Source organism: Lepidochelys kempii, chromosome 17 (assembly GCF_965140285.1).
Source record: "Lepidochelys kempii isolate rLepKem1 chromosome 17, rLepKem1.hap1, whole genome shotgun sequence".
Taxonomy (NCBI): Eukaryota; Metazoa; Chordata; order Testudines; family Cheloniidae; genus Lepidochelys; species Lepidochelys kempii.
In genome coordinates this window covers 7,286,114-7,574,471 of record NC_136396.1, presented here as the reverse complement: position 1 = coordinate 7,574,471, position 288,358 = coordinate 7,286,114, and the positions used below count along the sequence as shown (strand labels likewise).

The following is a 288,358-nucleotide window of genomic DNA, read 5'->3' as shown; positions in this document are numbered from 1 at the left end:
TAAAATAAATTTAATTTCAAGTCAAGCCAAATATTTTGTTCAACCTAATTTTTTTTATTTTTTTTTTACTTTTCAAAATTGCCAATGAATGAAAAAACCACGACTTCCCCAGTTCTCAATCCGACATGACAGCAGAGGCCCGATTCACCATTGCCCTACACCTGGGATCGTGCAAATTGGTGTGAAATGCTGCCAAATCAGACAGGTATGCTAATTTTGCACGGGCATAAATGACTCACCTTTGCCCAACCCCTTCTGCAATCAGGCCCTAATCTGGCAATGGTCTCTAGCTGCTGTTCCTTCCTGGCAGTTTTACAAGCAATAAACAAAAATAGAAGAACCAAAAGTACAAGGCACACAAGAGTACCTCATATGCAGGGATGCTGGAACTAGGAGTCTGGGGATGCGGTAGCACTCCCTGGCTTGATGTGGTTTCCATCACATACAAGGTTTACAGTTTTGTTCGATGGCTTTCAGCACTCCCACTAAACAAATTGTTCCAATGCCACTGCTTATGTTTCCCCCAAAGCTCCCTGGCCCGGTTTTAGGTCAGTAACTATTTCCAAAGTCTGGTGAGTAAAGTCAAACACATTCTCCACAAAAATGAGTGACCCCGGCATTTGGCTTGTTTGGAGTCCAATGTTACTGTCTTTTTGTTGACACTGTGTTCTCTTTTTAACAATCAATCATCTACACGATCTATCACATTGCATGCTCCTGTTGAGACTCTCAGGATGCAACCGGGGAGTCAGGGAAATGGACAAGCTGGTCCAAAACAAGACCATGCCTCTTCTCCCTCTGAACCTGTGTCCCAAATTCAATCAAAAAGATTTAGTTTAGGGTAACCTTATCCCAACCTCAGCTTCCCATGTCTCCCAGTGCCTACCCTTCAAGATTCCAGAGCTGAGTGGAAATGAAGATCGCGGAATGAGAAAGCCTGTTCAGACAAGACTTCTAGACACAGCTCAGCAGATATGAGAAGTTTGGATTTCAGATAAAGCACCTGAACCAAGCTTCCAAATCTCATCAGTATTCAGACTTTTATAATCACTGCTGGAAGAGCCCTATGTGATTCCCCAACCCAGAGCATAGGACCATGTCTATAATGATACATGTGGCCACTTGGACATTCTCTAGCATCCTAACTTATTTGTTACAGCTGATGTCCCAGCTGCCTCCACCATTGTAGTGATCCCAGCTGGAGCAGCGGGACATGCCTCCTTCTATTAGGTTGTTGCCAATGCTAATAAACTAGTGAGGCATGATATACTTTATTTTCCTTGCAGAATGAAGGAACCATTTTTAGATAGCCTGCCCTAGATCACCATTTGTTGAATTTTGCCTTTTTCCTGTGGTTAAGGCAATGGACAGGGACTCAGAAGGACTGGATTTTATTCCCAGTTATGCCACAATCTCTCTTTGTAACCATGGTTAAGTAATTTACTCTGTCCATCCATAGATTTCCAAAGCCTGCCAAATGGAGATAGGACTTCATACCCTTTCCCTGGGTATAGCTGAGCTTCAAATTGGTTTTTCATCTACTTTTGCACTACTGAAGCTCAAATATTCACAGAGTAAAAACATGAGAAGTACAGTTTAATGGGGTCTAATAGAAATTTTAATCTGAAGCCAAATGAATACTCACAGAATTCCCTCCCTCCGGTTATTCACATAGGTCAAATAGAAAAGGGGTACTTGTGGCACCTTAGCGACTAACCAATTTATTTGAGCGTGAGCTTTCGTGAGCTACAGCTCCTGCATCTGCTCTCCAGGACGGGAAGTCCCACAGTTCCTTTTCTGCTGGATTATACTCTTCTCCCATGTGACAGGAACACAGAATGTAACTGGTGCCTTTTGACCAGCCACAGTTCTAACCCGTTCTAACAGCCTCAAACTGCCCCCAATCTGTAGCAAAGTTCCCATTGTGTCACTATATGGCCCTAAATGATGCAAGCATGACTTTATAGATAGCCCTAATTGAAGAGAAGAAAGATTATTAGTTCTGAAGTAGCACCTAGAGTTTCAGTTAAGTTGGGGCCCCACTGTGCAAGGCACTGTATAGACATAATAAGTGATCACGCTACCCCCAAGGAGCTTATAGTTTAAGTGACAGGACATAACAGGTGGGCAAGACAAATGAGTGGACAGAGGAAGGGAAGACAGAGTAACAATAGGAAGACAATGTTTTAGTACAGATGAAATTGTCACCAACTTAATCAAATCATCCAGATAGGGTGCTGTTTAAGTCCCAGAATGGCAGAGGCTTTTTGCTAACATCCTATACAACGGAAAATGCTTAATGAGATGTCCTAGTGAATAGTGCACTGGACTGGGACTCAAGAGACCTGAGTTCTATTCTCAGCTTGCCACTGGCCTGAAGAGTTACCTTGGGCAAGTCATTTCTTTGCTGTGGGCCTCAGTTTCCCCATCTATAAAATGGGAGTAATGATACTGACCTCCTTTGTAAAGTGCTTTAAGATCTGTTGATGAAAAGTGCAACAACATCTGTTGATGGAAAGTGCTACATAAAAGTTAAGTATTGTTATTATAAATGATATGCATTTGACAAGTCAATTCTTACATTAAATACAAGTTCTTAAGTAACTTAGTATCCTTTCCCCAGCTATCAGCTCCCCGTAAAGGAGGGGTTAGCACACACGTCATGTACATTGTCTTTGAAGATTGATTTCTCACCTGTAAAAGTGATCTACGTTCTCTCTCCTCTCCTGGACTCCTTAGTCAAAAGGGAAAATGGATCTTTTAAAGATACATGTATCCATCACTATTATTTACATTCTAATATGCGTATGCATCTCTGCTCCAACAGGGGAAATGTAAATCAGATGGACATCATTCCTTGAATGCCCTAAAGAGCTCCATTCCCCCCAAATTAGAATAGAAAATGCTCTTTTAAAATGCACCTTTAATATGTAAAAGCTGCTTTATCCTGGCTCTAAATAAACCAAACCTGAGCTACATGCCAAATATAGTAGATGAAGGACAGGTGAGATGAGAGTATCTGGCCAAGGAATCAGTCCTAAACAGCTATTTATATTAATGCAAAGAAGGTACAATGTTCTTCCTCTTGATATATGCTGCAGTGGGATGTAGTTTTGTCCCACTAGTGAGAATAAAAACGTACAGTTCATGATAGGCAAAGTCACATGTGTGAGATAAAAAGCTCCAACTATAATATATATCTCTGCCATGTATTCTCTTCAGGATTTTCTTTAGATCTTTGGTTGACAACAAGAAAACAGTTACTCAAGGTTAGACACTGCTTTCCAGGCTTCTTAATAACCATTCCCTGCCTCCTAGGGGATTGTGCCTCTGAAACAAGCCAAACTGAACTTTAGTTTCTGGCCTTGCAGAGACAAGGAAGAACTCATTTATATGCTTCTTCGTTTTCCACTTAGCTCTGCATGTGAACATATAATACACAAAGGTATGTGCTTGTGTGTCTGACCATATGTATTGCAAGGATGTGGAGAGAGACAATTGGTCTGTACCTCTCACTGTCAGAACGTCCTTGACATTAGTCAATCCACATTAAAAAACACATTCATATTGTAACAAACCAGCTAGCGTGAATGTAAACACTGCCCTGTCCTACTTGGAACTGCTGCTTTAACTGTCATAGCCCCTATATGGCTAATAGCTAATGGAGGCTCTCCTCTAGCCCAGATGCTTTTAGAGCAGAAGGATAGAGATTCTAGCCATGCTGGTATTGTGAAGTGCAAGTGTTGTGGCATACATTGTACTGACAATTCAGAAGTCACCAAATGCATGAATTTGTAACATACATTAAAAACTATTTTCGTTTTTCATTCCCAGCTCTCACACTAGCGGATTAAAGCTCTTTGCTCATCCCACACCTCAAGTGATATAGCCAGGATGCAAACACAACTAGAAACTAGAATGTGTTTTTGCCAACTGGTACAGAGGGAAGGCCAGTCCTACCGCACACACTGTCAGCTCCTTGTGGCTGTGCATGCCATTCCCATCATCAGAAGACAGAGTGTATTGTGCTTGTGAGAGGCTTTAAAGTCTTCCCACAAAGTAACCCATAACCTGAACAGATCCACAGCACAGTTTGGCTGTGTGTGTGTTTTGAACTCAGCTTCACTTCCTCTTTACTAGTTTGTATGACTTGGAACCGTTCCCTGGGGCAGTATTTCCAATCTCAAGTGATCAAAATTCACAAGACATGCTCCCAAAGATCATGAAATTGGCTTAAAAATTATGAGATTTTAAAAAAGGATACATTTTGGGTTCACTTGTCTTTTATTTTATGAGCTTTTAGGGGCTACTTGAGTTACATTTTTGAGCTTTTCTCTCCAACCATGAAGGCTAAAATCTTGCTTTTATGTAAAAACAAATATTGTGAAACTCATGTTTTTTATTACGAGACTTGGTAACGCTGGTCATAACTTTGTCATAAGGAGCTGCTCACAGATATTACATGGGCACAAACTTACTTATGAGGCCAGGCTCACTGATATAATCATGTTTCATCCTCAGCAGCATTAGGTTAAGGAGAATACCCCCCTGCAACCCTCCCACCCAGTTCTCATCAACCTACGATTTAGCTCATCTGACTGAACGTGGCCTTCACTGGTTTTTTCCTCACAAAAGCATAGGCCTGTCCCAATAGGCCTCACAATAAATTTACAGTGTCAAAATAGTGTATCACTGAGTGAAGATTATATCTGTCCCATGCCCTGAACTGAAGAGCTCAGTCAAAGAATGTGTGATCCCCTGCCACTGATACCAAGTCCCCAATGGAAAAGAGAGCAGAGATTAAAAAACAACACCTTATACACGCACAAACCCCGAGCCTCCTACATGACAATGCCAGTGTCAGCCTCTGGCTTTGCTAATCCAAGTGGTAGCCTCTGCAATCCAAGGAACTATCTTTAAAAGGTTTATCATTTCAACTAATTAAGCAATCAACCTGGGTAAAGGTTTATGTCAATATAAAACATTGTTGGAAAGAGAGAGTGAACATCTCATTGATAGTAAACCAGAGATATGGTATGTGATTTGGGCAATACTTTTAGCTAGATTTACTTTATGTTTTGATTTCAACCCTTGAGTTCCCATTTATAGCCATTGCCTGCTGAACTTGATTTCAATGGTCTCCCTGACCTGGAGAGCTGTGCAATTTACTCCTGCATAGAGGCCCAGCACAATACCCACTCACACTCACGAGGGGTCTCCACTTACACTCTCAAAAGAAAACTTAAGTGGGACTTACATGGTGCTTACATGGTCTTGTGCTTGCCCCATCTCCCCCCTTCATGGGGCAGGGGCATGAATTTCACCCACAGAATCTAATATTTGCCACAGCACTGCTGCTTCAAGCCCGGCTTTTTTTTTTTTTTTTGTCTCTTGAGAGTGGCTAATAACAAATGCTTCAGTTGAGCACAATGTTTCCCCTCCATACAATGAATGCTTGTAATTGTGCAGTGCTGTACAAGGAAGGAAACTTCTTCTGCCCGTTACGCCCACACACAAAAATCTTATGCTGGAATCTGAAGTTAGATTGCTGCCATCTGACAATTCCCAAAGCCAGGTGCTGGAGGGAGTCAAAGCTCCATTGCATAGATTGCCAAGGATTCCAATGTGACTGTGATTTCTTTTCTTTTGAGCATATCTGTACAGCAGCCTTAGAAGTGGCAGTGGGAAGTAACTTGGAATTATTCTCACCAAGGGAGGATATCAGCCCATGAGAGTCTTTAATGTTTGATTTTAAAACAGTTTAATATGGGAGCGTTCTTGAGCCAGCTTCCCTTAACTGTGATTTAGACAAACACCATTGGAACATGGAGCTAAGCATTCACCATTATTCCTAACTACTGCATGTGACAAAGCATATTCTAGGTTCATTCTCTCTCAAGCTATTTGTAAAGATGTTTCCCTAAGATGTGTGTGACAGATTTTGCTTTACACCAACATGTATAAAATTTACATGGCTTGACATTTCAACCAGTCTAAAAAACAAAGCTTAATCGAGCAGCTAAACCACCAGCGATAAAGTATTCTTGGGATAGTTTTTCCTTCTGGGCTGCTGCTTTTTGACACATCCCCTGGTCCAGCAGTAGCATTTCCTCTACATTGTATAAAGAAAAGCATTAGCAATAAACCATTAATTCCTCACCAAAGACAAAGAGGGCTTCCATGATGTTTCAGTGGACAAGGGAGTATTAAAACGAGTATTAGAAGTCCCAGCCTAGACTAATCCAATCCCTTCTCAGTTCTTTCCTATGAGCAGAATATAGACGTCACTAATCAGAAAACATTCTGGGCTCAGGCGTGGCTTTGCCCCAAGCCAAGGGCAGTGTGGTTGAACTGCCCCTCAGCAGACCAGAGTCATTATACGACTTCTAGGTTTCCCACGGCTCTGCAGAAAAAGTGCCCGCACCTGGCCTAGCATCCGCTGACATGCTGGAGGAATCAGGCTACCTAGCATGGTGGGGGGTAGAGTCTTCTATCCAAAGTGGGCAGGGGAGCTACCAACCCAGGTTCTACCCACTTCCCAGCCCATTTGCGTGGTGGGGGTGGGACGGGGGGAGTATCAACCCCATAGAGGTTCTCCTCCCCACCTCCCTACCTGTGTTCCATATAGTTCATTACTTCCTTGGGCTGTTGTGCACAGTGGATGACAAGTTGCCTCTTTTATTACTCTCTCTCGGTATTATTATTAAACCTGTTTTATTATTCAGTGATGTTAATTAATAAGATTTGGTATCCCAGGAACAAGAAAGCTTGGTGGCTAACAATTGGCAACTTAGGCCAACAAAGCACAGTCAAGCATAATTGACCGCACACCATCAAAGCTGTCTTGAGGCCGGCTTTGAGACAACACCGGTTCTGGCCAGTGCAGAAGTTGGACTGGACAAGCCACAGAACAGAGGGAGAGAGGACTGCACATTCATTCACAATAGAGCATTTGCTTCTCATACAACCAAGCAAACGGGGGTAATAAAAAAGAGCCAACACGTTATATATTTCAATCCGGAAATAATTCTGCTCTTGGATCTCACGGCCCAATATTATTATGCCGATCCACTGGCTGTAAATGACTCAGGATATTTGGAAGGAAAAACAATTTGCTCCCATTATTTACTTCTTCCTCCTGTTCTGAACCCGGAGATCACAGAGATGTTTTTCCGCACCTCAGCTGGGAAAGAGACACTTTCATCGAGGAGGAGTAAATCACAATAACAGGGAAATAATCCTTCCCCTGAAATGTTTTATTTATTTATTTATTTTTGCTCCACAAAAGCCTACACAGAAGAGCTTAAATTGTGGCGACGGCTGCTTTTTGGTTAGCAGCGCAGACGCCAAATGAACCCCTCCGCCCCCCCGCTTTTTGATACTGCATCTTGACTAGGGACTGTTGGGGCAGGGATATAAGGCAGTCTGGCACGAGTATGCTTTTTCCCCCTTTAAATCTAACCCAGGTAATGAAAACGCACAAGAAAATAGTGGGGTGCATCTGGGAGCAGTAGAAAACAGTTAGATCTTCACAGAGCCATAAAGAAGTAAACAGTAGGCTGCTATGAAGATCTATGGGGCCCCGCAGTGCCATTGTCTTCAAAAGGAATTAAAAACAAATTGCTGAGGGCCAGCACATAATTTAGAGACTCACGGCAATTTTATGACTTGCTAATGTTCCTAATTACATGCCCGTGAAAGGCTTAATTAATTGGGGGATGTAGCAAAAAGTGGAGCCTGTGTTTGTTATCATGGTTCCACTGCATTGATTTTAGTGCCTATGGAGAATTTAGGGCCTCTTTATTTGCACAAAGAAAATGCAAGTCTCTCGAAAAAATGCACATTAAGATCAACCCCTCGCTGCTATCTAATATACTTTCCTCTACTTAACCAAAGCGCTTGTAATCATATTTTGTAAATGTTGGTGCCGTTAATTGCATTGTGAGAGAAAATAGGTTCCGCTCGACTGGTCGTGGAGAATTTTATAAAGTTCTTTCCCTGCTCCCAAATCCGAGGACTCTGTGAGAGAAACTCATCAGGAAGTTGATGTGGCAGGATGCTCCAGTGCTGCTGAGGATGGTTTAGGAAACAGGAGAGCTTCCTCCACTTTCTCCTCCTGTTAGCATCTCTCACACACTCGCCAAGAGGATTTGGAAGGACTCAGGGATAGAGAGTGAGTAAAGGCTTTGACACACCCTATAGAGACACTTTGCCAAGGAGGCTTTCCAGTCCACGGCCTTGAAAGTGTCAATTGTGTTTTATGCACACCCTCACAACTGGTGTATTATTTTGTTGTTCCCAAAAGCATGGTCGCTGCTTCACAGAAGACAGAGAAAGGCATGGCCTCTGCCCCAGCAAGCTTAAACAGGACCCCACATGGGAAGGTGACCAAAAGTAAGGCGGAGAATATAATGTCACTAACTTTATAACAGAACTTGGTTTTATATCGATGGGCAGATTTCTAACACGCTGAAGAGCAGGGCTGTTTGACTCCAGGGTTTTGGTTTGAGTCATTATAGTGAAAGGGCATGTCAGCTGAGAAATATGGATCCCAAGTTCAACCCCCTCCCCTCAAGCCATCTGAAATCTGTGGGTGAAAACTGCGAAGTACCACATCCCTGCAGTGGAAATAGAAATTTGTCCCATCACTACTGATGTGCAATAAAATTGCAAGAAAAATCCATTTGGACCAATAGACCATCACAACTCTTTCCCAGCTCTACCAGAGCTCGTTCCCAACACAGACATCATTTTAATCTTTTTACGGACATTCCACTAAGGAGATGGCTCAGTAAAAGTGACTCGATGGGATCCAGTCTCCAGGCAGGAAGCTCCAAATGCTGCTAAAGGTTAAGCATCTCAGGTAAAGGACCTGAATTAATTCAGTGCAATGCATCTGGGTGGCACCATTAGAACCCAAGTGCCCTACTTCACCAGAGGAGTGACAGCCACCATCTCTATTAGAAGGCTCCATACTTAAGGAATATGATCGTTGCTATTTATTATTTGCATTGTGCCATTGTACTTATGTACGAGTCTCTCCTTATTGCAGCACGGATAGTGGACTTCATGATCATTTAGATAGGTTACAGAGTAGCAGCCGTGTTAGTCTGTATCTGCAAAAAGAAAAGGAGTACTTGTGGCACCTTAGAGACTAACAAATTTATCTGAGCATAAGCTTTCGCAAGTACTCCTTTTCTTTTTACCTTCCTGTATGTATCTAAAAGGCTCAACTGTAACGTGTTATCAGCGTGTAGCTGACCAGCTCGGCTCACTATTTTTTCATGGTTTGTGTGTATAAAAACATCTTCTATATTTTCCACAGTATGCATCCGATGAAGTGAGCTGTAGCTCACGAAAGCTTATGCTCAAATAAATTGGTTAGTCTCTAAGGTGCCACAAGTACTCCTTTTCTTTTTGCGAATACAGACTAACATGGCTGTTACTCTGAAACCTATCTAAATGATCATGAAGTCCACTATCCATGCAGCAATAAGGAGAGACTCGTACATAAGTACAATGGCACAATACAAATAATAAATAGCAACGATCATATTCCTTAAGTATGGAGCCTTCTAATAGAAATTTGTACTTGAATTGTCATTCCCACGCTCATTCCTTGGCAGAGAAATAATGGATTTAAGGTTCAGATAATTCCACTCATACCCCATTCCACACATACCTCCAGAAAAGGAATTAAGGCAGGACAAAGATCTTTTCCAAGTTCTTATGCTAAGTGCATAAATAAAATAAAGAAAATCAGTTCTCTTAGCTTTTGACCGGTGCACGAGATACTGTTTCCAAGGAGTGTTAGAGATGGCATGCAAAAATAATCATGAAACATTCAAAAGCAACCTGTGACAGGAAAATGCATGGGAAGGGAGAGGACTTTTTCAAGTGAACTCCACATCTTTCTTAAAATGCTTTTCTCCTTTTCTTGGTGTGATCTCTATGGATTTCTGCACTCAGGAGCTCCAGTGAGTTGGTAAGCGTGGTGCACTTATGCGGGAAGCTGTGATGGCCACTGATCTGAAGGAAACACCCACTGGGGGGGATTGGTAATTTACGCTCTCAAAGACCAAGGGATCTGCTGCCTGAGCATAAACTGCAAACTGTGTCAAATTAGGTGGTGCTGAGTTTGTCACACTAGATGGCCATACAGTAGGGAATGAGTTTGAATTACAAGAATCATTTCATGTAGGGGAGAAAGTTAGAGCTTGATTCCATACGTTTAAGCCTAGTGCTTTTAATCTATTAAATCATTAATCTTTTTCCTTTCTGCCTCTCCTCCCCCATTTTTCTTAAAGGGGTGAGTTCTCTCTCTCTCTCTCTCTCTCTCTCATGCATACACACACACACACTCTCAAACTTCCACACAACAACCTTAGACTTGGCTGGGATAAAGAAACTATACAATCATAGAGTGAGCAGATAGTCACCTTCCCCTTAACCTGGACAGTACAGACTACGTTGTGAGCTCAATTTTATTGTGTGCGTGTGTGTTTGTAACATGTACTGTTGACATAGTGTGTGTGGGGATTATTACCAACCAGCAATCATTTCATATAATACCACAATTAAAGTGGAAAGACTTGATATCCTGAGTCAGAAAGTCCCCTCAGGAAAAGAGAGAGACAGCCTTGCCTGTCTAGGCTGCTGGTTCAAATGCAGTCCATGCTGGTCAAGACTGGATGTCATTACCGTGTTTGATGGCTGTGTAATGTATTGTAATGGACAGGTTTCCTCATCTCAAAGCCACCACTACAAATACCAGCGGTAACAACCACAACAGGGAGGCCAAGAACTGTAAGGAGGAATTACTTTCTCACACTTAAAACTGGCCTCTCCAGCTTAGGGCTGAGACATGTTGGTCAGGGGCAGCAAGCTTGGGGAATGCTTGAATTGACACCATCCCCTTCTCAATCAGGACTGCAGACAAACAGAGGATCTCAGTCCCCAAGACTGTTCATCCGGCACTTTCACAAGCACCAAACTCACTCTAAAAATAAATAATTACATAAAACTGAAGTAAAAAGAAACCCCTTTGTATACACACATCTGACTGTGTGAGACTCTACACGGTCCATCCCTTCCATATACTTCATCTAGCTTAGTTACTTCTCATGCATCATCACCTGGCTATCCCAGAGCCTAGGCCTAGTGGCAACTATGAAAAATTGGACCAAATGCAGTAGTTAAAATAAGAAAAAACAACGGAACAGTTTAAGTATGTGGAATATTGCAAAGGTAATGAGAGGAGTAGAATAAACATACATTTGTAACGGTGCCTATTGCAATTATCTTATATACATGTCTATATGGAAAATCATTAATATGGAGGAATAGAGAAACCTTTTGAGGTTCTACATATGCTGTTGTAAAAGTCTCAACGCACCATCAGCTGCCTCAGTGTTGTAGTGACATGGCTAACACTGACAGTAGGGGTTTAGTGCTTTTTTGCTATTCACTGCTGACAGCAAAAGAAGATTCTTCTTTAGCTCACATGATAGGGGATTGTGTGTCTGGAGCAGGGAATATGAGAGTTCTATCCCCACTGTGGCCATAAAGTTCCAAGACAACTGAAGTGCCAGGTTACCATATTGATAGGAACAAGCGCATGAAGTCCTGCGATTGTAAGCTGTTCAGGGCTGGGACTTTCTTTTGTGCATGCACAGTGCCTAGCACAACGTTAGATAATGAACGTGTGATCTGTTTTCCAAAATAAAGTGGCACTTAAATTACTGACACTGTCCCTTTACCTGTAATTTAAGTCCCAACTTTAGGCTGCTTTAACAAATAGGGAGGAGGCTAATTTATAGCACTTAATTCAAAAGAGATGTTTTGGTTGTTTTTTAAATGGATGGGAAAAAATTTTTAAAAAGCAAATTGTCAAAAATTTCCTTGTAGTGCTGGAAACCGAAACACAATGTGCCAAGCAAGGGAAGAAGGCCAAGTAAAAGGAACTGACTAGCCCACTTGCCTTATTCTTATTTATTGGTATCACCTAAAGGACCCAGGTGGGCATCGTGTCCCATTGTGCTAGGCGCACACATGAAAAGAAAGACAATCCCCCTGCCCCACAGAACTCATTACCTCAGTCTATGACAAGAGACAAAAAGCAAACCGTGACTGTGCTGGGTGTAACGAGCAACAGCCAGAGCACGTTAGCTATCCAGGCTTTCCCTGCTAAGTGGAATGAAATGCAGTAAGCAAACAGCATACATGGTGAAAAGAAAATTTCTGTTTCAAAGTCCTTTCCGTTTTGGTCATGCAAGGAATTTCAACTCAGATGGGGGAAGGATTTTTTTTTTTTAATTTTCAACAGCATTTTTAATTCTGACAGTTTTGTTAAATCCCCAGTTGAGTAGCACTGTGTATTATTTTGGCATAAGGAGGAAGCATAAGCATGGATTCTTGCCCCATTGCACCAGAGTCTATCATGCATGAGGCTTTATGCACCGGGACATCCTTACAGCAGTGCCACAAATGGGGAAAAAAAGTGAGCCAAGTTTGACTTGTGCTCCAAAGAGGAGGAAATGTCTCTCGAAATACAGTTGCTTCTTTAATGATAAGACCATTGACAGGAACATGAATGTCACGAATACTTTGATCTCTAGTCTCAGAAGCTTCAACAACAATTATGAGTCAAGAGGGGTGAACATGGGCAGCAGCTAAAGCAACATCCTCGAGGGTGGTGATGCAGTAATTAGAGACAAAACCCAGAACATCTCTGCCTACACCACTCACATGAACCAGGGCAGAGGTGGGGGGTGAGCGTGGTAGGAAAAAAACCATATCCTTCAGAGAAAGATTAAACCGACACGACTTTATACATTTCAAAGCAAAAATTTTCAAAGATAGGTAAAATGCTAATTCTACTAATGTGGGTTTTTATGTATATGCTCTGAAAAGGTAAAGCAAATTAATCACCAGCTTTACCCCCTAATATATATCTGTGGTACAAATATATTACAGCATGTCAGATCTAAGGAGATATTTCTGAACAGCGGTTGTTAAAAGAGCGTTTCCCTTTTCATGCTCTAATACAGTTATTTTGATCTTTCAGTCTTCATATTTTTTGTTCTCATCAAAGGAATGATGGCGCTAGAGATTAGGATGTTATTTATTTCCCTCTCACTGTCCTACCGGTGTTAATCACTTCTAGTGTCAACAGCTGCACAAGTCTGGCTGCTGCCAGAGAATACACCTTGCAATGCTCTAGAGAAGCACTGCTGAACTTCCTTGCTGGTCAGAGCAGTTCCTGCTGATAAACCAAGACAAACATTCCTTGTTTTAGGTTAGGATGATCTCTCCCTCCCCCTCTCCTCCACAAAAAGCCCTGGACTACAATACACAAGGGGGAATCTTATACAAGTTAATAGCAACAAGTTGAAAGAGACCTCGATGAAGTACATCCAGGTCGATTGCTTAATTTGTTGAAATGATAACCCATCTGTCCTAGATCGTCCCATGAAGGTACCTGCTAGATTAAAATCCTGCTATATAATGGAAAAAGATACCTGATCTATACCCAGCTTGATTCCACACATTAAAGCAAATGGTTTAGAAGACACAGAGAAAGGTGGGAAATGACATGCTGCTGGGAAAACACACAGCTAAACTCCATACCCCTCTCCCACAAGGGAATCCACTCAACTGAAAAGCCCAGGCTACAGTCGAGGAGATTAATGATGCTAGTTTTTCTACATTCCATTACACACACACTGTGGTCAAGACTGGTAGGGCCCAGAAAAATTTAGATTGGCTTGAAAGGGGCTGAGCTTTGCCCCATCAAGATCATCCCAGGGGTCCCAGCAGGCAACAACACTTATGCATTTGGCATTAGACGATACCTCCAAAGTTTCTTCTGAGAATTGACTAGCATCAGGGGCCAAGCCAAGTTGGAGAGGTGACATTGCCTAGTGGTTAGAGAACATAACAGTGCATTGGGACTCCTAAGTTCTGTTCCTGGCTCTTCAACTGTGCAACATTCAGTAAGTCACTTAGGCCTGGTCTAAACTTAAAAGTTTTGTCAGCATACCTACATTGGTTGGGTGTGAAAAATCAACTATGCTGACAAAAGCCATAACGCAGACACAGTTACACCAGCAAAAAAAGAGTTTACTTTATTTCACAAAGTGAACTGCGCAGTATCTCCATGAGGAGGATTTCCCAGTACAGCTATACTGGCAAACCCTTTGAAGCACAAACAAGGCCTTTGGCCTTTTGAAACGCAGTCATCTATGGAGAGGTTCCTTCATTTGGAAGGAAGGTGCTAGATCATATTAATCCTTCTTCTAGCCAACAGGACTAGTCCTGAGACAGTCCCAAAATCTGTGTGGGGAGACCCACATCTCCAGTCTGTTTCGTCAAGGCCCGTGCACGATTATCTACATGGGGACCAGTGTGAACAAAATATAATTTTCCGTTGAATCAGCCTTAAAAGTAGTAGAGTTTTTAATATTTTGCAAAGCACTTCCCCTGCTGGCTAGGGAGGGCTCAAGGATAAGCACAAACCTTTGTTTCAGGGCTGGAACAGGCAATCTAAATTAGGGAGGCTCTAATTCCTAGCTGACGGAAACTGCAATGTTGCTCTCCTTTTTCCTCCCTGCCTCCTTTTCATTCCTTGCCTTATTTGTTTTTTGTCTGTCTTGTTTGTTAATTCTCCCCTTTTTGGGGGTGGGGGAAATGAAAATATAAATACATAAACAAATAAATCTGTGATGTACAAGTACAAAGCAGTAGCGCTATAAACTAACTGCTTATCTATAATTAACTCACCAGTAAGATTTTAGCAGGTGGGAAATTAAACCCAAGATAGAGCGACTTATACTACAGATCAAGTTCAAACACTGGGGTGTTCATGCTCCATTTTATATAGGTGCTGTGATCAGCTGACATTAACTATACATTCATTCCTATAGGCTCCAATTCAGCACGGCAGGTAAGTATGAAATTATGTTCATTCCTATTTAGCAAAGCACTTGAACAGCTGCTTAGCTTTAAGCATATGCGTCAGCCCCCTCAAGGTTAATGGGGATAAGCACATAGAGATTGCTGAATAGAGATGGATTGATGAATCGGGGCCTTATGCCATGTAAAGGAAAAAAAAAGGCTCATCTCAAACTCTCGTCGTCCTTAACTATAATTTAAAAGCAAAAATCACCAAGACAACAAAATCAGCAACCATTTCGAGTGTATACCGCAGAAGCCAATTCGGTTATACAGCAAAAGGGAAAAAAATGAGGAAGACTACCCCATCCTTTCTAAAGATGACCTTTCAAGCACCATCCCAATCCTTCAAAAATCTCCCAGAAAAAGAAATGGGCCCGTCAGGGTTTTATAATGAATGGTTACTATGTTGGGATTTTAAACAAAGTAATGATGCAGATAACAATAAGAGGTTCCCACCCCCCTCCCCCCAAAAAAGGTTTTTAAAAGGTCACAACTAGTGTATGGAAAGTTCACCTATATTGATAATGATAAAATGAAGAGCAAAAAAAAGATATATACAGATCGAGTCACATTCATTACGGTCAATCTATTTGTAAAACAACCAACAGACAAAAGTCAGTTCAGCAGCCAAAATATCAGTTTCTTATTGGATAGGTGAATAATTTTTTTTTGTAGCATTGAAAAAGAGAAAAAATGAGTTGGTGAGATGTTCATGGCTGGCTAACCGAAGTTCATTTGCGCACCCAATTTATACATTCAAATTAACAGTCCTGAACGACAAGAATGCTTACCATTCCCACCCCCCCATGCTTTGGATACACCAAGTATGACTCAAATCAGTTTGATTGTAAGTTGCTTCTACCTGAATATTATACAAAAGTTACTTGCTTAGCCCCCGATTCAATGGAGCACTCTTTGTGCTGAACTTTACACAAATGAGTAGCCCCACTAAAGTCAAGACTGTAGGTGCTATAATCAGCTTTCCCAGCTATATCTTTATTTAGGTTGTGTTTATACACCAGAAAAGTACCTAATTCCAAGCTCTAGGTGTCCTTGATAATCTAAAAGCTCAGCATACATGAAGACTAAACCAGCAGCTGTCATCACTATATATAAAAATTGAGGTCTACCATCTTAACTCTGAAATAAAAAAAACCTGCCACAGAAAAGTTCCACATAGCTAGCAAAATATTATTGTCCAGACAAGCCCAATGTGTCTGAAACGTGTAAGTATGCATAAACATGGGCGTATGGAAAACAGATCCCGTCAAACTAACTTGATACCTTTTTTTGATGAGATTGCAAGTTTGGCTGATAAAGGTAATAGTGTTGATATAATATATTTAGACTCCTGCAAGGCATAGGATTTGGTAGCACACAACATTTTGATTAAAAAGCTAGAAAAATATAATATTAACATGGTGCCCATTAAATGGATGGAAAGCGGACCAACAGATAGGTCTCAAAATGCAGTTATAAATGGGGAATCATCATTGAGTGGATGCGTTTCTAGTAGGATCCAACAGGGATCTGGTCTTGGCCCTATGCTATTTAGCATTTTTAAAATCGTTGCTGATAAAGTTTGAGATGACATAAAAATTGGGGGAATGGTAAATAATGAAGAGGACAGGGCGATCTGGATCGCTTGGTAAGCTGGCTGCAAGCAAACAATATGCATTTTAATGCCTCTAAATGTACACGTATCATTGAGGAACAAAGAATGTTGGCCTACTTACAGGATGGGGACTCTATCTTGGGAAGCAGTTGACTATGATAAAGATTTGAGGGTTGTGGTGGACAATCAGCGATTGTGAGCTCCCAGTGTGACACTGTGGCCAAAAGGGACGACTGCAATCTTTGGATGCATAAACAAGGGCATCTCGAACAAGTGTAGAGAGGTCATTTTAGCACTGGTGTGACTGCTGCTGCAATCCTGTGTCCAGTTCTGGTGCTCACAATTCAAGAAGAATGTTGATAAATTGGAGAGGGTTCAGAGAAGAGCCATGAGAATGATTAAAGGATTAGAAAGCATGCCCTACAGTGATAGACTCAAGGAGCTCAATCTATTTATCTTAACAAAGAGAAGGTTAAGGGGTGACTTGATTACAGTATGTAAGTACCCACATGGGGAACAAATACTTGATAATGGGCTCTTCAGTCTAGCAGAGAAAGGCAGAACATAACCCCGTGGCTGGAACCTACAACTAGACAAATTCAAACTGGAAATAAGGTGCATTAAAACACAGAGTAATGAACCACTGGAACAATTTACCAAGTATCATGCTGGATTCTCCATCACTGGAAATTTTAAAATCAAGACTGCATGTTTTTCTAAAATATAAGTGGTAGGAATTTGTGTGTGTGGAAGGTCTCTGGCCTGTGTTATACAGGAGGTCAGACGAGATGATCACAGTGGTCCCTTCTGGCCTTGGAATCTATGAAATCTATGAAAGTAAAAGACCAGGCTGTATGTGACTCTAGGGCAGCTGTAGGCTGGTCTAAACCTGTAAAGTCACTATTTCAAAATAATGTTTTAAAAGACTACATTAGATCCCAAACTAAAGAATATGTCAGACCTGTGGAATAGGCTAAGAGGGACTCCTAGTAATGTATACAGGTGCACCGATAATTATTTGAAGGAGTGTTTCTAGCATAGCACATCCCAAAGAGACAAGAAATAGGAAAATACCGCATGATATAATGTCTTTGAAAGAGGTTAAACCAGTGACATTGGTTATCAGCCGCATTGTGCTCCTTGCCTTAAAATGCTGACACTTACATGTTTGATGGTAACTACACTGCATAGGGGCACCTTTGCTTTCACATCAGATTTGCTGACATGAACAGGAGCCGATTCAGATGGGCATCCAAACATTAAAGTCCTTGCCTATTTCCATAAAATGATTGGCAGGATGCCTACTGTTAAGTCAGGTGGTAGCAGCACTGATAAATGGCATCTTGATAAAAAAACTTTGCTACACTTCTAGCCAAAAACAAAACAAAAGCCACATATTCTTTTTTTTTTAATTTACTTGTCTTCTGCCAGATGAGATGTCTCATTTCTAAAAATCAGATCCATCTTATGCCTTTGACCATTTCGAATCCACTCCAAGAACAATAGGGGTTTTTCCTTTTCAGCCCTAGCTCAGTGGAAACTGTACTCAGATTTCTCTGGGAAAACTGTAGCCATGGCTTGCAGGAAGATGACCCACAGTAAAACAAAACTGAAATTCAGTATCAGTCCTGAGACAGACAGACCTGATCCACAAAGCTAGTTTCTGCCTGCAATTTAAACTTCAACAAATGCATATTTCTTAAAAAAAAAAAAAAAAAAAAATTGCACAGATCACTTACTGCTGATTTCCAGCTAATCCATCAGTAGATCAGTGCCTGAAAAAAAGAAAAAAAATTCTCATTTCAAGCCCTGCTAATATTTCCGTTCAGCTTTTGTAGCTTTTTAGGAACTTAATTCCAGGCATTTTTCTTAACATAAGGTTTAGAGACTCCTTCGAAGATGAATTTTCTTTTACATATGTATGGTATAATGGGAGCTTTTTTCCCTCCCCCAGAGATCAAAATGCTGTTTCATTTCCCCCCCCCTTTTTTTTTTTTTTAAATCCTGCAAATATCTTGTGAGTTGGGAGGCCCAGGCAGGGCTCTCTACTGATGGTGATACTTTACGCATATTCCAGCCCCAGGCCCTGCATTGGAACAGGATTGTCATGAAAACAGCAATAGTGGCGAAGACACTGACTGTTTATTATTCATCCCTTTCCAAAGATGGAATATCACCCCGTGACATAGCAACAATGCTGGGAGGGTGAAATACACACTCTGCTTGGCTTTCACTGGACAAATCCTCAACTACGATGGCCTTGCTCCTACAGTGCTGGTAGGGGATGGAAGATTGTTGGGCTCCAGCAAAATGTGTCTACCACCAGCTGCAGTGCGTGGAAGTAAATCTCAAGCCCTCGAATGCTCTGTCTCTATTTCATGGCCAGAAAGTGGGGGTTGATGCAGGCAGAGGAATGGGAGGGTGAGATTTTTAAAGATGCCCAAAGGATTTTAGGTGCCCAATTCCCCTTGAAATTATATGGCTTGGAGACTCTCTGTCACAGTATGTGGGGAGATACTTCAGCATGAACTGAGGTCCCTTCGAAGGCCTCACTCCTGCTATTAGGCAGGAATAATGGCATTTTCCCATGCTGAAGTTCCACTAATTATGGAACATTCCCTGTACATGAATGGTCCAGAGGGCAGAAGGCCAACAGTTAAAGAGAAACAGCTAGGTACGGCTAGTTACAGATCACTGCATGGCAGTGGAGGTGGCAGAGTGGTAACAATAGCAGCAAATGTTATGCTGCGTGACCAGGATGACCCAGCTGCGTGGGGACAAAGTATCAATGACAAATTGGGGCCTTCTACTGGTTAAAAAAATCCAAGCAAATCTGGACACTCCAGGGCCAAGATTAGAGAGCGGTGCTGTGGGTTTAACTGCATGACTCCCATTGACCTCAATAATGGGGAGTACTCGCACTACAGACGTGCGATGCGCTGTTTGAAATGTGCCCTTCAATATGGAAATAAGTTGGGACAGGGCACATGGGATTTCATGGAAAGCCAAAGTGACTGAGACCACATAATCTGCCTACCACTGATGCTCTCTCATACTGCAGATTTACCTTTCCATTTGCTCATACACCCATCACCACAGTATCACAGGGCCACGCATACGTTAATGAACGTATCCCCATTGCACCCCTGTAAGATAGAGAAGTACTGTCATCATTTACTGTGATCTTGGGGAACTGAGACACAGAAAAATTAAGTGACTTGCCTGCGGTCACAGAGCTAGTCAGTGACAGAGCCAGGAACTGAATCAAGATCTGCTAGTCCAGTGCCTCCCTCCCACAAGAAAAGACAAGAGCAAGTGCAAGAAATAGAGCTTCTTCCCCCAAAACACAGTCATAGCACTTCCTACCCAGGAGCAGGAAGGATGGCCTAGTGGATAGGGCACTGGTCTAGGACTCAGAAGAATTGGGTTCAATTCCTAGCTCAGCCACAGACATTCCTATGTGACTATGGGCAAGTCACTTAATCTACCTTGTACCTCAATTCCCCTCTGTGAATGATGACGACACTTCTCTACCTCACAGGGGGAGTTGGGAGGATAAAACTCTTTAATGATTGTGAGATACTTGGGTACTACAGAGATGAGAGTCATATAGATAGAACAGAACAGTTGGAGTCCATCGGGCAAGAGTTAAATGTTTCTTGCATAGGATGAAGGAATTTATCTGCACAATCATCACTGGGTTTAAACGTCAGCCAGCTTTCTCCTATCTCGTATCTGTCTTGTCTACTTACACTGTAAGTTCTTCAGGACAGGGACTGTGTACTACTGAGTTTGTACAATGTCTGGCGCATTGGGGCACGGTTCTCAGTTCGTTCTTAGGCACTACCATTATAAACAAGATTAACAAGCACAACAATATCCTCACCTTGGTACCAGTCATGGTCTGATGGAGGTTGCTTGGATAACTGGACTTCTGTCCTGCTTCTCTGTCATATGACTCGAATCATGTAGAATTTACCTCGGAAACAAAACAAACAAAAAAACAACCCACACAAGTGTGAAATGCGGCTGCCGATAAAGTAATCCTCGGCAATCAACAAAATTAATTGTGTGAACATCATTGATCAAACCTACTTAACACATTGAGTATACAGAAAGCTGGAATGTAATTTCATTACCAATCTGCTCCATCCTAATGAAATTTCTAACAACATTCTAATTTTTATTTCGGTTAAGGAGAGAATGATGGAAATTTTCTTTTGCCTCTCTTGTAAGCTTTTATTTTATTGGTTTTCTGCAATTCCAATGATCCTATTTTTTTTTAATTTGACATTTTATTAGCAGGGGGTTTAATATAATAACAAAGATAAAAGAAACTAAATTGCAAAATGGACAAGCCATCCAGAAATAAAATTGATGTCCAAATTAAGACGGTTAATTTTAAAGTAAAAAACTGATTTATTTTATTTTATGGGGAGTTGTTTTTAGATTTTTTGTTGTTAATTCTCGCTGAGTTTCTGATCTCACTGATTTGAATGATAGTTATTTGCATCCTTTGAGCCAAACTTCTCAGCTTCACAATAATCCAGCCTCACAACACTCTTGTGAGATAGGCACTAGAATCCCCATTTTCCAAATGGGTCGACTAAGGCCTAGAGAGAAGGGGCAACATCCTGGCTCCAGTGAAGTCAGTGGCAAGACTCTTGCTCATGTGAATGTGGCCGGGATTTCACCCCAAGGGTCTAATTTTTAAAAGCGTCCTTCAATCTTGTGAGCACAATTCTGCAAATGCAAAAATTAGTTGTGGGAGTAACAGAGTATTTAAACATCTGTGCATGCACATCAAGCGGATAGGCAACTACATGCTAACTTTTTGTGTAGTTAACAGAATATGGAAAAGGCACCTAGAAACCAGTAGCTGAGTTAGCGATAAAACCCAGGACACCTGGCTCTCGGTCATCTGCTGTAATGACTCCAATGACACCCCATTCTGGAAGAAGCTGCAGTGCTTTTAGAATACTCCAGGACTAAATTATGCCTATATGTGCAGTTGAACCTACACACTGCAAGAAAGGCGTTAAGATGGACCTGTACACACACACTGTCTCTCTCCCTCCCACAACAACATAAGCCACAAACTTCCACCTTAGCGCTCAGTCTCCTCTTGTTCAATACTATTCCATCCCCCTCACCAACCACCTCCTCTCTCCTTGGTTTTGAAGAAGGAAGTCTAGATAGAGAGCCATAAAGACAATGTCAAAACAAACAAAGAAGGTGGCGAGGAAAGTACACAGTGCAACATCAGAGGATGAGGGCTGGGGGACACCAGCAGCATCCAATCTTGGTAAGGTTTGAATTCAAAGCCAGGTAGCCACCAAAGTAGATGTTAATGGAAGTCTAAGGTCCTTCTATCTATGGCCAGCCAGACAGTGAAGGAAGAAGGGGCGAGAACCTGTAATTCAGCATGGAACGAAGCAAATACTAGCAATACCGCAAATACACCATAGCTAACCAGCGAAAACCAGGGCAGGTTTAGAAGCGGAGAGCTAGATCCTCAGCTGGTGTCTCACTGGAGCTACTCTGATATCTATGAGCGGAGGACATGGACCCAAGAAGGTTCATTCCTCTTCAGTGGCTGCAGTACAGAACCTTGGACCGATACAAGGAAGATGGTTGCATAGGCCCCTTAGGAGCAATAGCTATAGAGATATGGAATCACAAGGGTTTCTTAATTCAGGCTAGATCCTGAGCTTGTGTAAATCGTTGTAGCTCCACTGATGTCAACAGGACTACATTGATTTACATCAGCCGAGAGTTTGGCTCTTTGTGTGATGTGGAAGTAGACTAAGGGCCTTTGACGAGGGGCAATGACAACTGGCCCATACTCCATGTAGCGGACAGGTTTAGAAAAGAATGGCAGGGCAGAAAGCAGTTTGTTCTAATCGGAATTGTGCCTTGCTGAAGAAAGAGGTGGCTATAGGAACTGTCTACTGTCATCCCTCTGTAAGCACGTGAGCCAAGCGTCTGAAAGGGAAAGAAGCAGTTCAGAGGAACTCATACTGCTTGCTCCATGCGTCGTATCATGAGAGGAGGCTGGTGTCTCAGAAGACAAATCATCAGGAGGTATGCGAGACTGGGTAAGAGATGTGGCTGGGAAGGAGTGGATGAAGAGCTCTCTCACAAACTGTTCCCTTGCCAAGGGAACATGTGACATGATTACCAGGAAGAGTCCATCAAAATATACAATATTCTTGTTTTTCCTAAATGTCTACCTGGCAAATTCTTGTTGCTGGGATGGCACTGGCTGAGAACAGAATTTTCCTCATGCATAGGGAGCTCATTCCTCATAATTCCTCTAAGCGCCGTGAGTTGAAGTATGGAGGAGGAGGAGGAGAGTGACAGTAGATTCTACATGACAGGAGAAATGAAGCAGGCACTTTCCGAAAAGCCTGGGAAGAACTACAGAGATGCTCACAGACAGACATTTATAGGCTAATAAGCTATTTCATCAAATGCAGCCTCTACTTAGCACACTTTCATCTTACCTCTGGAGTAAGACTTGCCAGTGCATTCCCCTACCTCCTACGCTTAGCAATGAAAGCGGGCTGAAGCCTTTTCACCATGTGGAGGGTAGGAAAAGCCTTTGTAGCCACCCTAATTGTCTTCAGTCTCCTGATGCAAGACTGGGCAGAGGTGTTCAGAGCACACTGATCAGGGTTATATGGGACTATGGGCAGTTGGTTACGGTAACACACCTGGTGTAATAAGAGCTTACAGGCCTTTGCTTGATTCTTGCAGCTTGGTTGTGGTGGAAGAAACAACTAGCAGAGCAAATATTGTTGCTTTTTCCCTTATCAAGTAACCACTAGTGAAAATGAACAGGGCTCATTTCTAGCATACACGAGAGCCCTTGCCTCACGTGTTGGGACAGTGCTGGTGCCTCGTCTTGCAGCATGTCCAACAAAATTGCCTCCCTTCTGAGCGGGAAGATATGTAGAGCGCACTCTACATTTAAAAGCAAGGGATATTCAGGTTTGCAAGCATTTTGGGGCCTTTTGCTTACAAGGCAGGCTGGATGATGTGCCGCCAACAGTGAGAGAGCACAGAGCGCTGCTCCTGGCTTGCTGTACAAGGATGATGCTCCTTGACTACTGAACTGGGCCCTATCGCTGGTATTTCCATTTCCAGCAATCTGATGTGTTTTGGTGATTTATTCATGACTGTTGTAGTGAAAAATTGGAAAAGGCTAGAGGGGTAGCCATAGCGGAGAGATCTAGCATGAGATTGGTGCTACAAGTGAATTACTGCAAACCCTGTCACAGGCATCATGCAAGGTTTACTCCAGCGAGTGTGAAGTGGAATCTTTATATTAATAAGCGAACATGAACATGAACTATGAGAGCCTGGCATGTGTCTATTGCCAAGGCAGGTCTGGAAAGGAGCTGTCAGATCAATAATAAACTTGACCAGGCAAACAGAGGGGTGAGATCAACACAGAGACTGCTTTCGTGAAATTCCTTTTCTAACAAAGCTTCAGTGGTCCTCTATGCACTGTAGAGATATTTGTGGGCATTCACTGGAGCCATGACCAGACTAGGGTTTAAGGTGTGATGTTGGTGCATGTTTACTCACATGGGCTAATTACTCCTTTAAAAAAAAGTCTAGTCCAGACAAGGCAGAGACCATTGTAACATGTGTTAAATTGGCCAAGTGAAAGTCTAGTGGGGAACCTCACTTTTAACTTGACTGGTTTAGCCCATGTCAAAGACTGCACTTTTAAACCATGATGATAATTAGCACAGTTAGCCAACACGTGCTAAAGTCACACCTAAAATCTTAGTCTACACAAGAGAGAGCATTTCCAAAACTGCACTTTCGAAATTTGACCTTAGGGGTCAGCTAACTTACGTGGCTGATTCAGTTGCAAAAACAAACAAATGCAACTATCACTCTTCCAAACATCTTCCAGCCTTCCATGGTTTATGGCAATGATTTGCACCTCAACTGCATCTTTCTTGTGAGGATCAAGAAGCACTTAGGTCTCAGAGCAACGCATCTTATTGCTTCAGAGCAGGGAAACCAAGGCACAAAAAGACTAATGGTACAACTACACGGCAACAAAAGACCTGTGGCTACCCAGCATTAGCTTGCTGTGGTTCATTGCACCAGGGCTGTGGGGCTACACAGTTACAGTGTAGACGTTTGGGCTCGGGAGGATCCCAGAACCCAGGCTCCAGCCTTAGCCTGAATGGCTACAGTGTAGTTTTATAGTCCCAAAATCAGTGCCCGAATCAGCTGACCCAGGCCAGTTGCAGCTGGGCCACAGGTCTTGTATCGCAGTGTAGATATTCCCTAGGTGATTTGACTGAGGTCACGTCAAAGTGTCAGAATAGAACCTCTGATTCCTAGATCCATGGTTCCTAGAGTGTATTCTATCCTATTTGAAACAATCAATAGTCCTTTAACATTACAAGAGGTTACAGGTAATCTTTCACTTTGCTAAGAAACATTTTAAAAACAAACACATATGTACAAAATAATGGCAGGATGCTAACTTTAAAAGGTATATTAGTTCAAATGTTGCTAAAAAACAATGGCAAAAAGCCCTATTCACCACTGATCACATCTACTGTCTAAGACTCTCCCTGAGCTTTCTCCCCTCAGACATGTATAATTCTAGCCCAGTTGCTCTGCATCTTCAAACCTAGGCCCTGGATCCTCACACGCTGCTTCCTTTGACATCAAGGAGATGCCTGTCATGGACCGAAGGTGATATATGGCCTTTTGGAATTTCTTCTCTATTAGCGATGGCAATCCCTCCAGTGAAAAGAGTTTTAGCTGGCTGTCGTAATAGCTTTAATGCCAACCAGTGGTCCAACAACAGGTCAGGTAAAAGGGCAATGAGAAGAGAAAGAGAAAAATTGAAATGGAAGTAACGAAATGAGGTAGGAAGGGACAGGGACAATGAGAGAAAAGACATATGGAGAAAGAGATACATATTTTATCTTTATATTACCATAGCGCCTAGGAGTCCCAGTTGTGGCCCAGGATCCCACGGTGATAGCATTGCACAAACACAGAACAAAGGCAAAAACAAGAGAGAAAAGAGAAACTAAGGAATAGAACCAAGTAAGGAATGAGAAAGAGGCAAAAGTTAACTGACAAAGCCACTTTCCTCCCTGGGCTGAGCCACCAAGAGGCACAGCACAGAATCTTGCTTCCAGATGGAATTGTTGCCCGATGTTCTAATTGACTGGATTTGTGATAGCTTCATTAGGAGAGTGACGATGCATCTACGGGCAAGTAAGAGTGGCAGATCAACATATTGATCGGACAGTCCAGCCCACCATTTTCTCCATTCCCCACACCCCTCGGCCCTTCCTCTCTCACACACTTTCAGTAGCATTCAAGTAAAAACTGCATTTGCCAACAAAGCATGGTAAGGATACAATTCAAGAGATAACTAAGCCCACCATGCTGCAAACCTTTTAATTGAAAATCAGTCCCTCTCAGACCTGCCATGCATTAATTTCCACGTACAGTCTAATAAACCATTTTCCATTTCTATTTCAAAACGCCTCGGCTTAAAAAGAAAGGCCACAAAACACCCCAGATAATTCCAAACATTTTCCTCGTAAACTTCTGAAAAAACAGTGATTAATCAAAGGGGTAGGGGGTAAAAAGTGGGGGGTGGGGAAGCACATTAAACATGACGCTACTGTAATATCTAGCAGTTCTTCATAATTACAGTTTCAATTCCACATCCAGACTCCTTCCTAATTACCACTCCGCAGTTGGTGTGCACAGATTCAGGAGCAGCAGGGATTTTTATTTTGCTCACATGGATCACTATTCTTCTCCTCATTATGAACTGTTCACTTTGGGCCGATTAGCCGCCCCTCCTCGCCCCCCACACTCCCTGGGGCATCTCTTGCACGCAAACACCATTAGACCTGTGTGCCCTGTTTACTTACAAATTGGTTGCTCATCAGCTCGATTATGGGAAAGAGGGCAGGCAGTGCATAAATAGAGGAGGGATACACCCACCCACAAATGTGAGTCCAACAGCCCTCAGGCCACTTGAAAGTCATTAACTCAGGCCCTAACTTAGCTCCCAAGCCCAAACTTTGTCGTCCGTTGTCTTTATCCCCATCCCTATTCCCGTTCTTCCTTTTCTGATAAGTCAGCCAAGGGGCAGAGTGATGATCCAGTGGTTTGGGCACTAACTTGGTATTTGGTAGACCTGGATTCAGTTCCTGGTCTGTCACAAACTTCCTGTTTGAACTTTGGCTAATCATCTTGACCCAGTTTTTAAAAAGATATTTAGGCATTGCAACATTGAGCACAGCAACATTAAACTGGTTTAGGAACCTATATAATTTTCTAAAGGGATTTAGGCACTTGGGGGGGCTAAATTCCATTGCCTAGCTTGCTTTTGAAAATGAGATGTAGGCTCCTAAATCTGTTAGGCATTGCAATGCTGAGCACAGCAATGTCTAAATGCCTCAAAAATCTGTGCCTTTGTCTCTCTGTGCCTCATACCCCATCTGTAGAATGGGGATAACAGCTCTGCCCTACCTGAGAGGATAAATACACTGAAAATTGTCAGGTGCTCAGTTACTATGGCCCTATAAGAAGTACCTTCCACCCCTTGCATCCATTATGGGCCTCAGGGTTCAGTCCTCTTCCCCTTGGAGCATCGTGCAGCTCTCCAATTGCTGAGCTCCTCTCCAATAGGCTCCTGCCAAGCAATGTGTATCACTGCCCATCATCCATCTGCTCCATTTCAAAACTCCATGTCTGGTTTTCAAAATGTCCAGTGCTTTGGCTGTCTGGTTTCAAAATGTCCAGTGCCTTGGTTGTCTGGCTTCATAGCGGCCTCCTTATTCTCTATTTGGGGTGGGGCCAGGTTTGGGTGACCAGATAGCAAGTGTAAAAAAATCGGGATGGGGGGGAAAGGTGCCGATATAAGAAAAAGCCCCCAAAATGGGGACTGTCCCTATAAAATCTGGTCACCCTAGGTCAGGTGTCTCTCCCCTGCTCCCTGTTTTGAAGCCAGTCATTCCTTGTGGGTGCTCCTGTAATTGCTGATTTCAGCTGAAGAGAGGCTAAAGTTTTAAAATATGTATCTGGATTTTGAATACAAAGATATGGGGTAACTGGACCCAGCCCACTATCAAGATAAGAGTCATTTGTGGAATTCAAATCGGAGTTTGGATTTGAACTTCACACCAAAGTTTAGGGATGTGCAGATCCAGGGTTTTGTTTTGGAGCCAACTCGGGCACTGCCAGAACCAGGAAATATTGGAACTCTTATAAGAAAGCCAGTTAGCCTGAGCTTTTCAGCCCGATTTCTTGATGAAGTTGTTTTGGTGAACTTCAGCCGAGGATGTCAGGAACGTTGAATGTTTATCTGAACCAAACCTCACAGCAGCACTCCAGAAAAATGAGTAAACCCTTGTGTAGTCCTTTCTAATAAACCTGAATCCTCACCATTTTGTGTTACTTTTGGGGTAATTTCTGCCCCCCCTCCCCGGACTTTGTTTGCACTTCACTAGTCAATAAGGTCATTGCTGTCTCCAGGAAGAAGCAGTAAGGGTGCCTTGTTCTCTTTCACAGTAAGTGCAGGGAAGTTGATTCCCTAGTTTATGACTTGAGCAAAGTTGCAGGCTAGCAACCCAGAGTGCAGGGGAGATTTGGGGGAAAAATTATTTACAAAGCCAATGCCCTGAAGACACTTGTACTGGACAACAATTACAGCACCTTAATTAACTCAAATTTAGTTCACCCTTCGACTGAGGCATGTCCAGTGCTAAAGTTATGCCCCTGCTGCTGTCTAGTACTGGTTAATGAATATAAATCAGATGGTTTATAGTTAGTGAACATGTAATAGGCTTGCAATGAGCTGAATTCCAATGCAAAATGCCTGGGGATAGGAACATGCCACCCATAAAAAAAAAGTCTATATATAAAAATAGAAATTTTACATTTCTACTAGGAAAAAGCAAAGCTGTTTCTCATACACTGGGGGAGACTACACCCAGCTTTCGAGTGTTCGGTAGGATTGATGAGGGCGAACGTAAGTGTAATCCAGGTATTTGAGGTACAGCTGGTTAGATTCCAAAATTATTTAGTGCCCTCCAGGCTCCCTTCCTAAAAGTCAAGCCCTGTCTTATAGGTTCAGTCATGTGCTTGCTCAATGCTGCTTGGAAGCACCCTGCGGGAGAGGAAAGCGCTGAAGGTGACTTCTGAAGGTGTAAACTCAGGCTGGCAATGCCTACGCAGGGCCTGATCCAAAGTCCACTGAAGTCAATGGAAAGATGCCCATTGACGTCAATGGGCTTTGGATCAGGCCCCAAGAAAAATGATTCCTTGTATTTTATACACATCTGATTTTGCGCATGAGCCTTGATTAGGAAAATACACAGAGACGGGAGTGTGAAAGGAGAGGGGCAAAGAGTTAAGGCCCAGTTCAAGTGGTAGAAGATAAATGAATAATGGTTGGTCTCATCTGTTCTCTGCTGTAGGGCAGATTACAGTGAAAAAGGGGGGAGGACATTGCACTGAGGGTAGGGGAAAAAGGAAATCAAACCACTAGATAAAGCATTAGCCTAAATCTTTGAAAAGCAGCAGATCAGAGGCAGTGTCGAGATCCCATTGAATGGCTCCTACATGCATGAATGCAAATTTCTGGTTGGAATGTACTCCCTATTTTAGTGGTGGATTAGCTCATATATAATCTGCTACCTACAGTTAATATAGTGAGCTCCTCGGGTTGAGGGCGGGTTCTCAGTCTGTGACTGCATAGAGTCAGGCATGCTGTCGACATACCGTAAATCCCCCTTCCTGTGTAAACAAACTTTTCAGTAAGGCCCAAATCCTGGTCCCCAGGGCGCAGCCTGAATGGTCAGACAGTGTACAGGGACTTTGTGGGGGAGATAAAGGGGACGGTAGCGTTCTCCGAGGCCTCAGAGCAGCAGCCACACTGCTCAACAGTGGCTACTGCATCCTCCAGACTCAAATCCCCACTCTGAGGAAGGACGACAGCTGGCAGTTCAGTGTGGTAGCAGCCATCGTCCCCCCGTCGCCAGGGAGCCTACAGAGTGTACACAAACCCAGCCCCCTCTAATCATGATGGCGCCGAACCGCAACACTGCCACAGCATCTGGGGACCACTGCAGCGGCAGAAGACCGGGCAAGGTTTGGGCCTATATGCAGAATCCTCCTGTTATAATGGCAGGGCGTTTTGGAGTCTAAAACGAAGCTGAACGGATCCTTCCCCTGCTAGCAGCACTGACTCAGAGGAAAGGCACCTCAGTTGTGCTGCTCATTGGCAAGGTGCAATCTTTCTAGATAATGCTGTTTCACTGACATTTATGAAGAGAGAAGGAGGGACAGACAAAAGAGAGGGTGGCAGCCTCTCAACACAAGCCAGAGCTGGAGTTTTCAGGACTCAGCTGTGAGGACGTTTACGATTCTGATTGCAGAAGGGATGAAGCCAGGCTCACACAAGGCGGTCTCAGTCACAGCTTGCAAACAAACGAGCACATCCTCCAGTCTCTTGAGTTAAGGGGGAACTAGACGTTGCACCAAATGTACGTGGGCAAAAGGTAAGGGCCATAGTCCTCAAATCCTGGCTACCACGTAGCCTGCTTACTCCTAGGCATAGTCCCATTGGCCGAGATTTTCAAACTTGAGTCATGAATGTGGGTCCTTGATATGAAGGGCCCCAATGTAAAGTGGTTTTCAGGAAGCGCTGTGTCAACCTGTGGAACTTGTTGCCCGGGAATGTTGTGAAGGCCAAGTATAACTGGGTTCAAAAAAGAATTAGATAAGTTCCTGGAGGATCGGTCCATCACTGGCTATTAGCCAGGATGGGCAGGGACACAATTCCATACTCCAGGAGTCCCTAAGCCTCTGACTGCCAGAAGCTAGAACTGGAAAACAGGGTATGGATCAGTGAAAAATTGCTCTGTTTTGTCCATTCCCTCTGAAGCATCTGTCCCCAGCCACTGTCAGAACACAGGATACTGGCTACATGGACCATTGGTCTGACCCAGTATGGCCATTCTATGTTCTTAAAGTGCCAATGCTCACTTTCTATAAATTATGCCCTCGTAAGTTGGGCACCTGAAAAGTAAGGCGCCCAAAATCACCAGCCCCTTGGCCATTGACTTTAGGAAAAAATTGGTTCTGAAGTAGGATTTGGGTTAAATGAGACACACCAGTTGTCAGAAAAGACAGCTCTTTAAACTTTCTTGCTGCAGGAGTGAGAAACCATGGGTCTTATTTATTGCGCAAATTACGTACAAGAAAATTATTTTCTTAATGTGTGACTTGATGAATGTTCTCAACTCTCCACCCTGCTAGCAAGAGGGGGTTACAATGAAAATTATTTACAAAGCATGTGCTACCCTGCAGAGATATTTATTGCGGCAGGGGAGGTTTCCACAGATTCTGTTGACAAAGGCAAATCAAATTACATTTCTGCGAACATTGCAGCAAGCGTCTTGATTTGTTATGGACAGCGATGGTCTTGAAAGAGTGTGGAATGGAGCAGTGGCCCAGCAGCACTTCAGTCACTTACCTAGAGAGGCTACTGCTTAGACATTAGCTGAACTGAAAGAAGCCAAGTGGAACTCAAACTAAAAGACACACTGCAAGCTGTTTAAAGATACATCTTTGTATAGTTTTTACCATTCTACAACATAAAATCAATCCTCAGTCTCTGACACCAAAATTAGATAAGGTTAATAACTCCAACAACAAGATCGCCTCTAAGAGCAGTTTCAGTTCTCACCAGTTTTCCTAACCCTATTCTAGAAAGTAATTACAGTACCTACAACAACAATTCTCTGTGCTCCGTGCCCGTCTTGCTTAGACCCCAATCTTGCAACTAGATCCATGTGGCTGGACCCCTGCGCTCAGGGGTATTCCACATGGATCCAGCCGCGTTGATCAGATTTGCAGGACTGGGGCCTTACGTGGCAGACAAATAACAGCCAGGTCTGTCTGTATGGTCAATCTTTTTTTTAAAAATGGGGGCCCAAATTGGGTTCTTAAATCCATATACAGGCATGTAAATAAGTGCCTGGATTTTCCATAATGCTGAGCCCTCACCAGCTTCCACTGAGTTCAATGGGAGTTCAACACTGGCAAAAATCAGACCACTTAGTTACAACATAGGTGCCTAAAAATGGATTTAGGAGCCTAACTTTAAGCCCCCATTTTTTAAAATGTCTGGCTCTATATCTAGTAATGCTGTGAGCACACTGCTAGCATTATACCACCACCACCACCAAAGGGGTAGGGTTAGTGTTAAAGAATATTCAAGCCCCATCAAGCTTACGGAATTCAGATTCCACACAATTCAACTACATTTTTAATCGGATTATTGTTGTTATCTTAAAATGACTAATTTCTGCTGGAGGATGCAGAAACAGAATCCCTGGCAGAATTTCCTTTCTTAACAAGAGCAGAGAGCTCTGTATGTCAGGAATTCGGACGACATGCACCCGGAGTCTCTGACACCACTCACAGAAGAGAGAGATAGGCTGCCGTACGCTTAGGGTTAGGCTTTCTCCCAGGGATTACACACTTTATGAATGCCTGCATAGAGTATTACAACACAGCTAGCTTCCCCCCCTCTCTGCCCCTACTTCTTTGCATTAAACATTCCCCTATAGCACATAGTAATTCACTCAGTCTACATTTTTATGGAGATCTGAATTCAAATAGAATAAGCAAGCCCCCTGCTGGTATGACTACAGGTACAGTGAGAAAGCAGCCATCACAGGGTAAAACTGGTGAAGAAGAAAGTGCTAGTCAGGGACACAAAGCATCTTGAATATCAGACTGATCACAGGCACTGGATTAAGTCAGCATGCACAACCCGTTGTTCATAAACAGTTTATTTGTAAAAAATGCTAGGTTTCTTCAGATTTAAGGCTCTGTTTTGTCTCTCATGCACGGTGATTATTTTTGGATGTACAGGTGGTTTAACAGAAATGGAAGGTTCCCCAGGAATTCACTACCCCAGAACATCTGCACATAACAGTGACGATCTGGAATCCATCGCTACTGCTGTCAGGTGACCAGAGGAAGTTGCTCGTGAGTGGTATAAAGCAGCTCCCAACCCCTCGCTGATCTAGAGAGCTCACCCACCAGTAGACCAACAGGTCTGAGTGTGCTGGCGCCATGGTCAAACCTTGTGAACTTTGGGGAAATCTGAATCCAGGTCCAAACTTCATACCTGACCTAGACCTCTAACACATGCCAAACCAAAACCTTTGGATCCTAACAGCTCTGAACTCTGGGAATGTGCATATGCAGGTCAGAGCTTTGTATCTCAGCCTATGCTTTAACAAAAACCTGACAAACTCATGATATGGGGCCTTCGTGAATCAGGCAGATAGCCAATTATGCAAATCCACCTCTAAAACACTCCAGCCCGGCATAGACCTCCGCATTCCAAACCCGCCCTGGCTGCCGAGCCAAATTTTGGGGTAAACAGATCAAATCAGATGCAGAGCCAATGTCAGCATCATTTCATAGGGATTTTTGGCACAGAAGGCTGTGGATTATTTCAGTTTAATGGCAATCTTGGTGACCATCATAGGCTATGGGAGACCACCCTGGAAAGCAGGGCTAATAAGCTGTGGATTCCTTGATGTGAGCACTGAATCTAATCCCCAAGCTGGACAACACTAAGATAAAAACAGTCAATAAAATAGTAATAACAATAATAACAATACTAAATATGAATACATGTACTTGGCTTGTGAGCCTTGCCAGTTCTTCTCTGAAGAGTCGTGACTCCATGTGGAAAGGTTCACGTGAAGACACTCATTGTCATAGCAACAACAACCCACCCCTCCCCCCCTTCAGAAAATGGACTATGAAGGCCTGGGAAGAGCCACAGATATTTTGAACCAATCAAAAGGCAAGAATTTTACTCCCAAAAGGAGGGGAGGGGGAAAATAGCTCGAGGAGAGAGGCAGCCCCGATTTCGGGGAGTCAGCTAAGGGAGCCCAGGAGGTAAATAAGCGTCAGCAAGAGCTTTGGAAATCATCCCTCACTAGCGCCAAGCAGCACTACCAGTAAGGACCTCAGAGAAAACTCCCAGACAGAGGGTCTGCATCATCATGCTACACTTAAACACCTGGGTCCCTGCCCCAGCCAGGAGAGATCTGGTTAATAACAGAGCAGTTAAATCAGACCCAGCTCCAGGGCCTCATCTGTACACGGATACCCACTGGTTCCTGAGGGAGTTTTACCCCCCAGCACGTTGCAGACACCCACTCCCTTACCCAGTCATTGCACTTCCTTATCCAATGCAATGGGGGCCCTCGTTTACAGACTGAGCCATTCTAGGCAACCTCTCCAACAGCTTTTAGGAACAAAGGCCACGATATCCAGTTGAAACTGAAGTGATGATTTAGGGAGGCAGGCAGCAAGCAATTAATCAGCTTGAAATTGGGCCAGGACACTGGTGCCAGTGTCTCTGCTCTTCCAACTAGTGCCTTGGTATCTTTAATGTTCACTAATCCATTCAGAAAAGCAACCTTCTGTTCTCATGGTATCGATGCTAAGATACCGCAGCGACAGCACTGTAGGAATGCTTTACCTATATAGACCTCCTGGTCGTCCTTGAGTGGCTTTCCCTCTGTTCCATGCAAAAAACTGACAGTAAGGAGGAAAACCTTGAAAATTCTCCAGAACTCTTCCTCCACCTCCTTGTCTTCCTCCATCTGCTTACACTCTGACAGTGCTGTTCTCTGCACACCAAACTTCAGGCATGCTTTCCTGCCACTCCATAAGTTTGGAACAGCCTCTCACTTAGTGTGGTCCAAGCTACATCCCTAACCCCTAAAGAATCCCCCAACTCTTCCTTAAAGCATTCTAGCCTGGATTACCATATTTCACTGTGTGTGATCTTTCTGTGCTGTTAGATGATACCCATTTTGGGGCAGACAGCTTTACTTGTTTTGCACAAATTATTTCTCATGATTACAGTGTATGAGTATCTTCAGAGGGTGAAAATACCAGCCCCCAAATGGCTCTTTAATATAACTGAGAAAGGCATACCAAGAACCAGTGGCTGGAAATTTTAAGACACACAAATTCAATTTAAAAATAAAGGCACGTTTTTAACAAACAGGGTGATTTACCACTGGAACAAACTACCAAAGGAAGTGGTGGATTCTCCATCTCTTGATGTCTTTAAATCAAGACTGGAGGCCTTTCTGTAAGACAGGCTTTGTTAAAACACAAATTTTGGGGCTCAGTATAGGGGGAACTGGGTGAAATTTTATGGCATGTGTTCTACAGGACAGACTAGATAATCTAATGGTTCCTAGTGGTCTTAAAATCTATTAATCTTGCATAGTGCTGTGACTGTGTATACTAATGGTGCTATATAAATAATAAAAACCCAGCTCCCTCCCCAGTGGCATATCTCTCAACAGAAATTTGGTATGGGTTCCCATCACGGTCATCTCAGTAAGGATTTGGAAGGCAGACAACCAACTACTGAATCACCCACACGTGATTTGGATTTTCAAGCCAGTGAGAAATGTGGAAACAATTCTTCTTTCCCTGTTGATAGGGAAAAAGCCAGTTCAAAGACCATTGTTGATATCGGCTGATTAAACTCATGGGTCTTAAACCTGGTTTTCAATCAGGTTCTTGAGATGCCCCAAAAGATTACAACATCCCTGTGCTTAGCCATCATAATGACTCGCAAGTGATTAGTTTAACCAGCATTTCACCCAATTCAATTTCCATGGATGGCCTAGACATACTAGGGAAGAAGCACACATTAATTTGTACATAATTAAATCAGGAATGACCCCAATGCTGATGAAATAAAACCTCAATTCTTCCTGGAGTGCACGGTGCTCCTCTCAGCGTTAACCCTCGGAACACAAGACCAAGTGTGCTTCTTTTCAATGCATTGTTCTGAGGGACTGGACCTGATGGAACTGCTCTCCAGTATCTCTCCACTCTATCCCTCCTCACTCCTAGCCCCTGAGCACGGCAAAGCACCTTCAACCTCCAACCCTCCTCTCTTCCCTCACCCTTACATATAAAGTGCTGGAAAATTTTACTGTGCACACCGCTGTACACTCCACTTCAGCCTCTTCATTCCCCTACCCACACCTTGTATGGAGTTGCTAGTGGCTCCATGGCAGCTCTTGTCTATGGCTAGCCTTAGTTTCCAAACATCATCCACGTCCCCCTGCTGGTTCCCAGCCTGACGGAAGGTCAGGAGCAGGGAGCAAGAAAATGCAACGGTGGGGAGGGGTGTGAGTGTGGAGCTGGCTGGACTGGCTTCTCCCAGGATACTTGAGCTGACTTGATTCCCAGTGAGCATAAGCTCCACCCCTCTCTGGCACAGCATCACCCAAGTCAGCTGACTACTAGTCTACACAACATTGAGAGCCTGGCTATTAAGCGCTCATAGCCAAGCCTCCAGACAGAATCCATGATAGAGAGAATCTCCCATTCTGTAGAGCTGCTGGGGGCCCAGGTCTGAATCTCTTTTATTAGCTATGGTGTCCTGTTGTCGAGTAACGCAAGAACATGGGCATTGCCACCAGTGAGAGAGGGGCCCAGTCCACAGGGCTTGAATCTGAAATTTCTCATAGTTCAAAGGTGTTCAGTTCTCATGTTTGGGTTCTCTCCACTGCGAACCAGGATGTTGTTTCCCCCGGATAAATTACTTTGAAATCACAGCAACATGCATAGTACATGAGCTGCAAGTGCAGGTCTGGCAAGCAGACCTGAAGTGACTCTTAGAACTTGAAAAAACCAAGTTAGCACCGTGGTCTTGAATGCAAGGCCTCCATGCACACCTCCTATCAAGAGTTTGCCTAGCTGGCACATACTCTTCCAGGATTAGATAAACTCACTTACACGAACTAGTCAACCCTCTAAACATCTCATCTGCTCTGTTCTGTTTTTCAGATGTTATGTAAAACTGAGGTCACTCGTGGTCATTTAAGATCTCACTGTCCAAGAAACAGGTTAATACTGAACTGGTTGTAGTCTGGACCTGGAGGCTGCCTGATGGAAATGGCCAGGAATTCAGTTCTGTCCAGATCAGTAACCAGACTGATGTGTGCTGCTTCTTGCCCAATCAGATGTAGCGATTCACCAAGCTGAGCCAACAAGACAATGCCATTGGCATATTCGAGATCTCAGAGCAGAATGGTGTTCAACTCAATACCTCCGCCGGATGCCTCCTCTAGTATATCCATCAACCGATCAATGCTTGTATTGACTATATTATAACCAACTCAATATTCACCTGTCTGGATGGGACAGGTAAATACTATGGCTATGTTTTGTAGGTGGGAAAACGGAGGCCCAGAGAAGTGTCCAAGGTAATACAGCATAGAATCCAGACCTCCTGAATCCCAGGGCCTGATTCTGAGATCAATAATGTAAATTCTACTGACTTCAGTAGCATCACTCTGGATTTACCTCACTGTGCTTGACATCAAAACCTGCCCCTGGCTCTGGGCTTTCTAGGGAATTTTTCCCCTGACACAAAAATAATTTTTAAAAGGGCAGATGTTTTTCACTGCATAAGTAAATGGTACAAAAATTTTAAAATGCTGCTGTCATCCTGGTGCAGTTATGACATTTTTCTTTGGTTCTGATTACATCAGGGTAAAATGGACACACCTGCCAATGAGGTCACTGCAGAATCTGGGATATATATTATGCACTTTGGGTCTTATCCAAAGCCCATTGACTTCAATGCTCTCCTGGACTCCTAGAGGTTTTAGATCAGACCCTCCATGTGCAGAGTTATGCTACTGAGATGAACATCACACCAGCAAAGAGGGTGCACAACCCATAGCCAAAATGAGTGGAAGGTGGCACCATGGCCCAGGAAATGCCAAGAGAAATGCACAGTGAAAACCGTACCAAAGACTTTGGCTGGCACATTGACCTTGAGGTGAAATTAGCGATGGCAAAAATACCTTACTCAGGCCTTGGCTAATGATTATCCCATTAAAGAATCAGCTGACATAATATCATTTGGTAATTTTATAAACCTCGGTGACAACAAGACTGATGAGGCCTAACGCCCTGACAACTATATCAGTCCAGAGAAGGAAGATACAAGAATTTGCTATTTCACCTTATTGCACATTTCACAGCATTTTAGTTTTAAGCTCCCTAGGAAAGGCTGCCGATGAAGTGAGCTGAAGCTCACGAAAACTTATGCTCAAATAAATTGGTTAGTCTCTAAGGTGCCACAAGTACTCCTTTTCTTTTTGCGAATACAGACTAACACGGCTGTTACTCTGAAACCTAGGAAAGGCTGGTAACCTTTGCATGTCTCGAGAAATAGGCTCACTCTTTCATTCAGGCCTCACGTTTGCAAGCAGATTTTCATCAACTCAAAGAAAAGCAACCCCAACAATTTACCCCAGTGAGCTTAATCTCCATGTGTTCATTCAGATCTTGGCAACTGTGGCCTGCAGTGACATAAACACCTCTCTGCCGGGAACCAGACTGAGAAGCCAATGAGAGCTGATAGGCAGCTTTCAGCCACTGCTGGTCTTCACCAGATTGAAGCCAGGCAATGACTGACCGCACAATACCTTCATTACCATGACTGAGCCTGTCCATTCCATGGGCTTGGCAACACACACAACTGCTCTATTTTACACTGAGGTGGGGTTTTAAAGAGGATTTTGTTAAATTGGTGCAAAAATCTGTGTGGACGCTCCCATTTCGGTTTCAAACCAGACTTATTTTGGCTTAGCCTCAGATGGTGAGGTCTCTTCTTGAGGTCCCTTCCATTTCTGTGATTCTACGAATTAGGAACAAGTTTAAACTCAAATCAAAATAATCCCCTCAAACTGAAATAAGAGCTTCCACACAGAGGTTGGCACTGCTTCAACTTAATCTCCAAATAGCAGCTAATAATGTCCCACCCAGATTGAGCAGTGCAAATTGGTGCAGAGGCCACACACATTACTCCCACCCCCTCCCAAGACTGCTTTTAGGCCATGGTCCAGCCAAACATTTAAACTGTGACTTCCATGGGATTTACTCTCATGTTTAAAATGTGTGCATTTTATTATTGGATAATCATGTTTATTATGGCAGTGCCTAGGGACCAACAAACATCTGGGCCCCATTGTGCTAGGCGCTGTGCAAACAGTAGTCGATAGTCCCTGCCCCAAGGAGCATGCCAGCTAAAGTGTTTTGATGGATGAGAATCTTACCATATTCTCTTCTTTCCCTCCTCCCTCCCTTAGACTCTCTTTTGACCTTTACCTGCATAACCCCTATACAGGCCTTGCGAGAGCAGATAATTTAGTTTATCTGGATGCGTAGCAACTAATAAGGTACATCAGCACTGCAAGTCTGGGAGGTATATTATTAGCTGATATTTGGAGGCAGGTGAAAGGTGCGTATTGTTGCATTGTTTCATGGAGATATCCTTCTTATAGCCAGAAGGGGATAGGGGACATTTCAACACAGATGGGAAAACTTAGCCAGTAAGTCACTGGCTTGCACGATATTTTTACAACTGTACAAAAAAATTAACCAAGTAAAATAAAGTATTGGCCCAAGGCACTGCTGCATCCTAAGCATTTGGTATTATGCATTTAAAAAAGAAAGGTTGCTTCCCCCCCCCACCCCCCCGACTTGCCTGGGTGTCATGAGCAAGAAATGAGCAGCTGACCTGAGTTTGAATTTAGAGTGTTCATTAATAGGATATTATGCCATATGCTCAGCACACTGTCTTTTTTTTTTAATGCAGCCGCCAATTTGAGAGAATTTCTAATTAGTAATGGTATAATGAGAGTATTCAGAGGCTAATGTGGTGGGTGGGGAAGCGAAATAGATCGCTCGGCGTGGACTAGAAATATTTCTGTTTGAATTCCTGGTGAAATAATGACCTGCAGTAAAAGGCTGCGATTTTTGACAAATGAAGGACGTTCGGGGAGGTTACATTAACTGCAGAAGAAGCATTTATCAGGTTGGGAATGGGGGGGGGGAGGACGGGGAGAAGGTGAGACATTTGGGGCTAACTAATGCAAGGAACCTCTCAGAATAAAAACATTTCTAGCCAGCGCAAGTGGTGGGGCGGAAGGCACAAAAGAGCACACCGGGCATGAAAGCTGAAGGGAAGAATAGCTGCCAAGCTGTCTTTTGTACCAGATCTACCCTGGTGGGGAAAAGGGAGAGAGGAGACGGGTGGCTGCAATAGTGGCAGGGAGCCATTGGGAATGACCCAATCCCAGATGGATGGAGTGTGTGTGGGTGTACGTGCACATGTACCCTTATATTCAGACAAGCCATAAAGTGTGTGAGCCCAGCCAGCTATGGTGTACTTTGTGCAAAATGGAAATGGATAGCACAGCAGTAAATATTTATTTCGTCCAAGAGTGCAGAACTCATTTCAGTAGAAATATCCCTTTGAACACAGCAGCTGCATAATAATTGCCTCTTATTAGCATATCATCAGCATATTCCTGCCTAGCGAGGGTATTAAGGGAAGTTAGGAAATAGGGAAAGCAGGTATGTGCCATATGAGGAGCATAGTATGGGTGCAACATCTTCTGAAAGTGCTTGTGCAGTAGAGTTGGGGGTTATATCATTTAACACCTGCTTCGTTAGAGAGAATTGGGATTAATGAACCGTTATACACAAGTTAGTGTTTTGTGCAAATTTGCTGGTATAAATAGTTCCATGCATTTTTGTTAAAAGAAATAAGTCGATAAAAATAATAATGCAGGGCACTCATACAGAAGCTTTCATCTTAATATCTCAACGTGCCTTTCAAACTTAATGAATGAATGAAGCTTCCAAACACACCCTATCAGGTAGGTGTTACAATTTTAGAGTGGGGGAAACTGAGTCAGAGAGATTTTAAATGACTTGCTTGAAGTCAGTGGTGGATCTAGAAATAGAACCCAGGACTCCTGAAACCCACTCTCCTGCTGTGACCATTAGATGACACCCCCACCCATTAAAAAAAATGCAGAAAAGTACAAACGGAAAAATAATAAATTTCCATGTCAGAACGAGACAGACTCTGCACAGGGGTGATGCATTCTGAAGAGCTATAGCTCTGTTTTCTAAAAGAACTGAATACAAACAGCATTCCCATTTCACTTTCATTTAATACTGTAGGGAAATTGAAATGCAGCTGGGAAAGGGGGAAAAAAAGTCTGTCTTGCAGGTGTAAAGTGAGAATTTCACCTTTAACCCTCCCAGTCAGTAGAATGAGCCCACTACCTTTATCACTTGTGCACTAGAGACAAACCCATCTGAGCACCCCAGATGGAATCCCATCTCTCTTACATACAGCCCCTGAAGAAAAAGCTCGAGAACTTTCAGATTTTTCAAATGAGCCATAATTTGCCTTTCAACTAGACTAATTAAATCTTTAACATTCCAGGAAATACTTTTTTTTTTAAAAACTATTTAAAATGAAACCCGGGAATTCCTCTCTCTTGTGAAATATTTTTATTGTATCATATTACTTTTAAGAAAGCCAATAAAGTTCTAGCACTCTGAAGTCTCTCAGGTGCCTCCTGCACTTATTTTGCTGATTGTAACACACATTAATTTTATATGGAGAAAGATACACTGGGAGTGAAACACCCCAACTTGGGTAGTAAAAGACAGGCCCTGCTTGAGTAGTAAAATACTCAAGTAGTAAAATACTAGTTAAGTGATAACAACCTAACTCGAAAATACCTACCCTTCTATTGAAATGGGATCAATCATTCAAGGATATCAAGAACTGGTAAACTTTAACAAACATTCCCAAGGCCTTTCGGATACTCTTCCACCTAGCTTACCTCCCCCCGTCTCTGTCCCTGCATGTTTTTTCTATCACCAGATATGTAAAGTAAAGCAGTTGCAAGCCAGGAGCAGCTCTAGGCATGGACTGGAGATGTGCAGCAGATTGACATTTGGAGGAGCTCCAATGCAGTTAGAATCCAGCCAGCCAGAAACACCTCCTACTGTCATAGTATCTCTAAGGCCACTAAAAGAAAAGGAGGACTTGTGGCACCTTAGAGACTAACCAATTTATTTGAGTATAAGCTTTCGTGAGCTACAGCTCACTTCATTGGATGCATCGGATGTAGCTCACGAAAGCTTATACTCAAATAAATTGGTTAGTCTCTAAGGTGCCACAAGTCCTCCTTTTCTTTTCGCGAATACAGACTAACACGGCTGCTACTCTGAAACCTGTCATTATCTAAGGCCACTGTATCATAACCTGAGAAGCACTGCATTGCTGGAGGTTAGCCTTCATAGGTCATATGAGGTGTTAGCTGCTGCAGCTATGTTGCACTGGGATTCATCTTGTGCAAAACTGGACAAACCACATCCTGGGAGCTCCTGGGAAGGAGGAGGAGTCTGGCGACTCAGAATACAAAGTTCCACACTCTAATGGGAAGAAAAGTGAAGAAAAAGGAGTGATCTGGAGTGATCTGGGGAGGGGAATAAAGATGGGGGGTAGAACTTGACAAGGGAGGCAACTGGAAGGCCTGGATCAAGGAGGGAGATGAAAGCACTGGGTTTCAGGATACTCCTCTTGCCTCTTCTCTTTATGATGCAGCGTTTAATCCTGCTGCCATGGAAAAGAGCCAGTTCATGAAAAAACAACAACACTAAATACCCCTGACCCCAATATCCTCCATCTACCATGCATGTATCGCCCTTACCAATGATAATTTCTGTAGAGGCTTGGAAGCCAGAGCTAGACTAAAGTTTAAGGCCCTGACTTGCAAAACAGTTCATTCCCATTTAGGTACCAAAATAAGAGGCCACATTTTCCCAAGAATCTCAGCATGTTGAGTGGGGATCTTTCCGGGTAATCTGGCTGTAAGTGTCAATGGCAGCGGCTGGGTGCTAAGCATTTCTATAAATTCCCTGCCCCTTTAGGTGCCTTAGTGGAAACCTAGCTCTTTTGCAGGTCTGGTCCCAAGGCAATTGGGAATTGTACCCAAACCAGAAACGTGCACTCCCAAAGTTCAAAGCAGTGCTGCCAAATATGAGCAGAGCAATAAAGGAAAAGACCTACCCATCAAGTAGATCTGTTGGAGCTCAAAATTATGCTCATTGTGCAGAGAGTGGCCGAGCTGACAGACACTCTGGTATTGTGTAAACCACACTCTGAAAATTAAATATTCATAATGCTCATATTGGATCCTACACCATCTTTTAGGGGAAAAAAATAAATGAGATCTGCTTAAAAAAAAGACACAGGGGCCATGTAAGACCAAGCCAGAGCTTTATAAATAATAAGTTTTTATGCTAACCCTCCTCAATTAAAAGGCTTAAATTCCATTTTGGAGAATGACTCATGCTTAAAACTCATTCTCCTAACCTCATCCCTGTGTCACAGAAAAATTAATGCATGCGGCCGATATATTGGGGATTTATTCCTTGTTCCCACAGAGTCCTTAGTTCCAAGGTCAGAAGCGTGCTTGTAAGGTTTAAGCAAGATTTTTTTTAAAGTAAATCTTAGTCTTGTTGACAACTGTGACCAAATAAGTTGTGCTTTAAAAGGAGCAGGATCCCCAAACTCTCTTCATTATATTGAACCAGATTCCCATCCCCTACCTCCCACAACATGCCTCCAAAAGGTGAGTAGGGGTATGGAACACTGCCTATAAAGTCATGCCTTTCATTGGTAACACAGCTTCCCAGAAGTGCAAAATTCGTGACACAACTGCATAGACATTCTAACGGGGGTAGCGTGGGTATTCCAATGACTGTACTCTTCAGCTGTCCCACAACTTTACAGGATTTTAGCTGGCAGCAGTGGGTGGGTGGTGACTATTCTAATCATATCTCTCCAACTGTTTCCCTGTTACACAGGTATTTTAGGGGGAAGCAGTGGCCAGAAGGTGACCATGCCTCTCTGGCTGTTCCACCTTTCCCATGCTTGATATAGACCACCAAAGCATACATCATCCCAGCTCATTTTAGAGTCCATTAGTGAGAAATAAACATTAATATATGATATAAATCTGATGGAAGTGAAAAATGTGACCATCATAAGGCCATTGTGTTCTACTGGATTCACATTCCTGTTAATTACTAGTATTTCCTGTGGTTCTCTGCCTAATGGATGGTTCTCAAGAAATGAGAGCCAGTATACACATTCATATGACAGCCAGGGTCCAGAGTGCTGCTTTGGGTATGCTGAAATAAAAAACACACATATTCTTCTATGGTCAACACACATCATTCTCCTGTGCATTCTGCACCATGGCCATTACAATAATAATTCATATTTACATAGAACATTTCATCAAAGGAACACGAGGGGAAAGATGGTTATGTGGTTAAGGCACTGGATGGATGCAGGAGATTGGGATTCAATTTTCAACTCTGCCATACAGCTTCAGCAGGTCTCTTATTTTATGTGCCTCAGTTCAGCATCTGTAAAATGGGGACAATACAACTTTCTTTCTCCCATATTGTGTCTCATCTGCTTAGGACAGGGACTATCACACCTCATGTGTGCGCGTAAGCAGCTCCTACCACAATAGGGCCTGGATCTCAGCTGAGGTCTCCAGACACTACTGTAATAGAAATAAATTATAAATATTAAACTCACAAATTCCCTGTGAGGTAGTTAAGAATCAGTTGACTAATGTTTCGGAAGCCTCTATGGCGAAGAATGCCATAGAAAAGCTTATAAGTAAAATTAAATGAGAGAGATGACACCACCTGATGAGGACAATCCAGGATTTGATGGGGGGGGGGCAAAGAATCATAGAATCATAGAATCATAGAATATCAGGGTTGGAAGGGACCCCAGAAGGTCATCTAGTCCAACCCCCTGCTCAAAGCAGGACCAATTCCCAGTTAAATCATCCCAGCCAGGGCTTTGTCAAGCCTGACCTTAAAAACCTCTAAGGAAGGAGATTCTACCACCTCCCTAGGTAACGCATTCCAGTGTTTCACCACCCTCTTAGTGAAAAAGTTTTTCCTAATATCCAATCTAAACCTCCCCCACTGCAACTTGAGACCATTACTCCTCGTTCTGTCATCTGCTACCATTGAGAACAGTCTAGAGCCATCCTCTTTGGAACCCCCTTTCAGGTAGTTGAAAGCAGCTATCAAATCCCCCCTCATTCTTCTCTTCTGCAGGCTAAACAATCCCAGCTCCCTCAGCCTCTCCTCATAACTCATGTGTTCCAGTCCCCTAATCATTTTTGTTGCCCTTCGCTGGACTCTCTCCAATTTATCCACATCCTTCTTGAAGTGTGGGGCCCAAAACTGGACACAGTACTCCAGATGAGGCCTCACCAATGTCGAATAGAGGGGAACGATCACGTCCCTCGATCTGCTCGCTATGCCCCTACTTATACATCCCAAAATGCCATTGGCCTTCTTGGCAACAAGGGCACACTGCTGACTCATATCCAGCTTCTCGTCCACTGTCACCCCTAGGTCCTTTTCTGCAGAACTGCTGCCTAGCCATTCGGTCCCTAGTCTGTAGCTGTGCATTGGGTTCTTCCGTCCTAAGCGCAGGACCCTGCACTTATCCTTATTGAACCTCATCAGATTCCTTTTGGCCCAATCTTCCAATTGGTCTAGGTCCTTCTGTATCCTATCCCTCCCCTCCAGCGTATCTACCACTCCTCCCAGTTTAGTATCATCCGCAAATTTGCTGAGAGTGCAATCCACACCATCCTCCAGATCATTTATGAAGATATTGAATAAAACCGGCCCCAGGACCGACCCCTGGGGCACTCCACTTGATACCGGCTGCCAACTAGACATGGAGCCATTGATCACTACCCGTTGAGCCCGACAATTTAGCCAGCTTTCTACCCACCTTATGGTGCATTCATCCAGCCCATACTTCCTTAACTTGCTGACAAGAATACTATGGGAGACCGTGTCAAAAGCTTTGCTAAAGTCAAGAAACAATACATCCACTGCTTTCCCTTCATCCACAGAACCAGTAATCTCATCATAAAAGGCGATTAGATTAGTCAGGCATGACCTTCCCTTGGTGAATCCATGCTGGCTGTTCCTGATCACTTTCCTCTCATGCAAGTGCTTCAGGATTGATTCTTTGAGGACCTGCTCCATGATTTTTCCAGGGACTGAGGTGAGGCTGACTGGCCTGTAGTTCCCAGGATCTTCCTTCTTCCCTTTTTTAAAGATTGGCACTACATTAGCCTTTTTCCAGTCATCCGGGACTTCCCCGGTTCGCCACGAGTTTTCAAAGATAATGGCCAGTGGCTCTGCAATCACAGCCGCCAATTCCTTCAGCACTCTCGGATGCAACTCGTCCGGCCCCATGGACTTGTGCACGTCCAGCTTTTCTAAATAGTCCCTAACCGCCTCTATCTCCACAGAGGGCTGGCCATCTCTTCCGCATTTTGTGATGCCCAGCGCAGCAGTCTGGGAGCTGACCTTGTTAGTGAAAACAGAGGCAAAAAAAAGAAGCAGCACAGAGCCACTCCCTACTTCTGGGCAATATTTCTACTGACTGGCTCAGGAAGAGCCCACAAAAGGCAGACACTCTCCATGAGGAGATGAGCCAAAATGGCTTCTCTAAGGCCCATAGACCTCACAGTGTATAGCTCAGCCCATCCTGGGTCCAGAACCAACATCATCATATGACAACATGACCCATCACAACTAACCCACCTGCCATGAAAATTTAAAAAGCAACTGAAAAGTTCACTGCAAAAGTTTTCAGTGACCCTGACAGAAAAAATAAAAATAACTTGCTTCTGAAAATCTGTAAATGTCCATCCAGCTTTTCAAGTTCAAACACATGCAAATTGCAACAAAAAAGTTTTCATCACAAATATTTTGTCCCACTCCAATATTTACCTGTCCTACAGGGAAACTGAGTGGATTAGTTAGTATATTTAAAGTGCTCAGACAATGAAACTCATTATATAAAGCGTGAGGTATTATTAAATTTGTGGCAAAAAAGCTTTAAGGTTGAGAGATTTCATACTCCCGAAGACGTACATCCCCCCAAAGAACTCTCCATTACCTACACAGAATTTGCAATAACCAAGCCTTTTGCCCCATCTTTGGAATGGCATCTTCCAAGAGGAAAGTAGCAGAGTCTCCTGTGAACACTCCTCTCCCTTTAAAATGTTACTTAAGAAGTTTTGCCAGCCTTACTTTGTGCAGCCTGGTGCTGCTCATTTTAGGTTTGTTAGAAATGTTCTCCAGCTGAATACTGAGTGAAATAAATTCAAATCCTACTCTGCAAATGACACTGCACATAAATATTCAGTAAATTAGCAGCACACTTTTATAGATTTATCAGTCATTGCTGGCACAAACTGACAGGCAATGTTGTAGCTGAAATATTAAGGCTGACAAATTAATGATTTCTGAGTAAATGATGTCATTTTTGCACCGTTTCATTAAAATTTACTCACTTTCAATATCAGCTTCATTTCTATGCCTAAAAAAAAATTAAAATCATTTTCATTCTCGCTCTCTCCCCCCTCTCCATCTCCCCTCCCCCCGCCTATAGGAGCTTTTTAGAACCAAAGGGACATAAATTTCATGTCACCCCAAGGAAGAAAAAGGGGATGAAGTTTGTATAAAATATATGCAGGAGACACTGTGCAGAAAAAACTCCCCTTTCCAACATACCCCTTTCCCCCAAACCCTGAGAAATAGCAATACATTCCTGTCAGGTGCTTCAGTCAAACCTGAGAGTGCTTTGCACTCGAAATGCTGATAGCATGGGGTGAAAGTAAAACCTGCTGTCTGTCTTTTCATGGGCCTTTTCCGTCAAGCTGCAGGCCAGAATTAAAACTTGTATGCCACCCATGGCAGGACTATAATTTAGCGCAGTGCTGATACTCTGCAATGAACCCTGTTAGTAGTGCAGATAAAAGAAAACACTGTGGCAGCACATTTACTGTGTGGCAGATAGAATTGGTAGGGCAACATCTAGCGATATTATCAAATGGAACTGCTGATAGAAAAAAAAAAACACATGCACACACAACCCGCGGATGAATGTGAACTGGGAAGTTCTGCTTTGTTCCACACTTATTTCTGTCCTTTCCTCCACTTATGCTTAGCTAGGGCAGGCAGGCATCTACAGCACAGAAATGGGAATCATTTCAGAAATGGGAATGGGTTGTGTTCCTGTTGTATTTACCTCATACACAGAGAGAAGTTAGATTAAAAAACAAAACGAAATACTCTTGTTGGAAGGCTCAGTGTAACATTACTTTATCTCCTAGAATTCAGAACAACAACTCACAAGAACCCAAAAACAGAGAAAGAAAAAGCAGGCTGCTCCTTAAGTCAGAAAGGAACAACTCACCCCACCTTACTCTAGCTGTCTGACTGCAGAACTGACTGCAGATGGGTCCATACGGTGCACTGAGACCCTACTCTACAAGTGGAACCAGGAAAAAAACCTGAGCACTTAAAGTGACAACTTACAATTTCAATACAATTTTCAATACAGTTACTTGTGACTTTGGGCAAGCCACTTGGCAGCCTCCATCCTGCCACCCTTACTCACACTGACTCAGCAGAACCTCAGAGTTATGAACACCAGGGTTATGAACTGACCGGTCAACCACACATTTGGAACCAGAAGTACGCAGTCAGGCAGAAGCAGAGACACCTCTCCCTCTCCTCACTCCCCCCCAAAAGCAAACACAGTACAGTACTGTGTTAAACGTAAACTACTAAAAAAATAAAGGGAAAGTTTAGAAAAAGTAGCGTTGACAAGGTAAGGAAACGGTTTCAATGCTTGTTTCATTTAAATTAAGATGGTTAAAAGCAATGTTTTTCTTCTGCATAGCAAAGTTTCAAAGCTGTATTAAGTCAATGTTCAATTGTAAACTTTTGAAAGAACAACCACAATGTTTTGTTCAGAGTTACGAACATTTCGGAGTTACGAACAACCTCCATTCCCGAAGTGTGCATGACTCTGAGGTTCTACTATAGTACCTTATATTGCAAATGGTCCCACTGAAATCAGTAGAACTGCTCATACAGTAAGGTGGAACTCACCGTGATCAGAATGGCAGACACACTCCTTTCATTCTTTCGCAGATGTTGGCTGAAAGGGTGGTGTCCGTAGGATGGAAGTATAAGGTAGGGGAAATACAGAGGGAAGCTCTCCCCCTCCACACAGGCTGGAGGGAAAACATCCCGATCACTAAGAAGAAATGAAGCAAGATATGATGGCTAAAGTACAAGATCTGGAGTCAGGAGATCTCAGATCTATACCCAGCTCCAGTGCAGTCTCCCCAAGACACTGAACAAATCACTTTACCACTCCCTATCACAGTTTGCTCATGAGGAATTAGCATTTTATTTATTTGGATGGTCAGTAAGTGGTATCGGATCCTCAGGCAGAAGGTTTTCAAAGAAACGCAAAGTTAGCAAATGAGGAAAGGAATAAGATTTCTGGAGGCTCACAATGGCTGTGAGAAAAGAACGTTTTCAGCTATTCCTCTCTAAGGGAATCTTTTCCCTCAAGCTTCCACCAACCATTCTCTCATTGACCTCGCTGCCATCTTTAATGCACCACATTTTGTATTTTTGGCAAATTACCCCATCCAAAGCCTTCCTGCCCTGTCTGTCATCCTGTACAGAATTGGTGACATTTGTGACAGCTGACTGACAGAGACTGGTTGCTGTGGATCAGGAAAAAAAAAAGCCAGAGAGAGAGAGAGTGAGTCCGGAGAACGTTTTACCCAGAATTCCCTGGGCTGAGCTATATCAGTCAATCTCAGGGCTAATTCGTGTCAGTACTTGTTTCCTATCTCCTTGAGTCTCCAGTGGAAGGTTGATAAAATTGAAGTGGAAATGAAGTTGGAGGCACAAGAGGATACATACAACAATAGTCTGGTGAAATGGGTTTGTATCCCTGATACACTGTTTGGCGCATCAGGATTCTTGGTGACCTTGACAGTGTCCTTGGGAGAAAAATAAAATAAAAGGAGAAATTTTATATAGATATTTATATTTTAAGTAAAGCTCTAAATTTACCACATCATGTATTTAATGTGAATCTGTAATACCAGCTCCCAGCATTCCAGACCTGGGTTTATTTAGCCAGTGATGGTTTATGCTTGGACAAGTATTTGCTTAGCTAGCTATCTAAAGTGCAAAGAGATAGCCTTGTTATATTACAATAAGATGCCTGTTGCTTGTAAGAAGGTGTCTCTCATCTCAGCTAGTAGCTGATGAATAGGAAAAAACGTGTCATGGTATAAATAAAATGTACATACAAGTATATATACAGTGTGTTTCTTTTCAGCATGCTGGTACCATGCTGTCAATATCATGTTCAGCGCAGTCCCTGAGTGAAATTCCATTGAGGCATTTGTGGTTAAATATCAGATGCATCTTTTTGAGTCCATCTAAAATAAAAAATATAATAAGTCATTGGGAATAATTGTGGTGAGATGGAGCTGTAAAAAGCAGAGCAGAGAGAGAGAGAGAGAGAGAGAAAGTGCAAGAGAGTGACTGACTATAGTTGTGTATCCATTTCCCCACAGCATAGGGTTTTTAGATGACCAGGCTTTAAAAGACTGGACCATGTCCCTGTTTTTAAATTTATCTGAGCCTGAACGATTTTGCTTATGAAAATGAGGGATAACAGCACTAGCTAGAGCCAGGCACAGCACGGGCAAGTGCTGCTCAAGCTTTCCACACACAGCATCCTCTGCTGTCCCAGCGCTGGGGTCTCTTGAATGGTAACTGCCAGACACACATGGTTGTGGAGTAGTTTTTGGCTAGATCATGCCTTGACAGGAACTTCCCATCTCCTCTCAAAGAGGATTTAAACATACTCGTTTGGGTCCATTTTTACCTAACTACGGGCATGTGATCTCAGCCAGGATATTAACGCCATACATTAAATGACACTGAACGGCTACACTGCCCTCTGTTCTGTTACCATGAGCCTGCTTAGGGAGCACCCGTGATCTTCAGCACTGACTGAACCAAAGTAGATTTGCACCACAGAAGGCCTTCACCAGGTAGTTCAGTAAAGTAGATAGCCAAAGCAAAGCAATCCCAGAGAAAGCCCTTTAAGGAGGGAGACAAGAGGTGCTCTGTGATACTATTGGACTTAGCACTGACCAAACAGTTTTGTGTATAAACCCTACTCTCCTTGTTACACAGACGCTGATTTAGGCTGGAGAACTCTGCTGACTGATGTAAACTCTAAGTATTTATGTCTTACAGAAAGAAGATGGAAATGGGCTTATTCTGCCTCCTTGCAGGTGAAAAGCTCCAAGCCTTCCATTTCCGAGGGACAGCCCTGCAATGTTCTTGTGGACTCTCTTTATTTAGTGTACTAAGATTTCTAGATTATGGTTTGATGCTTCACCATACACCAGGAAAGGCATTTCATATTTCTGAAAGGATCAGGTGAAATTTGATGGCAAGGGGAGCTTTCTAGCTATTTTAATTGTAGTTAAATTAGAAAAAAAATCGAAGTATGTTACATTTTTTAAAATAAATTTTCCTCGCTGCTTTTATTAGGCCCTTAGGTAGTTTATGACTGATAACAGCTATTTTAATCAGAGGGTATTTTTTCTTCAGTACACATGCACACTGATTTGCTGTTGTAGGGATGCTGATGATCCTTGGGATGTGCAAACTGTTAACACCAAGATGCTTATGAGCCCCGATTTGCACATCCCGGTTTGTTGTTATAGGGTGGCTCACGAGTCCTGGATGGATCAAGGGAGGTTTCTCTCTGAACCAATTTGTTATTGTAAGATTGATTATTGGCTTAGCTTTTGAGTTTGCTAGCCTTGATTTGGTGCAAAGGTAAAATCACTGAAGCATCAGCATTATATATTACAACCCCCTTCCCCCACACCACATAGATAAAGAATTATAGGGCGTTTGCAAACAAATACGATGTGTCAAACAATGGGCCCACGGAGGGCGAATACCGGTGCTATTGCCCTCAATAGTGACAGGGCTAACTTGTGTCTAGCCAGCCTTCAACCCTGAGCTGCCATGCCATGTTTCCTAATTATTTATCCTAATGTACGTTTTTTTCGCAATGTATTCACTCATTTTTCTATGTCTACACCTACGAATTTCTTATTTCCTTTTATTGAGGATTGGCTGTGAGGAGAAGTGTTCTATGTATGGTACTGGCAATTTTAGAAACAACACAATCAACAAGCACTGAAACTCACTCAAAGAGGACTGTGAAAAGAATGGGCACCTTTTCAGGCATTGGCCCGACTTCAGGCGTCAATGACTAGCAGTAGTTGCCCACACAAAAACCCCCATGTTTTTTAAATTGGAAGCCAACTTCCCCATTCATTCAGAATTCAGGAGCCCACCACTGGCCAAGGAACACTTTAATTTGGTGCTTTCTTCCTAGAGCACAAGTCTTGGAGAAAACTGTATGAGAGAACAGCCTAATGAAGAGAACCTAAACATGAAACAGACAAAGACCCAGATACTTTTTCAGCTAGTAAATCAAGGGTGAAATACACCTTTATGCAGAAGGCCTACACCAAAGCTATGCATCAGTTATGTCCTACGTCAGCTCTGTGTCCATCCTAAGGCCATGAACATGTTAAAGATGAGAGATGAGGCTGTTTTAGAAATGGGCCTGTTGTTGGGCTTGATCCAAAGCTTCCAATGGGCTTTGGATCAGTTGATTCCAATGGGCTTTGGATCAGACCCATATAAGTGCTTTCTATCCAAGGATCTCAAAGCACTCTACAGGCATTTATTAATTTAATCATGCAGGTGTCATGGAAGATAGACAAACACCTTTACCTCATTTTATGGGGGTGAAAAAATGCGGAGAGGTGAATGACTTGCCCCCATGAATCCTGCGGCCTCAGCCTGGGGAATAGAACCAAGGTGTCCTGACTGATTTCAAGATGGCAAGTAAAAGAAATGAATGGCCCTGTGACCCTCATGATGCATAGAGATGCCCGAAAAGCTTTTTATAAATGAAATGGGGGAGGACAGGCTGCTGGGTTTAATTTTATAAATATCATGTCTTAACTTTGTTTTTGGTGGAAGTCTTCATGGAGGACTAGGGAAGAGGCTCTCTCAGCAGCTTGATTTTGAATTGACAGGGGGCTTTGGGCAAAGAGCCCTTGTCCCCTAGGCATTTGTCAGAGATTTGAATTAGGTGATGTTAACAAACAAACAAAAAATCAAACCAAACAGAACCCAAAGAGATTAAAACAAATACAATCCCTTCCCCCCTCAACTACTCAACTTTGTATCCTGTCATAATCCCAGTACTTCATTGGTCCTCCAGCAAAACCAGGTCAGTCAAGACTTGAAATTTGTAGTAAATATTTTTTTTCAGACCTTCTTGATGTATTATAAGGAGGATAAGAAACCACACATTTCTCCCACTTTCTAGGTTATCACAAGGCCATCCTTACTCACTTTTTGGCTTGTACCAGACCTCTTGTCTGATTTGGAAGTGATTACCTGCAGTCCTCAGATTATTTAAAGGATTGAAAGCTGGCAGGAAGATTGGCGCACCACCCCACCTCACCACATACTCACATTCTCTCACCCCTTAACCGGCCAACAGGATTAGTTCATAGAAAGCTCATTCTCTCAATACCACAAGCAGCTCCACTTTGTGACAGTATCTTTGTTTATCACACTAGTCGGCAGAGAATTAGACGCAGTAAATCCCATGGACAGGACTCCCTTCCAGAAGTACAGCCTTGCCAATGGCACCCTGTGCTCACCCAGTCCTCTTTTTTCAAAAATCACTCCTGTGCACACTGATCTCACAACCAGCAAACCCTTCGTACCTCTTCCCATTCCCCCTTCTCTTCTTACAGTGGAGTGGATTTGGCTAATAAGAACCAGCTGTTTTTTTCCACTCTGAAAGCTGTGAGAAACTGATGACAACCTGTTTGACCTCTGACCTCTGAACTTGACCTCCTGCTAATACCTTCAGCTGCTGATTGTCATGGGTGGCTGGCGGAGCCCTTTGTCTTTTGCTGTTTTGGAGTCCAGACAGATAAATGATTTCTATTTGTCCTTTGGCGCAATGGAAGAGCTGATCGATATTATCCACGAATGATGTCAAGGATTTGTCGCCACAGCTTATGAATGACAAAACACTACCCAAAAAAACACCTTTTGGGGCAAAAGATTGAAAGCTGGAAAGGTTTATTGATTTTTGCTTTCTTAAATAGCAGCTCAAGCCACAAAAGAGAAAAGGGAAAGCTTTGTGTGCTAAAATGCAGCAAAAAGCTTCCTCAAGAACAACGATTAGATCAGCTATTGCATTTAAGTACTGTGAGCCTTGCCACAGCCAACTGCTCAGTTTTGTCTGCTAAGCTCACTACAATTTCCCTCCATTTTTCTTTATTTCAACAGCGTTTGTATAGGGAAACGCCAACCTCCAGAATAAAACACACTTTTCTTCCTTGCTCTCTCTTTGGCCACAGATCAATGGGGACAAGGCCGCATGTCTTGGATTTGAGCAGGTGGGTTGGAGTCTTTGGAGGGGAACTGAAATGCTTTTCAGACACTGAAAGTGATAGGGATCATTGCCTAGTGGTTAGAGCCCAGGTCCAAGAAAGCGGAACAATGGAGTCCATTTGCGGCTCTGCTAGTGACTGTGCAAGCACAAGCAAATCACTTTACCTTTGCTCCTAGTTTCCCCATTGATAAAATAGAGATAGCATGTACCCACCTCAGAGCAGTGCTGTGCTTTGAGATCTTCCGTTCTTACAAGTGCAAAGTGTTCCTTATTATGAGACCAAGTCACAAACAGAACACATTCTACTGAGATAAAAATTAAAAATATACACACTTATCTACAGGGCAGTCAACGCAACTATCAGTTCCTCCTTTACACGTCTGCCAGCAGCCATTCTAGGTTTCTCCTGAAAGAAATTACGACAACCCTAACCTCTCAAGCAGTTTAAGGCATTCAGTGAATGCAGCTTCTTGCTCAAGGGGCTAGGGAATTGATCAGCTAATGCAGGAGAAGCATAGAACATTGAACTCTGATCTCAGCAAGTGAAGCTGCAGAGTAATACACACGCTTTTCTTTCTGAGCCCTTTCGACCCTGTGGACTCGTAGCTGGGTAGAGAGGAAAAGATTTTGGGGTACTTCCACAGTCTGGGATGTAACCTCACAGCCAGTTTTTACTGGTGAATTTATTTGAGCTAAGGATGAGGTAAAACTACAAACAGCATTCCAGACTGGCTGTTTGCAGTTAAGTAAAGCTGTGATGCTGATGGCAATGGAAATAGAAAGCCTGTGTTGGGAAGGCAAATTCAATACTTTCAGCCATAGTACTAGACATGTACAACCCTGACTTCAACAGGAATTTAGGTGGATCATCTTTGCCAGAAGTTAAAGGTGATTGTCTGGCCTCACAGACCTAATACAATGCGGTCAGCATTTATGATGCACAGAATTCTCACGGATTGTCATAAACAAATTCATCGGGGTGCTGAAGCCAAAAGATTCAGGGGACTCATAATACATGGGATGCAGGTGGGAAGACCTCATATACTGTAACACGTAGCACTTTCATTCATTGCTCTCAAAGGCTAAATACCATTAGCTCCAATTCACAGATGGGAAAACAAAGGTGCAGAGAAGTTAAGTGACTTTCCCAAGGTGAATCAATGACTGTGTGTGGAACAGAACCCAGGTCTCTTGACTCCCCAGTACATACTCTAGATGGTGGGAGACACTGACTCACTTTTCAGAGTAGCAGCCGTGTTAGTCTGTATTTGCAAAAAGAAAAGGAGGACTTGTGGCACCTTAGAGATTAACCAATTTATTTGAGCATGAGCTTTCGTGAGTTACAGCTCACTTCAGCTCATGAAAGCTTATGCTCAAATAAATTGGTTAGTCTCTAAGGTGCCACAAGTATTCCTTTTCTTTTGACTCACTTTTGTATTGAGTCCTCTAAGCAAGTCCCCTAACTGACATCTTGATTTAACTGCAAACACAAAATAGGTGAGGATTAGTGGCTTAGAAATGCTGAGTTAAGTTAACGCACTGTTGCATTTTATTAATGAATGCACAGTACTGCAGGTACTTCTAACTGGTTAAGAATAGCTCTGGTTGAAAATGTTTGTGTTTTCAAAATTTAAAATTATATTTTTTGCAGACATTTTTATTTTTGTTCCCAAAAATGTTATTTTTTTTGACCAGCATACAAAGTGCTTGACATTTTTCAAAAACTGAATATTTCTATTAAAAAAAGTCTGTTTTTTTGGGGGCGGGGGGGAGTTTTTTGTGTATTTTTTTTCATTTTTCAACCAGTTCTAGTTAATAATTCACAAGTGGAATGGATGAGAGGCCATGAAACAAGATTAGCATTTTAAACAATGAAAGGTGTTCAAAGGTAGTGAATATAGATTACATATTTTAAAAATATATATAATTGGTGTATTGGTTTTTACTCATCCCCCCCCCCCAAAAAAAAACAAACCCAGAAAATGTCATTGGGGAAACAGTGATCATGAAATTTATCTCCTGGGAGAAAGTTGATCTTCTTGCAACACAATCAGGAACCCCCCCTATTGTTCTGTGAGCTACAATGGAACAGCCTTAGCAAGTAGCAAACAATGCTTTTCCCTGACACAGACCCACTATTTAACTTTTTAAGTTCAGGAATTGTATTGAAATGTAAAGGAAACTGCACAGCTTCCACATTAAATCTCAAAGCAATTACAGAGGCAGATAGGTAAGTGTCGTTATCCTGATTTTATAAATGGGGAAACTGAAGCATAGAAAGAGAGACATTAAGGGGCTTGATCCTGCAAAGAGATGAACACATTCTTTGAAATCAATGGAACTATGCCAGCATTTGAAGTTAAGCATGTGCTTAAGTGCGTGGCTGGATTGGGCCCAGAGTCACCAGCACTTTTCAGGATCAAGTCCAAGGTGACTTGACCAGGATCAGAGAGAGCCAGGAATAGAATCCAGTTTTCAATACACTGTCCTCCATGCACTAACCATTAGCACATGCTGCCTTCCTGTGTATGTCCTGATCCGATTGGTGTGCATCACTCACAGAACGTGGGGAAATCTTGAAGGTGTCTGGTCTCACGGAGGCCATAACATCATTTTTTTCGCCTACACTAACAATACATCAAGAAAAAATGGCATATTTCTCCTTCACTTTTTCTCTAACATGGTGTGTCATCCCCAGTTTCTCTCCTGAATGATTTGTTTACATTCAGTCCTTCATGCTGGAAATATTAGTTTGTTGTGTGGAAGGACCAGTCCAACCAGAAACACTTTTGCCTGTTGGGGTTCAAACAGATCTTTTGTTCTGGCTTCACTGTTTTTCTAGGCTGTGTCCCCCTTGACTCTCATTTTGGAATAAACCCAAAACAACCAAGCAAAACCTGGATGAAACCAGAAAGTTTCCCATGGTTCCCACCTCAATCCTAGGCTTGCTTGAAGGTTGGTGAACCTTGCCCAGGTTTCAGGTTTGTGACAAATGCCACCACCAGGTCAAAGGTTTTGTTACAAACGTTTAATGCATCTGTCCAAGCAAGTAGATCCTTCTGGCTTCAAAGATCAGAGCACAGTGGACTGAGATAGGGGTTGTCCTTAGACGCTTGCTGACCCCAGAGGGCAGGGAAATATAGCAAAGATCATGTGCTGTGGAGCTCAACCTTCCCAAATATTTGGAGGTATTTCTGCAAAATAGATAGAATATAGGAAAAGTACGGAGTCTAGGGTACACCTGGGCTGCAAAACTCAGATCTTGACGTGCCTGAAGCTCAGGAGAGTTTGGGTCCAGGTCTTGGTTTGGCTCTGTAAACTGAGTTTGGTGCACAAAATTCAGATCAGAACCATAATTTCCCTGAAGTCTACGAGTGTTTTGACCCTGGATTAAGGGCCCCATCATTAATTGGTGCAAACAATCTAGTTTCTATGCTCTCTCCATTTATTTCTCTGTCCTTTGAGCTTTTTTGATCCTTGAAGTGTGTCCCACACGCTGTTCCAAAGGAAGTTTCCCAGATAATGTATTGTGTGTGTTCTATACATGATACTCACCTCTTCATTTGTAATCCTTGGACTGTCTGACAGCTTGTTTCTCCGAGTTTTCAGGGTTCATAAGTGTATTATTCATTGCCAAAAAAATCTGTACTTCTAGACAATACAATAAATTAAAATTCACATTAATTTAAACAACTGATTATTGACAGTGGGTGCCTCCAGTTTTGGATCTCCAATTTGACACACATTAAAAAAAGACCCTGGTTGTCAGAGGGCTTGTGCTCTGAGAAATAGGCCCCTTTAAAATATTGCTGACCGGAACCCCCAAAATAGAGTCACCCAGAATTTCTACTCATTTCTGAAAACCTTGACCTGAGCCTCATTGCAAGTTATATTTTATATTCCACTTGCAGTGGTGGAAATGCTTTTAAGAAAGTTTTCAGAGTAGCAGCCATGTTAGTCTGTATTCGCAAAAAGAAAAGGAGTACTTGTGGCACCTTAGAGACTAACAAATTTATTTGAGCATAAGCATTCATGAACTACAGCATGCATCCGATGAAGTGAGCTGTAGCTCATGAAAGCTTATGCTCAAACAAATTTGTTAGTCTCTAAGGTGCCACAAGTACTCTTTTCTTTTTAAGAAAGTGTTTTCTAAGAAATAAAAATGTCTCCAAAAGTAGGGATTAGACATAATCCAGTTCCTTTATCAACTAAAGATGCCATCATGGCCTCTGAAACCTAATGGAAGAAATTCCTTCACTGTTTTCCATCTTACAATTATATCACATAACACATTCTGCTAGAAGGTTGGCCAGCATCCGACGACACCAGTACCACAATATAATGAAAAATGTAAGGGGCTTGACATCCCTTGCCACCTGTTTAAGATTCCACATAATCTGGCTAGAGAGGGATTAATTCTTACATTTGATTTTCCATCTGCATTGCATCAAAGGTAACCCCTGTCAATCCTGAGACATAACCCATTTGTAAGAGCAGGAAATATCCTACTCCACTGCAGATTTTGCTGTGACAAATGTAATGCTTTCTTTAGGGTTCTGTTTGTTTAATTAAATTTTACGCACGGATAAAATGTTTTGTGAAATTTCCACTGTGGGGTGTTGTAATTAAAACTGGTGAACTTGATACAGACAGGCAACAATTGTAAAGCTGTCTTTGTCTGAGATATGAATACCAGCAGCAATGTTTAGTTCTACAGCCACAATTTTCTTTTAGAATTCCAAAAGCTTCCCAAATTAGGTGCAATTGAGAGCAATTTTGATCTGTTTTGGGTGGAAAACACAATTGTTTAGAAATATGATTGGCTAAATTACTAGGAGCCTCGGTATTAAGAAAACAACCTTCAGTTTTTGCTTCCACATGCAGGAGCAAATATGGTTCTTCAAATGTATCTAATCTTTCATTTGCTAATGATCCAATCATTTGACACATTGCAACAATAAATGCCTTGGTGGTGGTATTATCGAGGAAAGACTCCAGTATGGCATTTCATCAGACTGGCTAACTAATACAATATATTATACCCTCAAAAACAAAGAAGAATAAACAAAACATCCCCAAGATACATTATTGCCTGGCCATTCTGTGTAAGGAACAGACGGATGTTAAGGAGAAGGCGCTATGGACGCTGATTCAGGAAACTAAGTGCTTTCTTGAATTGGGTCATCATTTGGGTGTTTTGTTGAATTGGGTTGTTAAGAGTTTTTCCAAATTTCCTCTCTCTCTCTCTCTCTCTCTCTCTCTCTCTCTCTCTCTCTCTCTCTCATATTTCTCTATGTAAATAATAACACTCTCAGAACTGAATGAAACCCTGTGGTTTTGGTCCCCAGGAGTGTGTGAACATTTTCTTTGATTCTGATCCACACCGTCCTGCCCACCCACATCCTGTGGCCTGGTCTACACTTAAAACTTAGGCTGACATAGCTACAGTGCATAGGGGTGTGAAAAATCCAACCCCTGAGTGCTGTAGCTGTGTTGACCTAACCCCTGGCATAGAAATTGCTAGGTTGATGACAGAATGCTTCCACTGACCTTGTTACTGCTGCTCAGGGTTGTGTTGTTCCTACAGTGATGAAAAAAACCCTTCCATTGCTGTAGGCCATGTCTATGCTACCGGGGTATGCTGGCATTGCTACAGCACCATAGCTATGCCAGATACTCCCCGTAATGTAGACATGGCCCAAATCTCTCCAAGCTATACATCTGATGAATGGAAGGGAAGGGTTTTCAAAAGTATTTAGCGTTGTCCCATTTACACCAATAGTCAGAATCCCATGGGAGAAGAGTGAAGGCCACAACTGAGTGTTTTTGAAAAGTCCCACCCCACAAATGTCCAAGAATATTTTGGACTGAACTGCTGCGCTTCACTGGGCTTTGCATCAAAAGTAAGCGAAGCCCCAGATTTTTTGGGAATGCAAAACCATTTCCTTATTTTACTGCTAGCCTTTACCTCCATAAATTGACAAAATCCAACCCTGGTTCTGAGCACACCGAGTCTATTGAGGGTTCAAAACTCAGATCCTGATTTTGTAACTCGGGCCTAACTCTAACTGAAAGATTTTTTCCCCCTCTGAATCTCAGTGTGAATCCCTGAAGCGGCCAATGTACATTCAGGTTAGCGAAAAGACAAGAAACTCTTCAGTGCTCTTGGTCTCTGATTTGGAGCTGGTGACTCACTCCAAAACCAGGTGAGTTTCACTTGGATAATTCTGGCAATCTTTCAAGCATTTTTTTCCCCTGCTCAGCCTCCGCCACTTTACAACATAGATTATGCAGGAAGACATGAGGGACAGTTAGTTTCTAATTTGCAGTGCTGGGTTGAGGGGATTTTTCTTTTTAAGCATTGACCTATTTCTCAGTCAGCTTGTCTGTGTAAGTTAGAACCCAGCCATGGCAGAAAACAGACCGATGTGTGCGAGCAGAAGGGCGACTCACCACCTGTCTGAGCTGTCAAGTTATGTGGGAAGGCATATCAATTAACTTCTGCTATTATCTCATCATACTTCACAACTGACAAAACATTAACCCCCTTTCAAGCATAATCCTATTGGAAAATCAACATCATTCATTTCATCAGCAACATTACCATCGCCCCCTCGTTTCTGGTGAGGGTGGGGAAGAAAAGGAGGGAAGGTATTTCCCCTTCCCCGATCCCTTCTTATTTAGTCTATACACTTTAAAGTCCAAAAGCTATGTGCAGTCAAATAGTTTCACTCTATAGACAGCAGGTATTTGGGTTAAATTCCCATGAGCCTACTGTGTTCCCTTGTAGCTTAAAAAGCTGGGACACTGGCCAGGAAAAAGGACCTTCCGTGACCTGCTCTTAACCCCTAAGGAAAGTTACACAAACTCTTTCACGCTTGGCTGGGATTGCTGTGTAGGAGTTGGCCAAAACAATACTTTCCCTTGTGTTTGCCTACCTTATTAAATATCAATTAATATTTATGGAAGTTTATAAACAGTGCGGCTTTGGTTTCAAGGGTGCTTAGAAATCTGATCTCCCTTTCTCTCCCCCATCCTCACTTCAGCATTTGTCTGGCTCACTGCTGCATAGTTAAAAGCACTGGTCTTCATTTAAATTTAGAGGAGTTTATCTAAGCTCTGAGCCCAATTGCCCTGTGTAGTTATTTACACCTGGGCAAAGTGGCTGTAAAATGTTACTGAAACAGCTTTGTAGCAATTTTACACTCACTTGTCCCAGATTTTCCTCTTATGGGGGTTTTACACCAGTGTTACTCCACTGACACCTACAGACTCTACACTCTTGATATACATTAGTGAAAGTGAGGGCCTGAGTCTTACCTATTTGCACAGACTGTAAGGTCTTCGGGACAGGGGCTGTCATTTTCCATGTGTTTGTACAGCACCTAGCACAGTGGAGACCAGAACTGGGTGAGGCACGATCACAACATAAATGTTAAACAGCAGCAGCTATAAATGACTGCACAAGCACAGACATGTCCAGGCTCACTTATTGGGTAAGACACTCACTCATTAGCATGTTATCTCACTCTCACACACACTCCTAAGCTTATCTTCCTCATTTTGAGTAAAATACATAGAGATTTAAAATATTTTTACTCAGGCGCTGAAAAAAGACAACAATACATCCGGGGCCTCAGGCACGGGGCTTAGAGCTCGGCAAGCCGCTTTCCAAGCTTGGGTACTGTGGTAACCATGGAGACTACAGGCCCGCGTTCTACGCACACGCAAGAGGAGGCGACGTGAGGTGGGGGTGGGGGTGGAGGTTGTGGGTGTGAATACTTGACGGTCAAAAAACATATGAGTGGGCCCAGCAAATGAGCAGGACTTGATCGAAAGTTTGCGGGTTTTGCAAATTACAGTTGAAAATGTAAACCACACTGGACAAATTCAGGTCCTCAGGGATCCCCAGCCATCCAGGTTTTTGTTCAAACCAGCAAAGAATTGTTTTTATTAAAATCCACTGGTTTGCATTGCATATAGAATTCTCACGTGTCCTTGACTTTAGTATGAATTAGGACATTTAAGTGTTTCATATACAATATTAAGCAGTGTACATTTTAAAACAAACTATTAAGCCTAGATTGGATTAAAAACCCTGGACTCTTGGATGTCACCAAGGACCAAAGATGACAGTCCCTGACTCGAGAGAGCCCCAGGTGGCCACCTAGTGTTGAAACAGCAGATCCCATTGGAGTGCTCTCCTCTTGTTTACATCAGTGTAAAAATCTGGAATAATCCAATTGAAACTAAGTGATATATACCCATGTACACTTGGTGCAAGATCAGAATCAGGTCCAATTTACTTACACCGAGTAATCCACATTCACTGTAAGTCCCTTCACCATTTTATATTGATGCAGGGCTTTGTTTTAAATGATGCTTAATTTGAAGGATTTTTCTGTATTCTGACTTCCTAGGAAGATGCTTTCTAAAAGTCCCCTGCCGATTAATTGTTACTGGGCTGCTGCCAAATGGGGGAAGTTTTACATGTAAAACAACAACAACAACAAAAAACATCTCTCCCTCACTCCACACTTGCCTATGCCTTTTATATTTGGTACTTCAGTCTATTTTGCAAACATATGGCCTGTCATTCAAGCCAGAGCGCACCATCCTGCTGTCAATATTGTCCTCCCCATCACAAAGATTAACATCAGAGGCTAGAAAGGCTGAGGCTGGGTTTTTCTCAGCCTTCACCCAAGTACCACAAGGCTTCTTGCCATGCAGCAAACAGACTCCCTGCAACAACCGAATGCTACTGAGAAATTACTTGGGCTTTCGTTCCTCTGCTGATTTCCATTGGATAAATCAACCCAGCACAAGGTTTTCACAGTCCCTTTTATGCTTACTCTTTTTACTATTTGTAGCATCTTGGGATGCTTGGAGTTTAATAATATTAAAACACAGTGAGTTTTTGCCTGTCCAGGGCTCATCCCTCATATAAAACCAAGTACTATGGTATTCTGCACTAATACTCCTAAACCCTACCACGAAATCAATGAAATCGCAGTGTTTGGGGGCAATGAGTGTATCATATTGCAGGGTTTGAGGTGTTTTGTTGTTGTTGTTTAACAATCATGAAAAACACTGCAGTTACATATACATACACGTCCATGTATAGGGATGGGAAGCAGTGTGAGCCAATGAGAAATGGACTGGAAGGCAGCAGAACTAGTTTATATTCTCAGCTCTGCCACTGACCAGTTGTGTGACTTTAGACGAGTCATTTTACCTGTCTGTGTCTCAGTTTCCTCCCTTGTGAGCTGGGGATAATATCTATCTTCCTTTGTAAATCACATTGATATCTGTGAATGAAGAGAAGTAGATACTGTTTATATTATTATTATTGACTAAGCTCTTCTGCAATAAGAAATTTTTTCCAGGGTCTGATGGTATATATTAAAACGCATTGCCTGATATATACACAGCCCCTTTGCCAGTCACCACTTGTTTAAGACTAAATCTCTGTAGCAAAGGTGAGCTGGAAAAGGAATGTGGTATCTTATCCAAAGCTTTTGGTGAAGCTGGTTATTTGTTTTCTTAATGCTGCACTCAGACAGTGGGCAAGCTGTACCGGGGAGCAGATACTGTAAGGAAAGCAGCAGCGGGCTTTCCAGCTTATCTGCGGCTGCTATCAAGGTGCCATCTGAAGCTGATTATGTAAGAGTGTCAGGTTTAATGCATCAAACTCCTGTTCTTGGCCCAGCAGACCTTGCAATCTGAGAATTTAAGAAGAGAGGGGTTTAGGGCTGGATTCCTTTCTGGGCTTCTAAAAATAAACTTCTGCGAACCCAAAGTTAAAAAGCAACATTCATTAGAGAGTCACATTAGGAACAAACTGCAACATTATTGCAAACAGATGAGCTGCAGATGATACAGTTAGAAACATCCACTAAAAAAACAACAACAAAAAGTTAATCCTCATCTGAAATTATTTTCTACTCATTTGTCACCCATCCCAGACCAAAACCTATGGCAACATAAACGAGAAAAGCAACTCTGATACTTTTATAGCTCCAATCAATAACTGTCCTCCATTCCCTTATTTTTTACCTCCAAAATCGTTTTAGGAAAGGCTATGTTCATTTCATCTTTATTTATTACTTAATTGGTAGAGAACTCTGGAGACAGGACAGCCTACTTTGCAAGAAAGATCAGGTGCCAGAAGCACTGGACAGAGCTACAAATCAGCATGCAAACTAGCTTCAATCACAACATAAAGGCTCTCCAATACATGTATTATTTGTTCATGTTACTTAACTCAGTTTCACATATACTTTTTAACAGAGCATTTGTGTATAGGAGATGTCACAGGAAGGGGAAAGAGCGGACTTCACAATGTGAGAAACAGTAAAAGATGCATCCGATGAAGTGAGCTGTAGCTCACGAAAGCTTATGCTCCAATAAATTTGTTAGTCTCTAAGGTGCCACAAGTCCTCCTGTTCTTTTTGCGAATACAGACAAACACGGCTGCTACTCTGAAACCTAAAAGATCCATGTGGCTGCAATATGTGTGTGTGTGTGAGAGAGAGAGAGAGAGAAGAACATGCCTATTTCAAACAATAGGCCACCATAATTTTTTATCTAGTTAATAAATTACATGAATAATTCCATTTTAAACTACATATAGACTTGTTCCCACATTCTCCTCCTAAATTTCTGAGGTCATTAAGATGATTTTGTTCACTGTAGCACTGGTGAAGGGGGCTGGGTTGACCGAACTCTTATCTAGCTGCACAAAAAGTCAGGCATAGGGAGAAGCCGCACAAGATTCCTACAGACTGAGCTATTAACTGAGCTACTGGGCCTGAAGGGATCAGGATGAAGGTAATTTGCTCTCCTGCCCATTCAGTCTTTAGCCTCTCTGACAGGGATTGCCAAGAGGCTGCCATTTTGGAATCCCACCCATGGCCACTGCTAACGCTTTAAACAAAATGTTGGCAGTCAAAACTGCGCTTTCAGTACAAATAATGGTTTTAAACCAGCTGAGTGCATTCACCCCTCAGACGGTGGAGAGCCCATTGAAGTCAAGGGGGAATCTTTCCAAAGGACTTTGGATCAGAGAGTATGAATGGTGACAGGGCAGTATTTCATGGGCCCTAACGTAAGCTACAGGCCTGCCATACTTCAGAAGGGCAGTTGTTGCCCCACTTATAGGACTTGCTCTTTCTCTCACCTACACCAGTGTAAATAAGGAGTAACATCAGTGAAATCATTAGGATTGCTTTGATGTAAAACCAGTTTAAGTGAGAAGAGAATCAGGCCTTCACATCTGCATAATTTCACACAGCTGCTGTTTTGCTGACACTTAGCACTTGGATCACCTGTATTGTCAGAGATTTACCATTGTTTAGTAGCATCCTCTCAATACCCCTATTCCTCATATGTGGAAACAGAGGCAAAGAAATGAAATAATTTACCCGCACCGCAGTGGGATTTAGAGCAGGGATTAGAACTGTGGTGTTTACAGACTTGTAGGCCTGTGCTCAGATCATTAGACAATGTCTCTCTCTAATGATCACTTAAAGGAACTGGTACACACAAACAACATTGAAATTGTCCTTAATCCTTCAATGGTAAGAAGGACATCAAGACCTACATTAGTTCTGGGATAAAATTATCCACTCAAGTAAACCCATCAAAAATCAAACGTGAAGTTTGTTAACTTTTTCTTTTTTGCAATAAGTTTTGTTTGGTGCCTTGAGATTTTTTTAAAAACTGTATTTCTCCAGTTCCAACGACAAAAGGATTCTGTGGTTTCTATTCTTCGTCCCTGGGTAGGAAGACAGGTAATAGATCAATCAGATAACTGGCATTAAGATGTCACTTTAACAATAGCTTGTTCTGAATGGAGAAAATAATTAAGACCCAGATGAAAGGTCTGGGCTGAGAAATTAGTATGAGTCTCCATGTCATGGGCAGGATGATGGCAGAATGATGACATGATACTGTCATGTGAAGGGCATCTAAGAGCAGGGAGGAATTGGCTAATGAAGTGGTAACACGTTCCCACAAACAATTACCCATCTCCTATTCTACACATGGACAGGGAATCAAAAGGGGTATGGTTGCAGTCAAACTCAATAACAACAAGTATCACGGAGGGATGTTTAACTGTCAGCAAACTTAAGATTGTTCATCTGTAGGTGCATTTCTTTAATGGATAGTTTTGTTGTCCAAAAATATTTACAACCTCTGCCGGCAGCGATGCTGTTACCCCACAGCCCAGGGCTTGTTACAGAATAAAATTACTTGCCTTAACCAAGCATACTGTAAATTTTCAAGAGCCAGTGTCTTATTGGAAATTAAGTCCTGCTGTGAGTTGTGTTTGATTTATAACAACACAAAGCCAACTGTTTTGTCTGAGTTGTCTTTACAATAGAACCTGTCATTTTACCACAACCTGTTATGAGAAGAGATGGTAGGATGTTAGCCTCATGTTAGCATTCAGCGGGACCAGTCTTATAGTTTCTGGGGTCCCTAGATAGCTAGAAGGCAGATCTACCAGACATTCACCAGACCTTCTGCTATGAGGGGAGAGGATGCTAGTCAATATTTGAGCTGAAAGTCAGCAGGGACCCTCTGCCTCTGAAGTACTTACAATTGTAGGCCCTGATCCTTCAAAGAGTTATGCACATGCTTAATTTTACTCCTGGAGAATGGTGCTATTGACTTCAAATAGGACTACTCGTGGAGATTTAAGCATGTGCATAAGTCTTTGTGGGATCAGGCCCTTATATTATTCATAACAAGTAGATCTGCCTGCTCTAGACACCAGCCAGCTACATTCCCCCCCCGTCCTCCCCACTGGATGAAAACCTACGAAATTCCATCTAGGACAGTGGGGAAACTCAGCGGTTTGTGCAAACATGTTCTTCTGATTTGATCTGCCTGTGTTCACATGTGCCATACAAGTTCATTTTTCAAAGCAAAATTCAGCTCATCCTTGTTTGGAAGAGACCACAAAGAAACAAAAGGCCAGATCCTTAGCTGGTGTAAGTTGACTTCAATGGAACTACGCTGACCAGTGGAGGATCTGGCCTGACATGGCATTTCAATGGGGTTCTCCTGCAAATAGGCTCTGATTCCTACTTCTGAGATGGAATCTTTCCAAATCCGCAGCAGAGCGGTGGATTATTTATCCCCTGTAAACTATTGTGCATAATCATGTAGACTAATATCTGAATCACTCACCAAAAATTAAAGAGATTTCCCTTTTTATTTCTCGGAGGGTGGCAATTTATATTATGAAACATTAGCCATAGTTTAGTGGTCACTAATGCTGCGCTGGGCATCACAACATGGGGAATAGATGGCCAGCCCTCTGTGGAGAAAGAGGTGGTTAGGGACTATTTAGAAAAGCTGGATGTGCACAAGTCCATGGGGCCGGACGAGTTGCATCCGAGAGTGCTGAAGGAATTGGCGGCTGTGATTGCAGAGCCATTGGCCATTATCTTTGAAAACTCGTGGCGAACGGGGGAAGTCCCGGATGACTGGAAAAAAGCTAATGTAGTGCCAATCTTTAAAAAAGGGAAGAAGGAGGATCCTGGGAACTACAGGCCAGTCAGCCTCACCTCAGTCCCCGGAAAAATCATGGAGCAGGTCCTCAAAGAATCAATCCTGAAGCACTTACATGAGAGGAAAGTGATCAGGAACAGTCAGCATGGATTCACCAAGGGAAGGTCATGCCTGACTACTCTAATCGCCTTCTATGATGAGATTACTGGTTCTGTGGATGAAGGGAAAGCAGTGGATGTATTGTTTCTTGACTTTAGCAAAGCTTTTGACACGGTCTCCCACAGTATTCTTGTCAGCAAGTTAAAGAAGTACAGGCTGGACGAATGCACTATAAGGTGGGTAGAAAGTTGGCTAGATTGTCGGGCTCAACGGGTAGTGATCAATGGCTCCATGTCTAGTTGGCAGCCGGTGTCAAGTGGAGTGCCCCAGGGGTCGGTCCTGGGGCCGGTTTTGTTCAATATCTTCATAAATGATCTGGAGGATGGTGTGGATTGCACTCTCAGCAAATTTGCGGATGATACTAAACTGGGAGGAGTGGTAGATACGCTGGAGGGCAGGGATAGGATACAGAGGGACCTAGACAAATTGGAGGATTGGGCCAAAAGAAATCTGATGAGGTTCAATAAGGATAAGTGCAGAGTCCTGCACTTAGGACGGAAGAACCCAATGCACAGCTACAGACTAGGGACCGAATGGCTAGGCAGCAGTTCTGCGGAAAAGGACCTAGGGGTGACAGTGGACGAGAAGCTGGATATGAGTCAGCAGTGTGCCCTTGTTGCCAAGAAGGCCAATGGCATTTTGGGATGTATAAGTAGGGGCATAGTGAGCAGATCGAGGGACGTGATCGTCCCCCTCTATTCGACATTGGTGAGGCCTCATCTGGAGTACTGTGTCCAGTTTTGGGCCCCACACTACAAGAAGGATGTGGAATACATCCTGGAATACATGACTTATGAGGAGAGGCTGAGGGAACTGGGATTGTTTAGTCTGCAGAAGAGAAGAATGAGGGGGGATTTGATAGCTGCTTTCAACTACCTGAGAGGTGGTTCCAGAGAGGATGGTTCTAGACTATTCTCAGTGGTAGAAGAGGACAGGACAAGGAGTAATGGTCTCAAGTTGCAGTGGGGGAGGTTTAGATTGGATATTAGGAAAAACTTTTTCACTAGGAGGGTGGTGAAACACTGGAATGCGTTATCTAGGGAGGTGGTAGAATCTCCTTCCTTAGAAGTTTTTAAGGTCAGGCTTGACAAAGCCCTGGCTGGGATGATTTAATTGGGGATTGGTCCTGCTTTGAGCAGGGGGTTGGACTAGATGACCTCCTGAGGTCCCTTCCAACCCTGATACTCTATGATTCTATGATTCTATGATTCAGTGTGAGACTTTGCTCTCAGTTATACAAATGTAAATGGGCAGTAACTTCAGTGGAGTTACTCCACTGCATTTACAGCAAGGAGATCTGTGTTTGCCCCACACTAGGTACAGCAAATTCTCAGTAAACTGGAGACTTTGCTTGAATGGCACAGGACATGGAAAATGCGGACTGGATACACTGAAGGTTGCAAAGGGACTTGTTTTGAGCTCGAAGCCATAAATTGTGCCTGAATGCAGTATGTGGTCAGAAACAGATCCCGAGGACTGTTCTCTCAAACAGGGTCCAGTGGCTCCTGGAAGGTTTGGGTGAACTTTTTTAAATGAATCAGGCCAGAGTTTCTAGTTTGTGACACAGCTGATGTGGGGGTTTGTTGGAAATATTCTATGCAGGTCTAGAATCTATATAGAAAATGGCAAGATGGGAAAAGATAAACAGAACCATAGAAATCCGACTAGAGCGAGACTGCACCAAAGAGCCTAGCAAGAATTATAGCCAATGCTGGCAGTGAGGAAGCAAAGCTTTCCATGCACTTAACTTGCTGCTTGTTGGTTTCCTCTGGAAAAATGCAAACATAAATTAATGATTAATTGCACAACCCAAAGCTCTCACACAAACATCCTTTAGACTATGAGTGACATTCCTCTGCCACTTAATAAAAGCTCACCAAAAAAAACCTCTCAGCATTGATAACATCAGCCTTCACGATGTGCCGCTGGACTGACCTCAAGTCACCATGTCTGAGGCCTGCTCTTAACCTCAGTGTAAGAAAACACTTCACATATGACCTGCTGATTGATTTACAGTACAATGAGAGGACCGTGGATTAACAGTGTGTATTGCTGGAACAGCTTCCAAGGTAGAAAACAAGCTCTGGCTTTTTCAGATACACATGTGGGGAAATTCGGCATCAAGATCCTGCTCAAAAGTTCATTTGCAATTTAGACTCAAAGGGTGCATCTAACATTGCAGCGGGGAGGTGGAATTCTCAGCTCGGGCACACGTACATGCACTAGCTTTGATCTACCCAGCCCGCTAAAAATTGCAGCGTGGCCACAGGTTAGCCATCCAAACACGATCCTATCTGAGAACCTCGGTACGTACCCTGGTGGCTAACCCGTGCCACTGCTATTTTTAGCATGCTAGCTCGATCAAACTAGTGCATGTACATCTACCTGAGCAAGGAACTACACCTCCTAGCTGCAGCAGAGCTGTATCCACAGTGTTTTCTAACCTTAAAAAAAATAAAAAGCATCCGGAGACTTCAAACACCCGGGACTTTGTCAGAGTGGCAGGCTTCCTGCTCACACAGCCAATCAACACTGGCCAGAAACCCTCGTATTTCCCACTAATATTTACATTAGTTTAAAGCAGAGAAACTTTTAGAAAGGTGTGGGGGAATGTAAAATAAGCAGAGAAAGGACTGGATTGTTCTCTGCTCCTCGTGGGGCACAAGGCGATGTGGTAGAAGATACTTTCATTGTTGTACAGTGGCTGGGCACAATCCCACTGTAGAGCAGAGACACTGCAGAAAAAAAATTAGTAACCTAACCCAGAATACATAGTAACATTGGGCCAAACCCACCTCCCATCCCAGTTACAAAGGTGTTAATGTGGATTCACCCCACTGGAATGAGCCCGGATTGACACAAAATGTAACCGAGAACAGAATCTGACCCACTGGGGAGCAATCTGAGGCCACAGGGTGGGGTAGGCCCCCCACTTAAATAAGTCACAAACCTTAAGTGGCTGAGGTTTGCAAGCTTTTGTGAAATGTCATGAAATCCCTAACCGTGCCTGCTATTCAGGGTCCTGTTTTCAAACTTTTCCATTGCCCGACTCAGAACTGTGATTATGGAGCTATTTAGCTTATGCTTTTTAAAAAAATATACCATGCCTTTAAATTTCTATAAGCCTGCTGGAGGCAGCTGCAACATGTCACAGCAGAGACACACACATCAGATTCTATCATAGAGACTGGTGTGGGTCTTTTCACTTAGATAGAAAATAAAAAGGCAGCCATGCTAAAAGTAGAGACGGTTTCTCTGCGTGTATGGGGAAAAATAGGAAGTAGCCCATTTAGGAATCTGTTTGGGCAGCCACTGCAAAGCAAACATTTGAAAGGAAAGGCTTAAAAAATTAAAATAAAATGGGAACCACGCAGAAGTGATGAAAACCATTTGCGGAATGGAAATTGAAACAAGAGGGGGTCCTGAGACTTTTCATACATTTTGTGGTGTAATAAAATACTGTACCATGGGAATGTTCTCCCCTACAGAATTATTTATTGTCAAGCATCATAATGTTACCAACTCCAATTCTGCTGTTTCATTAATAACATTTATGTTGGTGGCTGGAGACTGACACCTCATGTGTGGCATAACCATCAGTGCATTCTAGGCGTCTTCTTCCCACAAAGGAACATTTCCTTACCAGAGTTCAGATATCAGGTATCAAAGTAGTGTTGGCCTGAGCCCTTTGATGAAATTAGGACACCAAATGAAAGGGAAGGTGATTTCCTTGCCTCTAGTGACGTTCCTCCCCTTTTTTTGAATACCACAGAATAATCCCTGCCAGAGATTACTTTTGCCCCTTGGAGGTCATTAAAGACTTTTGAAAAGCATTTTTTTTTTTTTTGGCCTTTGGAATGCATCAGATTGCTTCAAGTGCCAGGTCCTTATTTTTATTTTTTCCCCTAATCCTTGTTGATTGTCCCCTTCCCCCCACCCCCACATTTCTAATCACACCAGCTGAATGCTATGCTATACTATTAATATAATCAGTATATTTTTCAGGGGTTAAGTGCAGTATAAACATTTCCAGCATGTGGCACTTAATATAAAAATTTGTCTTTCAAGTGGCATTGCTTCTTTCCTTGGTCAGGAGAAGGGGTTCCTGTTGAAATGGGAAAAAGCAAAGCAAATAGATTCCCCAGCACCCAGAATCTCTGAGATCATGCGCACTTCTAGTTCATGGGTGTTCATCACAAATTAAGTGGGACTGGGGGAAAAAAAACAGATTTGATATTTATAGGGATATCAAAGAATATCCAGAGTTATAATTAATGACAACAAACATTTTGGAGAGGATATTAAACCTCATCCTTCAGGGAGTAAGCCAATCTCTACATTTTAGAAATCAGGATGAGACCCAATGCGAGGGACATCTGCCCATGTAGGGCTTTTACTCCTTCCTCTGAAGTGTCTGGTCCTGGCCACGGTCAAGAGACAGGACACTGAATTAGATGGAACTCAGGTCTGATCCACTCTGGCAATTCTATTACTTCTTTGGAAATCCCTCATTAAAATATTGATAGCACTTCACTGAAGTATCAGCTACATTGCCTTACTGAATGCCTAACATAGTCCTATTTCTTCTTTTGTCTCAGCCAATCTACTCAAGTCATGCCTCATTCATTTATATTTTTAAGTGTTAATGCTGCACTATTGCTAATAAAAGACCATATAAATGTTCTATCCCCCCCCGCCCCGCCTCTCCATTGCTTTTTCTGGCTTGAAATGCTGCCTTTTGCTGTTTTCTGAGCTGGTGAACTTCCTCTCTTGAAAGACAAGTTTAGGACTGTGTTTGCAAAACCAGTGTCAGACTTGCCAGGAATGTGTGACCTCCACTCCGCACACCTGTGTCTGATATGGCAATCCTGCTAAAATATGCAGAGAGCAAATCTCAGCTGGTAGGACAAGGATGTGAGAGAGACTAGCAATTGCTCACACTTCTCTGGTACTTTGAAGAATCCACATCTTCATCAGAAGCGCCTGACACAAGCTGGGCTGCATAGCCTTGTGAGTTGCTGGAGACGCCAGCATGTTCCAGTCAGGAATTCTGAATTATGTATTCTCATCCAAGTCTTTCCATCTCTTAGGAATCCAACCACACCCCCTCCATCACAACAAATAAACTACAAATAGCTACCAGTGGCTAGGAGCAGTAACTGGGGAAGCCTTGATCATGAAGGAGTTTCTGATTTAGAGCTGGGTAAAGTAGTTTATAGGGGACAGATCAGTCTCAGCTCTGGTGGAGCATCTGTAAAGATCCCATCTTGGAATCATAGATACTCCAGTGACTGGCATGGATGTAGAACCGTAAAGTCCCACTTGCCCTCAAGAGGAACTACACTGAATAACACCGAGTTCCTGTCAAATAAGATACTCCTGTATGGAAGGGTTAAGTTTTCAGGACTACGCTACAAATAGCTCAGATAGCCTTGCTGGGAATATATCCCTTCCCCCACACCTCCCCAGTCTAGCCAAAGACAAATTGGTGTCTCTCTCAAAAAACAACCCACTTTCCCTGATTTTTTTTTAAGGACATAAATAGGAGGAGTACATTTTGAAATCTCCCTCTGAAACTTAATAGAGGCGGAGAGGTGAGACCCTGACCCAGGTTTGGCCTGAAGTGCGGTTTCATCTACCCCAGAAGATAACAAATTACACAAGTAAATGTCCTTTCCCCTTATCCAGCCCACACACTCTCCTGGTGTCCGGGGAGGTTCAAAGTGCAGAACTGCAGAGGCAGCCTGTTGGTGTTTGCAGCATAATGGCACAGGACTCTGGATTGCATTAGCAGGATGGCACCTGGAGGTATTTCACAGCCATTTGGTTAATTCTGTAGCTGTTTTGAAAATGTTAGGCTCATTTATGCAAAAATCACACCGAGCATACATTGATCACCTCAGTTGGGAGAAAGCGGGTGGGGTGGGGGAATAAAAAGAGCCCCATTTTTGGAGTAATACATTTGGAGACTTATTGTCTCCATCAGACAATTTTAATATACAGTTTCCTGTCTAGAGGAGTTTACAGTGCAACCTAATGATTACCCGGTACAGTCAGACAAAGCAAGGACATCAGATGCTTCCCTATACATGAGCTGAGAGAGATTTCAGTACTGAAAAGTGTGAAATATTCCTTTATTGCTTTATGCTCATTTGTTTATGAATATTTAGTGCTCATGAAGGCATCGGACGGACAGCATGGGAGGAGTAGATCTCTCTCTATCCGGAAGGACAGGTAGGGTACAGGCCGCTGCACTAAAATCTTCTTGTTCCTGCCCCTTTGTGGAATCTCTATCATGACCTGAAGCAACCACCTCTGTGGGTGCAAGGGAAATACATCTGGTTTGCCTGACCCAGTCTTTGGTCTCTCCAAGTGTCAGTTATGCAACTAGTTTTTTTGTGATGTGGTATTTTTATTCACTGAACTGGACTGAGAACACCAAACTGATTCTGTCCAGCCCCCTCCCCCCTCAAAAGCCATTAGGTGGTAACAACTTCTAGTCATTACTAAACTAGTAACCTGGAGACCTCCATTACCAAACTCCTTATCCCTCCCTCCTCATTTGATTTTAATCCAGTGAGTTACGCAGCTAACAAGCAACTTGACAGAGCCAAACTATTGTAAGAAACATGTAGCTGCGGGGAGAGGGAGGGGAGATGGGGACAGGTCTGCAGTAGCATTGGAAAATTGATTGAACAAACTTCTGAATGCAGAGGCACTGAATGGGCACTGGCATACCTACCAATGCTCTCATGAACAAATCTTCTTTGCCTGTTTTCATGATGGGTTCCCTTCCCAGTCTTCATAAGGCAGGGCATGGTGACAGTAGCTGGGCAACACAGCAGGGCAATGACCCAAGAATCTCCCCAACAAACCCAGGATCAAACTATCCAAAGCTGGTGCATCTCTATCTGAAGCTGCATAGGCAGGAAAAGGGAATATTTCCTCCCCATCCACTTCTTATCAAGCGCATGTCTGGGAGGGCTCTGCATACGGCCATCCCACATTCAGAGATGCTCTCGTGCTCTCTGACCTCTCGCCCCTCCATCAGGGGAGATCTATAGCATTTACAATCCAAAACCAAAAGAGAAAGGAGAGGAGGGCCAGCATTCATCTTCCCAGCTGACACCTACCGTTAATTAACGACTTAAAAATCAATGACATCAGGGACAGGCAGCAAATGACACCTCCATGCAGAATCTGTCTGCCTTCAGAAAGAGAGAAAAAAAATGTATCTGAGGACAGGTTTGACGTTCACCATACTCCACTGGATTAGGGGGAATTGAAGAAAAGGCACTCCCTCCCCATCCATCACTGTCCATTCAAATACTGTAAATCCCTCTTGATTTTCCTTTTTCCAGGCACCAGAGTGCTGTATTTGGGTATCTTTTGGAGGCATCGTCCCCAAAAGCAAGTCAGAAGTCTGCCATGCCTTTGGCATTGAGCCTATAAGGAAGGATGCAAGAGGCATCAGCAGAGAGACATGTTTGTAAGCTACAGAGATGTTATATTGTAAGCAACTTTGGGCAGGGACCGTCTTTGTTGGGTGTTTGCACTGTGCCTTGCGGAATGGGATCCCGGCCCATGACTGGGGCTCCTAGCCACAAAGAATAATAAAACGCAATAATAGATGAGCTTCTTTAACAGCTGAAGGACTTAAATGAGACCACGAATTGGAGACATTGGACCGGATTCTCTTTCCACTCTTGCTGTTTTTATACCAAGGCATTTCCATTGGTTTCAGCGGAATTACTCCCAATTCACATCGGCTCCAGCAAACCAGTGTCATGGCCTCCCTCCACACCACCACTTAGGCTATGTCCACACTACAAGCAGTGCTACTGCACGCTGGTGTAGACGCTTCTGAGGTAAACGGAAAGGGTTTCCCCATCTCTGTGGTTAACCCACTGCTCCGAGAGGCAGTAGCTAGAATAGGCACTGACTTTCCAATGTGCCGGGGTGTGCGTGCGGGTGTGTGTGTACTTGACCCCCCGGCTCTGCCCCAGGCCCCACCCCCATTCCGCCCCCTCCCCCCCCAGAGCCTCCTGCACACTGCAAAACTACTGATCGTGTCGGGCGGGAGGCACGGGGAGGAAGAGGGAGGTGCTGATTGGTGGGGCTCCCGGCTGGCAGGAGGTGCTGGGTAGCTAGGTCGGCAGAAGAATTGTGTTTAAGCTGACAATGCTCAGGGTGCAAACTTTTCACAGCCCTGAGCCACGTAGCTAGATCGAATTTTTAAATGTAAACCAGGCCTTATACACACAGAACTAGGTATGTAAGGGTGATCAAAGTGCTATTCATAGGGCAAATGCAGCCCACTGTGCTACAATGCAGCCTACAGCTGCCTTTCCCTTTAAAGCCATGGTGTGGCTTTCCGAGATTAGACTGCCATCTTGATCCAAGCAAGTAGGCACCTCTGGTATTAAACAAGGACGTGGCTGCAACCATATCCATTAGGAACAGCTCTCAGGAAAGCTGGCAATATGGCCCTGAACTGGACAAAATTTCGTAGCCCCTGACTACATGAAAATGCTCACAAGACTGAGGTGGAATATGGGACTTCAGGTAGAATACAAACAACGGGAGCCAATCAGCCTATAAGCATACCATGTTCGTGTACATGTTCCTAGTAGGATAAGAAAAGGAAAAAGAAATACCCCAACACCAACAGAACTGTCACTAAATAGGCTTCCCCCCACCCCCCACTCTGCAAAGTTTCCCATGCAGCTTCAGCAGGCTCTCTGCGATTAAGCCAGGCTCATCCTCTCCACATATGGCAGCAATTGCTCAGTGAAGCATCCACATCTCTCTTCCATCAAGCAAGCTGTGACCAGGACAGGGCTGCCACTTCTGAGGAGATGAAATGTATCTATGACCAATGAGGTCTGCCAGGTCGCAACCGACTGGGCAACTTTCTTGCTTGCACAGAGAGGGTTTGAGGAGAAATGAATGGCCCAAGGATGCCGCTGCTAAGGGCATCTCAGCCAAGCTTCACTGTAGACAATGTCACAGATTTAACTGAAACTCAGAAGGCTTGAAACTTAAATTCCTCCATAACCTACAGCACCAGTAGTTTGTTGACTTAATCTAGTTAAGACAAATTAACTCATGGTGTTCTCTTTGCCCCCAGATGAGGAGGATGCTACCCCCAGAAACTACCCATTCATAGGAAACACAAGGATCCCTCACTGGGAAAACCACACTGCAGACCAACTTTGGCATAGCTCTGTACAGGGACAGGCCTGGAGAGCAGATGGCTTTTTAAGAACAAACCTTTTTGGAATACTAAATCTTATAGGAGCTGTAAATGTCAAATTTAAATTCATACTTTGTACCACCTTTGATTTCAAAGAGGATTACACCTATTCGCTGAAAGCAAAGCAACACCAAAGCTACATGAAATGGAATTACGACTACTTAGGCCTTTTTCTATTGCCTCTTTATATTGTTAACTCCTTCCAATTCATTAAGTCTAATCCTTATTAGGCTAAGTAACACACATATGAATAGACAGGACTGGACACAGGAGCATATGTGCCTTTTGTATCACTCCTTGGTTAATCCATAGCCCGGGGTGGGGAAAGACACTGTGAAAAGTGGCTGGACTAAGCTTTTGACTGGGCCAAGCAGTGTGCCTCTCAGCAGGGAGGCGACAAGCCAACTCAATGCAGTCCGCCTCCAGTGTATTTCTTTGTTAATCAATCTGCTGGGGAGGCCGTGAACAAAGGGTCCCATTCTGTTATGTAAATACACTGGACTTCAGCAATCCTGCCAGAGCTGGAGGGGAACCACCTTCTTTTCAAAGTTTTGCTCGTTCAACTTTATAAACACTTCGCGATAAACAGAGAACTTCAGAAGCAAAGTTAAAAACGCAATCCCAGAAGGAAATTAAAAGGCGAGAGAGAGAATACATACAAGCTTTGGCGTCTTTATTAGCAAATAGCTCCCACAAGAGGTCCTAGGCACGGAATTTTGACTTCATTTTTGCATCGCTATTTAAATACCTTCCTCTGAAGCGACACTCTTTAAAAGGACTAAAAATGCTCTCCTTAGTTGTGTGCCACTGATGGTCTTGGGAGAGTCTGTGTGTGGAATCAGACCGAACACCTGCCTCCTAGTTCTAAGCCGTTTTTATCCCTGTTACAGTTTGGGATACTAGCTCAGCTCGATTGTCATTTTGCCCTGCCCCATGCACTGGGCTAGGTAACTTTTCACACGCTAGCTACCGGGGGGTGGGAAAAAGGACCTAATTCTCTTTTCAGATGTATTGGGACTAACTGCATTGGAGCCAAAGGAGTTACACAGATGTAAGTGAGAGAGGAATCAAACATAGTAGATAAAGCAGATATTATTTATACAGCACCAGAGTTGCGCCCAGCATTTTAAAAACAATGAAGCACAGGCTTATATTGTCTCTTGCATATTGCAACCATGAAATAAAGCCAGGAGAGGAGCTAAAGCATCTAATTCCCTGGCTACAAGGAAGAGAGTGAGATTCCGATTTACAGGGCGCCATTCAGTTTTACGACAATATCTCCTCATACAGCAGGTTTATCAATTGAGCAAAAAGGCACAACGGGGTGTGTTATTACTGGAGCCTAATCTCACGCCTCGGGTGTGTTGTGCGAGGCACAAGGGCAAAAGGCCACAGCACCGTGTGATTATCCAACAGTAATGCTCATGCAGGATGCCGTGTTTGGATTATAAAGTGGATTGGCTTGGGTTTAAAATGAAACATTAATATTTGTTGTTTGGGTTTCAACTGACAATGAATGCCTCTTCCGGTGCTAGGTAAAAATATGAACAGCAAAGGGACAGTGGAGAAGAAGCAATATTTTTTATTTTCATTGGGTCCCCTCTCTTTAGGTTAAATTTTTTGAACCATGTCCCATCTGGTCAGACTTATAGAGCAGGGAATGTCTTTCTGTGTACGTTTGTGCAGTGCCCAGCACAATGGAAACTCATCCTGAGCGGGGCCTTTGGATGCTCCCATAACACCACCACAAGCGGAAGTGGTGAAGTTTCATGATCCCCATTTGGATTTAGTTATTCACAGGGTTCAAAATGAAAAGCAGGCATTGCTCCCCTGCCTGGAGGAGCAGCTGAACATGTGTTCAGTAAATACAATGGTCATTACCACAGCGCGACCATTGCTGCGTACTGACAACCAAATCCAGTCAGCACAGGTAGATTCCTCAGAGGCTTCTTCCACCCCGGGCCACAGTGAGAGCGGGAGTCGGGTTAACACCTAGAATACCAGCCTGGGAGGGGTGCAGTGGTCTAGTCGCCATCTCTGCTGGGGACTCACTTGGTCAGCTTGGATGTATTGTTCAAACACTCCCTTTGAACATTCTCAGTTTACCCATTTGTAAAATGGAGATATCAATAAATAATATATAGCACTTTTCATTAGTAGATCTCGAAGCCCTTTACAAAGGAGAGGATCATTATCCTATTTTACAGTTGGGGAAACTGAGGCACAGAGGTGAAGTGACTTGCCAAAGGACACCCACAAGGGCAGTGTCAGAGCTGTGTAAAGAACCCAGATCTCCTGAATCCCAGTATAGTGCTTTATCCACTAAGCCACATTGCCTCCAAGGTGCCCAGCTGCCCTACAGGTGTGCTTGAGGCTTAATGTAAGATGCTAGGTGCCTAGATGTTCCCCTGATTGGCACAGGATAGAGAGATGCTGAGTCAAGTTCTCATTGTTGTCAAAATGGAGTCAGTTCTCCCCTTGCTGCCCTATGCATCTTCCATTAAGGCCAACGGAATCGATGGGCACGTGCCTCCCATTCAGCAAGAGAAGATGACCCTATGGGTTGTAACTAGCACTTTTCAAGCAGCAGAAGTTCCTGTCGGTTGTAGTTTAATTACTGTGTCTCCACCACAATAGATGCTGAGCTTTCCTTATGACTTCTGTCTCTCTCTCCCAGGACCCTGAGTGACACTGGGAAACATGGAGCAACTTCTTAATTAATTGGGCTAATTAGTCTCCTAGATGACTGGACAGCTGGACCCTATCTCTGATGTGATCTCATTGTGAAGGGAACAATCAAATAACAGTTTGTTACTTGAGAGTTGACAAAGTCTAGGAACTGCCCGTGATCTGGATCCTATTAACCTTACTCCCTTGAGAACACTGTAAAGGCTGAAGATGTTTTCCCGTTGGCTAATGAAATCCACAGTAAGATCGTAGCATTATTAGACAGCACCCGGTAGCCTTGTCATAGGTCAAGGTGTCCTTTCGAGCCCTCCCCCATTTTACAGGGTTTATAACATGGCTGTTAAACTTTGCTCTGGTCTAAAACCTAGCAGGCCAGGTCTTGGCCCTGAAGCATAACTCTTAAAACATACAAAAGGCATTGCCTGTTTTTAACCCTTTGAATCCTGTGGACTCCCATGAAGCTTGATTTTCAAAGATATCAAGCCTGCAATGAAGCTGGTGAGTGGTGGGAATTCAGCACTTCTGGAATTTAGGCCTGATGTGTATGTTATATATGCTTATATATATATAAGGAGGATAGAGAAAAATTATATACAAAAATATATATTCATATAAGAGCTCTTCTTCAGTATTCATTTGTAAAGTCAGCTCTGAAGTCCCCTATTGATAGCCCTGAGTCAGCCACACAATTAGGAGTCAAGTGAGCTGTAGCTCACGAAAGCTCATGCTCAAATAAATTGGTTAGTCTCTAAGGTGCCACAAGTACTCCTTTTCTTTTTGCGAATACAGACTAACACGGCTGTTACTCTGAAACCCGATACTTTGGTGCCTCATATATTTTCTTGTTCCATATACAGTAGCACCACTTCCCTTCTGGTCTAGAAAATACTAGCACCGTAAGGGTTAACCTAAATCATTTGCTGGGTGTTTTTTGTAATTCTCAGCATAGAAAAGGTTGGAGAGCTCAGAAGTGCCTTTGATTTACAATGGGAATTTGGGGAGTGAGGAATCCAGATTGAGGATAGTATGAGAAAAGAAACAATGAGACAGAGTTAATTTTCAAAAGCAGCAACTATGTCTGGGCACTAAAATGTTTGCATGAGACTGTGCATTATGGGTCACTGGATTTTATAAAGTGCTTCAGTATGGATCTATGCTACAGGCATTCAGACCCCAAGGTTTCACACCGAGTCAAATTCTTCCACAGACTTCTACCACAACCCCATGCATGCCCCCAAGGGCAGATATTGGCAGAAAGAGGAAACATTGGGAAACGAAAACAACGTATCATCTTTTGGGTGATTTTTTGCTAGAACAAAATCCTAGTAGAAGCATAAAGTGGGATTCTTTCACCCTGCCTGGATGATTTCCTTCGGGGCTACAAGATGCCTTCCCCCAAAGGATACTCTTTTAAAGTGAATTGTGACCGAAGAGCATCCGTCTACAGATTTAACAAACGAATAAGCTTGGTGCATTTTGGAAGCAAATTCTTAACAGCTGAACAACTCCGCAGGAGGGGAATGCTAGAAAGCCACAGTGAGTTGGCAGGCTAGAAGCAGAGAAACAACCATTATCCAGCTGGGTAGCAGGAGTACCATAAAAGATGGCTAATCAGTGTGGAAACAAGCACAGCATAAGAAACACCTTCCAGAGGAATAAGGATAGGAAGGCTTCACCTAGACTATCAAGACAACTGTGCTGTAGCATGGCTGTAGCCATACTAGATTATAACAGTTTGGCTTGTGCATTGTAACCAAGCTTTAAAAACCAAAACCAAAACTACTTGTCTAGCACAGGAGAAGCCCAACATAATTTAGCTTCTTCCACGGTGGCTGGCCAAACTTTTATAAGGGTAAACGAAAATATAAGCCAGCACTTTCAAGGCTAGAACATGTGCCTTGTGCGGCTTGCTCCATGGGCAGATACAAATTGGGCAACTCACCACTCTTCAGCATTTAATGTCCACCGCACACCCCAAGAGGTTATGTAGCAGTATAGAAAACACATGGGCTGAGATTTTCAAAGCCATATAGGGGATTTGGATGCCAAATCCCTTTTCTGACTTCGATAATCTTAGCCATAGAACCCAGCAACTGTCTGCAAGGCCAGCCATGCAAGCCACGGAGCAGTCAGGTGTCCTGCAGCCATATGGAATTGCAATGGGAGTGAATGGGAAAAGATAACAAGTAGTCAGAGCTGCAAAGAACATTTTTCCAGAGTTATCCTTTTTTGGTATTAGAGAAGTCTGGAAGCAATCAAAATTCAGACATATCACCCATTATTCCATCAGGGCTGATCTACTCAGTTGTTTTGTTCTCTGTGACAAGTGCTGCAAGACCAGGCATTCAGCTTTTGTGAGGCCTGTTGTGTTTCTCAAGTACAATTTCCTACATTTAAAAAGGCATTGCAATGTATGTGCTCTCACAGGAGCAGAGAATGACCAGAAGAGCTGATGCAAACATGATGATCTGTGTTTTCAGGAAACCAAACTTCAACCAAGCAATCCAACAGATTACTAGATTTAAAAGCCAGAATGGACCTATTTGATCAATCAGTCTCACTTCCTGCAAACAGGGGCCCAAGAGTTTCACTCAGTAAGATCTGCATCAATCTCATAACTTCTCTCTGAGCTACAGTATCTCTTTTAGAAAGACCTCCAGGTCCAATTTAAAGACTTGCAAGTGAGGGAGAATTTTTTTTATTACAATGGTTTTTATCCTCACTATTAAATATGAGGGTCTTATTTCTCGTCTGTATATGTCTAGCTTCAGCTTCCAACCACTGCATCTAGCTATGCCTTTTCTGCTAGATTAAAGAGCCTCTACTATCAGAAAATCTTTTCCCCAATAGGTCTTTGTAGACCATGATCAAGTCACCTTTTAAACTTCTCTTTGATAAAAGAAAGATTGGTGAGAGCATCATGGCCCCAGGCATATGAGTATTCTAATTTATTATTTGTAGGATGGTAGCAGATAGTAATTCCAATAAGGACCTGCTGTGATAGGCACTGTACACATAATATGATATAACATGAAAAGTCTATCATTGCAATTATAAGCAACCCTCCCATCCTGACCAGGGAAGTTGTACATTATAACTTTTACATATATTATTCAAAGGATGCCTGTTAAAACATCCAGAAGATCGAGCTCACTGAAATATGCCTGGAGTGTTCATGCTATTTGATGGAGAAACACTGCCACCTTAAATTTTGAAACCATGCTCTCTCTGGGCAATTTTGATATAACTGTAGTCAGTCTGGCTGCTGTAGCCAGGAAAATGAGGAGAAACACAAAAGTGAGTCTCTGCCCCCCGCCCCTTTCTGTCCCTTCCAAAGGCACATCCTTTCTGAGATTGTGCTAAGCTTAACATCAAGTATTTCTGCCAGAGAGGTCGGCTGAAGTAGTTCTTTTGAAATTTTATTTCTGTCTGAGCGATTCAAGTGTGATTCAAAGTTTGAGCTACAAGAAACGGTGCCAGGGAGATATCAAGGAGCTGTTGGGTATGTCATCTACACGAGCCCATCCCAGCACCTTGGATTTTAGGGAAGTTTGCTCAGTTCCCTATTTTCCGATGTGCCCCTTTCTGTATTATGGGTCAAAGTAAAACCCTGGATCTGAATACACTCGGGCAACAGAAAAATTCTGATCCAGGTCCAAACTGTGGACCTCTAACACAATAGAATTCCATAAATCCTAGCAACAGATAGAACAGTGTGGGGTGGAGCCAGTCTGCAGACCAAGGAAACCATGTGCCTGCAGTGTCCCAGAAAAGTTGCTAAGCCCTGCGGAAAACAAAAACTTTCTAGATTTGTTTTGATTGCCATCATTTAGAAATCCACTGAGGAGCCCCAGAAACTATGCAGTGAACTCCTGCAGTGCTGCAGAAACAGATATCTTCCTCAGCTGCACAGCTCTTTCAAGCCCCATCAGAAACAATGGTCGAGGAAGCACAAGAAAGATTAGTAGTTAGGGACAACAACAACAAAAAAATTCAACCCAGAAAATATTCACGTAGCTAGAGCTCCAGACTCGTTCTTCAGGCCCAGGTTGTGACTGTTGAGAATAAAGAAGCTATAAAGCAAACTGCAATGACTGGAGAATCAAACACAAGATTCCAGTCTCAGAATCAGCCTCCAGGCAAGACGAGGGCTTGGAACCTCCTTTATTCTTTAAAAATTGGGTGTTAAACATTCTAGGACTCCGAGTACTATATCAACTGGCTGAATCCTAAACATGACACATGGCTGTGCACTTTGTGGGTCAGGTGACAAAGAGAAAGTATCGACAGTAGCTGCACTGGGGAGAGAGATTCAGCATAATGCTTAAATAAAAATATATCAATCTGATCTTCCAAAATATTGGACTTCCTATCATACAGAACACAAGAAAGGATTTAGTCTCCTTTCTAATGAGCCTTTCTAGCCTGAATATTGAGCTATCATTTCTCTAGGAAGGGACTAAGAATGAGCATAGGGTAGAATTTGTACCCCAGAGATAATCTCTTGGCTCCTGCAGTTCCTAGTGACCGGCCTCTTATTCACTGGCAAAGCACTAAAGCTTGCCTTTTTAACTCATGTATTTTCAATACATACAAAGAACATGGACAACAAGGTTTTGCTATGGTCAGTAATCCCTGAAATGATGTTTTCAACAAACCTCATTTAAAGTCTAGAGTAGAGAAGTGATTGGATGAAAGGCCATTATATGACTGCTGTAATTTATTCTGCAAAGAGCTAAAACCACCAATTATCTGACATGAATGACACCACTTCTTTTTCTTACCAGCACAAAGGTGCACAGTATCTGTTTCCTGAGATCTCATTTGGTCTACGTTAAATTAAACAAACAATGTTTAAATAAAAGCTGGATACAAACCAGCTGGAATCATAAATACGGAGACAGAGCAAAAATTCAAAGCCCAGCCTAACACTCCATCCTTGATTCACCTGTTTTATTCTAAGAAAGAATAAGCAAACCCAACTGCCGAAAGAGGTGACAGCCTGTCCCTTGAATTGCCTGGGTTGTGCTTCTTAAATCAACAGTGGGAGAAATGGCCTATTATTAGTTTGAGAGGGCGAGCAGGAATGGCGTTGCAGGCAGGGGCAACAGAAGACAATTTCATGGAAGCTAAGGAAATGTGTGTTACACAGTCCAGAGATTGGCTGTCAAGTGATGAACATTTTAGGCAGCCTATCATCTTTGGTTTAGTTTTCTGACATGTTGGCTAACAGGGTGACTAGATAGCAAGTGTGAAAAATTGGGACAGGGTGAGGGGGTAATAGGCACCTATATTGGACAAAGCCCCGAATATTGGGACTGTCCCTATAAAATCAGGACAGCTGGTCACCTTATTGTCCAACGTTAGATCTTCACTAGGTCAGAGGCTGAAACTGTGAGCCTTGATCATACATGAAATACTTATATAGATTTTAAAAATCTATATTGATGAAGTAGCTTCAAACAACTATGGGTGACTGTTCAGTTATATAAGCACCAGAGTAATTTTCTCAATATGCCTGGGGAGATCACACTGATGTTTATGGGAGCTTAGTCCCTCTTGGGAGAAACACGTGGGATTTTCATTACCCATTCTAAGATCTATGCCATTTCCCCACTTTTTCCTGCTGAAGCCCAATTGGACCTTACTATGAACTAATCATTTAGTGTGGGATTCATGACACCTCGCACAAAGCCAGGTCCAAGGGGCTTTCATGCAGGCAGTGGAACCCAGGTGGAAGTTTTGCAGAGATGGAGTCTACCCCCAAGCAATGGGCAAAGATGCGGGAGTAGCCATTGTTATTGACGTTAATCATGCGGTAGCCTCAAGATGGTGCAACTGCATCAGGATCCTGACTGTGCCAGGGGCTCTATGAACATGTTAAAAGTGACAGTACCTGCCCCAAACAGCTTCAGCCAGCCCAGCTGGGGAAAAGAGCCACCACACCTATGCATGGGGGCTTTGTGGTGAATGGATCAACATAATTGTGGGTGGACTGGCCATATCCCCAGCTCTTAGACAGAGGTGAATGATAACTGGGAACAGTTTAAGAATATTTTTCTAGATGCCCCAAAAGCCAATATCCCATAACGGAGAAAGGTGGCTATACTGATTATATATAGATATACAGACATTTTCCCCCATGAGCTTAAGCATTTAAATGACAGAATAATTAGAGTATGGCTATGATGGAGGAAAATAATTTGATTGTAAAAATATATTGGTTTTAAACTCGCACAAAAGTTATAATCAAGAGCCAGAAGGCAAAAGTCTTTAAAATATTCTGAAAAGCCTTTATATATACACATACGCACACACATACTTAAGTCCTGTTTCCATTTTTATTGTATCACGTTTGAAGAGCAAAAAAAAAAAAAAATCTTTAGCCTTATGCAAGTGAATATCATTGTTTATATTTAGAGAGGGTTTTGTCTAGTAGTTAGAGCAAGTTACTAGGATTTGTTATGCCTGAGTTTGATTTTAAACACTGTCCAAGATCATAAAGCAAAGCTCTTAGGGCCCTGATTCAGCAAGATTCACAAGCACATGCCTTGTGTTAAGAACATGAACAGTCCCATTTTAATGCAAATCAGTGGGACTATACTCATATGTTTAAAGCAAGGCATATGCATAAGTACCTTGCTGAAGTGGGGCCTTCACCTCTCTGAGTTTCAGTTTATCAAAATGTACAAGGATGATAATGCTCATCAACCACACAAGAGTGTTACAAGAATTAATAGAAAGACAAGGTGGGTCAGGCAGTATTTTATTGGACCACCTTCTGTTGGTGACAGAAACAAGCTTTTGAGAGACACAGAGCTGCTTTTCAGGTTGGGGGAAGGTACTCTCGGTGTCACAACAAAACGCACGGTGGAATCCTTAACACATATTGTAAAGGAGCATTCAAGGCAGCGTGGTGAAGTTGGTCCAAGAAAAGGTATTACGTCACCCACCTTGTCTCTCTAATATCCAAGGAACAACATGGCTACAACTGCACTGCGTGAGAATTAATGCTTAGTCTAGCATTTTGAGATCTCTAAATGAAAGCGCTACCAGAAATATATGGCATTATTTTTACACGGCATGAACATTGCTGATAGCTTCAAACCAAATTTGATGTTTAAACTCTAAATAGCTCAAAGTATCAAATCTCAAGGGAAAAAAGGGTTAAAATTTATGGAGTGGGGATGGATATTTTATATTTATTTAATATTTATATTTTTTCTAAAGTAAGTTTGAACTTATTGTCGTATCCCCTATTTATCTTCAACAATCACTTCATAAACGCCAATTCCAAGCCTAAAATGAAGCCAAAGCCTTTATGGACTGCCTCAGTTCATTTAGTTCAATTCATCATAGGTTTTTTGGTGCGATGTGGGAGGGAATCAGTTCATGCCATATAGTTTTTATTCCACGAGAGTCTAATAGCCTATAGTCAGTTAGGTATGTTAAAATAAGATGAGATGATGCTGTCATTCTTTCTTGCTGATATTTTATATCCCACTAGTGATCTAGGTTCTTCTACCCTTCCTACCACTGTGACCTCTAAGAGCCTCCCAGGATGACACCAAATGGCCAAGTTCTAGCTGATTTGAAAATTAATCAAAGCTCAACATTTTTGTCTCACATTCATCCGAAGTAACAAGTCATGACTCCTGAATTCTATTTCTGGTTTTATTTCCCAGCACTGCAGGAATCATTGGGTGAACCTTTATGGTAGAAAGTCAGACTAGATGTTCACAGTGGTCCCTTTTAGCCTTAAAACCTAGAAACTCACTGTATGTGATCTTGGGCATGTCACAACCTCCGTATGCTTAGATAATCAGCTCTAAAGTAGGCACTAAATACTTGTATAATTACATTTATCCTGTTTAAGTTCTAACACATTTTAACCCTTTGATGTAAGTTACAGGGCATGGATTAGATGCTAGGCAATATGTGTAGGAAGCTGCTCCTATTGGATTTGTTTTCTTACCATCTTCAGTTACCTAGACAAGTCAAATTTTTTACACGTAACTGATTGTTTTTCTCCTTTTCATTAGTGCCATGCCTGGAGTGGCTGGCTGCTTGCATTGGCATTAGGATGGTCACCATACTGGGGTCACTAGCAGGCTGTAATTAGCAGGAAGGTCACAGCTATTTTTATGATGTGCTTTTTACATACTCACTCTGAACCTTTTAACCCCTTTTCTTGATGTCCTGTTTCCCCTCGGTGGGTGGTTCAATAAATACTAGCTCTCTGGCGTTTACAAAAGGTGGCAGCAGCTGCTAGTTTTAAACTCTCCTTCTTGTTTTAGGAGCTGGTTGATACCATTGCACCACTTTGCCCCTCTCTCTCGCACGCACACCTGTATGCATGCTGCTCTGCAACACCCCCTTCCCATCTCACGCTTTACAGTTCCATGAGCAAAACCAGCAAGCCATGACGAATGATCCTTTCGTAATGCACCCGAAACAGGGACTAGGATGAGATTTGCCCAGTTCATATCCCCTGTAGGATTTAAGGGCATCCACCCACACAAAATAGGGGTAAAAGCATTTGTGGCGCTGGGAGAAAAACGCTGAGACCTAACTCATTAAACTTGCCCCAGGTGATCCAGTCCACTGTACAGAGCCCTGGAAACCAGTTGCTGCATATTTTGAGAGAAGAGAGCGCGTGAGCACTGCACACACACAAACAAGAGAGAAATATGACACGAAATGAAGAACCAATTTGGAGGGGGGCGCGGGTGTCCTCAAAATGATTGGCTCCATCTAAGCCGAAAACTAGAGCATTTAGCCTTCTGTTCAGGTTTCACAGGAAATCTTGCCTGGCTATCTACCAGGGGTCAAAACTGGGTCACCGTCACCAAACGTGACAACTGCAGCCAATCACTGAAAATCATTCTGAACCGTGGTACAGCCTTTGCAAGACTAGGCTGGCCCAAGCCCAGCCCAAACAGATATACCTGCCACAGTGGATAATGGTATTGGGATAACTATCAGGCAGAAATAGGATTTTTGTTGTTGTTGTTTCTTTCTGAAGGATTGGGAGAAACCCAGTGCTTAAAGGAATGGATTTTTCAATACCAAGGGCACTTCCTCCATCATTATGGCCTCTTGTTGGGGTTGCTATAGTTAAGGTTATGTCAGCCCTACTACAGGATTGATCTACCATAAAACTCCTGCTGGGCTAGAACTTGGCACTTAGTCTCCATCCAAGAGGGAAATGAGAGTTTAAAATGCTCCATTTCAGAGGGGTTTGAATGACAGGATTATATTTAAACATGGGATTTTTAATAGAGATTTTCTTATGTTCCTCTGACTCAAACATAGGGGGAGTTGTTTATTCTCAAATAAAGTATCCTAGAGCATCAGGCTTTTACCGGTGAACTAAATTGATTTGGCTATTTTATAATTTAATTATTGCAGTCATGAAAACTGGAAGTTGGGCTCAGTCTGTGAAGCTCTCTCTGGGTTGGAGCACTCAGATCTGAAATTCTACATAGGCTCCCATGACAGAGACCCAGCAAAATGGAGATAATAATACCTACTCACTTATCACACAGAGGTGTGATGAGGATTATTGTCTGTACAGTGTTTTGAATGTGTAAAGCACTCTTTAAATACCAAAGGCCAAATCCTCAGCTGAGTAAATCAGCAAAGATCCACTGAAGGCAGTGCAGCTCTGCTAATTTCCATCAGCTGAAAATCTGTCTCTAAGTATATTATTTGCTTAAGGTTCAAAATTAGGGGTGGGTGGGAGAGAAGAGACAGGATTCTAGCCAGGGTCCTTTTCAACCCCGTGTCTAAGGCAAACTAAGGAATTTTTTCATGGCACCAGCACAGAGTTTTCTTCAGTGTTGTCCTCAGTACTGAGTGACCCTGCAGGTTTTATTTACTCTATCTGACACATACAAAATGGGGAATGACTGCCTAGGAAGGAGTACTGTGGAAAGGGGGTCATAGTGGATCACAAGCTAAATACGAGTCAATAGTGTAACACTGTTGCACAAAAAGCGAATATCATTCTGGGATATATTAGCAGGAGTGTTGTAAGCAAGACACGAGAAGTAATTCTTCAGCTCTACTCCGCACTGATTAGGCCTCAACTGGAGTATTGCGTCCAGTTCTGGGCGCCACATTTCAGGAAGGATGTGGACAAATTGGAGAAAGTCCAGAGAAGATCAACAAAAATGATTAAAGGTCTAGAAAACATGACCTATGAAGGAAGATTGAAAAAATTGGGTTTGTTTGGTCTGGAAAAGAGAAGACAGAGGGGACATGATAACAGTTTTCAAGTACGTAAAACGTTGTTACAAGGAGGAGGGAGAAAAATTGTTCTTCTTAACCCTTGAGGATAGGACAAGAAGCAATGGGCTTAAATTGCAGCAAAGGCCGTTTAGGCTGGACATTAGGAAAAACTTCCTAACTATCAGGATGGTTAAGCACTGGAACAAATTGCCTAGGGAGGTTGTTGGAGATTTTTAAGAGCAGGTTAGACTAACACCTGTCAGGGATGGTCTAGATATACTTAGTCCTGCCATGAGTGCAGGGGACTGGAGTAGATGACCTCTCAAGGTCCCTTTCAGTCCTATGATTTATTATTACTTTGCTAAGTCAAATTAATAGCTATCCTGCCATGTTTTGTCCACAAAGAGGATGAGGGTAACCCACTTGCAGTGAATGGAATTACCCACGGGCTCATTTTGGCCCAGTCTTTATACAAACACACAGACGCACCAAAATAAGGAGAAACAAACCACATGGCCTCCATACCAAAAGCTAGTCTGGTGGCACCCCATTCTGCCTCTGGTATTAGTGAGCCTACAGCACCTTTCCCCTTGGACTGTAAACTCCAATTACTTTTACAGCTTTCTGTTGCAAATGTCCCATTGTCACAAGAACTTTTGCATGGCTGATAATGTGGAGCCTACGGGCCAAGTGGCACGTATTACCCTTGTCCTTTTCCCGATGCTGGAGGCATTATTTCCTGTAGATTATCAGGAGGATACTTGATAAGGATTGGACTGGTTCGAAAGACTGGGCCTTCTGCACCGATGTAGATGCACTGCTGCAATGCTTCTGCTGAAGACGCTATAATTCCTGTCTCCGCAAGAGGCGGTTGCTGTGTCTGTCCCAGCACTTGGGTCGGTACAACTTACGCCTCTCAGGGATGTGGAAGTAATTTTCAGTGTAGACATAGCCTAAATCGCTAAGTGTTGCGGGCACATTCTATACCAGCAAACTGACAGATTATTCCGCTACTGTACCTGGACACCAGGACCACCTGCAGCAGCATGTTGCTGTTGGCTCAATGCTCCAATTCCTTTTGGAATGATCTAGGCTGCAAAAATATATTTATTTGTCTCCAATTTTTATCTCCTTAGTTGGGAAGGGGGCTCTGGGATTTGGGGGGGGAGGGGAGGAGGAGGCGTGGACAGACAACAAAAATGGCTTTTCAACCAAAGCAAAAATTTTGAAAGAAAATATTCATTTTAGTCAAGATTTTCCAGGTTTTTTTAAAATGAAAACCCAGAAACCAAAATTTACTAGTTTTGGGTTTTTTTAAGGTTTTGGCAGGAAAAAATGGTTTAAAACAAAAATAGATTTTTTCTAGTTTTTCAACAATAATATGTAACATTTCCCCAGAAAACTGAGAATTCTTTTTCTACTGTTTCTTATGGAAAAAGTGGCATTTTCCAACCAGCTCTCAAGGAGACCCACCCCCACAAGAAAAGACGCTAGGTACCTCTGCCCAAAAGGAATTGTGATGGCTTATTTATCTAATAGTGAAGCAAACTGTTCTTTCCTCTTTATTCCTATAGACTCAAGCCCTCTTGTTTTCCCTGGAGCAGTGCCTCACAGGAAGACACGGGCCTTGTCTACACTACCAGGGTAAGTCGACCTAAGTTTTGCAACTTATGTGAATAACGTAGCTGGAGTCGACGTAGCTTAGGTCGACTTACTGTGGGGTCTCACCACACTGGGTCAATGGTAGAAGCTCTCCCGTAACTTACCTTACGCTTCTCATTCCGGTGGCGTGCCGGAGTTGATGGGAGAGCGATTCTGCGGTCAATTTAGTGTGTCTAGACCTGCTAAATCGAGCCCCGCTGCATCTATCGCAGCAGTGTCGATCCCCGGTAAGTGTAGACATGCCCTCAGTGCAAGCCTTCCCACATGTGCCTCAAACCAGTTCTGCAAGGATCACCTCTAGATATGAAGAAGGTATTTGTTCCACAAAAGCATTCACTCCTCAGCCTTTTCTGCTGAGATTGCAGTCAAAGGTGATAGTTGTTATCAGTTGTGGTGGATGTGACAGGGAGACCTCTCCAGCTATGAAGTGGACTGAGCTAACAAACACATTTCAGTCAGAATTAACCTGAACTTACTAAGCAAGAAGTAGTGAAGGATGTATTTGAATTACTGTGTGTGCAATTGATGTGTGTTATACAACAGTTCTGGTTGCGTGTGCTGTTGTGTGCCTGCGTAGAATTGCGTAGAATTCTTTTCACAATAGATTTACACACACACACACACACAAAGAGAGAGAGTGAGGCATCCCAGGACACATCTGTCATTGTTCTTCTGTATTCATCTGGCCCATATTGCACATCCTTTTCCTTCAGCTCATCATTTGTGCATTAGTTTGCAGATTAGTTCAGAGCTGGCCCAATTTTCTCTGCCCCCTGCTGTAAGTTGTTAATGGAAGATTTGTACCAGCAAAACTACACAGAGCCTGTGTGCCCAGGAGATTTCCACTTAAACATAGACTTTGCAGCAGGAGAAAGTGGCAGAACACAGATTTCCCTCTATCTGCATGAAAGGCAGAAGGATGGTTTTGAGGAAAGGCAACGGAGTGAGACTCAGAGCCCTGGGTCAATTCACAGCTCTGCCAGGCTACCTGTGGAAACTTGAACTAATAATCTTTCTGTACCTCAGCTTTCCTGTGAAATGGGGATCATACTTCCCTGCCTCCCAGGAACTCCGACACTATGGTGATGAGGGCCATTAAAATACCTAAATAGTAGAAATGTAAAGGAGAATCTGTTATCGACTCACTTTGGTGCTGCAGGAAGGCTTCAGCATGAACAACCCTTATCAACACTGTCCAGCCAACGAGGTCTGAAAGGCCTGGAAGAGGTCTTCACCCTACTGCCCTTCCTCACCCAGTGCTGAAGCCAAATCCATAGTGCGGCAAGGATTCTTGTCGCTTTCATAGACTTTAAGGGAAGATCATGCTATTATAACTACCTAGGCTGAACTCCTGCATAACACAGGCTGTACAATTTCACCCAGGGACTCCCCTCTGGGACTTCGAACCAAGAATCCTTGGATGCAAAAATATATCAGCTGTTGGAGCCTCTCCATTAGCCATGATAAGCTACTCTTTCCAAGGCGTTCCAGATCCTCTGGCTAAGGCCTCAGGCAACTAATGAGCAAGACCATCAGCAGTCTCCTCTTCAGAGTACAGTTCCAAGCACACCCTTCAATAGAACTAAAAACAGACATTATCTGGCATGGGTTAATGTTATTCTCTCTTACCATGAGAGAAGAATAGTATAATTCTTTACACTCCTCTTGCATTTTTCCTCCAGTGCTTTCAAAGCATTTAGCAAACTCCAATTAAACCTCAGATTAGAGCCATACGATGTATCCTCACTGTTCAGATGAGTAGACTGAAGTGCAAAGATGACAAAGGGGAGACTTACCTACATAGACGCGCACCTCCTTTTCCTAAGTATATGGTTACTCACTACAACCCATCCTCCATATAATATTACCTGTTCATTTTTCTCTCAAAATAAAACCAGTTGCATGGCTACAGTTACTCACTAGCACTGACAATTTCTCTGGATCGAGAGGAGATTTTTGCAAGTTGGCCGAAACTTTAGTAGAGGGAAGGTAATTTCAAAATCTCCTTCTTATTATTAGTTTATTTGTGTTACCATAGAGTCTACAAGCCTCAGTCCCCCACGGTTCAAGGCCCGGTACAGCTTGCATCCAGCATCTCCCACCCCTCATGGAACTCAAAGTACTGAAAGGAACAGTGGGGCAAAAGCAGGAAGGAATTTTAAGTCCCTGACTGAGCTATCTAGTCCACGTTCATCATTAAGTCTCAGCTCTCTGATTGATCCAAGAGAGATTCAATAAACCAAATAGAAAAGCTGAAGGTGAATGACAAAAACCCTGTTCTTCTTGTCTGGGAGCCAAGCTTTCAGGAGGTGAAAATAATGCTACCCTTTCCACCCCTTCTTTGAGAAGGAAGGTTGATGGGCGACCTCACCAAACCCCTCACAGCGAGTCGCTCACTTCTGTATGTGTTGATTAGCTGCTAATAAGCAGAAATGGACTGGACCTGGACTATGCAGGAATTCTAAGGCTTCCAAGGAGGACTGTGTGCTAGGCTACTGGTGACACCTGAAAGTGGGTGGGCAAACCTGAAACAACATTACACTTTCCTGTGGGCCAGGTCCTTTTTCTTCCCTTGCCCTTTTCTTTTCTCTCACTGAGGTTTGCATGGGCCCAATGAAAAAAACAAGGCAGGCACTGCTTACACCTTCCCTGCCCTGGATCAGCAGCCTGTGCCCGAAAGGCAACTGAGTTCCAGTGACTCCTGTGTGCTTATGTCAGAGATATTCTTGAAAGCGCCCCTGAAATGAGATTGCAATTTCTTTTTAGTTTTCATGATTCTCTTCGCTGGGTTTTGGTTGGTTGAGCTTAACTATCTTGGGGAAGGGGGGGGTAGATTTATTTTATTTGGGGTGATTTTTAATAGAATAATCTCAGGAAATGTTTCACCGAATTTTAATAGTTTTCTTGTCCCCCACCCCCACCCCCAGGATGGGCAGTGCCCACAAGAACCTCTTTAGAAAGCTCCTGCTTAGATGAATAGTCCTTCTCTTACCTAACTAATTTCCTTCTCTGCACAGAGCAGAGACAGACATCCAATGTACTGACAAAGAAGGCAGAGTCTTCTAGTGGGTAGATAGCAATGAGAAACCCGTTATTTAGTCTTTGTATTAGTGTAGAGCCTTGGAATGTCACAACCAATATTGGGGGGTCCCACTGTGCACCCCAGAGGGCAAGGGGTGTCCCTGTCCTGAGACATTTACATCGTAATAGATGAGACAGGATTGTGATCCCCATTATACAGATGGGAATCTAAGGACACAGCGAGTGACTTCCCAAGTTGACACAGCAAGAAACTGAACCCAAAACCCCTTAGTCCCAGCCCAACACCATCACCCTCCCTCACCGGGACTCATGGGTTGCATTCTGGACACAGCCAATTGACTTGCTTTGTGACCTCAGGCGACTGGCTCTGTACCTAAGTTCTCTTATCTATAAGACGGCAAAGTTACCTAACTCCTTGCTCCCCCTTAAGCTCCCATGTGGAAGAAAAAAACAAACACACACAAAACTAGGGAAGAATCTCAAAATTCCCTGATTCTTTCTGTGACAGTGCGCTCACTATCCCTACAGTTCAAACTGGCAGCAAAACGTAGACAGAAGTCTCAGCTTGAACTCCACATTAAAAGTTAAATTTGGACACATTTCTCCTCATCTAGCAACTGTGCTCCTAAAAAACCTCCTAAACATTCATAATGTGCATTGCTAACTACATATTGCACCTCCAATCATTTGTATGACAGAAAAGGAACCTAATCCTGAATCTGAAAAACTATGTGATGGAGGATTTACAGTATTAGAAGGCAAATAGTGGCAGGTGTAATTAGGAGAAAAATTTGTCATGCTCTTGACTCTAGGAGAGAATGAAAGGTCTGGAATAGCAAATCTCCCAAGTGTTTACCCAATGTGAGCACACACAAGATGGAAAGCACATTTCCAACCACAGACAGATTAATATTTGATGCCAGAAAGAGAAATGCACGCTGTTCATGTTTATTTAGGATATTGTGAAATACAGTGAAATTTGCAATTTTATTGGATTCGGAGGTTCTGTATTTTTGAAAAGTCCTAAGCAACTGTACGTTGTATAAGAGGCACATATGTTAGTAGTTTAGACATGCGAGCTACAAAGAATAAGAGGAGAGATTTTTTTAAAAGAAAAAAAACGTATATAAAAAGATCAGCCGCAGGATAAACTGGGAAAACTCCACTGAGCTTTGTGTGTCTCTTAATACTAATTTTAGTGGCGTATGGCTGACAGAAAGGCAAATTATATCTAGGTTACTTTGTCAGTCACTGAAACCTGGCATTAAAGTAACACACCCTTTAAATGGATTATTCTGGCACACAGCTGTTAGGAATATTTTGTTCTGCTCAAAGATGACATAGTTCATGCACAAACCAAATCAGAGACTTGCATGCCTGTTTCAACAAGGTTTCCAACATTGGAAGTGATTGCTGAAACTTTACAAGATGATCACATTCCTCATACAGGAATTAGGATCCATTCAACAGCCATTAAAGCCAATGGTTTTGTGGCGGGTGCCAGCACTATTGTTCCACTTCTCACACTAGTGTTATTCTTCTGCAGAACGGTAGCAGAATTTCAGGGCTTTGCAGGTCAGTTCCCCAGTACAAAAAAAAATAAAAATTAATAAAAAATAAAATTCCCCACAGTGACATGGAATCTGGACATAATCTCTGTGTAACCTCTTTTGTCTACTTACATACCCCAGTCCTGGAACAGAGATGGTCACAAACACCATATAGGGAGTCACCTCTTCTGGAAATCACAGCCCAAACACCAGTGGTCCAGTTCCCAGAAAGCATTCCCAAGAAGCCTATCTGTCCTAAGAATTGCCTCTACTTTTAGAGACAAAGGGAGAGAGCTAACTCTCCTGCTGATTGCCAGAGCTTCTCTCAATTAACTCTTGCATAAGCAAACTAACAGCAATGGAGTCTCTCTTCAAAGAATGAAAACTTGCACACTTAGAAAAAGAAATTATAAAACCTGCCCTTACAATGGAAAGGCTCCAATTGACTTTGATGGGCACTGGCTTACACCCTAACAGAATAAGGGTCCTTATACTGTGACTTAAAGAGAGTTTTCTCTGCACTATGAATCAGCTGACAGATCTTACAGTAACTCTAAAGAAAAAGGCCAACCATGGCTTTACTGCCAGTATGGATAGGTGAATGAAGTCAGATCAAATAAGAAGTGACTTGAGCCATCACTCATCACTGGAGGGTCTTGTTATTTTCCATTTTAGTACTACTCTACAAATTGTTTTTGGCATGCGAATGGAAGCAGAAATCCTGAAACAACACAAGGAGGCTGTTTGCCATTGTGTTCCCAAGCCCATATGGGTACCTTCATTATTAGTATTATCTCTATAGCATCGCAATTGTGCATAGCGTTTTACAGGTATTTAAAAACAACCACCACGAGCTGCTATGCAAACCTGGCTGTGTGAGCCAATCCTCGCTTGTGGTTGTTCTGGCATCCAAGCTGTTGGAATAGACCTCGGATGTGCTTGAGCTTCTACAGCCAAGACAGAAGGAGAACTCATTGGTTTTTCAATGAGAAGACGTGTGATCTAGCAACTAAAAGATAAAAGTAACTCCTCGCTGCACATCCCGATAGAGCAGCATTACACAGGTTGAAATTTTTCAAATTAAAGATATTTCATTAAAAATGGCCTTTTAAAAATAAATAAAATAAAAGCAGCATGGAAACTTTCATTTTAAAAAATGTTCAGGGGTTCCCGTTCCCCCCCCATTAAAGCCAACATTTTTCTCCCTCTTTTCAATGACAAGATAGAAAAGAGAGGAAAACTCCACAATGTTCAATATAAAAAATATGGGGTAAAAGAAATTTCAAACTCATTTATTTTCAAAGACTTATTTAAAATTTGTGAATATTTTCCCCTTCGTCAGAAACAGATTCCCTCTTTTGCGCACTTCCGGCTATTGGCATCTCCGACTACTTTACTGCAACTAATCCAGTCAGACCTCACACTGGCAAGCAATTAGAGAAGCACAGACTGGGAGCCAATATTCCCAATTAAGCCAGGACCCCACCGTGCACCTTTATGTACCCAGGATGTCTCATTTTACCCATCTGTAAAATGGCTATAAAATATTTACTTGTCTCACTGGAGTGTTGGAAAGCTTAATTAAATGTTAGTAAAATGCACTGAAATCCTATGATGAAAGGTGCTCTATAGATACAAAGTATGAGTATTATTATTTCAGTGAGTGGCTATTAGAAGAAAGTAATTAAACCAATATTCACCCACTCAACCACGGAGAGCATGAAGAGCAGAGAGACCTGCATGAGAGTGCGGAAAGTTTGCTGAAGACAGTCACCGAAGCACTGGGCTGGGTCCCAATCTCTCACCACAACAAAGTTCTCTGAAGAGCAGGGCCATCCCCGGGAAGAAGCCACCAGTCAAACATCTGTCACCACCAGTGACTCACCACCATTCGCCTGATCATTTCAGAGGACGATTGATGACAATAACTCATCGCTGGGAGGCAGCACAGTCCAGAGCTTTGGATGGGAATATTGTCTCATTGTATCCTTGCACTCCCCTGTCTGTCTGTCTCCATCTGTTGTCATACAGAGCTTGTTAATTCTCTGGGCTGTGGACCTTTTATTTGTTCTGTATTCGGGCAGCACCTAGCACAACGGGGCCCTGGTTCGTGACTGGGGTTCGTAAGCACTATTGCAACACAAATAATAAATACAGTAAGAATAAGGGGGACAAAGAGATCCATGTTCTACTCCTATTGCATCATGTCGGGCAAGTCACTTGACTTCTCTGTGCCTCAGTTTCCCCTCCTCCCTTTTGTTTATCCTGACTATTTAGATTGTAAATTATTTGGAGCAGGTAGCGTGTATGTACATGTATGCATGTAACACAAGCACAATGGAGACACGGACTTGATAGGGGCCTCGAGATAATGCTGTTCTACTAATAACTGCTGCCTGAAAAGACAGTTCTGCATTATCTAGTCTATCTCCTTGCATATTACAGGACTACTCCCTGCAGCATTGCCCTTACTGTAAGCTATACAACATATCCAAGAGCCAATGAGGAGTGACATGAGCAGAGCATTGTTCTGAAATAAATATCTGCAAGGCGAGGAAGGAAAACCAAGCTCGCTCCCACCCACACAACTTTTGTCGGGAGAAGTTTCGGATTAATATATTAGCATCACCTGGATCTGTGGCTGCAAGAGAAGGGATGCACTACTCTCCTGCTCATCAGGGGGCATGGGAAGAGGTGATCTGACAGCTTCCCCTATTTCCTACAGAGCCCACATAAGAGGGAAAGAGGGAAAAGGAAAGAGTATGACTCCCCGCACCCCCAGTCCACACAAGGGGCCAGCAGAGCAGAGATTCTTGTATGTCATAGTCCCACAGTATCCCGTTGGCGCACGGAGAAATGAATTTCGGAGACAGAGATGTCGTCTGGGGTTCAAGGAAGAATAGAGGGAACAGGAGACAAGGAATATACGGGGGGAGAAGTAATGAAAATAGGGAGAAAAGGGGGAAAATACAAACTGGAAAATGAATTGAGGAGGAAGGTAGAATCTGAAAAGAAAAAATATCTTCAAAAGAAGTGAGACAAGAGAATGAGCAGAGAAATCTTAAAAGGTAAAACAAATTAGATAAAGGCAACAGACTGAAAAAGGCACAGGAGAAACACACCAAGATGCTGTGGATGGTAAGAGGGAAAAGTGGAACAAAGGATATGAAACCAGATAAACAACAAAAATGAAGATAATATAGAAAGTTTGCTACAATAAAATAACCAAATGTACATGCATGTTACACAGCCCCTCTTTGTAAGAACAACTGACCTAAAATGACAGGTTTCAGAGGAACAGCCGTGTTAGTCTGTATTCGCAAAAAGAAAAGGAGTACTTGTGGCACCTTAGAGACTAACCAATTTATTTGAGCATGAGCTTTCGTGAGCTACAGCTCACTTCATCAGAAGTGAGCTGTAGCTCACGAAAGCTCATGCTCAAATAAATTGGTTAGTCTCTAAGGTGCCACAAGTACTCCTTTTCTTTTTGACCTAAAATGGAAAGCCAGGGGTCAGTCCCCTATTCCATTGTGAAAAGAGGCACATTTCACTTCTCTTAAGAAGCCTGAAATATGAGCACCCAAACCAATTAATTAACTCATTCATCCCTTGAAGGCCACCCGAGGAAAGGCATTGCATTTGTGTATTGCCTGATCAGGGCATTCAATTTGGTCTCCCAATAGTTTTCAACATTTGTGGAACCAGGGGTAAGAATCTTTAAGTCTGTGAACTTCAGGGGAATAAAATATTAAGAAAACAAAGGATCACTCTGTGCGTAAGTGGATGTGACACACATCCCATAATTTATTTTACACACACACACAGAGATGTAAAATGTATATACATAGTGATGTTTCCGACCAGCTTTACATGAGACAGACTTTTCCGTGAACCCTGTGCAGCTAAAATTAGTATGAAAATGGTGGTGTTTCATAAAAGAAAGATATGTGGGTGCCCGTAAGTGCCATTTTATTTCTCAGTGAGAGGATAAAGTGTTTTTTCCTACATAATTTTTGATGTAGAGGCTAAATTAGGCCTGAGAAGAGGGACAATGCAACTTTAAACATCATTAGTATTCAGCCTACGTAAGCCAACCAACAGCAGTTATGTATTTTTGCAAGTATGCATATAATTTATTGTGGAGAACACAATTTACATGGGTAGTCGATGCCTGTTTTATAGCCTCACAAATAGATGTATGAACTCAAGCATATAATGGCTCAACCAGCAGGCACAAATACGTTCTAAATCTTCTAAATGTGCTTCACAAAAATGTAACTGAGGAATATAAAACAGATCAATTCTTGCATGTTATATATTGGTTTTTGATTTACAAATCTAATCTGGGAAATTTCTTTAGAAATGAGTGGATTTTTTTTTTAAAAAAACTGAACTTCTTGTTTTGCAGGATTGTGCCAGTCAAATCTAGAGGGTTCCCTTCTGCATGTCATTTTTTTAAGGTTTAAAAAAAAAAAAAACCAATGGAGAGACAATACAATGTATATTTGCAGCATTTGATTTTATAGCTTCCTATACATCCTAATGCTAATTTCCTAAGAAAATCCTTTCCCATTATTTACAAGCTCATAATGCACAGAGGGTGCTTTATCTATGTTTGCCCTAATTAGCTTCCCAAAATAATGCACATCGCTGTATGGATTCTTGCACACCCTGGAAAGCTGTCAATTTCATTTCTAATTTAGGGGTGTGGGGAAGATGAAATCTGGGTGTCTGGAATAAAACACATTTCTTATGAGATGGAACAACAATTCCTTATAACCTTCCACCATTTTTCTCATGGTTTTGCTTCCAAGTATAGCAAATCCCCATGCTATATTTTCTCATAATGTATAGCTTGCTATTACCACTCTCAGACAATTTTTATAGAGAGGGTGCCCTGTTCAATAGATCTGTAGCGTCTCCAAGGGGAATTCACACAGAGTTTTATTTATGGTTATACACAACTACACCATGTTGCCAAGCTTTCCCCCTTTGGATTTGTCAAAATTATTCCTTCCTCCACCAACTCCCCCCCGCAAAACCCTTGGCCATTATATTAGGTATTAAAGCATAAAGAAAATAGTAACCGTGCCCTCTTTAGGACCCTCGTGGCACTTTACAAATACATTAAAGTAAAAACCTAAATGAGATGTTTAAATATCAGCTAGAGTGAACATTCATAAGTATAGGTTATGCTTTAAAGTACTAATTACCTAGACTGCACAGACAGACTATTGTTGCAAGCTGGTAATATGTTAGGAGATTCAAATAAGGACTATTTTTCAGCCTCCAAAGGCTTCCATCATCATCTTTTTTGACATCAGACCATACACAATTAGCCATACTGTACCTCTCAGCTATCCTTCAGTTTAGATCCAAATTTAACTCCGCTTCTCAGACACCGGGCACTCTCCCATACTTACTATCGTGGGATTATTTACAAACAAAACACTGACTTGTGAATCTGAGGTGACAGAAGAATATTTCTTATGCTGAAAGAATTAAATCCCACCTTGTTATGACCTTTCCTGCAGTATTAATTTTCTGGTGCGTGTGTCTCATTTTGGGTCTTTGTCCCACAATTGGGTATTGGCAGATTGAGAGGTATGCAATTAAACTAATTCATTATAAAACACATCTGGGAATAGAACTGGGGCATTCAGCTTCCAGAGCCAATTGGCTCTACCATCAAACCTAACCAGGTCTAGGCAGCTGTGTCCTCATCCCAGCTAACTCAAAGTTCCTGACACAGCATGAATGCTGATCCAGCTCTTTTCTCAAACACACAAAGGTTAAAACAAAGACTTTTCCACTATATGTATTACTATGGTAATAACCAAACCTTCCTACTTCAACTACACAGAATGGAGCAGTAACCTGGAAGCTAAGATGTGCAAAACATTTACAACATTTTGACATTCGTGATCCCCCCCCCCACACACACAGCAGAAATGGGACAAATTTGGAATAACCTCCCCTTCCCACTCTGCAAAAAACTGCAAACGTTGCAATGTTCCATACTCAAGAATATGTAAAAACTGGCTTTTTCTCCACTTAAAAATCGTCTTATTTGCCACCTGAAACCTCAAAATTTCAAAATGAGAAGTTTAAATATTACTTGTACAAAGATCAATTATCTTATTGATAGATGTTCAGGTGGGGGGACCCATAACGTCTCATGATGACATTTCACAAAAAACCCATGCAAAAACTATTCATAAAAAGTTTAATAGGTACATTTTTTCACTTACACTATTTTCAGTCTACTGAGAATACGTGCGATTTTTCACAGCTGAAGGTCCACATCTGGTTCTCATTAAAGCCAATGGCAAATACCCATTGATTTCACGGGGACACAGTCAGGTCCTTAACTCATTTGTGATGAACTTTGGTACCTGTTGTTCCAGACTCAGAACAAGTTGTCCCCATATTATATCAAGTCCTTTCCTAAACTAAAATGATAATAATTATGAATACCCTGAATGATTAAGATGTTCCAGAAGCAGCTTCCTATATCACAACTATTCATGCACTATCGAGTATTATTTGTTTAACACCAACCATGTGCAAAGTAATTGTATAGCCTGCAGTACTGGGAGGTGTGTATTTCACTGTTATCACACACAGAAACAATGAGGTCTTTTCATGGCAATAACTGGCAAGTGTAGTCTAAGCACAAGATACAAGAAGAAAAAGTAAGGACTGTTGAAAGAATTATGGTCAAACAATTTATAATCTAATGTCCATTGAGGAAGTCTGCTACAGCCAAGGAACTACAGAAGAATCAATCTGCTTGCAGGTGCTGGCCTGCAGTTCATATGCCACTGCTCGCTGGTTGGGAAGGGGAGGTTATTCAGGAAGATAATCATGGCCACAACATGACCCTGATGGATAAGGAAAGGAAAATTTGATGAATGAAAAAAGTCACTAGTCTTGATTTTCCTTGAGAGACCTTTGTGCTGGCAAAAGGTCTTGGGTTGACAGCTGTGAAGTCTAAAGTCCTCTAGCCTAGAAGCGCACAGCACAGTAGAAGTGCAAGGCTGACGTTCGCTCTCATTGCCTTGCTGATCCACCAAGGAAAGGTTATTGTTGCCAAGCAATGTAGTAGTTTTTGTGAGCTGGACTGACCAAACTCCTTAAATGCACAGAGACCACAACAGAGCCATCAGATGAGAAGGACTATCCACTGTTGCCATAACTGCCTGCATTGGAAAGCTGTGAACAGGAACATTTAAGGAGAAAAATAGGAACATGCCTTAAAAATGCATTTGATAAGGCGCCCTTTTTGGAGGGTTAGAGTGAAAAAAGTTAAAACAAAATTGGGAACTGTCTATCCAAATTAGGCCCATTTGACTTGTGTTGCTAATTTTCGGAGCTGAAATCAAACCAGATGAGAGGCTCCTGAGTGACCCGGCTGGCCATTCCGCTAATGTTTTAGGGCCTGGTCCAGCAGAGAGCTTTCGAGCTTTGCTGAGTCGGGGCCTAAAGTCACGTCCCTAGAAATTTCAACACTAACCCCAACAAGTACCATTTTATCAGAATGAAGAGCAGCAGGAATCTCAGATAACTGGTAGTTATGAAACCCACGTCACATCCCAGCATTCTTTAGACTTTTTTAAAAAACTTTTTATTCCCTTTTTCTCAGCAGCCTTTAGGAATATTAGCCTTTAGGACCAGAACACCAGGTGGTCTTTAAAAAACATTTCCAAGAGAGAGTCTTTGACATTTTCAGTGGATTCATCTCTGTGATAGTGATTTGATGGGGTCATCGGGGATTTGAGAAAGAATTTTGGGAGATAGTTCAATACTCAGTAAACAAAGAGGTGAGTTAAAATGTAAAGAAATGTCTACTGATCCAGAGACACAAACATGCAGAATAAAGGCGGAGCTGACATTTTTGGGTCTCCTGTTCCACCATTGAGATTAGATCCATGCAGACCTCATTGCAGAACCATATATCTGAAAAAATACCATTTCCCACCAATTCTCTTAAGAGTAACTACTTACTGCCACCTTTTCAAAGGCCCTTTAAAACTAGAACTCATCAGAAATGTTCTCCTCCACCTGAAAATGTTGACTTTTTTTAAAAAATGAAAGCTTTGGCTGAAAACAGATGGAAATTTTCAACCAGCCCTATTTAAAATGTTAAATCACAGTATTCACACTTGTCTGTGTACACTAAAAGACCCTGATTCAGCAAACCATCCCTATCTTGCAAGGCATTTAAGCATGCGCTGAACTTTAACTTACATGCTTCCAAAACCATGTTTTTCACAGGGGTCAGAGGACAGATGGACACTTATATCTATATTCCCCCTGAACTTTGTTTTGTCATTTAATTAGACTATTCAAAACAACCCAATTTTCCAAGTCTTCTGTAACTGTTCCAATGTCCTCTAGCTTCACGGTAATAAAATTTGGGGGTCTGTATTGAAAACTGTTTAGAGAGATGTTGATTACCACCAAGGAGCAATGGCCACCAGTTTATGCTCTTACCTTCGAAGTCCTCAATATGGAGGTTCTACTCAAGCCTCTCATATTACCAGAAGTCTATAATTAACTACAACACATCATCACGTCAATATATGCTTACTCTTTTTATTAAACCATAAATGTTACAATGGTCAAAGACAGAGCTGACCTAACGAATTAAGCAATTTTGCAAATGTAGGTTTAAGGTTTGTTTGATATAAAATTGGAGTTAAATTTTCATGCTACAGCTAGTAGAGATTCCCCATTCCTATTCAAATGGCTTCTGTCAAGCTAGACTGGGTTAGCAGGGAAAGGTCATTTTTACATTCAACAAGTAAAATTGGATTTGATTGATTGATTGCCAACAGGAAGCAGAGGTACTGTAAGGAAACAGCAACTCCCATTTTACCAACATGGGCATTATCCTCTTGGAAAAGAGAAATCTAAGCAAATTTCAGAGATCTCTGAGCAGAATTCAGGCAAACAGTCAGTTCCATAAGCACCATTTCAAGTAAAACGATAGGCAGCTTTAATACAGTGCCCAGCCTAGACTCTGGTGGTGTCCACCACACAGATTAAATACAATGTCTGAAGACGCCCCAGACTGGAATGCAGCGGCTTGAGAATCATCAGTGCTACCACTCTGGAAGAACCGTGCAAGATGACCACACCACCAGCTTGCGCTCTGCCCGACTCTGGAAACCGTTGTACCGGCAGCTGCATTGGAAAGACTCCCGTCCACATGAGCGGGTTTTGGATCAGCCATAAAAGAGCACTCAGTCCTAAAGCGGAAGGCCGTGTAAATGGATATCACAAGGCTGGTTTTCAGAGGTGCTGAACACCCACCGTGCCCAATGGGTGTTCAGTGGGAGTTTTGGGTGTCAGCACTTCTGAAAATCAGTCTGCATGTCCGTGCATATATTACATCCTTCCCAGACAAACAACCTCTTTTCACGGTTGCAGGTGGAAAAAAGACTTCCCCACCCCTTGTCAAGTCTCTAATGCTAGCTGAAAAATCTGCACACACACACACACAGAGAACATGCACTCACTGAAGTCATATCCTGTACGTTCATTACAGTAACAAATGTGTTCTGCAGTAATTATCCAAAGGGGAGAGTTCCAAATCTTCTCATCTTGCTCTCTCCTAATTAATTAATAGTTTAAATGTCATCATGATGGGAAGTGCTCATCAGAAACGGAATCTGCTGCCATGATTTACAACTCTGCCTCCAATGGCTCTGAAGCAGTGGCACCCTGGGGTTAAATTTAATTCAAAAATGTAAGGCACTTATTGTGCTCCTAACCAGTTTTTGCACAGAAACTCCCCATCGAGTGACTGGTGTGAATCATGGATGCGGGTGAGCACTTCCTTCCCCTGGTTCCCCCCACCCTTTTCCATTAGGTTGGAAACCAAAAGATTAAATTAAAATTAGCCGTTTGTCAACTTGTTACAGATTTGTTGCAGATGGCAATTGAGGGCTAACCTGCTGAGTCGCTGAGCAGAGCTGATCTAAAGAGGGGCCCTTGTACTTATCAAGTACCCATTGTCAGAGCGTCTAATCCAGGCTGGAAATGGAGCCGAGTGCTCCAATTTGAGAACAACAATGAATAAAGAGGCCTGCTAACGATGCAGTCTGCTTGTTAGAAGTGATGTGTTCCTCCGGCCCAGACAGCTTTCCTCCATGTAATAAGCATTTAGTCAATTAGCCAGCCTACCCCTCCTCTTCAAATAATTCTATACCGTAATAATAATAATTTGCACTTATATAGCTTCTCCCATTGGAGCAACTCAGCACATTTTGCTGACATCTGTTAGTTTTGCCTCAACATGCTTGTAGAGGACAGGAAGGTAACATTATCCCAATTTTGTAGAGAAGGAAACTGAGGCACACAGAAGCAAAGTGACTTTCGAAAGTCACACAGGAAATCTATGAAAATACAGGTATAACTCGATCCTTACACTACAGCAGCAGCTCAATCATCTGCTGACTTACAAATGTTGTAATGCACACAATTTCTATTTAAAACTTAATGGGTGGTTGAATGTTTTAATGCTCCTGAAAGTGAGAAAGCAAAGCACAGATTCCAGTGATATTGTAGGAAGGTGTAAACTTCAGAACCACACACACGCACAGCTCCTCCCGCACACCTCAACCCTGATGAACATCACCCCCTGCAAAGTTGGCCTTACCTCGAGCAGACACCAGGGGCTGTACCAAACCACGTGCTAGCTGCATGCTATGGACACACGGGAGAAGCAATGGCAGAATGTGACCTTGCTTGAATCCTTTCTCTGGGTCCTCAGAAGTGATACGCCAAAGCGCTGCAGCATGGAAGCCAGGACCCCTTTAAAATGAACCATACGAGAGCTACTTTGATGCCCTATGAACCTCTGACACTCATCACGAAAAGCAGCACCCGCATGCCACCTAATAACCTGATTCTCTGCTCAAGTTTCACATGGAGCAATGTGTGTGATGGCAAATGTCACATTCCTCAGCTCATAGTGTTCAAAGGCTCCACTAGCCTAGCCGTTGAGAGCAGGAAAGAGCTGGAAGCCGATTCCAGTCCGGGAGAATCTTTAATGGGTAGAGGTTGACTCCAAAAGCTGAGCAAAGGCAAAAGCCCAACTATATGAGTGTGCATTGTGGGAGGGGGTGGAGCTGGGCGAAAGTGGCTCGAAAACTCTTGTTCTCCTGTCCTGCAGTTCAATGTGATCTCAGAGGAAGAGATAGCATCCCCCTGTAGTCTCGATTTCTCTTACACCTTTGCCTCAGCATGGTATTAGTCCCGTTCCCTGCTACGATAAGTAACATTCTATTCAGTGACAAACATCCTTTTCACCAGATTAGTGGAGAATAGGAAGCTGGAGCTTGCCTGGAAGAGTTCTTGGTCTCAGATCCTGTGGTGCTCTGAGTTCAAGTCCAGCAATGACTTTTGCATTTCCTTTTGCATGATTTTCCAGTCACACAGGTCACTGAACTGCACGGTTAGGTTTTTATTACCACATATCACTTTATATCCAGGACAAGGGCTCACAGCCTCAAAAAAAAGTGGGACCTCTCCTAACCCCTTCAACAGTGAGATTTAGCCAGACTCCTTTGGTCCATCTGCCAACGCAAACCTATGTGCAAGGCCAAAAACACCAAACATTCCTGAAAGCTGCATAGTAATCCAGATTTTGAAATATTCAGCCCCCACAACCAGGGCTAGATTTTCAGAAGAGCTCAGCTAACACTCTGGCACCTAAATGCGAGCCAGGTTTTCAAAAGTGCTTAGCACCCATGAGCAACTTTTGTAACCAGATTTTCCAAAGAAGCTAGCATCCGATGTGCTGCTGTGCTATTCTGAAAACCTGCCTCTGATTCTGGGGGCTGAGGTCTTCTGATGGGCCAAATTCTTCTCCCGGTTACGCTGGTGCAGCCCACGTGGTTTCTGCAAACCCCCCATGGACTTCTGCCAGTGTAACAGAGCAGAATTTGACACAATGGCGTTGGCTACTCAAAACACTTAACTGATGGTTCAGTTACCAACCACATGTCTTCAGGGCTGGATTAGCTAAACACGCTTCACATCACCAACCCATGTTCTTCCTTCATAATTAAACCTCTCCCTACAACCCCCACCTGCTGTAAAATGATGGAATTATAGATCTTTATTTGTCAACTTTGCACATTTCTCCTCTTCCCTCACTTTCCTCTCCATGAAACAACTCTTTTATTCACGAACAAGGAGAAAGGGGGCTGTTATTTTTCTCTTTCAGATAAGAGGTTGGCAAAAGACGAACCCAATTCATGTCATTGTATTTCCTTATTGTCTGCATTAACCTTCCCCATGGTTACTTGTTCTTTGTAATGTTACACTTGTCTTGCTGCAACACATGAATACCCGAGCCAATTTTGTCATGCAAATGAATTCAGTTGGATTGTAAATTGTGTGAAGGAGCATTAGTTTATCAGGAACCCGCCTGCATGCTGCGCCCAACTGATTTCTCCTATTCACACCAAGAGTGCAGTGTTTTCCAGTTGATCCTGAATGTCCATTCTAAAGCTGCTTTATTATTATTATTATTATTATTTGTAAGGACTTTTACATTTGCATTTCTTTATTTAGTCAGTCACAATGCTGTACTCCTTTTTTAAAGCCTGATTTATATAATCAAAAACCACCGCTATGCCATCAAAAAATGAAATATTACTGCAACTGTGTTCGTATTTATTGTGAGCCTAAATGGAAGGCTTGTACAGGCGCTGGTAAGGAGCGGATATTATAATCTGGGAGCCATACGGTAGATATCATTGTTGGTATTTCAGACTAGAAAATGTAAATAGTTCTACTGAGGTCAGTACCTGTGTTCAGAGTGACAGCGCTCTGGCCATAAAGACCAGTCATTTCTGGTTGGTGTTATCACCAATTCAGAAAGTCCATCCAGGACACACGAGAACCACTGTGTCTGCGAAGCAATCTTGCCTCTACAGCCCAATCATTCTAGGAGGGGTGTGGCCAGTAAATTCTTGAATTTCCCATTGAGTTTGATGTATTAGTTTTAAGCCTCCCATCCAAGCATCCAAATTCTCACCTTAATTACAGCGGGTTTCAGAGTAACAGCCGTGTTAGTCTGTATTCGCAAAAAGAAAAGGAGTACTTGTGGCACCTTAGAGACTAACCAATTTATTTGAGCATGAGCTTTCGTGAGCTACAGCTCACTTCATCGGATGCATACCGTCCATCAACCAAATTTCTTATAGCAGCCCGGCTCCTATTCCCTTCATTAGTGAGAATCATGCCCAGCAACTATAAGTCTCCGAGTAGCATACAGGCGGGCCAATGCTGTCCCTTGATTCATCACGCAACTCCCCTGGAAGTTGGTGGGAGCCATGTTTAAATCTTTGAGGGCAAAATGGAGCCTACTATATATTAAGGGCTGAGTAAGCAATTCATAGCAAACTAACCAAAGCAAGCCTCTCTTTCAGCTCATAAAGTGTCTGCGAGCAGCCATCTTGAATGTATTTTTCACATGTAGAATGTTCGTGGGCAGTTTGTTGAGAGTATTTAATCACTACTGTGATCAGTGGTCATTGGACGTATAGGTCACCATAGTATTGTTCATGTGACTTTAATGCAACTCACTGAATCAGGTTTCTGGTGCAAACGCTCCTGTTGGGAGGAATAGTGGGGGCGCAAGAGCAGGAAGAATGGATTGTGAACATGAGACTCCTGACTTGAGCCAGGTACTTCCATGGGTAACATAGACCAGCTAAGGTCATTTTGGAGGTCTTAGACCAGACCCTCATCCGCAGCAATGCCAATTTACATAAGTTGAGGATCTGGCCCCTTCACTTGTGCAGTTCCTGATTTCACAAGGAAAATATCAAAACCTTAAAGTGAAGTTTTTACACAGTTCATCGTAAATATTTCAGACAGGCCCTCAGTACGATTAATATTAGTCACATGGATGTTGTGAGGATTAGTCGGCCGAATTCTACTCTCTGCTCCAGTGATGTAAATCCATAAAAATCCCCTTCTGATCACAGTGTAAAGGGCTTGGATGAAACTGTGAAGTGCTATTGAATACAAATATGAACTGGACAATATGTACAAATTTCATATTGTTTCCGCAGTTCTACTCTTGATAGAGTCTATACTGATACAGTATCCATTGCGTCACCTCCATTCCATTTGGTGGCAGCTGGAGTTGGAAAGAAAGAGCGGAATAGAATTTATTAGGGCAATGGTGTATATGAAGAGTCATGATGGACCCTCATTGCTCTTTGTCTTCAGTCTATAAAGCAGCTCTCATACTAAGAGATGGGTAAAACCAGAGACTCAAATCTGAATTCCTTCAATCCGAGACACAGACACGCACGCACAACTTGGATTTGATTCCCAAACCCAAGTCCTTCCTTCCATTTTTTGTTCCAGATTGCCTCCACATCCCAAAGGGGGTCTGATTTCCTTTCAGAGCTTGGATGTGGTAGAAATCTCATGAGAAAACCCATGTGGAAGATTTCAATCCCAAACAGTGGTAATTCTCATGTTCTTTTCTCATTACCACTATTTTAGGCTAAAATTTGGCAAGAACAGTTCTGTGCTGTTGAACTGGAACCTGATTCCTAGTTCAGATTCAGCAGTGAGTCTGAACCCTAAAATCTGAATTTAAACCAGATCTGAACCAGCACTTCAGCTCATCTTCAGTTGCAGTAAGACTCACATTATCAGCAAGAGGATGGCAATGATGGAGCGACCTCCAAATCCTTTGCAGCAGCCTTGCCTCCTACTTAGCTCTCTGTAGCCCAGACCCAATTTCCCAAGGAAGCCTAAGAAATCAAGCCAACATTCACATTTCCCCAGTAATTCTCTGCTAGAATTATAGATGCTTCCACACACTGCTAGCCACCAGTTTGAGAGCAGTTGAACTACACAACACCACATACGGTAAAACAGGGAGGCTACAACTTTCCTTCCATTCAACCCATAAAAAGCGTATCCATAAGTGTAAAATGTTCTCTTCTTTCCTCAAAAGCACCAAAAGATCCAAGTTATCCCTAAAACCTGGGCCTGGCTCTATACACTCCACCCTAGGTCTCAAAGATCTTTGTTTTGGGTGGGTGTCAGCTGGATTTCTGATAGCATGGTAGACGTGGTCGGAAATGAGAGCGGTTTGGAACACTGAGAGATAATGGAGAGATCTCTATTTTAATAAATCCATGAATTCATGACCATTCTATTAAATTGTCCAGTTTTGAATTTTACTGAGTAATTCCAGTGATAGTTACCTGCTTTATTGTTAACACAATGAAGCCTGTCTGCATTCTCATATTAGCCCTCATCACTGTAGTCTCGGAGTGCCTCACAAGTGTCCTCACAACAGGAAACTGGTCCTTGTGAGCCAGGGAACAATTATTATCCCCAGATTACAGTTTAAGGTTAAGTGACAAGGTTACACAGGGACTCAGGGTCAGGGTCAGGAACTGAAGCCACTGGGTCCTGAGTCCCAGTCTAGTGTCTTAAGTACAAAATTATCCATCCTACCTTGAAGGGAGGAAGGAGGCTTATGAATCTGTTTTACGGGGCCACCAGCAAATACCATATTGAGTCAAGTATTTGACTAAAAGTGGAATGAAAATTGTGCACAGAGCCACATGTGATTACTTTAAAAGCAGTTGTTTAAGTCAGGAGTTTTCCTCTTAGAGATGCTCATTAGTGAAGGATTCACCGTAGAATTCAAATCCTTCTACTTACCCCTGTTTCTCATAATATAGATCAGATTCTTATTCTAAGGGGTAATCAAGGCAGTTTTTCCTCTAGCACATTGATTCAAACTCTAAAGTCATAGAGTAACTAGGCAGCAGCCTGGTCTTTGAGGTGGAGAAGGTCTCGCAAGGTCATCCATTCCAGTTCCTTCCCATGCGGGTTTGTTCCCTAGTCTTTTTGTGTTGCCTATTTTAAAAAGTCTCTAGTGCAGACAGGATAAGGAACAAGGAGGAGTCAAAGATGGGTGTGGGCCAGAGAGACTGTAGCATTGTCAGCAGTGACAGAGTGTAGGAAGAAAAGATCAGTAATTCCTTTTTGTTAACTTTGAATTGACAAGAAGAGGTCCAGGAGGGGATGCCAAGGTTGTCTTGTTGCCTTTATGGTCATTTGCCAAACACACCAAGAGAAAGTTAACTTCAGGGTGTTGAGACAAATCACAACTAATGTATCAGCATAGTGACTGCCTTGACAAAAACTAATCTGGAAGCAATTGCCAAAGGCACTTTATCATGGGAGCCTACTCAATGGCTACCAGATACCACACCTGAAGAAGAGAAGATCTATTTCAATTGTCCACAGCAAACAGGATCAAGGGGTCTCCAGCCAGTACCGCATGAACTAGTATCCTTATTAAAAAAAACCAACCTGCCACAAACCACAGCGGGTGTCCTTGTGGGGCATCTATCATGAATGGGTCATGGAGACTGAACTGGCTTCTGACCTCTAGAGACTGTCCATTAAATCACGCTTGCGGCACCATGGCGGAGCAAAGTGTGGAACCTTGCACTGCCTGTGCCCTATGGACAGAGGATTCTGAGTCAACAGGACTGCAAATCTGGCACCTTTTACAAGCACTAAAAGGAACACGATTTGCTTATTAAAGCAAAGCGCTGGGAGTTAGGACTGTTGGATGCTATTCCTGGCTCTGCCACCAACTCTGACACTTGTCCAAGGTCACACAATTTCTGTGCCTCAGTTTCTCCAGTTATAAAAATTATACCTATCTACTTCACAGGGGTATTGGAAATTCATTGATATTTACCAAGTACTATGGAGGTGCGATCGGTGTGCAATACAGTATTACAGGCTTGACTTAAAAAGTTAAAAACACTAAGTATCGTGCTCCTTCTACTGCAGAGCTAGCTTGAATGGGAAGGAAAATGAAAAGAAGTGGCAGCCCAGTTACCCTGACGGAAGGGAATACCTCTCTGCAATGGAATCCCAGCTCCAGCTAGAGAGCACCACAACTCTCTTGCCTCACGGACGCTCTGAGCACAACTTTAAAGAACTACTATGTCCTTCTTAAATATAATTGGTTCAGGTTTAAAACCCCCCAAACTGGGAGGACCAGTTTGCAAACTGCTTTGGCCTCTGATTTGCGACTGATGTGCAAATAGTTGAAATGTCCCAGGCCACAACCGCCACGCTTCAGAGCTAGTTTTATTTTTTTCCCCACTCATAACTCTAGTCTAATATTCGCAGATGCTTTCCAAACAGAAGTTCCAATGGAAACAAAACCAGGCATTTCCCCCCTAAAGATTTGTAGAAAGGATGGGGTTCTCTCCAGCACTCCCTGGGGGGTGTTATTCAGTGGGAGATAATCAGGTGTTTTAAAGCAATAAAACTTTCAGATCTTCCCCTTCTACAAAGTGCCTGAAGTTCTGAGCTATATTCTACCTGCAGACAGATGTGTGCAGGCAATACAATCAATAGAGAGCCAGTGCTGGACACTCCACAGTAAAGCTCTCGTTATATTTATTGTCAGTCTTTGGAGTAAATAGGTCTTACGCTTGTGGCATGTCATTATAACTTTTTCAAAATAATGATGCTGCCTTTAGTTTTTTTGCTATAATTTATGCCCAATGCACCAGCGCCAGTCACTCAATACTGTGGAGTCTGCAGAGGTGGAGATAGCCCTTAATGAGAAGAGGTTTTGCCTTTATCTCCTTTATACTTCAACCATTATCTTCCTCCAGTCTATAACCATGCGGTTACCACTGACAATAATGCTCAGAGGCAACAAATGCTGATGAGTTTTCTATGCAGTCTTCACAATAAGTCTATCAAAACAACCTAGAAAAATTATGAACCCCAGTGACAGACAAATAGAACCGACTTCAGCATGAATTTACAGCCCAAATGCAACGTTCCTTTTAATTCTTCAGGCTTTTCTTATCTCTGCTGTTCCTCTTCTGGCTAGGAGATAACAGTAATTCTTCTGTATGCTATTTTTTTTTTCCAACTGAGTAAGATGTTCCTCGTGTCTTTCTGCTTGCTAAAGATAAAGGGTTAAAGACCAACTTGTGTTGGTCGCTTTGTGTTGGGGGGAAAAAAAAGTAATCAGTATTCAAGAGATTGTTATCGGAGGTACAGCGCAGAGAACAGTAATTTTGCCTGCTTCAGTTAGGGTTGTTTTTTTTTATGAATGCACATAATGCCTGGAGTGTTGGGGCCAGATAAAAGAATTAGTGGCAGCAGAGGGGGACGGAAGCACAAAGTACACCGGAGAATTAGAATGTCTATCTTTGTCTCTCGCCGCTCATCCAGGCAGCCAGGGCTCTGAGCTCGTAAACAATTTAATCTTTTTGCTACAGTTAAAATACAAAGACAGCAAACCTCCTTCCTCCAAAATGGGGGGAGGGAGGAAAAAGGAGGGGGTGATTATGGCAGGGAGAAATCGAAAAAGGCTGACACAAACTTTTCTGCCTCAGTTTAACCTCTCCCCTTCCGCCACCAGCCTAACTTTCCAGCGCAAAAATGCACAAGGATATTTTATCATTCACTCTTCCCCCCTGCAAACAAACACACACGCTCTGAAACCCACCCCGCAGTCTCCGCAACCTTCCCATTGTCACTCTCTGAGAGTTCTTCTGGCACACAGGTTAAACAGCTAAACAGATTAATCCATGCAGAGAAAAAAAAAAAGTGACGTTTCCTTTTTCTCCCCCGCCCTGTAGGGACATGGATTCAGGCTCTGCAACAAAAAGCATAACATTGCTGGTTCTTGCTCTTCGCCCCGCAGACAACCCAAGAGGCCCATAACCGGGAAGAGAGGGCTAGTCATACATCATGGACCAGCTAGGAAAGAAGGCACTGTCTAAGCAAGACTGTATTACTCACATTGCCTGTTGTGTTTTACAATTTCCTCTGCTATTACTGCAGGTGTTGGGGCTAACAAAAATTCTCTTTTCCCACTCAGCAGTGGGATCTGGCAATGTAATGGTAAACGTTTATAAAACACTGAAGCTGCTGCGAGATCACTTTCCAGTGCTATCCAGTAATTCATCATAATGAACATCTCCTGGACTGATCACTGGACTAGAGCCAGGAACTCCTGAGTTCTAACCCTGGCTGTGCCACCAACTCCTACTGTGGCTCTTCAGCAAAGTCAATTAGATTTAGAATTTGGGATTCCCAGCTTGAGACAGCAGGGTCTGATTTGCAGAAATGCCAACCCACAACTTCAACTGACTCAATTCGGGTCCTCACTGTCTCAGTTTGGCCCCCCAAAATTAGGCTACCTAAACCAAGTGGATGCTTTGGAAAATATGGGCGCTAGCCACTCTGTGCCTCAGTTTCCCCATCTGCAAAATGGAAATAAAATACAGGCCCTGCCCATCTCACAGGAACTGCAAGGCCTCACTATGGTTTGAGAGGATGTTACGTGTTGTATCAATGCTAATAAATATTATTATGCTCACTGGAAAGTCAAATATAGGAGAAGGAAAAGGCAGGATTTAGTGGGAGAAGCCCTGGCTTTCATATGCCTAAAACATAGATCATAATAACTGTGTCCAAGTTTATACACATGAATAGAGGATTCAATTTTTAGACCTGAGCACCCACAACTCCAATGGAAGCTGTAGGCTTTCTGCTTCCCTGAAAATCTTGCCCATATACTATGCAATATTTAAAGGTTTTATTCATGTATCTTTTGACCACAATGGATTTCGATTGAGTGTTGAAGTCTGGTCCAGCATGCAAAATGAAAAAGCATTAGGTATTTTACAAACACCACTGAGGTCCTTGAGTTCTTATAGATCTCCTTCCGTCATTCTTTTACCCCAGACCGCATTTATTTGATAAACGGTAGAGAGCGTGGTGTTTTGGTTTTGCTGAGGGGTTGTCCCCTTTAGGGTCACCCAGACTTTAAATGCCACATTGTACGGGAGATGTTTTCCAGATCAGCAGTGCTGAAGGATAGGGTCCCAACTCAGGAATCCATCCCTTTTCAGGACTGCACTGAAGAATGTGCTTAAATTTAAGCACATGTTTGTTTCTCAGTGAAGTAAGTGGACTTAAGCACACACAGTGCCCTCCTGAATAGGGATAGACTTAAGATGTGTTTAAATGTTTTCCTCAATCACAGCCTAAACTCTTGAGACCAAATCTAAACTGGATTAAGTGTATACCATACACTGGGGTATACATTTGCACAGTGGTGGCTAGAACCAAAAATAAAACACTGGAAACAGGACCTACTTTTACTAACTTTATAGGTAAGGAAGAGGCACTCACCTTTTATGTGAATTTAGTATCACATTTCCCCCAGGACAATTTAACAAGGGGTGAGTTCTGCCCCCACAAATTCATACCACCCATCAGGAGGAGATTGTTCCGATTTTGTAGGTAGGTAAACCAAGGCACAGAGAAATAAAATTAGTACTAACTCTCAGCTGAGGGAGTTATGATATTATGTGTAACTGGTCATGATCCCATAGTTAAGAATGAAGTTGAGTATTATTTCTATAATATGAATCCCTGATTTAAATGAAAAACTCAAGTTCTACATTGTACTTCGGGAGCCTGATCCACAGCCCCAGCCAAGCTGTCCTCAGCCTAGACCCCAAATTGGCATGGGAAGCAAGTGGGGCTGTGTGCAATGCTTACACTCTCCTCTTGATCCTGTGGCAATCCAGCACAAGTTAGAGCAACCTCAGGGTTGCTCTAATTTGCAACCAGCAGCAATGGCTCCCAGCTGGTCACTTTGATAGCAACACAAGGGCCACTTGGTATAATGATTTAATGAATGATCACAGACTTACTTAGACATTCTGAGACACGAGTGAAATGAATGTTCAGGTCTTGCTCTGATACTTAAAGGCTTCTTGTCCATAACCTAGGAACAAAACACACCCCTTCTCCCCCCAGCTTTTCACTCTAATCAGTCTCTGCGAGAAAGGAACCTGGGATTAGAACAGCAAGAGGTATTGCAAATCACGACAGGAGTACCTTGGCAGAGATGCATGAAGGAAAGCCAGCCTGGCACCTGTTCACAATCATGCAGCTTCCTTGGGGATTTGGATGGGGTCAAATCCATTCCTGTTGTCAGCTAGGACTCTCCAGCTATCCAGGGTCATGAGTACTACATTCACACCCTTTTGTTTTTTTAAAGGAGGGGAAATAGTTAAACAATGTTAATATGCTTTAAATTAGGGGACAAGGAGAGCCAGTTTAAGGGTCAAATGCTGATCTCACGAAAGGCTTTGTTATAGAAGGGACTATAGAAATTAATGAACTTAGAATAACCTTTAATTTCCAGTGTCCCCTCACTGTCAATTCATTCAGCATTCATCGCAGTGGCATGGCTCCTAATGAATGACTTGGTATTCATGCAGATCTCTCAGTATTACTTATCTGCCTGATCTCTCCTAATGGAAAAGCTGATTGTCACTGAGAAGTTATGAGGAAATATTAAAAAGATCTGATCCACGGTGAAAGTTTCTTCGCTGTAAATGAAACTGCCAGCGGACGAGTGCAAATAAATTTGGGGAGCTGAGTTTTAGTGCCATTATAATTTACACATTCACTGTAGAGCTGCTGATCTCCAATCCAAATGGAACCAAATGACTACAAATGGGTATCATCCCACACTACACTTATCACCTTAAATATCATTCGACTCGCAATCACAGCCCTGAAATCACACTCGCCAACCTACCCAGTCCGTCTATTGACATTACAGCTAGTTAGTGCTGGGGCACGAATGAAACAGAAGACTTCCCACTAAACTCAGGGTTCCTGAAAGTTTGCTCATGTTGGACCACACCTTTGTAGAGATCCTGTCTTGTAGCTCCACCCACTCTCATGTCACATGACCCCCCTCACCTCACCCATTCACGATTCCATAACAGCCCTGGGGCAGCTACAGACATTTCTTTAAAGGAAAAGCACTAATTGGGAAGGTTTGGCAGTAGAGCCAGTTGAAAAGTGGCAGTCAAACATCCATGAAACATATTGTCCCTTTTTAGCCTTTACATTGCACATCTCTCTCATTCGCACCCAAAAGGTTCTTGGTTGGTCACATTCTCCTATACTGTATTTTTAAGGCCAGAAGGGGCCATTGTGCTCATCAAGTCAGATCTCCTGTACTGCATAGGCCACAGAACTTCACCCACGGATTCCTACAGTATTATTCTCCCTGGGTGCATAAGGCCCAAATGACTCCCCCTCACCACAAGAGGAAAAATCCATATAGAAATGGGAAATTCCACAGAGTTCTTCTGGGAGTTCCCACCAGACCATCCTCAAAGAGAGCAGAGGGTTAGAGTTTGTCATTTCCCCACCTCCACCCCAAGGGTTTAGCCCCCCAAAACTTGAATGTCTCTCCAGGGAGCCAAAGGAAGCAAAGGGGTCTCAGAAGCCATGGTGATTGGTGACCTTATAAAAACCTAGACAGACCTCGATGTAAAAGCACCATGATTCTGAACTCCACAGCTTTCTGCAAGCTGGCACCCACTAGGTTTTCATCCCATACCCTCCAGTCAGGATGTATAATTATAAGCTACATGGGGCAGGGACCTGTGGCTGTTGAGTGCCATGAACAGTTTGGCCTTCATACTGTACTCACTGAAGTCGACGGCAAAGCTCCCAGTGCACTGTGGAAATTAAGTCTAAAAGGGTTTATTAATTAAAAATTGACAACCTGGTTCTCTGCTCCTTTGCGGCATGCAAGTTCTGCTAGTATATACAGTCTGCCAAAAGTTCCTTCCTTCTCCTTTAAGTGCATGAGATACCGAGTGAGGTTTTCACTTGAGAGCCATCAGTCTAGGGTGAAAGCTTCCAGTTTATGACTGGAAGTGTTAATGTATCACATGGCTTGAGTGTGTAGATTTGCAAGAGCTTGGGTACATCTCCGCTGAGCAGCCTGCAGTCACTCCAGCCTCACTCCGAGTGTCACCTCATCATCATATGCATTACAGATGCACGTGCTTGATGTAATATGTATGAAACAGAATGGGAGTCGAACGGCTACAGCAGCACAAAGGCACTTCAACTTATAGAAGAGCTGGACGACTGCTGCAAAAAAGGTTTTAGTGACTATTTGCTCCAATTTTTAAATCAAATCCCCTTTGTGCAATCTCCACAAGTGCTGTTGGGATGGAGTTTTACCAGCAGGAGTATTCGCAGTAAGCCAGTTTCATGCAGTAACTGACCGACTGAATTTTAAATGCCCACGCGCGGGGTTTTGCATTACAGGTGCTTGCCCACTCATCCAAAGCAGAGACCAGAAACAACATCACTAAAGGAATTATGGAAGATGCAAGAAAAACGAGTCAAAAACCTATCCATAGAACTTCTCTGGTGAAACAAAATGGTGACTGCTTTTATTGAGTTAGTAAATTTGGAGGAAACTCCCTGGGGTCCTAGACGTGGACAAAGCTGTCTTACTAGAAAAAGTGCTATAGAAACAAGGATTAATTCAGAGCTACAGCAAAGAGGCATTATGGTAAAACATACAGGACTCAATGGCCAGGGCTCGTGTACTGTACTTGCAAAACAAAACCACCACTGAAAGCCTGCATCTTATCTTTGCCTATCAGCTCTTGCGTACCAGTCTATGAGATCTTCAGCCACAGCTGTGCTATGCAAAATGGGAGGAGACAGGTGTCAGGCAAACATCAAGGGTAGCAAGTGCCTCTCCCCCTTCTGTGCCAAGACTCAGTCACCAGCACTTATAAAAGGCAGCCCTGATTTTTCCTTCTCAGCTTCCTTGGGGATTTGGATGGGGTCAAATCCATTCCTGCTGTCACTCCGCTCACATCAGTTTGCAATGGCAATATTTTTCTCTCAGATTTTCCCCAAATCCATTGCAGGAATATCTGGTAACTTCTCTCTTGGAGTTTTAGCCCCCAGTACCATGGTACCTAGCACTTCCTAGCTAAATTAGGAATGGCTAGGTCCCAAGTGGACTTCATGGAGTCTTCCCCTCTCTACCAGGGAAAGCCGAAAAGCAGCTCTACTTGGAACATATATTAATAAGGATTTTTGTTTCTCCCAAATTCTCTCTTTTTTAAACAGCCTCCATTAAATAGCCCCTTCAGCTCTCCCGACACTACATTTCCCCCCTCAACAACCCAGCCGGCTGCAGACAGACATTCTAGGGACTGCTGCCACTCTTTCAGGGCAGTTTAAAAGGCCCAGAAAATCATTGACAATACGCTCGGATATGCCCCCACATGAACGGTCAGGGAAAAGATGGCATAAACGAAAACGCAGACTGGAAACAGGTTGCTCGTCCACCTCCCCGCTTCCACCACGACAGTCGCCTGGATGCTCGGATTCATTTTCAGCTTGTGTACGACTGGCACATACGAAGCAAACCTGGCTATCGACGGGGTGCCTGGCACTTCCAATTACTTTAATCATGGACGGATGCATAAACCAGCCAGATAAAAATAATTCACAATTTCCATCCAGAGAGGACAGGGGCATTCCAAGCTGCCTAAACCCCACCGAAATCTTTGCTTATGATTTGTATATTTGAGCAGGCTTTTGTATTAAGTCGGAGTTGATTGGGAAGATCAGTTCAGATCCATCACACCAGAATACCAACAGGAGCTGCTCTCACTCTCCCTTCCCTCCTCTCTCTGTAAAATCCTCCAGGGGAGGTGACTTTCTCCTCTCCCTTTGCAGAGGGTGTTCAGTAGCCATTCAGAGGGATAATGCTACTGAAAAATGCATGTCAATAATTAGGTGTAGCCAAACAAATTTCTTTCCCAGAAAAGCTTAATGACCCCTTTAAAACCCCATCTAAGCCCTAGGAGTCCCAGTGTAGAATGTTCTGTGCTCACTTGTACTATGGATGGGGCTTCTCAGCCAGCCACACAGAGCAAATTCTCCCTTTCTTGTGCCAGCTTTCCTCCAGCAACCAGCCTTCAACGAGACAACCGCATCGATAGCACTGCTGGGCCGGCTGCGGGGGTTTAGATGCCATTTACGGAAAGGGTTAAAGCCCAAGCTGAAAGAAGTCTGTACATATCCACTACATTAGCTCAGCTTCAATATCCTAAAAGGCAGAAGGCTACTACAGGGGATGATTTTTGGCTTTGCCATAGTCTTGCTGGACAGATTTCTCAAGCTCTGTCCCTCATTTTGCCCCCTCAGTAAGAACAGGTCCACAGGAGTGTTATGAAGCTTAATTGCTTCGTGGTTCTCAAAGCCTGAATTCCCTAACACATTTTGAGCTGCTGGAGGTTCCAGCCATAATGACACCCTTGGTCAGCTCGCCTGTGAGGACTGACCCCAGGATCTCTGGATGTAAAAGCATGACCCATGAAGCAGCAGCTCCATTATGTCAGAAGCAGAAGAAGGTTCAAACCTCTACATATGGTCTAGCTAGTAGAGGGGGGTTAGCCTGAGTTACACCGTTCTAGATAGGGACCAGGAAACATACTGGTGGTGGAAACAAGCATTGTATGAACTACACGTACATATATATTTAAATAGCAGTTTATGTGACTGCCCCCAATATGGCTGTAGAGCTAGGTCTTCCTTAGTCAGTGCAGTGATGAATTCATTGAGAAATGCACCCTTTAGTTCACAGTGTAACTTCAGTGCATTCGTAAGAGGCTAATCATTGAAGGCCAACAACCCTCCTTCGTACCTCAAGGGCTAGCATCTTGTGCATCCTACCACCCAGGAGATCACTGGGCTCTGTCTGCTGCAGCCGTGCTTGGAACAATCAATGCTCTTTGGGCACAATCGGTTGAACTTCATTGCAGTGGAGTTCCTCACCTCATTCTTTTTGCCTCCCTCCTTTCTCCATCTCAGAAGGCAGGTTGCACGGGGGCTTCGGTAATACAGCCAAATCCATTCTCTTATTTTTCAATTCGGTTGGAAAGAAATACAGAAATATTTCAAGTAAAAGGGAAGTGTTGAATAGGGAGGATAGAAAGGGCAGAAGAGGAGATTTTGGAATTGATTCAGCTCCTGCACTTGAAACCAGGGGCACAAGGCCAAACCACCTCTTCTGTTGATGTTCAGTGCCATCCGAGACCATTCTAAGTGCACATGCGTGATTGGAGCTGGGCTTGGACGATAATCATATAATGTTTTGTCTGGCAAATGCCACATAAGTTGCTTTTATCCAGGCACCTGTAGATTACTTGGCAATGACTGGTGCTTGGGGAAATCCAGCTGGCTTGTGCGTTTTCCAGATGTTTAAATGTTCTCAGGCCCTTGGAAGCAAAGTGCTTTGCACATCCACCGATCAGCGCACAGCCAGTTGACTTTAATGTTGAAGAATCCAAAGGTATATCTACACTGGCTTGTGTGCGCACTGGTGCAAACTCCCAGGTGTCTAGTGTAAACCCTCAGTGTGTGTACCCTGCACTAAACAAAAATTAGTTGCATTGATGTGAATTACTCCTGCGTCAATATGCCCTGAAGACGATCATATGTGGGCTATTTAATCTATCATTTCCCCCTGTTGTAAGGGTGGTTTATTACGTTATACTGTCTGAGGAGTAAGGCTGAGAGAAAGCTTCCCCGCTCCCCGTAGATCAGTCCAGCACCTCACGTCTTATGCACATGTGAAAAGTTGCAAACAACCTCTAAGCAAACCTGGCTGTCAGCCCTCCTTTGGTTGCATGTTTGGTGTCAGGCCAGCAGGGCCTGTTTGCACTGCTTTGTTCTGGGGCAGGCAGATGGGGATAGGACAGGGGTAAGCCCTGGCTGCCTGACACATATTGCAGTTTACTCACTCCAGCGTGAAAAATGTCACCTATGTTGGAGGGGTTCCCTGCACAAACACACATACAGACACACACAGCTGTTAATGAGACAGTTTGCCAGAGCCAGACAAATGCAGACAGGCACCGCTCCTGCTGCTACCTGGGGGATGGAGAGCAGGCAAACAGGGCGATGTGGCATGTTGGTGTGCCAAAAGCTTGGTTGGTGGCCTCTATTTGTTTTTCAAAGAGCTTGTCAAGTTCGTTTACACACGTCACCACTGACATGAGCTTGGGCGGGGAGTGCGTGTTCTTTGTCTTGTCCCTCACACAGGCAGGTCACACGCCGGTGCTATCCCGAAGTGCTCCCTGGAGCTGCAAGAGCTCTGGCCTCTTCATTCCGGGCAAAATTCACCTTCTGTGCAGAAAGTTAGCACAAAGGTCTATGTGCCACTTAGCTAGGCCCTCAACACAGGCCTTGTGCAGGGTTAATTCCAACCTCGGAGCACACCCGTGCTCATCTTAAAAGAGCCTATCATCAGCTTTCAGGTGAGCTGGATGTCAAACCCCATTCCTGTACAATCTTTACCCTCTTCTTCTTAAAGAGGAGCTTGTGCTGCAGCTGCAGAAAAGAACACGTCACGGTGAAGCTCATTGCTGTGCAGAGAAACTAGCAAAAGGCTTGTGCGCTACTAAAGATCTTTACTGAGGAGGAAATAGGCCTCTGCCCAATCCCCTGCATGAATGCGATTTCACCCTGGCACCTACGCAACTTCTCTCTCTTCTCCAAGCTTCTGGGCTTTACAAAGAAGTGGGGACTGGAACCAGGATCACTCCTGGACAAAAAGCACCATTAGAAATTGCTATCAGGAGGTACACGGCTTTTACCAACCCCGAAATGCTACTCTCGTGAAGAGGAGCAGAATTACACCAACAGGGTTTTACCTCCCACGTTAAGTGCATATTGAAGATTTAAGTAGCAATTAAGGTTGCTCTAGAAGATAACAAAAAAACACGTTTATTTTCCACAGATAAAAAGAAAAAGGAAAAAAAGAAAAAAGAGCAATTAGGAGAACAGACTGGGGGAAAATATTAAATGGATGTTTCTGCACAAAAAAACCCAGGCTGACAACATTTCTGCTTTGTAAGGGGGAAATTACTGTAACACACTGTTTACATAGCAGAAATCAGGGGAAATTATGCTGTCACACTGACATCTGTAGGAGAAGGACAATTTTAAAATTACACTGTTCAACACCTTTAATGATTTGTAACACAAGAGGTGTGGCTACTCCTATTAAATGTGTTGCCAAATCAATAAAAGGCATAATTGGAGTTGTTAGAGCAAATTATAGCACCACCGTTATGTTGCAATACAATGTTCCCTTGTAAACTGCTATTACGGGGAAAGCTGTATTTCTCTCTTATTTGGCTGTTTTGTAATGAGTTGGCATTTTGCTCCATAATAGTTCCACTTTCTTTTATGGAGCTTTCACTTTTACTTTCCTCCTTTGTGCAGCCTATAATTTCCCTTCCCTTCCCTACCTCTCTGCCTGTTGACAACTGGTCTATACACCTTTGAAAACAGCCCTGAGGTTATAAGCTATATTATTTAACATTATTTGTATTCTCTTTCAATTGGAAGGTGTGGGGAAGGCTCAAGATTCACACATTTAGAACCTAAGATGGCTTTAGGTTGAGGCTTTACCCTTTCCAGGGGGAAGGTTGGTCACAGAGGTGGAGGAGGTTTCAGAGGGGTAGCCGTGTTAGTCCGTATGTATCAGCAAAAACAACGAGGAGTCCTTGTGGCATCTTAGAGACTAACAAATTTATTTGGGAATAAGCTTTCGTGGGCCAGAACCCACTTCATCAGAAGGAGGAATGGGAAAGACGCATGAACTCTTCATTTCGAAAGCCAGGTGCAAGGCCCCTGAAGGACTTCAGCTTATTTATCTGGAGCACAGGGCATAGCCATGGGTGCTGTGGCCAGGTACCAAGTCCGCTCTGTGAGTAGCAGTAACACGCAAATATACTTTAACCGCTGAAGTTATCATTTGTTGCCTCAGATCGTAGTTGCCCAGAAAGGGCTACTGCACAGCTCCTAATAAAAAGGAGCTGTGTGTGTCTCTGGCAAAAGCAAGGCCAACAAATGTCAGCTCCTAGATACTGCTATTGATCCCATACCATCCAAAGCCTTTGCTGGGCAAAACAGCAGGGCTACTGTCAAGTTGCAAGCTTGCTGCCTGGATAGTAGTGTGCTAACACATACTTGTCTTTTTTTTTGATCTATCAGTTCAAAGGAATTTGAGAGATTTACCATTCGAAATCCCAGAAAAGTATCTCTTCAGTTCACAGTTAAAAAACCGGGCGACTTGATCCTGTTATAGGCTTAACCTAATATGGCACAAGCCTGGCCCCATTTAAAGGAAAATCCTAGGGCTCTTATATTTGGAATACGTGCTGCTACAGACATAGTAAAATGTACCACACAGACAGAAGCTAATGGAGAAAAGGAGCCAAGCTTGCTAGTTTTCTCTCTCCTCTGTGGGGGGGAGGGGGGTGGCAGGGGAAGAGTGATGTTTAGTTCCATTCACAGCTGTCATGTTAGTCTGTATTTGCAAAAAGAAAAGGAGTACTTGTGGCACCTTAGAGACTAACAGCTGTCTATGCTCTCCTCTGCCACCAGAACAACTGTACCTTAATCAACGAGATACGTCCATCGCAAGCATCCAGAAGTGATGGGCAGGGTAGAAAACCCAGGACAAACAGGGACTTTTAAAGGGCCCAGAAACTCCAATTTGGAAAGGAGAATTTCAATTCCCCCTACCCATCTTAAGTGGCAACACACACACACACACACGCAGAAATATCCATGTAAAGATGGGGCTGCAACCCTTTCTTTCCCTGAATCTTACAGGAGAAATCGCCTATCCCTTGAACTTTACATTTCAGCAGCATCAGGGTTGGTTTTGGCCTCAATCCCTGCCAGCCTCAACTCACAAGTTAACGGTGCACAGCAGCTGTCCATTAGACAGCATCTACCCAGCAGCCAGGAGGGGCGTATGCGGCTATTATTATTATTGAAGTTATTTTAGGAAAACGAGCTGAAGGCATGAAACAGGCTGCAGTTAAATGCAGAATATGTAAATAAATAGGAGATGTTCCTTGAGCTATGTTACTACTAACAAAGCGTTCTCGGCAGCCTACAAATTCAAATAGGAATAATCGTTTGATCAAGACTAAACTACATAGGGCCATTTTCAAATTAAATATCTGGGGGGAGGGGGGGAGAGGGACAAGAAAAAGTTAAAGAGCTTGATTCTCCTAACAGTTATCCCAGGGCAAACCAGGAGTTACTTCACTATGGTCAGTGGAATTTCTCCTCTCACACCAGAGTAACTGACCCAACAAGTGGCTTCATTACTAAAGCCTGCGCTTAAGTGCCCTTCCCAAATAGGAATATTTGCTTGAATTGGGGCCCTAATCCTGCAGTTTGTCGTCCAGGTCATGCCTACAGGTACATTAACATGCACAAGTCCTGCTTTTATTACAGTCTTCAAGGACAAACTATTTAATTAGACCAATGGGGCTAAATAAGTCTCAACTACTTTCTAGGACGTGTGGGAAATCTATTAATTTGCAACTTTATAATATTTTGTTATGAAACATGGCACCTGTACCAGCTTGTGCTTGTGCCAGGCCTTTTGTCAGAGTGTCTCAAACGGCTTTGCGGAAGGTAGCTAACTACCATTATCCCCATTTAACAGATAAGGAAACTGAGGCACAGGGAGGCTAAGCAACTTTTCACCATCTCATAATCAGAACTGGAAGGATCAATTATTCAAGGACAAATGCATGGAATATGCTTAATTAAGGACATATACATTCATGATCTTCACATCCCAGCACTATCTATGAGTGATCTTGGTAGGTGTGAATAGGAAGCATACTCAATGAGTAAGGAATAATATTCAGATGTCCTGAAGTCCGGCCTCCTATCCCAGCTAACTCTCAGACAGCAGTAGCGACTAGAACATATGTAGCAAAAGAGAGCACCAGAAAATGCTATATTTCCTACAGAAGTAGTAACTGAAGAGAAGGCACATACAGGCTGTAAGATGTACACCTGCTTAGTTCAGTTCATATTCTGTTTATTTTCACTGAATAGAGACATATTAGTTTGTTTTCTGACATAATGATGTCCTTAGTGGGATTTAGGGGGGAGGGATACCTCAGTGGTTTGAGCATTGGCCTGCTAAACCCAGGGTTGTGAGTTCAATCCTTGAGGGGGCCATTTAGGGATCTGGGGCAAAAATTGGGGATTGGCCCTGCATTGAGCAGGAGGTTGGACTAGATACCTCCTGAGGTCCCTTCCAACCCTGATATTCTATGATTAGACACCCAGAGAATAAAGACCCACTGATGCTCACAGAGAGCCAGCCCCGCAGTGGATGTTAAGACAGTGTAATTCCATTAAGAAAAGGAGTACTTGTGGCACCTTAGAGACTAACCAATTTATTTGAGCATGAGCTTTCGTGAGCTACAGCTCATGCTCAAATAAATTGGTTAGTCTCTAAGGTGCCACAAGTACTCCTTTTCTTTTTGCGAATACAGACTAACACGGCTGTTCCTCTGAAACCTGTAATTCCATTGACTTCAATGTTGATTTGTACCAACCAAGGTTCCACAGGGGACATCATGAATGGGGATCAGAAGGTGTTGTGTGCCCCTTGCCGTACAGAGCGTGCAACCCTTTTATTGGGGGGAGGAGGGGGAAAGACAGGGGGAGGGAGGAAAATAAAAGATTACAGCTTGTGCCATGAAACTGCAGGGAAATGTTCTAGCTACATGCAGCTGAAGTACACAACTACATTTAATAAAAGAGATTGCAAATTCCTCTCAAGTTGGTAAGAAGGAAGCCAACACACGCACCTCTAATGCAAGCTGATACCAGCCTTTACATAAGCTCAGCACACCAACAGGCTTTTGGGGAGGGCCAGGGGAATGGAGCTGTTATAATCGGCACGGCATCCTTCAGGGTAGGTATAACTGCAACAAACATCTGAAAAAGGTCTCAGTTTACATGTAATGTATTTGCCACCTAGCAGTTTCGGTTTTGTTTCAGGTTTAAAAACCTGCCACAGATATCAATATAGAAAGGGGTGGGGGGAGCACCCCAAAGAAAAGTGATCCTCTTGTTTCATATCACACACCATAATGTGCATTCTCTTCTCGCTGGACTTAACATGCATAAGAATGCATTGCTCATAGCCCAGATGTAAAGCAGTTAATAAACAGGCTGTTAATGTGTCAGTCGACAGCAGCAGACAAGGCAGAATGTCCTAGGCTTTCCCCCCTTAAACTCCCTACACATGCCTCATGATCCTAATTGCATCAAATCTAATAATTTTTAAGGGATAAAAAGATTTCCATGGATGACAAAGGGTTACATTCTTAGCCCTGTTGATCCATCTAGTAAAATTACATAAGAAATAGATTTCCAGGCAATGCATTAAAGGAGGGACAGGTGGAAAGGGGGATGGATAGCAAGAGAGAGGGGAAAAATCATTTACTGCAATTCTGTGGCTCACTCTTTGGTTCAAGAAAGGAAATGTAAATGTGATGCTCGTTTGGCCACAGGCAGCTGCTTCTATCAGCCACTGCAAACTGCAGCAGGACAAAGGGGTAACTCTGGTAAAAGGAAAGGTTAATAGCAAAGCAGCGGAAGGGGGGGGAAGCTCATCGAGATGTACAGCACGTCGCAGCCTCGACACTCGGTGATGGGTTCGAACTGGGAACTGACATGAGATATAGAAGTGCTCATTGAAAATAATTCAGAGTGACGGCCGCATTGGCCTGAAAATGGAGAAGGGCTGAATCACCAAGCACTTGGCGAATATGCAGGAACAGGGTTGCCAACTGTTCCTGATTATTTTCAGTAATAGTCTGGATTTTACTGACCACTCCTCTTCCACCCCCACCCACAAATCAAAGAAGTTGGCTATGTAGTCACTGAAGAGGGGAAATTATTGTGTCTGCATGTGTGGAGATACACACAAAGCACAGACACAAACATGCAGATATATCAATATAATACAGCAATACATGAAAATAAAAATCAATTTGGGCCTAGACCTGCAAACACTTATGCACATGCTTAACTTTACTTATGTGAGTAGTCCCATTGAAGTCAATGGGACTAGTTACATTCTGAAAATGAAGCATGTGGGTAAGTTCTGCAATATCAGGGCCTTATAAATTGTATGTATACATAGTATATACACATTCATACACATTTTATAGTGCAGGAAACTTGTACTTTTACTATCTCTGGTTTATATAGATTTTATATAAAAACAGATTGTGCATATGTACACTGACATGCATACACAACAATTACAAAAAGATTGTTGAGCTATTTAGCAAATCTTAGGGTGCTATGAAAAAGCAGGTCAATAATAATGAGATTTCATTTCTGGTTAACAGAATTAAAGTTCTAAATTGTTTTAAAGCATTGTAAATTGCCACTTCCAACTTCAGATGACACTCGTTTATATTGCATATAGCATACCTATATACATATTTACACATCACATGCAATGTACACCCACTATATATATACATACACCATGTGCTTAGATTCACTGTCCTGTTTAATCTCTCACCACCAAGTGAGATACATGTATTAAGGTTTTGTTGGAGTGGGTTTCAGATGGCAGCGTTATACACAAGTAGCAAATCTCTGTGGAATCCTGACTATTCCAATGGCTGAACGTGCTGTGAACAAACCTCACTGTAACTTTCCCCATAGACCAGAGGGCCCATATATTGCAATAAAGCTAATTCAGGGGATAGACAATAAAAAAGTCACACTGGTTTCCAGGACTGTCAGTCAGAACTTGTCCATCTATCATGTGCTCATGAGTGAAAGAGAAATTGTATTTATTTATTTATTTATTCTATTGTCATGAATAAGCTTGGAGCAGTGTATATGGTGTAAATGGGAAGGTAAAAATAGATCCTTCCTCAGTTGCGAGTCTTGATGGTTGACATGGACCCTGGGATAGGAATTGTTGGTAGAAAAAAAAAACCAGAAGCCATTAAAGCTGCCATGCTAAAGAAACAATGATGAAACCATAACAGCACTTTGTATTTAGATTGGATATCCACCTGCTTCTCCATCTCAGATCTCCCACTACCACGCACTTGTATGCATCACCAGTATGTCCCTCAGACCCTCCAATATGGCCTCAACACTCAAATGCTTAGCAGGTTTACGGACCGGATATGATTCACAGTAGCAGTATAAACCACTGGTGAGGTGTCACCTACTATGCTGAACCATCACCTCAACATACCAAGGTACAACAGTTCTGCAGCAAGGAAGCCTGTCGTAGAATTACAAAGTCGCTTTCTTCTAACTCTGAACAGGGAACTTTATATAACTAAAGAAAACTGTATTATCCCTAAAGCCACTGGGTCTCTCTCCCCCCACTTCCCTGCAGAACTCCAGCCCCTCACCTGCCTGGCTTCCTGCTACAGATTTAAAGAAACAGTACACCTATCCTCTCATGGTATGTAAACCATATAGGCACCTGGGAAAGAGTGAGCAGCCTAACCCAGAACACCAGGCCTGTACTCAAATCCAAATGCTATATTAAGCAGCAAATATTTTATCAAACATGCTTAGGTTTCTGCTGGCATGGCTGGATTATTTTATTGTTCAAATAGCTAGTTATTAACTGAACTATATGAAAAGGTGTCTTAAAGGTTACGGAATTACTGATTCTAGAACATTTATTGAGGGACAAACTGCAACAGACCCAAGTTCAGCTTACCATCCATACCGAGGTAGACCTATGGTTGAATAACTTGCCTGCAAGTTAAAGAGGAAGGATAGTCTTGTGGTGATGGCACTGGGCTGGGAGTTAGGACATCTGGGATCAGGACATCTGGCCTCCACTGTGATCTTAGACAAGTCCCTTAATCTGCACCTCAGTTTCCCCATCTATAAATTTTTACTCCCTGTCTCCCACTCTTGGCTGTCTTATCTATTTAGACTGTCAACTCTTCGGGGCAAGACTGTCTCTTACTACCTATTTGCACAATATTTAGCACTGTTGGGACCCTAGTCATGGTTGGCGCCTGAGGCACTGGTATAATAAAAAGTATCAATAATGGACCTCTCATGAGAACAGGCTCTTCTGTGAGATCGCCACTGGGCTAGAATACCAGGAGAAAACCAAAGTCTCGTGACTAAAGAGTATTTCCACCACCAAGCAAACAAATTAGAGGTGTGAAAAAAGTATGTAATTCAAAGTACGAACTTCATATCCCTCAAAAGCAGAGATGGACCCAGACTGCAACTTATGGACTCAGAGTGGAGCTGAATTCCCAATGAGTTCAGATACGGGAGTTTTGTTCAGAGCTATCTCTGAACTCAAAGCTGTTTTTTGGAGTAGTTGGAGTATTCGGCAAAAGGTTCTCTTTTCCATGAAACCCTTCAAATTCTCCTCAAGTGAGATCTACAGACTGGAATGTTGTGACTCCGACTCATACTCCTCCCCCAACCTTGTGGTTTGGTCCTTATAAACATTTTCCCTCACCACAATGCTTCGCTGTAGGTGACAGTGTTTTGGATGCAACTAATACAGCACCTGCCATGTTAGGCTTTTCCTTCCCTCCTTTGTCATTTTAAAGCAGCCATTGTGAGGGCTTTTCTGAAATTACGTAAAGCCCCACTGGCTAGATGAGGGCACATGGCATTTATAACCCCACTGTTGAAACACAAACTAATTTCACATAAATCTATGGTGAGTTAATCATGCCTGCATTTTCAATCCAGTTTTATGAGGTCAGAACTGTTGGTCCAGGCCACTTCCCACTACGGGGGCCTGGCTGACTAAATAATGCTGCAAAATAGTAGCAGGGGACTCAACAAAACAATAGTGGATATTGATAGTGGACATAATTCCGCTTCCACTGGCATCAATGACAAATTCCTATGAGGCCCAGTAAGAGCAGTAATGCATCAGTGCACTTGCAGGAGAGATCTGTGAACATGGAAGAAATTGGTTCCTGCTGCCACACCAGCAAAAGGTGGAGCAATAACAGGTTTAAACAACGTTACTATTTGTCTTAGCCCTTGTCTTTAGTTTCAAAGCACAATATTGCTGTTTAAGATGTGTCTGGTCTGCAGAAAGACCCACCAAAATGAATAACTTTAAGCGATATAATAAAATAATAATAATACCTAGCTCTTACATAGTGCTTCTCATTAGTAGATCTTAAAAGCAATCAGTATCATTTTAAGCTAGTCTCGTGATTTTTAGAGGCCCCGAGTCATGGTTTTGGAAATTTGGGGTTGACAAAACTGTGAAGTTCAGGTCACAGGAGCACCAAAGGAGCACCACACAAGCATACCTAGCAGGACATTGGAGAAATGTACCGTTGAGAGGAGAGCATTTTGATACCCAGACTCAGCTGACTGCCCTCTTCATGAACCTTCATTTGTAAGGAATTCTGGTTGAATAAATATCTTGGTGTTAGAGTGGGTTAACACACAAGACTGTCACAGGTCTGGGACTGAACTGGGAGTCAGGACACCTGAGTTTTAGGACTGCCTTTGCCACACTGTGTCAGTGTGGCTTTGTGCAGACCACTTAGCCTGTACACCATTCACCCCTCTTTGTAATGGGTATATTGACACTTGCCCAACTCACAGCCGTGTTGTGATGCTTAGCAGTTAACTCATTCAGGTTTGTGAAGTGAGTAGGTCTTGGTTCAAGAGGATCTACTTAATGCCTAAAGAGAAGTCCAAACTCAGGGTGGTTCTGACGAAGAAGAATTAGCCAAGAAAGAACAAAAATAAATTGTGCTAAGTTTAATTATGTTAATAATGGAAGGAAATGGTAGCCTGTGACCACGAAGTACAATGCAACATATCGATGGCATATGCTGATGCTTTCATTTCTGCAAATTAAATTCCTGAAGATTATGAGAACCAAAATTGTTTTAAAGATCTAATTTACTCTTCCCCATGAATGCAGCTGGTTTTACCGTTACATCACACTCTACTTGGACAAGGGAAGGTCATGCAGTCACATTTTTCTTCTAGTCACTTTCACTTTCCAGTTTTCATTAGCACAGGGGTATATCTTCCTGGATTAATATACATTTCAAAACTATCCTATCCATATAAAACCATAATTTCTAATCTCAGCTATGTTTGGGAGGTAAACTAAACTGACAGCATCACTTGCAGAAAATTAAAAGGAATACTGACAATAATTTGAGGAGGTATATATGCATCTATCCCCTATGGTGTTTCTGAAAATTACATGATTTTGAAATAAAGCATAATTAATTAAGCCTGATATATTTATTATTCTGGAAACAAAACCATTCTATGAAGATTCTAAAATATTCACCAAGTCGAGTCAAAATTCCTCGAGTACAGACAGGAAGATGAAATAGCACTGCCCCCAAGTTGCCTGTATATTTTCTACACTGTTATTTGGCTGCAGTATGCACTTATCAGCTAGCTAACAACCATCTGTTTAGACCTCAGTTCTCCATCCTATTCAGTCCACATTTCCACATGCTGAAATTAAAATATTGACAGAAAATTTCTGCAGGGAAAAGGGAAAAGTGAATAGGGGAGTTGAAGCTGTTAAAGGCTTTTTGGCATTAAAGTTTCTATGTGTACCCTGCCAATTAAAATTCTATTTATTTTACATTTCAGAAATATCAAATATTAAAATTGAAAAAAAATATGACCATCCGATGAAGTGAGCTGTAGCTCACAAAAGCTTATGCTCAAATAAATTTGTTAGTCTCTAAGGTGCCACAAGTACTCCTTTTCTTTTTGCGAATACAGACTAACACGGCTGCTACTCTGAAACCAAAGATGTAATTTCTTCTACAGAGGTATGAAAACATTAGCAGCAGACCATACAGAGCAGTAGTTTTTGGAACAGCAGTTCTCCTAGGCAGTATCATACTTACGTCAAGGGACCGGATTTTGCTAGGAGTCAAGGAAGAAATGTCTTGTGAGATGTGGCTAGGACATCAGAGTAGAACTCCCTGCAATATGTGGCTGGAATGTCAGATGAAAAAGGTCTTCACTTAACCTGCTGGGCCTTTGGCATATATAATCAGAGTCAGAGCCTGATGCAAAGGCTGCTGAAGTCAAAAGGAGTCTTTCTATTGTCTTTAATGGGCTTTGGATCAGGCTTTCAATGCATGTATTCTTTATAGGTATACTTTACATAGATGTGCTGCATTCTCAAGTGCATCACACTCACTGCACCACAAATGGTGCATCCAGATTCAAGCTTCCCCAAAGCTTGGGGTGGCTTGAATCTGGGGTTTCAGTTCAGGTCCATTTTTGCCATTTAATAAAATACTTCCGGACATTTTACCCCAGGAGCCAATTGGGAAAGGCAGATGCCATAGTCCAGCAAAGACAGGCCTGAACCAAAACACTGGACTCAACACCTCCAAGCCACTGGGAACTTCCCAGTACGAACCTATAGATACACCTTGGGCCCCAATTTAGTGCCGTGGGGAAAAGTTGAAGCGGAATATTTGACTGATTGGCAACACATTAATAAGTGACTGCAACTATAGGCATCCAAAGCTGGCATGCATAACCCAGAGGCCACATGCCACGCTGGTGTCAGTAGGTGAAAAGCAATGGATTTTACATCCAAGCATGAATGGGCCCATGTAGCCTGACGTCTAATAACTCAGTGACCGAGTGAGCATTTATTATACTTACAATAGTAACACCATGCAGCTGCAACTGGCTATTTGCAGGCTACACGGTGTTAATACAAGTATGTTTGGAGTTGGGGGGGAGGGGGGAAATCATAGAAATGTAGGATTGGAAGGACCTCAATAGCCCGTCTAGTCCAGCCCCTTGCAGGACTAAGTATTAAGTGACTGCACGTGCACATTAGCCAGCTGCTAAACATTACCAATTTGGCCACGTTTGTTTTTCTGTGATACGAAAAGGCTGTAATTGCTGGTACATCCCATCTAAAGACCGGCAATCTTTTATTTAACCCCGTCACAAGAATCTTTTAAATGATCACTTTTAGGATAGGCCCACTAACCTGTGCTGAGCATTCTCCTCTGGGCCAGCAGAATGGGCATATTGGAGATGTTCTCTGTAGGCCAGGCAAAAGTAAAAGCACATATGAGCTATGGGAGCAAAAAGTTCACTTGAAATTAAATCTTTAAATGACAGGCGCGCAAAGGAGGCCAAGCACACATTTTTAAATGGGCAAGTTCAAGTTCCCGGGCTGAAATCTTACGTGCCAATTAGTTGCCCTTTTCTTAGCCCCGGGGTACATAAATGGGAAGACTGTTAGAACATCGGCTTTAGAAGCGGTAACAGATCCTCTGCAGTCAAGCAAATATGTTGTCCAGTGTCCACTGGGTTTGTAGGTTCTTTTTTGATGTAGTTTTGCTTATATGCCCACCCGCCACAACATGCACACATGTGTGCTTTTCATCCCCACTGCGTGATTTCTGAAAGCAAATAAGAGACCTCAGATTCAAAGCCATCAGATAATTAAATTGCTATGGTTCTCATCTTTTGAGAAAAAGAAAGGTTGCTCTGCTCAGATTTCATTCAAGACTTTTTTTCCTTGCCAGATTTAGTCTTGTCTCACATGCCTGCTAGGGTTTGCCTTCCAGCTTCTGGTGTCTCAAGGAGGAGAGATTACAATGTACCATATGGGCTCAGAAATGGAAGAGACTGGACCTGGGGGTGCCCCATGTGAACATTTGATTGGATTGCCCCTAAGATTCCTCACTGGACCACCCTGGGCATATTCCTAGCCAGCATGTAGAGGGAGAGGAAAAGCTCTCACCTGGCTGTCATTGATAACAGGACTAGCTTTTCCTCCTGGCAAAAAAGTCGAGGGAGGAGGAGGAGGGTTAAAAACCAGTGCTTGGTTCTAAGCAATATTAGCTCAAAGGCATGCTCTCCATCACCCCAGCCACACTGCACTACAAGGCCTAGCTCAGTGCCTGCGAGGGCGATGGATATCTTCAAGCCTCACAAATTCTCGGCCTTTCCTGCAGCAGGCAATGCATCTGAGGCCACCGCTATCCCCAGGAACCCCTGAAATGCAGAGAATGCCAAGACAGTACCAAGAAAGAACTCAAGAAAGAATAGCAGTACATGAGCGTGCCAACCCACCATCCTCCCTGTTGCACTAACATCACGCCCAGCCCCAATGGCAATGCTATTCACATGTACTCCCTTTCCCACCAAAGAGCATTCAATAAGGATAACCTGGGAAGCTTTACACTTACCTACTTTATGCAGAGAAGAGCCATGCATTCTCCCCCTTCCTCATGTGTTTCATGCCTGTTATCTTCCATGAAGATTATTGTTCCTATCACAGATGTTTAAAGAGAGAGAGACATGGTCTAGTGGTTGAGCACAGATTTGGAAGCTAGAAATTTTTAGGAATATAGACCAAGTCAATCCACCTCAGCGGCCCCACCAATACACCAGAGACAATATTTCCATGTTAGATTTAAATAATAGCTTTCATTCACTTTAAAAATGCTAAATATTATTAAGGCAACTCCCTGAAGAGAAATACATCCAGGAAATACACAGAAAAGCATTTTAAAACTCTGCTTTACCTGTGCTTTGTATTTTTCCATATAAAAAATGCATAAGAATTATATTGGCTTGCTATAATTTACTGTAACACACTACGTATTTATCCAGTGCATCTCACTACCACACAGAGCCTGTGTGAAACAGATTTCCTCTACCTTTTAGAAGCCAATAATAAATAATATCCTAATCCAGCAAAGCATTTAAGCACCTGCGTAGTCTCATTGGCTTCAATTCAGGCAATTGAAGTTAAGCAATTGGTAAAATGCCTTCCTGGATTGGAGCCTGAATGTGCTGTTCTAAGGACCCAGCAGAAATCATTTTTCCTAGCTGACCAGGGTTATACATGGGTCAGTTCTCATGAGACAAGTTACCTCCTAAAAAGCTTGCTGCTCCCAAGAAACCTTCCAGCTTTAGTGACTATCCCCTTAGCTTCTTTGGTGACCAATTTTGAACTATATTGGACCCATGAGTACCCCAGATCATAAGCTCTCTTGGCCAAATCCTGTGAAGCAGTCAAGAACACAAAGTCCCGAGCATCCTAGACTCTCCGGGGAGTTGAAGGAGCTCATGAGTGACCAGGAGGTGCTCAGCATCTCACAGGAAGTGGCTCTTTGAATTCTTACTTTTGCCACTTCTCACTCTCTGTGCAGCAACGTGCATGCTTACAGGGTACTACAGAATTAAATTAATAATAAAGCAGCTGGCATAATTACCTTCAGTATGACTTACTTTATGCAATTCAGATTTAACAGTGATACGATATGAGCAATTGTTGAACATTTGTGTGTGTGAACACACACCCTTCCTACACATAAAATGTATAGCTTAATGAATCATATGGACAGCAGATTTTTAAACCAAGACACTTACTGTAGCGGGATTAGTTTATCATTTATCTATCATCTGGGGCTCTATATATTAAACTACAAAACCATACTTGTCCCCCTGCTATAGAATTTATAGGTAAAAGTTAGATCTCAATTCTTCAAACTTCTTTAGCCTTCTAATCTCAATTTACATAGTTTTTTTTGAAAAATATTTTGCCCAAGGTCGCTGGTGGGCCTTTTAAAGAAAAATTAAATTCCTATTACCTCCTAGATCAATACTCCGATACGTAGAACCATTAGATCAGGGCTGCCCCAGATCAGTACATGATGGCCCTAGATCTGTACCTTCCATAAAACGAGGACAGAGGGAGCGGGGGGGGGGGGGGCTGAGGGGGGAAACAGACTTTGCTTGCAGACAGTATTGCTTCAAGTCCTCACAGCAATGTGACTGGGGTCCAAGACCACATAATACGGACAGTTGTAAATTGAGTGACAGTGGGATCCCACAACGATCTGTTTATTTCTCTGTATTCATTATTTGCCCAGATCATCCCTCACTAAACACACTTGACTTTGCAAGCTGCCTGGCATCCCGGCTTCCCTCATATTTTTGATCTTTAGATTTTTTTCCCCTCTGACGCTGGATGCACTTTTCAAAATTTTTGCATAAGGTTTTTTCTCTATTTTCCATTTTGGAGGCTTTAATGAAGATCAATATTGTGATGGTTTCCCCTTCCTCTCTCTCTCTCTCTCACACACACACACACACACACTCCCTCTATCTCTTCTCCCACCCCCCTCAAATTTTCCCCACCAGATTTTGGTCTCCTCTCTGCAGGCCAGCACCTCTGGATGCTACACCTCCAGAGCATTATGTGCATCTCTCTCTTCTGCATAGTCCAGCTATCTGACATTGAGTGGACTGTGAGGGAGGACATGGGGAGAGGGAGTAACTGACTTGCCATTATCTCTGCTCTCTTTGCACCTTCTTTTCAGTCTCCCCCTCCCCTGCCCACTTACGAGCTTTGCTCCCGCCTATGAAAAATCAGCAAATAAAAAGTTACATTAACCCCACCCTGACCTCTCCGACATAATACACTGTGGGCTGATGGGCTGCCTTTGGAGCTTCGTTGAAAAGCTGTCATTCTTCGGCATCCCAAGTACAGCCTAGGGAGCATTTACCGGATAATTAATATATTAAATGCATGAAAAATAGTTACACAGGGTCCCCCTCCCTTCATGTTCTCCCCCCCCAGCTGTGATCTCTTTCCAAGGAAAGGGGGAGGGATAAAAAAAAATAAGATACAGCCTGTGCACCATCAATATAAAAGCATCCCCTGAATAGCCATCATAAAAACTGTTCATAATTTTATAGCTTCATTCGTGCTGGAGCACCATAAAGGCAGGCCATATTTTTTACACTCAGGATGCCTCATAAAAAAAACCAAGGGGGGAAAAAAAAAGAGAGAAGGAGAGAAGGAAAGTTGGCATCAGAGAGGTAGAGAGATGGTGCCGCGGCAGCATCAGCTCACCTGCGGGCGAAACAATGGAGAGAAAGGTGTACACTTGTCCTCTCTGACCTGAGAGGTTCTGAATCCTGATGAGGCCATCAGAATAATTATTAATTGGGAAGTCTTTATCTTTTTTTTTTTTTTTTTTTTTTGCTGACTGCATATTTGCCTTTTACAAGGATGATGGAAGGCTAGTAAAGCGGCCCCTCGTCCTAGAACTGTGTCCTTCACCTTTTTAAGGGGCCAGCATCCTCTTTTTGTATGTCACTCCCTTCCTCCTTCCTCTCCCCCACCAACCCCGCCCCCAGCCCGGAATGCAAAATTGATGGACTGAAGCATGGATTAACAAATACATTATAATGAAGGCAAATGGGTGGCAATAAAAATAATAATAATAATAATAGGGAAAAAAAAGAGGCCTTACCTTCACAAGGCAAAAGCTGAGCAGTATAACAAACTGGCTCATTTATTTCCCTGATGCCCGCTCTCCTGGTTGGGGAGCTGGGTTTTTAAAAGCATTTTATCCTTTATTTCCTGTAATATATTTGGACAAGGCAGCTGTAAATCTGAGTAGAGAGGAGACAGCAAGGTGTAGCGGGGAGCGATGGGGAAGGATGCTGTGTTTATTTGTGGATACAGCCCGCAAGCTGTTGCAAACCCAGAATTTCGAGCCCTCATATCTCCCTAAAGCAAGTTTGCCGAGCTGTCTACCTCTGTGCAGCTGTCTCTGTTACTGGGGGACTTGTGGGCAATTAAACTATGGGGTTATTTTAAAAAGAGGATATGTACAACAGCAGAGGTCTCCCTTCAAACTGTACCAGTTTCTTTGGATAAACTAAACAATGTTGCTTCCAGCATTCTTTAGGTATCATGCAAACAGAGAGGATGCTACAAACACACCACATATACTGTTCATTATCTAAGGCAAAGCTGGCAAATTTAAGGGACATCACTTTATGCAGCATCAGCATCCCAGTTTGGTGACTATTGGATTGCAGTTCCTTCTCCCTCCAATCTCAGGATACAGGTCCTAACCAGAGCTGAGCTGGGCTGGATTTTCCCTCGCTGGAAATCTTAAAAATCAAGATAGGATGTTTTTCTAAAAAGATGTGCTCTCGTTCAAACAGGAATTAATTCAAGGAAATCTTATGTCTTGTGTTATGGCAAAGGTAAGACTAAATAAGTCCCTTTTGGCCATATCTATGAATCTGGTCAAAAATAAGTAATCCCCCCCCCCCAGGAAAATATAAATGAAAAATGAAAACAATTGGTTTTCTAATTTTCAGCAGAAAATGTCCAAATTTTGTCAAAAAGCCAAAAATTCCTTGGTTGCTGAAAAGTGAAGATTTTCTGCCAAGAACTGCGAAAAATGTTCAGGTTTTGGCCCCAAACTTTCAGTTTTCTGATTAAAAGAATAAAACAAAAAAAAATATTCAAGGAAAGCAGATACTTTTGTGAAACTGTTTGTTTAATCAGGAATCCAATTTTCAGTAAAAAAACCACAAACAATCATCAATGGAAAATTTTTGACCAGCCTTAGTCACAATACCAGTCCCTCGCCTGAATCTCCAAGCTAAGGCTCCTGCATAAACAGGGCTCGTTTGCAATTCATCAGACCCAATTTCCAGAGTATGTTAAATGGTCCCAATTCCTGTGAAGCTGCAAAGAGGGCCCGGAGAGCAGGGTAGGGTTAATGCATATGCAAGGATGTTCTAAATGCATTTGCCAGCAAGTTACAGGTCTAGAAAACATTTTGGATCTGGACAAAAATTAGCCCAGTTTCAAATCAGAGAGAGAATATAGTTATACTGAAATATTTAAAACAGAGTAAATAGCTATAGCCATTAAAGCTTCTATATATGGGCTAAAGGTGTAGTTTCATAGCATCTTTGTTTGCTAAGTAAATATGGTTCATTTTATACACAAAGATTCTCTATGTAAATCACACACACTGTTTACCTCAATTCAGCAAGGTACATAAGCATGAGCATAAATTTGAGCATGTGAGTAGTCCCAGTGAAGTCAATGGGACTATTCATGTACTAAAAGTCATGCTCACAGCCCAGGTTGTGAGTGTGTGTATACACACACACACACAGATATTCAGTGAGAGGGCATGCTCATGTGCACCCCCCCCCCCAATAGCTAGAGGAGAAAGTTGTGTTTCAGATGGAAGAATAATCCTTCCTACTATCATTATTTTTAAATTTAGCTAATTTAGGGGTGGAGAAAAGTTGGGTATCAATATGCCTGGCTCTAACCAGACATACTGTGTATGCCTCCCTCCCTCAGCTCTCACCTGGGTCCTGACCTGCTGATTCACTACCGTTCCAGGGCTGAGCCTCCCGGGAGCTGAGCACGCCATTGCTGCCAAACTGCGTGGTGGATTTAGCATTGACCGCAAATGGGGACTCAGTGACCCAAAGTCAGTTTCACTATTGACCTAAAGCAAGTGAACAGAGACTCAAGCCACTTGGGCCACCCACGTATACCGTTCCACCATATCCCAAGTCAGAGCGAAAGTTGCTGTCCAGGGTGCTGAAACAGTTTAGCAGGATGTTGCAATATGCTCTATAACGTGATGATACCTATTATGTGCAATCCCCTCCGAGAAGTTTAAAATACAAGTTTTCTGCCCTTTCCAATTTTGTCCTTTTCCTTCAGGGCAAATATCAGTTTATTCCCCGCCCCCCACTGTGTTCCTGATGGGGCTGAAATTAACGAGACCCCCTCTGCTTAGCATGCAAGCACCAGCTCTTGCACCTTCACAGCTCCAGCGAGTTGTGTTAGTTATCCCCTGCTACAGAGACCACAGGGGGCAACAACAACATTGATTTTGCAGGACTTGCAAAAATATCCAGCTGTTGCTTCGTTTCCTTTATCAAAGGCCAAGGGGATATTTTCTCACCTCAGCCGGAGAGCACTGCCCAATAGATAGTTTGGAGGTACCATATGGTCTGTCAAATTCATGCATTGGGTTAGCTGATGGTAGGCCACATTCTGCTGAGGTTCACCAATGTAGGTTCAGACCAACTCCATCAGCCTCAGTGCTCTGAATAGAGAGTGACTCCATTGATTTCAGTGAAATGACTCAGGATTGATACCCATGTAATTCAGAGCAGAATTTGGCTAAATGCTTATGCATCCTGCACATGGATGGAGAATATAAATGGTTTCCTAATTAGCATGCCCCTCATGTTGTATCTGATCATCACTTTACAGGGTGCTTCTTAGTTAGTGTTGGAAAGAAGCAATTAAATATCTGAGCCTGAACTAAAAAACACCCACCCACCACAGTCCGACAGTCAACAGCCAAACAATGCCAGGATGCTAACAATACCAAGAAGCGCGTCTCCAGTGACCGAATTAAGAGCTGTCATTTACTGCATACGTGGGGTGGGGAAATAAATGCAAGGCTGACTGCAAAGCAATGTACAGGGCTCTCTCATTTGTCTCTTTCATGTTTATTCATGGAGAACTATGACAGAGGGATACGACTCCATTCTGAAGTTGTCAGCATGTGACCTAGGAGTAAGAATTAGTGAGCCCCACACAACGAAGAGACCTACTGTGTCTGCCTACCATTGTCAATAATATTAATGCAGGCCCCAGAAATGAATAAAGCTTCCCGAAGGGGGAAAGAAAATGTGGTGGTGGAGGGGCGTAAGGGTGAACTAAGGTATTAAATGGAAGAAACCCACTATGCAATTCTGAGCTCAGTCATACTGGATCATTTATGGGGCGTATTTCCATAGCGGCGCTTGAAATACTTCTCAAGTGTACAGATCCTATCAACAAAGAGGAGAATTTGTGGGCTTTGCTTTCAAATTACATTTGAGAACCTGGAGAGTCAAAGATTTAATTTGAGAGGAAGACTCCCCAAGGTGTCTGCCTCCATCCTCTGTTCTCCTCACCATCATCTCTCCCATTGGGCCTCCTGTTCTGCTTCAGGCAATAGGCCGTCTTCTAACCGAGGAGGTCAGGGAGACAGACAACTCCAGAATTGTTCATTACCAGCATTCTTGAAATCGGGCATCTGGCACTGGCTCCTGTGGGGTCAGAATACTGGCCTAGAGGGACACCCAGTCGGATGGGGTAGATTATGTCCCTGTTGTGACTCTGTCAAAGAAGAGTCACTGAAGCTGCTGGGTCAGCCAGAGGGGTTGCTAGAGAGTGATGTGAGACACTTCCGAAAAGCAAATCGTGTTCCATCAGCAGCATTCCCAGTTCCTGGTGGGCTAGGAAAGAGGACTTGAACTCCTAGCCTACAGCCATCTCCCCTGCCCAAGTCTGACCGAGCCTGGCTGACTAACATCATAGTTTTTAATACATATTAATTCATTGTCTGTTTCTGGAAAATGCTAGTTACTCAGGAAGGAAAAAAGAGGAAACAATGACCTTCTGCCATCACAGCTTCCACAACACTGAGCTCTTCTCATGGTGTGTTTCATCTGCACTTTATAAACGAGGGGCCCAGTTCTGCACCAGGCTTCCGGTCAGCAAAGGGGGGTTTCTTGGCACAGAGGGCGAAAGTGACATCTGGAGAGGTTAAGTTGTGCACCAAGTTATACAGAACGTGTCTACACTGCACACTAAGCCCGGGCTCTGACTCTGGTTTGAGCCCACAACTCCCATCCACCCACCCACAAATAGTTTGATTTGGATCAGCAAGTACTCAGGATCCAGAACTTAGGACTCTGCTGGGGGGTGGGTCAGAGCCTGAGTCCCATTGTGTCATTTTGCAATGTGGACAGTGCTCAAGCCACAGACCAGAGTCAGGAGGCCTGCGTAGTGCAGCACAGAGGCATTAGCATGGCTGAGAGATCCAGATCCAGCAACTGTAAGCCCAGGTTTATGGTGCAGTGTGGATGTTCAAGCCTGCAGTATAGACGTGGCAACAGGTGGTAGACCAGCAGATGAAGAGATAGGACTCCTGGGTTCCCTTTTCAGATTTAGCCACCAAGACACATGTTCCCCAATTTATACCAACGATTACAGGGAGGAGAAAAAAAGATTTTATCTGAGAAGCAAACGGCGCAGCTTGCAATTTTCCCTATTTGCCTCCCTCTGCCCCAGAAAAACCTGATAATTAATCCAATCGATCCTAGATACAAACTGCACTGGAACTTAGTCTTCAAATCTTCCCCTTGCTTAGCTCTAAGGCTCATGATTAGGGGTCTAGAACACATGAGTTATGAGGAGAGGCTGAGGGAGCTGGGATTGTTTAGCCTGCAGAAGAGAAGAATGAGGGGGGATTTGATAGCTGCTTTCAACTACCTGAAAGGGGGTTCCAAAGAGGATGGCTCTAGACTGTTCTCAATGGTAGCAGATGACAGAACGAGGAGTAATGGTCTCAAGTTGCAGTGGGGGAGGTTTAGATTGGATATTAGGAAAAACTTTTTCACTAAGAGGGTGTTGAAACACTGGAATGCGTTACCTAGGGAGGTGGTAGAATCTCCTTCCTTAGAGGTTTTTAAGGTCAGGCTTGACAAAGCCCTGGCTGGGATGATTTAACTGGGAATTGGTCCTGCTTCGAGCAGGGGGTTGGACTAGATGACCTTCTGGGGTCCCTTCCAACCCTGATATTCTATGATTCAAGCCTGCACCCCCTGAAGCCCAATGGGAGCATTGCCACTCGTTCAATTGGTGTTGGATCTGACCCTAAAGGAGGATCTCTCTCTCCCCCCCCCCCGCCCAACACACCAATTGCACTGAGAGCAGCTTAGCACACGGGGGGGGGAGGGGGGAGAAAAACGAGCACTTTCCTAGCATGCCACCTGCCCACGGTAGGCTTGTGCCTCAAGCCATGTTATCCTGGCTAGCATTTTCTCAGCAAGGAATACAATACATAGCTGCGTGCGGATTCTAGTTCTTCTGTTTGCAATTTGGGCCCATTATAAAATTAACACGTGTTCCCCCCGCCCATAGCTTTTCATTTAAAAAAAGCTACAACAAATATATTCTGGGTACAACAATACACACCCACACCCCAGCAAAACAGAAACCACACACCCACCCCCCACTCTTGCAATATCCATGTAACCTGTGCCGACTCTAGCCCCTTTTATGGATTCGACTCCCAAGTTGTTGGTTTTTCCTTTTACATTTTAAATAGCTTCCACACGTGGCCTGATCAAGGTTCATGTAAATTACCGAAAAAGCACTGACTAATTTAAAAAAAATATTTAAGAAACTCCAAGTTCCCTTCCTCTTTTACTATCCTCTGCTCCATAATTACATTCCACTGCCTGATATTTTCATGGAACATTAACCGAAGTCAGGTGACTGCCCCCTTACAGTCTACGCCTATCCGTTACCCATAAGACCCCCATGGACCTTGACATTATTAATAGTCCTATTCATTAAGTATTACTCTTGTAGAATGAGTAGCATAATATTGGCCTGGAGATAGGAACAGGCAGAAGGAATAAGTCAAATTAATTTTCCGCAGCAAACGCCCCGATTCTGTAAATGACATTCTATACTGTTAGCATTTTAAATGTGACACAAATGGCAGGAGATACAATTTGAAAGCAAAATAGTGGAAGACATGGCTCAGGGTGTAATGTGCTGCATAAAAATCCAATAACATCAGTTACATGAAGGAAGGGAATGAACCAACCCAGGGAGGGTTTCAATTTGCATTTGTTTAAAAATGGCAGGTAGAGGGAGCAAGTGGGAAGACTGCAATTTGGAGATTAAATTTTTTCCTCCTTTGTGGAGGTGGGAGGCGGGGCGGGGGGGAGAGGGTAGAAAAGAGAATATAGCTACTGGAAGCTCACTCCATTCAGAGGCCCCAATAGTGGATTCTTCTCTTCCTACCAGTATAAACTGGAATGGCACAACGCTTCCCTCTGCATTTTAAAGTCCACCTAAGGGTGGCCCAAAGAAAGAATTTACCTGATGGCCCATCTTAAAGGGCCAGGGAAACATCCAGAGGGATGAGCAAGCTGTGCTTGCTGGGGCTTCAACCCTACTTGGATGAAGCACATTTGGGCTGTTTGTCTTGAACTCCAGCCCTCATTAGGTTCACGTGCACATTAGGAGAGACGTTGAGAAAAGAACCAACAGAATGAAGGGAAAAAAAAGCAGAAAAAGGGCAGATGAATGATAGAAAAAGATGGTGGATGAAAGGAGAAGGCAGCAGTGTATCCCTCCATCCCATTTACCATATCTTGAAGAGCTAGATCCGACCCACACTCCCTGATGTAAAAAAACAAAAACAAACAAAAAACCTCACACACCATAGGTTTGTGCTTGTTCAAAACCCAGACCTGGATCTTGGTGTGAATTCTGTGAGAAGGCCCCTGGGCTAAGCCAACATTCCAAATTTAAAACCATCCCCATGCTCCCCCACCCACCCCTGATGCTGGGTGTGTTTGATAGCCAGAACTGAATCCAAAAGTTGTGACTTCAGCCCATCTTGAGTATATAGGGGTAGCCACCTGAGCACTCTGTGGCTGTGTGCACATAGAGTGCCCCCAGGGATACTACTCGAAGCAGCAGCCTGTTTGACATGCTTGGTGGTAGCATTGAACACGAAGATGGCTGTACCACCCACCCTTTCTCCAAGCAGTATTATTTCAACAAAAATCGGTGTGTGGGGTGTATAAAATACTGGTTGATGGCATGAATCTTCACCCCTCCCCACCAACGATTCATGTCATCCATCGGTATTTTATACACCCCACACACCGATTGTTGTTTAAGACGAAGACATGGAATGGGGTGGGTATCCGAAGAGGCATTGCTTGAACCACATTCTATGAGGTTTTAATGAAAGTCATTATCCAGCCTGATAAATATTTTCTCCTCCTTTCATATTCATGTACTCTTGCAACGCATCACGTACTTTTGCAATGCATTGAGCGCGTCACATAGTGGATATGAGCAAATATTTGAACACTGTTCTAGTCAAATCAACAAGACTTTAAAGAGGATGAAAGAACATGGGTCTGAGAATAATTCCCATATAACGTTATAGAGTTAATCCCTCATCCCCACACACCCCTCCCAACCCATTCTGAAAATCATTTCTCCAGTCAAAACAATCTCTCTCTCACTTGCAGCCATGCTGCAGTTCTATACAGAGGCAATTTGCCCTGTCCCTTTAATTTGGAGTTGCTCTCCAGCGGGCTTATCAGCTCTAGCTACTTCTGCAGTATGGAGAATTGTAAATTGTGCTTGAAACCACATGGTGCGGAATAAGCAACCAATTGAGGGAAAAGAGAAAGAAAAGAAAACTAAAATCCAGGCTGTTGGTAGGGCCATAGGAAAAGGAGTTGCCAATCAAGATATCAAGGTTGATGGGAATATGAAAGTCACAGAGGAAGCATAGAAGATAAACAAAGTACAATATTTCACACAAGATCGGACAATGGAATAAAAATTCCCCTCTACCCAAGCAGAATGGTAGATCCGGCCTTCCAACACGAGACTTAAATCGGCCTTCTTTCAAGGCAAGCTTTTAAACACTCACACCAAATTAACAGTTTATATCATGATTAAGTCACATACTGGTAAATTAGCCTATCAGAACCCTCTCTCCATAAAAGATTAGCTTTGCCTAGATTACTCCATGTGCCACACAAGATTAGGCAACTGTTAATATCTTCCCTTTCAAATTTGGGGGATAAAAAGGAGGAGGAAAAGACATCTTTTTGTCTTGGGTATGCATGAGTCAACATGCATATTCATATATGTGAGTGTGAGATTTACATTTATATGAGAAATCACCTGCAAGCTGTACGCTCTATTCTGCCATCCTTACTACTGTAGAGCAGTACTTTACTTCTGAAGAGGACTCATTGTTCGGACTCCTTTGAGCAAAGCTGGCAGAATTAGGCTCTGTGTGATCACTAGCAGAAGACATCAGTGAATTATGAATGGAGGGAAGGTCAGCTAGCCCTAGAAAAAGTGAAACCCAGCAGAACAGATATCACAGATGTCCACAAAGAGATTGCCTTCCATGCCTTTCACATTGAGTCTTAGCCTGGATAAGCAACAAGACTCGTGATTTCACAAGCGGGAAGCCACAGCTTGCTTATATGAGATCTCCCAGGTAGCATGTGGAGAACATCGCTGAGTGGAAAAAGAAGAACGGAAAACCCATTTATGCGTTCTGGCTAATTTTGACTGGAGTTTCAAGTCAGCACATTGCAAAGTAGCTTCAAACAGACAATGAAAGGAACATAGTATAAAGATATCAAAAGATGGAGCTGAACTAGGACAGAGGATGAAGAGAGGCCAGTTTTCAGACAGAACACTCCATTCTCCTTCTTTGATATATTTCTCCAGCATCTCACTGTTTTTCCTCAGGACCCTTCTAACAGTCCAGCCCAGCGCAACCTGGATTCCTCCCCCAACCCCGCGACAAGCAGTCGAATTCTGTATTTCTCCATGGCACTATTCCCTCACCCCCTGATCAATCTTCAAATTACAATTCTGCCACGTTGGATCCATCAGCGGTGTTTACACTTGGTTCCATCGCCCTGCGACGAGAGATGAGCACGAAATGGGGGAAAAATTATAATATCGCAAATGAAATTGAATGAGTAACAACATTTTGTAAGAACAGAATAAATACAGTTGGTGGTGCCTTTTTTTTCCAATTTAGTATTGTTTAATATACATTTAATCAACCCATTCAGTATTATAGAGTCTATGTACCGTGACACCCTCCTATGTCACCGAGGAAGCATTCATAGGCCATTAGGCTAAAGTAATATGTATGAGGAACCACTTTTCCCCAGGGTGTAGTAACTATTTTTGCTCCCCAGTCGTCCCCATTAAATCATTAAACCTCATGACTATGCTTTCTGAACTCTACCCTGATCTTTAAAAAGCAGAACATTAAAGGGCAACTGTCACCCTCCATTGCACAGGCCTTGTGTTTTATATATTCAAAGCATTAAGCCTTTTGTCAGTCTATACATCATAAGCACTGGAAGACTGTATGCACAAACAGGAAATGTTTATAACTGATGCCCCTTTTATAGTGGATGTGCGAATGGGCAGGATGAAAAAAAAGCACAGGCTTGGCTATTTTATGGAAGGTGAAGCAACGTGATTTTCCCCAGCTGCTTGCAATAAAACCATCTTCGTTACTTATCTTTATGTGGCCGGTTACAGGAGGGTGAGGAAGAAGAGGAAGGCAAGAAACAATTTAACACAGAGGCAGAGTTGGGAGATTTTGGAACAACTAGGGTGCAGGAAGCTTTTGGGCGGTTAGATCCTTGGGATTGTTTCCATGATAAAGTCTTTAATTAAAGAGCAGGGGTAGAAAAAGTTACATACTATAACGGGAGGGGGGAATATTTCATATGGCACCTTTCTAGCAGATATGCCACACGTGTCATTAAAGTAGGTGGATAGAGTGGCACTGAAATGCAGCTACTTTTGGGGTAGGGGATAGCAACAAGCCAGCAGCAAGGAAATTTTGATCAGATCCTTACACTTGTGGGTTCTCATGGGATCACTATGACAGGTTTCAGAGTAGCAGCCGTGTTAGTCTGTGTTCACAAAAAGAAAAGGAGGACTTGAGGCACCTTAGAGACTAACCAATTTATTTGAGCATGAGCTTTCGTGAGCTACAGCTCACTTTATCGTAGCTCACGAAAGCTCATGCTCAAATAAATTGGTTAGTCTCTAAGGTGCCACAAGTCCTCCTGTTCTTTATGGGATCACGTGTTCACACAGAGCAGACATGAGCTCTTCCCTTTTAGACGCCTCATCCGAAAGAGCCGCTCACAGCAAACTGCTTGGAGCTCAGTTTATCCATTGCAGAGTAGCGAAGGGCTGAGTTGGCCTTGAACTTGAGGATTTAGGGAATCGGTTGAGGTCAATGCTGAGTGCTAGTGGAAAGGGGGAGATTCCAGCTTAGCTGGTTCACTAGTGCTCGAAAGCACAGGAGGGAGTCAGGAGGCTGGATTATTCCCAACTGTGCCACAAGCCTTAGGCAAATCACTTCACCTCTCTGTACCACACCGCCCCCGTTTTATTGGGAGAACCGAACAGTATTTCCTATGTCACCAAGGTACTGAGAGCCTTATTTCACTCATGTTTGTGAAGTTCTTCCCTTAGATGTTTGGCTGGAATGTGTTCTAGAATGATTGAGTGCCGTGTACTTGTAGCCAGATTGGTCCCAGAGACACAAGGTGGGTGCGGTAATATCTTTCATTGGACCAACTTCTGTTGGAGTCAGAGACAAGCTTTAAAAGATATTACCTCTCCCACCTTGCCTCTCTGATTGATGGATTGTTATATTAACCAGCATTATAAGGCTGCAAGAGGATGAGTGTCCAGGCTGTGCCAATGCCCTTGGGCAAGTCACTTCACCTCTCTGCGCCTCTTGGCACGTCAACCCTTGTCTGTCTGATCTATTTAGACTAGAAGCTTTCCGGAACAGAGACTCTCTCGCCAGGTTTACCAAGTGCAATGGGGTCTGAACTCTGTTAGGACTTCTTGGTGCTATGGTAGCTCAGGTAAAACCAACAACTTGAAAAGGTTTCTGACTATGGAGGGTAACAGTGATTCTAGTAAAGAGATTTTCAGGGGCCATTTAGAAGTGGTAGGAGATACCAAGATGGATGTTGAGGGGCAGGGATGGAAGAAAGTTCTGTGCCCTAGGAGACACCCTTAGAAAGGCACCATCATCGGCTGCCATTACCCATTTCAGCTCAACCCCATTGTATCAAAATACTCTCCCTGTCCCTGGCATCTGAGGATACTTGCCAGTTACCTACAAATCCCTTGTAAAACAACAGGGAATGTTAGGTTAACTTGACTTAGAGAGCGATTGTGCAGCTTGCAAAATGTCAGAGCTTTCATCCCGTACGTTAACTTCTGAGCCGGCGGTATCAATCTGCAGCAAAACACAGTTATTTCATCATGACATTAGTTCACCTTTAAAGGCATATGGTAAAGCCTGCTTTGTGGCTTGCAGCAGATGAGCTTCCTATAATTACAATCTGAACTGTTCCGCGGGCAGCTCTATAGATAGTGGATCAGTGATTAAAGCTGAAATCACAGGGTAAGTAGTTCTGTGACACCGTGAGTCACAACAATCATCACAGACTCCACGCTGGTTTCTGATGAAGTGGAGATAGTGCAGTGATTCAAGTAGGGGACTGAGACTCAAGTGCTGCTACTTGGAAGCAGGAAAAAGAGCAGACACATTCTTGAGGAAGATAGTGCGAGCTATTGACTGGCCCCAAGCAAATCTTTAACCCAGCGTCTGGGAGAGAGCATGACTGTGCATCTCATTGTGACAGGGCCCCGAGGGTCACACCTGAGGATCACAGGCTCCAGTTAAACATTCTTCTTTGCCAACTTCTGCTTTGATTCAAGGGATAATGCAGTCAGGGTGCTGCATGGCCAGCAATGGCAGGGCTCTGTGACAGAACAAGAGGTTTATTCTTCCCCCATCAGAGCTCTCCTGCTGAAGAACATACTAAGCTAGATGTTTCCCTGGTGAAATGCCACCAGCTTCAGTGGAGTTCTACCCGGGATGAATATGGCTCATGGAATCGGCAGGTCAGATGCGAATCTCAGTTATTCTGGTGTAAATTCGGACAAAACTCCGTGGAATAACTACAGTAAAACACACACGCAGAGTGGAGTGAGACGTTCATTCCAAGCAGAGCGAAACTTCACTGTAAGTGGAGTGAAAATGCACGAAGCAATTTGAGATTGTCCCCATTTCGCTATAAGATGGGCAATGAACGGTGCTATATCAGGGCTCCACGCGATCCCATGGTAGGAACTTCCAAATCAGGATCTCAAAGGCCTTTACAATGCCATCCCTCCCCCCGCCCATATTACAGGAGGAGAAACTGAGGCACAGGGAGTTTAAGCAACTTGGCTCAAGTTCACAAAAAGTCAGTGGCAGTGTTTGTGTTGGAATTCCTATTGGACTCCCAGTGCTTTACTTTGACCACTAGACCATACTGCCTCCCCTAGTTGGTGCCTTGTTGGTCAGGGCAAGCACCAACAGTGGGCCCCCGTTACACCAGGAGCGTCCTGCAAATGCAAACAGGCTGAGCTGCACAACCAGCCAGCTGTGCTGTTTGCCCTGGCGCAGACATTTTGAGAATCTGCTTTCCCTGCTCCTTCTTTAAAGATGAAAGAAGTTTCATCTCCGAGAGCAGGAAGGCAAGTGGAGATTCAAAGCCAGCAACTTCCCCTCTCTGCTCCAAGAAGATTGTATCATGGCTGCTGGCCATCTGCCACAGCTGGCTTGAGCATTAACAGAGGACAATGACTGATGGATGCCTATGTGGCCAGCTGCTGAAACCAATCCAGCGAGATATCCGCTCCCTCCCCAAAAGGGCAGGGAGAAGCCTTTGCACACAGCACAAATGCTCTAGTTGGTAAGGTCAGGGTCAGGGATTGGGAGGCATCAAGCCTGGTTAGGGTTGGAGTCTATCCTCCTAGCCCCAATGCCTCCCCGAGGCACTGCTCAGAGTCCCGAAGCAACATTTCAAGGAAGGCCTTAAGGAACCGGGGCACGTATGTCTGGGGCCTCCTGCCCATCACAGCCTCAGTGCAGCATCTGGGCAACCGGGCTTTTGTGAGTGGTTATCCATACACAAGGAACTGAATGCCAAATTCAGCACGGAGCCTATAGGAGTCTGCACTGGGATAACAAACCTTCTTCCAGCCCTCCACCTAATATTCCCTTATGCCTATCTACCAATGTGTAACTTACACCCCTTTGTATGTCATGTATTACTCTGGCTCACGAGGGCACAGGCCAGGGAGTCTCCGCTGGCATAATGGATAGGCTGAAGGGGTGCAGGAAAAGCAAGAGAAGGGCGTGAGAAAGAGGAAGCTACAGCAGCCCCCTACTGTCACTTCCACGGGCCTGTAAATTAAACTGGCGTGGACTCCCTGACTCCCACTCAGCAGCATGCAAGTAACATGTCACCTCTGAATGGGTCCTGGGCCTTGATCATCAAGGAGGAATGGTGAAGGGCACAAGTGGTGCTTTCCATGAATTTGGGACGAATCCCATCAAACTCATCATTCACAAGCAGAAATTGTAGCTTTTACAGGGATTCCTTTTGTGTTCACCCCTCTGCCATGTCCGCTTCCAGGGGACAAGGTTAGGCAAACAGATTTACTGGTGCGGGTGCTCAAAGCAGCAGAGAATTTTGACTGCATCTCACAGAAGAAGAATTTTAAATGCAGGATCATGAGTCTCTGCACCTCTTGGGCAACCAAAACTCCCCAAAACCATTGAGAAAAATTAACGGAAGGGAACGTGGGCCTAAACTCTCTCTTCCTCAAGATTAACCAGAGTCCAAACATTGACATATTTAAATCCGAAGCATGTATTGTTTTCCCCCATTGGACTTTGCTATCTAATTGTTAGCAGGGTTGAAGAGGGAAGGGTTAAGCTGATCTAAGCTGCAAGCCCTGTGGGGCAGCAAGGTCCTTTCCAAGGCTGCTGGGAACAATGCAGCTACCAGTCTATACCTGGCCTTTGCCCTCAGATCATTTATGACTTATTCTTCACCTCCGATGACCACAGCAGCCAGCTCTCAATCTCTCTCTCTCTCTAGCCTGAAGCAAAAAGATCTTCCCCCTCCCCCGCCTTTTTAAATATCACACTATTTGCAATTAAAAGCAACTGCCATGTAGGAGGCCTCAAGCAACTCTTCCCTGGCCCCTCTGGGGCCCCCACCTCTCCAAGACTAGACTTATGGCAGGCTATAGTTTCTGTCGTGGCGGGGGGTGGGGGAGGAAAGCCCTGTTGCATCTGGGGGGAAAAGAATCTTGCTGAAAGGCTGAAAGCTGGTGGGGGAGATGTTGGAGGGAGGGAGTGTGGGGTGCATTTTGTTTTACAGTTTGTATGTTTAAAAAGGGACAGACACGCGATCAACGTGATCCAGAGCAGGCCTCTCTTTTATCCCTTGTTTCAAAATCTGCATGATTTGTTCTCAGAGACTTAGGTAAGAAGGGTAAAACAACAACGGTGTGTTGTATCTTAAAGGAAAAGGGCAGTCCCAACAGCTTAGCCCTCACGGGCAACCCTACCATAAACAGTAAGTGCAAAGGATTACATAAAACACTGGGCATCTGGAGCGAGCATGCCACTTATAGAGGCTTAAGAGACTTGCCCAGGGTCACAAAGTCAGTCAGTGGCAGAGTTGTGAAGACTCTTCTGACTCCCAGCCCTATGCTCATTACACTAGAACCAGTGTTCTCAACACCGGTCCCTGGACCTGTGCCGGTCCCTGAGATCTGCCTGACCTACTTTAGGAAGGCAGCAAGCCAGTCCCCACTGTCAAAAAGGAGGAGAAACACGGCACGAGACAAGAGCTGCTTCAATAACTAGCCAACTTGAGTGCAATGGAGGAAAAAAAGCTATCCCACAATAGCCTGTAAGAGAACAGGTTTCAGGGGCATGCAACCAAGCAGTTGTTTGTTATTAACAGGCAAGGAATTTTTAAAAAAATAAATCCTAAATGTAACTTTCCTTGACACAGTCAACTTTCAAGGTCCTCAGAGGCAAATAACTTGGCCTTTTGGATTCAAATCCTAGCCCTAACAAAAGCTATCCTCTTGCAGTGATGTATGTATGGGCCAATTCTGTCTCTTGTTCCGACTGGCTACAAATTGCTCCTGTAGGGCCATGCCCCAGATAAGAGAAAGTATAAATCTACAATATTGCTGCCCTACTGCACCTACTTTCGGAGGGCAGATCCTGCAGCCCTGACTCACGCAGCAGTCCTCAGTCAGGGGAAGGGTCCCACTGACACCAGCAGAACCCCTTGCACCAGTCTTGGTTTCAAGATCAAATCTCTTAGGGCCCCCAACCACACCGCTCACTGAATCGCACACCACAGCGAGCAAGCACTCTGGAACAGCAGCCTGGCTTCGTAATAAATGATTTCTCAACTGGGCCAGGCAGCAACCTGGAAAAAGAGTTAGACAAATCATACCTGCCAGTCTCTAATCTTCCTGCAGGAAAGTCACCTCCACTACCCTAATTCATCAAAAGGGCAAGATGCCTCTTTCTCTTATAATAACCCACATATGTAACTAGGAGCTGCTGAGATTAGCTTAGGTATATTTCACACTCAGGATCTCATATTTGTTTTCTTTTAGGCACAGTTTAATGTGTTGTTTCAGTTAACATCAAAAGAAATTACTGACACTGCACCCCACTTCACTCATGGGAAAAAAACCCTTTAAGAATGATCATAAACCTGAAATTAAAAGACTGAGGCCCCATAAACCAACCTTACTCTCACTTACATCAGGATTTCAAACAGCCAACAAAGACCAGAGGGACCTAGACAATTGTGCAGAGCAACTCTGCCCTGGTGTTCTTCCACCAGACAGTGTTCAAAAAGGGACTCTGCCGAAATATACATTTTGGTTTTAAACCTCACCTGTGTTAAGAAGCTTCAGTGTGTCACTTTTTAAAGAAGTCTTGGGTCTGATTTACAGACCCCTCAGTCTCCTAATTTATTTGTTGCCATTTACAGCATTGCCAACTCTCACCATTTTATCACGAGTCTTGATACAGTTGATTGTTTTCTTAATTCCTCAGCTCCTGAAGGCACATGATTATGTGACGATCTAACTTTCAGTTAAAAAAAAATGTCTAGCCCTCATGGTTGCAGCAAAAAGCTTGAAAATATGCCCTTTGTGCATGCTAAAGGATCAAAACCAGGAAGGCCAATAAAAGGAACCCAAAATGTATTTTATATCTCACCATTTAAGCCCATCTCATGGTTTTTGAATGTGTGGGGCTGGTGAAACTGAATTAATGATGGTTTGTTTTCTGGATTTGATTCACCAGGAACAGTGAAACTAGTCTGGTCAGTTTCACTTCTTCTCATGCACAAGCACATAGCTGCTGTATGTGGGTTTCCAGTCCTGAATGTTTAAATTCAAACACACACCATTTTTAGTGCAACATTTATAGAAACAAAAGGCACAGACAAGTTTCTGCTCCTCACGGTCCCAATCCTGTGAAACACCCTCAACTTCCTCTATCGTCAACAAAATCCATGGGACTGCTGGCACCCTGCACCTTACAGGATCAAGAAGTGGGTTTTATAAAAATCTTTTAAAAGGGGAGAAAAAACTGCTAAATAAATAATAGTTCTTAATTACCTGACAGTATTTCTTTAATGGTGGAATAACTGGAGTAACATTTTCCCAGTCAGTGTATTTGGATAACTGAGGGGAAGTTTGTGCTCACTTTTGAAACGTATTTATTTAGTTTGCCTTTTGGAAGGTAAATAACGTCTTTAAAAAAAGATACACTGGCAAGAAAGAGCAGAAGGGAAGATGGGTTTTAAGAAGGGTAAAAGCAGGAGAGTTGAGTTTTCCGATACATGGATGACCCCCAGAATGGCTACAAGATGCAAATATACCCAGCCCCCCACCTCTCTCACTCCCCCCCCCCTTACAGTGCTGCACATTTGAGAACTGTAGATTCATGAACCATGAAGGATTTGCAGGATTGTTCCAGCTTAACATTTTTCCAGGATTTCCCCCCACCCACCCCCCGGTTCGCATGAAATCTTATCTCCCCCAGCTCAGAGCACTGGAAGTTGCAATGTAAATATAGCCAGGTTCTCCCAAGAAAGCAAGAGGAAAATATTGCTCGTGCCATTTTCCTGGTTAAAATGCCAGTTAGTCAGTTTTAACTAGATAATTTCCCTGCAGAAACTGTGTGTTTCTTTTATGTGTTAATTTTTCTTCCCCTGCTTGCACTTCACAGCATGGACTGACATGTCAGGTGCTAAAGAACAAGCCCTGTCCACTTTCTTCTGAGTTGACAAACATTTGTGATATGAGAGGCCCTAACACATCTGCAGATTCAGCTACATTGGTGCATTTTGCAGGAAAAGCTGCTCTTCCAATGATGTGAATTTTCACTAATATAACATAATTCATCTTGTATTAATCTTTTTGTTTTTTCATACGGTATTAGAGAAGAGGCCCCTTGCCTGGAAGCATTACAAGAGCTTACACATCCCAAAATGGACCTGTGATTTCCATTAAGAGGCTACAAAGTCAAGTACTTACATGTCTAGTTTTATGAACTCAAGATGGTCAATTTTGGAAAAGAATGGCTTCAAAACGCTACCAGATAGAAAGTCTCCTGATTTTATCAGAATCGCTGAAAAGAAAGTCATGGAAGATTCTCAGGAAAAAAATAGCGTTGGTTCCAGTTTTTAACTACCCAAGTTATTTAAGAAATCATCCCTTGCTAGAATGTAACAGTCATTGAAGCCCAAGTGTTTGAAAGGCAAAAGCATCCAAGTCAAGGTGAACAAGAATGTTTGCAAAGTCTGGAAAGTCATAGCTAACATCCCACAAGTCAAGTTAACTTTGACCCTCTACAAATATCCTTGTCGTACACCTGTGATTCACCCTGGGGCAGCTGGAGGCAAGGAACTAGATGCAGAGAAAAGTGAGCAGAGCCTGGAAGAGGTGAATGGATCTGCAGCAAAGGGCAAGGAAGAAATCTAGAGACTTGGATGGCCATTAGAGGGCATAGAGGAAGAAAGTGCCGTGAAGAAAGACACAATCAGTGCATAGAGCAGTTTTTTAAGCACTAGGGATAAAAGCAAGGGACAGACTTTGGAGACAAAAAGAACAGGAGTACTTGTGGCACCTTAGAGACTAACAAATTTATTAGAGCATAAGTTTTCGTGGGCTACAGCCCACTTCATCGGATGCATAGAATGGAACATATAGTAAAATAGATAGATAGATCAGATAGATGAAATAAGTTGGAAGTTACCATACAAACTGAGAGGCTAATTAGTTAAGATGAGCAATTATCAGCAGGAGAAAAAAAAACTTTTGTAGTGATAATCAAGATGGCCCATTTAGACAGTTGACAAGTCCAGGGGGGAGCCAGCAAAGAGAGCCTGCATGTCTGGAGGACATGAAAGCACTCAAGGAATGAAAGAAAGCAAGGAATGAAAGCACTCAATAGAAGATCAATCGCAAGGTGCATGCAGGATCTCCCTCGTGTTACTGTCTCCATAGATGTTCAAGAGAGGCAGAGTGAGTATGCAAGTTCTTTATGGTGCAGTGACTGAGCCATAATATGTGGTGAACAAGGGATGGATGGTGAGGAATTACAGCTGTACTTTTGATCACTAATTTATTTGTTTGCCTTTTGGAAGGTAGATTATCAGCTCAGATGAATGGCAAAGCTCAATTTCCAACACATGTGGAGAGGAAGGGTTAAGTGTCTCTATCTCTGCCAGTGCATGGACAATTAAAGAGGAGAAAGGTATGTCTAATACTAACCAACACTTATGTAGTGCTTTTTCATCCATAGAGCTCAAAGCGCTTTATCAAATTGGTATCACATGGGGAAACTGAGGCAAAGAGCAGTGAAGTGATTTGCCCATGATCACAATGCCAAGAATACAACTTAAGGATCTTGAGTAGCAGTCTATTGTTCTATCCACTAGACCACACTGCCTTGGGCTATACTACTGTCTAAGACTTGGTGGCCAATACGTGGTGAGTGATAGTTCATAAATTTGTAACAACATGGCAGCAGGCAAACGGGTCCATACTAGGAATACAAGGGGTGGGGGAAGCGATGATATATAAAATAGTGGTGGTTGGTTTAAAAGTGTTTGGTGTGTGTGGAGAGAGAGAGAGAGAGAGGATGGGCAGAGCTCTGGGGTTGGAGACAAGGTTGTGAGAATTGAACTACACCTTCTGTGATTTAGGAGGTTGTGTGTGTGTTTTAGTAAGTGAGCTGTAGCTCACGAAAGCTCATGCTTAAATAAATTGGTTAGTCTCTAAGGTGCCACAAGTACTTCTTTTCTTTTTGCGAATACAGACTAACACGGCTGTTACTCTGAAACCTGTAAAAACTAAAGTTGGCATTTCCTGAGCTTTCCAAAGCATTTGCTCTTTTATAAAAGTGACATCAGCTTACCATGCCTCTTGCTTGTCAGAAGAGCACCAGTCTCCGAATTCTCCCCGCTGAGCGCAATACATTCAAAATGCTGGGGCAAGAGTTTCAGAATCAAAAGTTCGTAAACAGCAAACTCCAGTTAACCTTTCCCAAAACGCCCAAGAGAAATCTGGAGCGGTATCTGAGATTCAACATCCCACAAAAGTTAAATAATTAGTCGACCACTTCAAAAGTGTGAATCCGATCCTTTTTCTCCTATCTCCCACCTGTCTGGGCCTGAAATGTTCTGGGTGTGCCTGGGTGGAAAGCAAACAATGGGTTGTCGCAGAGGACACAAGCGGCAGAGCTGAGACTAGACCCCAGGAATCCTGTCTCCTCACCTTTAGAAAATAATCCTGCACTGGCAGGGGAATGGACTAATTGATCCAATATACTGTGTGGCTTGTTCAGTTCCAATTTTCAAGGCAAACTTTCTCCTTGAAATGTAACAGTCACTTTCAGTAGCATTACCAGCTCCATATGGCTCCTACCGCAGCCATGGGTTCTGTCGAGCCCCCACGTTCCTGTTTCTGCAGCAGACGTTCGTTCTGCACGTAGAGCGTGAAGCCAACTTCACATCCCCATGCCACAGTTTGCTGAGTATTAACATTTGCCTTCATCCCTTTCACTGCTGACAACTGTTAATTTTGCCACGTCGGCCAGTTTTGTAGATTTTACTTTGCTCTTCTACTCCAGCCCAGGTAACTTGACAATAAATCAGCAATCTGGAGGCTTCACGTGGAATGCATGTGGAGTTGTGAATCTTTACATTTTTAAGTAGACCTTGTCACATCCAGGAGGGGTAATGAAAAAAAATTACATTTGGACTTTTGGGTAGAAAATGTGGCAGTGGGAAATCCATCATTTCTCAGGCTTGCTCAGAGGGGCGGGGGTGTATGTGATGTGCTTCAGAGCTCCCTCAGAAGATCTTTTTGGACTTGGGAGCCAAAAAACTCAGTTGTGCCAAGCAAAAAGTCTGCAAATTTCCTTTACTGACAGCAACTGGGAACGGACCGGCAGGCAGTGCCAAAATGTAACCAGAGGAACTCCTCCTTTCTCTGCAATTTTACCCATCCTCAGAATGGATAGAGCAGCAGCACTTGCCCAACAAGGACCTGATCCAGCAAAGCACTTAAGCACGGGCTTAACTTCAAGCTTGTAAAGAATCCCTGATTTCAATGCATCTACTCAAGCGCTTAAAGTTTAAGCACATGCTTAATTGCTTCATTGGATCAGGGCACTGTGAGGATGGTCTTACGGTGAAGGCACTGGGCTTGGACCCCAGTGGTCTGAATTCAATTATACAGGCTGCCTGCGTGAGCTTGGACACGTCTCTTCATTGCTCTGTGTCTCAGTTCCCCATCTGTAAAATGGGAGCAATCACACTTCTATCCCTTAGCTCTTTGTCTATTTAGACTGAAATCTCTTCAGAGCCCGAGCAGTCTTTCCCTCTGCTTTTACTCAGTGCCTTGCACGATGGAGCTCGGATCTCGGTTATGGCCTCCAGGAGCTACTGCAATACAAAAGATTATTAAGCCAGCGTAGGGCTGTGCAGTAAGCTCACAACTGAGACAGGTCTAGAACCCAAATCTGACTCTCCTCTGCGCTTTAGCTACAAGATAATGCTGCCTTTATATTCTTCTTTGGCGCCTTGTGGGAAAATCTTGGAATTGTGAAGAGTACACCCATAGACTCCATTGCATTACTCGGTGATGCCCCCATGACAACAAGACCGACTCGAAGATCTCAGCAAAATTCAAACAAGGGCAGCAATAATTTGGGAGAGCTGACAGAAGCACAGACACTATCCTTGTGAGAGGGGTCGGGTCAGGGTGGGGAGAAGAAGGGCAAAAACTGGCTTCTCTCCACCTTATCTGAAAAGGGGCTCTTGGTTCCTCGTTCATGCTCACAGGAACTTACATTACAGACCTGTAGCACTGTCTACAAAACCACGCCCCATTGCTCAGGCTGGAAGAGCACAGGGTCATTGTCAGAGATGCCCGTAAGAACCACCTTGAGGCTGCAGAGAAACAGGTGGGTAGGACAAGTGTTTACATTTCTAAAACTCACCGCGCGGTAGATACCATTTTGGGTTCATCTGCCTTCGACGCCTGCACTGGAGAAAGCCCAGATGACAATCCAAGCCCAGCATTTTCTGCAGATTCTCTCTTCCTAGCATTTCCCTTCTGGGCCCTGCTCAGAGCTCCACAAATGTCAAGGGTCCTTGCAGCGTGCACAAACAATCTGTCCTTTAATGAACTTTACCAGTTAACTCTAACGACCAAGAACGCAGCTCAGAGCCGGAGGGGCGGGGGGGAAGCAGCAGCCTCCTTTTGCCCTGTGGATGATAACCTCACATGCGTATTATTTCCCACCATAATCCCACTGTTTTTAATTAGCGCACTGTAAAAGGAAGTACCACCATGTCTCCAAAGGGAAAAAGGGGTGGGGGAGGGGAACAGCAGAGAGGATTCTGTCCGACTTTTCCAAAAGCTTAATAGATTTTTAAATGGGGTTATTAACACCACCTATGAATTATTTTAGGGACCTAATTATAAAAACAAAACCCAGCTAATTAGGTTTTCTGAACTTGCCTTGACATAGGTGAAACAAGATCTCTAAGTGCAGGGGGATTGAAAAGCTAATCACTTCAAACAAAGAATCAGTGAGTATTATTGTAGAGCCAATTGAACAATTACTTCTTTAATTGTTGGCACCCTGCTACCTTCACTTAACAGGATGGATCGGCCGAGTTACTTAACCTCCCCGAGTAACTAAAAGTATAGTGTTAAAGCCAAAATAGATTGATGCACTTTGGGAGGGTCGCTTCAGGTGAGCTAATGTTGAGTCCTGGAGCTCCTGCAGTGTTTCACCACCATGGTCCCATGGCTGTACGGATGTGCTACCCAGCAGCCTTGCAAAATTCCTTACTCACAGCCAGTCATTCCGTTTCTTTGACTGGTGAATACAATATTAATTTCCCCATCCCCACATTAGAATGTGGGCAAGTGGACTCGGTGCCTGGGCTGGTAAGTTTTTCCAGGTTGTTTTCTTTTTTCATTCTTGGCTGTGACTTGTAAAGAGGCTCTGGGAGCATGCAGAGATGTGGCACTGAAAAAGTTAAGGTGGAAATTGTTTCTCTTCAAAGCAGCCTAGGGGATTTAGATGCAGAGTCCCCACTGAAATGGACGGGAACTGTGCACGTAAATCCTCTCAGTGGCTTTGCAAATCTCAGCCTAAAGCACTTGTCATCCTATATTCCTTGTCTTACCACGTCCTCCAACATTGTAAATTTACCATGTCGAACAATGGGACAAACCACCGAACAAGAAACACAGGCTTGAGTTTTAAAACAGCATCGGTCCTGGGTAGCAAGCAGTATAGATAAGGCTGGATTTTTGTTTCCATTCTAACCTCTCTTCAGTAATCACCTTGGTTGGTTGTTAGTTTTTTAATCACCGCAGCAGTATGAGATAACCATGATCATAAAACAAACAGATATTACCCAGGGCTCCCTGCTGTTTTGTGAAAGGGAAGTTAATGAAAAAGTCACGATGCTCTACACATAACGGACATTCCAGTTTAGCCAATGTTAAGGTATACTGCAGACTGTGGGAACACAGCACTAGAAGTCCTGATCTCACCCAAGATTGCTAGCTTCCCATAGTGGCTGTAGCTTTGCTAGCCCCAATGTGCTATCACTCCGTACACTCCCAGGGCCATTCCTCCTTACAGGGAGTGACAGTTTCCTGTGGACTGGCAGAATGCAGAGCATTTGTTAGCAGGCTCAAAAAGGACCTCACTGCTGGATAGCCGAATGTGCGAAAGGGATTAGCTTCCACACGCCATACCTCACTCACATGAGCGACTCCAATCTCCCCGGCCTTAGTTAACTCTTTCTTGATCCAGTGCTAAAGAGATTAAGCTACAGACAGCGTGACACCCACTAAAAACACTCCAGCTCTGTTGCAACCTCCCAGCAGGCTTACGAGTAACGAATCAACCTGGCCACTCCCCACAAGAAACTGATTTTAAGGATCACCAGGACTTGAATGGACCTCAGCAAAAGAGCAGGGGCTTCACTGGACCAAACAACCCTGCCCTTTGCATGACGTGATCGTGTCCCTTCTGCAGATTGAAAAAGAAGAATGGAGATGGGGATGTTTCCTAGAAATAGCAATGTTACATCTAGAGCCCTGTAAAGCTGGCATTGCCCAGAACTGTCATGACTTCACTTTTGTAGATAAGGTGAATACGCACAGTACACAGACCTGCTGTGCTCTAATCCTTAGCGCTGGGGTCAGGTTTTGCCCCTGGCTCTGCCACTGACTTGCTGGGACCAGTCACTTGACGACTGTGTCTCTCCCTTCACCTGCATGGGGATAATGAGACTCACCAATCTCAAACCGGGAGAATTAACACACTTTGGTAAAGGGCTTTGAGATCCTCAGACAAAGGTGCGACAGGGGTGCCAGCTACCAGTAGTAATATGCCCTCTGACCCCATCTCCTGAGCACCAGCTGGCATTGTTCTATTTCATATTGTTATGCCCAAACACGGCCAGGGCAGAAGGAGAAATTGAGCTTTTTCTGCCAGGGCACTGTGAAGGAGAGGCCCCCTCTGGTGGCCTCAGGGCAGCTGTGCAAGCAGCCTCTGGCCTCAGTTTCCCCTCTGGGTTTCCTCAGATAAGTGGTTTGTAGAAGACCAACAGCAGTCAACGCCTACCTTAGGGTCTGGTTTATTAAGTTAAAAGTTCCAAAAGGAACACAAAAAAGGTCTCCCTTCCAGCCTTAAGCTGGGCACTGCCCCAAACTCCCCTGGTCTGCTCAGGATTCTTCCTTAGCAGGTTACTCCCAGCCCTTCCTAGCTGGAGCAACTCCCCTGGTCCCAGGATCCTCCCTGCAGGAGTGTGTCTGCGTCTCTCTGACTCCTCCTGTAGATTCCTTCCCCCTCTGTAGATTCCTGCTGCCCTTCATAGGGGAACAGCAGATCTCTCTCAGGTGTGCCTCTTCAGTGATGAAATCAGACTGGTGATTTCTGGAGTACATCGTACCAAAGCTCCAAAACTGAGATAATAAAAGAGGTAGAGAGAGAGAGATTGAGAGTGTGTGTGTGTGTGAGTGTGAGAGAGAGAGAGAGTGTAAAAAATCCTTCTTCATTTTGGTATTGCAGAACTAGCAGGTGAAAAATAACCCACAATTGGGGCACTTGTTTAATTCTGCAGTGTGGGTCTGAGCACTGAACAAGAGCTTGGAAGGTTAAAGTGACAAAACATGAGACATGCAAACATGTCTGAGAAGACCAGTTGTTCATGTGAATATTTTCTTGAGTGAATATCACTTACTTTTATATAGTACCCTTCAGCTTAAAGAGTTTCACAAACAAAACAGTATCTCTCTTACACACTCCCCCAACCACCAGTGAAATGCTATCTCTGGGGTGAGATGCAATAACTTAATACAGAACCCCAAAACACTACAGGATAGGAAGAGAAGAATACAGTATTTACGTGGGGGAAGGTGGAGGGAGAGAGACTATTCCACAAACAGGTGGAGATTTTAGATTTTATTTATATACTGAGTGCATCCAAAATGTGTTATGGAAAAAAAATGTAGTAAAAAAAATTAGAAACTCAAGATATGAGCTGGCTTCTCCTCAGCCGAGGTTCCACTTGCCACAAAAGAACTAAGATACACAACGCTGAAAATCAGAGTGCTTAGAACACAATGTTCAGCAGCATAGCAGTGAACAGCTATGGGCTTGATCCAAACTCCATTGAAGCCAATGAAAATAGGCTTCTGGCAAGGCCCCCAAGGGCAGTGAAGACATTATGAAATGTCGATACTGCAGGTTAGAGACGATCATTTTCTATGGACTTTGGGCCAATTCCTAGAATCCTTGAGAGCATATACTATGATGAATGTTGTGTTCTCTATTCACTATATAACATATCTACAGGAGTTCAGACTTCTTCGGTTGTCTTATTTTTAATGCAACCGGTGAAGTAAATTTAAGTATCTTGAAGTGTCTACACTGAAAATAATGCATTATAATGTCTGACAACACATCTGGAGCAAGGTATGTTCTGTGAGGCATGGATAAGGACATATCTGTATCAGTCTTTCCAAAGCATTCCAAAGGTTTGGAAGTCCTGAAAAGGAGAACTGTCCTAAGTAAAAAATAGCTGTCTAACTCCAGAGTTTGAGTTTAACCCTTTCTGGAACCAGTACCTGGCATTAAAATAAAGAGTACTGGAAACCGCCAAAGTGGATTCTGGACACAAACTGATTTACACTTTTTTTTTTATAGCAACTGGCCTTGTCGTTTTTAAACCAAATTTTCTCCTGATGCACCTTTAAAGTCCTTTAATAAATGCTGAGATGATTATATAGTGGCGATGCTACCTATCAGAGCCTGCAGTAATCTGTTGCCATGTCCACATTACAGTGATATAAAAATCAGAGCCACAGTGACACTGTTTAATATTTTTCAGTGCCTACACCCTTCCTATGGCAGGGGGTGGGGAGAGGGAAAAGGGAAGAGGAGTGCTTGGTATGTTAAATTATTATTTTTACTAGCGTTGAGTAAAATAAAATATCCTTCCGCAGCAATGGCACCGAGCTCACATCAGCCCACAAGCATTTCCCAGTGATCCCTGCTGTATCTTTGTGCACTTTAAGAGGAAGGAAAAAGAGACAGAACCGGCAATGCTGCATAGCTGGGGCTGCGCACCTTCTGCCTTCCCATTCCTTGCTGATTAATCTGAACCTGACTGTCACCTTGACACCCATTTCTGATTCTTGCATCCAGAAATAAACTGATCAGATATGCAGTGAGTGGTCAAGTGGGGGCCACCACAGGCAGAGAAGGATCAGGATCTCTGTGTGTAGGTGTGATTCTCAGCAGCCAAGATGCTCTTCTCACTCAGTTCTCTGACACTTCTCTCCACCTTAGCACTACTGTGTAACAACAGCTGGATTTAGTTTAAGAAAATACACCACATTTAGTAAGAGACATAATGGTAATGCACTGGTCCATTGTTTAAATTAAATGATGTTCATTAAAGGAACATCACCTCCCAATAATTAATTTTGCTTTGAGGAAAAAAAAATCTACAGACGATTTAATGTACCATGCAAGCCCTAGTAGATGCTCCATATATTTTCTCCCATTCCCCTCCTCCCGGCAGAAAGGCATCTCTGCTAATCTTCCTTTTGCTTCTGAACGCAAAGACAGCATTTGGCAGGAGAAGCTGCACAACAAGAAAAATACCCTTGTCAATTTCACCCAGTGTTTTCATGCTGACAGTGTTTCAATAAGGTTACATGTTAGTGTATTGATATCTGCAATCATGTCCGCTCACGCTCTCTGCTCTCCTCCAAGTTACAAAGATCAAGAAACTGTATGTACGTATTCTGAAGACACTTGGACAATGGAATCAATAGAACACTGAAGCTCCTTTAAAAAGCAGTGTTGTTTCCATGCTGGGATGGGTGTGAAGTTTTTGGAGGGGTTTTTGATTTTTGCTGGAGATTAAAATCCTAAGAGAGGGTGGCAGGAGCTAAGATGGGAGTTGGATCTCAAACAAAATGAGATTCTGATCATCTGCCCATGAGTGGATGGTTCCTACAACTGGCCATGAGATAACTCACAAGTCACAGTAATGAAGACTAGAGTCATACAGTAAAAAAAATCAATAGTTCCCCAACAGGGAAGCAGAAGGGTCTAGTGGTTACTGCCGAGGATGCAAATAGTGCCTTACTCACTCATTAGCCCGTTCAATTCATTTGGAACTCTTTATGGCATTTAGTGCTGGTCAGCTTGAGGAAGGTATCAGAATCTGGCCCTTAATCTCCTTGTGCCTCCATTTCTAGAAGTTGGGAATAATAATTAACTCCTCTGTGGATACACATATTGGTTTAATGATGGTTATACAAGTTAAGCCAATATAAACCAGGTTTAAATCAATTTAAGAGAGTCCCCCCACCCACACCATCACATAGGTTTAACTAAATCAGTTTTGAAACAGCACCTTTAGTTAATCTGGCACAACTTTCTATGTGGACCAGGCCCAGTGCCCCAGAAGTCACAAGCGTTCTTGTTAGCAATGGGATCTGGAAGTGTCCCAAACGCATCATTATTACCTGCACATGACCCTTACAGAGGGCCTACTTTCCCTTCGGCTTACACTGTAATCCTGCCTCCTTCTAAATTTGTGTCTTTGTGTTACTCACACTAAGTTAGTAACAAGCTGTCATCTTAAAAGTTCTCTACATCAAGCCATATTCCCAGTCAATGGCTTAGCTTGAAAACGGTGACCAATTTAAAAGCTCCACCCTGGCCCATCTTCCTCAACACACCAAGAGATTGAAAATGAAATGACCAATTGCAGCTTCCTTTGCCGTGTCTGCACACTGCAGATGCTCAGTACCTTGGAAAATCAGGTCACTTATTTTAAGTACACACCTCTGGGTTTAGAAGCCTAGTATTAAGCACCTAGACTTGAAGACTTTTGCCCATGTCTACCTGTGGCTTGGCACCCTGGAAAGGAGAACAGAAAACAAGTTTCCTCACTAGGAATCTTTCCATTGACTTCCAGTCGGCTTTGAATCAGTCCCCAAATCCTTAATTTTTGAGTTATGCAGGCCTCATTAGAAACTACTGCAGCTCTCAAAGTAACCATACATGCAACAAAAATTAATTCACGACCCCGGGGGGGGGGGGGGGGGGGGATCAAAGCCTGAGCCTGCCCAAGCCCCACCGCCCTGGGTGGGGAGGCCCAAAGCCTGAACCCCAGTGTTCTGAGCATGGGGGGGACGGACACCAAAGCTGAAGCTCGCGGGCTTCAGCCCCAGGCAGGGGGCCTGCAACCCAAGTCCTGCTGCCCAGGGCTGCAGCCCTTGGGCTTTGGCTTCGGCCATGGGTAGTGGGGCTCGGGCTTCAGCCCCGGGTCCCAGCAAGTCTAAGCCAGCCCTGGCGACCCCATTCAAAGGGGGGTCGCAACCCACAGTTTGAGAACCACTGTGCTAGACAAAGCCTGCAGACTTCCAACCTCTTTCCTGATGCCTGGCATCCTTCTTAGAAAGAGCTCTGGCTGCCCATCTATCTCCTCATCTTGCTGCAATGTGGCAAGCAGAGAAAGGTCTAGTTTTAAAAAAAAGATGGCAGCATCTCAAATAGAGCAAGCGGAGCTGCATTAAAAACTATTATCTGATTACACTAAACTTGTTTTGAACCCACACATATCTAGTAAATTCTGGGACACCAAAGTCTCAGAAACACACAACATTAGTGGTGAGATTTTAAACACACCAAATTCAGTTATTTTAAAATTGACAGGAATTTTAACTCAGCCATACTGCTCTTAATATATAGGGAGGCACACCAGTTAGCCCTCGATACAGTAATACAAAATCCTTAACAGGGCTAGTGAACTACGGTTCCTTTAGGAATTGTTGGGGTTTCAAACATTGACTTGTGCAGTTAAACTTTAATAAAAATTCCTTTCTCCCAAGTGCTTATTAGGTGTTATAGCCAAATAATAATTAAACTAACAACAAACTAAGTGTTTGAGTCAGGCCAAAAATCCTTTCCCCATTAAATTACTCAGCTTTCAGCCTCTCATAATGTCATAATTCAGCTCATTCTGTCCTTATCCAAGGAGTTCCAAGGTAAGACCGACATGAGTTTCAAAGTTTAATAATAATAATCAGCAAAACAACTCTATTGTGGGAGAGGAGAACCCTTTTGGGCCTTCATACACCCTAAAGCAGTAAGAGCAGTACACGGGCCCATTTTTCCCTCCAGGCCATCTTTAACAGGAAGGGGGAAGAATGTTGCATTTAAAGCAGATACAGACCATCTGGGGGATGTATTTATTTTCTGTGGTCTTTTTTCCTGCATCCAATAAGGTTTTACGATTGTGTTTCTGTGGGTTTTCATGTCCCTTTTGTTTCTGGACAATAAAATCACTTGGCATTTCATTCATTTTTTAGCCAAAAGCTTGGTCACGTTCCATCAGTGATCGGGGCAAGCAGGAACCTGGTACAGTCGTCCCCACCCAAGGCCCGCTGGCTTTAATTTTTCAGTAATTTTTCATGAAATCTTTTAGATGGCCACAAGTAGTGAGGCTTTCCATTCCGCATGGCATTCCTTTCCCACAGTCTCAATGAGGAGCTGCTCAGATGAATAGCAATGCTGATTACTTTTACGAAGGCTCGGGAAACACTCTCCCATCTCAGAGAAGTCACCGGAATAGTATAATTGGTTCAATTGTCTAACGTAATCCATATCTGCGGCAATTTATTGTCCATGTATACTGTTGCGTTCTGTCTCCATACAAAGTATCTACCCTGCATTATATTAGTGATTAGATAAGTGGTGTATTGCTTTGTACTGTAATGTGTTACTGTTTCATGCTGTGATGTATAAAAGGAAAATGCAAACACAAACACTGACCAAAGGAGGAGATGCAGGAGCAATTCACTTTGAGGCTCAGTTTGCTGTCTTCCACATTTTTCAGTAGTTTATTCAAAAGTTGTATTACTTTCTGCATTGAGTATGTTTTAAAATATAGTGGCCTTTACTAGCCCTTCCTTACTGTCATCTAAGCATATAGTCATAAAATAATTGTACTTAGCCACCTTTGCAATGGGCTTTGAGATCTACAAACAAAACATGCTGTAAGTGCTACATATCATCATCCCACTTTTACAACAGGAAAGCTGGATTCCAGCTAAGGTTTATTATTAGGTAGCATCTCAAGGCCCTATTCAGGGATAAGGACTCCATTGTGCAAGGTGCTGTATAACCAACAAAAAGACAGCCCCTGCCCATGAGAGTTTACAAGCTAAGCATAAGACAAGAAGCATATGACAGACAGAGGGAACACAAAGAAACAATGAGACAACACTGGCCAGCATGGTAAGCAGTGATCAGAGCTGCAGAGAGATTAAGCTTGGTTTTCAGAGATGATGAGCATTCAACACCCATTGATGTCAGCAGAAACTATGGATGCTCAGCAACTCTGAGCTACCAGGCCCCAAATGACTCATGCAAAGTCAGATTGATCTCACTGTAAGAGCTGGAAATAGAACCCTTGTTTCCTGCCAATCCCATGCCCTACCGACTGCACAGCTCTGCTTCCCTTAACACTTGTTATACTGCAGAGAGACCTGTACCAGCAACAGTCAATACCAACCTAATGAGAGCCACAGCATCACATTGGTCCTGGTGTTTAACATCACAAGGTACTAGAAGCCCCAGGGACTTCAGTGAGAACACTCACAGGACATAAATGTTTAGCATGCGTTCTAGTCTGGAGAGTATTTTCAATGAAGCAAAGCCATGTTCTTCAACCTGGATTTGGAGAATCCAAAATCCTTAGTATATTCCAGAAAGAGCCTAGAAGGGTTAACTTCTCTATTTGCGGATGAAAGACCTTGAAAGAAACAAAGAGGAAGAAAAAAGAAAAGGAGGACTTGTGGCACCTTAGAGACTAACCAATTTATTTGAGCATAAGCTTTCGTGAGCTACAGCTCACTTCATCGGATGCTCACGAAAGCTTATGCTCAAATAAATTGGTTAGTCTCTAAGGTGCATCCGATGAAGTGAGCTGTAGCTCACGAAAGCTCATGCTCAGATAAATTGGTTAGTCTCTAAGGTGCCACAAGTCCTCCTTTTCTTTTTGAGAATGCAGACTAACATGGCTGCTACTCTGAAAAGAGGAAGAACTTCCCCTTGTTCAGACTCCCCTGTAAATCGGACAAGCCTATGGAAGCAGCATGGTCATTTGGTTATTCCATCTCTCACAGGAAGCTTGGCAAGCCACCATTTTTTAAAACCTCGGTTCTACATATATATAACAGAGGTAACAGAATGGCAGCAAATGAGCAGTGTCTGACGTACTAGCACAAGCTGGGTAGAACCTGATGTCTGAGGAACAAAAGCAGACTTGGACACATGCACCCATGGAAATATATCGGTTTCATGCAGAGTAAGGTCAAGTTTCATTGGACAACACTGACCTAGTATTGTATGACAACTCTATGCAAAACACTCTTCAAGGGATTCCTGCTCTCAGGTGTCATGGGTACTTTTGTGATAAATGGGCTTATAAATTTGCTGAGTTTAACTGTAAAAAGGGAGTATGAGTTCATAAGATGTCACAATGATGTACAATAAAGAAAGTTATAAACAGGTTCAAGAGACCTAGATAGAGAGACTGGATTAGTCTAAATCAAAAAGGCCACGCTGAGGCCTACTGAAAGGACTGTTGAAATTATGTTTGTTAAAAAACGGATGGGGACCCAGAAGTTAATTAACCAAAACTGGTGTGTCAGATATTAAGCCTAATTGGTGGACAAAAATTACGAGGGGATGGGCTATTCCTCCCATCTTTTCCTTTGAGAGACTTTTGGGGGAAAAAAACAGAAAAGAACAGAGAGGAAGAACAGACACAGGCTACTGAAGCAAGCTTTACCATCATGGCTTCTACCCCCACCACTTCCTGAGATCCGGGGCCTTCAGTATCTTGAGAGGTGTCCTGACCAGACGGAGCCACAGAGAGGGATCCAGAGGACTACTAGCTCCAGCTGAATCCCAAACACCGTGGAGGAAGAAATGGGATTAGATTTTAACAACTGCGGTGACAGCTCCAGTCCATCTCAGCCAAATAACTTCTCTTTTTGCCCCAAAGGACAGTTATCACTGTCTTTAATACCATTTAAGAGACTGTCAGACAAGGGGTTTCTCCAGCGAAAGGGAACATAAACAATGTTGTTAAATTGAAAGCCCTACTTAATACTTTATATTTCAAATGCTTTCATTGTTTTCCCTTTTTCTGTACCTTTAATAAAAGGTTAAAAGGATTTTGAATGGTTTGTTTGCCATGGTACTAAACAGGGTGAGGTCTCTGTATTCCAAACCCAAATCTTCTTTAACATGGTTTCATGTTAGCCAGTGACTGGATTTTGTTAACGCCTTTGGACGATTTATCCCATCGTCATTCATACAATAGCCCCCAAGCCCAATTTAATGCCCAGTTTCCTTACCCCCACCCCACCCCCATCCCCTTTCCTCCCCCAGGGATACAATTACAGGAAATTAACTGGTTTCAGAGTAACAGCTGTGTTAGTCTGTATTCGCAAAAAGAAAAGGAGTACCTGTGGCACCTTAGAGACTAACCAATTTATTTGAGCGTAAGCTTTCGTGAGCTACAGCTCACTTCATCAGATGCATACTGTGGAAAGTATAGAAGATCTTATTATATACACACAAAAAGCATGAAAAAATACCTCCTCCCACCCCACTCTCCTGCTGGTAATAGCTTATCTAAAGTGACCACTCTCCTTACAATGTGTATGATAATCAAGGTGGGCCATTTCCAGCACAAATCCAGGTTTTCTCACCCCCCTCCCTTTTTTTTTTCCCCCACACAAACACAGACTCACTCTCCTGCTGGTAATAGCTTATCCAAAGTGACCACTCTCCTTACATTGTGTATGATAAACAAGGTGGGCCATTTCCAGCACAAATCCAGGGTTTAACAAGAACGTCTGGGGTGGGGGGTAGGAAAAAACAAGGGGAAATAGGCTACCTTGCATAATGACTAAGCCACTCCCAGTCTCTATTCAAGCCTAAGTTAATTGTATCCAATTTGCAAATGAATTCCAATTCAGCAGTTTCTCGCTGGAGTCTGGATTTGAAGGTTTTTTGTTGTAAAATAGTGACTTTCATGTCTGTAATTGCGTGACCAGAGAGATTGAAGTGTTCTCCGACTGGTTTATGAATGTTATAATTCTTGACATCTGATTTGTGTCCATTTACTCTTTTACATAGAGAATGTCCAGTTTGACCAATGTACATGGCAGAGGGGCATTGCTGGCACATGATGGCATATATCACACTGGTGGATGTGCAGGTGAACAAGCCTCTGATACTGTGGCTGATGTGATTAGGCCCTGTGATGGTGTCCCCTGAATAGATATGTGGGCACAGTTAGCAACGGGCTTTGTTGCAAGGATAGGTTCCTGGGTTAGTGGTTCTCTTGTGTGGTATGTGGTTGCTGGTGAGTATTTGCTTCAGGTTGGGGGGCTGTCTGTAGGCAAGGACTGGCCTCTCTCCCAAGATTTGTGAGAGTGTTGGGTCATCCTTCAGGATAGGTTGTAGATCCTTAATAATGCATTGGAGGGGTTTTAGCTGGGGGCTGAAGGTGATGGCTAGTGGCGTTCTGTTATTTTCTTTGTTAGGCCTGTCCTGTAGTAGGTGACTTCTGGGAACTCTTCTGGCTCTATCAATCTGTTTCTTCACTTCCACAGGTGGGTATTGTAGTTGTAAGAATGCTTGATAGAGATCTTGTAGGTGTCTGTCTGAGGGGTTGGAGCAAATGCGGTTGTATCCAGAGCTTGGCTGTAGACGATGGATCGTGTGGTGTGGTCAGGGTGAAAGCTGGAGGCATGTAGGTAGGAATAGCGGTCAGTAGGTTTCCGGTATAGGGTGGTGTTTATGTGACCATCGTTTATTAGCACTGTAGTGTCCAGAAAGTGGATCTGTTGTATGGACTGGACCAGGCTGAGGTTGATGGTAGGATGGAAAGTGTTGAAATCATGGTGGAATTCCTCAAGGGCTTCTTTTCCATGGGTCCAGATGATGAAGATGTCATCAGTGTAGCGCAAGTAGAGTAGAGGCGTTAGGGGACGAGAGCTGAGGAAGCGTTGTTCTAAGTCAGCCATAAAAATGTTGGCATACTGTGGGGCCATGAGGGTACCCATAGCAGTGCCGCTGATCTGAAGGTATACATTGTCCCCAAATGTAAAATAGTTATGGGTAAGGACAAAGTCACAAAGTTCAGCCACCAGGTTTGCCGTGACATTATCGGGGATACTGTTCCTGACGGCTTGTCGTCCACCTTTGTGTGGAATGTTGGTGTAGAGGGCTTCTACATCCATAGTGGCCAGGATGGTGTTATCAGGAAGATCACCGATGGATTGTAGTTTCCTCAGGAAGTCAGTGGTGTCTCGAAGGTAGCTGGGAGTGCTGGTAGCGTTGGGCCTGAGGAGGGAGTCTACATAGCCAGACAATCCTGCTGTCAGGGTGCCAATGCCTGAGATGATGGGGCGCCCAGGATTTCCAGGTTTATGGATCTTGGGTAGTAGATAGAATATCCCAGGTCGGGGTTCCAGGGGTGTGTCTGCGGATTTGATCTTGTGCTTTTTCAGGGAGTTTCTTGAGCAATTAACTGGCACCCATATAGATTTACAGGTTGATGGGATAGTGACAGATTCTTCTCCTTCTTTATAGCCTCCTCTCCTTTCTCTACTTCCCTGTCCCCTCCTGAGGGTCTGCATTTCTTTGCACTGATCTAGGCATGAGTAACCTAAGGTAATTTGTTATCACCTGACAAGTAATGGCAAATGGTTCAGATTACTTTGCTAAAGGGAGGCAGGGCAAGTGGGAGCTGTGATGCTATATACACACACACATACCCTTCCCTTAATGCAGATCACGGGCAACTCTGTGGATGCTTCTAACCAAAATAAAATTGTTTCCCCATTTACCTGTAAGGGGTGCATCAGACTCACTTTGTTTGGAGACCCTGACCTGGGCTCAAGCACTCTTCAAGCTGGAATACAATCACTCTCATTGGAGCAGGTCTGGCAAGAGCATTCCATCCAGCTGAGGGCAGTAGGTGGGAGGAGACTTACACAGAGGTATTATGCATGTTATGTGCCCAAAATACTCTTCTGAAGAGGAGTAAAGTGTAAATATAACCGCACACTAACAAAGTGTGGCTGTTTGTCCCCCTCTAGTGGATAGCCCTCCAAAATCTAGAAGGTCTTCGGTTCAATCCCCACAGAGAACTCATCAAGGGCAACTTTACATTAACATGCAGGATAGTGTTAACAGACATGTTCCTTGAATATTTTTAAAGGTGATTTTAATAATCTTTAACTATAGCTTTGTAGGCAATGGGTATATGCAGCTATTTCTTGTGCATGCATCACTGTAGTATTTAAGTGAGTAGAATGGATTTCTTTTTAAAAGCTTCCATCTTTGCCTTCTTGAGATTTTTGAACTATGTGCTACAAGGTAACATGGGGGTGTGTGGGGTGGAAAAAGCTTGTTTCCCCTCTTCAAGAACTCCTGTTAATTTCAAATCATGATCCTGGGCTTTACAGAATGTGGATATGTCCTGCCTCTTGGCTCTGCCTATCAAATCATTATTAATCTTTCTAGTCTGTGTATATTCATTAGATAAACACTCAAACGGTGATGTTGTTTATTGTCTGCTCTGTACACATCATAACCCAGGGAAGACAAGATGAATTTGACAGCTAATGTAAAAATTACAGCAGGCAATACATCTTAGATTTGGGTGGAATGCCAAGATGAGAGTTAATCAATAAAATCCTAACTTAGGTGTTGTATGAAATGGCACTTCATTCATTATTAGGGGTTGGTATAAAACATGATTTAGTGGCTTGAGATATTGGCCCTTCACCTCTGGGACCTATTTTGAAATCCAATCCAATCCAAAGTGACGAAAGATCCCGCTAGTCTGAGAGCTTGGAAACGATATTGTTGCCAGAAATGTATCTGACCTGAGTTTATAATATATACATGTGCAGGTCTTCACCCAAGGAAACGTTACCCTGGAGCTGAGAGGGATTAAACTAAGATCAGGACACTTTGTACGCTAACAACTTTTTAAAGGAAAAAAAATTATGGGTGTTTCTCCTTCCTCTCCAAATTTACCTTTCGTCTTGTCAGGAAATCCAACATCTCAACCCTTAACAGACCGGCTTGTCTTTTAATTTGGTTTTCATCCTGTGCGCCCAAAACTACAAGAATGGAAGTAGGGTGACCAGATGTCCCGATTTTATAGGGACAGTCACGATTTTGGGGGCTTTTACTTACAGGCACGTATCACCCCCCACACTCTGTCCCCATTTTTTACACTCGCTATCTGGTCACCCTAAATGAAAGTCATTTTGCTCTTTGCAGAAATCAACACTAAGGGCTCGACCTGGTCCCCAGGTAAAGCAGCTTTGTGTGTTATACAAGTCACCAAGGTGGAGTATATCAAGTACTGTCCTAACCCAATGGAACCCATGGGGATATACTAGAAATCACCCCATTTCCCAAGAGCAACAAGAGATAGAACGGTGCCCTGCTTGGGCCTGGCCTAGCCAAATTTCAACTTCAGTGATATTCACCTATCAGAACAAACCCTATGGCTCCACAGAAGTCAAACTCCAATATCATACCTGTTCTCTCAACCTTCACAGACCTTTCGGGAAAGTGCCATAAAAACCAGGTCACCCTGCCTTACCCATTATAGATTTACTGGGTGTCATAACAACTGTGTTTCAAGTTTGCAGTTAAGATCTCCATTTTCTCTATTCCTGCCCCACCTTGGAACGAATGATGTTTTTTTCTGAACAGAAATAAAAACAAAAATGAAGAGTTTCTAGCATTTCTACAGGCAGTTGTTTCTCACAAGAAGGAATCCAAACTGTTGGTCTTTTTCTCTGCACTTCACAGTAGCATTAACTTGGTTGCATTTTTCTGGCATTTCTGTAATCATACCAACAATATCTAATTCTATAGCTATTAGACTCTTGTTTTAGAGTCATACATACTTAAAGGAATATACCAGAGACAGAGATGCAAAATAAGACCAAGATCCTTCAAAGTGTTAAGCACATGCTTAACTTTATGCCCTGCGAGTAGACCTACTGCAGACAGACAGGAAGGATGATCCACTGGTTAGCGCAACAGTCTTGGACTTCAGAGACCCATCCTCAAGTCCCAGCTCTACTACAGACACCCTGTCTCTCAGTTTCCCCCATCTGTAGAATGGGTATAATGGTACTTTCCTACCTGACAGCAGTGTTGTAAACACACTGAAGATTGTAAAGTAACAGGGGCCATAAGTACCTAAAATAAGCTCGTGCTTCACTTACTTTAAGTCTGCGGGATCCGTTTTGGTTAAATGCCTGGACACCCCACTGATTGAGTGTTTGGGGGTGGGTTGTAAAGAGACAATTTAAAAAAACAACAGCTTTAGCAATCAACAAAGAAATAAATTGTCATTTAGCCCAGATCCTTATAAAAAAAAAAGTTACTGAAATCACTGGATTTCTTTCCTAGTCTTTTTGCAATTCATTGCTCCAAGAAACTTGTTGCAGAGCTCTGGCTCAGGTGTGCTGTGAATCCACTAGCCATCACAACCCAGGAAACCTGACTGAAGGGTTGAAGGATTTAGATGCTAATGGAGTGATATATATCTGAGCAACTGGCAGCAGTGCTGGGATAGCACTGACTATTCTCGGATCTTGTGTGTGCACAGAGAGAGAGAGAGAGAGAGAGAGAGAGAGATATCCCTTATTGCATTTTATAACTGCCTTTATAGGGCAAATAAAATAAAGCATTTTTAAAACCAGGAAGCATTCCAGAGAACTGATTCCCACCCCCCATATAACAATCACAGTTAGAATTCAAATTTAAATACTTTTCTTGTTTTAAAAAACCCCCCGAACAATGGAACTGATTCCCTTGTTGAGCACCTGTGAAGATTTTAGTTGTCTTTGTAACTGCACCTGTTCCTTGCTGCCTTTTAAACATAAAAGGAAAGTGGCTTTAATGCTACAGTAAAACTACAGGCCTAGTCAAAATCAGTACAGCAGAGCCACTAACCATAACCATATGCTGCTATGGTTCCATGGATGCCTGAAACACAGCCTTATAGAGAGACGCTCAGTGGCAGATCCTAGACACGTGTCTTTGAAGTTCATTGGCAAAACTGCTAGCTCTGGCCACTTCATATTATCCCATAAGAGGCAGTTCATCCAGGACCTGATCCAAAGCTCGTTAAATGGAACAACTTCCATAGACTCGAGTGAGCGTTGGACCAGGTCCTTCGTGATTAGAGCAGGTGGCTGAAAGACAAGAGACCTCTGTTCTACTGACAACTCTGCCATGGACCCTGGGCAAGTCACTTGCCCTCCGTGTCTCAGTTTCCCCATTTGACAGATAGGGATTATACTACTTTCCCATCCCTGTAAACCTTTTGAGATCCCCAGATAAAAGCTGCTATATAAATGCATTGTTGTTGTGCATCTTCTGAAACACATTTGCCCTCACTCTTTTTTTATTAATTAGATAGCACCCATCACCCTTTCAGATAAGCACTTGTGTGTAATATTAGCACATACAGAACGTGGTAAAGTTCCAATGATGTCATTTTTCTGAGATCCCCAGAGGAGGCCCTTCTACTCCTCCCTCCTCTCCCCCCCCCACCCCCCCGCTCTCCAGTTTCACTGTGTGTCTTGGTGTTTTTTTCCAGAAGAGAGATGTCGTGGATTAGTGTTTGTGGATATATCAATAACAGTGGAGCTTCAGAACTGATGGCAGAGAACAATCCACTTCCAATTTGTTCACAGTTAACAAGACAGGTTAATATCACAGCACATTTTGGACATCCAAATACCGGGGTCAGAATGACCTTTACTTTGCACTGATAACAGAGGAAAGAAATTCTCATTCCAAACAAAGCCAGGAGTAGTCCTGTATCCCGTTTCCAATAGTGGCCAGTAACTGGCACTTCAGATAATGGTGCAAACACACCACTGTAGTGGGCAGTTCTGGAATAACCTGCCCCCAGGAAAGTTTCCCCATAAACTAGTGGCTGGTTTATGCTGGGTAGAAGCATGAAAGTTTCTCTCTTGTTTAGTATTTTTAGGTTATTTATACATTCATAACAAGCACAAGGACATCCACAGTGATCTGAATCTTTCTGGGCCTCCACAAAGCCCTTGACATGAAGGATACCTTGCGGCAGTGAGTTACCTAGATTAAGTTTGCATTCCTGAAGAAAAAAATCCTTCTATCAGCATAACCATTTGTTGCCTTTCAGTGTTAATGACGAAGCTTTAGCTCATCCCATCCAGTTTTAAAGCACCTGCTATGGCCTGTATTTGAACCACCTCAGGTTTGATTGCACAGATCAAGGCCAGATGGGCTGACCTAGTATTTGACAGGAAATACTTCAACAAATACCTGGATCCCAACCAAGTAAGAGGCTGCTCTTCTGTCAATATCGAGCCAGTGCCTCCCGCCCATGATGCTAGCAAGCGCTGTGCTGCTGGGGGCACCATCTTTCAGATGATACAACCAACTAACGGCTTGTTTTGTTATAGTTTTCCCTTTAGTGGGTTAAATCTCTTTGCAATTTGTGCCATAGCATGGGACAGCAAGTCTGTTGCCTGCCTGTCACTATGCTGCACACTCCAGGGTCACTTCGAACTTTACAGTGACACCAGGGATAGATTTGGATCCTCCTGCCCCAAAACCACAGGCCCACAGTTGACTTAAAGAAGAATCTCTGTTCTGTCAGCAATATAGGGGATATGCCAAATGCTGTCCAAGAGTTCAAATTCTATCTAGCAGAGGCACGCACGCACACGTCCCTAGCCGGTTTATGAAAGTATTAACATATACCTATCAGACTGTCAGAAGCACTCTGCACTGGCCTAACTCAGCTTCCGCTGAGGTCAACACTACACTTCCTTGTTGGCTTCAAATGGAAGCAGAGATAGGCCAAAACTGAGCACTTCTGAAAACTCCACCCCCTTCCTTGCAGTTCATTTGGGATTTTTGGATACTTTCGCTCTTCCCGATTTCTAACAAGCTAAAACTCCCAAGCTGGGAAAGGCAATTCCAGAAGCAGCATCTGCTCCTTGTTAAACTCCAAAAGCAATTGACAGTAGAGTCTCCAATACTCTTTCCCTGGTCTGTCAAGAAGTTATAGGCTGCTTCAGGTCGCCTTGGGCTGCTTTAGTTTCCTGGATACTTTTTTTTTTTTTTTTTTTTTTTTGCTGTTCTATCAATGCACCTTCAATGCCAAAAGAATTTTCACACTACCATCTCATTGTGAATAAGCTTCAGCGCGGGTCTCTCCTGAGATCTCTAGCCATTGCTCTTCACTCAGAGTTAAAAGACAATCAGTTACAGGGAACAAAATAGATTTCCCAAACCAAACATAATAAATCCAATACTCTCCCCATCCTGGTTTCAAGCAGGCACAAACTGCAAATATGACACTGACACTTTCTGGGTTTCTGAGAGTATTGCTGGCCCTCTGAATGGGGAGCACAACCAGTGGGAGAAAAGGAGTTGGTCCAGAGACGTAGCTTCCCTCAAAATAATCAGCCAGGAGCTAAATAAGCTTTCTTCAGTTAGACAAATAGTCTAAAACAGTAAAGATCTTGCCATCCAATAACATACTCCTGGTCGGCATTTACTCCGCTTCTACTGCCTGGGACTTTCCAGACAGCTATTAGTGTATTTCCCCTGCCACCTTAAATCACCCCTTCATTGCAACTCTTCTATTGCATCCCCTCTAGAAGGCACAAACTATCATTTATTAAATATTCATGGTAAATAGGCCCAATGGCCTGTGATGGGATATTAGATGGGGTGGGATCTGAGTTACCCAGGAAAGAATTTTCTGTAGTATCTGGCTGATGAATCTTGCCCATATGCTCAGGGTTTAGCTGATCGCCATATCTGGGGTTGGGAAGGAATTTTCCTCCAGGGCAGATTGGAAGAGGCCCTGGAGGTTTCTTGCCTTCCTCTGTAGCATGGGGCACGGGTCACTTGCTGGAGGATTCTCTGCTCCTTGAAGTCTTTAAACCACGATTTGAAGACTTCAATAGCTCAGAGGTGAGAGGTCTTTCTCAGGAGTGGTGGGTGAAATTCTGTGGCCTGCGCTGTGCAGGAGGTCAGACTAGATGATCATAATGGTCCCTTCTGACCTAAATATCTATGAATCTATGTGCAAAGACACGGCGGAGATGCACCGAAGGAAACGGCTCCCTGATACATGTTATGGAGATGTCCTCTATGAGCCCCCACGTTGGACTGGTGCTGCCACCCAGACAACGTGAGCCTTAAGTCACAATTCTCACTTTGATAGACCCTGCACGTTGAAAGACACTTTACTGTGAATGCACCTGGACACCCATTGACTGGCTCTGCCCCACTCTCATGATATCCTCAGGGCAGTATATCCTATAGAGAAAGCTTTGCAGGTGCTGCTTCCCCTTATTAGGCTCGAGTCGTCTGCCTGGCACAGCCAATGTCCCTCCCAAATGCACTCTTCCTAGGGTGAATGAACCCCAATGTAGACAAGTCTCTGGCAGCCTGAACAGATTTTATTACTTTAAGGAAGCGTAACTGAAACCATGGTAAACATGGGTCTGGGTGCAGGAGCCCTGTGTAAAGCTGAATTCCCGCTCGTGCCAATAGTGGTTCGCCTCAATTGCTGTTCTAGCCAGCAGGCAGGCAGATTATATATACACACACACACACGTTTCCTAAAACTGTGCATCAGTCACCAGTGAAATATGGCGGTGGCAGCCTGCATCTAAACCAAAAAAGTCATACAGTACTCCACAAGGGTCTACATGGCTGCTAGGGAAATATGCTGGGCACCCCATAAGGGACTTCATTTCCGCATCTGTGGAACACAGGTATTATGAAGCCTAGTTTCTAAAGCACTTGAGAATGGCCCGATGAAAGGTGCTGGTGAAGTACATTCAGTGCACCTTATTAATCACTTAAGTCTACTGATTCTGATGCTTCCAGCAGAGCCAGCCATATGCCTCCCTCTTTTATTTCCTCTCCACGGGCCCAGTCCAAAGCCCATTGAAAGTAGTAGAAAGACTCCCATTCATTTCATTGGCCTTAGATCAGGTTCCATCACTGCAGTCATAATAGCTTCAAGTGGTAGATCCAAGAGTGAACGTTGCAGATTGCTCGACAAGTACAAGCATCAGGACTTTGCAAACTGAATCTCCAGACCTTCCTTCACAGGCACAATTGCTGCGTTTTTCAGCTCTTAACAGAGAGAGAATGGACTCGTTTAAAACAAAAACTACCACATCACTAGAGTAGGATATGAAAGGAATAGACAGGAGTGATTTCTGCTTTGTATCTGAAGTCGCTTCATTGTGTGCAGCTTATTGTTTGCACTGAAATGGGAAAGGGGAACAATGTCCTTTGTGAAAGGAAAAATAATAAATAAATCAAGCTTTGGGCTAGTAGCCAAACTGTCCAGCTGGCTTTGATACCGGCACCAAAAGACACTCCCTCACTCATACAAACTGGCCACATATCGATACCAACTGAACGAAGACAAGAGGGAGACTGAAGAAAACCAATACTGACTCATCCAGATCAATTGGTTTGCCATTGCACACAAGCCCTCTTATACTAAACTGAACTTGTTCATTTTTAAAAATGTACTTAAACTAAACGAACCACCCTGAGCTCTAACTCTGTCAGGTCAGAAAAACCCTTTTAAGAAGAAACTAAAAGAAAGGAATTGGTGTTTCCAAATGCATTCCCAAACACCTAAGAAAACAAGCCTGGAAAAAAATGTTAATCTCTCGTTAGAGCTGTAACACTCAAAACTTTAACATACTCACAAATATATATTGTACACACATGGGGGCGGCACACAATTAAGGTTGCATACTCCTCAGGGGAAGGATTGCGCCTCTCTCTGTGTTGAGAGTAAACCTAGCATTCTACCTACTGCATTCCAAATAAGTGTGTAGATCTGTCTTGTACACCTCAAGCCTGTGGGTTTAAATGTAGAAGGGCCAAAACAATGGATAGAAATTTTAACCTAGCTAAATAGTTTACACTGAAATGTCAAATTTAAATCTACACCAACAACTACCTATGCAAAATTGTCCACTGGGCAGTAGGTATTTAAATGTTAGTTTTGTTTTATTTTGCATCAGTAGCTCTCATTTCAGAGCTGTGGTTTTCAGGTCAGTGTCACACAAGAGCAGAAATGAACTAGGAATGTTTTCAATGGTATATTTAGAACTATCACTGTGTGTTTAATGCCATGCAAGAGATCTAAGATACAATCACATTCCATCTCCAACAGCAGAATATTGCCAGATGCAATCCTTGTGTTTATTGCGCGAGATATTTTTGCCCTCATCCTGACCGAGGAGTGAGGATTTAGCTCCTTGTTGTCAGAGGATGAATGTTTTTATCCCATTTGCTCCCAGGCTAATATCAAAAGCTCCCAGTACGTGGGTTAACCAGATGATCCTTTAATACACAAAGGACCCCCAAACAGCTTAACCTTAACCCATCTGTAAAGATTCCACCCAGACTGCTAATGCTGTCCTGAATCGTGTTCTCTATTATTACATCTGAAATCCGTTAAAATTTCACACAATTTCCTGCACAGCAGTGTATGTAATAATGCTGGGAGCCAATATGTTTCTATAATTGGGCCTGTAGTGGGGCAGAGTCCAAAGCAATTAATCCAGCCTCCGTCCTTGTTTGCGCCCGTATAAAGCTGACAGGGTAGAGAGTAATTGGAAACGAGCGGCCTCTATCCCCTACTTTAAATTAATATTTTCCTGTTCTGATTTAATTTCACCCGGTAACAGTGACACAAAGACACGCCATGTCAAGCACTAAGTAATCTGCAGCAGCTGCCTTCGGAGAAAACTTTTATTCATCAGTAATATACTGACCTGTATATCACTCCACATACAGTATACAATATTCCTGTCAAATAGGCAGCTGCATTTAACTCCGTATAATGAGCAGAGAGGTGAGGAAAGAAAATAACATACACCCAAACATACAGCAGACACAGGAATTAAATTAATCCTGAGAAATGCACCTTTTCCAAAGCATTAAATAGCAACTATAAAATATGCTCAAACAGGATAACCAAGAATCTATGCAAACAGAAAAAACAGGAGGCATGGCCAAAAACCAAACAAACAAACAAACCAACCAACCCCAAAACACACACCCACACACCACCAGACCATTAAATCAAATTGCTGAGAGAATAATGGCTAAACTCTCTCTTACTTGTAACACTCAATTTATGCAGTCAATATGGCTCTGAATGAATGAGCGAAGGTACTAAGAGCACAAATCTAAATTCAATATACATATTTTAGGAAAATCCTCAGCGCAGGCATGCACATGCTGACACGCCAGACAGAGAAGGCATTGTGTGTGGTACAACAGCAGAAAGGAGAAAACTAGCGTCATTCAGGAGGATTCTGCCATTCACAATAGACCAAATCTCAGCATCACCCAGATTATTGCAACAAAATCCACAGCTGCCAAAAGAATTGATGGGGTCGGTGACTCACTCTGTGGCCGTTCAGAACTTCAGGGTGACGGCAGGAACAGAACTCAGAGCCTCCTGCTCAAAAAGAACAGGCCCCACTACTACCTGAGTTAGCAGATCTCCTTTAGCTGTTGGCAGTATAAAGCCTATGATACACACCTGAGCCGTGCGGACTATTTAGTAAAGGATAGTGGTATACACACATTATACTGCATATGCAGCATTACAACATAGTCTATATTTGAGATCATATAGTATATATTCAGGGAACACTGACCATGATAAGAATCTTAGACATGGGTCTGAACCAGAATCTAAAACGTTAGCGTTCTTTGTGGGGAGTCAGTTTTGCACGGTTTTCTGAATGGACTCTTGTTCATAGTCACCCTGATTTCCTCTAGGTGTGAGTTCCACAACAGCTGGCCAGTGGCCTAATAAAATGCCCCCCTCCATTGTTCCGGTGGGATGTAGCTATCACCGGGGGGGTTCAGGCTGATGCAGACAGAGGTGATGCCTCAGAAAAAGTTGGACAGAGCCCGTTGAGGGCTTTAAAGAGAATGGAAACCTTACATTTGGCCCAATGTTCAGTGGGAGGAAGTGAAGAGAATGAAGTACTGGGCTGATATTCGTTTGGCTGCCTGCGCAGAAGAGCTGCTCTGATCTGATAGCCTTCAAGTCCAAGATATCATAACATGCAGCCCAAGGCTGTAGGTGCAAACATCTAATATGTGTGGAGGATGGGATAGAGCTTTTAAAAGAAATGGTTTGAAACCACAACATCTTATGTGAATTTAGATCACCCCAAATTTTGGGATCACAAATTAGGATTTAGCCTTTTACACAATGACAGGAGCCATCCAAGTTTATCAGAGAGATTCACGAGGAACTGTATGAGGTTTATACACAGAAAAATACAGTCTCAAGAGAATATTGGGGGATGTGGCAGCTTAGTCCTCTGCAGATCAGCAATTAATATCCAGTGGCTTAATTTTCTCTCTCACTCGTTCTTGATTTTGTTGAATTTCTTCCTTCTCTCCAAGATCATATTTTCATCTACAGGCGATATGTTTAATCCACTGATGATCACCCTCAACATTGGCTGGAAAATTAGCTGACACAGTCGCCTACCTCTAAAAAGTTCCATGTCATAAATTGCCTCTAAGCTGCTGGGCACACATAAAGCAACAGCGATCCAGGCAGTGTTCTACATTTAGTCAGGAGGTTGCAACCATTTCTTTCAGGAGTGGGTCCTCACTTCATCCATCATACTTTAAATATGCAACTACAGCCACGTGCTCTATCTTAGAGCCTCTCCGAAATGGAAGCCGGGACAGAAGGCAGATACTCATTCAGGAAGAGGCATACCCTGCCCTTGGATGTGACTTCAGGGTTCCAGAGTCTCTCCTGGCTGCTCATTGGCTTTCCAGTGGTACACAAGGCGTTGATGTCATCTACTAAGCACAAAGTACCTTGAAATGGCCTATGTGAGAAACTGTCTTTCTCCCCCATGCCATACTCCCCCCACTTGCGATCAGCAGAGGCACTCACGCTGAAGCTCCCTTGCAGCTGTCAGAATGGCCTTCATGAGGACACCTAGACATCGGAATTTGGTCCTAATGAGCCCAAAGCTGATGGCCTTTATGCACACTGCAAAACCCACCTCTCTGGCCAAGTCTTTGCAGGGGCTGAGGTTTGTAGGGTTGGGTGCATACACATACATGCTAGTGGCGAGGAAGCTACCGGTTCTGCAAAAACGGGCAAGTTTGGCTCTTGCAGACTGGCTGCTTTTCTGTACAGGAAGGCGCCAATTTTCTACGGCTCTTTGTGTGAGGTGAAGTACTGGGGCTTTTAATTATTTCCCAAGGCGCTCAGCTGTTGTAAAATATTTATATGTTGAAAACCGAAGGAATACTGTGACAGCAGCAGACTCCTCAGCTATCTGCTGTAAGAAACCAAAGCCATCAAAGCTGGTTTTCTATTCCAAGATGGATCTAAAATGTTACATGCAAATGTTAACTCTTATGCCCGTTATTGGCTAGCCAAATGGCTGTGTCACAGTAGGTGTGGGCCCCACATGACAATCTCTGTATGTAATGAACCATTGCATCCTCTCGTCCAATATCCTGTCTCCAACGGCGATGCATGCTGAAGACTAAAACACATTAAAGGCCCACACTCGGACCATTCTATTCCATGGGATGAAATGTCTTTCCATTTTCACGTGGTGAACCTGAAACATGAGGAGCCTTTTCATTGCACCACAATTATGGCACAGCTCTTTACGGCATGGGATGGTCCATCTCTTTTTAGCTCTTCCTCAGCCCCAATTGGCCCCGACAACATCCTTACAGCGAAACATCTTTACTGTTTGTTTTAAATGTGTTGCCTCTGAAGTTGATTTGATTCCCTCCCTCTCTCATATTGTAAGAAGTAGTAAATAGGAACAACCAGATCCCACCTCGCTCCGTTATAGGGCTTTTCAAAAGAAGCCAGAAGTGACTTGCCCAAGATCATACAGTGGGCCAGAACCAGAAGTCCCAGTCCAGGGCTCTATCCGCGATGTCACACTGCCTCCCCTAGGTCCTGCCGATTTCATTCTTTATTTCCATAGATTTTAAGGGCAGAAGAGACCATTCTGATCGTCTGACAATTTTATAATTATACATGGATATAATAAAATGAAAGAGGTGAAACCGCTTGGGTAAGTTATCCTTCACTTCTGGTCCCAAACTGATGTTATAATCAGTGATTATTCGTCACCCCAGAGGTGGCTGCATTTCAGTGACAGGCAAAGTGATGCCTTTGTGTAGTTTTGCAAACACATTTGTGAAGCATTTGGGAATCCTTCACAAAGCCAGCTATTATTAAGAAATGGAAGTAAAATTCTCCAGAGCAGTGAGGGGAGGGAAGTTATCCATTTAGGCTAAAATCCTTGTCAATATTTTTTTCCTCCTGGTGAAAGTCTGCATACAAAAGGGGAGGCTAAAGGTCAATGAAAACCTGCAAAGGGTGGCTGCAGAAGAATAAGCAGGTGCAAAGAGCACTTTAGCAATTCTGTGGTGGCCCTAACCTTCCTGGAATGACAAAAAAAAATATGCTGGAGCTAGCATTAAAAAAACCCTCAAAAGCTTTTGAGCATCAGCCTTGCAGCCAAGCACACCCAGCATACTTCGATTTTGATGTACAGTTTGAAACAAATCAATAGTGGTATAATAATACTCAGCACGCTGTGTAATTTTTATATCATTAGTTTTCATTTTCCGCTCCCCATGCATCAAAAAACTTACAACAGGCTCGTAAAGTTTATTTAGTATTCCATGAATTCCTAATCAGTTTCATTTCATAATGATTCAGAGCGGCCGTTGCCAGGGCCCCGGTGTCAAAAAATCGATAAAACCAACACACTTTTCCTGGTGGCGGCTGCAAAAGGATCTATTGTAGGGGAATTATGATTTATGTCTGGGCTGCACGACAAGCAGCAGCAAGCGACAGCCTGGCTCAAGAGCTGAGATGTTCGCCAATAATGATTTATATGCATGCCTCACCCTCTCTCCCCCCCAACCTCTTCTTACCCCCCACGCTCCTGTGCACCACCACGAGGCCCTGTACACTGTGCATTAGCAGCAGCAGCTTTTGCTTTCCTGTGTGTTGCTGCAGCTGGGTGCTGGTGATGCAGTCCTGTGCATGAGACCACCCTTTATCCCCAGGCCCATGATTCGTGTCAGACGATGCCGGCCCCGGCTGGAGCAGAGAGGGCGAGTGTGATCTCCCCTCCTGCCCCCCCTTCCCCTATCCGCAGGCTCTCACCGTATTCCCTTCAGCTCTGGCTCCAGATGAGCACGAGGACAGTTCGATATTCAGCTATGTGCATGAGGTGCCTATTTGTCTTGGAGCACCCATTCTGTCAAGCCTGCTGTGGGTGGGGAGGGAAACCAGACAACCGCAAGGGACAGGCTGGGCGGCAGGGGGAAAGGGGAATGAGTGGACTGTAGGGTCTGACCACAGACTGCTGGAGCTGCTAGGCCAGACTTTAAAATATACATTATGAAACAGTGTGAAAGAAGAATCCTTTCTCTGAAGCTCATGAGACTGAGGTGGCACAAAAGTTTCAGGAAGCTTGTTGTTATTAGTGGTGTGGCCTGAAGTCGCTAAGATACCAGATGATACATGCAAGAGGCACCAAGAATCATCATCATTATTATTTGTAAGTGAACAGATGAAGTAAGGAAGCAGCAGTGTTGTGCAGAGAGACAGTAGATGTTTTGGAACCAAATGTACAGTAGGACCTTTTTGTCCTTTATCAAAATAATGTGCTGGGTAATTCTTCTGCCCAGACTTCTGGGATGCAAGGGAAAGGCCAGACATACCTCATTATTAAAAGTCCAGTTTGTGGATTAAAGGGAACACCACCATTTAGCTGGTCACGTTAGTTTAGAAATCAATTTGCCATTTGAAACAAACACACACACACACACCCCAGACTAGGACCTGAGATCCTGGCATAACCTACCTGTGTCACGTCATTTCAATAGAAGAGGGAGTCTTAAGCTCAGCTCAACTTAAAAATCAGCATCCACCCTCCAGTTGGGTTTTGTCTGTTGTATTTAGATGTATACAATATATTTGACTAGTAAGCAACTAACCACTCCCAAGTCCAAAAGGAAGGACACGATTTAAGAGGGAGGATCGATCTTGAATCACCAGGATGCACTGATTAATCCAAAACAATAGGCAGAGGGGGTGGCTCGTTTACATAGGCTGACATTACATCAACACAAATATTCTATTCCCCCGCCCCCAGCCATTTTTGTAAATTAGGCAAGGAAAAAAGCTAAATGCAGAGAATACATAAAAAAGGAAAACAGCAAGAAAAACGTGTTTTAATTTAGTTACTGACAAATACAGGTATGATCTGCTAACGACACTTTGTGCAGCGGCCCTCAACCTTTCCAAACTACTGTACCCCTTTCAGGAGTCTGATTTGTCTTGTGTACCCCAAGCTTCACCTCACTTAAAACTACTTGCTTACAAAAATCAGATATAAAACCCACAAAAGTCTCACAGCACACTATCACTGAAAAATTGCTCACTTTCAAATTTTTACCATATAATTATAAAATAAAATCAACTGGAATATTGTACTTACATTTCAGTGTGATACTCATCATATGATAGCATATAGAGCAGTATAAACAAGTCATTGTCTGTATGACATTTTAGTTTGAACTGACTTTGCTAGTGCTTTTTCTATAGCCTGTTGTAAAACTAGGCAAATATCTAGATGAGTTGACGTACCCCTTGGAAGACCTCTGCATACCCCTGGTTTAGAGGAACATCCTTCCCTAACTGGATAGTAAGAACCGTGCAGTCCTTCATGCATCTTTAATATTCTAGTTATCACACAGGAAGTCATCTTCAAACACGCTTTTTGGGCTGCATGGAAGTTACTGCATGGTAAGTCCATGAAAAGCCATTCCCACCACTTACTGCATGTAATGTTGGACTGTTGTCTGACACATTGTTTCCAAACCAGGTCTCTGTCTCTCTCCAATTCCCAGCTCAGCACTAGAAACTCTCATGCAGATGGCAGAGTGGGGGACATGCAGAGCAAGTGGCTACAGCACGTGCTCACTATTTCTCTGCAGCCAAAAATACTGGGGCGGGGGGGATTTTTTCCACAGTAATTTTGTGCAAAGGGTCATCCCTAGTTATTACTAGTTACCTGCTCGTTGTTTGTTATATTCACGACTTCTCCTTCCCATCTTCCTCTGACAATCTACCCAGTGTTCCCCACAACTAGATGGCAGATCATTTAGACACAGCTGGAACCATATACTACAACATCTCTTGTTGTTCACCACCAACTCCTTGTTTTAACTGTACTTCATTTGTACCACCAGGAAGTCTAGCGACAGGAGAGAAGGATGTGATATATACATATGGTGTCAGAATAGATCTGCCTCCCTGGGTTCTAAGCTTGGCATGACTCATTTCTTGCTCAATATGCCAGGCAAGAACATGCCACTGTGTATGTTTCAGTGGTAGAGATGTCAGATATGACCATATGGAATGTATAGTCTAACAATAGGCCAAATTCATGCCTGGTAACAATAGGCCAAATTCATGCCAGCTCAACTGAAGTCAAGGCTGAATTTGGGCTAAGGTGTTCATTAGACACATGGTCTAATTAAACAAGACAGTTGCACACAAACACATCTTTTCGTCAGTATCAGCAACTCCAAACATTCAATAATAAATAATAAATAATAAATAATAAATAATAATAATAATAATAAATTGTGGGGTTAATTTGCCTTTTGGTTTCTAAGCCCTTTTGAGTTCTAATGGGTCACATTTTCAAGCTTCTGCAACCATGTGGGCTAGAAATTTTCATTTAAAAACAAAAAACAAGCTGAGATTCACATACAGTCACTTGTCTCCAGGAGACAGGGCTTTAAGACAGGCACCAAATGGCATGACACTTGAGATAAAAGTCACTAGGGTTGGCAATGCTAGTTGTAGACTCCACTCTTTGGCAAAGCATTAACCATTACGTGGCTCAGATGTCAAGAAGACAAATCTCCAATATTAATGAAATCCTAGTCAGCAGGAACCAGAACTCATTATTTGATGGGGGTGTTCAGGGGCTTGGGTGAAATCAAGGCCCCAGTCCAGTTCCCAGTGGACAATTTATATATATTTATACAAATATATATATATACATACACACACACACCCCACAGGTTCATCATAACAGGCACCTGTGCTGGTAGCCTCAGCAGAGAGCCAAGGATAGAGACCAAACGCCTCCTTTCCCACTATAACCGGTCCTTACAGGCTGAGGGCACCGCACACATGCAGTGCTACAAGGGGAAACTTAAAACTGATCTCTCAGGCCAGTGGGCAAACAGAAGATTTCATTCAGAAGATGTTGTATGTAAAGCATCAGAAGTAGTATTACGCTCAACTTCACCAGCTGTTTGGTAAATAATTTAACATTCTTAGTATTTTTCTTAAGTTATAGCAAAATAAAACAGATATGGGTGCTGTATATTCTCTTGCTACTGTGGCACCGGAGTTTAGTCCCTCACAGATTTTTATAGCCAGCAGGTTAAGTGCATGCTCTCTCCTTGAAATGAGATGCATGATTTTAAGTAGACTTATGAATTCTTTGCTCATAAGGCATAAGAAAAACCTAAGAAACCCCTAAGACTTTCTGCAGATTCTCTGCACATGAGCAAATATCACCCTTTGAGAATTTCCTCCTTAAAAATACATATTATAGACTGGATTCTAGTTGAACAACCAAGCTAAGAAACGGCAGATTGGGGTCCAACTTCAAAGGTGGGAAATGGAGTTATACCAGTATGTCAACAAAAGCGAGCGTAACTTAGAGGAGGAAAGTACTAAGAAATCAGTTATCAGATGAGTGAGTGGAGGGTTGGTGAAAATGGGAACTAGCTTAGCTTACTCTAGCAGGTTACTACCTTTCCTGCTACATGTTCTTTCCATCCCTCTCTAGAATCAATTCTGCCATCTTTACTGATGTCTAGTACTTCATTCTGCAAGAAATCCCACTGAAGTCGATAGGACTGTGGCCGGAGAAACTTGCTGTTCAACTTGAGCTAGGGTGTCAGGATCATGCCAGCAGACGAAGAGACAGAGACAGTGTGTGTAAGTTACACCAACATTTTCCTCCCCTTTGAATTTGGCCCTTGGAATTACTGTATGAAGACATTCAAGCCTAAGATCTTATTTGCAAGACATTTTTAGATGGATAAGACATGCATGTATAAATAATTAAGCTTTGGTTCACATTAATATGGGTGGACTGAAATAGTTAATTTAAGAGAAAATAGGGTTTTCTTTCCTATGAAAACCAGAAGCTGCTTGGAACTGAGTTTCTAATATAAAGGGATAAAACAGCTAAAATGTTGAGATTTAAGGAATAAAATAATCATGGCTTTATGTTTGCAGGCTCCCATGAATATTTGCAGCATATTTCACCATATCATTGCGTGGTGGGCTCCGCTCCTGCTGCCAGAATGGATGTTCCATCATTTCTATAGTGGGCCTGCGTGACATTCATTAAGTGCAGCTACAAAGGGAGAGGGTTAAACAGCACGGCCTCCTTTCTCTGATTTGGTCATACATCAGCAAGCGCTCCAGGTTAAATGCCCAGAATACCGCAGCAGATGGATAGGTAAAAGGAGAGCGGCAGATACTTCACCCCACACTACTTAACCCAGGGAAATGAGTCTCAGAGTCGATGTCATGGTAAAATATGGAAGCTCACTCAGATAATGTGCAGTTGAAATTTTTTTCCAAGCCTTTACAACTGACTGCACTTTAAGATACCACGTACCCCTTGCTGCAAACTGCCAGTTCATTCTGCCAATGGTAGCTATTTTTGTGTGTAATTTATCTTTATTGGTGCTCATGGAAGAATTTTAACCCTTGGTTCAATCAATGATCTAAGCAAAGGAGCAAGTGGTTTGTGCCTCTAACTCGGATACAGGTGAACTTTGCAGCTCATTCACGCTGCATGGTGAGTGGGTTATTTTTCCCTACACAAACATCTCTGAGAAATGGCCACACCAGCCCATTACTGACAAGTCACACTATGCACAGAGGGTCACTATCAGAAAAGAAACTTACATGATGCACTGTGCATGAGACTTTTTAAGTGTTTTACAGCAATGGTTAGGAGCTCCAGATATGGACCAAGGCCCCATCATGGTAGGTGTTGTACAAACACAGAACAGGGAGATGGTCCCTGGACACCACTGCCTCAGACTTTTGCCCTCTAATAATTTCATGGGTTGTTATGTGCACAAGTCTTGATTTTAAAAGTCATTTTCAATCTTTGATTGCTTCAATGGACAAAGCAAAAGCTCATTTTGGGTTGTTAATTCAGACCTTTGGAGTACCTTGCACAGCTCCTTCCTGCTTATTTTAAAAAAATTTTTTTACAAGAATCAGTGCACAAGCACATTGGGGCTCAAACATTGAGCACAGCCACCAGAATGTTTGAAAACTAAAAATGAAAAGATCAAGGCACAAGACTTCCCATCTTTGAAGGTTGGAGGTTTGTAAAAAATGCATTGAGGTGATGTCACTTTATGGAAAATGCCATGACTGTGCAGACACTTAAATACATACTTTACACGTGGGAGCAGTTCATTGACTTTAATTGAGATACTCACATGTGCAATGTTGAACAGGTGTGCAAGTGTGTACACAATTGGGTCCCAAATCCCCAGTCAATCAATGAGACTGCTCACATACGCACAAAGCTAAGTACAAGCCCGCTGACGGAGACAAAGGGGGCAATTGCCCAGGAGCCCTGGGCCCTTTTAAATCGCCCAGGCAGGTCGCAGGGCTCCTAGGCACACGCAGGGTGGTACCGGAGGTGGCGAAGGCAGCCAGGCAGGTATGTGGAAGCCCTGGTTGTGCCGGCAGCAAGCAGCTTGCTGGGCACCACCCTGCTCAGCCGGCAGCACCACCCAAATGTCAGGCGGACCTCGTAAACCTCAGCCATCCCTTTCTAGGGGGCCCATTGACTGTTCTGCCCTGGGGCCCAGAATTGCTGTCAGCAGACCTGGCTAAGTACATACATAAGTGCTTACAGGAGCAAGGCCTATATTTCAATTCTCAATATGGGACTGATCCTGCATGGTTCTTAGACACAGATCCTCAAAGGTGTTAAGGCGCCTAACTCACCTTGATTAGTGCCATCATCTCCCACAAGTTCAATGGGGGAGAGATCATTCTGCACCTTACAGACTCAGGCCCTAGAGTCAGAGGTTAATTTTTGTACCACTGATTATTCAATAGTGCCCAAAGTGTGTTATCCCTCTCTCTAAGTTGTGTCACCTCAATGCACAGTATCAGAAAGCAGGAATAATTCAGTATTAAGATGCGGGTGGGAAAACAGGCTACGAAAGACAAGAACCACAGCACAGTAGTGATGACAGAGCAAAGCGCATATACACATTTTGCTCCATCCCACCCCATCCCCACAAAGAGAAAATTTGAAAAAAGAAGCATCCAGCTAATACCATGCAAATGAGGACAAAGTAACACATGTAAACATTGTGTGTGTGCGCACATGCATGATGCTCCCCAGGGCTATGCAAGCAATTTACGTACTGAGCTGGAGAAATAAATTATTGAATTGTCACTGTAGTCTTCCTTTCCCTTAATAACCATCAGGAAAAAACTAGAGTCCTGCAACCTCTATTGTGTTTTTTAATATCTCCGAAATAATTGCTAATCAAAGCTTCATGCAGTGGGGCCAGTAGGAAGTGGATACATGTCCTCAACACAAAATTTTCATGTGAGTTGAAGGAGTGGGAAGTTGTAGGGACACCTAATTTCCACCTTACGATCCAACTCCATCTGATGAAAAAGATTGCCCAGCAGTCAAAAATCAAAGTCACGCTGTCCTGGTGAGAGCCGGAACGGTGACAGGTCCTAGCATGCCGGGAGAGCAGGCATGCAAGCAAGTGAAAATTTGGTCTCCACTAGGTGTGGAAAGTCAATGTTATTTTTTAAAAAAATTATTTTAGCAAATGTGTAGTTTTTGTTCTCTTATTATCACTGATTCAGTACACAGGGGTTCTTCTAGCTTATTAACCTTACCAAGCCCTTTCCATTATATTAAAAAAATAAGATTATTATTCATTAGTGCCAGTTCTGTCACATGAAATTCATTCTGGTTTTTATTTAACCTTTTTAGTGACTTTGCTATGTGGAGGAGTGCAAGACTTCTAAGCTTCTAACATACAAAGGACAGAAAATCACATGCCTAACCCCCTCCCAAAAAAACTTTTCAGGGAATATCTTATCACGCCAATATTTGTCTTTAAAAATTCTCTTAGACATTAAACAAATGTGATATGTGACTAATTAGCAGCTTGCCATACTCCTTGCTAATTAGGTAATGATATGCTGAGCAGCAGTCTCTAAAAATGAAAACAAAGTCTTCTCAGGCAGTTAAATACGTCTGTCAACACCACAAATACCGGCATTTTCCCCTCCCTCCATTATTTTTCTTAAAGGAGGAAGAAATAGTCAAAAAGGACTGAATACACTATTGAGGGGAAAGACCAGTGTGCCCCCAATATTCTGTTTAAGGGACTATCAATGAAGGCATGATGCTGCAAATACTCGCTGCCAAGCATAGGCCCAGTTGAAGAACGCAGCCCAGTTCAGAACAGTATGTGAACACATTCTTAGCGAGTTAAACATGTGCTTTAGTTTAAGTGGCATATTGAATAGGAATGCTTAAATGCTTTCCTGAATCAGGGATCTTTATGGAACTATTCACAGTAGTAAACACTAACAGGCCACATTTAAAATATTTATGCTTCTGGAGATGCAAATAATTGTGCAGTGGGATATTCCTAAACTTGTACATGTGCAACTCCCATTGAAACCCATTCGAATTCAGCAGTGAGGCGCTTTGGCGGGGCAGAGGGAGGGAATCACACACCTATCTGCATCTTTAGGCATCTAAATACCTTTATGAATCTGACCCTAACCCTAAGGCACTATTCATGAGTCAAGTTGAGTGCACTAGAGTTTGCAGCGTCAAGACCCAACTCTGAGATGATAGAATCAGGAAGTTAGGAAACGTAATACATTTGGAGAAAACCAACCCTCACCACACACCACCTTCTGCTGATTTTAGGCCCCAATGTACGCTTTGAGTAGGATCAGCTGTTTCCAAGTTACGGTCCAACCCTGAAAGGCACTGAACACCTCTGAGCGCCCTCAATACCCACCAACAATAATGGCAGTTGAGCCTCACTCTTGCAGAAGCAGCTCTCCTCATTCAGGAATTCCCCATCTGCCTACACACTGGCTTTCTTCTTTCCTATTTCTCTCATCTGTGGTGATTATTATTCGTTCCTTCTTGAGTCTTCGAATGAGATCAAGCTATGTAGAAACACAAAGAGAGAGACTCTGCCCCAAAGACCTGACAGTCTCTATAGATGAGACAAACACAGGTGAGGAGAGGAAAGCAGCACAGAAAGGTGAACTGGCTGATCCAGGAATAAATCCCACATCTCCCAATTCCCACTTCAGTGCTCCGTCCAGTAGGCCACGATACCTCTTAGTGTGGATTTGCAGCTTCATCAGAACACAACATTAGCATTTCCTGTCATGTGTGTTTAACTGAACAACCTTAATATCACATGAACATGTAGAATGTTCTTAGCATGGAGTACAGCTGCGATACTATAAAATATGGACAGTACTTTAAAAAAAAAAAAAAGTCACCAAAAAGGTATTGTACAATGAAAGTAGCTGACCTGAGCGTCAGCTGCTTGGATTACACCAGTTAGCAAGGCAATTGAAGATATGGGTTTGTTTGGTTTCTAATGCACCCTCCTGTGGGCCACTCTGATTTTTAAAATGTCATGTTGAGACCAATATCAATCCAAATCTGGAGAAAAAAAAATATGCCTTGAAAGAGAAGTGTCAAGGCACGGAGCAGATAGGGATCCCAACTCCCATTAAAAGTCACTGAGAGTTGGGCCCCTAAAGACCATTATGCCGCTGAAAAATCATTCCCCCCAAGGCTGGAAAGTGCTTATATTTCTATTAGCTTGGAGTCAACTCCAACTCCTGAAACAACCTGGAAAAATAAGGTTTCTGGTGGAAACGCTGGCAGCACTTCTCTTTGGGAATAGTTCTGCCAACGATAAAAGTGGGGGGGAGGGGGAGGAAGAGCTTGTCAGCAGGTGCATTGGTGCCCTCACAGCCAATAGCAAGTGTGTGTCAAGGTAACTTATTTCCATGGAGTACCTGATACAGAATCAATACAGTCAACCTTCAGCCGCATTGAACTTTGCATTGTGTAATGACAACAGATCAAATTGAATTTTAATTCTTTTCATTATAATGGTGCTCAGAGGCCACATCACAAGAGGATTTTGTTCATCCAGGGGAAGAAATCCACAACAGGAGTTGGTGAAAGATGTCAGTGTTAGACATTTGCAGAAATACATTGGGATGTTCTGGCCTTTACCCACCGACAAGGCAACCAAAACCCTGATTTATGTCTCACTTAGAAAGGCAGGGTCCGTCTTCCATTTCAAGGGTCCTCTCAAAATAAAGAGATGATGCACCTATAGTCTGTTAAGAATGGGAATGAGTCCACACGCTCAGTTTTATATATATATGAAATTTAACCTACCAAGGAAAGGTTAGGGGATTAAACTTTCCAGAAGCTTTGCTCAGCCTAGCAAAAGATCTGGAGGGAGCATCTCAACCTTTGCTCCCTTTGGGAAAACAAGCAGTTATTTGAGGAAGCTTTTTTTTGGAACACATGCTGTGGACATCTGTGTCAGCAGACCCTAATCAAGGCAGACCCATAGGGTTGAACCAATTTGTGTTCAAGGATTCAGACTAGAATATGAAATTCCTGTTGGGATAACTAGCTACCTGTAGGGGCCTGGATGAGTCGCCTGGATAGATTGCGAATCTGAGTGACAGATGAATCCAGTTTTTTGCCTAGAAGCCTTTTAAAGGGATAGGCTAGCAGAAGATTTTCCAGAAGTTTACTGCTTGAGGGAGAGAATAGCGCTGTTTGGCTCCTAATAATTTTTAATGGAAGTAAAAATGGTTTGGGAGGTTTGAGCAAGGGGGTTGCTGGAACCCTGCCAAGGGGTTCATGAAGCACACTCTGTGGTTGGGCTTGCAGGGGTGAGAAGTGAAGCCTCATGCGATATTACTCGGAAGCTCAAGACTGACTGTCTTCTATCCTTTTACCAGAAGATATTTATAGTACACCCCTCATTATTGTGACTATATTCAGGCAAACCACAAAGGGGGGAGGGAGACTATACACCCCCCCACACACTTTTTTTTTTACTCCTTTTTTACTCCTTTTCCTCCTTTTCCTTTTTTACTCCTTTTCCTCCAAACAAATCTGAGGACCCCCTTCCTATGTTTGTAGATCTTGCTGTTATGGATATGGGCAGCTGTTTCAGGTGGAGAGAAGTGGGGCTGAAAGTCACTGGCTTCCATGTGCCTATCTAGAGGCTGAGTCCGATGCTTTTACAGATTCCAACTAGAGGACTGAATCCTTTAGCTCAAATGGCTGAGGCTTTTTGGATCTTGGGTTCAACCCTCACTGCTAGCCCAAGCAGGGTCAGTTACTCAAGGTTCATTGTGTTCCCAGATATGCCAACAACCTGAAGACAAGGCTTAAGTTCGAGTGGGTTCTATGCAAGTGTTTTACATACTGAATTGTCATTGGCTAAAGTAAACACTTTTATAAGCCTGCTGCTACTTAATCCTATAAGGCTCAGCTTTCTCTTCCTCTCAAACCAAACTTATTAACATAGTCTAATCAAAACATGAAGATTGTGCGGGGGATGAGGGATAATTCCAAACACAATTTTCTTCCAATGGATACCAAGAATAAAGCTCAGCATCATCTTGGCAGAAGACAAGGCCTAAAAATGGCTAATGTGAATGCTCTAAATTCTTATTGTGGTAAGAAGTTCTTCTACTGGAGAGAGATCCCAGAGCAAAATAATACCATAAAAGCAAACTTGCAAGGGTCCTGTTTACATTTTCATGCAAGTTTTATTCAAACAGGAGATCAGAGGGAGAAGAATTTCAGTATTTCACCCCTTCTTCTCATGGATTTTCCTACCATCTTATAAAGATTCAAGGGTTAGTTTCTTGCTCCTGTCAGAAAGCTGGTGGCTGAAGTTCTCTTGCTAGCAGGTTTAACATTTGTTATCTCTTGTGTTTTATAGATGTCTAAACACAGATTATTATAAATTCACCCAGCCTTGAACTTCAAGATACATCAAGGCCTTGATTCTCCTCTCACTTTCCCTGGCATAAAGCAGGAGTCTGCTGACACCAATGGTTACACGTACGTGTAAAACTGGTGTAAGAGAGAGGAGAATCCATCCATAAGGCCTTGTCTCCACTGGGATTTGCCCAGTTACTGCCCTCATTGTAAACCCTTACTGTAGGCAAACAGAACTGCTCTAAACCACAGTTTGCACGGCTTTGGCTCGCCCAGATTTCAAGCCTGGCTAAGTTGCACTGATACAATCACAGCAAATTGCAGCTTTGCCTATCAACACTCAGGGTTTGCTGTGGTGCAACTACATGGGCAGCTGAAATTCCCAGTGTAGCCAAGGCCTCAGTTTCCACAAGTCTAGTTAAAGCAGGCATTGGAGATAGTTCAGCCATGGGACAGCAAACAAAGCTGGAGAGTTCTTTTTTTTTTTGGTCTTCCCCTTTAACTGTCATGAGATCACATTTCCTGGGATGCACAGGGATGCCTTTCCTTCTGTTAAATTGCCTAGAGCTTCCAGTGGTTCAGAACACAGCAGAAACCATCCACAGGAATAGGTGCACAGTTGGCTATGATTGAAGAATGCAAAGCCATTCCAGCATGGTCCTGCTGGTTGGACAATGCATGGTAATGGAGATGCCCAGCAAGAACTTGCAGACCCTGAGGAGGACGTGTAGGAACAGCTCTGCAGTTTTCAAAGACAGCCGCTGTACATGCAAGTCTGACAGTGCGGAATCCACACACTTGAACCGTGGAGTGAAAACAACTGAAATAGCAGAAATGAATCAGCAGAAGCACCAAGCTGGGAAGCTTTAGAGTTGGGGGCTTCTCACAATTACAAGTCATCCAGGGGTCTACAAAATTGTCTGACACATGATTTGTCAAGGAGCACAGACCTCTTAAAAAAACATACTTTGCATGTAAGATTTTCATATGTTGCTTCAATCCTTGGATTAGAATCAGTGAGATCAGAACACCGGGAAACAAACCATGATAAAGTTCCCATGGTTTTCTGAGTTCTATGCTTTATCCTTCCAGTAACCCTAGTGGTGAAAACTGAACGCAGAGTTCCTGCACAAGTTCTACACACTACTTAAGCCCTTCTGTTTAAGTAGTTCACAGGCTTAATATTTACCCTAAATTCACCGGGATGAATTTCACCCTGAATGAACAAGAGCAATGGTAATCAGAGTCTTCAAGATGCACTGTCAATATTTGTTCCACTTGTCATTGACAGAACGCAAATCCTATAGTGAGACTTGCCCTGTGTTTCAAAACACACATTGCTATAAATGCTTAAAAAGCCCTAAGTCTGAGTGCTAAAGAGAGGACCACCCGACAGAGATTTGACAAGTCAGAAACCCTATTGGACGGGAAGTCCTTGGTGAGCAGCAGTAGCACTAGAGGATGGAAAAAACGTGGGCATCATGTTAAATGCCAGGACTAAAAATCACACCAAGAAGTTGAAATGTTGATTCTGTGTTGGAGAAGTAAATGCCACATTCTCCTGAGAGGAGACCTCTGCTTCTAGAACCATCTGGTCAAGTTGGTGCAGTTAGATGGACCTTTATATGTTGCTCTTAGTCCCAGGTGCTACACTGCCCCGCTGTAGTTTACCCTTCCTTTCCTTCACAGCACAGGCTGAGAAACGGGCTCTGGCAGGGAGTTCTCAAGATTTGTACCCCTTATGCTAACCTTATAAAACTAACAGTATTTTTTCATGACCCACATTTGTCAGCTAAATAATACTGTCCTAGTTGTTGAAACCTTTTTGATTCTTTCCTTTTATGACTGATGAAAAAGACAGTGCTGTTTTCTTGGCAAACTATTGTATTTCTCTCCACCACCCCAGCATTAAGAGGAGAGAAGCTTGTTTAAAACTTTGAATGGGATATAATATCAAAAGTATGATTTGAGGTTGCCAAGTTCATGAACAGGGGGCAGCTTACCTCTGCCAGAAAAAATACTTCTCTGATTTATTAAATTCACACAGCAAATTGAATGAACTATGGTCATGCTTAAAATTCAGTATAGGCCATCATTTCATTTACTCTTCACAATCATTGAGCTGTTTAGCTGTGGGGTTTTATGCGGGGGAGAGGGGTGGAAAGAGGGGGTGAGGGGGAAGGAGAAAACCCAGCAGCCATGTCCAGGATTTAAAAAAAAGAGAGGTGCCTACACTTCCAACTACCTGAAACTGGGACTGGACCACAGGGAATGGATCAGCTGAAATGGTCTGTTCTGTTCATTCCCTCTGAAGCATCTGGCACTGGTCACTCAAAAGGCAGGATACTGGGCTAGATGGATCATTACTCTGATCCAGTCTAGCCTTTCTCATGGTCTAAAAATATAGAACTAAGAAACTTGAGATATGAAACGAAAGTCAAGGAATCTCTTTTGTTCTACATATGATTTTTTTTAAAATGACACTTTGGTGGTAATTTGGAGAATATAATCTCCTAGAAGAGACAGTCAACTGAAATGTTTAAATTAAAAAAAATCCATTTTCTAATAGACCCTCATTTAAAATAGTATGTCCTGAATTTTTAAGAATAATACCTCAAAAAAGTCCCTCTGCCAGTATAAGAGTTTGTTTTTTTGTTTTTTGGGGTTTTTTTGCTACCTTGCTGATTCTCCTATAGTGGTTTTCAGAGGGTCAGTTTTTCCCTCCCTGGACTATGCAGTGGAAAAGTGAAACTGACCTTAGCAAGGGCTCTCCCACATACAGAGTAAACAAAGTGGATGGGAAATAGAGAAAATTAAAGATAATCTCACTAATTTTTCCACTTTGAATTAGCCTGAGTCTTACGTGTAACTATATAAAACTTTCAGAAAAATGCAGATTTCAAATTAATGGCCGCCCTTTAAATACAGGACAGATAGGTCTTTTTAAAAAGCAGCAATTGGTCAAATTAACCCGTTTTACCCCATATGAAAATTAGCACAAAACGACCCCTGTTGATGGTAAGTTAGCTGGGGGGGGCAGTGCCTACAGTACTACAAAACACCTACCAACTCCCCCCCCTGCACTAGGGGGACTGCAACATAACTAGCATGACCAGGCTGTAATCATGGAATGTGCTGATTTAATGACATTTCTGCCACTGGGAGTCTAAGGGTGGCACCTGTGAAAACTAAGGCCTTGATCCTGTAAGGCACTTCATGCACCCACGCAGAACCCCACTGACCTTCCATCACCAACAACATCCCACTCTGGCCAGGATGATGAAATCCTTTGTGACACAGGGGCGTATCTAGCCCGATGTATTGTTCCCTTCTCTGGCCATCTTACCACATGTTTTTTAAAGCTTTGCATTGATACCTAGAACAGAGCTGAGCAACTGGATGCTCACCTGGATTGGGCTCACACCAGTGCAGAAAGTTGACAGAGTCAGATAAGGAACTTGCATTATAGGGACCAAGAGAGGTTGTAACTGATTACAGCATCCACCCTGATTGTCCCCATTTGAACCCCAATTTGCAGATCCTTTTAACATATTCAGCTCAACCCGGTAGCACCAAATACAAACTGCAGTGAGCAAGTTGCCTTCTCCCTACATGCCTCCTGAATTGTTCTGTTCTACTCTGCCTCAGAAAACAGGGTTGTTCCTTTCCACCACAACTAATTATCCTACAATGAGAGAAATGCAATGTTCAAAGCAATAAAAGCAGGAAAGAGGAATTATTTTCTACACCATTCAGATGGAAATGAAGCCGAGCCGCAATTCCCCACCACCCACCTGGAGCTGTGGTATGATCCTATAGATCTTTGGATCAATACTGCATCACAGCTACAAAACTGGAAAGGGGAAAAAATGAGGCACAAAATCAAGGAGTGTCAATTTTAACTAAATTAGTTCTGTAAGGTTTCCCTCCCCCTTTTTGGAACCCCCCCACCAAAATCAACAGGGGAGGGGAGCCTCCTTTAAAGGAACAGGTTTGATTCACAAGGTCGCTCCCCTCCCCCAGTCCCCAATTATGGTGAGAAGAGACACCTGTAAGTTTCCTGGTTTGATTATGTGTTGAGAGGGATACACCTCCTATTATTAACGATTCACTAAATTGCAACATCTCCACAGGAGGAGAGGTTTAAACGACCTCCCAGTTTTAATGTCCACCCAGGCATTTTGTTACATACTAGAAGATGAGTTTCTGCCCACACGGTGAAGAGATTGAGTGGCGGGGGTTTTGTTGCTGTTGTTGGTTCATATAGTAGGGCTGTATTGAGGCATCTCACATGGCTGTATGACATCAAAGCCATTTCAGACACACAATACGACATGCAAGACCAAGATTTCCTGGCTGCTAGGTGTCCCGATTCTCCAGAGATGTATTGATGGTTCCTGAGCTATTGCACAAATACAAGTGAATCGGTCACAAAGGACAGAGTCTCAGAGAAGGAGCTTCCAGGTGGCAAAGGCGAAGACATTAATGTGTTTTTAACACCACTGTGCTTTCCCATCTGGGAATTCACCAGGTTTCTTTTCACAGAATCATAGAAATGGGAAGGGCTGGAAGGGACCTCGAGAGGTCATCTAGTCCAATCCCCAGCACTGAGGCAGGATCAAGTAAACTTAGACCATTCCTGACAGGTATTTTTCCAATATGTTCTTAAAAACCTCCATTGATGGGGATTCTACAACCTCCCTTGGAAGCCTGTTCCAGAGTTTAACTACCCTTATAGTTGGAATATTTCCCCTAATATCTAATCTAAGTCTCCCCTTGCTGCAGATTAAACCAGGGCTTTGGAGCGGAGGCTGGAGCTGGAGCATGGAGCAGCTCCGGAGCAGTGGAGCTGCAGGTTTTTGCCTGGAGCTGGAGCGGAGCCGGAGCACACCTCCAAAGCCCTGGATTAAACCTATTACTTCTTGCCCTACCTTCAAAGGACACAGAGAATAATTGATCACAGTCCTCTTTATAACAGCCCTGAACATATTTGATGACTGTAATAAGGTCTCCCTCCCCCGAGTCTTCTTTTCTCCAATCTAAACATGCCCAATCTCCTTAATCTTCCCCCATAGGTCAGTTTTTCTAAACCTTTGATCATTTTTGTTGTGCTCTTCTGGTCCCTCTCCAATTTGTCCGCATCTTTCCTATAGTATAGCACCCAGAACTGGACACAGTACTCCATCTGAGGCCTCACCAGTGGGAAGCAGAGCACGCCTGGTGCCTTACATATGACACTCCTGTTAATGCATCCCCGAATAACATTTAGCTTTTTTTCCCCAAGTGCATCACATTGTTAACTCATATTCAGTTTGTGATCCATTATAACCCCAGATCCCTTCCAGCAGTATACTGCCTAGCCCGTTATTCCCCATTTTGGAGTTGGGCATTTGATTTTTCCTTCCTAAGTGAAACACTTTGTACTTTTTTCCCCCTCTAGGGCTAACCCTGGCCTCCATCCTGCCGGTAGCACCAGGGAACTGGGGCAGTTCTGCTGGAGGAAAGTCTGCACAAGGTCTATGGAGCCAACTCTACAGGGGATCCCTGCATATCCCCACGTAGTCAACGGAGGAGAAAAGGTAGGACCAGTGGAGGTGCCACAGTGCAAGTCCTCCAGCAATTCCCCGCCCAGAGCAGGAGCACAGGAGTCATTGCGGCTACAAGGCAGCAATGACCGCCCCACCCGTGAACCCAGAGGAAATCAGCCATAAGGAGGATGCACGTCTCTGCTACAAAGTATAAACAATCATCGTAATGCTTTACCTGCACGGGTCAGATGAGCCATCGTCACATGAAAGACAGATACTCCAGGGCTTTGAAGTCCAAGTGACTGCTGTACCCAAGCTTCTCAGAGCACACCCCTAACAACCAGAAGGACTTGCCCCACAGAGTTCAAAGGGGCTTCTGTTAGCCTTTCCAAAAATGACAGCTCCACACAGCCAATGTTTGAATTAATTAAAACAAAAGGAGGAGGGGGTTCCAGCTAATACTTTCCTCCTCTGTTCAAGGAGGGTTTAGCTCCTAATGCCAGCCAGCCAGTCCAGCTTCCTCTGACAGCATTCTCCTCAGGAATGCTGGCGAGGCAGATTACTTAATTTGCCACAGCCGGTTCTGCCCTGGTACCTTGACAATCAGGGCAGGCAGCTGTAGTCATTCCGAAACCACAGGGAGTGTTTACCTTCTCCCTGCCAAAACCTACATCTGTCAACTCCAAGTGCGTTATGGTATGTATACAGAGCACTTCACCCAACATACAAATGTGGCCATGTTTGAGAATACGCTGAGAAGCGTACTCTATCCAGTTAGAACTGCAAGGAAGATTTAGGTAACCCAAATGTAGTTACACAATTTGGACAATTTGACCCGCCACTTGGTAAGGCAATTCCCATCTTTTCATGTGCTGTGTATTTATACCTGCTCTGTATTTTCCACTCTATGCATCTGATGAAGTGTTTTTAGCCCACAAAAGCTTATGCACAAATAAATTTGTTAGTCTCTAAGGTGCCACAAGGACTCCTCGTCGTTTTTGCTGATACAGACTAACACGGCTGCTACTCTGAAACCTGTCACAACTTGGACTGTGGTCAGTAACATCCTTATTCTTACAAACAGTGTCATGGGATCTTTAATGATCACAACTGGTCAGGTCCTCAGTTTTAGCACTTTCAGCACCCCTACTACCAAGCTGGGGTGGTGGCGGCATAATACAGACTCCACTCTAGCAGGACCATTATTTAGAGCACCTAGCTGTTTCGGGGAGAGCTCATTCAAACACTAATCTGGCTGAACCTGGCTTAGTCTGTCAGATCTTGCTGAACGAGGTGGCGTGGCTGCAAGACTGAAGAGAAGGCGCTCAAGGAGTTACCAGGTTCCAGTGACACGGCTGATCTGGGTGGGACTACAAAAAGAAAGGGGAAGCTAATGCAAAGGTGGCGACAATAGAGAGACAATGTATCCGCTTTTAACCCAGCTGGCTAAAGCTTGAAAGATTTAGGGTGTCTATTGCCCAGCAGTTGGAACTGATTTGCTCTAGTTTTGTTTCTTGAAATAAAGTAAGCCCTAAGGAAAGTGTGAAGTGACCTGTGGTGGGGATTTTTCTTTTTCTTTTCCCAGCTGTGGTGCTTAAATAATGCAATAGCAGATCCTAAGAACTGTTCATCTAATTCTAATTTAAGGTAGGCTTGGCAAATAGCATCAAATCCAAACTTCATTATCCATCGTCTATTTTTATATCATGAAAATAACGATAATCTTCCAGAAATCAGATAACTGATATCTTTCTAACAGAAGCATTATTCATTGGGGGAATTATCAGTATGTGCATAGTTTTGCTGCACAGAGCAAAACTTAGTGTTGCCAACTCTTGCAATTTTACCAGAAGTCTTGTGATTTTTGGTGTTTATTCTTAAAGTCTGAGCGTCCACTGAATATGTGAAAATTTCAACTTCTTTTTTTCTTTTAAAAATAAGTTTTCAGCCCTTGTGGTTGCAGAGGAAAGTTCGCAGACACGAACCTTAAAGGCTCAAAACTCAGAAGCCCAACAAAAAGAACCTAAAACATGCTTGCTTGTTTTTTAAATCATGATTTTAAAGGGTATCTCATGATTTTTGAATGTTTGGCAATAGTGTAACATTGAACCGAAACCTCTAAACATTTCTCTCGGATGACTCTCAGATTTCTAGCTATACACTGGCAGTCATTAAGGCCCTGATCCTGCAATGAGCTCACACAAGAAGACCACTGACTTAAATGAGGCCCATTTTTATAGCATTTGTTGCAGGGCCTTAATGAAGGGCAATTTATGTAACCCTAACTTTATTATTTTGGTACCACCATGCACTTCAGCTAATAGAGATGAAACTTCCAGTACCACTTTATCTTTTCTCTTTTATCCTAACACTTTGTGCCTTCTTTCTGTCACTTCAATAATAAATCATCTGGTTTTGTATGATTAGGGTTATGAACAGCTCAATGCTCGTACAGTGGAACATTAGGACAGGGATACAGATGCCCATAGGACAGAGATAAGGATTCATGAAAGAGGAGACTGGACTGACTTGAGAGGAGATGTTCAAAATGCATAAGTGAAGAGTAACAAAGTGAAAATAGTTGATGAATATTTTAATTGGCCAAATATTCAAAGTAAATATATATGCACACAGGCACATGAAATGAAAAGGATCAACATCTAATGCCCAGTCAATCTTCAATTTAAATCACTGATTGGATTAATCTGAATTTAGGACTAGATTTTCAAAGGGGTTGAGCATGCTAGCCCCAATCCAGCAAGGGATTTAGGCCTAGATCCTCAAAGGTATTTTGGTGCCTAACGTTGAAATCAAGGGAAGATAGGTGCCTAAACATCTTTGACGATCTGGGCCTGTAGCATGTGACTTCATTGGGATTACTCACGTGCTTAAAGTGAGGCAAACGCTTAAGGGTTTTGCTGGATTAGCTCCTCTGTGCTCAGCATCTTGCAGTGTCGAACCAATAAGGAGGAGACAGTAAGTATGACTCTAGGAAGGGTTTTAGACAAAAAGGACCCTTGTTTAACATTGAAACATTAACTCATGGTCTCGTGATACATGATCCACACAACAGAAAGTATTTAACAGGAAGTATTTAACAGAGTAACTGTAGGTCACCGGGAGTCAGGACTCTGAGTTCCAGCTCCAACTCTGCTACTGACTGGTCTCTGATCTTAGGCAAATCACTTAGCCTATCCGTGTTTCAGTTTTCACCTCTGTAAAATATGTATGATACTGCCTGTCTGTCTCACGGGGGTGTTGCAAAAATATAATTAATGTTCCCTTATGGAAAAATTGCATAATAGGGATGAACCCCTTTAGAAATTAAGTAAGGTTCTATACAAATGACTATTGAAACATATAGAATTAAACAGAGAAATATACTTTCCTATAAAGAAAAGGAGTATTTGTGGCACCTTAGAGACTAACCAATTTATCTGAGCATAAACTTTCGTGAGCTGAAAGCTTTCGGATGAAGTGAGCTGTAGCTCACGAAAGCTTATGCTCAAATAAATTGGTTAGTCTCTAAGGTGCCACAAGTACTCCTTTTCTTTTTGCGAATACAGACTAACACAGCTGTTACTCTGAATACTTTCCTATAGATTTTTTATTTAAATAAACATTTCTATAGGAGGAAAATAACTTTTATAGGATAGTTCAAAAAATCTATAGGAAGGTTATTATTCCCCACTGAATCCTGCAGGGTATGGAAAATGCCTCTAGAAAGGAAGAGGTTAATGGCAGTAGGGACCCTGGGCTGGGTGCAGCTAGATACTAACAAGGAAAAAATCCATATATTTTAATTCCTACTTTTTAGAGACCCCAATTCAGGGAAACATTTCTACTCAGGACAGCATTTAAGCACATGCTTAAGTCCCACTTAAATCAATGGGCCTAAAGCACGCACTTGACGTTAGGCACGTCCCATAAGGAGGAAGAGGTGAAAATGAGTTTTTCTAGTTGTCAGGCTGGCTGCTGAAATGATTATTTGAGTACTGCTGGGATTTTATTGCAATGCATACTTAATGAATGTGTTAGGGTGTCTCGAGCCGTGGCTAGGTGTCTTTTTTTATCACTTTAAATATAAAAAAATAAATACATGTGCTTTCCAGAACTGGGGTCAAAATGATTTCCCTATAGGCAGTCATTTGTTCCTTAATATTTACACCTTTCCAGAGGGGCCTGTGACAGGGCTGTCTCACCCCCATGCTGGAGGCATGAGTGCCCTGACATGCCCTGCTCCAAGAAAACTCATTTGGGGCATGCTCCCAGTAAGATTTAGTCCTCCAGAAGCCTAGAAAGGCCAAGAGGGACAGAGACCAATAGGGAGCCAGCAGGCCAGTTAAAGTCTGGCCTGCTACCTGTGAGGGTAATGGGGGGTGAGACTGGGATAGTGGAAGAGCTCCCCAGTGCTAACCAAGAAGCAGGTTAGGTCCTGGTCTTAAAGCGCAGCAACTAAGTATCCACCTTTTATGTTTGTTTGTTTGTTTGAAGATGTGGACAGATAGAGTCTGAGTTGGTTATTATTTAACTGTTTAAAGACTGTACACTGAGTTTATGGCATGGACCTCTGGACTGGCTACCACACCTTATAAACTGAGGCACGGAGTGTCTGTCACGCCATGCCCCGACACTAGGGAACTGTGAGGGGAACTGTTTACAGGGCTTAAGGAAGTTATGCACTCATATTCCATTGATTTTCAACGGAAGTTTGGTGCTTCTCTTATGTGCCTTTGAAAACCCTACCCTTATTATTTGACCATATTTTAAACAGATTTCACAGACAGATACACTGCTAAATGCAGCGACTATTTCACAGCATCCATCTCCTCTGGAGAATATTGGCATGACAGAAAAAAATGAAAGCATTCATTCCAGACCTTCCTTGCCTTTACTAGATTTGGGGTCAGGGAGAAGAACAGTCCACAATTGCACAAGCACTTGTGATAGCAAAGTCGGGAGCGCTAGTGTAGACAAGACCACCATGCCATATAGATCTTGTTGTCTGAACAGGGCTTGATGACTGCTAGCACTGATGGAACAGCACCCAGGGGAGGTTTCCCAAAGGAGTCTCCTGTAGACACAGCCTAACACTTAATCGTAATTATGCTAAGTATCCAGCCACAAAAATTTCCAACCAAGAAAGCTACGGCCAGTCACTGTAGTCTCCCCCTCCCCAACAGATGCATTCCATAAGAAGAACCACCCAGCACCAAGAACCACATGATCTTAACCAAAAGCATTTAAAGCTTCTGCCGGCTACAAACATCTCTCAAATACTTCTAATTAATGTGTTCCAATGCGCTGGGTGTGTAAACAGGCTATTGTCAGTGCTGTCGGTCATTTGATATAAGCCTCAGACCTCTTTTAGTTTCACTCAGACATACTCTGACCTCTGTCAAAAATTAATTGACAATCACGTCTGTCCCGGTAAATGTTTGCAACAGCAACAAAAGAGTAGGTAATAATATGCCTGCTATGCACACAAGAGGGAAAATAATGGTTTAGATTTCTATGGTAATTCCTTCAGATACAGTCCCAAGCTTTGGGAAGCTTTGGGAAGCTTTTTTAGCTGCTGAGTTACTGTAATATTTCTCATAAGAAATCTTGAAATCATACATCTGTGTTCCCAAACTAAAAACTTCTTCGACATATTCCTGTACCTAGCTAAAAGCTAACCTGTATTTATTTATTTGCCACTGCGCTCAAAGACGAAGGTGGCCAGCAGTCTGTGAAATTATTGTTTTCTTCTCAATGTAGTCACCACGGCTGAGGACTTAATGCTTGGCTATTGTCTGCTATCCTTATTAACATAAATATTGCAACAGTCAGGCGGGATACAAGTCATACATGAGATAAGATCTTGTCTGTTTCTGGTGATGTGATCTCAACACCAGACAATTAAAACAACTGGAGTATTTTGTAATCATAATCATATCAGATTACTGTGCTGATGTATACTTTAAGTGGGGAAAATTATTACATTACTGTATGAGGAAGAGGGGAGGAAAAGTCTAAAAGAATACTGCAGCACTAGTGGTTTATGGAGACATAAAAATTACTATGGAGAGTTATTCTGAGGGCAGTGTAATTGTACAATAATTCTGTTTACACTTGTCCGTCATATTTTTCCTATAGAATGTTATATATGAAATGTTTCTACAGGACTGTACAAGGGGCAATAATATAAACCTCAGTAGATTGTTTTTCCTCACTTTTACTGATGGCACTTTACAATGGACTCTTCTTTGCAGAGAGGCTGGCTTTGGGTAGTCAATATAACATATTCCTATAAGACTGTCAGTAGGATTGGTAGGGTAATTTGCAGTGATTTTGTGGATCTGCAAATTGAGAATCAGCCCTTGGAGGGTTGAGGTTTCAAATTTAATTTTACACTAATTCTAGGCATTTTTTGAAAAACGACAGGCTTGGGTTTATTACCTCGAATACAATGTTATTTACTTCTCTTCAGGCTCTTTTTATTGTTTTGTTAGGATACCGGGCTAATGTAGCACGGTCCTAACTGCTTAGCTGCACTGAGCGAGGGCATTTGCATGCACTGGGCCTGACAATGAGGCGCTAGGGCTGCAGAGTTCACATGCAAATGGTCCAGTGTTTGGCATTAAAAATTACAGAGAGGGTCTGATTCTGATCTCGCCCACAATGATGTAAATCAGCAGTAATCCCTCTGATATCAATGGAGTTGCACCATGTAAAACTGGTTTGAACAGGATGGAATCCACAGTAGTTCACAACAGTTGCAAAAAGTAATGTATGGTCATTTCTGGTTGTAGATAGCAGTGGGCTGTGCACTCGAATCACTTTTAAGGGAAGGTGGATACACCAAAGAGAGAGGGAAAATGCTACACAAAGTTGGAAAATGAGCCCTTGGGGTTTTTAAAAATACAGAGCTCTCCGTTCACAATGCATTTTTAAAAAACACTGTAATAAATCCACTTCCCAGCTATCTCTGAGCTGCACCCCATGACCACTCAGTACTTCATGGCAACACTAAGCACTCAGTTCCTTCTGCTCCCAAAACACAGGCCTCTACCACCTGAGCAAGAGGAGACTCCCTATCAGCTGCTAGTAAGATAGGGTTTATGACACACAGAAGAGCAGTTCTGATTCTACCCTGCAGAGGGCAGTGGTTACACACAAAAAATAGCCAGTTTGTTACAACGCCAATGTTCTGCACTCCTACAACACTTGTTACCTGAAGATCCCAAAAGCACTTTATACAGATATCAATACATTTTAGGCTCTGCTGTATCTCAGCTGCAACATAATGAGAGTTTAACACCAATGGAGATAACAGCCATCTTTCTTATTTTTATTGATTGTCAAGATACTAACTGCAATTTCTGCAAAAGCTTGTCAGGAGATGATGATTCGACTGACATTGAGTTCCTGAAAAAGAAGATACTGCATTCCTGCCAGACAAATGGGATTTTTCTCTTTTATATTATTATTGTTATTTGTATTATGATAGAGCGTAGAAGCTGTAATTGAGATCAGGACCTCATTGTGCTAGGCGCTGTACAAACACACAGTCCCTGCCCCCAAAGAGTTTACGGTCTAAATAATTTCCAGGTTCTGGGACTGTGCACAGTGCATATAACCTGCTTTGCTGAAATAAGTCTCAGATTATTATTTTTTAGAGAGGAAAAAAATTGGAGAGTACTTGTAGAAATGAGCAAGGTTTCACTAAGTGATAAAGGTAGTTATGCTCCAGTAATGAGGAGAAAGGGAACTTGCTATCAGGAATTAATGAGATCACAAAGAACAAAGACGACTAACAGAAGAGGCAGGGGAAGTGAAGGTTTTTAAAATGTCCCTGCTGAACACCAGGAATAATAGAGTGAGAAAAAATGGAGTAGATCCCTGTGGTAAAAACTATTAGAGGCGGCGAATTATAAAACTATTAACCAGAATGTAACTCCCAATTAAAAGATGATTTAACACTGGAATCTGATGGATGAATTTTGATTAAATGGAGAACTATTAGGAGCCCTGGGAAATGGACTTCTCCTGCCAGTTCTAAAAGTTAAAAGGCAGTTTGATATAAAAATTTATAAATTAAGGTTAATTACTTTAAATAACATAGCTGGAAGCAATAAAAAGAAATTTATCATATTCTCTGGAGTTTTAGGAAAATAATATAGATATCTGCACCTCTCAATGGAAAATCGAATTAGCCTCCCCAAGTACAGGTCAAAAAAGACAAAGGCAAAATAAACTATCTGACAAAGGGGGCTGCATGAGAAGTTGGTTGCGTCGGAGCCCTCACTTAGAGAGAAAACTCCTTTTCTGGTGACACAGTGATGTTCTTTCCAGGAGAGGAAGAAGAGTGTCTTCCAGTGGGAAGCCTTTCTAGGGCAGGCAGTGCACTTGAAACGATTGCAACGAAAGTGCAGCAGATGTCCTGCGATACAGTGGGTGTCCAGAGATGCCATTTGGGGCTCTGTCATTGGAGACTGATTTGTGCCTAAAAGCGAAAAAGAATACATGAAAGTAAAGCTGAAAACCAATCTATGGCGAAAATGAGGACATGAAAGTAAAGCTGAAAACCAATCTATGGCAGCAGTTGGTAACACTGGTTACCAACATTGTATCACTTTGGAGGGAAGGCAAGGTCTGTACTGTACAGCGCACCAGAGACCTTGACCTGAGTAAGCCAAAATACTTCTAAATTGCAGGGCAAGGACCTTGAGATGGAGCTCGGTCATATCAGGTTAGGCGATTTCTTCTCCACCTTCCTATTTCAACTATATAGGAGGAGAGTAATTTGGGTTTAAGGCATATATCCAAGGCTCATTTCTTTTATTCTTTCAAAGGGATCACTCAGTGAAGATTTTGGCAGGGTTGCCCTAGAGGGTGTCTCTATTTTACTCCTCCCTAAGTGTTGGGTTGGATCCTCCCTCCCATGGAAGACCTGAGGGAGGTGGCTAAAGAAAATGAAATCTTTGCTAGGACACCCTGCTGGCGTTTCAGGCTTGACAAAGCCCTGGCTGGGATGATTTAACTGGGAATTGGTCCTGCTTTGAGCAGGGGGTTGGACTAGATGACCTTCTGGGGTCCCTTCCAACCCTGATATTCTATGATTCTATGATTCTATTCTATGATTCTCCCTGATTGTTGCCTTGGGAGCCCATCGAATGAGCTAGAAAGCAGGAAATCTCCAAGGATCCATATGGATCCCAAGGAGTCCCCAGGAAGCTAGATTTATCTGGGGAGAGGATTTGCACCAAAGTGACGGCTCTTCCGACAGCAACATCCCCTTTCTCCACTGCCTGGCAATGCGGTTCCTTTGCAGCCATGTTGCCAGGGGTCCCCCTCTAACGACAGCTGCATCAAGGGTAAGGGCTCCACAGATCAAATAACACAGGCCAGGTTCTATCAGCTTTTCCAGGTCAGCACCACAGGGGCCGTTGCCTCTATGTATCCTGACCCCATGTCGAGTTGTCGGAAGGATGGAGGGTGGCTGACCCCACCACTTCCATGCAGGCTGGACAAGATGGGGGTCTCCTCTGCATGCTGATGTTGAGAGCATAGTTTATTTTTAGTGCTGCACTTTCATGAACTGAATTTCATGGACAGATAGGGAGGGAGGGAGGAAGTTTGCATCTCATTAACTGATCCTATTATCAGCCACTGGATTTGGCTGTGCTGTGTATAATACCTGTTAGTCGGAAGTCTGGCAGTTCTGATGCCGTTTCAACACCAGACCTGTCCCATCACATGCACACCCCATTGAACCCCCTATTTCTTCCTATTCCCAGATCGATTCATCACCTCCTTGGTTTTTTGTGCATACAGTGAAATCTGTATACACACAGACTTCTGTTATTAAGCAACCTCCTGTCTTAAGAAACTACCCCTAAGTATCTCCAGGCTTATTGGGCTGATTCTGCTCTCACTAACTCTGATGTAAATCTGGAGTAATTCCATCAAAGTTACTGGCCAAAGGTCAGAATCAGGTCTATACCTGGAATCCAGGAATATAATTCCACTCCGCCTTTATCAGAAAATCTCTTTGTTAAGCAGCCTTTTTTCTTGCTGGCCTCTTTGAGTGTTAGAAACAGACCCTGCAATTTCCCACCGTCCCCCACCCCTTCAGTGCCAGTCTGCCCTGCGTTCTCCCGCCCCATGTCCCTTTCTTCCTTTGTCTTGTCTTCTCTCACCCCGCACCCCCCATGTAGTATAAATGAAGTGCTGCTCCTTTAAGGCTCAGTGCTTGTAAGTGATTACTCTTGGCCATCACTTTTTCTATATCAGACGTGTCATGGTGAAGAATCTTCAACCTTGACTCTTACAGCTGCCCTAATTATAGGACATATTTTTGGTGCTGTGTCTTTATTCCTTTCTGCGTTGGCACTCTGACCCCGGTGCTTCCTCCGTCGTGCTTGTGTTAACAAGGTTGTCCATTCTTCAGTTTCCTCACTCTGATTTGTAACTTGGAATTACCATATCTGGCTCTCACTCACTGACAACCGTCACTTTAAATAGGCCTTTTAAAGTTAATACGATGTCCATTCGAAAGCGGAGTATTACTTTTCAGTGATGTTAAATGAGCAATTTAAGGAGCTCAACGCATTTCTTTTAAGAAAAATTAATTTTTATATGCCACTTAATTTATGAACAGCTCTAACCCTAAACAAATCTGTCATACAGCTGCTGCCATCACTTAAAAAAAAAAACAAGAATAACTCTAGGAGATTGTGTCAAAAATAGAGCCGAAATATACAAATTACTCATAAAAACATGTCTCACAAGCCCACTTTGGGATCTCACAAGCCCACTTTGGGATTTCGCTGCCTCTAATTAGACAGTGCTCTTTTCCAACTCCCTGCCATCCAGGGAAGGGAGCATTGGTAATTCGTGAACATTCAAATATCTGCTCCCTGGTCTGTGCCCTCCTCACTTCTTGTCCCCCTTCCCTCCTTCAAAGGGTGTTTTGGAATCCTTTGCTGACAGAATCCACATTACTGGGATTCAAATGACACTCAAGGGACCAGGTTCTTTGCTGGTAAAAACTGGAATCACTCCATTGGCTTCAACGGATTGATATCTGCTTATGCAAGCTGAGGATTTGGCCTGTAGTCTCTAAAGGATGTATATATCTGAGATTAGCCATGGTGATTTTATTTTTTTTTAGGCTCATAAGCGCAGAGTCAAACTACAGCTAAACTTGAGGGATCATGAATGAATCTCACCCACTCCTTGGGTTATTGCTGGAGACCTCAGAAAGAAGGCAGTTCCTCAATTATCCTCCAAAACAAAACATGGATCCATAGCCCATTTGAGGAAGAAGAAGAAGAAGAGAAAAAATGGTTCTGTGATGAAAACACAAGACTAGGAGCCAGAAGATCTGGCCTGTGCTCCTGGTTCTCCCACAGACCTCCTCGGAGATCAAGTCACTTACACTCTGGCTGGGATGTTCAAAGGAGTGTAAAGGAGGTAGGGACCCCATTCCCTCTGGAAAACCCACCTCCATGCCTCAGTTTCACTGTCTGTGAAGTGAGATAATACTACACCCCACCTCTCACAGGATAGTTGTGAGGCTAAGTTTCCTCCTGTTTGGTAAACGTGTCAAGCACAGGTGGGAAGTGCAGCAGAAGTTCCAAGTATCACTGCTCCTGCAGTAAGTCCATGTCTCCAGCCAAATTAAACAATTCCAACCTGCCCCGACATTGGTCTCCACGTGGATCAACATGCTGGTCCTAATGTTTTTTCCCGGCTTCTGAAAGGTCAGAACGATAGTATATTGAATCTCTAAACAGACTGAATACACAGCCATGCTAGAGTACTAGAATCCATTAATAGCCAAGACGCTGGACGGGAGGTGGGGGAACCCTCCTCCATGAACTCAAATCAATAAGCTGGGACTAAAACTGTAGATTCTTGTAGAAGAATAAAAAAATGGAAAACACCAGGCCTCATTATACTGTCCCAGAAGTGCCAGAAGGTAAAATTATCCTTCATGATGATGTTCTGCATTGATTAGTCAAACATGCAGGAAATCATATGAAAGATTTGACACCTGATGTGGAATCAGAAGAGCTGTGCACTGTGGTAGCACATGGCAAAGTGTGAGGTGAACTGGTGCATGCACTGATCGAGGAAAAGAAACATAGGCAGAGGAACAGGAGTAAGGAATCTAATGTGATGGGAAGAAAGAAACAAAGAATTCCCTTCTGGAACAATCCTATAGCTTTTAATAAGTATCAAACCAATAGGGTTTGAGAGAAATTTCATAGGGTTCTGTAAAAGTTACTCCAAGAAGCTATGGAATTTAATAGCAAATGAGAATTTTTTCTAGAGGTGTTTGTTAACAATCCTATAGAATTCTGTAACTGGAAGCTAATTAGAAGCATTCGGGTTTGTAGAATAGGTGCTGCTGGGCCATGGACAGAAATCAGGCATTCTTGGAAGGACGTGTGGTTGAAGCTTGCAGATCTATAGTGTAGTCACAATGGTTTTCTGCAGGTAAATAATGCTGACAAGGGTGAAAAGAACCACTGCCCCCCCCCCAGCCGCCCCAAAAGGTAAAGAGATATAGAAGAGATCCACAGCTAGTGGAAACTGACTTCAACAGAGCTACACTGATTTACCCCAGCGGATGATCTGAACTATAATAATGTCCATTAAGAATGGGGGCGGGGGGAACAACCAAACACACACACACCACTAAGGGCCAAGGGTGAAATTCCTGCCCCACTGAGGTCAATGGCAAAACTCTCATTGACTTTAATAGGGCCAAGATTTCACCTGCAGTTTCCGCACAGCGCAGAACTCAACAGCTCCTATTATTCTCAAAGGGAACTGCTGGGTCCTGATTTCTTTCAACAATCGAGTCACAAATAGATTGTAACCAACGGCAACCTGTTTTAGTTTTAGTTTTGCCATTTTTCAACTAGCTCTAAACCAAAGCGCGCTGTCTTCTGTCAAGTGTGTGCACTGATTGGCCAGCCTGTGAATTATAGCAGCATAGCAACATGAATAATGAACTAGACACATTTTCTTATTCCAGCAATGTTCCCTTTTTTCTTGTTAAATGTATTCCTTGGAAGGAGTTGGCAAAATATAATCAGGTCTGCAATTAATGGAAACTGAACATTTTTCTGACCTAAACATAGTAAATATTAGAACTGGCCAGAAAATGGAATTTCTTCCCATGGGAATTTTCACTGGAAAAATCCCAATTCAAAAATTTTCAAAGAGGAAATAATGGCTTCCCCCCGGGAAAATCCAACCCCGTTTCCTTCTGAGCCAGGATGCAACCCCATGCTCTGGGTGTCTCTAAAACTGTGACTGCCAGAAGGTGGGACAGTAGATGGCGGAAGCTGGGACACTCCAAATTGCCCTGTTCTGTTCATTCCCTCTGAAGCATCTGGCACTGGCCACTGTCAGAAGACAGGATAGTGGGCTAGGGGGACCACTGGTATGACCCAGTCTGGCCATTCTTATGTTCTTATGATAGTGCTTTAGTTTTAAAATGTGACTGATCCACAACATATTTAGCAGAACTTTAATCACGTGTGTAGTGCCATTCACTTCAATGGAAATACTCACCTGCCTTAGTATATAGGCTGAATCTGGGCCAAAGAGCATACAAAAACACTACACAGCAGCTCCGAACCCCCAGTGATGAAGAATATTATACCTAGTTGAAACTGTATAGTATATAGGAGCGGCCACTTCATTTCACCTTTTCTGTTCTCTCCCACCCCTTATTTCTCTTTTTTGCTCTTTGAAATTTTAGGTGCCTTCTCTCTTTTTAATCCTTTTCCATTCTGTGATGGGTTTTAGAGACTTGGATTGTTTCCTTCAGCTTGTCTGCCTTGTTTCTTAGTGTCTACTGTACCTTCCGCTCCTTCAGCCCTTTTAAAGTGAGATTTTATCCTTTCCCGTCAAAAACAGACCCATTATTAGATTAATAAAATGTAGCGTCACTACAATCCTGTGCACTTATCAGCCAAACATAACCAGCAATCCTGGGATCTTCTAGCATTTCAAGACTAATGTCTGCGTCAATGTTAACTAAATTCCATGACATGGATAACCTGTGTTGTTTGGCAGATTACACTGCAGGAAGCATAGCCAACATTACTTAAAGGGGTTTTAACGCTGCTGTACAAATGCAGTATGATAATAAAATAGTGCAATGTCTAATTATTGTGCAAAAAAAATTGCTCTCATTAAGTAACTTTAACCCCTTCCCTGCTTCTGACTCTTAGCAACAGTTCTGAACAGGACATATATCTCAATAGCTAACCACAAGAACGTGTCTGGGGTATATTGTGAGGCTTCTGCCCATATTGCATATCTTTAGCTGAAGAAGCCTATCCATAAACAGATTGCTACCACAAGTCTCTCCAGTTCAATGCTTGCTTTCTTCCTTTCTACTGACGTGCTTCTCACTCACCTTGTTCGCACAGCAACGCTTAGTCAAGGGCTGGGCTACGGTGGAGCTTACCTCACGCTCCCTCTGACTGCTCATGTTCAGTCCGACGGTCTTACTGCACTGTGAATAGCACTACGTTTCCTGCCTACTGAGCCACAGATACTGAGCGTTCTCACTGGAGGGGAGAGGAAAGATTTCTTGCCCACCCACATGCACTCCCCATTTGCTTATTGCTCTTTCAAAAGGAACTTCCCCCTTCTTCTTTGGCTTTAGTTTCTTCTCGCATTTGATAGTTAGACCTATATCTGATTGTTACTACCCGGGGTTCCTATGGGGGCAAGAAGCCAACAGCAGAGCAGCTTTCATGATGCTTTATAACCCCACATGGCTGCATTCAGACTGGAACATCTGAACTCCAAACTGAGCAACTGAACTCCAGTCAGAAGTGCAGCTGAGGCGTAACTAAATAAAAGACTGGTTTCAGAGTAGCCGCCGTGTTAGTCTGTCCGCAAAAAGAAAAGGAGTACTTGTGGCACCTTAGCGACTAACAAATTTGAGCATAAGCTTACGTGAGCTACAGCTCACTTCATCGGCTCATGCTCAAATAAATTGGTTAGTCTCTAAGGTGCCACAAGTACTCCTTTTCTTTTTAAATAAAAGACTGGTGTTTTAAAATTCCCAAGGCCAACTCAAGTACCGGTGGCAAAGGAATGGATATTCTTGACCTGACTGGGCAATAGCAATTACTATCCAATTTGAATGGAAAGATAAAATAAGCCACCCAGGATCTAAAAAACGTGCAGACGAGGTCATCAGAACCCTGAGAAATTACTCAGAAATGGCTGATGAGTTTATAAGTGGACCTTTCAGAAGCACCGATGGGATGTAGTAGCACGAAGTCCCATTGAAAGCCTAAAAGTCACTTAGGCATTTTTGAAAATCCCACCCTATAGCAAGGTTTGATTTCTCCAAAGCAAAGACCAAAAAGACTCTCTTAGTCGAGCCTTTTCTAAAGCAGCTCGTGGTTTGTGGGAGCTGCAATTCTGGGGGCGGGGCCCAACTTGACACTGTAAAGCAGCCTGATTTTCACAAATTGAAGTGCAACCTGCCCTCTAAAAATCAGGCCCTTCTATGGTGTCTCGCGTTGACCATGCAATACTCAAGGCTTTCACCTTAAAGTCACACAGTCACAGACTGAGGCAGGGAGGCTGAGATTTTCAAAGGGAATTGGGCACCCTTACTAAAATCACTAGCTGGTTTTGAAAATTTAAAACTCACTATTTTTTGGCTCAATAGATACGGCATGAGCACTTCTTTTATGGCCCTCGGCCATCCAGTGGCCTACGTCCATATGGGGCAGAAGCAAGGTGCTGACACTGACTTATCAGCATTGAAGTTATTTCATAGGATGCCATTAAGCATCAAGTTTAAATAACAGAACTTATGGTATGTATAGCCACTCTTATATATCCATGTGGCCAGCTGGCCCTATGTTTTCTCATTAAGGTGTGTTGAAAGTAGACAAGCACAGGCGTGTACTCTGGCTTGGAGTTCTTCAGAGCTAGCACTGGTAACTAGCAGCAAATTCTTTAACTGATGTTAGCTCTGCATCAGTACAATTCTTGGTCTTTCCTTGCTTCATTGCGTGCAGTAAGATGGAAACACCATGGGCTCATGGATATTGTTGAACAATGTGTATGACTGGTTTTCGCAGAAGGACAGTACACAGCATTGGCATGGACTCTCCATTTCTCGATGGTGCTTGAGTGCATGGTAGGTCACTGATCAATGGTGGTCCTCCTAGGCAGAGCAAATCAAACTAAACCAGAGGTGCCTTTCTCATAGTGAGCAAGCTACTGAGCCAGGGTGCTAGAAATGCACTGAGAAAGCCAACTTCTGTGGCGTAAAGTCACCGAGAGCTTGCAACTAAAGGAATGGCCTTCAAAGAACAAAAGAATTGGCTATGTTCTCCATGTTCAGTTCAGACAAGGAGTCCAGCCAACGTGATCCTCTCGGGAACACCCTGAGTAGCATGTCTAGCGGGAGGAAGGGGACCAGTATCCACATATTCAGAGGTACCGCTAATGTACACAAAAATATATAATGAGCATCAGCAGTCTTCATTACTGTGCAGCCAAGAATTATGGAGATCCTAACCTTGCAAGCTGAATAAATTATTGCCAAGGGATTATTATGTATTCTAACAATATCTAATGTTCCTCTTTGTCTCTCATAAATTACAGGGCATTCCGTGACTCCTAGGATACACATGGTCTCAGGCAAAGCCACTGTTTAGTCCTTTTAATAAGTACACACACACAAGACTCAATAAGAGCTGTAATCAGTGCTCTCACAGACTGGGATAATGTAACTGTTGTCACACCTTCACTTTTACCTGGACTGGTGTAACCACTTCATTTGACCACAATTAAAATGCATGGTAAAGAGGAAGCTGAGTTTTGGTTGCATAAGAATTCTGCTTGTGTATCCCCAGGTGGTATAGAGCCACCACCACATCTCTACAGCTCTTCATGGAATCAACACTTTGGTAGAGACTCCAGGATCGTTCTGTCCTTGGCCTCTCTGCTGAGACTGCTAACTAGTGCCATTTGTGATGGGGGTTAATGTGATCCGGACGCACGTCCAACGAGGGTAGCGTGAGATCATCAAACGCAGTTCACCTAGGCTACCAAAAAGCCATCATACACGAATAACTGCCAATCACTGTCAGCCAGGGGCGCCAACAGTTCTCAGGTCCAGACCCTCAGCTGATATAAATTGGGGTAGCTGGAGCAATCTGGCCCTCAGGTGATTAGCAGATAGAATGCTGCTCAAATACCTTATTTGATGCATTTGCCGTTTTTTCACCAAGTAGTTCATTCAACAAATGCTTTTGTCAGTATCTCAGCTGCTCTGTAACTGATGGAATAGTATTGGTCAAATGATTTAGTCAAGGAGGAAAGGTAACAATCACTGCATACCTTATATGACAAACTTCTTTTTAAAAGCATTCAGCTGTCTCTAATAGCCACCTAAAAGTAAAAAACTTGGTTGGAGCCAGCCCCTGAGCCATCCAGCCTTCCCCGTTTTTGCCTCTCTCTGTTTATAAAGAAACTAAGAATTAGTTGAGGTGTGTTCTTCAAATGAAACTGTGAAGCAACATAAAAACTCTCCCATTCTATTCACCAGGCAATGATGTCAATCTCGATTGTTCTCTCAATTTCTCTCTCTCTTCCAAGTTCCTTTTCATTCTTAGAATACGATACACACACACACTTTCTTTAATGCTAAGAGCACAAGAAGAACATTGTCCCTGATAGGCTGTAGTTATAATATACATTAAAAAGGCGATGAATAGACCAGTCAGAAAACACAAACTAAGAAGGGGGATATTCTCAGGGTGCTATTGATTAAGTGTTTTTCAGAACAGAAGGAATCATTTTTAACAGGCTTAAACTATGATGGACTCAAGTGGAAAATGCAGGGAGAGTTAGCAAGCAGTGTAATGGACTGGGCCTGGAACTAAGTAACCTCTTAGTATGTTAGAGGTGGTGGTGAAGGGGTTTTTTGTTTTGTTTTGTTTCTGTTTTTTTTTTGTTTTGTTTTTGTTTTTGTTTTTTTTACAGTCGGGGCTGTTTAGACTCCAGACCCCTTTCTTCTGAAAGTGAGCTCTGCCAGCAGCTGAAGATGATGATGATGAGGGAAGGAGAACGGGGCGGGGGGGGGGAGAACAGGCCCAGCCACTCAGTTACATGATCTAAATTCTAATCAAACATCATTTAAAGCATGTTTTATTTCAGCCTCTGGAGAGATAGTCCCTCCTGACTCCTCACCATGGCAACCAGTGTCTCATTTCAGAAGTGTCATGCCACATTATCATCTTGCCGGCTCACACACTCCCGCCTGACAAGTTCTCTCTGCCCCTTGCGACAACCATTCCAGGCTTATGCTGTTTATTTTTGGTGTCAGGCTGGCCTCCGCAGATTGAAAGGCAACCTTGCCCCCTTGAACAACAAGCATCACACCCCATTTGGTGATAAGAGATAATTTGAGAAGATATTTGCTTACATATGTATAAGCAATTTGCTATATTACAAAGCCCCTGGGTGTGTGTGTGTATACATGCATGTGTGTTTGTGCGAGTCAGAAGGAAATGCAGATGCATAACATGCCATGAGAAGGCAAACAATTCATTTTGGTTCCCAGGTATTAGATTTCAATCATCAGATCCTGTTATTCACATGGAACAACGTGAAATATACGCTGAAATGCCATCATAGTCCCTTTTTCCTCAGAGACAAGTAGGCAAAGCCAGGCATCGGCTCTGCGTGAAAACCACACAGTGTCCCTGCAGGGCTGCAAGATGCAGCAGCAAAAAAAAACAAAAAAAAAAACCAACAAAACACAGCTTAAAAAACATTGACTAAACAACAGAGTCATTTGCTAAAGAAATGTGCTGGGAAGGCAAATATTGCCCTTTCGGGCCCGACTGATTTCCTCTACACTTCAGCTTGAAGCAACAGCAGTATAGTCAATAGAGCTACTTTGGATTGAAACCAGTGTAACTGGGATTACAGTAATAGCCCCTTTTCTCTGCTTGTGAGCCACCCTCTACAGAAACGCAAGTCATGGAACAAGATCCTCTGGGCAGGGACTGTCTCTTCCTATGTATTTGTACAGCACCTAGCACAATGAAGTTCTAATGTATGACAGGGGTCCTAAAACACTAGTGCAATACAAATAATAATAATAATAATAATAATAATGGGGTGTTATTACTTCCTCTTTCGTATTTAAAAGTCTGTTTATTTGGCTGGCGTAGGAGGAAGGCAGCAGCTGACATTCAAAAGACCCACAGGTGTAAACAGACATAAGACTAGAGCTGGATGGCAAATTAATGTTCTGTTTCATGGGAAATTTTGTGATTTAAAAAAAAAAATTTCCATTCTGAATGAGAATGACAACAAAAAACAATCAACATTTCCCATGAAACAAACCTCACGGGGAAAAAAAACATTTCAGGTCAATTGAAACATATTGTTTTGATAAAACTGGAAAATTTTGCTCTGATTTTGACTTTTTACACTTTTTAATTTACATACAAATGAATTTCATTCCAAAAAGTTTGTTTTGAAATAAAAATTCAAAATTTTCTGTTCTGAAAACATTATCTAAACGCTTCATTTAGTTATTTTTTTCCAAGTGACCTTTCTTCAACATTGACACCTTTTCTAAATGTAAATATAATTGGAAAAAAATGTTTCGACAAAAAATTTCCAACCAGCTCTGTTAAGGGCTTTCCTTTTGGCAGAGACCAGCGAGCTCAGGAGTGAATTGCCCTGGGATTACTCAAAGATGAACAGGGATCCAGCACCATTTGCTAGCTAGTGGAAGTACAAAGAAGGAGCAGAGGGACTGATGCCAATGATTAAAGGTCAGAGGAGATTCCATAACTGCTACCCTGGCTAGTATCTCTACCCCCTGGGATCCACTGCAGAACAATGCCTGAAGGGAAGAAAAGAACAGACATTCTGAGCTGGCAACAAAAAGAGGTTCTTTTCACAAAAATGTTATGCACAGAGACAATTTTGGTCTAGTGGTCTGAGCTCAGGCATAAGAGGTGAAAACTCCTAACTTTACTCTTAGCTTTGACATGGATTCCTTTTGTGTCCTTGTGCAAATCACTTAACCTTTCTAGGTCTCAATAATTTTCTCATGTATAAAATGAAGGTGATAGTACTCATCCACCTGACAGAGTTATTCCAAGGTTAAAATTCCAAAAGTTAATTAGTTAAAATTTGTAAAATGTTTTAAAGTATTGGTGATCTCAGACAAAAAAACCTAAAGGATTGCTCTAACTGGAGTCAGGGGGCCAAATTCTCTGAATAAACTAAACATTTATATCAGATAGATACCCACATACTATATAACTGCATACCATATGGCTGTGGGCCTAATTTAATTTACATGAAGACTCCTGTACTTTGCTCTGGCAGTGTAAAGGGGTCTGAAATTGGTTTTCTCTGGTAGAGTGAGGGGCCTTAGTGTAAATGAAAATCAAGCCCAGCGTGTCTGAAATTGGAATCTGGCTGAGTATGGGGTGGGTAAACCTGCCAAAACTGAATGGGTAATGCGAGATCACAGACTCAAAAGTGATATTTGATCAAGTGGGGGTCTGACTTTGCAAATAGCTTTAATATTTTTTAAATAACCAAAATGTTTACCTAAGAATAAGATAAAACTCTCAGAACACCTAGCTCATGTAGTATTATATCTACTTTCTGGTAATTGTAATAGAGGAAGATGGAAGGCTTATGATTTTTAAGCATTTTTAACTGGAACTGGTTGGAGAAAAGTCAGCAGAACCATATTCTGTCAGAATATACAGTTCCATCAAAATCAGAATGCTTTGTGAAATTGGATCAATTTTTCTGGAATTTACCTCAGAAGAAAACTGGGGAAAAGTTTGGACAATGTTGAAATGTTTCAATTTTTCATTTTGAGAAAAAAAAACCCCTTTTCCTTCATTTTTAATTATATTATAATATAATGCAAGAGTCAATATTGAAACAAACGGTTTTAATTGAACCAACAGAATATTTTTTCAGAATTTTCCTTCACAGAGAATTTCAAAATGTGTGTGTTTGGTTCCTAATCGGAATGAAGCCAAATTTCAAAAATCTCAAAATCCTTTGCCAATCAGAACTTCTGTCCTCTGCGGCACTGTACTTGTGACCACAATATATTCATCACAAGATGCACTAACGCACCGACTAGAAAGCCAGCATTTTAAAGACATTAGAGGAGGAACGCATCTCTATTTTAAAACCATAAAATGGGGGAAATTACCAAAGATTATGAACTGGCACAACAGCCACACATGTACCATAAAAGCAAACTGCCGGAGTTGTTTAAATGGACTGAGAACCTTTCTTGAGCAGTAAGACGACGGGAACATGTTTTACAACAGGAAAGTAGCATCAAGGGAAAGAAATAAGGAAGATGAAAATGTGGTTATGACAATAGTTTACCTATTCTGCGTGCATACTATGGGCTAAATTTCACCCCCAGCTACGTACGTGCTGTGCATCCGCCGTGCAGTCTTGACTTCTACGGCAGCTCCAGGCACATACTTGGAGGCAGAATTTGGCCCCCCTGTATCAAAAAACACACACAGCTGACGGGACACCAGTGATAGCAAATCATTACAACATTGCAAAACTTCCATGCTCTGCGGGACACATGCAATATATTTGGAAACAAAAAAGAAAAACCAGTAAGGCCTTAATTTCTAACAATGACACGCGCAATTATACAGGCATAACCACACAACGAAGTGAAGGTGAGTGTGCACCATTGTACGCACAACTCCCATGATTGTGCCCTCACTCGGAGTATTTCCACTCACAAATGGCCAGCCATGTATGTATATGCAAATACCAAACTTGCACAAGCAATCACAGTTATTGTGTCTATAAATTAGGCTAACACTTGATCATACTCTCTATCTAGAGTTGTTGTTTCTTGGCTGGGATTTTTTTTAATATGATGCCTTCTTTGCACTAATCCAGCCTTTGTTTATATGCTGATGATGTGACTTGCCAATGTTTCCAAATGGCAAATTCATCATAAAAAAGGAACCACACAATCAAAGAATTCTGCAGGTTCAAGGAGCAAGTGGGGGACTATTAACCTATGTAAGCTTGACAGGAATGTCACAGTGCTTTCCAATTATGCTTGCAATTGCCTATGCATTTCTGCATGTGCAGTTTAATGCCCATCTTTATCAAAATCAGCCCCTTGTTGTAAATCTCAACAAAAAAAACCCTTTTTTATTCAATTGCCCCTTTCCACCAACAAAAAGTATTAACATGCAATAAAAGAACACACTCTTTAAAGAAGACATTACCTACCCAAGCCATGCAAACAAACACTTCACCACTTTATAATCTCACACATGGAATGAACATCATCGTTCCCTTTGGTGCTTTAAAACAGTAGCTACATAAAATTACTAAAACACGTAACAGCAAACCATCCTGTTCCAAAGTCCCTGAAATAAAACAGAAAGCTCTCAGTGCCTCCTGTCTCTGGGTGCCTTCTTCCTCTCCTGTACACAGACTGGGGCTCTAAATCGTCTCCCCCAATCCGTACATGAGAACCAGAAGTTTGATGGGTCACATTTGCTTTGCCAACTCCTTTTTTCAAGTAAGTCAAATGGTGTCATTATTATTAAATGTCAAGGTAACTAGGCCAGATCCTCGGCTGATGAAAATGGACTCCGTTCCACTGAGGATCTGGCCCATTTATTTCAATGCTGTTATTCTAATTTACAGAGCCACATCTAGCCCTGAAGGTTTAGCACGTCAGTGCAATATGTTCCCAATTGTCATTTTGATCTTGCAACCCTTATTTATATCACCGACAAGAGACAGCTATTGGGTTCACATTGGAAAGATTTGACAATGGAGCCAGGCCTTGGTGGGTTTCACCTTGCAGTGGTTTGTGTGAATGAGTCTTAGGATTTCAAACACACCCCAAGTTCCAAAATGTACTGACCCTGGGTTCATTTTCAGGCCCAAAGCTGGTTGTAACCCTTTCACTGCTGATCCAGCCCATGCAGTCTTGCTGTCATGCCCTAAAAATCCCCACTGAAATTAGTGCAATGCTAGGAAGTACTTGATACATTGAGCAATACAGCAGGTTTGTTCTACTTGGATGTATCAGTGACATGCAAGAGCAATCAAACGGGTAACAGATATGGATAATAAATCACAGGGCTAATAATGAAAATTCAGAAGATGATACATTGCCCAGCCAAAGTGCTCTTAGCATATACAACCACTGGGTGCTATCTTGTAAGCTATGGAGAGACGCTCACTTGCAACATTTCACATGGGAGCTTCACAGCAACCTTCTGTATTTTTGTACCCAATCCCAAAATGTTCCCTGGTGCTCCATAGGAAGGTATCTTTCTGACATCCTTCTAAGAGGAAGTTTGATCTTTTGTGTAAAAAGTCTCAGAAACTCAGGAGAACTGGGGATTTATTTTTTTTACTGGCTGTGCCACTCACTTGCTGGATGACTTTGGGCAAACCACTTCACATATCTGTGACTCAGCTTCCCCCTCCATCTACTCCTAATAGGCATTGTAATACTCATCTCGGAGGAGCAATGTGAGCCTTAATTCATTCATGTGTGTGAAGCCCTTTCAGAGCCTCAGATGGAAAGAACGTAAGCACTAATGTTAATACCCACAATAACAATGTCATCTTGACATTTGGCATCAGGGCATCCACAGCAGAAAAGTCCAGAAATGACTAAAGCATTAGAGGTTTGGATGGGAGTCTAGGGAACTAACCCACAAAATGGGGGTTCCTTCAAAGAGAGGAAGGGTGCTCTAGTGATTGAGGCACTAGCCTAGGATTCATGAGACCTGAGTTCATTTACCTGGCTTGCCACAGAATCCCTGTGCGACCTTGGGCAAGGGGAGGTTGTGGAATCTCAATCACTGGCGATTTTTAAGAGCAGGTTAGACAAACACCTGTCAGGGATGGTCTAGATAATACTTAGTCTTGCCATGAGCACAGAGGACTGGACTAGATGACCTCTCGAAGTCCCTTCCAGGCCTACAATTCTATGATTCTAGTTAGTCTCTCTCTACATCTTAGTTCCCCACCTGTAAAATGGGGATGCTATCATTCCCTACCCCACAGGGGTATTGTGAGGATACATACAGTGTGAGGTATTCCAGTAACGGGGGGGAGGGGGCAGATAAGCATATTTTTAAAAGAGGCACACACCTTGTAACAGATGGCGACCTACATTTGGGGGGAAACAGGGCTGTCCAGCTTTATCTCTTAAGAGCAGAAACAAAAAGAACTGGACCAGCCTGGATGATGAAAAATGTAAAGTGAAAGTGGAAGCACAACAGCTATGGGCCCTTTTTTGTTAGAAATGCTTGATTTACAGCAAGGCTGTAATTTTGCAGGATAATAAGATCAAGTTAGTGGCAAAGGGGGAAAATAATATCTGAGCTTTGGGGAGAGGGGGAAGGAGGTTGGTGAAAATGCTGATATTTACTTACTGTAAATGTTGAGCCTATAAAATATTCCCTCACACAGCAGCCTAAAGTGCCAGGCAGACAACAACAGTAGCATGCTTGAATGAAGTTGTATATTGTTTTGTGAAAGCAGCAGCTCACAGCAGAACTGAGATTAGCAACAATGTGGGTCTTCTCGGTGTAATTTACAAAAACATACCAACACTTTCGGATCGCGTCTGAAACTGGCAAAACTGCTAGATTCGGCACTAATGCAGCCGCTGACATGAATGTATCTTTTCACCAAAGGAGAGAGGGAATCAATTTCCGGGGTGCTGTCTGAACAGCCACAAATGCTATAGCAATACTAAGACAAAGGAATTTAGGCCTGCTCATAAAACATGCCTCTCTAACTAAGAGATGTTTGCAAGGAAGCATTGCCTAGTGGAAGGAGATGCAGACACTGTTTAAAATAGCACTGCAAGCTCCACCTCACGCGGGCTGTTCCTGAAGCCCGGCTAACAGACACTGCTTGCTGGGGATGCTGGAGGTGACCTAGGTTCTAGCTCTACCTCTGGCATCTTTTTATAAAATGCATTTTTTAAGGGGCATTAATTCTTTGGGGCTTAATGAGGTGTGCGCACCTTCTGGTGCGCTTGAAAATACAGGGCCACATTGTGCTCTGAGTTCTGACGGCATAAACATGGAGAAGCTCTGCCAAAGTCAATTCCGGGCTGGGGAAATAGAGAATAAAATTTGCCTGCTTGCCCCCGCCCACCCCCCAGTGCCTCGCTTGTGACGTTTGCTCCCAACATGGCCTCTCGTTTCCCATCCACCGATGACAGCTCAAGAATGAGCTCTTTGGCTGCAGAGGAAGATTTAGAGTAATATGCCTGTTTTATTTACGCAACAGAAATATTTGCATAGGTCTGCTCTGGACCTAGGTTCTAGTCTCACCACTAACTGCACCCAGTGCCTGTCTTTTTCTTAATTGTCATGTTTGTCTATTTAATGAGGTGTGTAGCAGCCTCTAGTGGTGGACAGTAGAAAGCCACACAGTTAAACTGCTAGAACTACTGTGAATTAGGGTGAGATTTCTTTTTTCTTCTACGCAATAGACGGGTTAGCCATTTCTAAAGTCTGCTGGAGACCATTTACTTGCACAAGGAGGTGACTCCAGCCCTTCAGAGCACAAATTTATCTATGGCAGGAGGGGAATCCACGGTTGGTTTTTAACCCCACTGTAACACTCTCCACTCTCACACATGGCATTCAAACAGCATTTTCAGCTGTCATTTATTAGACTTCAGCAACAAATACTTGCCTCCTCTACCACTAGAGTCCAAATTCCAGCCAGAATCATCCCTGTCTTCCCTACTTCCACAAATCTGAGCGCCAAGGCAGGTTTGGGTCCTCAGTCCACTTCCACCACTTTTCCCAGTGCAGTGAGTTCCATTGTAGCTGAGGCCCTCTGCAGCCACACAGGAGGGGCCAAGATGTGTGGCCCTCTGTAGCGAATCGGTTCACTGACCCCGTCACCTTAGGTGAGACATTTAACATTCTACATCTCAGTTTACCCATTTGTTAAGATGGGGATGGGGAGAATTCTGTGGTGCCTACTCTGGTTTTAATCAATTCTCATGCAGGCAATGCTCTCAGTGGTATTGTCTGGGGTTTTGCCTCATGAAGGTGTGAGTAAAAGCTGAGTAGAGACCTCTAAATTTTTTCCTATAACAACATTTACTGTACCTTCTGCACAGGGGTGGCTGAGAGTTTCCTTTCAGAGTTGCAAAAGCAATCTGAGATTGGTGAAGTATGTAGTGATGCAACTGTTATGCCTTGTTTTCACTCTGCTACACCCTTAGGGTGGCCGGCCAGTAAAGGCAGTGGTTATTTTGTGAAGCAGAGTTGATGCATCATGCAGCAGAGACCACACTCTGTGCTCTCTCACCAGGATTTTATTCCTCCTTGTTTAGCCATCGCCCTTCATCGAAGGAGCAGGTCAATCACACTGGAAAGTTCTATATATTGTAGAAGAAACTATAAATGTGCTGAAGGCAAAAGAGGCTCTGTAAGTGCAAAGTAGGACTCTCTCAGACAAACTGCATGATATCCAGGCTCCATTAAAGTCAATGAGACAGTATTTATTCACTTTTTCAGATCGCAGACTACTCATCTCCTTTCTTAAGGCCTGAGCTGGAGCCTTCTGAAATCCACAGACAGTCAAGCCCTTATTCTCTCTGACACTGAAAGAGGGGTGAGGTGGGGGAGAAAAATTGGTATTAAACTAGATTCCTCCCACCACGCCTCTCCCTCTGATTTTCAAGCTCACATCCAAATACAAACAAATCCCAGAAGGCAGTTACAATCTCACCCAGAAAGGTGTGTCATTCTGTCAGTGCTCCCCTCAGATCCCCCCATGCCTGGAGCAGCTGGATCTTCCCACTGGCTCAGCCATGTAATTTTCTGCCACTTCTTAATGAGACAGTGCAATTTTTAAGTGGATTCTTCCACAAAAGGTTAATGAGAACTGGCTTGGGCTTGCAAGATACAGCTAAGAAGAGCCAGATATGGGTTCTGATGAAAACCTTCATTGTCGCTTTGTAGGGATAGATAATGTATTGTGACACAATGTGCTAGCTGATATTGGTTTGCAAAGGCCTCTCTCATGTAGCCTGGATCTAGGCTCCTATTTAATCTTCTTTATAATAAAGGGTTCTTTTCCTAAAACAGAGACAGAAGTTTCAGTGTACAGAATTCTCAGGTTCTTCTTCTCCTTTCAGTTATCTCTTGGTACCCAGACAATATGAGTGCTTTGGAAACAGATTAGATTCCATAATAATGAATATGGATGGATCACCGCAATATTTTTTTCTCCAAATACTTATCCAACTGTTTGAAAAATCGTTTCCAAGTATTTTTCTTCTGGTTACCATTGGAAGTGTGCTAGCCAGACAGGCCTGATTTACCACTCAGGACTCCAGAATGCACTAGTAGTGAAGACTGCTGGCTTCTACTCCCAGCTCTGGGTGTCGCATCAGTGCCACCTATATATATTTGCCATTTCCCTCTGTTGATTTATCTCATTTCAGTCACTTCCAGCACTTCACCTGCTTTTCCCAAATGCTAAAATTCAACATCTCCTGCCTCTTTTTTTGGTTTATTGTTTATGACAAACTTGAGCAGACGGTGGCCACTCCTGTACTTAGATGCACAGTATCGCTAATCAACATGAAATGTCGACCAGTAGGAGGCCCCAAACCATTTCTTTTAGTTTACATCACATATAAGCAGCTCTATATCAAGTCTACTAACTCAGGCTCTGATCCAGCAGTCCTTTTGCAGACAAAGCTCCCATTGCTTTCAGTGGAGTTACACCAGGAAGGGTTTTGGCTCAGTGAGTTTGCAACAGTGTATCTAAGGGTTTGTCCATACAGGGACATCCATGAAAGTTAATCTGAATTAAGTGAAGGTGTGAATTTGAAGTGGATTAGTGGACACTGTTAATCAGAATTGAAGTGGCCTTAATTCAGTTTAGTTTAATTCACTTTGGAAGTTAGTTAATTCTGATTAATTTTACTGGATGTCACTAGACAAGCACTAGAAGAATAATTTGGTCCACTGTCCGGAACAGTAGGGGCAGAATTTTGCCCTGACATATATAAATTCAGTTCCCCATGACTCCTACTCAGTGGTAAATTGACCTCTGCATCTAGCTGAAATATCCAATGGCTTGTTCTTTGTTAAACCCCTTTAGATTTCTAGCTCTTCGTCTTGTTGGTCCTTCTCACTCAGTGGCTCTCCTACCATATTTACCCCATTTGTAAACTGCAATTTTGAACCTTAACAAATCCCTCACCTGTGGTTCCTCCAAGGTCATCTCTCTGTTACTAAAAAGGCGTTGCCTACCGTACTCACACAGGCGTAAATTTTGAAGAACTTAGCCTCTTAGGGGCAAAGTGGAAAATATGGACATGGAAAGAGAATCCATTCAATTGTCATGTGCTTCTTCCACATTTGTGTGTCACTGTTATTAACAGATGTGGCTGGTTTCCTTCCTCTCCTCCCCCGGACAATCCCCCCCCCCCCCCAATAGATAGTCTTACCTTTTGTGGAGTAGCAGCAGCAGCTTGGACACTTGATGGAATCTGGGAACCAATAAAAAAACATTCATGAAAATGACCATTTCAAGAGAGATAAAATATCATTATGTGAAATGGATTTGCTGGCACTGCTCACCAAATTTAGCACCTATTAAATTATAGACACCATTATTCCTCTGATACAGAAAATTCTGAAACTTTCCCTCAAAGATATATTTTATTGTTTTAAGTGGGGTTTAAAGCCATTTTGTTCCTTGTGATAAATCTCTGCATATGAATTTTCTTAGCGATACAATGCATTCTTATTCTGCTAAAAGCCTTACTGATAGGACAATACACCCCTCTACCATGTGACAAAAAAATTAAGGGGTTATTTTGCAGCAGAGAGATTTTCCCTAGGGCGGGTATTTGTGGTGGTGGGTGTTGAACTTTTGATTTTCTCCTGATACTTAGGTTGCTGGTTAGTAAGTTGAATTTCCCCATCAGGAGTGTTTAACCAGCAAATATTGGTCAATATTTACAATGTACTTAGGAAACCAGTCTTAGTAAGTGATATAACTTTATTGCACTAACCTTACTAAAGAGAGTATCAACTTAACATCATACCAAGTCTCCCTATATAAGGAATCCTGGGAAGTCCTCAACCCATGTTTTTTTTTGGATTATTAAATTCGCTCATGCTTTCCTTCTGGATTCTTCATTTTTCTAAACTTTGTCTCTCCATCAGCTAAACTGCTGGTCTGTTTGATTAATAAAATTAATGTCTGAACACATACACCAATCAAATTGTGTTCTTTAGGAAGTGTTCTTTGGTTGAGTGCCGGGACTACCAGCTGTCAAGGAAGGAGTATCCTGAGAGCCTACAAGTCAGACTTTCTCTCCTCTAGCTGGCCATTTGGCTAAAAGCAACCAGACTAATTAGCCAGAACATTAAAGCGCAAAGGCAGTTAAATCATAGAAAAAAGTCAAATGGGGAGAATGTGGTAGGATGGAGAAGATGCCCTGGGAAGCGAGAATGACTTTGCAATATTGTGCTGTAGAAAAGCATGGCTAGGAATCCTTTCTAAGGGTGCCTGAAGGAAACAACAAGTCATAACTGCTTCCTACTGGATGTTATTGTAGACACTTGTGCAGGAGAACTAAAAGCATGGAGGGGAAATGAGGACCTGTCCCATTTGATCACTTGAGCATAGGAGAAACAAAAGGATGTGGCCGCACCTTCACCGCCAATTTTTTTGCTTTTTAACATTAAGAAACTTTGAAACACCTGCAGTGGGAAACAAAAGGTTAATTAAAAAGAACCCCAGTCTTTGCACTAAGCGGATTGCTGGGACTCCTGCCAGCCTGGGAAGGTTAAAAAGCTCAAGCATGCGTGGGCTGCGGGGGGAATGGCTAAAATTTACAGCCAGCTCCCTGGAAAGTCACAGTTCAGCTGTTCTCCCAGAGCAGGTGCTCATGGGAGCGGGCCTGTCCCTTTCAAAGCGTGAAGATTGATGAAGCCTTCGGTCTCACCAACTGTAAATATACAACCAGCCTTGTCAGAGCAGGTTTGTAACATCACTCGCTGACAGCAAGAAATTTTTTTAACCTCCTAAACACACACACACACGCACACACACGCATACCAAACAAGGTTTTCTCAGCAAATAGAAAAAGTTAGTAAATAACACTGTGGGAAATACAGTCATGTTGTGGACACCTGGGGCGATAATGTGCAGAGGGCCCAGGTGAGGCTCGCTTTAATTCTGTCCTTTAGAAAACAAACAAACAAATGAATGAAATAATCTTCCTTTGAAATCACAATTCGTGGCTGAGTCCTGCAAGGTGAGCTGAGCTACTGCGGTGATTGGGTGCCAATATAGGACCCTGGATAAATTAGATAGGTTAGATAAATGGCTGCTGAGCATCCCCAAGTGGAGTTGAGGGCACTCTGGAGTTTACAGGAGTGGCCCCACGAAGAACAAAAATAACATTCGAATGACACTTTGCCCTTTGTCTGCCATCTGGGGATCCAAAGCACCTTGCAAACATTAATGAATTAACTCTCACAACTGCTCCCTGTGTGGAGGGGACATATTATCCTCATTAGAAAGGAGAGAAAACAGACAAAGAAGCTGAAGCTAAGATTTTCAAAGAGGCCCATCGGAGTTCAGTGCCCAACTCCCATTCCTGCCTAAATGACTCATCCGTGGCCACGCAGTAAGCCCTGCGGAGAGCCAAGTCTCCTGACTCCCAGTTTAACTTACAAGACAAGAAACAAAGAATGGGAGGAGCTGGAAGCAATATCAAAGGAGGCTGCTCAGGGTGATGACTGGTGCATGGGTGATTACCCTCTTGGTCTCTGTTTCTTTGCTTTTGCGTTGTGTGTGTAATACACATCCAACCAGTCCTCTCCTGAGCCATAATTAATGGGCAAATTTCATGCAAGCACTATGGCAGAAGTATGTCCTCAGGAGGTGTCTGAGTGAGGAGAAGGCAGTGCCCTTCAGGAGTAGCTTAGGGTGGGTGTCTCAGCATCTGGTTAATCAAGCAAATGGCTCAATAGCAGAGGTCAGGTCAGATGTTCCCCAAACCCACAGTTATTGATGCTTCTGATGATTAAAGAAGAATGATGCAAGAGTAAGACATAATGTGTCATGGAGCACTCCAGCACCTGGGACGAGGAGGCATGGGGGAGAGAGGACAGGATTAACCCAGAGGGAAGGCCCAATTTTATCTCCCTTCAACCCTTCTTTCAGATCTAACATAGAGACCTGAGAGAGAGACAGACGAGGAGAGTCCTGAATGGCAGACCCACCCTCCCCCCACCGACCTTGGTCTGAGCCTACACTAGAAGAGTAAAAGCATGGGCACTCTTACTTTCCCTCCACCAATGGACATCCAAGGGGCATAGGGACATCCAGAAGAAAAGCAGAGCACAGATGGGGCCTGATCCAAATCCTACTGAAATCAACCAGCGTCTTTCCATTGACATCAGTGGGCACTGAATCAGGTCCTTGATGACCAAACTACTTTAGACTGTAGGAAGCAACACTGTTATTCCCATATATGAGTGTTTCTTGATAATCTAGTACTTGAATTCACTTCTATCATTACAGTACCTATGACTGGTTAAACCAAAATCATTCTCCAGTATTCTTTGCCCTTTTCATCCCCCAGGAAATATTTCTCGGTTGTCCTTTCTCCAAGGCAAAAATTTCTGGGTAATAGGAACTTGTTACCTGATATCCTAAGAAAAATTTCACGTTTGATTTTATGCATGGGAAGAGGGGCGGGGAGGGAGAGAGAGATTAAATTGGCTATTTTAGGAAATGCATAAAAAAATTCTGATTACCCCAAAATTTTGCCTTAAAAGAAAGTCAGCATTTCTTTTCTGGTCCGCTGCATCTGTTTTATAACTTGTTTCTGCTTATTTTTAATAGATCAGCCAGAGACAACGCTTCTTCCTCTTCACCAGGGCCTGCTGAAGCATTTCTTGTGCATCCAAAACTCCCATGCAAGTCAGGCCCCAGATCGTTGTTTTCAGTTTTTTAAACCCCTCTGTTTATCACTTTCTATCTCCCTAACAAAAACACCTTGGCCTTTGCAGGCCTTGCTCGCATTTAGAGTGATATGGGATGAATTTCAATTGCACCCACTTCAAAATATTAAAAAAAGAAAAGAAAAGAACAATAATCATGGAACTAACAGGACATTTGCAAACCATCATATTGTTCATTTTGTTTGTATGTTATATTCCTTATCCCCAATTCTTTGACTGTCTTGTCTATTTAGATTGTAAGCTCTTTGGGAGGTACTGATTGTCATTGTCTCTTAACATATGTCACCTAACACAAAGGGGTCCGAATCTTGGTTGTGGGTCTGTGGCTTTACAAAGAATAACAAATAAATATTAAATACAATAAACAATAAATAATAAATACTACCTTTTTGGCTGCAGCAGAAATCTAAAGATTCAACGAAAATTCCTGGGGATGGAAGTGTTTCTACAAACTGTAAAAAAGAAAAAAAAAAAAAGTGATGTACCACAAGTGGTGAAAAATAATCACACAATTCTGGGTGCAAGTGCTCATAAAAATGGTACACCCCTGGCTCAGACAAATGATACAGTCCTCCAGAAAACTTCAAGGACTTGTTTCCATTTCAGTGAATGGCAAAACTCAAATAGAGTTCAGTGGGAGGTTGCAATCCACACCATGCATTATGTACAGAAACCAAGTGCAAAGAACACTCACCCTGCCTCACAATTAATATTTTCCACATAAAACACCACTGATGTCTCTCAGGTGAGCCAAAATGGTTAGACCAATTTTTCCATCAGACTTAATAATAACTTTCAACAAATAGCATTGCCGTTCTCCTGTTTTATTTTGCTTATCCCTTCAGTAAACTCTGCCTGCTGATGTTTAAAATCCCCAGTTATTTGCCTGGTTCAGCCATACCTCTGTTATTCCAGTGATATCATACCCCCCATTGCAAACATGTAAATCCAGAGCAGCCATTCGAGGCCCAAATGTCCCCTCTACCTCTGGGAGGATCTGTAGGTTTGGGGCTCTAAACCCCTTGTGTTTTCTTTCATGGGGAGGGGCATAAAATGCCATGCTCCCTAAGGATGATCCAGAGGGAACTCCATGGGGGGAAACAGTCGCCTGTACCCTCCAGGAGGTTTTCCCACATGGGGGATAATCTGCATTGTTGTTACTATGCACAATGGGCCTGATCCAAAGTCCACTGATGTCAAGATTCCCATTGACTTCAAAGGGATTTGGATCAGTCCCCATGCTACCAGGGTTGCTAACGGCTAGATCCTCAGCTGATGCAAATTGACGCAGCTCATTTGAAGTCAATGGAACAGCTCTGATTTACACCAACTGAGGTGTAAAGCAGCCGAGAATCAGGCCCTCCATTCTGAGCTTGTTAGTTTTGCTGTTCCAATTTTAGCTATCCAGTTAGCTGCATTTCACTGTCTTCTTATCCTTCCTCTTTGCTTTCTATATTGTCTTTTCTTCAGCTCTTTTCTCTCTTCATTTCATTCTCCTTTTAAATCTGAAACTACTTTTCTCCTATTTTTATGCTTTTTCTACTGTATATACATAGCTCCATTACTCTGCCTTCATTTATCCACCTGTCTCACTTAGATGGCTCTATAGCAGTGAATCTCAAACTTTTCCATGCTAGGAAACACAACCCAGTGGGATTCATCTCCCACCCAGACAGGATTGCGCCATGATCGCTCTCTTCTTTAATAATCTAAAAAGGACAAGTTCGTAACAACCCCCAAGCAGACACCCCTGCTCCATAGCACCCATCACAGTATTACTGAAACCAGAGCATTCACCCCTAAGTATCTGATCATGTTTTCCTTTCACCTTTATGCCCTTTCCTTCTTCTTTAGGGTCCTGATCCAGCACCCACATGGAGCTCCAATGATTTCAGTGGAGGTCTGATTACATGGAGTAAAGTGCAAGATTGAAGGTTACGTGGGAGCGATGAGACCTGGTTGACCGCCTGAAGATCTGATGCCAGAGAGTCTCCTTTTTTTCTTTTTTGCAGTGCTCAATCTGATCCAGTTCAATGAAAATTTAACAACTACATATTGGTCTGAAAACATCCCTCTGCTCTTTTGGCGACATGTTTATCCTGGAGAAAGTTGACTCGCTTTCCATTTAATTGTTTTAAAACCACAATTCCAATCATTGAAAACAGGGCTTAATTGAAGATTCAGCTCATAAAACGTAGTGCAGTGTTAAAGCTTCATTTTTACAAGCTATAACTTAGAGTACATTCTACATTGGCCAGGTTTAGGAGGACAAATGAGGCTTATCCTTGGTGCAATCTTTAATCCATCCAGCATTTCTCAGGTCTTTGCTCACATCCTACAGTCACTTTACCACGTTGTCTGTAAATGTAGTTGAATTAAGTATCATCATGTTAGTAGATGGCTTGAAGGATTTGTGATAGCATACAGAGCCTTTCGCCTGTAGATTGCCCTTTCAAATCCCACCCACGATAGTAGCGACCAAGAGTTATTAATGTTTCATCACCTGTACATAGTAGGTTGAGAGGTCTTGAATCATTTTTCAATTGGCAGGTATCCATAACACAATGTGCACCCCCGATGGTGTCACATGGTGGTAGAGGCCTATCCTGGAGATCTAGGGTTCAGTGGCACAAGATGAGGGTTGGTACAATGGCCATCCCAGCAGACAGGACAAGGATGGAATAAACCATCCTGCTTTATCCCCCCTCTTTGTCTCTTTTCTGTGAAAGCTCTATGGCTGAGGGGTGAGAAATACAATCCTTTTCTTCTCACTACAGAAGGACCCCCCGACTTTCCCTTTTTCTATGCCTGTCCCTTTGATCCCTCCTTTGTCTGGTAGTAGGTTCCAGCCAGTCCTGACATCATGCCATGTACTCCTGCAGAGAGTACCAAGATGAACTGTGTGTATCTTAGATACCATTTCATTTAGCAGATACTTAAGCAAATCTTCATCTGTCTGACACTATGCTGTACAATTCAACATGGACCCAATCCCAACAGATTCTGAGCCCCTTTGAAGGTGCTGAGTGCCCACAAGTCCCATTAACTTCAGGATGATGGAAATACAATCCTTTTGCCCTTTGACTTTTCACTTAATGTGTTAAGACTGCCCTTAGGGGATTGGGGATAACCTGGTATCAGGCTCACAAAGAGCAGCTTTTTCTGCATGGTATCCATAAACCGGTATTTAATTTAGGTTTAATAGAAAAGTTATTGTATGTTAAATAAATACTAATTGATTATTTCAAATATATGTGTTGAGGGTTAACAGCTATGTAATGAGCTCCTCTCCATTAGCACAGCTGTTAAACATCAATTAATATGGGTTTTATAATCAATTGATATTTAACATGACTAAAGTTTCCTAGTGAGATTTAATGGGTCAGCATTTGTATAGTAGCCAATACCATTTTTATTTTAAAGGAAAAAATATTTGTTGAAGGATTTACAAGTAGGTGGAAAGTTATGAATCTGTTAAACCTCAGCAAATCGGCTTCACATAATTAGCTGGTATTTAACAGACATAGAGGGGCTATCTTCTCAGATATGAAGAGTGGCATTCTGTCTGATGGTCACACTCATATGCATGCCAGGAAGCCACCAGACTGAAAAGGGGACATAGTTCAGATTCCCTGCTAAACCCCTGGAGGAACCATACACAGACGCCCATGTAAACAGAGTCCTAGGGAAGGACGCAGCAGACAGACAGTATCGTCCATTGTTTCAGTGAATGCTCTCAAACAGCAATGGGTCCCTAATCCTTCCGCACTCTGCAGATTGCCTCTATTTTGGGAATGGTTTTGCACTGTGGCAGAATTCAATTAGGCCTTGATCCAGCTCCTACTGATCTGAATTCCTCCCACTGAGTCCAATGGAAACCAAGCCCCTTAAAGCACGATTCTGCTCTCCCTTACACTGGTGTGAATCAGGAATAACTTCATTAAAGTCAATGGGGCCTGTTCCTCACTGTCCTGTACCTTGTGTAGGCATTTACACCTGTGCAAAGAGAGCACAAGGTATGTGTAACAAGTGGCTAAAGCAGAACACTAACATTTTGCATCCATTTTGCACAGGTGTGAATGATTATATATGGTAGAGAGCATGGAGAACTAGTCCCAGTGGAGGTCACCAGTGTAAAACTGTTGTGAGTAACATCAGAAACAGGCCCTAAACAAGAGAGAACTGCATTTCCACCAATCTTTAATAAATGCAAGACACAACTTTGAAATTCTGCACTGTCCTACAGATAGAACTTTACTGAAGGAGCTCCCCTTAGTCAGAACATTAAGCAATATACAGACTCGAGCCATTTCTGGATCATCATGTGATCCTCTACTAACTGTGTTTATTATTCCAGCCGCACTCAGACCCTGTCTACACTGGTGTTGGTGTGTAGGCTACAGGTGGCTACACGCCACTGTGAAAGCCAGACTGCATCCACACTGTGGTGTGTAGCTAGTGAAAGCCTTCAGCGGGGAGGGGGCCGTGGGGAAAGGTTCCAACAGTGAGGAGCTTCTGGAGCCTTCCCCCACTGCCTCTCCCGGCCCCCATCCCTGCCAGAGCCTTTCACTGAAGCAGGGAGACTCCAGCAACTGGACTCTACACTGCTTGGGTGTGTAGAGAGCCATGTAGGGCACATCAGAGCTGGCACTAGGCATAAGCAATTGACTAGGGCTTGGAGCAGCTCAAGGGAGTCCCCTTTTAATTATCAGCATGAGTTGTAAATATTCCTGCTTAGGGCAGCCAATGAGCTAGCATCGGCTCTGGTACACATACCCACTGGGTTCAGACGTGTAGGGCGCTCTGCTCACTTAAACTGTGCTTCCACATGCCTGTGCTAGCTGGGTGGGCAGTGACTTGCTCTCTGCGCACCAAAATAAGTGTCGACCTACCCTCAGATACATGCGGTGGTGCCCAGAGAGGAGATAAGCAACAAGGGAGCCACTTGTAAACGACGACAAGAGAAGTTCTAGAGTCAAGATTTTCAAAGCTGACCAGGGGCTTTAGCCACACAACTCTCATTAATTTTAATAGATATGGTGTGCCTAAATCCCCTCCTTGGCAATGAAATCACTAAGACTTTAATCCCTCTGTCCATCTCCCCCACCACTATACGCACACACAAATGAATCATGTGCAATCCGTTTAGTGTACACAGGGAGAGCACAAGGAATTTTTTAATGAAAGGAACACAAATCATAACTCATTTACCACCATTCTCTAGCAGCATTTCTTCTATAATTCCTTATTGGCAACTTTCAGACAGTTTTCATGCTATGAGAGAGTTTTGTACAGTTTGCCATAAATTCATGCCAGGGGGCATGTAAATGAGCCTAAAAGTATCCTTTCCTCTTTGAGGATGTACTGTTCTATTCCTTCCGTACCCAGCTACAGTCTCTTTCTCATCCCCACAATCAGATAGGCCCCTCCAAGATTTAAACAATCGCACTAGTTATTAATATACCTCAAATTAAATTACAGCTCGCTGGATCAAGTGGGACAGGTTCTCATCTCAATGCTATCACTATGGCATGCAAACCTCTCCTCCACCCCCATTAATGCTTTAATTCAATCAGTTTAGCACTCGTTAAAGGCAGTATTAGATTTATCTGTGCTAGACTTTTAAACATGTTACTTAGTACACAGTAACTAACCTGAGTTAACATCACACCTTAAATCCTAGTCTAGGCAAGGTCTATTCTTCCATACTTGTTCAGTGTTGCACGGTTTGGTAATGACTACAGGCATTTATTTTTTAAGGAGTGCAGAACATTATGTAGGATAGATAGAAAAACAAAGAAGTAGTAGGCGTGTCTTACTCTGTGTTTGAAGAATACCTAACACAATGGGGGCAATAGTGTGATACAGATAACAAATAAGTTAAGAGAGGGGAGAAAGATTTTAATGGAGTTTGCCAACAGATATAAGGTGCTAGATCTTCTGTTGAAGTCAATGTAGCTACACCAATCTACACCAGCTGAGAATTTTGGTCCAAGAAATACAGAGTTAGGCCTAACCTGATCCTGGCATCCTTGTCAATTTCTTTTTAATAGCAAACTGCCACTCTGTATCCTTTCCACCACCTCCTCTCCCCCCGCCCCATACATTGTCTCAATCACAATATTTTGGTTCTCAGATGGTAACTGGCAGCATCATCCAAGTATCACTTCTCCTTCAAGCCTGAATATTTTGTTCCTAATGATTTTCCTGTTGTGCACAAGTTTTATGTCCATTAGTTCAACAGTGTATTTAATTTTCTTTTTTAAATATTCCTTTTTTTCAAGTCTGGAGAAAAAACAGTACTTAAACCAGAAAGGGCCACCGTATAATGAAAAATCTTAAGGTAGCAAAGGAGCTAATTACTGATGACATGTAGTTATGAACTGCAGTACCAGGTGTCTCTAGGGTATACAGCAAATAGACTAAAATTCTCCTTATAAGCATTTTATATAGATTATGATACTAATGAACTTAATAGCATCACTATCCAAGGACAGCATCAACTTATTGACACCTTATATTTTGCAGAAATAGCTTTTCTTTAAATAGTGCACCCCTGCTTTGAACTGTAATGGTTTTTAAAAGTGTCTTAGCACACAAAGGCAAAATCTTTTTTGAAACAGGGTAGAATTGGTTCGTGATTATCACTGAAAAGCTGGCAGCCACCAGCTAACCTTCTAACAATGAAATATGGGAATTTACCTTCATGCTTCAATGCTTGCTATTCAGCTGTCTACCAGGGTCTAAATCAATGGTTCTACACCCTCCACTCAAGGTTTCTCTTTCAAATGCTGCAGATATGACCTTAAGTTCATCATCTAAACAATGCAGTTCACGTTTAATTTCATTAATCTAAGATCTTCCATAAAATTGCAATATGGCACCATACCTTTCAAGTACCTTCATTAAAATCCATGCTATTTCTAAATCCTATGCATATCTATGAGGTCATACGGTGTTTTATTAAAATGGGTTTTTGAAAGGCTCAGCTCTTTTATCATCAATTGTCATAAGGTAGCTCACAATAAAAAAATAAATAAAACCTCCCCTTATCATTTAGACTCGGAGCAGCTGACCCATCTCGGTAAATTACCCCTTCCCAATTTTCACCCTTCTTCCAAGATTTTACATTTGGAGGGAAGAAACAAATCTTCCTAAAACCATCTCGTACATGAATCTTCTGTTATTTATTAGAGGTAATGTAGTTGCCCTTTTAGAAATTAACCATTCCATACAAATCTAGAGGAAAGAAAAGGTGAGATTATTTCCAGGATCTGCATCACGTTCTCTGACTACAAGTCGCAGTTTCCTGATATTTTTGTAATAATACATTGACACAAACTATCTACTTGTATGTTGCATGCCTTTCATCTGACCGTTTGTCTGTCTTGTTTATTTAGAATGTAAGCTCTTTAAGGGCATGGACTGGTTTTTATTATGTTTGTCCAATGGCTAGCAATGACCTCTTATCCTGACTGAGGCTATAGGCACTATCATAATACAAACAAACAATAAAATAAAATAAAATAAAATAAAAATAATAATAATAATAATAATAATAAATAAACTCTGCTCTCTAACTTCTTTAGAGTACACCCTCTACAGCCTGGTTCTGCAAAGACTTCTGTGCATGCTTAACTTTACGTACATGAGCAATCCAATTGATGTAAAGCACTTATGGAAGTCTTTGTACAGTTGGAGTCTAAGCTCCAACAACTTGTTCCTGATACTCAAATTTTGGGGTTGTAGGGGAACAAACTGATGATGCTAGTTGACTTACCTGTAAGTACCTGTAACACTTTTAGGCCATCCACAGAATACACAGCCACTTTCACCAGATAAGCTACAGTTTGGTAGGGTTGTTTTTTTTTGTCAACTGCAGTTACAAGCACACATCTCCCAGCAACTTATGCAGGAGATGAACATACACACTCAAGGACAGAATGCGGCTCATCTTTGCATCATCCTTAAGAACCTATGCAAAGAGGGGAAACAAAATTCCTTTTTTCATTTGCTACGTTCTAATAACGCATCAGCACAATAGGTTCACAATAATACCCCCAAAGCCTCCCATTAAAAAAAAATTTCCGAGCAATAGCAAGGCTTCTTAAAATGAGAGATACTCATACATCATGGGAATTCTAGGGAGAGAGAATGTCAGAACAGACTAAGGATAACATTTACAAAAGTGTGAACGTGATTTAGGAGCCTAAATCCCATTTTCAAAAGAGATTTAGGCACTCACGAGCCAGATTTTTAAAGGTGTTTAAGTACCTAAAGATACAGATAGGTGCCTAATGGGATTTTCAAAAACATCTGAGCATCTAGCTCCTAATGTTTTTGAGTATCCCCCTAGGTGCCTATTTTTATCTTTGGGAGCTTAAATAGCTTTAAAACTCCGGTCCTTAGGCTAAGTCACTTAGAAGCTTTTGAAAATGTGACCCTTAGTATCAGTTTCAAACTGACATCTTCTATGTGACAGGCATCCCTACATCAAGCAGCTCCTTGGGATGACAGAGCAGCCTCCTCACAACAGCTATTGCCCCCTCCTCATGTCTGCAGGAGTGGGCAAGGATGAAAGAGGAGAGAGTGGAGACTTGGCTGCCTACTGACAGCACTGGCCAGTACAGCTGCACTAAGGAGCCTGCGGAGAGCAGTTCTACAATGCAAGACTTTGACTCAGCCTTCTCACTTTGCTGGTAGAGAAATCGGGGCCAAAGTGGTGAGATCAGAGAATGACTGACTATGATGACATAAACAGGAAGCAATCATTTTCAGTTGATCCTCATATGGCATTTTTAAAAAACTTCTATTATTTTCTGCTCTTTAAACAGACCTGATTCAAAAACACAGATAACTTTTTGAAAAAAAATCCCAAAACTGTTTTCATTCCGAATGTTTCGAAAAGGGCTTATCAGTCTTTTTTAAAAATTAATGAAAATTTTACAGTTCTTGTTTTGTTTTGCAGGTTTTCCTCCTTTTCTTCCTTTTGCCATATTGCCCCTGAAAGGAGAAAGGGAGAAAGAAAAAAAGTAAAAAGGCAAAAGAGGAGATAAAACCAAAAAAACTGAAAAAGGAAAAATGTTCATTTAATTGAAAAACTTGAATATTTTTTGTAAAAGCTTTAAAACAAAGGCTTTTTATCAAAAAGTATTTCAACAGAAAATTTTTGACCAACTCTATTTTTAAAATAGCTATAAGGTGTTCAGAGTGTTCCTGTCCAAAATAGCTGTTACTAGGGTCTGGGAAACGACACTGCATCTTGGTCCCTGCCCTGCATTTGCTACTCAAGCAAAACTGACTTCAATAGTTTTGCCTGAGTAAAGACTGCATGACCAGACCGCACTGAAACTGCGAGCCTTGCCTGAGTAGGCACTATAGGTTCAGACCTGGCCTTTTAGTTAATTCTCAGAAATGCTTTCCCTAAAATATGGCACTTGCTGGGATGCCTCCAGCTAAACAACGTTGCTCAAAGCTTGTGGGGCAGTAATTCACTGGAACATACTGGTGAATCTGGCCCTTACCGAACACAATTTCAAAAGAACCAGCTTTTGAAAAAAGCTGAGCTCGCATTTAAGGTGCTTAAACCAGGGTCACATTTTCCAAAGCACCCAGCAACTATCATCGCAAGACCAACGGCCACTTATTTTGGGGCCTATGTGAGAACTGAACTCTTCTGAAAATCTGACCCTATATGTTTTAATTATGAAAAAAATTAAACAAAACTTGTTTTATTAGAAAAAGGTTAAGTGGCATTTTTATGCCAAAAGAAAAAAATAATCAAAGGTATTCTCAATTTCTCAGCGGCCTATAAAAAAAAACAAAAAAAAACCTCATGAATGCATTGACATGAGATCTAGAGGCACCATGGTCCTTGCTGCCTATGTCCATAATAGTCCATTGTACTATTTTGCTTCTGTAACTGTACAGCAAGAGACATTGAGACATTGCTATTGAGATGTCATTTGTGGCAAAGCTTCCACAGTTAATATTAGCTGATGACTTCAACCTTGCCTTCCCTCATTCTTCCATAAAAAAGTACTCCGTCTGCAGTACTGCGGCTACTGTGTAACATTACTCTGAAGAAGCAATTACAGCAAACAGAGTGAGGAACTAAAGACAGGTCACCTAAATGAACTGAGGGAAAAGTACACGAGAAAACAAGAAAATGTCTTCATCACTTTTCAGGCTTCAAATTGGAAAAACAGGGATCAATACAGCAGAACTTCATTGAATGGTGTGAAAAAAACAATCCAGCACAAGACAGGCAGGAATCACTTATTACAAAACAAACAAGGCAATTAGAGCCGAGCAAGAAATAGAGGTATGTGGAGTCAAATATTCATTCCTTTGGCCAAAGCTTTGAAGGGGGGGGAGCCCTTAATGAGGATTCTCCACGGTTGTTTTTTTACATGTGAATCATGAAACAAAAAAAGGGTTTAATGGGCAGCAGTTTACTCCTTTGTTTTCTCTTTTTCTTCCATTAATTTTAATGTTCGTGAAAACGAGGGCGGGTAGCACTGGCTAACGCTAATGCTGAGCCAAGCACAGATAGGTGCTCGTCAGGGTTTCACTCTCCTTAAAGTTCCGCCAAAGGAATCTCAGGCCTGACCTGCAGAAGAACTGCTAGAAGGAAAATAATGTTATTGAGCCACAGGTTCAGATTCCTCATGGCCCTGCACTGGAGACACAACAGAACACCCCCTCGTCTGGGCTCAAAGACAGAGTGCCGAGAATTGTCCAAGCGCACTGTCTGAAGCAAGGACAAAAGACTAGAAGTGCCTGCTTCCAGGCGTTAGTCCTATCATTTCCAATGGGCATCGCTAATCAATTTCAGATGCTTTTATGACTTTTAAAGCTGCTTCATAAGCTTGTGCTGAGTGTAGCCCGGACTTCTCAGTGCATCACTCTGCATGGTCATTTTGAAGATTCTGTGCCAGATCCTCAGGCTGTTATGAGGCATTTGGCTCACTATTACCCCTTCGACCTGCTAAACACATAGAACAATACCAGGACTATTCTCTTTCAACCACACACAGTAGGGGTCAGATCACAGCTCCACATGCAGGGAGAAGGGGAAGCCCCTGGAACCATGACTCCACAAGTGAGCTGGGAAAGTGGGCAGCAGAGCAGAGGCAGAAGGAAACCATGCAGTAGCGATGAAAAGTGCCCAAAGACACCAAGATGGTCAGCAGTAGAACCAGGTTCGACCTGGCTCCCAGCCAAGAGCTCAATCCTGTAAGTCACATTAAACATCCTGTACATGAAAGGTACCAAAGTCAAAGCTGTGATTACCATTCTCTGTAATATCCCTGGCAATGGAAGGGGTTTTTATTATAGCACATCACCTGCATTGGAAGAAGTATCAGTGTAACCAAATACAACAATCAGCCAATGACCTCACTAGCAACGAAAGGCACAACAAAGCAAGATTGGGCAAATCATTGTGGGTAGAACTAGCTCACTCGTTCCCCATTAAAACACTTATGGCCTGATTCGTGTTCCCCCAGGCCAGTTTAAATCAGGAGCAACTCCTCTGTGGGAGCAGAATACGTTGCTTTCATCATGACAATGCCAACAAATCAATCCATCTCAACAGGGCAAGGAGCAGTGGTCTCAAGTTGCAGTGGGGGAGGTCTAGGTTGGATATTAGGAAAAACTATTTCCCTAGGAGGGTGGTGAAGCACTGGAATGGGTTACCTAGGGAGGTGGTGGAATCTCCATCCTTAGAGGTTTTCAAGGCCCGCTTGACAAAGCCCTGGCTGGGATGATTTAGTTGGGGATTGGTCCTGCTTTGAGCAGGGGGTTGGACTAGATGACCTCCTGAGGTCTCTTCCAACCCTGATATTCTACGATGCTTCTATATAAGGCCTTCTCAGAATGCAGACCACATTCCATGTAAATTTTACCTGATCAGCATCTGAAAGAAAAGCCACTAAATCCAGTGTGAAGAAGTCTGCATTAAGGGAAAGAGCTAGTAGCAAGAAATCTAAACTGGAACAGGGGGAAAATAAGAAGCTACTGTACTCCAGAGTGAGCGCTGTCAGGGCTGTATACCTGAATACAAACAGCTCTGCCATGCTGGGATTTTATTACCTTTACTGCCAATTCCCACCACAGCGTTCTGTAGCATATTAAATAGATTAATAGAAGTAACCTAGAGGGAGTATAAAAAGTGCCAATCTTCACTTATGGTCCAGTGCCACTGAAATGGAAAGAGAGAGAGAGAGAGAGAGAGAGAGTCTGGAGCTGACATTTGCAGAAGTAACGCCATATTATTAAAACAAATTTGGCATGAGGGAAAAATATGTTTGCTTTGCGATTAATAATGGCGACAGGAGCATATTCAAAATCAAATATTTGTAAGGCACCCCATTAGGATTCTCCCCTCCCCACAAATAAAAACACGATTTACATTATTTAAATCATGGGCCAGGTATTTAAAAGGTACATGAGGTGTTTGGAAGACATTAAGCCTAAATCTCAAATCTAACTTTGAATTTCTATTAGTCTTTAAAAAAAAAAAAAAAAAAAAAAAAATCTTTAGCCACAATCTCTAGATGCATTTACAGAAAATTGCCAGGCATTGCAATTTTTCTGCCCTTTTTTTCCCCCCTCCTAAAACATTGGTTGTATTTTCTCCCTTTATTTATTGGACTGCTAAATGGATTACTTCAGTAATAAATCAGGCCCTTTCATTACATTTTTTAAGGTATTGTCACTGTTATGAAGTACAGTGTGCCATCAAAATTAAGCTCAGATTGCATTACCACCTATTTTATAGATACAGAATTACTTGATGGATTTTTTTCCAGCAGTCTAAGCACTTTGTGTCTTTCCTTCAAAGAACAACAGGCTCCCTTGCTTCACAGAATCCCTCCCCCGCCTCCCCTCCCCCCCAAAATTATGAACATTTCATACTGATTTTTTCATGAGTGTCTTCATAGTATGTTTGAAAAGTGAGGAAGGTTGGCGGCGGGGGGGAGGGGGGAGAGGGGAGTTGGTTTTTTTTGAGCCAGAGCTCACTACTAACTCAATTGAAAGAAGTTTTAAATATAACAAGAAATGCTTCAGCAAAAATATCCAGTGGGTCTGATTATTTGGTGTCCCTAGCCTCTGTTTGCCAGGAGCTGGGATTGGGTGACAGGGCATGGATCACTTGAGGATAACCTGTTTGTTCATTCCCTCTGGGGCACCTACCATTGGCCACTGTCAGAGGACAGGATACTGGGCTTAACGGACCTTTGGTCTGAAGCAGTATGGCCATTCTTATGTTCTTATTTCTAATTTTTCAGGTGTAAAACTGGAGTAACTCCACTGAAGTTAATGTAGTTACCTCACAGTGTAAAACCAGCCTAAATGTGATCAGAATCAGTTTTACTCCTATAATATCAAAGGCTATTGACCCAATTCTGATCTCACGTGTAATGCCAGAGTAACTCAGCTGAAGAGGATTTTAGTTGCCCATTGGAGTCCATAGAATTACCCAAGAAATATTATGGTGACAATTTCACTGGAACAAGAGGCTTGCCGTAATACACTGTTGTTGGGCAGGATAAACAGAATGTGTTCAGACTCACCCAATTCTAGACAAATCTCTCCCTATGATAGCTCTGAATTTCATTTCTGAAAATTCTCTAATTTAGAGTAGAAATTTCCATTATTTTGTTTCTTTGGGTTTTTTTAAATGTTTAATTTAGTTCTCGTGAAAGCTGCCAGTTTGACAGATCTAGAGACTAACGTCCTTCTGGCACAAGATTGCTTTGTAGTTCAGGCACTGGAGTGGGACTCAGGAGAACCTGCTTTAGTTCCTGGGTTTACCACATTTGACCTTGGGTGAGTCACTTAATCTCGCTGCGTGCTCTGTCTGTAAAATGGGAACAATAATACTTCTCTCCCTCCCAGGGTTTTCTGGGAGTATACATACGTTAATGTCTGTGCAGGACCTCAGATACTACAGTGATAAGGGCCATATATTGGGCATAAAAAGCATGGAACCCTTCCCCACTGCTCCTGCCAACGAGCCTCAGTCTTGAGCGATATAAGGATAACTCAGCCTCCGCACAATGCACAATCCTTTGGCTCCTTGCTAAGTCTCCCAACAAGAATATCCATTGATTCATGGACGTTAGATCACCTACTCCAACTTCAGATGGATGATATCTCAGATATTAAGGCCGCAGTTTAGGGAAGCATCCTTATTCAGGAAAGCACGCTAAGTATATGCTTCACTTTAAGAGTCTGGCTCCCTTAAAGACAATGGGACTTATGTGCATGCTTAAAGTTAAGCATGTGCCTAAGTGCTTTCCTGAACTGGTACCTAAACAGATATTATACTTATCCTGGCCACAAGGCCAAGAGGAAGTGATCATTACTGTCAAATGTATTCATTGCATTGTGATGTGGAAACATGTCTACTAGGAAATGAACTGAAAGCCCCAATTCATTTAATATAGGCCAGTGAATAGCTGTCAGGTGGATATGACTTTCAGTCACTACTAACCTGGGCCATGTGTTCAAACCACTGACCTAGATGTCAATGTCTCTTTGCCCTATCATCAGTCCCCTCACCTCTCCAGTCACCATTGTTACAGGAGTTCTTTGGTTTTTAAGCAAATAGCTAGCTTTTAAGGGTATGTTTTTTCAATGTTTAAAAGTGGAGACTTTTTAAAAATGCAAATTCTGTGAAACTTCTTTTGCTTCTCGCCTACATTAACAATAAAGTGATTAAAAAAAAAAGCGGAATGAAAAATATGTCAGAAGCAACTTATATAGAACATATCACCCGTAAAGGTATTCTTTTTTCAAAACCTTTTTTTAACCACATATTGGGCCCAACCTTTCTTTCAACCACACTAATACAGATCAGGAGTAAATCCACAGAGCTAAGTGGAATCCCACCTGTGTAAAACTAGTGTGAGAGCTTAATCAAGCTCACTAGGAGCCAGATTTTCAAACAAGCAAATGTGTCTGGGGCCAGGTTTTTCAGTGCTCAGCACCCACAGCTGGAGGCAGATTTTTCCACAGAGCTCAGTTCCCATTTAAGCCATTGCCAGAACACATGTGCTTTTGTCCGGCTATGCTGGAAGAAGGACAGGAGACACTGGATGTGGTTTAATTAGGCCGCAACTTTATCGTTAACTGTCTGGGAGTGCCCAGCAGATAAAAGTGTTCAGTACAGGTAATTCCACATATATCTGGGGGCTTTTGTCAGCCCTCCCTAGGGTGACCAGACAGCAAATGTGAAAAATCGGAACAGGAGGAGGGGGCCTATATAAGAAAAAGACGCAAAAATCAGGACTGTCCCTATAAAATCGGGACATCTGGTCACCCTAGCCGTCCCCTTTCCCATCCTGATCCCCAGCCCACCCATAGCTGAGACCTTACCATCTCCCGCCTCGAATGAGGGCTAAGGGGGGGCAATGAAAGAGCAGGGGTTGGCTCCCAGCCATGCTACTCACGGGAGTCCCAACCCCTCCTCCCCCTTTTCCGCTCCTTTAACAAATACCTCCTTAAAATCCTTTACCAATCCACTTAGCTGATCACTATATCCTCTTCCAATGGAGCACACGCACTGGAAATCTGCCCCATGTTGACACAAGTTGCAACATCATAGCCTAACTCCTGTTCCATGTTTGCTGCAACTAAGCCACCCCCTTTGCCTACACCAATCTGGGGGCAAGGGAAAAATTCCTTCCCAGCCACCCGAGAAAGGAGCAACTAGATCAAAGCTACCATTGCACTACTTCCATGGATGGGAGCTGCTCCACTCTGTCATGGTAACAGAGGGCTTCTCCTGCCTGGCATGTACTTATATAACATCCCCTCTCTTCTGGTGGGAAGAGCACCATTCTGACTGCTCTGCAGCTGCTGCAAACTCACTCCATGCCTCTCTATCCTGTAAATAGGTACACGCCTTCCGCCAGCAAGCCGGACAACGCCCCCACCGCCGCCCCTACTTAATGTGCAGTGCACAGCCCTCAGCAGCCTCCCTTGTGACACTTGCAGCCAAGTTTTCAGAAGAGTTCAGCACCTGGTATGCATCCATTGTGCAAAGCTCTTCTGAAAACCTGGCCGCTTCTTTTGGTGGCTAAATGGCAGCTGACCCCTTTACCAAATCTCGTCCTGATTGCCAGTGTTAAGCCCTCTTCTGAAAATTCTGGCCTATAGCTACACTTTCCCCCAGGGTTGAAGTGGATATTTTAGAAGAGTAGCTGCTGTGCAATATGTACAGTACAGTGACACTGTATGGGTCTGTAATCCAGTTCTGGATCCTGTCACAGAATTGGAGCCTGGGCCATTCATCTATCTGTGCAGTCCCTGTAGCTGGTAAACTGAGAGTCTGGAAGCTGATGTTTAATTTAAGCCTTCTTTTTCCCCTCAGCATCTCCAATTATCTAAGACTTCAATTCTATTGTAAAGAGCACAGATGCTGAACTGAAAACCTAGATCCAAACACCCTCAAAATTAGACAACATTCAGATCTAGATCCATCTAGATCTTGCCCATGACTCTGTAACAGGCCTAACTCTAGGAAACTTGGAATCCTGACCCAAAGTTGGCAGTCTCTCAGCCACCCCAAGGGAAAAACCACAACTTACCTATAAAACTTTAGGTTGACCTTTTGCTAAGCACAGAGTGGATCAACTATAAACTCAGAGCCTTTTAGAGAAAGAAAAAAGATACCCTGGAGCATCCCATAAAGAAAACAACTATTTGTGTCTTGAAACTTTTATTGTTCATTAAAGACATATCACAGGACCAAGCTGCTCAAGGAGTTAAATGTATTAAGCAATTTACAATTAATATAGAACTCATTCCAGAGATATCTACCAGAGAGTACAACAGGGCAATTAACCCACTAATACACTAGGCTATTACATCGCTATGTCTCTTATTTTAGCCTGAGGTGATTTGAAACGCATTGGATTAAAGGATATTACAGAAGATAGCATGAAAAATAGCTTAATGTAATGAGCCATCCCGTGATGTCTGCTATTAAAGATGATTTGCAGTTGAAAACTACAACATACAGTAGTTCAGCCATTTAGAAACATGAGTATATTTAACCCTTTTCTATACTGAATCCTTAGGTAAATCAGCATGGCGGTTTCTCCCTTCCTTATCCCACCTTCAATTCCTTTATCTGAGGATTATCAAACACACCTTATTAAAGTACAATGGTATCTTTGGGAGATTGGTGCCTGAGGTTGATGGAAAACCAGTAATCTGCTAATAACTTTTAAAAATAGATCCCCAAGAGAATAAATAAGCTCAGACCAAGGGAGGCTATTTGACTGTCAAGGCATTTGCGAAATGGGAACTTGTAGCAAATTTCTATACTAGCCTTAGGCCTGTCATATCAGTTTCAAATGGTAACTTGAACAGAACTGAGAAACAAAATCACCGTATCGTATCATCTATCACTGGCCATCTTATTATGGAAATAACGGCACCCAGTTAGACGCAGGCTTAGCAGTTTGAAAAAGTTCTGCCCTTTGGAGCAGACATGCCATAAAGACATCTTTCAGAGAGAAAAGCCTATTGTGGGGTTGCTTGGACCAATGGTGAGTCACGGCTCATCCTATTTGATTTTTTTCCCTCCAGAAACCAGACACAAGTGGTCCATTATGAATAAGAGCGTCTTAAAATACAAAAAAACCCTAAGGGCCAAAGTCTGTTCTCACACCATTCTCGATCCAGAGTGACTCCAATGGAGTGACAGCACTGTAACTGAGATCCAGATCTATTTCTTCAAACAGGAGCAATAAGACCCTTGCACTTAAATGTGAGGTCCCACTGACTGCGATGGACCATCAGACAGGTGGACCCAGGGCTACAGCTGGGCAAAATTTTCAGACAAATAGTTTATTTGCAGAAAAATGCAGTTTCACGTTGATCAAACTATTTGTGAATTCAGGTTGAAATCAATCCAAAATAATGGGGGGGAGGGAATTACAAAACATCAAAACATTTCATTTTGACATTTTTGAAATGCAACATTTGACTTTTTGCTTTGAAATGAAGTTTCATTTTAAAAGTTAGCTAGATTTAATTTTTATTTTTAAAAGGCTAAAAAAACCCACCCCAAAACTTAACGTGTCATTCAACCCCAAAATATTTGTTGTTTGTTTTTGGTGAGAAAAATGAAACGTTTCTATTTTGGTTCAATCCAAAACAAAAACTATTTCTGATTTTTCAGTTCAGCCACCAAACTGAACATCCAGTTATTCGCTCAGCTGTACCTAAGACCTTGGTTTGCTCTGTGGGTATAGTTGTTTCTCTCAAAGACTGGTGGTTTAATGGGCTAATGCATGAGACTTTATATTTATTGATTTAGTTTATTTCTTTAGATTTAAATAATACTGGAAAAAGAGACACCTATGGAATTGTTTTAGGGGCCCAGACACATACTTAATCTTGTAGTAGCATAATACACCCTCCAACGCCAAAAAAACAAGTATTCAGCAGGAACAAATCAACAATGCGACAATGAATCAGCCCACATCATCTCTGGGAACAAACCCTCGACTTTCTCAAAAATCCCAATCAAAGAAATGGCTTTGAAGGTCACCAGACTCTGGCTACTTCAGACCAAGGGAGTGAGGTCCAAAACCCTGGGACACTCGCAGCGAATGCCCTATCAGTGGCCCCATCTCCTGGAGGCCTGTTTTCAAAGCCACAGCTAAAAGTCAGTTTGATCTTTGTTTCTTTGCCATTGGCTACTTTTGTACCACACTTTTAAAGAGGATGATGTTTATTGTGCTTCTTACACTGGGTGTTTCAGTCCTCTTTGTCTTTTGCCATTTGATGCCCTGGCACTAGGACAGATCTCCAACTGACCTACGTTTCTCAGGAAAAATGCAGTACTAGTAAAATGATACACATATAGTATAAACAGAAGTACCTTCCTCTTATTTCTACATCATGCTGTTTCATGGGAATTAAGATAAGGAGCCAGGCAGTTAAAGGTATTTAGGTGCCTATCATTCACTGGGAGTTAGGTGCCTAATACCTTTAACAATCCGGCCCAGTATCTTTCAATCCACATAGTACGTCTGGATATTTCTGTACATGAGCTGGCTTAGAGTCTACAAGCCGCATTCAAATTTTTTTTTTAATAATCTCTATTTGTATAGAAGCAGAGACGGTTAAAAATGCCAATTATTTTTCATAAGACATTTTAAAAAATTCTTCCCCACTCCCCCCAAAACAATTTCTTCTGAAAATGTTTGGTTTGCAACAAAAAATAAAACCAAACAACTTTCTCAGTTTTCAGTTAAAAAAAAGAAAAAAGGTTTAAAAGTTGGGGCATGGGTTTGATGAAAAAAAATCCAGAAAACGTCAAGCAAAGAGGAACATTTTCTGCAGAAATTTTCATGTTGGTTGAAAAGCCATTTTTCACAGGGAAAAATGGGATTTTGACAAAAAATTCTGACCAGCTCTAGGGAACATTAGAACATAGGGATTGCCAGACTGGATCAGACCCACAGTCCATCTTTAATACAGAAGCCTGTCCCTGTATAAGAGCCCCACAGACCTTTAAAGAGATAACAACATAAAAGGTGGTGAAGTTAAGGTGAGCTTATATAGTAATAGTGTGGACAGCTATTATGTCTCACACACAAATACAGCCACTTCTTCTTAACTATCCTCCCCCTGCTCTAATACGTCCTCTCTCATCTTATTTTTGGAGGAGGTCCCATATAATAAAAAAAGGAACGATCTTACCTCTTCACGTCAGGCTGCCCCTGGCTTCGACATCTTAACTTGAGGAAGCCATTCCCTGCCACCAACGAAGCTTAGTGAATCAGCCAACAAAAGGTGCTCGAGAACAACAAGGCCAGCATCCAAGAGTTGACTGCCTTGAGCTGGCGCAGTGGAGAAAATTATGAGGCTGCTAACCGCTTTGGTTTTCCTGAAAGGAAGGGTGTACATTTTTAAAAATACATAATTCTCCTACTAGCGCTTTCAGCATGTGAGAGAATCTAGGCTACCTAAGCAGCGTTTCTATTGGGTGCAATGTAGCAAAAGCACATTGTCCCTCTCATAATACTGAATAAGGATAACAGTACTGAACAGTTTGCATTTACACAGGGCCTTACATCCAAGGATCTCAAACAAATGTGAATGCACCAATCCTCATAATACATATGAGTAAGTATTATTAGCCCCATTTTACGGACAAAGATAAGGGACAGGGCAGGTTAGTGGCTAGTGAGTCTGTTGCAAAGCGAGGAACAGATCCTAGATATGCTCTGTCCCAGTGCTGTATCTTAGCCACCAGATCATCCTTCCTCCCCTTCTCCACAATCTGCTGCCCATGGGACAGTACAATACATCACCCTCCAAGCCCACACTGCACTATAGGCTTCAATAACTAAATCCTCTACCATAATCTGGGTGATCTTAACGAAGGATTTGATTTGTGTTTCAGGGGCAGGTTTCTGCCAGCAATTCAGCCGCCTGGCCTTCTCCAGGGCAGCACTCTGCATCTGAAAAATAAAATAAAATAAATACACTTTGTTGGTTTAAAAAAAAAAGGATTAAATGAGTATTTTCTTATTTAAACAATAACAAAATCGATTAGCAGTATGGAACAAAGCAAGTTGATCACAATTATCGGTACAAATGTTTGGGTTAAATGCTCTGTAAATCAAAAATAACTCCATAGAAGTCAATGAGGTTACACCAGAATCACACCAGTGGAAGGGAGAGCCAAACTGGGTCTGTCTGTTGGTCCTAATTTCTGCCTTGACTTACCCCCCACACCTCATGCAACCTCGATGATTTATGTCTTATTTATTTGGATTTTTAATACCCTACAATAAAAAAGCTCCCCTCCAAGGCTCTCTTTACCCTAGGCAATCTTTTACAAGTACAGGTAGAAATAAACAAAACCAGCAATTATCCCAAGATCAAATCAAATAACCCCCCAGCAACATAAATATAACAAATTTTAATTAATCACCTTACCAAAAACTCACCAGAGTCCCAAACTACTTTTACCCATCACTTATTCCCTTACAGATGAGGGAGAAATGATAGGCCCTGTAGATTTCATGGGGATGAATGTATGAGTAAAATGTGACTTATCTTACTAACCTGAATATATAGGGTATAAAAAGTCACACAGAATATTGGGGAGGTGGCACATTGTGCGTGTATGGGTGTGTGCACGCGACTAACAGCGCGAGAGTGTCTGTGTCCGTATATTTTTTAAGATAGTCTGTACCATGAAACCATATTTTAGTTCCCTGACCAGACAGGGCAGGCTTCTGAAGAGCGTTCATCTTTTCCCCCTTGGGTTTAGATGCCAACAGTGGGCATGATCATTATTTATGATGTAATATTTCTAATTTGTGATTGTTACTCTTAGTCTTTCCTTGTACTCTCTTGCCTGTCTGTGTCTATCGGATGTCTCTTCTCTCTTAGCCTGGAAGCTCCTTGGGGCAAGGATCATTTTTTGGTTCCGTGTTTGAGCAGCGCCTAGCCTCAAGGGGTTCTGTTCCCGGACTGGAACTCCTAGGCACTATGGTCATACAAATAATAAAATAAACAACAACATTATTGGGGGAGGGATAGCTCAGTGGTTTGAGCATTGGCCTGCTAAACCTAGGGTTGCGAGTTCAATCCTTGAGGGGGCCATTTAGGGATCTGGGGCAAAAATTGGGGATTGGTCCTGCTTTGAGCAGGGATTGGACTAGATGACCTCCTGAGGTCCCTTCCAACCTTGATATTCTATGATTCTATGAATTGTTACTAGCCACTATGATCCCAATCCTGCACCCATGAGAATGACGAGTTTCGGGGGAGGGATAGCTCAGTGGTTTGAGCACTGGCCTGCTAAACCCAGGGTTGCGAGTTCAATCCTTGAGGGGGCCATTTAGGGATCTGGGGCAAAAATTGGGGATTGGTCCTGCTTCGAGCAGGGGGTTGGACTAGATGACCTCCTGAGGTCCCTTCCAACCCTGACCTTCTATGATTCTACGATTTATTATTACTGCGGCCTAAGGACCAACCAAGAACAGGGCTCCACTGGGCTAAGCACTGCACTCACACAGAGCAGCAAACAGCCCTTGCACTGAGGCACTTACAAGCTAAAGACAGATGCAGGCGTGGGAAAGGGCATAATACGCAAGCTGAATGAACAATGCGATGTCAGTAAACATCATGATCGTTCCAGGATATTTTTGGGCTGGGGCTGGGGCAGTTAGGAGGGGATCAGCTAAACAGAAAGAAAAGTGAAGGGGCAGGGACACTGAAAGGAAGGGAAGTGAGCAGGACAGGGGAAGAGAGGCAGGTGTGGAGTGAAGCTGAGGTGAAGAGACTGGGAGGGAGGGAATAGTTGGAGCAAGCTGCCAGTCAGCACAGGGCACAGAAAGTCTAGTCAAACCAGTAGAAAGTTCTCTGAATGTTCTCTGATTCTGATCCCACCTGCACTGGCGTAAACCAGGAGTAACTCCAATGAAATCAGCAGTGTCAGACCAATGCAAGTGAGATCAGAACCAGACTGAATACATTCCCAGACAAACCTTTTGCACCTGAGTCCCCGTTTATTAGCTTCTGCCGTTGGCCCACAACACACACAGAGTAAAAGCATCACTGTTTCCCTTGTTCCTTGCCCCACCTCTCCCTATAGTTGTCATCCTCATTCCTTGTGTCATGTCTACAGCTCAGGCCCCCATCTCATGAGGCACACTCTGTAGGCAGGCTCTTGTGCCAATCCCCCTGACATTAGCAGGGTTCTGTGGGGACACAGGAGTCCACCCATATGTGGCTCATTGCAGAATCAGGGCCTTAGATTGGAAGCTCTTTGGAGCATCTGTGAAGTGGCCAGCACACCTTTGAACAGTATAATAGAACAAATAATAATGTCAATAATTATAGTAACTAGAGTAATAAGAAAAGAGCTGTCCAGATTTATGGCAAATAGCAAATCAGTAAAAAGCATGCTCTGAAATTTAAAAAGTATATAGCTATAAAGCCTCTGAAATGAGGATCATTATCATCATGGTTTCTCCTTTGAATAATTTAGAAGGAATAAGATTGAGAAGGGGGTGGGTGAGGGGCATAAACTCAGCACAAGGCTCTCCTGGGCCAATGGATCCTGAACGGAGATGATTTTGCATTGAACTGGAAAAGGGAAAACAAAACAAGCCACTTCCCAAAGTTGAGCACACACGCAGCAGCATTCATCAGGGTTTGAGGTAGAGGATGATGTTTTCCACAAAACCTCACGGGCGGGGTGGGAGGGAGTGTGGAGGAGGGAACTCTTTCTAATCAAAGAACTTGTCACTGTCACTTTGGAGGTAGCAGATGCCATGAACAATAACTAGGATTCTGTGCCTTTGAAATGCATTATTAACAGGTTACATTCATTGCTATCTCCCCTCCTCTAACAAGCTTTCCTTTTTATTTTACTCTGGGCTGTCTCTATCTCAAGTGGCAGGGGAACCTGTCATTTCTTATTTTCTTCCAAAGGAACAAGTGATTTTGGAGGAGAGGAGAGGATGACCAGCCCTTTCTGACCTTTTCTCCTTCAATTTCACTCCTTTCTTCTCCTCGAAAAAAATGGCAATCACACTAGGTGGAACTGACAAACTCATCTCTGTGTCACACTGTTACATGTACAATCACCATGTCACTTGGCATCAGGAGAGAGAGAAGAGGTATTGATGGTAGTGTGGCCCCATGATGAGTCTAATCTGTTAGTAGATTTAAGCTTTCCTTCTGCATCTCATGCTCTTTCAGTGTCTACTACTTGGTGTAGGGTGGAGTTATTTAACTGCTGAGTGTTTAATTCTATAATACCAAAGCAAATCTGCACTCTCCCTTTTTTAAAGTGGGTTTTTGATCATATGTGTGTCTGCAAATTTCCCCCGTGAACAATTTAGATAGTAATAATTTGCACCTTTCATTGCAAAGGATCACAAAGCACTCCACAGAGCTTCATGAATTAAATCTTACAACATCCCTGTGTGGTAGGTAAGTGTTGTTATCCCCATTTTACAGATGGTGAAACTGAGGCACTGAGGCAAAGTGACCTGCCCAACATCGCACAGAGTCAGTGGCTGCAATGAGGTAGAACTCAGCATTCTGTTGCTTTCATCACAAAGCCACACTCCATTGAAGGCTAAGGTGAGATGTCATGGGAAAACCTGAAAGATAAGCCAAACCCTTCAACCTACCTACTAGGCCTAGCGCAACCATGATTAAAGTTAGCGGAGGAAAAAAATTAATTACTCTCATTTGGGGCCCTGAGAGCTTGAGTAAGACAAAATACAAACTAGCTGATTCACTACTTGAAGGTTGTAACGTTTGGAACTGTGGACCGTTTTTCTCTCCTCAGTTCACCCTTCCTTCTCTCCAAAGCAGAGTACAGGGTCATGCCAAGAAATGCCCCCTTTGACTGGAGCCTTTCACTCTTACTCTTTGTGAGGAGTCAATGGGTCTACACAGGAGTAAGGGTGACAGGACTGGGCCCACCATGTAGGGCCAAGAGAATGCGAGGGATTAGAGGGAGAGTCTTGAGAGCAGATAAATGACACTGGAGTATTTTTTAAGCCCAGAGACATCAGGAGACAGAATGAGGGGGCCTTTGGGAGGAGAAAACTTAAGTGGCTCTGAGAGCAAACAAGAGCCCCTTGTTCAAGAAGGTCCTTAATCACATGCCTATCTTTAAGCAAAAGGCTTACTCACATGCTTAAAATTAGGCTTGTACTTAAGCATCTACAAGGGCCGCATCCTGAAGCAGGGACTTTGCCATTGACTTAATGGCCACAGGATCGAGCCTAGTGAAAGAAAGAAGGTGGAGGCAGAGCCAGAACAACCTGTTCCAACACTTTTCCATCCCAAACCAGGCTCACAAAATTCTACTCACATGCTCACCCAGGGCAAGTCGTCATTTCTGATGGGTGAGTGCACAAGCCGAATATCGACATTTGTCATCCTCATCACCGTAATGATGAAAAGGGCAGAGACTATCTACCTCTCTATGTTTGTACAGGGCCTCGCACAATGGGCCACGCTCTTGGCTGGTCCCTAGGCACTACCATAATAAGCATGATTATAAAAATAAAAATGACAAAAGCCATTTAAGTATATTTTGTGCTGGGGCTGATACATCCACAGGAGTTTTGTAAGATGCCTTAGCTTACATTTCCTATATTTGTCATTCTGCACAAATTGCCGTATGACATCCAACTTTTGTATAATTTATTTGCTTGTTTTGACATTGAGTTTAATTATGTGCACATAAGCCAGGTGAGTTTTGCCTATCAGAGGGCAATACCTCTGCCTAAATGCACTGGACCAATACATATTACCAACCACTGCACTCCAAAGATCCAGTCCTTACCAATAGATTCTAGCCTAGGGCAGAATGCCGTTCAAGCTGACTCTGAGTCTGGCTGACTCACAGAGGTTCAGGAGAAGAAATCAGAGGATTTAAAAGCCACCACTGTGAAATCAAAATATTTTAGCAACCATTAAATTGTACAATGTAGACGGTGGTTAGCAATTAGCATTTGACTTGGAGTTTTTTGTTTTGATTTGGTTTTTGTTTTGCATTTCAAACTAGAGCATTATTAAAATTTAATCTGAATTTTTTTAAAATTACTCTTAGAATCTCGTCACTTAAAGAGTAGAGCAAACACTGCAGCTGTTTTTTTTTTTTTAAAAGGACAAATGGAATTTTTTACCCCCACTCCCTACCTTACCCTAGGTAAAGCATCGTTTTAGTTAAATCAATGTAAATAGCTTTACCACGAATACATTTATTCTGGACTACATATTCCTTGTAGGCATGATGTGCACTGGATAATTATTTCTAATATTGAATGGAAAAGCACAGGAAGATGGGGGGGTTTGTTCAGAGAGAGAGATTTTTCCAAAGAAAACTCAGTTTTTTGAGGGTGGGAAGGATATTAGGTGGTAACAACAAAAGCATAGATTTTTGCACTCCTATAAATCATTATTACTGGAATGTCCCTGAGGGAATTGGGAAAATGAATCAGTTATACACATACACACACACAATGCCAAACTTTTGAAACGAAACGAAAAGACCTAACTAACTTTAGGAAACCTTTTATAATTCCCTTCACCTACACCACGAATTGAACATGCACGGGGGGGGGGGGAGCGGAATGAGGAAGGAGGGGAAAAAATATTCCACCCAGCATGCAGATTATCATTTGAAAAGATTCTGTTGCTATGTTTTTGTCCCTGGGTGATGAAAATGAAATTGTCTGATGTGTGCGCCGTGTTAGATTTACCTTTGCAGGGTTCACCCACAATCAGTAGAGAGGGGTCATGCCACAATATGTCATCTCACAGCTCCATCACACCAACTCCAATTTATACGAGGAGGTATTATGCATTTCAAAGGAACCCCCTGCGTGTGGCTCTTGTTACTGATCTATATCACAGCTCGGCTGAGGGAAGATTAGTTCTGCTGCAAAGGCAACTACATGTATTTGTTTATTATTATATTACCCTTAAAGATGCACTATTCCCTTTTTTCTAAATGTCTAATTTGAAGCGTGCATTAAAAATTTCTGGGTTTTTGTGGGGCGTGATGGGGGAGTAAGAGGTGAGAACATTTTGTACTCTCCCATAAGGAAACCTAAATAGTCTTAAGTCTCCCATGTGTCCTACTCATTAAAAAAAAAAAAAAAAAAGAAAGAAAGAAAAAACTATTTAAATGCAAATTTGAGTTTTAGCTGGGGACTCCCCCAAAAGCTTCTCTGGAAGCACAAGGGAAATAGGATTCAGAAATCTAAAATGGCTGACAGCAGTTGAATGCCCACAGAAAATGCTTCCCTTCTAAATACCCTCTTCCTCTTTCCCTCCCAAACCCCGCTATCCCTAGGTTCTTCACTTCCCAGCTTTTGCTGTAGCATGCCCTAGTACAGCCTGGCTGAATCACACTCAGCATTAGTTATCACTGTTCTCCACCATGAGTCTGTTTTACCTGAGGCAAAACACCACCCCAGCGAGTTAAAACTGATAATATTAGCCTTTCAACTTGTGCTCGCTGTTGCTTTAATCAACGTTTTCTCAGAAAGTAGACATTTTTGTCCCTGATAAAGGCTCTGAAGGATTTAATGAGGACACAGAGCATTACAGAACCTGGGAAGCCACGACGCTTTATGTAAATCCATATGTATTTCTGAACACAGCTTCACATTGAGGGAGGACACCAGATCAAGGCAGAGAGAGAAAAGAAATCTCAACCAGCATCTAATAATTCGATGCAGCCTTTTATCTTTGGTGTCAGATTTCACATGACCTACAGCCTCTAAAATCCAACAGGTCCTGAAAAGTTTTCATTGCTAAAAATCATATTAGTTTGATGAGAAAAAGATATGGCACATAAGGAGAATTATTCTAAATGGCTCACCTCAAAATCCTGCCTGAAATCTTTATGGTTTTAAAAGTAAAGCTGCCAAAGCAGGGAAATATCTCATTTCTCTGCCTACAGGTGTAAGTAGCAATTTGAAATATGCATATACACACAGCCTGATTTGTTGTTATATGCTCTTCCACTGCCTGCAGTACAGTATAGACCCATAATGTTCCACCGTAGACATGCTATTACACATAATATGATCACTAACAATTAGTCAGCGAGACAGCGATATCTCTCAATGGGTTACTAAGAGTCCTTATGAACAACAGTATAAACCTGCCGCTTAGTCCTGCAGTTTCATATAGCGCCCTAGAAGTGCATGGTGTACCACACGCTAACAGAAAAAATAAGGTCCTCGGCCCAAATTTACGGGGACCCTATATGAATCGTGGATGGTATGAGAAAGGAAGTGTAAGATCAGACAAACTAATTTAGTACTATCATAAGAAAAGGTGCCTCGTGAAAATTAAGGGTTGTCCACCAGGGCACATAGTATGAATGTATTATTTACACATTTTTATTATGTAGACATTTATCATCCATTTGTATAATTATGGGATAATTATATAATTTGTTATAAATAATAATAATTATTATTATTAGGCCATATCCTGAGGTCCACTGAAAAAGGGAGATATTATAGGGAAGGTGAACAGACGACGTATTCCTGAAAGACGTGTATTTAAAAAAAAAAAAAAAAAGATAAACAGAAATATGCCTGTCTTCACCCTCTGTTTCAGTTGTCCATTCTGCTTGTGTACTGACTGTAATGACACGGACATTCTGAATCTCTCTAGTGGGGCTTTGGCTATCCCTGGACACAAATGATGTATCCTACTCATGAAAAGGTATTGATACAACTGACAAGGATACTAATGCCCAGTCGTGCTGCCACTGAAGTTAAGGGGAATTTTGCCCCTGGTTTTTCAGTGGAGAAAAGAAGAGGTCCAATTCAGTGCTGAGCCCATCTTCCTCTTTAGTCAGAGAAAAATAAGCCAGGTTCAATTCCCTGCTCTGCCACAGATTTCCTGCACGACAATGGGCAAGTCACATAGTCCCTCAGGGTCTGTCCACACTGCAGCTGAGAGTGAGCTTCGTGCTTGTGCACTACAAACAGCAATTTGGACTTCCCAGCTCGTCTCAAGCCCACCTGAGCCACTAGACTGGAGCCCAAAGCTCCAGCCCAAGCCAGAACGTCCACATTGCTATTTTTAGCATGCTGGCTCAAGCCCCATTAACGCAAGTCTAGGAGGCTTGCCCCCAGCTGCAGTGTAGACAGACCCTCAGTTCCCATATGTAAAAAATGAGAATAACAGTTCTTCCCTACCTCTCAAGTGCGGTGTGAGGAAAACACATGACAGACCCTGCAGCGCTCAGATACTGTAGTAATGGCAGTGATATAAGTATCTTAGCTAGACAGAATCCCCCCAGAAACCTGGCTCCGAGCATGTTTTAGCACCAACGGTTCTGATCATACAAGGTACTGATTACAGTGCGGTCGAGAGGATCAGGCACTAGCCTGAGAATCAGGAGATGCAGTTTCTATTTCTGGCTCTGGCATTGACTTGCTGTGTCACCTTGGGAAAGCCACTTCACCTCTGTTTCCTCTCCCACTTTTTATCTTGTCTATTTAGACTGTAAGCTTTTGGGGGACTGTCTCTCACAACTTCCAGCAAAACAGAGTTCCGATCTTGGTGGAATCCTGTATGTGCTACTGTAATATAAATAATAAACAATGTTTCTCTGTGAGGCACATGTTAAGAAGCTTATGCACAGTCTTTGAAGGGCAACGTCACCTAGTGGATAGAGCACTGGACTGAGACTCAGGAGACCTGAGTTCTATTCCCAGCTCTGCCCCAGGCCTGATGGGTGACTTTGGGCAAGTCACTTCCCCCTCTCTGTGCTTCAGTTTCTCCATCTGTAACATGGAGTAATGATACTAAACCTCCTTTGTAGAATGCTTTGAGATCTATGGATGAAAGTGCTCTTATCTAGCTAAGTACTAATACTATTAATGGACATGTCTTAGGGCCAGCAGGCCTGGCCTACAAGACAAAACTTAAGAAAAGCTTAAAAATTATAGTTCACACATTCCAATAGCAACATCCTCTGCTCCAGAGTCCCATTCATTCCCCCATCCAGAGCGATGGAAAGTACGGATGATGCATGTCACAAATGCAAGTTACAAATTTATTATCCTCTGAATTACTGTATAAATATTGATACTCACTAAACACATGCCAAAGCAGTGCAGCACATTCTGCCTCTGCACCTCCATGGGAAGCCACGTTACATGAGGATATCTCAGCAAGACTGGGCCTAACATGCTTAGTCCATCATTCTAATCCCCTTTTGAAAGGGTCCATGAGTGAATGTATCATCAATGGCTGCGTTTCTTATGCAGTGGGCTATACGTGTTCAGTAGCTGTTCTTGTAAACAAATCTCAAAGCTGGGTTTATTTAACTATTTATTTATTTTAATGTAGGGGAATTTTAAAAGTCCTGAAAGACGCTGCACTGTCAGCTTAAAGACTGAAGTCCCCTATTCATCCACATAAGTTATTTACTTTCAGTGCTGGCTCTCTACACGGCGTTCTGCCAATATGCTTTAACTCTGACCTGGAAGGATCAAGGAGTGTGGGAAGGATGTGAGGTAACTATCCCCTTATCTATTTACTCCTTGTCCTTTCTGCTGACACAGTCAACAAAACTGCCAAACCGTGCCCAGTTCCCGTGGCTTTAATTTCGCAGACACACACACACTGGGAACCAGTCAGAGATCCACTGAAACGGAAGGCGAATTGTGTTTCACTGTTCACCTTTTATACCAATCCTGCTTTAAAACACCCACAAAAATCGAAGGCTCAATCCTCAAGACTCACAACATAGTTCATATTAAATATATAAGGTAAAGTTTGCATTCAGTATATTAACAGAATGGGGAAAATCCTCTGCTGGTGTAAATCGGCACAGTTCTGTTGACGTCAATGGAACTCCGACAACTGGAATCAGCTAAGAATCTCAATCAGTGGGTTTGCCTTGAACAACCCTGTATAAACCAAGGCCACGTCCCCACCACAGGGGCTACCGCAGCATAGCTACAGCAACGGACAGCCTCTTCCTTCAGCGATGGGAGGGGTTTTTCCACGGCTGTAAGTAATCCCTCTCCCTGAGTGGCAGCAGCTTGGTCCACAGAAGAGCTCTCCTCCCTCGAACTAGCCACATATACACTGCGGGTTGGATCAGCTTAGCAACAGCACCCTCAGGAGTGTGATTGTTCATACCTCTGAGCTCCATAGTTATGTCAACCTAATTCTTAAGTGTAGACCAGGCCTAAGTGAAGTCAGCAGGTTACATGGGGTTTAAGTCAAGGCAGGATGTAGCTTAATGAAGCCTGGTCTGGTCTACACTTAAAACTTACACTGGCCCAGTTATGCTGGTCAGGGGTGCAAACACACACACACCCTAGGGACACAGCTATGCTGACAAACTCCAAACACCAGAGGGCTTCTGGTGGCCAACTAATATCATTTGGAGAGGGGTTGTTCCTACGCCAACAGAGAAACTCCTGCCCGTGTACGCTGCGCCTACACTAGGAGGCTATGCTGGCACGGCCGTACAGAGGTAGCTATGCCGGCATAGGCTCGATAGTGTAGATATCGCCTCAGTAACTAAACCCAGGTCGACACCTACAACTTAGGTCCACCTAGCTATGTCACTCAGGGTGGTGAAAAATTCACACCACTGAGAGATGTCGTTAAAATGACCTAAGACCCAGTATAGGCACCACTAGGTTGATGGAAGAATTCTTCCATCAGCCTAGCTACCACCTCTCTCAGGGTGGATTTACGACAGCGACAGGAGACCCCCTCCCATCACTACAGCAAGTATCTACCCGAGAGTGCTACACTGGCATAGCGGCAATGCCGGGGCTGTGCCGCTGTAGCACATGTAGTCTAGAAACACCCTAAAATAAAACTACAGGTTCCCATCTCCTCTGGAAAAATTAGTATTTTTAAAGGCAGGATTAGAAGCTTGTCCCAGCAGTTTAGGGACAGTTGTGAACATTCTCACTAGGGCGTCATTGGAAAGATTCAATGACTTATTGTTTTGTTCTGCCACATTTTTACATAACATTTTTTAAATAAAGGATACATTTCCCCCTCTTATTCTCTCAAGAGACCAGCCTAGAGCAAACAATTTATAATTGCTCAGGATTTATTAAGGAGGAAATGTTTCACAGCCCTACATAACTTTATTTCCCTCTAAAATGGTCTTTTATACTAGGAGTTTGACTCAGGGATGTGTGGGGCCCTGAAATGTGTGGGCATGTTTAAGTGTGTGGTGACTCTCATTAACTGCTCAACTAAGCACATGCTTTAGTAGAACACAAGAGACAAGGACTTACCTGCCCTTTAAAATGGGAGACGGGTGGGGAAAAAAAACATTCTTTTTGGTAGGAACGGTAGATTGGTATCCTTCTTCACAAACGAAAACACTGCCAAAATCAGTGGCTGCATTTTTCTTACACACAAGTAGATCCATTTCTAAGTATTGCAACATAAGGGTATTGTGAGAGAGGACAGGGGCACTGAGTAGTCAGTGTGGGAAGAATGCGTGTAGGAAGCCAAAGCTGTACACCGATGGCTCATAGAACTGGGCTGAAAGTTCAGCACGGGGAGCTTTCTGTTGCACTTTTTTATTTACTTGTCACTTGTGGGCCAGTTTCTGATCCCTTTACTCATGTCTAACACTGTACTTACTCCATGAGTGGTCCCATGGATGTTAATGAGACTTTTTGTGAAGTATGGTGCTATTCACCAGGAATAAGGGCATCAGAATCTGGTCCCATGTTAATAATATGCCTAGATTTTTTTATCATTATTGGGCCTGAATTTCAGCTCCCCACAATTCCTGCTCAAGTCACTTGGAGTGCTCAGCAACTGCGAAAATCAGGCCTATTGTCTTTTTTAAAAAAAACCTCAATGACTTACCTGTACTTTGCATCTGAGGAGACATTCTACCCACTCACCATTCTCTTTATGTTTATTCGCTGCTATACAACTCATCTTGCATGATGCTAAAAAGCAGCATTCTGGAGTTTAAACTATTTTTGAACAACAAGCAACTCTGCACCCCAGCACATTAATCCAGTGATAATTAGCATTTGCAATCAACAGCTGTGCATGTTTGGCTCATTGCAGCTTATATTTTGGCAGTGGTGACTTGCCTTATTTTTCTTCTCAGCTGTCACACCAGGTCTAAAAGCCCCACCCCATGCATGACAGGTTTGTGTAATAATGACATTGCAGTGACTGGCATTTACTTTTTAGGAATCGACACGCTGAATACTAACCACCTGGCTCTCTCCGTGATTCCTCCACAAATCTGTACTATGCCCTCTGGACCAAATCCCCTGGCTTCAAATTACCGTACACTGGTTCATTTAGGAGTGCAAAATTGAAGGTGATACACGTCACCCCTTTTGCTGTACCTTCAGAGTGCTGGAACAAAAGATGAACAGATAAACTTATAAGAAAGAAAATGAGAATATTAACTAACTAACACTAGAATAGGCTCATATTTCACTTTTAAGGGTACAGAACATTTATGTGGAATTTCACCTACCCCAGCGTTTCAATGCTTTGTACTTTCAGCACTGTATGAAAGCAAAAGCAAGGTTCGAGAGCTGACTGCATCAGTGACACTAATGGAAACCTAGATACGTCTACAGGGCCAGATTCTCATCTGGTGCAAAACAATGTAGCTGCATTAGTGTCAATGGAGGCATGCCAATTTATACCTGCTAGGAATCTGACCCATAGTTTTCCTACGGTTTTCCTATTACTCACCCGTGCAAATCACGTTGCACACACACACACGTACGTGCTAGCTGCATTACAGTTGGCACAACTTTGTTTCTAGGGGCCTAATTCTGCTCTCGTTTATTCCAATGTAAATTGGGAGTAATTCCTTTGAAGATAATGGAGTTTCACCGGTGTATAACTAGGCTAAGAGATCGAAACAGAGTTTAATGCAAATGGCCATTCTGGGGGAAATAGTGCTCCCAACAGCTCCAACATGAATTGTTAAATATTTTTGCTTAAGTGAAAAATCTTTGCAGTATGGCTCATTAAGTTCCTTCATAGCACAGATAATCATTGGAAAAGAAAACTCAGAAACCCAGGGTCAGTTTCTAATCTCATTTATCATGGTGTAAATCCAGAGTAACACCATAAAGACAGATTCTGATAGCTCTTGCACCAGTGCAAATCGGGAGTAACTACACTGAAGTCAATGAACTAATGTGAGAGATCAGAATCAGGCCCAGTGATTTCACTCTGGATTTACATTGGTGTGACTGAGATGAGACTCTGGCCCCAAGACTATAGCTGTCTTCACACTAGTATAAAGTATTACACAAGTATCATTTTGTGAATGATTTAAAGCGTATGGGTGATGGGTAGGTGAAGGGATTAAGCCCCTCCTCCCCTCACGTTCTTTGCCACTGAATTTCCAAGAGTTCCTGTTAAGAAAGAAAACTGTCTCCCCCCCCCCTCCATTTCTCTCTTGTTCTCAGTAAAACCACACTCATTTTACTACTTTGAAAGCTCATAATACGATGGGTGAAAACAATTAAATGAAATAGACTGGTAATACCCATGGGAAAACATTTTTAGATATGATATTACAATCTTGTTTCAAAATTGGATTTTGCCAAGAGGAAATACAGTTTATTCTAAAACACATTTTCTTTTAATTTAATTATATAATCTTTGACTTCAGAAAAAGGATGCTTAAATCAGACCCATTTAATTTTCAAGTGTATTCACCCATCACCTAGGGCAAATTGGCTTAAATTAGTAGGTGACTATATAAGTTCTAGATATGTGTCAGAAAAATTTTTTATCTGTGAACTCTGTACAAAAGACCATCTACATCAGGAGCACAGCAGCAAAAATACAGGGCTTGGAGAGACAAGTTTTTGAAGAGCAGTATTTGCTCTGATCTCAACAAAACCGGTTACAAAACCAGATTTGGGACTTTTTTTTCTTTGTTAATGTTTTGCCAGATCAGTTCATCACGCTGCATGTCTGCACTATGCCAATAAAAACTGATGACCTGCCGTTAGTTTCTACCAGGTGCATTAAATTCCCATAACGTGAACAGATCTTGCTAAGTCTACCATAGCCTCTTCTTTTGCAGAGATTACATTTCCAACCTAATGACAAGAGCAGTTTGTTCAGACATTGTAGGCTGTAGCAGAACAGTCATTGAACTCTTCCTTCCATCTGTCACGGTGACCCAGGCTACCAGAGGCACATTGCTAACGGTAGGCTTGCAAATAGCTGGAGAGAGGCAATATTTTGTGAGTTAAGTTTAACTAATCCCTTCCCATCCCTTTTTTTTTTTTTAACGTTTCCATAAAACATGATGGACACCTCCGAGAGCAGAGTAGAAAGCTGGATGAAGAGAGGGAAAAGGTGCCAGTTTCATTGTGAAGGCTAATTGCCGCAAAGTAGAATTGAGGTCATTTATGCTGCGTTCTTCTGGCACCTGACTGCTTTACTGTTGTCTTTGCAACAATCAACACTGCACTGGCAGAAAGCATTTACCTAGGGAGGTGGTAGAATCTCCTTCCTTAGAAGTTTTTAAGGTCAGGCTTGACAAAGCCCTGGCTGGGATGATTTAATTGGGGATTGGTCCTGCTTTGGGCAGGGGGTTGGACTGGATGACCTCCTGAGGTCCCTTCCAACCCTGATATTCTATGATTCTATGATGCCATGATTTCTGGCTCTATTAAAGAGAGATAACCTCACCTCCTCTCCCCTCACCAGGCGGCTGCCCTCTATCCCCATCACCTGCCACAGGAAGGAAAAGTAAGGGTAAGGTTGCCAAATAGTAATAATTCTTTGTACTAATGTGGCACCTGTCATTCAGGGATTTCAAAGCACTTTACAAAAGTGAGAACTATTCTCCTCCTACAGCTAGAGAAACTGACAACAAAGAAGTTGTGACTTGTCCAAAATCATAGAGTAAGCAAGACCCAGGCCTCCTTAGTCCTCTGTCATCCCTCTAAATACTGGACAGTGTTGCCGTTCATGAAAAAAGCCAGAGGCACTGATGGAACGCGGGTGGCTTTGCACACAAACTAAATTTTATTTTCCCACATTTCCATTCAAATCAAGAAGGCGAGCTACAGACGCTGCAACATCAGTTTGGTCTTAAGGCCTGCCATGACTATTAATATTTAAAAACACTTTACTTATTTACACCTGGGAAGAATCTCATGAGCTGGTAGGTCCTAAAGACTAGAAAATTAAAATGCTCATTGAGACACAAAATTTCAAAGCACCTCCAAGTGTGTCATTTATAGAAGCAAATATGGGATGCTGCACTTTACAAGTCAAGACTTTACTATTGTTCTACTGCTGTAATAGAGTACAATAGCTTGCTATGATATTAGAGAAATTTCCACTGTGAAGTGAAAATACTGCAGTGCAGTCAGCAGTGACTTTTTAAAAGCACATAAGTAATCATAAACAACAACACACATGACATCTTTCATTGTAGATCTTGAAAGCTCTTTCCAAACCATACTGGTATCAAGTCTAATTTTGCCCTGGTAAAATATGTGCTTGCATGCGCAAATGCCAGTTTCTTCAAACTGGCGTACTCACAAATTTTGTGTCCGCATTTCCAGAGACACATTTAAAAAACCTGGCCACAAGTATCTACCGGTCAAGTCCTTTGTGTTGCAGTATTCCTGAGCTCTGCTAAGCTCTCAGATAGAATAAGGTCTAATTTTGCATCCCTCCAGCGAAGTTTGCTCAGCCATCACATCCATCCACTGAATGGTACACAACAGTCCCAACTTGTCAAAAACCCCTGAATGACTGTTTTCCTAGCAGCAGCAATGCCAGAAACCCAGCCATAATGATAAGGAAAGAAAACACTGCCTAATTAAAGGGCAATTTTATGTTTATAATTTATTGCACCCCGATTGATTTAAAAAATTAGACAGGTCCTTGGCAAAAGATACTTTGATTCCTAACAGCTGAGCATGTAGCATGCTCCTAGTGGGCAGCTTTCACTGCAGGTTCAGTTCTCTCTATCGCTACAGCATCAGAAGAGGAAAACTCTTAAAAAGTGATCCCAATTAGTGGGCAAGGCAGTTTAAGGGCAAACACTAAATAAACCCAATCAATTCTCATCAGAAAATCAGTGGTAAGAATTATTTTTTAAACTTATAGATGGCCAATTTAATATTCCTAAGGCCAAATCCTGAAGCCCTTACTCACTGGAGGGGAAAAAACCAATGTGTGTAAAGGACTTCTGAATGTGGTTCATGGTTGATCCCGCAGACTGTTTGCTGGACTGGATGGGAAATTATAGGGTCACAATTTTACACAGGTACTGTATTCTTTGCATAACCAAAAGGTGCTGTAAATTCCTAGAGAAGAGTGCTGTGTAATTTGGATGGAGATTTTCAAAAGCACAAAGGTGAGTTGGGGCCTAACTTCAGTTGACTTTCAATCATTTATAAAACATTTGGGTTGTTCGATATAGATACATGTGTGTACGTGTGTGCATATGATGACTTGCAACAGGTGGTGGGCACCTTCCTCCCCTTTGTCTTTGAAATTCTCCCCTTTAGCTAGTTAGGGTCTGATCCAGAGAGGTACCAAGTACTCTCAACCCCCAGTGACTTCAGCACTTTGCAAGATCAAACCTTAAATGGACAAACCTTGACTGTAACTAAAATGCAGATGTATTCCAAGTGTTATGAAAACACATGATCTCAGCCATGGCTGGCAAATAAACATTACAAAGAGCTGTTTCAAATCTTTGTAGTAGCAAATCTCAGCACTTAACTAGTAATGCAATAAGTCCTATCAAGAGCACGCTGAAAGGTGGAATAAATTTCATGGAGAACAATGCTGGTGATGTATGCATATGACCAACACACAATAAAACTGTAGAATGGTAGAAAAAAATGCATACAGTCAATACAATAAAATCAGCACAAATATAGGCTGTGTAAGCAAATAAATCTAACTATCCAAATATTTTACAACACACACACAGAACACAATTTTCCCCCCAGAAATCTTAGGGTAAAAAAAAATTATACTGTTTTGCATCTTGGTGTATTGTAAAGGCATCAGCGGCTGTCTGCACAAATTACCATTCATCTAGGCGTTGTTGTGGAAATTTTCAAGGGATTTGCAGTAATTATATGACAAAATGCTTGCAAATCTCACTCATTGCTGAATAGAAACACACGGGTCAAAGATTGAACACTCTCAGCTTGGTAATTTGTAAATGTCAATCAGACTGGGGGCCACTGGAGGCATATAGGCATAAGCAGTGAAAAGCAAAGCGATTCCGTAGCAACCAGAAAAAGGCTTCACAATACAGATTATAAAAGGCATAGGATAGTTTTACTTTCCAGCCTTTAAAAAAAAAAAAAAACCTAACTGATCATCTTGCACCAAGAGAAGAGGGGAAAGGAGGGGAGATAGGAGGAGGGGAAGTAGAGAAAGGGAGGAAAAACAGTTTAAATAAAACTGGTGAGATTAAATTAACTGATACATACATTCGCAGTGGTAGATCGTTTGCTCTGTAATAAATATGGACTCCTATCTTCCCCTCTCCAAGACAGCAAGGAAAGCAAAATAAAATTAAAAGATATAACAATAAAAATTATAAATGCATTGCGGTCCCACAGACCAGCAGCCTGTAATGAAGGCTGTTGCAGAGTTGGTTAGTATGTTATCTGTTCAGATCATAAATAGGTAGAAGGAGTCAAGGTGAGAGGGTTTTATTTACCCCTCCTCCCCCTTGTACCCCCCAAAAATCCTCCCCACTACAGGATGTACTTAGTTTAGGATTTTGGTTTAAAAGATAAAGCATCGATTTTACGTACTTCCATTTTGCTGAAAGTGGGATTTGGAACTGAAATGTTTTAAATTCTACAAAAGAAATAATCCAAGCACCTGCTGCTCCATGGGAAATACATTAAAGTGACCTGATTTGCCTCTAAAGAGAAGCATCTTTTATACGAGATAGATATTTCAGACACAATTACATACAAGATCCTGAACGGGCATTGAGAATTCATGGCAGTTGCCCTCAGGAGTCGGTGGCTTTTTTTACAGCATGCCCTCCATTTCAATACTAAAAGATTGATATTTTGGTTAAAAATTGCAATGTTTAAAAAAAAATAAATGACAGGATTCCGATGTCTTGTCTTAACAACTGCTACGAGCAAGACCAGAGGAATTCCCCATCGATGCTTCCCCAATTCCACCCAGAAACCACAATTCTGCCCAGAGGCTGAACAGAGGCACACATCATGCAGGACACCATTAAAAACTTCAGACCATACATTCAGTCCCTTCTGCCTATTTGTTAGAAAATGGGATTTCTCCCTCATTTTGGCCCATTGTCTGAAGACCAAGCCCCCTGTGGTGCTGATCACAAGACGCTGAGGCCCTCTCCTCTCTTTGATTAACAAATTAGGATATCAGTTCGAGTTGGGAACATTCTGAACCTACCTGGAACAACTTCTTTGCATTAGGACTCAAGGTCCCAGCCAAGCAGTGAGGGGCAGAGGTGTACAAAAAAATAACCCAGCTCTTTCACACGGCCTAATGAGAGCAGTCCCTTTGGTTTCAACCACAAGGGGCTTATGCCCCCAGTCACCCCCTAACTTTTGCTTTGAATTTTTGGGTTCAAGTTCCTTCTGCACCTCAAAGTAAAACTCAGTCAAAACTAGAGTTTCGTATCAAAAGGACAGATGGGCCCATACCACAGAATTCAAATTTGGGTCTGGATCAAAATCTGAACTTTATCAGAGTTTTGTACTAGGAATTTCAATTGGGCCCCTTACAAAAAGGGGCCCACTCTGTAGAGTTTGGTAGCTTGGGGGTGGTTCTGTATTCAGGTTACGGTTTGGGGCTCATCTCTTGTTATATGAAACCATGAATCAGCCCAGGTTTGTTCAAAAGGGGCCTGATCCAGTTACCACTGGAGTCACAAGAACATAAAAATAGCCATACTGAGTCAGACCAATGGTCCATGTAGCTCACTGTCCTGTCTTCTGACAGCGGCTGGTGCAACATGCTTCAGAGGGAATAAAAGAACTGGACAATTATCAAATGATCCATCCTGTCATCCAGTCCCAGCTTCTGGCAGCCAGATGTTTAGGGACATGTAGAGCATGAGGTTGCATGCCTGACCATCTTGGCTATTAGCCATTGATGGACCTGTCCTCCGTGAACTATCTAATTCTTTTTTAACCTAGTTACATTTTTAGCTTTCACAGCTTCCCCTGGCAGCGAGTTCCACAGGTTGACTGTGCATTGTATGAAGTATTTCCTTTTGTTTGTTTTAAACCTGCTGCCTATTAATTTCATTGGTTCTTACATTACGTTAAGGGGTAAACAACACTTCCCTATTCACTTTTTCCACACTGTCCATGACTTTATAGACCTCTATCATACCCCCCCCCCCCCTTCACTGTCTTCTTTCTAAACTGAACAGTCCCAGTTTTTTCAATCTTTCCTTGTACGGAAGCTGTTCCATATCCCAAACATTTTTGTTGCTGCCTTTTGTCCTTTCTCCAGTTCCAATATATCTTTTTGTGAGATAGGGGAAACAAAACTGCAGGCAGTATTCAATCTGTGAGTGTACCATGGATTTATATAGTGGCATTATGATATTTTTTTGTCTTATTTTCAACCTCTTTCCCAATGGTTCCTTTCCATAAGACTCTTTCCATTGACTTCAATGGACTTTGAATCAGGCCCATGGTTTCCTAAACTCAGCATCTCGGTGAGTTCAGAATGAAGTTCATTATGAAATGTCAAACCTGGTAAGTTGTGTTTGTGTATTTTCTCCTTTCACAGGACATTTCACAGGACCCTAATCATGGGGACAGCAGCTACATGCCAGGGATCGGTTTAGATAGGGCTAATACGTTCTCTCTTTCTCTCTCACTCACACATACACACAGCACCATTATCTGGTAGTCTCCCAGAAGTACATGAGGACCCTGATTCAGCAAAGTACTTAAGGACATGTGTCACTTTAAACTTGTGAGCAGTAGAAGTGAGTAGACTGCAATAGTGCAGTTTTTTTGCTTACAGTTACACATGCTTATGTACCTTACTGAACAACATCTCTATATGGACGGAGACAGACTGAATTAGCCTTTCACTTCTGGAAGTATTTCTTCCGGACCAGGTTTAAGGCATGTTGGTTAGGGAGAAGTGGAATGGAAGCCTGCTCTAACTGTGCACAGAGGACTTCAATCTCCGGTACTGTCAATCCAGCCCCCTTTCACGAACAATACATTCACTCAGAGAAAGATAAGGATCTAAAATGCACTTCTACACAAGCATATTATTCTGTCGTTAAACCAATCATTTAATGGTCTCAAAACATAAAAACATGTTCCTTGGTATGTGGTAACGACCAGGGCCAGAAAAGTTAAAATAAACAGAGCAGTATGCAGTGGCATAGACAGATGCTCCAGACAGAAGACTAACGCATACATCAAGGAAATTCTAGAGAGTTTTGTGAATACCAGACATGAAGCTGATAACATTTATTTTATTATAAAATATGGGATTTTTTGCCCCACAATTCCAAGAAAAAATAACTGTCATAATGGCTTATATGGCGAAAATCACTATACCCTCACTACAGACTACGAGGTCAAACCCTGATAACAAATGTGGGTCAGGAAGTATACAAATCCCAGAAAGAAGCAGCAAGCCCCCTCTTCCACCAATTTGAATTGGGGGCTCAAGAGAGCATGGGAGAGCATGGCTAGTTTCACTAGCAGTAAATGATATGGCAAGTAAGCAGAATTGTGAGAGAGAGGACATTAATGTCTCATTGTTTTCTTGTTCTTTCCCCTTTGTCTGTCTATATCCAGTTGATGACTCTTGTCTTAAACTTCGATTTTAAACGCTCCTGGTCAGGAACAGTCTTTTTGTCCCGTGTTTGCATAGTGCCTAGCACAATGGAGTTCTCAGGCATTACTGCCTTACAAATAATAAACAACAACATTATCCATGCTGAGAGGCCAGAGCTATATGCTGACTCTGTGCTGATTGTCCCTAGCAGACCCAGGCTGAGCCTCGGCTCTCTGACCGTCTAGGTCCCTCCTGAACACTCTGTGCTGCATGTAGAATCGTTACAAACCCCTGCTCAACCTGCAGGATGTTATCCTCCTATCACTATCTTGGACAGAATCCCACTCCATTAAGTGAAACCCTGATCAGGAGGAGGGAATTTGTCATGGGAATGGGGGTCCAGGAAGCAGCAGCCTTCCTGCTTTCCTTCCTCCTTCCAAAACCCCAGCTCAGCAGCTGCATGGGTTTGCCTCAGGGCCCCGCAGCAGCCATGCTACTGTGGAGTAACTGTATCTTACCACAGGGCTTTCCTGCATAGGACTCGTCCTGGCCCTTATTTGGTCTCTCCCTCCCTCTCTCTCTCAAATCAACCATGCTTTGCTAATGAGACAACTTTCCCTAACTTGCTTGGTGGCGCACACATGATATCACATAGATTCCCCAGATACTGGAAGTTAACCGTTGATGTGGTTAATACTACTCCATAGTTTGTGCAGCTCCTAGCACAATGGGATCCTGGTCCATGACTGGGGCTTCTAGGCATTACCACAGTACAATAATAATGATAATAGATGCTGCCTCTGCTAATTGTATAATATTGTATTAGGTTCTGCTTCTGCATCTATGGCAGGACTCATGGGAAATATACCATACCATGGGTTTTTTAAGTGTGCTTATGTTGTAAAGGTCTGCCAAACAAAATAGTAAATAAACCCTTAAGAGTTGCCCTGTGTTCTTGCAACAGAAGATAACAATTGTTTGTTCACACACAAAGTCTACATTCTTCCCTGGCAGCGTTGCTGTATAGTAATTAACTCATGCCTCTTGATCCAGTCCTGGTCATGGATAATTTCTGACAGAAAGCATTTAGATATTAGTTCAATATTATCAACCATAACTTTCCGGGGTAAGTTTCCCCTTCCACATGGTTTAAAATTCTTGCCTTGTTCGCTTGAACTGGAACAGGAATGTGCAGTTGTTTCCTATCCGATTATTTTGTAGGGGGAATACTTACTACTCTGCAGCATTGAGAATCTGATACCTGCTGTTGTAATTAGCTCCACCCTCAATTGAATTTAACGAATCTGAGAAAAAAATTACGAAGTACCATAAAGCCACGAGAATCATAAAAAGTATAATAAAATTGAGAATAGCTATTAAGTTATAAATACAACCTATACATGCAACATCACTCAGATGGCAGAAACTAGCTATAAAATAAAGACACTTTAAACCTTCATTCTACAAGTGACTAAATCTCTTAATTCACAAGTCTCACTTTCCTTTATGATATCCAATCCTATTGTCTGTATCAAGAGTTTTATAACATAGAACTTCCTGTAGCAGCTAAAAATATACACATAGGACAAAGGAGTTCATTCATTCCTTTCATATCTTTTACAATCTCTCAGAAAATGGTTACCCAGGTCTCCACTTTGTTCTTACAAAATGTCTCACTTAACTGATTCCCTAAATACCGAGGAAGGGCAAAAACCACTCTCTGGAGTTATTTTATCACATGAGAATGGTACAGGGGGGAAAAGGAGTCGGCGCACGTTAAAAGAAAATTCTGGAGTTTTCAAATACATCAGACTTGAAACCCTATTGTCCTGCAATACACACAGAGCCCAATTCCGCTCTCAGTTATACCAGTGAAACTCCACTGAGGTCAACTGATACTGATGTAACACAGAGCAGAATTTGGGCCAGAGCATGCACACACCTAGTATATAAATACTGGGCAAGATTCTGATCCCACTTACATGTGTCAATGCAGAGTAACACCACTGACTTCTACAGAGTTAGTATTATTTAGTATTTATTATTATTATTATTTGTATTACTATAGCTCCTAGAAGCCCTAGTCACAGACCAGGACAATTTGAAAAAAAAAATAAAAAAAGATAGTTGCTGGCCCAGAGAGCTTGCAATCAAAGTAATTCTGCTTTTACAACTATTGTAACAGAGATGAGAAAATGGCCCATTAGACACCTGTCACATTACACAACATTTCCATCTCATGAAACCAAGGTTTACATTACGTAGGGCCCAGTTCTGCCACACATACTCACAACAAGTAGCATCTTACTATGCAAGTAGTCCCTTTGAAATCAATGGGACTATTTGCATAGCAAGGTGCTACTCAATGTGATAAATGGTGGCAGAAACAGGTTCTGTATATTCACTTTATGTATTCCATGTTATCATGAACACAAATAGTACTTGGTTAACAAACGGCTGCCCAAACCTGCTGCATTCACTTTTGCAGGCTTTAAAAAAAATAATTTACAGAGCGGAACAATAATTATGTTGTGCAACAACAAAAATAAACGTTTACAATGCAAGTGTATTTCATTTTGATCACCATAACCTTAAAAGCAGATAATTACTTGTCAAGATTTCCAATCACTGTGAGATCACTTCATGCTTTTATTTACTTTAAAAGTCCTGCATATTATGAATATTCATTGTAATAATTTAAAAGCCCCACTCAGCCCATGATACATACTGCATCCGATGAAGTGAGTTGTAGCTCACGAAAGCTTATGCTCAAATAAATTTGTTAGTCTCTAAGGTGCCACAAGTACTCCTTTTCTTTTTGCGAATGCAGACTAACACAGCTGCTACTCTGAAATCAGCCCATGATGTTAGCCCAATAAAAACAAATAAGTTAATGATAATATTTAATACGAGAATTTAATATTATTTCACCTACGTAGTGGCTGAAAGTTCAGCTTTCCCTTAAAATGTAGTCAATTTACTGAAAATAAGTAACCACTATAAAAAAATGCTGTGGATTATAAATCAGAAGCACATGCCTCTGTATGTTTGTTTTCTGTGCTTCTGCATTTCTGAAAGGATTTCTGCTGAATTTCTAATTTAATTTTTGGCTACAGTATTAGAGCAAGAAAAACTACATCATGACTCTTCTTGGAAATATTAAAAATATGTGATGGATAGTTTAGTGCAATTGTTTCATAAAAAGATGACTAGACAAAAACACGAATGCCCGGCAGATTAACAATGAAACTTGACCTGAAAAACCTTCTTATAATCCAACTGACATTAGAAAATACATTTACCAAAGAATGTATTCTAGCTTCTTTTTAACAAAACAAAATAAAATAACGTTTGCACCTGCTTTACCAAAACAAAAGCAAGCAAAAGATATGAAGGCAGCTTTACTAGCTTGTTGTTCAAAAGGTCCATAACATCTTGACTCATTGTGGCTTGTCTTATTAATGCTAGTTCACTAAAATACTGGATAACTCTGGTGAGTCACTATTTAAAATGGGCTCTCAAAGATACACAAAGAGAAGAGAAGGGAACAGCAATAATCAGAAAAGTTTATGAGGATAATTTACATTAATTTTAATAGAGACCACACATTCCTGGTCATTGTTAAGTTTTAAAACAGTTTGTTAATATGTACATGAGCTGTTGACCATTTTCCAACAGGATTGCTTATACTTACACTTCATACTGTATCATTAGAATTTTAGAGATAGTATTAATTTTTTTAAAAAGAGTAAAAATACAGAGACCATAATATTTGTGAAAGAGACATCCATCCACCTAAGTCACACAAAATGGCTATTTGACTTCAGCCCTGCCATAATTAAAGAACTTTTTCTGCTTGTATTGATTTCCATGAGTTTTGCCACTTATTATAATGGAGACAGGATTGGGTCCCTGATATATATCCATCATACTTTCCTTAATGTTTTACAGCAAGCCTTTAGTGGTTTCTAACTTAACACATTTATGGCAGTTAGACTTTCTTTGCTAGAAAAGATCAATTGGCCTTACTGGTAATTTTCCTTTCATGGATTCAACAAGATTTGGGTTTTTCCCCCCTCTATAATAAATATAAAATACATTAGGATGCAACTCAAGTACCGACTTTGGAAGTAACTAACAGTACACAAATGTTTAAACAACTGAAAACAGGGGTGAGGGGAAGGGCTTGTATAATAAAAATGTAAACTACTAGCCTTTCTATTTTTTTCTTTCTTACACTAAATGTGTCTGACAGGAGGTAAGCAATGCCAAACGTAATCTGAAATTCATCAACACAAATGGCTGCCGTTCTTGAGTGGGCAGTAATCAGAGGCTGTGTGGCAGTAATTGGCTGCTACAATCTATCTCCTCTCTCACTCTGTAAACATTCCACAGCATTAGACAACAGCAGAGTTAATTTCAATACGCCTCTTGCTATCAAATGAAATTGGCAGGGTAAATAGGAACCACTGTTTATTTGCTACTTACCTCTGTCTTGTTCAGCTTAAATACTGAGTAAAAGCAAGTGCCATTAGGTCAGAAAGAAATTATACAGCCAAACATCCGGCTGCAAGTGAAAATGATATTAAAGATTAAAAGAGAGAATTAGAGAGAAACATATCAGTGTCGTTTTATATATAGGTAAAAAATAATTAAACAAAATTTCAGTCAGAGACTTTCAGTTGTACTTGAATACTACAGAAATATTAATTTCCATATTTCCTAAAATTATATTTAATGTAATAAAATAATTTTAGATGGCAATGAGTTCTGAAATAGAAATGTATTAAGAAATGGTGAGTGATGTATTGTTTATCCATGTGAACTAATGAAGTCACAAACATCTAGCAATGAAGTGCTGGGGAAAAAATGTTATATGCATTTGATGTCTTTCTGTCTGAGAGGTATATAATAAGACAAAGGATTGAAATTGTTTCTACTTCAACAAGGAAATCAATCCAGCTATGACAATTTATACTAGCTGAGGATTTGTCCCTGTATCAAAGTTCTAACATTCCCCCAGGCCAGACCTAAGCAAAGTTACGCGAGTGCTCTAAACTAGTGAGAGGGATAAAAAGAGGGGAAAAAATAATGCATAGTATCTTTATTGTTTATGTAGCTTGCTGAAGGCAGCTTCTTCCATAGGGTTAATCTCTTCACTTACTTATTAAGAAACTATTGCACACCACCACACATGCCTTAGCCAATGAGGGGCTTATTTGGTGAATAAAAATATAATTCTAATTATGTTTTTCCTCCTGATTTTGTACACCTTTATTTTTGTAGTAAGGGAATTCATGTAAGACAAAGGGAGAACAGAACATTAGCTGGGATCTCAGACTACATTATCTATACCTGTCTATACATTATCTATACCTAAGATGTTTCTAAAAAAAAAAAATCAGTGAAATGAAAACAAAATGTACTGAAGAGCCCAATCCTACTCCTGTTGTGTCAATGGCAAAGTTCACATAGACCCCAAACCAAGGATAGAAAACAAATGCATGCAGGAAGCAGAGATGTATTTTTACATGTATATCTTTTCCAGAAACACGCCCAGTGGCTACTCGGGAGAATCTTTAGAAAAATCTCTGAGAGGTTTATAACTGTACGCATCTGAAGGGTTCCTTTGAACTTCACACCAACAAATTAAGGATCTGGCAATTTATTGAGAGTGGTTCATTATTTTTATTATTAAACCCAGTAATGTTTCCAAGTATAAAGACACATGGAAAGGGAAAGGGGATGGTTTTTAAAAAGTTATTTCTAATTATTTTCTTTAATTAAAACAGTCTGGTTATTGCGGGGAGGGGAGGGACCAGTAGGCCAGATTCTCCCCTTGTATTATCCCACTGATGACCATAGACTGTGATGAATATGACCCTGCCTGTTTACCCTCAGAAGTTAAACTTAAATTTGAAAAGGCTTAGCCAGTGGAGGTCTAAAGCTACATGTGAGTGTTTGGGGCAAGGGGAAGGGCAGCTTGTCTCTGGTTTTAAACTATGGGGCCAAACAGATAAATTCAAAGATCCGAAGAAGATTATTTAAAGAGGAAAAGAAAACAATCCGGAAAGGCAGATCTTGTCAGCTGGGTAAATGACATATCTTTTGAGGTTGTCCTCTCCAGCTGTCTATATAAATAAAAAGGCTCCCCCCTTCTCTCCATTTTTTTTCTCCGCAGAGCAGACTGTGCTCATTGTAGCAGTAAATGGAGTTCTTTAAAAAGGTGTAAGGAAGCTTTTTGTATGATGGCTATGATGTTGATGGACACCATAGATCATGCTGAAATACAATGAAGTGCTAACTCTGGGCCTGATCCTGCTTCCCTGGCACACCAACTGGGAAATCTGAGTGCACATGGAGGACAGGCTTGGGTCCAAAATGTAAAAGTAGATGCTGTAGCCTGCATGTGTGACTCTGACAAGATAATAAGCCCAAATCACTACATTACACAAAAGATGCTCAATGCAATACTCACCATTCAGTGTACAGCCTGAACTTGAGTTGTGTGTCCACTATACATTCACAGTTACCTCCTCAACAATTAAAGAATTTTCTTTCTCAAATAATTGAATTATTCCTAATTTTAAAAGTAGCACAGGATTGTGCAGTAATGGACTGTCATTTTGAATGATGAAGTTACAATCCTGCAGACAAGGGGTTTTGTTGTTGTGGTTGTTGCTGTTTTTGGCTTTTATCAAGGGATGTTTCCTTAACAATTTATGAGAACCCCCTTCAGAAACACTCCAGGATGGTAGAGATCTAAGATAGATATCTAAGTGGGCAATTAGAGAGTTCACAATGAGATGTCTTTAGTGTGTCTGGAGCTTCAGCCAGGTCCTACTGACCTCAGTAGAAAAACTAAATAAAAGTTGGATCAGGCCCTTAGTGCAGAGCAAACATGAAATCCTTTCACATACACAAGTAATATCATAGAATCATAGAACTGGAAGGGACCTTGAGAGGTCATCTAGTCCAGTCTCCTGCACTCGTGGCAGGACTAAGTATTATCTAGACCATCCCTGACAGATGTTTGTCTAACCTGCTCTTAAAAATCTCCAATGATGGAGATTCCACAACCACCCTAGGCAATTTATTCCAGTGCTTAACCACCCTGATAGTTAGGAAATTTTTCCTAATGTCCAACCTAAACCTCCCTTGCTGCAATTGAAGCCCATTGCTTCTTGCCCTATCCTCATAGGTTAAGAAAAACAATTTTTCTTCCTCCTCCTTGCAACAACCTTTTACATACTTGAAAACTGTTATCATGTCCCCTCTCAGTCTTTTCTTTTCTAGACTAAACAAACCCAATTTTTTCAATATTCCCTCATAGGTAATGTTTTCTAGACCTTTAATCATTTTTGTTGGTCTTCTTTGGACTCTCTCCAATTTGTCCACATCCTTCCTGAAATGTGGCACCCAGAACTGGACACAGTACTCCTAATCAGATCGGAGTAGAACGGAAGAATTACTTCTCGTGTCTTGCTTACAACACTGCTGCTAATACATCCCAGAATAATGTTTGCTTTTTTTGCAACAGTATTAGACTGTTGACTCATATTTAGTTTGTGGTCCACTATGACCCCCAGATCCCTTTCTGCAGTACTCCTTCCTAGGCAGTCATTTCCCATTTTGGATGTGTGCAACTGATTGTTCCTTCCTAAATGGAATACTTTGCATTTGTCCTTACTGAATTTCATCCTATTTACTTCAGACCATTTCTCCAGTTTGTCCAGATCATTTTGAATTTTAATCCTATCCTCCAAAGCACTTGCAATCTCTGCCAGCTTAGTATCATCCACACATTTTATAAGCAAAAAGAAAAGGAGTACTTGTGGCACCTTAGAGACTAACAAATTTATTTGAGCATAAGCTTTCATGAGCTACAGCTCACTTCATCGGATGCATTCAGTGGAAAATAAGTGGGGAGATTTATATACACAGAGAACATGAAACAATGGGTGTTACCATACACACTGTAAGGAGAGTGATCACTTAAGATGAGCTATTACCAGCAGGAGAGCGGGCGGGGGGGGGGGGGTGGGACCTTTTGTAGTGATAATCAAGGTGGGCCATTTCCAGCAGTTGACAAGAATGTCTGAGGAACAGTGGGGGGTGGGGAAATAAACATGGGGAAATAGTTTTACTTTGCATAATGACCCATCCACTCCCAGTCTCTATTCAAGCCTAAGTTAACTGTATCCACTTTGCAAATTAATTCCAATTCAGCAGTCTCTCTTTGGAGTCTGTTTTTGAAGTTTTTTTGTTGAAGAATTGCCACTTTTAGGTCTGTAATCGAGTGATCAGAGAGATTGAAGTGTTCTCCGACTAGTTTTTGAATGTTATAATTCTTGACGTCTGATTTATGTCCATTTATTCTTTTACGTAGAGACTGTCCAGTTTGACCAATGTACATGGCAGAGGGGCATTGCTGGCACATGATGGCATATATCACATGGGTAGATTTGCAGGTGAACGAGCCTCTGATAGTGTGGCTGATGTGATTAGGCCCTATGATGGTGTCCCCTGAATAGATATGTGGGCACAGTTGGCAACGGGCTTTGTTGCAAGGATAGGTTCCTGGGTTAGTGGTTCTGTTGTGTGGTTGCTTGTGAGTATTTGTTTCAGCCTGGGGGGGGCTGTCTGTAAGCAAAGACTGGCCTGTCTCCCAAGATCTGTGAGAGTGATGGGTCGTCCTTCAGGATAGGTTGTAGATCCTTGATGATGCGTTGGAGAGGTTTTAGTTGGGGGCTGAAGGTGATGGCTAGTGGAGTTCTGTTATCTTCTTTGTTGGGCCTGTCCTGTAGTAGGTGACTTCTGGGTACTCTCCTGGCTCTGTCAATCTGTCAGTTCTTAACTGGATACAATTAACTTAGGCTTGAATAGAGACTGGGAGTGGATGGGTCATTACACAAAGTAAAACTATTTCCCCATGTTTATTTCTCCCCCACCCCCCACTGTTCCTCAGACATTCTTGTCAACTGCTGGAAATGGCCCACCTTGATTATCACTACAAAAGTAATGCCCCTACTCTACTTGCGCTACATTGATGACATCTTCATCATCTGGACCCATGGAAAAGAAGCCCTGGAGGAATTCCACCATGATTTCAACAATTTCCATCCCACCATCAACCTCAGCCTGGACCACTCCACACAAGAGATCCACTTCCTGGACACAATGGTGCTAATAAGCGATGGTCACATAAACACCACCCTATACCGGAAACCCACTGATCACTATTCCTACCTACATGCCTCCAGCTTTCACCCAGACCACACCACACGATCCATTGTCTACAGCCAAGCTCTGCAATACAACTGCATTTGCTCCAACCCCTCAGACAGAGACAAACACCTACAAGATCTCTATCAAGCATTCTTACAACTACAATACCCACCTGCGGAAGTGAAGAAACAGATTGACAGAGTCAGAAGAGTACCCAGAAGTCACCTACTACAGGACAGGCCCAACAAAGAAAATAACAGAACTCCACTAGCCATCACCTTCAGCCCCCAACTAAAACCTCTCCAACGCATCATCAAGGATCTACAACCTATCCTGAAAGACGACCCATCACTCTCACAGATCTTGGGAGACAGGCCAGTCCTTGCTTACAGACAGCCCCCACAGGCTGAAACAAATACTCACCAGCACCCACACAACGGAACCACTAACCCAGGAACCTATCCTTGCATCAAAGCCCGTTGCCAACTCTGTCCTCATATCTATTCAGGGGACACCGTCATAGGGCCTAATCACATCAGCCACACTATCAGAGGCTCGTTCACCTGCACATCTACCCATGTGATATATGCCATCATGTGCCAGCAATGCTCCTCTGCCATGTACATTGGTCAAACTGGACAGTCTCTACGTAAAAGAATAAATGGACATAAATCAGACGTCAAGAATTATAACATTCAAAAACCAGTCGGAGAACACTTCAATCTCTCTGATCACTCGATTACAGACCTAAAAGTGGCAATTCTTCAACAAAAAAACTTTAAAAACAGACTCCAAAGAGAGACTGCTGAATTGGAATTAATTTGCAAAGTGGATACAGTTAACTTAGGCTTGAATAGAGACTGGGAGTGGATGGGTCATTATGCAAAGTAAAACTATTTCCCCATGTTTATTTCCCCACCCCCCACTGTTCCTCAGACATTCTTGTCAACTGCTGGAAACGGCCCACCTTGATTATCACTACAAAAGGTCCCACCCCACCCCCCGCCCGCTCTCCTGCTGGTAATAACTCATCTTAAGTGATCACTCTGGTTACAGTGTGTATGGTAACACCCGTTGTTTCATATTCTCTATGTATATAAATCTCCCCACTGTATTTTCCACTGAATGCATCCGATGAAGTGAGCTGTAGCTCACGAAAGCTTATGCTCAAATAAATTTGTTAGTCTCTAAGGTGCCACAAGTGCTCCTTTTCTTTTTTGCGAATACAGACTAACACGGCTGCTACTCTGAAACACTTTATAAGTACCCTCTGTATGCCATTATCTAAATCATTGATGAAGATATTGAACAGAACCGAACTCAGAATGGATCCCTGTGGGACCCCACACATTATGCCCTTCCAGCATGACTATGAACCACTGATGATTACTCTCTGGGAACTGGTTTCTAACCAGTTTTGCATCCACCTTATAGTAGTTCCATCTAGGTTGCATTTCCCTAATT

General features: G+C 42.7%; 2 long non-coding RNA genes across 2 annotated transcripts in view; both read right to left on the bottom strand.

Moving 5' to 3' along the window:
- The window catches only part of LOC140899512 (uncharacterized), a 116,042-nt gene extending 97,702 nt beyond the window's left edge, over nucleotides 1–18,340 (bottom strand). The window contains exon 1 of the long non-coding RNA XR_012155358.2: nucleotides 18,310–18,340. This is a non-coding gene — a long non-coding RNA (uncharacterized LOC140899512). The remainder of the gene's footprint in view (nucleotides 1–18,309) is intronic.
- Nucleotides 18,341–57,574: 39,234 nt separating this feature from the next.
- On the bottom strand, nucleotides 57,575–244,268 carry LOC140899873 (uncharacterized). The gene is made up of 9 exons (XR_012155489.1): nucleotides 244,104–244,268; nucleotides 236,709–236,775; nucleotides 232,786–232,827; nucleotides 136,127–136,209; nucleotides 134,917–134,970; nucleotides 133,805–133,895; nucleotides 63,241–63,313; nucleotides 61,326–61,390; nucleotides 57,575–57,656 (listed from the first exon to the last, which is right to left on the bottom strand). It is a non-coding gene; the product is annotated as an uncharacterized LOC140899873 (long non-coding RNA).
- Nucleotides 244,269–288,358: the final 44,090 nt, after the last annotated feature.